The following is a 257077-nucleotide window of genomic DNA, read 5'->3' on the forward strand; positions in this document are numbered from 1 at the left end:
GCGAAGACCTGGCTCATTGGAAAAGACCCTGATGCTGGGAAAGATTGAGGGCAGGAGGAGAAGGGGACAACAGAGGATGAGATGGTTGGATGGCATCAGCAACTCGATGGCATGAGTTTGAGTAAACTCCGGGAGTTGGTGACGGACAAGGAGGCCTAGAGTGCTGCAGTCCATGAGGTTGCAAAGAATCGGACACGACTGAGTGACTGAACTGAATTGATGTAGTAATTTATTTAATCCTTACAACAACACTATGAGGTATGGATCATCTCCATCATACAGAGAAACCTTATATCGCCAGTGTCTGGTAGAGCTCTTTTTTTTAAAATCATGTTTTCCTTTTAACTGACACCATTTCCTCTCTCGGCTCCTACTCTGGTAATGATTAGGTCCCCACCTCTCCGGAGAATTGCATTTGCACAGGCTGAGACAGAGCCAGTGTGAACATGGACCCAGCCAGAGCTTTTGGAGTAATAAGCACAGCAAAAACCAGCCTTTCTTTTCATTTACGAAGGGATTCACTCAGAGGGTCCAAAGCTCTGCTTTCCAACTGCAGAAAACCTGGAGCTCAACACAAAACTGGGAACCAGAGGAACTGGCGATGAAACACAGTCCTTCCTCAAATACTCAGGGTCTGATCAGCCCGCCTCTGCCGCAATAGCCTCACTCCAGCATTTTTAAGAGAAAACATTTTGCTTCTATTTCACTTTCCAAGCGGGTATAAAATCCACTAAAAGGAATACGAAGAATCAAAATAAGTAAGCTCACTCACAAGAGACACTCCCCGATAATGATTTCAGGTTGCTGAGATTATTCAGCCCATTATTTCAAAGCGGCGAAATTCAGAACAATCTGAGAAGAGAATTCAAAAGCAGCAGCTACATTCGCTGATAGGCTCATGTGAGATGCACACACCTACAACATCCCCCCCCCACTCTGCCATTTTTCAGTGTATACAGGAAGGGGCCAAGACCCCTGATCAGCACAATAACTTATTTTGTACATTACAGCGCATAGAACAACAGGGGGAAAGACACTTTCTTTGAAAGGTTCGTCTGGGCTCTGAAGGAGGCTGGAGCCAGCGCCCCAGGGCCATCATTAGCTCTACCCGCTCCTTTTTGGCTGCACTGGCCTCAGAGGCAGCTGCTTCCTGTAAGTGATCTGCTGGCTTCTCCTCTTCCTCCACCTCCTACTGGGGAGAGAGGGCTGGATACTTTGGCACGCACTCCTGCATGGCCCAGAACTGGTCTGCACAGTCCAACCCCCTGATCCTCCTTGCTGTAGTGGAAGCAGGAAAAGTCTGCCTTCAACGGCTCCCCACACGGGCCTCTGGCCATCCCCTCAGGCAGTTCCGGTTGATGTCTCCATTCAGCAGAATCAGTCCACGCTCCTCCTACGGATGTTCGGGGTCGTCAGCCACCAGCTGCGCATTGCTTCGAGTTTCACGGTCTTCTTTCCTCCCAAATATGATTCGATCCTTCTCTTCCTGCTGACAGTAGGTCGTGATGCAGCGGTGGAGGCGTCACGCATCCCCGGTAGAGCTTTAACTTGAGCCCTGCCCACTGACTCTGGAGCCCCAAAGCTTACCAAGTCGTTATTCTTTCTGCTTGAGCAGGGCAGTCATTTCTTTCTCTACAATTCTTTCCTAAATTGTACACTTTCTCTAGCAGAAGAAGGTCTCTCCATACTTTTAACATATAAGTTTCTCTTAAAGGTTACTGTATGACAGATTATGACAGTATCAATACATCCAAACCAAAACTTCTAACAATATACTGTATAAGTAGATTTTGAAATAATGACAGTTCATCTTGGACTTTATTCAAGAGAGCTTGCAAAGATACCCCTTACTCACGAAAGTACGAAAGTGAAAGTCGCTCAGTCATGTCCGACTCTTAGCAAGCCCGTGGACTATACAGTCCATGGAGTTCTCCAGGCCAGAATACTGGAGTAGGTAGCCATTCCCTTCTCCAGGGGATAGCCCAAAGATCGCATTTTAGCACAGATTTGATGTGTTTAAGAAAATTATCTGTCACCCAATAACTTTATTCTGTCCTTAGGGTATAAACTAGACTCTGATATTTTTTCCTGAGGACAAAAATATAAGTTACTGTCAGTCCTGACATTTTAAATTCTGTAACAGATAATGTCTTGGGTTTTGTTTTGGCTCCATATATTTTAATGTATATAACAACAATAACAAAGTGGCTTTTCTTTTAATAGTTGTTTATATTTATTTATTTTGCTGCACCAGGTCTCAGTTGCAGCACACAGGATCTTCAGTCTTCATTATGGCACGCGGGATTTTGTTTTGTTTTGGTTTTTTTAGTTGCAGTATGTAGGATCTTCAGTTGCAGCATGTAAACTCTTAATCGAGGCATGTAGGATCCAGTTCCCTGACCACGAATTGAACCTGGGCCACCTGCATTGAGAGTGTGGAGTCTCAGTCACTGGACCACCAGGAAAGTTCCCCAAAGTAGCTTTCATACTTATAAGGGCTTCCCTGGTGGCTCAGCTGATAGATCTTGGGGTCAGGAAGATCTCCTAGAGAAGGAAGTGGCAACCCGGTTCAGTATTCTTGCCTGGAGAATTCCATGAACAGAGGAGTCTGGTGGGCTACAGTCCACGGGACTGCAGAGTCAGACATGATTGAGTGTGCATGCATACATACTTGTAAGATAAGCAGAAATCCCATTATCAAAATCCTCCTTTTCTGTTATTTAGCAGATTTAAAATATCAAAGCACAGTATATTGTTTTCCTTTCTCCAAGGGGGATATGTTCCAAGAACCCCCGTGGATGCCTGAAACCACAGAACCCTATATATGCTATATTTTTTCCCCTATCATACTTACCCACCTTAAAGTATAATTTATAAATTAAGCACAGTAAGATATTAAGAATAAGTAATAATATAGAGCAATTACAATATTCTGTAATAAAACCTACGTGAATGTGATCTCTCTCTGAAAATACCTTATTGTTCAAATTTAATGCCTTTTCCATCTTAACTAAGTATTTATTGTGCACTGATTACTGGCCATAATTTTAGCAACCTGAGGTGTGACTGCAAAACTAGCACAAATTTATTCTTCCTTCTTCACAATTTCATGGATACAAGATACACTCTTACCATAGATCTTAGAAACCTCAGCATACAACATCTTTTCTTTCCTTATTATGTCAAGGATTTTTATCTTTTCATTTAAAGGAAGCACTGTATGACATCTCTTAGTAGTAGTAGTTAAGTAGTAGTTAAGCTGCTAAGTCGTGTCCAACTCTTGCAACCCCACGGACTGTAGCCTGCCAGGCTCCTCTGTCCATGGGATTCTCCAGGCAAGAATACTGGAGTGGGTTGCCATTTCCTTCTCCAGGGGATCTTGCCGACCTAGGAATCGAACCCAGGTCATCTCTTAGGCATATCAGAATTGCCAGCATCACTACTCTTTGTGTTTTGGGCCATTATCACGTAAAGTAAGGGTTACTTGAATACAAGCACAGCGATACCTTGACAGTCAATCTGATAACCAAGACAGCTACTGAGGGACTAAGAAATGGATTACACTGGACAAAGGGATGATTCTCGTCTGCGAAGGGCAGAAAGGGATGGCGAGAGATGCCATCACACCCCTCAGACCAACGAGCAACTTAAAATTAATAATTAACTTCTGAAATGTTCCATTTAATATTTTCAGACTGGGGTTGACTTTTGGTAACTGAAACCATGGAAATTGAAACTGTGAATAAAGGGGGACTACTGTTATCTGTGTATAGAATGCAAGAAGTAATAAAAAGTAAAGATTCAGCAAAAAATAAACCACATTTGGATTCTAACTATCTTAATGGTGATTTAGCAATCAGACTTTAAGTGGGTGGAATTTTCAGGGAAGCTAAAGGACTTAAAGTGTGGTGTGAGGCCTCACACTTCATGAAGGTAACTACAATAGGAAAACTTAAAATTGAAGTGTTTATATACCAATTATTTTTGAGCTCTTCAGTAAGGACTTTGAAATGTTCACTAAAAGACATTCTTCAGAAACTAAAAAAAATAAAAATAGATTCCATATTAGCTAAATATATTTGGAGTAGAGATAATATTATGTCTGCTATTGTTCTGGAATAGTTACCTACTCTAGTATTCTTGCCTGGAGAATTCCCATGGACAGAAGAGCCTGGCTGGCTACAGTCCATGGGGTCACAAAGAGTCAGACCTGACTGAGAAACTAACACTTTCATCATAAATTTAGGTTTGTTTCATTGTATTCTAGCATTTATTCTTCAACCAAATACCTGGGGATGTGACCACATATTTTCCTAATTAAGCTATGTTTAACTGGATACTTAAATTATTTCAGTTGATTACATCACACTTAATATTCAAAAAGTACCTAAGAACAATACTCTTTTCTTTGAAGAAGTATTTGGTGATATGATAGTTTTTATGATTTTAATTTCTTACATCAAGCTTTTTATCAAACTAGAACATTTTTTCTTTAAAACATAAGCAAGGATATACAATGCAGGAAAAAGTGTTCTTCATCATCCCAGTTCCCCTCATTACTGTTAAAATCTTTAATACCATGTTCTCTAAGAAAACATCTGTGTACTATTATAAAGTAAGTTCTTGGGCTCCGGAAAAAGTATCTCCAGCCTTTATCTCAAAATGGAGAAACAGTAAAAGCTAATGTTCCAGAAATATACTTTTCTAACATTATTAGATGCTAAAACAAAAGCATTAATATTTGTTTAAGTGTTTTTTTAAACACTGGAAAACCTAATAACCCAGATCTCCTGGAACATGGCATACCTGCTACCTGTCCTGAATAATATATATTGTCTTTTCTCCATCTTGTGCTTCAAAGTCAAGCTGAACTACCCGAGGAGATCCATGAGATTGAGCTTGAAGGGTTCTTGGGACCTGGCAGAACTAAGCCTAAAATACGAGACTTTGTAATTCTCGTATTGTCAGCCACAACTGGTCAGGGTCACTCCAAGTCTTCAGAGGACCTCCCAGGTGCTTTGTGTGCCATATCACCTAGATAGATAAAGAGATCTATATGTATCTGATGGGATTGTTGTTTTTGTTTTTTAAATCAAGCTACCCTCAAAGGACTGCCGATGAAGCTTCAATACTTTGCCCACCTGACACAAAGAGCTGACTCATTCGAAAAGACCCTGATGCTGGGAAAGACTGAGGGGAGGATGAGAAGTGGGGAGGCAACAGAGGATGAGATGGCTGGATGATGAGATGGTTGGATGGCATCACCAACTCAATGGAAAAAAATACGAGCAAACTCTAGGAGACAGTGAAGGACAGAGAAGCCTGGTGTGCCAGAGCCCACGAAGTCACAAAGAGTCAGATAGGACTTAGCAACTGAACAACAACCCTTAAAAAGAAAGATATTTGATATTGTAAGGCAGTTCTTTACTTTTACTAATCAAAAGGAACACCAGTGAAGCACTCTGAATAATGGTTTTTTTTTCCGAAAAGGAATCTCAGCATGGGTAATAAAGTGGAAAGTCCTGGGTTTCAGTTACCAGTTCTGACACTCACTAGATGTGAGGTTTTAGCCAGTCTCTTTGTCTCTGAGAGATTGCTTTTTCATCTGTGAAATAAGCAAGATTTAACCTACCAACCTACAGGATTTTTGTAGGGCCAACCTAGTTAACAAATATATAATAAAATTAGTTTATAAATTCTAAAGCAGTTTTTTGATGTCAGACATTCATAATAGTAACAATACCATTGGGTGAAGTCTGCATTCACTTCAACAAAATGAGTGACAGTGGGTGGCTAGTTTCCTCACACTCCCTTTGCATTCCCCGTTCCTCCAGACATAGTAAAACCTGGTTTCTGCAGAATATGACTTAATTTGAGTTACTGGGAAACAAAGCAATTAGCCCAGACAGGATACAGCTGAAGATTTGTGCAAAAGAATGATGAGATGCTTGATCGTAAGCAGGTGTTCTCCCTAGATTATCTAACCTGCAGTTGATTAAATTTGTAAAATACGGCTTGTTCCCAAGTAAGTAAACCTTGGGGTCTTAGCTTTTTGAGATTGGGAAGGCCTCAGGAAGGCCCTGTGGGACGTGGTAGGGGAGATTTTCAAAGTATTAAGGGCCTGGGTGGAAATCTTACCTTGAAGAAGTCTTGTTACCACACACAAGCCCTTTGCCTGAAGAAACAACAGGATAACTCTAGTCAGTGCCTGACTTGTCAAAGGAATAAATGTGCAGAGATGACCTTAGGGCTCTGGAAGAGCCCTTGCCACAGGGAATGCTGGGAAAATAGGAATGCTGGGAAGGTGCGAGGCATGCCGGGAAGGGAAGGTGCAGTGCATTCTGGGAAAGGTGGGGGGCGTGTTGGGAAGTTGCCATGGTGACCTTGAGAGGAAGGACGGAATGGTGGGCCATGGGACCATTCTGGAATAGAGATGGCCAAGGAGCAACAATGTTTATTTATCTCAGAAGTGAAGTTACGCTAGTAGTATCCATTTTAGAGCTGCTTTCGTCAGGCAAGACAGCTTGGATCGTTTCCAACTAGCCTCTCTTCTCCAAAGATGTGTTTCTTCCTTTGGGTTTCCCTACCCTCATACCTCAGCTTGGTCGAGATGGGCGAAAAGGGGCTTTGCTGTGGCTTCTTCCCGTTGTTCCAGGTGTTAATGATCCCCACCTGTACTGACATCCTCATTCTGGCTGTTTAAAGCCTTCTCTGCCTTGGACTCTAATTTTTTTCAATACTGTGGGGAGAAATGTCTCTGAAGTTTTACTTTTCCACCCGAAATGGATAGTACGGGCCCTCAAAAGTTTCCAAAATCATACTTTAAGTCCCAGTGTAAGTTTTTTCATTTTAGTCAAATTCATTTTATGCTTGTATCAATTTGAAACACAGCCCGGACCCTATTTGAGTGGATTATAGATGAAATCCTATTAAATAGAACTCTGTTGGACCTGACTGCAGTATGCAAACAAATTGGAATACAACTTCTGGGTCATTTTGAACATGACAAAAGCTAAAGAATTTAACTTTTTCTTTCTAGTGCTTGTTCCCTCCTAACTCTCAGGTGAAATTATCATTACTCTCTTTTTCATATGTAACCCAATCTAGTTAGTTCAAAATTTAGGACAATTAGATCCATCTGAGCAGGGTGACCATTGCAATCCAGTTAGCGTTTTCTTTCTCTTCTAATGTTTTCTTAAAATCTGATTTAAAATATTCTGTTAAGTGTAGTTTGGTATACTTATAAAATGTTTCTTGCTTTCCCTTTCCTCTTTGTAATTTGTGGGAAGGATTCTCTTTAAGTTAAAAGCAATTAGAGTTGCTTTTTGAAAATTACAAAATATAGCAGAAGAGTTGAAGGGACTAATTCAAGTTAATCAGAAGAAAATGATCATTGAAAAAGTATTAAGTACATCAATAGGTAAATCATATTATGGATTGTGTCTGTAAATATAGTAATAATAAAGAACATCTTTGTAATCATAACCATCATCTATTAAAAGTCTATCGCTTGTCATTTTAAACCAACAAACATTTTTAAATGGAATTAAAACCTTTACTTTGGAGTAACCACTTCATGGATAAAAATATAGATATAAATATAGAGTATAAATTAATTCAGTATTAAGTTTTACTGCAATATATCTCTTCAACTTTACATATCTTATTTCTTCTTTGTGATGCAACTTATTTCTATATTTGTTATTGATTTTTTCTTAATGCACAATGAAAATTATATGAATTTTATTAAAAAAATTTTTGAAAAGCCCCAAAATATGTAATATAAAACATAACACCCTTCCACAAGAAAGGTTCCCTCCCTCACTCAGAAATAACTACCCTTGACTGCTTGATGCTTCATCCTCCAGATTTTTTATCGTACGTATACTAACATATGTTATTATTTTAAAATAAAATTATACTTCAAAAATTATTGTCATTTTATTTTTCCACTAAATCAGTCTCAGATACCTGTGTTAACATTTATATACTTGATTCATTTTGAAAGCCTGTATAGTTTTCCTTGTGTGGATGTACCATAATTTATAAAGCCAACCTCTTGGTCTTGGATATATTGGCTGTGTCTGATTTCTCTTTACAATTCAGTCTCTTGAACTGTGTCCTTTTTCCTTTCCATTGCGAATCACCATTACCCCAAATCTGGTGTTTTCTACTGACCCAGGACTACTTTATTCCTTTTTCACTTAGCCTATTTTCCAAAATGTTTTTCTGACTTTACGTCTTGTCCTTTCCTTTCGAATTTTGTCTTTTTATTCTTTTTTTTTTTTTTTCCATTAGGAATAAAGATCTTCTTTTACAAAAAAAATCTCTCCTCTCTGGTATCAGTGTGCTCTCCTCACACTCTTTCAGCCCCAGTGGTGAAGAGAAAAAAGTGCTGAATATTGGGTTTCTGATAAGAAACCAGGGGCTGTTACCGGCAGGGAGCCTTGTCAAGATTTCCCTCATTCTGAGCACTCCATTCCCACGTGAACAACAATGAATGGAGGTTTCACCCGCCCACCCCACATTGTTCAAGTTGTCCTTTGCCCTTTCTGTCAAATCTTGGCACCCAGGAGACAGCAGAACATGTACTGAATTCAACCCTGGCGAGCCACGGATCAATATCACTTGACTCTTCTTACCCATTAGTTGTTCCCTTTCTATTCCTGACGTGGAGTGAGGCCTGTGCTATTCTTTGTCATGGCCCCTGCTCCGTTGGCCCAGCTAACCCCTGTAGGGTGGGATGGCTCTCTCCATCCCCTAGGCAGACTGCCACAGGCAGAGAGCAGAACAAGGACAAAGTACAAGTTTCAGTCTTAGGACATAGGTCCTCTTGCTGCTTCAGCTGCAGGCTCGGAGACTGTGCATAAAGTTCATATATTTTATCTTTTTGTGATCTTTGTTATCAAATACCAGTTAAGAATATTAACTATCCACTCAACTCAGAGAATACTATAAAAATGGAAATCTGTAAAGCACTTTGAAAACAAGATTCCAAAGAAACAGTTTATTATTTTAAGGCTCTTCTGTTTTTGTACCTATATTTTAATTGACTTCCTTTGTTTATATCTGCAACTCATGTTTGGTTTTCCTATAATTCATACCTATTCCTCCCCATGAATTAGTTCTTATTTATGAAACACAGTGTGTTTATATTTCCAGTGTGATCTGTCAGCAGAGGTTTTTGTGTTTTTTGCTTTTGAGGAAGTATGGGGTGGGTTCAGACAGGGAGAAAGTCATGGCTGTTGTAATTTTTTTAAGCTAAACTTTTTTTGTTCCTCCTATTACTTTTATATTTGAAACATTCTCTGGAATTTTTATATGATTATTAAGGCCTTAATTTTAAGTGGCAACATTCAAGCAAGCATAAAATATAGGGAGACTAAACTCCTGTCTGATAGTAAGCTAAGTGCTTAGAAAATTAGACGAATTCTTTTAAGCCATAGATAAGTTGGTCAGAAAAAAACAAAACCCTAAGCCAACTCGGTGTTTGAGTGACTCTGGGCCAATGTCTTAATCTCTCTGTATCTGAACCTTCCAACTGTAACACTGGTGGAACTTTGATGCCAAAGCCAATTGCCTTCTAATTATCAGGTGACAGATTGTGGGATGGTCTAAATCTAAATGACACTGAAGACACCTTAGGAGAAGGTTGTCTTAATGCTTTCCAGGTTTAAAATAAACATTTTAGGAGTGTAAATGGGACAAAATTTCAGAAAATTGCAGCTCGAATCTCCTGTCATAGTTTATTGTGAAAGAGAAGGATGAGAAATTCTATTTTAACTGTCATGAAAAAATTTTTTTTCAGTTATAGAAAAACAGCCTTGGCTATGTATGTTCTTGTTTCCCCTTTGTTAAAAATAGCCCATTTCTAAGCATATATTACCATCACTTCCTCTCTATTTGTTCTTCCTTCCCGAATACATTTTAATACCATGTCAACATATGGCAACAATAAATTATTATTTGGCCTTTGATTCTTAAGGAAGGGGGGAAAGGCAAATATGTCCTTTATTTATAAGCATATAACTTCTAATAAATTATACACAATCTCATAATTCATCTCGGTCTGAATAATCAAGATCATCTGAGTTTTCAAATGTAACACTTCACTGTAATAAAAGAGAGCCCAGTGACTCAACATGCAGAACTATACAGTAGTGAATATTGTATTGCTGATTAAAGTGATTATAATTTAACATTCCCACCGAGCATTTCGTGTTTGCTATACAAACTACAGAGACTCAGACCATCAAGAGGAAGAAAGGACCTTAGTATCTGTGACCAGTATCATGAGCCTGCCAGTGTCCCAAGCTTACAGCTCCAGTAAACTATGGAAACCTCCCATCTGCTGAACTGGAAGACAATAGAGCATTTCCAGAAGGGAGCTGAGCGTAAATAGTGCATGGATGGAGGAGCCTGGTGGGCTGCAGTCCATGGGATTGCTAAGAGTCTGACACGACTGAGCGACTGACTTCACTTTCGCTTTTTACTTTCATGCATTGGAGAAGGAAATGGCAACAACCCACTCCAGTATTCTTGCCTTGAGAATCCCAGGGACGGGGGGAGCCGTCTATGGGGTCGCACAGAGTCAGACACGACTGAAGCAATTTAGCAGCAGCAGCAACAATGCTAATCACTAGGATAATATTCCAAATAACTACAATGGCTTTAAGGAGGAGATCTGAAATGAGTGGTACCAACAAAACAATTGACTACATTATACATCAAGCCTTTACATAGACCTGCCAAAATCTATATTCAGTGTATCTAAAAATCAAATGACTCCAGAACATGGACAAAGCCTTCATGAAGAGCGTGAGATTGGGAGTTCGACAAACCTCGCTTAGAATCCCAGCTCAGCTACTTACCAGTTGTGTGATCTCAGTCAAGACATTTAATTTTTCTCAACATCATTTTCCTTATCTGAGTATCTGAATAAGGAGGACAAAAATATCTACTTCACAGAGTCACCACAAAGAGTATTTATTTTAGCTCAGTGCCTGGAATATAGCCTGCAGAAGAATGTTCCAGAATTATTACTGTTAAGTTTCCTGATTGGCCTTTATACATCTACTATCCTACACATACACACACAGTTGCCACACAGGCAACCAGTCAAGCCTATGTAATGGAACTTCAGTGAGCATTCTGAACTGATGAGGCTCGGGTGGGCTTCCCTGGAGACAATATTTCATGCGTTATGCGCAGGCACCAGGGAAATAGAGGACCTTGGGAGCTCCATATTTAGTGATTTCCTGCATTCTGCCCTATGCTCTTCTTTCCTTGGCTTATTTTAACCTGTATATTTTCCCCCAAATGAGTTATAACCATGAGTATAACCACTTTTCAGTTTGTTTTTTGAGTCCTGCTAGCAAATTATCCAACCTGAAGATAAATTGTTCCTGCTAACTCTGCAGTTTCCCAAACTCCCAAGGAGTTAGCTCTAAACTTCAGCAATATCATAAATGTGACTTTTTTTAAAATTGGTACTTTTTCCTCATTTACTATGTATGCATGTGTGTGTATACATTTGTGTGTCTGTGTATGTAATCTAGTTAACACACATATACCCCCTCCTCAATGGAACACAGTGTTTTCAATGCTGGGAAAGAGAGACTCTCTTAAAAAAGGAAATTTTGGAAGCATCTTAATATTTTGTACCCCAAATTTTTAAAGTAGATCTTTATAAACTTAGAAAAATATGGGAAAATGAGCATCACCTACTTAACAGAAGTAATCTAGGTGAAGTGGGAAGAGAGAAGATGACAACTCCCCCCGTCCCTGGGATTCTCAAGAAGACTGCCATTTATTCTCTATAAATATCTGTTAAATGATACAATTAAGATTCATTTTTATGTTTTTCTGAATTTTTCAAATTAATGAAAAATAAGCGTATTCTGGGCAAACTTAGAAATATATACATGTATGAAAATTTTATGTATATTAGGAATTCAGAAATATAAGAATTTCACACTTATTATTTTATGGTCACAAGAAACAGAAAATTTATTTCATTTATACACATAGTCTGTTACAGAGAAGAAAAAGAGTGATTAAATCTTTTAAGCATAAAACTTTTCTATGGGTATAAAATTCTGTGAAGGAAATATAATGAAAAATTAGATGCCAAGGAGGAAAAGGAGTGATATTAGTATTCCACTGTAAAAAGACAAGCTCATTTAGGAATTTTTAAATGATGATGGCTACCAAACCCCTATGATACTTTGTATTCAATTATATTTATTTAAAAGAATGATATAAATTTTATTTAAAATTTTCAGTATTTACAGTATGGCAGAAGTACATCTCTTTAGTTATTTAAACTTTTGTTGAATAACTTTATACATAAACTTAAAAGTTTGTGGAGGGTGTATATGATTTAAAAAATATTTTAGGCGTACACGAGTGAAAGGTTTGAAGGCTATTCAGATTCGGGGATCAGTGGGAAAATGCAGTACTATTTAATCTAAGCCAAGGATACTCTGCCACCTAGTGGCTTAGAAATTTTATGCTCAGTTGAGTCCTGTTCTTTGCCACTCCATGGACTGTAGCCAGCTCAGGCTCTTAGGTCCATGGGATTCTCCAGGCAAGAATATTGGAGTAGTCTTCCATGTCCTCCTCCAGGGAATCTTCCAGACCCAGGGATCAAACCCGAGTCTCCCCCGAGTCTCCTGCATCTCCTGCATCGCAGGCAGATTCTTTACTCGCTGAGCCCCCTGGGCTTTGAAATTTTACTAGACAGGAATAAAAACCTCTCCTCAGGTCAGGCAAGACGAAGAACTGATTCATAATACACAGAATCAGGGAGATGAATTACTTGATGGCAAAATATGATACAGAGAAGAAAGCCAGAAAATTATCTTTGGTAGTTTTTTATGAGGTAGGACAATTTGTAAAATCTCTCATCTAAGATCAACTGATATCAGAAATACTTAAAATGATAGTTCGTATAGTTTTCTTTTGTGTACTTGATTAAAGCAACTTTTCTCTGTTGTTTTATTGTGGAGAAACAGAAAAACACTTGGTCCATTTCTGTGCACTGTGGAAAATTAAAATTACCAAAGATTCCCTACTTTATTGAAAAAGTATATATGTAATTCTTATCACTTACTTTCAATGCCTGTTGACTAATGCTGTTTTAATTTATAAATATTTCTGTAAAAAATAAGTGAAAACAAAGAAATATGAACTTTGTCACAGTAAATCAAGTAACTATATTTCTTCTGGAAAATCATTCTCAAAATTATAACATAATAGAGCTTTAAATTTATAGGATATGTCATTTGAATTTATATGTTTTCTCCTACCATAGTCTCTAGATAACTTGGAATAAGCAGAAGGAAAATTGTATGTCTTTAAGAAGTAGCTTTACAATCTTCAACATTCAGACTGAACTGCAGATGACTTCGGAACTCACCATCACAGTAACAGAAGTGCCTGTTGACATGCATTTCTATGATGTCTCTGTCCAAAAATATTTCTACTTTAATTCTGTAAATAATGACTGGTTTTTGTAATTCCCTTAGAGGAGAAAGGAACTGTAAAAACAAGTAGGATATCCACCTTCATTAAATACTTGAAAGTGGTCAAGAGTGAGAGAACATCAGATTGAAACACATTTGCCACCCGACTTCTATTCCAGTTAAAGTGGAAGTGGGGCTGATCTCTTGTTACAAATCTAAAATGATCACTTCATGTCTCAGGATGAAAGGAGGATATGAAATCAGAAAGTCAGGAATCCAGCATAAGCTTTTTTCTCTGTTTCATTAATGTTAAATGATTTGTTTTTTCTTTCGGTTCCTTGCTGTACCTTGGTTAATTTTTCCATTGTTGTGGATTTCTTAATGAAAACAAGAACTCTCTTCTAGAAGTTGGTGGTAGTGTTTTGGTTTATTTGCTTTGTGTTTGGGGCTTGCATTATAGACGCTTCTTAAAAGAAAACGCCCAATTTGTTTAGATATATTTTGTTAATAAAATGGTATCTTAATATATGTGTATATATACAGTGATACATAGGGTGTGTGAATGTAAACAAGTTTTGAAGATATAGCTCAGCACTAAATGGAGCTAAAATTACAAAAATACACCTGCAAAAGTAACTGAGAAAATTCTGAGGAAGAGTAATGACCAGTCCTACCAGATACTAAAACATAAGGGTACTATAAGCAAAAGTCACAGTACACACGACTAGACACCTTAGCAGCAGTAACAGAGTACATGTTCAGTACGTGTGGAAATTAGTGCATGATAGCATTAGCATTGTTGAGTGAAAAAAGCAAAGCGTAAAAAATATATTGGCACATAGCCATTGTGTATGTGTTGCTATATAAAGGGAATGATATTTTTAAAATTTTAGTAGATTCTTCTCTTTTGTCCTTCTGAGTACAGGCCTGGGACACCTAAGGTATCTACTTGCCCAGGATCTCCTTTCAGGGGTAGATGCTTTTGTGATTTAACTGATTACACTTTATCTTCCTCTTCTTCCAAAGGAGTAGATATTCCCAATATAGTTGCTGTGGAAATGTCTGACACTTTCTTTCCTAGTCTTCTTTTCAGTTGTGGGTATCCACGTGACATGGTTATAGATAATATGAAATACATAGAAATCTATTGAAACTGCTTCTGGAAAGGTTTTTTTTTTACATGACAAAAGGGAGACAGACATGGAGAGATGTTTCTCCACTGTGCAAGCCCTCCCTTCTCTTGCCTTTCAACAGGGCTATCTGAAGTGATGTCCAGAGCAGCTGCAGCTACCCTGCGACCTTGAGGTAAGAAACCTAAGGATGAGACATCAGCATGCTGAGAATGGCAGAGCACAAGGTCTGGGCCCTGAATGACATTAAAGACTTGCCAAACCAACTCTATACCCCTTAACCCTCAAAGTTTTTATCTTGTAAGTTTATTAAATGCCTTCATTGTTTAAGCCGCATTTAGTTGGATATTGTCACTTGTGGCCAAAATCATTCTAACGTCTACGTTATGGAAGAGAATGTCTACAGAATGACTGAGGTAATGTGCCATGACTGGTAATAAGAAACAGAATTGTGTTGAGAAAAGGGTGATTCAAACTCCCTCACCTGCTCCTTGAATATATCAGCACCCAAGGCCAGAGGAGCCATGTGTATTGGGTCCCCACACAGTGAAGAAGTTAGCATGTCTGTCAGGGGCAGTCGGACCATGTGTTTGTCTTTTAATAAATGGCCTCTATGCGGTGGGGAGGAGGTTAGACAAGCTCAGGGACAGTGAGGGAGGAAGAGAAGCTGCCCCCTTTCGCAGTTCTCTGCCTGGGACGTGCCACCTCACCGGGTGCCCCATTCCAACCTGGCACAGCCACACCAGGACAAACGTCACTGTGCTCGTGGTCAGGTGGAAGGTCTGACGCCAGGTTTAGCTGTGCCAACCTGTCCTTGGGTCTCACGTGCCGACAGGCTGCAGAGGTAACTGAGAACCTGGCTGGCCAGCCACGCTGAAGCAGCTGCCAGGCAAGGGCAGCCTGCTGCAGGGAAGGCTGTGGAAAGAAGGCTGAGCGGGGTCCACGGGCCTGTCAGCCAAACCCAGAGGGGCCACACGGCCATCAGAGGCTGGACGGCGCTCACCTCGGCCCAGGGGAGCCACCAGGAGCTGTGCCCCAACGGCAGACCCCTGACCCTCTACTGAGGTCTGAAGGTTAGCCCTGACTGGAGAAGTGAAGCGCGCCGCCCAGAGGCAGGGACCCAGAGGCCAGTAGGCGTGCACAAAGTGGACCCGAGCATATCGGCTAAAGGTCTCATAAGCCGTTTGACCCTCATCCTGAAAGGAGCAGGACAAAGGACAGGCTCTAGGGAGACTGATCCTTCTCATCCAAGTCAGCCTGAAACCTCTTCTAAACGAGCAGCTTAAATTACCAGGTAGCTGCTGCTGCTGCTGCTGCTGCTGCTGCTGCTGCTGCTGCTGCTAAGTCACTTCAGTCATAGACTAGGGCTTAAATGAAATTGGATCTTGGATTTTTTTTTTTTTTTTTGCCGTTATCCCATGGGTAGGGGTGATGGAAAGGTGGGGCCAGGGCGGGTACAGAGGAAGGCATGATTCATTACAGGCAAAAACAAAAAGCGTACGTTTCATTAATGTGAGCTAAATGTATGACCTTGCTTCGTACAGTATTTCATTAAAAGACCTAGAAGGGTGGCCCTGGGGGAGAGGAGCTGGGAGTCTGGGAGTGTAAAGGAGGAGGCTTACTTTCCTCTGAGCACTTTTTGCAGTCTGAATATCTTTCTGTGCCTATATTACTTTTTCAATTAAAAAATAAAAGAGTCCTCAGTAAAAAAACCAGTGAAAGTAAATGGTATGGGACTTCCCTGGTGGTCCAGGGCTTAAGACTCCATGTTCCCATTGCAGGGGGCATGGGTTTGATCCCTGATTGAGGAACTAAGATCCCACGTGCTGTATAGTGTGGCCCCCACCAAAAAAGTAAATGCCACGAAAACTGTAAATGATAGTAGATAACGCATCATTCTTTCTCATAGAAATATTTTTTAAAAGCCATAGTGGACCTGCCAAGAGATTATATAACATGAAAATTACACCTAGCAGGTAAAAGTAAACTAGAGGTGAAGGAGGGCACCATAAATCCTCATCGAGTCTCCAGGGCACAGGGAGGGACTCCTGTTGGCCATGCACCAGCTAAGCTGGACAGTCACCAGCGGGGGTAGGTACCTCTAACCTCACAGGCTAGGGTGGAGGAGGGGTAGCAGGGTCAGCAGCATCAATGAACTTGGGCATCCTCTCTTCTGGCTTAATCAGGGCAACCACTTACTAGCTGGTAACTCCGGGTAAGTTACTTAACGTTTCATTGCCTCAATATCCTCATATGTCAATTGAGAATAATAAGAATAATACAGTCACCATAGGGTCGCTGGAGGATTCAGTGTAAAGCACTCCAAGTTGTTCTTGGCATGAAGTTAGCACCTGCTGTCATGGCTACGTCTGGAACTGATTGGGGATCGGGGTGGAAGGTGCTCAGTCTTCCACTTTCTAAGCTCGCAGCAGTGCCAGATCTCGGGGTCTGCCATCACCCCGAGCAGGAGCCTCCTAGCTGGCCTTCCTGCCTCCAGTCTGCCCACCTCCACCCTGGACGCCTGCATGCTGCTGGGTGTATGATGTTTCTAAACTGCCAATGTGATCGTCTCACTTCCCTGTGCAAAATCCGTCACTTCCCACTGATTTATTTGCTTATTGATTTATGGCTGCTCTGGGTTCTTCATTGCTGTGAGCAGGCTTTCTCTAGTTGCAGCAAGTGGGGGCTCGTCTCTAATTGCAGTACATGAGCTTAGTTGCCCCGAGGCAGGTAGAATCTTCCTGGACCAGGGATCAAACCTGTGTGCCCTGCACTAGCAGGGGGTTTCTTAATCGCTGGACCACCAGGGAAGTCCACTCCCCACTGATTTCAGAGTTACTTTAAAACCTTTTGGTTTAGCACGCTGGGTCTTGCATTATCTGGGTGTGGGTTCCTCACTAGGCTCCTCTATCACTCCCACATCTACCCTCTATCTCAGCCACTCAAAACCAGAGGTCAGTTTGAAAATGCAGTGTGTGTTTTCTTTCCTCCACTTCTCTTCACGTGCTGTTGCTGAAATACTCTCCCTAGCCCCTTCTTTTTCTAGTTAGTGCATTCTCATCCTCTAAATTCAGTTTGTGTCACCTTATCCAGGAAGCCCTCTTGGATCGTCCCATCTGACTTAGATGCCCTCCTCTGTGTTCCCATAACTCTTTCATAAAGCCCATTACATGCTCTATTATAACTGTGTCTAAATTGTAAATTGCGTAAACACTGAAAGCATTTTTGGCTTGGTCTATTTATGCTGGATTGACAAATTTTACTTTATTTTTCCAATTAAGTGAGCATATTCATCTAGAGCTCAGGGTGATTGTGCCCCCAGCTGCACCTGCCTTCTATTGTTCCAGGTAAGGGGCCTGGAGGCAGGAGCAGGATCCTGTCTCCACTTCTCAGAGCCAGGAGCTGCCTGGCTTCACTGTCCCCTCTCTGTCACACCAGGCCATTTCTTCCCTTCTCTTGGCCAAGCTACTGCCTCCCCAGGAAATGAAATATTGGGGTCCCCCTGCTCCTGGGCCCCCAAAGCTCTACATGTCATTTCCTTGGCCATTCATGGACACAGCAGGTGAAATGGGGTGATGGGGATGACCCTCATCATGGACACTGCACTTATTCCTTAACCCAAGTCCTCTGCTATATCGACTGGGGCTGGATTGAGGGGCGGAGGAAAGTGCTGATCCCAGCAGAAAAGAACCTTCTGGGTGATTCTGGCGACAGGGACAGGGACCTTCTTGTCAAAGGTGGCAGGGACTCAGCAGTGCTAAGCCCTCTCAATGGCTTGTATTACTTTGCTGAGCATCTAAATCTACAGTACTAATTACAGAACAATATTTTACAAATGTTACCGTGCATGACTCCTTGAATGAACTTACACAAATGTATACATATTCCTCCTTAGTACAGATATTCTGCAGTCCAGTTTGGGATACTTTTCTGTCCAAAGAACGTTATTTGGTCTTTTGGAACCTCACAGAACAAGGTGTTATAAAGACATAATATTTTCCTACATTTTAGTCAACTGTGATCATTTATTTGTACATATAGGAACCAAGTTCCATATCAGTAATGTAAACTGACAAGGTCATAAAGTAGTACACAGTGTGAACCAGTCTCCCATTTAACAAGAATTTCTGAAGTCATTTTCACCGTGCCTTAGAGGCCTCTGTGAGGAAATCTCAGTAAAACATTGGGGATAATGTTTTAGCCTCAAATCCTAACATGTGAAATGCTGTGTTTATGTTAGAAAGAAATTGCCAGAATGTACTGTAACTTCACACTTAGAGAAGAACTCCTACCTCCCAGTCATAAACAAAACCGAAAGCATCAAGCAAGAGGTCCCTCCCAGAGCAGGTTTCAATCATCTTTTCACATCAACCAAGGGACATGCATGATCTATCATAGGGCCCAGTCTCAAGCAAGGTTTGGAATTTCCTTTCCTGGTTCTAGCTCTTGGAGACCTAAAAAATAACCCCTCAGGGTCGAATACACTGTCAAGCTTGACATTACTTTGGGCTGGAAATCTCTGGACTTTTCTCCCCTTGATTCAAAACCAGTGCAGGTATGAAGACTGAAAATCATGCTGACAAGTAAATTAGGGAAAATGAAATATGAATAAAAAGCAAGTTGAGGGAGATTCTCTGTGTCCCTCTTCAAATGAAACCCACATATAATCCAAGATTGTGTGGTACACTCCTTGACAGATGTTCTGTTGTTTGGACTACTGCCCCAGCGCCCTGGGTCAGGAGGTCAGAAGCTGGCATCTCAATTCTATATATGTTTCTTTTTGGTTTTTTTTGGCTGTGTCTTGTGGCATGCAGGATCTCTGTTCCCTGCCCAGGGGGCAAACCTATGTCCCCTGCATTGAAAGTGCAGAGTCTTAACCACTGGATCACCAGGGAAGTTCCAGGAATATCAGTTCTAGCAATTACTAACTAGCTGTTTGACTCTGAGTCCCCTTCTGGGCTTCAGTTTCTCATAAATAAGAAGTAAAAAAAACACTACATGATTGCTCAAGGCCCTTACCCTTAGCTCTAAAAAGCACTGATTCTTTTATTTTTTTCACCAGCTCAGGAGCTATGTGTATTAAGTTCAGTTCAGTTCAGTAGCTCAGTCATGTTTGACTCTTTGCGACCCCATGTGTATTAAAAGTGTCTCTAAATGACAATAGAGCACATGGTAGATTCATAATACATGTTCCTTGAACTAATTAATTAATTTGGGCACTAAGATCAAGAGGTTCTTCATTAGTGGTTATTCGATGAATTATAAATTAATGACATCTTCCTCTTTCAGACTAGGAAATGAGAATGCTACATAACAGCCAGGAGCTTAACTAAAATCTCGCTGGTGCTTTGCTGGTAACTCCACCTTATTGGATCTGTGTGGCCCATGAATCAAATTCCCCCATTAACTAAAGAATCCTTTCATCCCACCAATAGAAGCCCCATGCCCAGAAGGGAAAGTCTTGACCATGCGTGGAATGCATCTTCCAAACAAAACTGAAGAAGCATAATCCCTAACAAAGTACTGGGTACCTTCTGAACAAAGAAATAACCTGGAAGGGTGATCATGTTTCAAAGATGAAATGGAATATTAGAAGACACAATTATTTTTAAACATCTAACTACTTAGTAGAAAATAAAAGTGTAACAGATTTCTCTCTTCATTTCATTTAAAAAGATGAGTAAAATTTAAAAAATAAAATAAAAAAGTTAAAAGATGAATAATTTGGTGCACGGGGATGATCCAGAGAGATGACATGGGGTGGGAGGTGGGAGGGGGGTTCATGATTGGGAACTCATGTACACCCATGGCGGATTCATGTCAATGTATGGCAAAACCAATACAGTATTGTAAAGTAAAATAAAGTAAAAATAAAAATTAAAAAAAGACTTAAAATTTTTAAAAAATGAATAATTATTTTAAAATTCTTTAACAGACCGTGTGTCTTGATGTGAGGCTTGACAAAAAATATTATTTCTGTTGCAGGACCATATATACCCATTATATACTGGCAAACCACTCCAGTATTCTTGCCTGGAGAATTTCATGGACAAAGGAATTTGGCTGGCTACAGTCCATGGGGTCTCAAAGAGTCAGACATAACTGAGCGAATAACATACAATTATCGAGAAATACATCAAGTAACTGCTCCTTCCTTGCCCTTAGAGCAATCATAATTTTACATATATATATGTGTATATATATATGATTCATTCTTGGCTCAAGGTCGAGATCAGAAATGCAATATCCAAAAAAAAAAAAAAAAAAACAGTGCCAACAAGGTGATTCAATAGTACAGGCCCTGGGGTATGACACTGAATAGACTCTGTGACTTACAATTTGTAACTTCTAATTCTCTCTCTGAGTCTGTCTCTTCTTCTGCAAAATGGAAGAAATAACTCTCACCTCACAGGGTTGTTAAGAAGTAAATGCTATGTGCTATGGGCTGTAGCCCTCCAGGCTCCTCTGTCCACGGAGATTCTCCAGGAAATAATACTGGAGTGGGTTGCTATGCCCTCTTCCAGGGGATCTTCCCAACCTAGGGATCAAACCCAGGTCTCCTGCTTTGCAAGTGGATTCTTCACCATCTGACCCACCAGGGAAGCCACCAGGGCTAAGCCAAGGAATAAATGGTACATTGTATAAAGAGTCTAGGACAGAGTGTAGCAATCTGACAAATGGCTTTTATGACATCTGTGTTGAAGCTTACGAGAACTGGAAGAGGAATCTAACACAGGGGCCCGGCTAACAGAAGGGAAAGCTGAGAGATGATTACAAAGTAAGGCTAGGATTCATCCATTCAACAAGCATTCACTGAGAGTCCACCGTATGCCAGGTGCCATGCGGGGTGCTGCGGTCAGAAAGGAGAAGGGAAGAATGAGAGCCGAGGGCAGACGGTCCCTACCCCTGGACCCTCCCTACTGTATGATCGGTGGGACAACATTTGTGTACATTGTGATGGCTGGAATGTGGACTACTTTAGAGGAATATCTATATTACTGCAGGTATGGGGGGCATGAAATAAGGAACCAACTGCCTAATAGGTGTGTGACCTTGGGCAAAACTGCTGACTCTCTCTGGGCTTCAGTTTAAATCCACGTAAAATAAAGACAATCACTCGCTTCATGGTGTGAATTGTGATTATCACATGAAATATAATAAAGTAAGGAGAGACCCTTCCAATGATAAAGTGTTATTAAGGTGAAAGTGAAGTTGCTCAGTCCTGTCCGACTCTCTGCGACCCCATGGACTGTAGCCTACCACACTCCTCCATCCATGAGATTCTCCAGGCAGGCATACTGGAGTGGGTTGCCATTTCCTTCTCCAGAGGATCTTCCCGACCCAGGGATTGAACCCAGGTCTCCCTCATTGTAGGCAGATGCTTTACCATCTGCCCACCAGGGAAGATATTAAAAGTTGGTTATTATATGTCAATGAAGTATAATGCCATAAATCTGTGACACATTATATCTCTGGTTTGAACAGAGCTTAGATAGTTTCCAGTCCCCTGTTGGAGGGTAAGGAGAGAGCCACCTACGAACATAGGCTTCTGCTTGGTCTCAACTGCTGAACTGAATGAAATTCTCCCTGAGGAAGAGTGGCTGGGCTTTTTCACGAGCTGCACTCATGTGGCCATGGAGACCAGGCCACAGCTGGAGGGGCTTGGTACTTCCGCCCAGGCCTAGAGGTTGTACAGGGCAGGGGTCTCTTCCCAGCCTGCAGCTTCTTCCCCTCAAAATAGAGGTAATACCACCTACCTTTTGGAATGAAAATACTTCTCATTCCAGTCCCAAAAAAAGACAATGCCAAAAAATGCTCAAACTACCACACAATTGCACTCATCTCACACACTAGTAAAGTAATGCTCAAAATTTTCCAAGCCAGGCTTCAGCAATACGTGAACCATGAACTTCCAGATGTTCAAGCTGGATTTAGAAAAGGCAGAGGAACCAGAGATCAAATTGCCAACATACACTGGATCATGGAAAAAGCAAGAGAGTTCCAGAAAAACATCTATTTCTGCTTTGACTATGCCAAAGCCTTTGACTGTGTGGATCACAATAAACTGTGGAAAATTCTTCAAGAGATGGGAATACCAGACCACCTGACCTGCCTCTTGAGAAACCTGTATGCAGGTCAGGAAGCAACAGTTAGAACTGGACATGGAACAACAGACTGGTTCCAAATAGGAAAAGGAGTACGTCAAGGCCGTATATTGTCACCCTGCTTATTTAACTTCTATGCAGAGTACATCACAAGAAACAGTAGGCTGGAGGAAGCACAAGCTGAAATCAAGATTGCCGGGAGAAATATCAATAACCTCAGATATGCAGATGACACCACCCTTGAGGCAGAAAGTGAAGAAGAGTTAAAGAGCCTTTTGATGAAAGTGAAAGAGGAGAGTGAAAAAGTTGGCGTAAAGCTCAACATTCAGAAAACAAAGATCATGGCATCTGGTCCCATGACTTCATGGCAAATAGATGGGGAAACAGTGGAAACAGTGGCTGACTTTATTTTGGGGGGGGGGGCTCCAAAATCACTGCAGATGGTGACTGTAGACATGAAATTAAAAGATGTTTACTCCTTGGAAGGAAAGTTATGACCAACTCAGACAGCATATTGAAAAGCAGAGACATTAGTTTGCCAACAAAGGTCCATTTAGTCAAGGCTATGGTTTTTCCAGTGGTCATGTATGGATGTGAGAGTTTGACTATAAGGAAAGCTGAGCGCAGAAGGATTAATGCTTTTGAACTGTGGTGTTGAAGACTCTTGAGAGTCCCTTAAACTGCAAGGAGATCCAACCAGTCCATTCTAAAGGAAATAAGTCCTGAATATTCATGGGAAGGACTGATGCTGAAGCTGAAATTCCAATCCTTTGGCCACCTGAACTGACACCTTTGAAAAGACCCTGATGTTGGGAAAGATCGAAGGCAGGAGAAGGGGATGAAAGCGGGTAGGATGGTTGGATGGCATCACCGACTCAATAGACATAAGTTTGGGTAAACTCCCAGAGTTGGTGATGGACAGGAAGGCCTGGCGTGCTGCGGTTTATGCGGTCGCAAAGAGCCTGACACAACTGTGCGACTGTAGTGAACTGAACCACCTACCTGGATTTTGCTGAAAGAATTAAATGCTATGATGGCTGTAAAGGCTTAAGTACAGTGTGCAGCACAAAGTCAGGGCTAAGTCAAGTTTAGGGGGAGATCAGTGGCCTGCAGGGTGGCAGATTCTACAACCGAATCAAGGAACCCTCTGGGAACGGATGAGGGGCCAGTGCGTGTGTGTGTATCCGACTCAGTCGTGTCCGACTCTGTGCGACCCCATGGACTGTAGCCTGCCAGGCTCCTCTGTCCATGGAACACTCCAGGCAAGAGTACTGGAGTGGGTTAGGAGGCTGGATTTAGCAAGTTCATAATGCAGGTGTTTCCGCGTCTCACGGATGCAGGACGAGCATCCTGTGCGCGGCCGCGGAAGCTCGGCGGCGCTCACCCTGGGATGCCTGTTGCCCGCCAGTACCTGCGGGCGGGGGCCACCGGGGGCCGCCCCCGCCCCGCACCCCCCCACCCCACCCCAGGGAGCCACTGCGAGGCTCTCCGGGCACAGTCTTCTCCTGCTCAGGTCCGCGCGCAGACCGCCCTAGGGGAGAGGAAGGGGGCGCGCGCATCCCGGACCAGTGTTCCAGGCTGACCCGCGCTCCCCAGCGGCCTGTCGGCGCCGCCGGGAGTCCGCGCGCGCCGGGCTCCTGGGGCTGAAAGTCAGGCGCTGAGAAGGCAGGAGGCGCTGACCTCTCTCACCCGGCTTCCTCCCGGCCTCCCTGCGGCCCGCGCCGCGCCCCTAGAGCACACACCCTCGGCCGCGCGGCCCGGCCGCAGGTCCCCCGGAGTCCCCTCTCCTGTTCCGAGGAGCCGGGAGGCGCTGGGCGCCGCTCCCTGCAGGGATCGGGTTGCCACGGCAACACGCCAGCCCCAGCATCCCTCGCGGATCGCCTCTCCAGAAGCCGGAGGCAGAGGCCTGGCAAGACGGAGAGGAGCGAAGAGTGCAGGAGGTCGGCTTGGGGCACCCCTGGCTGTGTTTGCCGCCCCGCGCCCGAGTGCACCCCACTCCCTCCCCCAGGGGAGATGTGATCAGGACACAGCAAGAAGGCAGCCATCAGAAACCAAAGTTTTTGATATACTGGATTTGGGACTCCTACCCTCTAGAATTGTGAGAAAATCCATTTTTTATTTAAGCCAAGCAATCTGTTGCGTTAAGAATTTTCTTATGCCATCCCTCACAAACATAATGGCCGTATGAGATCTCCCTCTAGTGGCCACATTGAGTAATGCTATGACATTCAAACTTTTTCCTGAGCGTTTACTATTCAGGACAAGCTACACATATTTGATCGCTGTGTCAATTCCTTATTCATTTTACTTTAGTGTTTCCTGCAGCAGGCAGTAAGCTGGCATCACAGTCCAGAGAGATACTCAGTGCCTAAATAGACCAAGAGGGGAAACTTGGCACTCTCAGAAACTGGCAAAACCGTAGCCACCTAAAATAATTAACCACCAGCAAGGCAATGGCACCCCACTCCAGTACACTTGCCTGGAAAATCCCATGGACGGAGGAGCCTGGTGGGCTGCAGTCTATGGGGTCGCGGAGAGTCGGACACGACTGAGAGAATTCATTTTGACTTTTCACTTTCATGCATTGGAGAAGGAAATGGCAACCTACTTCAGTATTCTTGCCTAGAGAATCCCAGGGATGGGGGAGCCTGGTGGGCTGCCATCTATGGGGTCGCACAGAGTCAGACACGACTGAAGCGACTTAGCAGAAGCAGCATAGTGTTATTAGCACCTTGATATGTAACTCAGATACATATATAATGGTTGACATAGAATATTCATGGTAAAAAGTAATGTATATTGTAACTTTCAAGGACATGAACAAGGAGGACAAAAAGAAATTATAAAATAAAGTAGCAGAAATAAAAATTTTAAAGATGCGTAGTGATTCCTTTGCAACTTCCTTTGAGCCTATAACTATTTCAAAATAAAATTTTAAAGATACCAGTGGTCACAGCAAATGGAAATGGATCCAGGCTCTCCAACTAAAAGATAAAAGTATCAATTTAGACTTTTTTAAAAAAGGAAAAAGAAAACATACCTCAAACATACAGCATGGTTGAAAGAAAAGGAATAGAAAAGGAGAAACTAGACAAACGCGAACCAAAGAAAATCAGTTATTGCTCTGTTCCTTTAGGAGATGGAGAATTTAGGGGACAAATATCACTACAGATAAAGAGGACTGAAACTTAAGGATAAAAGCTAGATTCACCGAGAAGGTATAGCAATTCAAATTTTATATGTCTTTAAGAACAAAGCTTTAAAATATATAAAGAAAAATTTGATGGAACTACAAGGAGAAACTGACAAATCAACCCCTGAAGTGGCGATGATTTTGCACGGCAGACACACATTGTAGACACTGTGTTTCTGCTAGTTTACTCCTGCTTTATCTGATGAAATTTCAACCACCTGCATTTCATAGTGCTCCACAGAAGATAGGGTGGGCTTCAGGCGCTCCATTATTGACAAATTTAAGAGCTAGTGCACTAGACAGAAAGAGAAAGATGAATACCATATGGCATCATTTATACATGGGATCTAAAATAAGACCCAGATGACCTTATCTACAAAATGGAAATAGACTCATAGACAGAAACAGACTTGCGGTTGCCAAGGAGGGGAAAACGGGGAAGGGATGGGTTGGGAGTCTGAGGTTGGAATATGCAACCCACTCCATTTTGCCTGGAGAATCTCCATGGACAGAGGAACCTGGCAGGCTGCAGTCCATGGGGTCACAAAGAATCGGACACAACTGAGCGACTAAGTGCGCACGCACACATATTACATATGGAATGGATAAACAACAGTGTGTTACTGTATAGCACAGGGACCTATGTTCAATACCCTGTGATAAACCATAATGGAAAATAATATATAAAGAATGTTAAAAAGATGTATTCTTATATATATGTGTGTGATTCATATATAGATAAATCACTTTGTTGTATAGCAGAAATTAACACAACATTGTAAATCAATTATACTTCAATAAAAATAAATAAAATGTCACACAGTTTCATTGTAAAAAAATAAAAGAACCAGTGGATTAGAAACTTAAGTGTGCTATTTCCCTATTCATTTAACAACCATTTGTTGAACAATTATTATGTTTAACACATCATGGAGCTTATATGTTAAAAAGAGTCAGTTACTGCACTTATTTAGTTTAGCCATATAATGAAAATGCATAAAGGCTACCCTGGTGGCTCAGTGGAGAAGAATCTGCTTGCCAGTGCAGGAGATTTGGGTTCAATCCCTGGGTCAGGAAGATCCCCTGGAGATGGAAATGGTACCCTACTCCAGTATTCTTGCTGGAAAATCCCATGGACAGAGAGGAGCCTGGTGGGTGTCAGAAAAGTCAGACACAAGTTAGAGACTAAACAACAACAAGAACAAGGAAGGCATAAGCTGGAGTTTTGCAGAGATTTATAGCGTAAACCACCCTGAAGGTCCTCCCTTCCCCAACTAAGTCTTCTGCATCTCCTTCTTAAAGAAATCTGTTTGATGGGATGAACCTCAGTGGTTTCCAAAATCATGATATGCCTTTAGTATATTGTTTTTTAAAACTAATAAAATACTATTGTAAGTATAAAAGTTGCCCCACAAACTCAGCGGACTCCATTCTGCCGAGCGGTGGAAGAAGTTTGGGTTCCCGTTTACTTCTCCACCGCCTTTGGATGGATTCCATCTACATTCCAGGGATGTCTGACGGTAGCGCCAACGCTGGGGAGGAAGGGCGTGTGGCCTGGATTTCCCGGCGCTGGCCCCAGCTGCCAGGCCCTTCCTTATTCCCTTCTGATCTCGTGTCATTGCCCCTCAAGGTCACGCCCGACACTCGCCTCATTTTCAGCCCCGGGGCTCTTCGGATCTGGCTCGGCCTCAGCTGACTTTGGTGTCCTTGGCTACAGAATGTTCTGGGGTTGCTCCCCCACCACGCGGGGGCAGGAGGAACACGCTGGGGTTTTCTAGAGTCCTTCACGCACACAGGCTAACCTGCAGGGGCCTGGAATGTGTTCTCCTGTTCCGTTTCATGCTGAATGAACTCTGCAAGGCTGTCTCTGGTCTGTGTCCTAAAACTCCACCCAGCCGCGTCTCCCTGGCTGCTCGCTGCCTCCCTGGACTGAGAAGTGAACAGGGCCTGGTCTTCTCAAGACCCAAATGAACATCTCACTCCTTGCGTTCTCTCTAGCGCCTCCTTTCTCCCCAGGTCCTGGAACTTGATATAATTTTTGGAAAGGTGTGGGATCGGCAAGGAGTTCTGCTTTCCCTCTGGTACTCTACCAAATCTCCTGTGTAGATGTGATTTCTTTCTCTTCCTTGGGAAATCTGAATGTTAACAATAGACTCCTTGTTTTCTTTGTTTTCTGAATGTTTTCTTTTTTGGAGGTAAAGACAGAGTGTCTTGCTGACTGAAAAAGGAAAGAGAGGGTAAAAGCAAGTATATGGAGAAAATGACATCCTATATTAAAATAGCAACATATTGCTATTCAATAGTACAGATGAACAAAACAGGTCTCTTAGATAACATCTATTAAACACTGATTTAAGTAATAACAGGAATAAAGCAAGTGTTATGAAAAAAAAAATCCTAGGATAAGGAAACACTAAATACTGGGGAAACCAGCTCAAAATGTACTTAGAAAACCATCAAGTCAACTCCAGGTGAGTAGTGGCTTTATTCATAGAAGCCATAATTCGGTGAAACCAGCAAGTCAGTGAAAAATGAAGTGTGGATGATTATGGTTGGAAGACATTATTACACAATCATAGAAATAAGTGTAACTGTACTACAGAAGACTGAAAATGCTTACCGGGGTCATGGATAAAGTAAAGGAGGGGTACTATGATTGGGTGGGTGAGAAGAAATTATGGATCTCTTTAGCAAGGGGATACCCACCCCTGCTTGTGGGAGACAGGCTGCTGGGGCTAAAAGCATGCAGGTTCCCTGCCTTCAGCAACTGCTGAGCCAGCTTCTCCAGGGTGGAGGGCCTTCTGGAGAAGAAATCCCTCTAAACATCTTTTTTTTTTCATGATTCAGGGGTTCCTCTGCCTCCAAAATCACCTCCTTTAAGTAACAGTGCCTGGTACTTCCCTGGTGATCCAGTGGTTAAGAATGTGCCTTCCAATGCAGGGGACACTGGGTCACTCCTTGGTCTGGGAGGATTCCACGTGCCTCAGAGCAACTAAGAATGTAAGCCACAGTTACTGAGCCTGGGTGCTGGAACTACTGAAGCTTGCACGCCTAGAGCCCGTGCTTTGTGCAACAAGAGAAGCAATCACAATGAGAAGCCAGTGCGCTGCCAGCGTAGCTGTCACCCGCTGCAACTAGAGAAAGCCCATGCACAGCAATGAAGACCTAGTACAGCCAAAACAAGTAAATGAATAATTGTTTTCGAGTTAGAATGGATTAGGAAAAAAATTAACAATGCCTAATATCTTTTTAAATAAAACTTTTGTGTCATAAGCATTCCTAAAATGTTAAGAACACAAGTCTGATTGGGGTAGCACATGAAAGTCCTACTTGGATCTTGTCCCATGATGTCGGAACAGCCTTGCAGGCAGCACGTGTATATTTGTGTCTGCCGAGTGAGCTTCTTCAGGGCAACAATCTTACCTTTTTGGTTTTTGTATCACCAGGGCTCAACAGTATTTGGTGTCTAGACTAGGCATGCAAAAATGCTTGTTGAAAGATGAAAGGAAGTGAATTTGAATGAATGATGTGTGAATGGTTCAGGTAATTTCTATTTTGATGGATGAAGGTAGGAGGAGAGTAGATACCCAAGGGAGTTTATCATTAAAGGGTTAAACGTTTCTACAATGAAACAATGGGTTAAAAAAAGGACACATTTTGTAGTTGCATAATTTTCTTGGCAGGAGCTAACTAGGAACTGGTAGTTGGAGTGTTTTGCATGAATACACATGATTTCTGAAGGCATGTGATGTGTGTGTGCACTTCATTAAGGGCTTGACTATTAAGATTCTTATAAAGAGTTTGTTAATTAAGGTATTGTTCTGATTAATGGAGCTACCCTAAGTGAGAATGGTAGAGAAATAATGCATTTGTTTTGATTGGTCTTTTTGAAACAATGCATCAATGTATGGCTTAGAACCCACTATTACTATTTGTTCTGGTCGTAAACTTCAGCCCTAAGCAAAGAGGAGTGAATTCTGAAAATTTATTTTTTGACCATAAAAGACCATACATGAATTGCTGAATTTCAATCAAAAGTATTTAGCTGACTACACGCAGGCAATTCGTTAGCCCCATTGTCAGCAAGTTCTTAAGTGTTTTTGTTTCTAGTGTCATTTTCCTCTTTAGTAGCTCCCAGACTCTAGCTCCAATTTGGTAAAAAGAAAACACTAATTCTTTCAAAGCTGCCACTGGGACTTCCCTGGTAGTCAGTAGTTAAGACTCCAGTGCTTCCAAAGCGGGGGCACTTAGGTTCGATCCCTGGTGAGGGAACTAAGATCCCATGTGCCGTGTGGTGTAGCCAGAAAATTAAAAAATATATATATTATATATTTCTATTATCTATTGTATTTTATATTATATATAATATATAAATATTATATACAAAATACATATGTGTGTGTATAAGCTGCCATTAAAATCCAAAAGACTTTCTCAATACCCTACTCTCTTTTCTATGTAACCCTCCCCCCACCCCACCCAAATCTCCAGGATACCACGCCACATTTGAAGGCAGACTTTTCTCTCTTATCTCAGATGCCGTGTCCATTCTCAGGCTGGCAGAAAGCCACCACGTACTGGGATTGGCGGGCAGACACATGGTTCTGCTGAGCACCATTCTCTCCCCTGCCTGTGTAAAGTGATACCCAGACCCTGTGACCGCAGACAGCTCATGCTCCTGGGGGCATCTGAGGCCTCTCTTTTCTGAGAAAGTCCACGGAAGGAAAGGACAGTGTACGGATTTCCATGGAAAAACCCCTGTCAAGGATTCCAGCTACAGCTCCCCTGAGGTGACAGGAGAATCGGACAGAAGCCAAGGAGAAATACGGTATCTCCCACTTAGAAAATACAAAAAATTCTGATCAGTAAAATGAAGTGTAACGAAGACAATAAAACTTCTTGAATCAATATGCTAATTTAACGTAAACGTCTGTTATGTTTAAATAATTGAACACCTTGACGGTAAAAAATAAATCCAGGCATACAGGCAGATAAAACTTTTTGTTTTAAATGGCTGTGGAATCACCTATAAAGTTGTTCTTCCTAGGCTGATGTTGTTCTTAATAGACTAAAAAAACAGTTGTTTTTAAAGACTGATGATCAAATAAATGTGACTGGTGATTTCCTAAATTAAAGCTATCATAAGCACTTATACAACAAACTAGAATTAGTAATATAAGAGAAATAATGGGGAGGAGAAAATGCCTACTTGAAAATCAGTGTTGGGTTACCCAAGAATGGTATGGAGAAAAATGAAGTTGGATTATACCACTTTATAATATGTAATGCAGTGTTATATTTTTAAAAAATGACTATCAAAAGAAGTAGAAGATAGACTAATTATGATTTAGGGCAAACAGACTAGTATATCTACAAAAGAGATACATTTACACCAGAACAGAAAGTATATCATCATATTCTGGATCTGCTCCTATTTAAATAACATGATTAAAACAATGCAAGAAAATAAATATTTTAAAAAATGAAAATGCTCAAAACATATTTATTGTCCCAAATCTATAAAGAACAGTTGTAAGTATAAATACTCTGCTTTCATGCCATAAGTAGTCAAGGAAGATTAAGATTTTAAACAAAAGATAAATGCTAGCAAACTAAGTTGAAACATGTGGAATATGTATAGGTTCATAGTAATTAACGAGGTGCAAATTAGAACTCATAAAATGTTACAAATAGCAAAAAGATCTTTCTTTTTTTAAGTCATTGTTGGTGGAGGATCTGTGGGAAATGAGCCTGTTTACATAGCTGGTGGACTCCACATTTCGTCTTCCTCTTTTTTTAAATTGAATTATAGGGAGGCCTGGCATGCTGCAGCCCATGGAGTCATAGTCAGACACGACTGGGTGACTGAACAGCAATGTACTTGATGTACAACACTGTATAAGTTTCAGATGCACAACATAGTGATTCATAGTTTTTAAAGGTTATAGTCCATTTACAGTCATTATAAAAGATTGGCTATGTTCCCCATGTTGTACCATATTTTGTAGCTTACCCCTTACCCCTCTCTTGCCCTGCCTCCCTTCCCTCTCCCCACTGGTAACCACTAATTTGTTCTCTGTATCTGTGAGCTTGTTTCTTTTGTGCTATATTCACTAGTTTGCTGTAACTTCTAGATTCTACATAAAAGTCATATTGTACAGTTTTTCTGAAGAGCAATTTGTCAATCTGTAGCAGGAGCTAAGAAAAAAATGTTTAAAATGTTCAGTCTATTAAGTTCATCTTGGGGATACATGATAAGCAAAAAATTGAAGGGGAAAATAAAATCTGTGCAGAAGTATCTGTATAGCAGCATTACTTTTCATAATAAAAACAAGAAACATCTCTAATGCATAGTTAAAAGAAAAATGGTTTAGACAACTGCTCTGTATCATCAGAATGTAATTAATTACACTATTTAATTAAAATGACTAATATGTGGATTATGTTGATCCACAGAAATCTCTATGTGAAGCTGTGATAAATCTGAACAAGTAACAAATATGTCCTTGGCTGAACTTATTTCAGCCATGGACGTATTTGGGGGTTCTTGGGGACTGAGCCATATTGAATCCACAGGGACAAACTTGGTTCCTGGTACTCAGTAAGTGCTCAAGTATTTTTTGAATAGATGCATAAATGACTTTTCTGTTTATGCTGAATTCTTGACCTTCTTCCTGACCTTGGTGAATGTGCACTCTCATACAGCTCACCTGGGTTTCTGAACTCTAGCCTGCTCCATCCTCAAATAAATGTGTACCCTTTATGGTGCTGGCATCCAGCTAAGTGACCTCTGCTCTACTGAAGCCTCCAAACCCAGGATGACACATGGCTGCTGCTCACTCAGTGCCTAGCATGATGTCTGTCTGCACCAAGCTCATGAAAAAAAAATGAATTAAACTTTGTCCAGTGTACAAAGGAACATTAACAAACATGGCAAGAGATTGAATACTGAAGAGAGTTTAGATCAATCATTCTAGGGGAAAGAACAGCTGTATTTGAAAAGTTGTATGATTCTATGAACTGTCAAAAAATAAGGAAAATCAAAGTTCACACTAATTTATTTTCTTAAATACAAAAACTAATTGCAATCAGTTCCCAGAACTAGATAGACTATATCTCCCCAAAGCCAGGTTTCTATTTAAAAAGAGGCAAAAGCAGTCAAGCATTCGACCTTCTCTTACTTAACATTCCCCAGTCATCCGGCTACTCCGATGGGAAGGGTAACAGCATCGACTCTCAAGAAGCTGCCAGCTGCCTGCGAACATTCTGCCCAGAATATTTGCTGAGATTCTATTGAGAGCAGAGTGGAACATTAAACCCTTAAGGGATTAAAAAAAAAAAGAGAGAGACCTATAAGGTCCTCGTTATTTGAGTTATCAGGGGCTGTGTATCATGGGGTGACAGGCAGATCCAATAGACAAACGACACACACACATACTAAATACTTGCTAAGTAAGTGTTGACCTAGTGGCCCCCCTACCACTCGGCCTGTCCTGGTGGCGCTGAGTGCCGGGCACAGGAACACTTGCTAGTGGAATGAATGATTGACCGATCTGAATGGACAGAAGAGGGGATTCAGCAGGTTGCCACATTAGATGAAGCAATCACAGCATCAAGTGACGTTAGTGTATTTATTCTGGCGGATCTTAATTTATTTGTGAGCGCACACGACTCTTTAAGGGCCCGCATACAGGCAGGGAGCTCTGGGGAGGGACACAGTAACAAAGAAGAAAAGAGAGCCTTCCACGCCTCGGCCGGGGGCGGGTCGCGTGCAAACCCGGGGTTAAGGCGAGCGGGGCTGGAGGCCGCGGGTCCCGTGTCCGCGTCCAGGTCGGCCTAGGCCTCCTGTGCTATAAATACAGCGGCCCACATGCTGCAGAGACACGGTGTTCCTTGCACTCGCGGGACAGATAACATGAATTTGCCCTTTAAACGTCCCGAGTACAGGCACAGCCCCTAGCCCACCCCTGCCTCCCGGAAGCGCCTTCGCCCCCTTTGCCCTCTGCAGAAGAGGGGGCGGGCCAGGAGGCGGGGCTCCGAGCACCCGCCCAGCCAATGAGAGGGGCGAGCGGGGCCCTGGGGCCCCCGCCTCCTCTCGCGATAGCCTGGGCGGGGTATATAAAGCGGGCAGGGGGGTGAGGTGAGCGGCCCCTTTGCGTCGCGCAGGGTCTGGAGCAGGGGAAGCCGGGGCTGCCCGGGCGGAGACAGCGAGAGCGCGTCTCGCGGAGGCGGTGTGCGCCCGGCTGTCACCATGAGCGATCAGGCTCTGAGCTTCCTGAAGGATTTCTTGGCCGGCGGCGTGGCCGCTGCCATCTCCAAGACTGCTGTCGCGCCCATCGAGAGGGTCAAACTGCTGCTGCAGGTGAGGACCTTGCGGGCGCGGCGAGCGGGGCGCGGGCGCGCGGGACCGGGCGCGCGGGGCCCCGGCGAGTCGCGGGGCTCGGGGCTGTCCCCCAGATCCGCGCTAGGCCCCGGGCCCGGCGCACGGCCTGCACGAAGGGGAAGGTGCCCTCTGCGCAGAGACAGGTCCAGCGTCAGTAGCGGATTCCTGGTGTCGGGTGGCGCCCCGCGTGCGGGTGTCTATATATGGAAACCCACCCCGAGTAGGTTGCAGCCAGCCAGATCCTGCTCCGGGGACAGCGCGGGCACTCAGGCCTCTTGGGTCAGCCTCACCTCTTGATTTTCAGACCCCCTTGCACCCTCTTCTCAGCATCCACCTTTTACGATTAACATCATCGAAATAATTACTACTCAAGATTATTACAGTGTCCAGTGTGCCATGCTATAGCCGACATTATTCTATTATTCATTCATCTTGGTATGACCTCTGTAAAACAGATACTGTTTCCCCCATTTTGCACATAAAGGAACAGGTCTTGAGAGACCAACACTTTTCAAAATAAACTCAGATGGCCTTATTCATCCTTTCCCCAAATCTTTTCCTCCCCAGCCCTGATCTCTGAATGGCTTGTTCTCATCATCTCACCGCCCCGCTCCCCCCCCCTGCAAAAAGCAAGGACCCCTCCATGAGGAACTGGGCATTCTCAATTTGGGAGTCAAAATGATCAATAACAAGAAAAAACCCCAACAAATGGCCCACAGCAACAACTCCTCAATAATTGATTATTTGGATATGCTTGGAAAATGTCAGGCTCCAATGCTGAGTGGATTCATTCTTCTTTACTACTCAGAGATTGTGTCTTCAGGGACACTAAAGAGAGACTGAGGAATCCTCACCTCCTGCCGATCATATCTGTCAGATCAGAGCAGGTGTCCTTTGGGCCAGGGATCTTTAATTATTTCTGTCTCCCAGTAATAAACCCCTAGTACAGTTCTGGCACCTAGGGAAAATGCAGCAAATCAATGTCTCCCTTTACGTAATCAGATCATCCTTTTCAGTGTATTTTGGAGAACTGTTTCTCTCAAATGCCCTGCCCTGGTAATTGAGGCAAACTGGGTTTAGGGGACTCAGTGTCCAAGTAGCTAAGACCTCGGTTTACTCAGTGTTCATTTGATTTCCCCATACTTTTTAAACAAGGAAATCAAGAAGCACAAACCTTGTTCTCCTGCCCTCTTCTCTCGGCCCTCCCTGTCCCCCCTATCTCCCTCCTCCCCCGCCCCTCTCCCTGCTGCAGGTCCAGCATGCCAGCAAACAGATCAGTGCCGAGAAGCAGTACAAAGGGATCATTGATTGCGTGGTGAGAATCCCCAAAGAGCAGGGCTTTCTCTCCTTCTGGAGGGGTAACCTGGCCAACGTGATCCGTTACTTCCCCACCCAAGCTCTCAACTTCGCCTTCAAGGACAAGTACAAGCAGATCTTCCTGGGGGGTGTGGACCGGCATAAGCAGTTCTGGCGCTACTTTGCTGGTAACCTGGCCTCCGGTGGGGCAGCTGGGGCCACCTCCCTCTGCTTTGTCTACCCGCTGGACTTCGCTAGGACCAGGCTGGCTGCCGACGTGGGCAAGGGTGCCGCCCAGCGGGAGTTCACTGGTCTGGGCAACTGTATCACCAAGATCTTCAAGTCTGATGGCCTGAGAGGCCTCTACCAGGGTTTCAACGTCTCGGTCCAGGGCATCATCATCTACAGAGCCGCCTACTTTGGAGTCTATGATACGGCCAAGGGTGAGAGAAGGGCATCAGGGGGTGCAGAGCTGAGGAGGATGTGTGCAGAGAGGATCCTGAGGGGTGTCTAACTCATAAAGGACTTTGTCTTGTTAATCTCACTTTCCCCTAGTCCCTGGGCTAAACTGCGGAGGTGGTGAGGTGGGGATCAATAGCTGGGGGACTCTCCTTGTCCTCTCCTGAACTACCCTGGCCTTAAGTTACTCGGAGAGGGCAAACGGGGTGCCTGGCTCCTTTTATCAGTTACCAAGTTTAACTTGGAGCCACTTCAACACGGCCTGTGCGCGGGGCACCGCTCGGGCTTTGCGGGTCCAGGGAGGGTTGGCGGCACCAACTTGCGTTGGCTGCTTGGTTACTCCTGAGACACCCCTCACGGGGCAGGCTTTTCTGGGAGGGTGGGGCATGGAGTTGCAGTGCCCTGTTCTCCGTCCCCACCTGCTTTTTGCTCAGCTGCTTGGAGGAGGAATCGCGTCATGGCCATTTGGCTTCTTGGCTCTGCCCACAGGGATGCTGCCTGACCCCAAGAATGTGCACATTATCGTGAGCTGGATGATCGCCCAGACTGTGACGGCGGTCGCGGGCCTGGTGTCCTACCCCTTTGACACCGTCCGCCGTAGGATGATGATGCAGTCTGGCCGGAAAGGGGGTAAGCCCGAGACCCATGAGAATCTTACTTTTCTGCTCAAGAACGCTAGTCAGTGCTCTTTACAGCCTGCATTCTTCTAAGTTGTTAGAATTGAGATAAAAATTTAAGAAAGATTGTGATGAATCCTCCCTAATGTTCTAAACTATTCCTTTAAAGATTTGGTTTGTTTTTATCAAAGAAGTAAGAACACCAAAAATGGGATATTGTTTGGTTCACCTGGTTTGTGAACTTAACTAGGTAGCTAGCATCATAGAGGCCTTAGGCCTTTTTCCCTTAGAGCCTGGGTGCAGAAATTGAAGTAATCAGCTAGTTTATTTTTAAATGTTTCCTACCTAGTTTTACACGTATTATTGGGGAGAGTGATTTAGCTGGGGGAGAGATGGCCTCCAGCAGTTTGTGGCAATAGGAAGTTTTGGCTTCAACAGGTTGAAACATAAGAAATTGCCATTGTAACAGTAAGAAACACCGAGTATAATTAGTTTCATCTGCTTCAGCCTACCTCACTTTGACTTTTCACTTTCATGCCTTGGAGAAGGAAATGGCAACCCACTCCAGTGTTCTTGCCTGGAGAATCCCAGGGATGGGGGAGCCTGGTGGGCTGCAGTCTGTGGGGTCGCACAGAGTCGGACACGACTGACGCGACTTAGCAGCAGCAGCAGCTTCAACCTAATAATTGTATCTCTTGCTTTGTAAGAGTATAATCTGAGATTGGATCTCAGTTTTCTCATAAATAATAAACAGGCCTCCCCCCCCCCCCCCCCCCCGCCTCCAGCTTAATACTTCTGCTCCCCACTGCTCCCTTCGTGTTTCTCTGTTTGGCTTATGTGAATTAGCTGGTTCATTGCCCATTTTTCACTTGATCTTGAGTTGAACTAGGAATCTAGAGACCCTACCCAGCAGTTATGCGAGGGGAGGGGCTGTCCCATTGAATGTGCTTACAGCTGGGCAGAAGACTCAAAGTGACCTTTTATAACACTGAAAACAAACTGTGCAGGTGTCTTTCAGAAGAAAAGTCTCTTTCCTCCAGAATTATGCAGCCCTTACCAATGATGTTTGTTTCCACAGCGGATATCATGTACACGGGGACAGTGGACTGCTGGCGGAAGATTGCAAAAGATGAAGGACCCAAGGCTTTCTTCAAAGGCGCCTGGTCCAATGTATTGAGAGGCATGGGTGGTGCTTTTGTATTGGTATTGTATGATGAGATCAAAAAGTTTGTCTAATGTGATTAAAACTCGATTTCATTGGTTCCAGATCCATTGTGTGGTTTAATAGACTCTTCCTAAGGGGAAGTAAAAAGACAGATCTGGGATGAAACCAGATTGAAAGGAATACCTCAGAGGGGGGAAAAAAAGCTTGAGTATTCATTAAACCACAAATGTATTTTATATTTATTTTACATTTAAATTTCCACAGCCAATAGAAAATAACTTATCATACTTATATAATTAACTAAAGAACTGATCATGAATAACTTAATGTGAAATGTCAATAAAGACCACTTAATGCATGTTCTCTATTTTACTGAATTCTTATTAACTGCCAAATGGATTAAAATCATGAGACCATAAATCTTATTTCCTAGCATGACTCATTTATATAACTCAGTGGACAAGCTTCTAAATATCAGATATTACACTGTGTTATCATGTGAACACCTAGAGTACTTCAGAGTTATGGTTTTCAAACTGAAATAGGTTATGTTCTTTCTCTTCACCTTACACCATACTGCTGTAGCCTCGTAGTGGTAACATGGATTGTGGCTTCCATAATCTCAGCGTATTTTTATGCACTTTTCACATAGTCTTCAGGAATTCTGAGATTCCACTAAAAGCTTTAAATCACAGTTTCAGGAGCTTTGCATGGTTAGGAAGGGCCATCAGTGCCTTTAGAGAACTGTGATACTTGGAATTTTATGACAGGTGGACAGTAGTCATTGAAATCAGTTAGCAAGCTAGCACTGAAATCCTGTTGGATCCTGTGGAAGATACAAAAAGGCAGAAGCCCATTGGGGAAAAAAAAAAGCTTAAGTGGGGTTAGGAGAGAGGCGGGACTTGGCATTGTTAAATAGTGTAACATTTAATATCAATACAATAAATCTTGGCTGAGGAGAATTAGAAGCCAGAGGGAACTGGGGGGAAGGATAGAAGATAGGTCTTGAAAGAAAATAACTAGACTTAGATACATGGGTATAGAAAATCTCTGCCAGCACTTCTTTTCTGCAACAATTTATCAAGACCTGGAGGAAAGTCAGTTTGGGACTTGACCCTGGTTAAGTCTGTGAGCAAGAGGAAAACAGGGACAATTCCACATTGGAAAGTAAGCGTTTTGGGTCCAGAAGACCACACGGTTCATAGGCTCCTCGCTTGCTGGGTGTGGCCTGCGGACACAAGCCCCTATGTGCAGGGTGAAGCCTGGAGGGCAGGCACGTGTCTTCGCAGTCCTGACAGGTGGCTGAGGGGTGCCTCTGCACACTCTGTTCTTGACCTGCCTCCTCCCCAATCTCTCCCACCTTCTCACTCCTGCCTCCCCAGTTAAAAAAAAAACAAAACATTGGCTGCCTTGTTCTACTCCAGTAGCTAAGGTCTGAGTTTTGCCATGTCCAAGGTTACATCCATCTTAATCTAGCAGTTGTCTCTGCCGACAGAAAAGGCCAACAGAAAGCCTCTCAAGCCCATCTCAAAGCCAGGTCACAAGTACGGGTCGTTAGGGGCCTTTGGATACGTGTCTCATTGGCTTTCTGTCCTAAAGGTGATCTGAAAAGTCCAAGCGCTGCTGCTGATGGAGAGAAAAGAGGGCAGGCTAGGACAAATGGTTCTGTGGAGTGGCTCTCCAGAGAAGGCCCGCCCTAAGCTAGCGCAGGGGGAGGGAGGGTGGGGGGGTTGGGGAGGATATGGAAGCAGGTGGGCAGAGCGAACGGTGGGAGACCCCTGAGCCCTCTCTGGCAGGAACAAGAAGTGAAGGGGATTCAACATTTACTCGACCGTGTGATTATCTCCCTTCTGCGTGTGACCCACAAGTCAGCCTCCCCGCTTCCTGCGAGTGTTAACCTCCGTGGCCTCAGGAATGGATGTATAAGGAGCCTGTGCAGTCAGCCTTCACCCCAGCTCCTTAATGACCCGGAGCCCCCAGGCCCCTCAACCCTGGATGGGCAGCACCTCCCTGAACTGCCCTGTCTTTTCAATCCCCTCACTGAGGGTCCGTTCTCCCAGGAGGTGTGTGAAAGTTGCGGAGATGCAGCTGGAAGGCTGAGAATTGGAGCATGATTCTGAGAGTGTCTTGGGGGTGGGGAGGGAAGGGTCACACCTCTGGGTGGCCTCCCGAAGCAGGAAGAGGGAACCAGGGACAGGGCAGCCCCTGCAGTCCCAGAGGCTGGCTTTCAGCTATCTCATCCCTTTAGCTGGATATGGGAGACTGGAGATTGTGAGCACCCCTGCTGCCTGCTGTCAAAAGCAAAAGTAAATCTCTGGAAGAAAATACCACCTAGAGCAGGGGTCAACAAACTTTTTCTCTGAAGGGCAAGGTAGTAAATAGTTCAGGCTGTGTCGACCAGATGGTTTTTGATAGGGCAGCTCTGCCCTATTGCAACAGCACCTTGGACTAGACACGAACCCAGGGTGGCTGGTCTGCAAAAGTTCATGTACAGACACTGAATTGTGCACTTCTTAGAGTACTGACATGTCACAAAATATTCTTTTCATTTTAAAAAATACTTAAAAAGGTAAAGGCCACAAAAATGGGCTCTGGGCTGCTGAAATGGCCAACAGGCTGTAACTCTGTACCCCGATCTAGGGCTTCAGATTTTTCCTACAATTTTTCATATAAACATAAACCACAAATATAACTTTAAAACAGCCTATAAAAATACATTCTAAACAGCCACAAAGTAAAACGTGAAAATCAGAAGAGATATTAAAAAATGTTTTGAACTTGATAAAAATGGGGTCTTCCCTGGTGGTTCAGTGGTAAAGAATCTGCCTGCCATTGCAGGAGACTCAGGTTTGATTGCTGGGTTGGGAAGATTCCTTGGAGGAGGAAATGGCAACCCAATCCTGTAGTATTCTTGCCTGGGAAATCCCATGGACAGAGAGGAGCCTGGCAGGCTACGCTCCATGGGATTGCAGAAGTCAAACATGACTTAATCACTAAACAACAAAACAGCAAAAATACCATGTTATCAAAACTTGTAGGAAACAGCTAAAGTTATGCTCAGAAGAAACTTACAGCCTTTGATGCATTTATTAGAAAAGACAACAACAACATTAGAAAAGAAGGGCTGAAAATCAGTGAACTATACGTCCATTCCAAGTTTTAAAAAATGACAGCAAATTAAGCCCAAAGAATAAAGCTGGAACTAAACAACTTAGATAACAGCATGAATGAAAAAGAGATACCCAACAATGCTAGGTGAACTGCATATCTAAGTGTGAAAGGCAACATTTCCAGAAGGTAATAAAACAGCACTTTTTCAAGTCCTCAGGTAAATGAAAATTTATAAAATCTAACATTTAAAAAAGTACTAACCGTGCAAGAAAAGACCGACAAATCAGATTCTGAAATAGAGACACAGAACATTAAGACTGTATTATGGTGGTTCCAGAAATATCTCTAAGTGGATTAAAACAGTCAGCAGAATTTTAAAACCAAGTACAAATTTCTGCTATAATGTAGTCTCATTTGCTAGAGCTCAAATATACTACCAGCAGGAACTACTCAGTAATTTATACTCCACTGGCACTATTGTTATTTAACCCTTATCAAAAAAATTCATAATGTTTTAGCAGCAAGTTTTAAAGAGAGTATTTCTTATCATTCATAATACACATTATACATATGGAATGTTGATGTGAACTTAAAAAAAAACACTCCTTCAAGCTATGAGTGTCTATTGTATTCAAGCTATAAAAGAGTGATTTCCTAAAGGAAATCAATCCTGTATATTCATTGGAAGGACTGTTGCTGAAGCTCCAATACTTTGGCCACCTGATACAAAGAGCCCACTCACTGGAAAAGACCCTGATGCTGGGAAAGACTGAAGGCAAAAGGAAAGGGGGGCAGCAGAGGATGAGATGGGTATACAGCACCATAAACTCAATGGGACATAAATTTGAGCAAACTCCAGGTGACAGTGCAGGACGGGCGAGCCCGGTGTGCTGCCGTCCATGGGGTCACCAAGGGTTGGACACGACTTACTGCCTGAACAACATTGTAGCAACATAACAATTATGATGTGGTTTAAAGAGATGATCAAGAATGTAATTTTAAGCATTTTCCCACATAAACATCATACTTCCAAAGATATAAATAACTTAATATCCTCTTTCCAATTTCATTCTCACTAATTCTTAGTCATGGAGACATGTAAAAGTTATTCTTCTAATTTTTACAATGGGAACAAGAAGACAGTGCATTTGAGAGACAGACATAGGATCAAAACTCAGTTATCTTTGACTCTTTTCTTCACTGTGCCAAGGATAAGTTCTTCATGCCTAAAAGACATTATAGTAGACTGGGAAATTAAAAAAGAATGTTGATTTTTAAGTTTCTTACTATCTTTATTCATACAAATAAAGTAGTCAGGAGCATTAAGCACATTTTTTTGGATGGTTTACAATCATGTATATAGGTTCCAACTTTGGCATTTAAGATATTAAACATTTTATGAATTTAATTATTAAAATAATAGAGTAACTTAAACTTGTGTCCCCAACTTTACATTGGCCATAATACTTTTCATAGTGTACAGGATTTGAATTTGAAGATGAAAGTACACACACATATCCATCCCAGTGACCTCTTTTTAAAGTTACCTAGATGTCCATTTTGGACATTTGGGTTAATGGGCTGAAAACAACTGCATTACACTACATTTACAAGCAAACAAGAAAACTTTTATTTGGGGTAGTAGCTAAGAAAGCAGCTTTTTATGGAGACTGAAAAAAAAAAAAAAGGAAGTAGGGGAAGTATGAGGGTAATTGCTATCCTTAGGAAATAATTTTAATAATTCAAAATTTTTCATAGGATCTTATTAAGAAGGATCCAATACCAGTATAACATTTAACAGACATGAAAGTAACTCTCAATAAGAACCTTGCCTATTAATTGCTGACCTTGGATGAGTATCATTTCTAGTTGCATGTGTAAATCTTAAAAATATATATCTTAGGTACAAGTGAACCAAATATAAAGCAGTGCTAGACAGTCCACATTTTTTATGTTCTTGAAAATGAAAATAATAGGCTTCTGATTTCTTCATAAAAATATCCCTTAAATCGTAACAACTTAAAAGGTATCTTGACTTACATCGGAGAATGTCACATTTTTCAACCCCTATCCCTTTACTTACACTTATCAGTGCAAACTAATCATGACAACTGTTGTAAATTTCTCTTTGAAAAGATAAGTATTGTTGTTCTTTCTGACTTTTGCTTCAAGCTGAGTCCCTGTTATCAGTAACACTTAGACGAAACTCCCCTGCCTAAGTAGTAAAAACTGAAGGCGTTAATTTAGAATCTAAAATCAAAGTACAGAGAAAAAAAAATTTTTAAGATCAAAGAAAAAAAAAGTACAGCTTTTATGTATAAAATTAAAATTGTACCATATGGCATATGACATATGGCAGCAAAGACTATATAAAATGTATTCAGAGACTAATGCTATTACATAAAAGGATTCTTTTCTCCCCTAACAACTTAAAAACCAATTGAATAAAATTGGCTAACTCACTACTGGGAATATATTCAAATGCTGAATTTTAAAATTTAGCATTATCTTATCTCTCCTTAAACACAGGTTGTTACACAAACATCGAAAAGCGCAATAAGGTAAAAAACAAAACCTTGATTTAGTACAGCTAAAGTTCATAAAGTAAAGCACTAAGTGATGTAAAAACCTATACACCAGAATATCAAATAACAACAAATGAACATTATAACTCAAGGAAAGCAGCAGAAAAATCTTACGGTCAGGTTGTTTTCCCATGAATTTTTTTTAACTCCACTCTCCCCACCCTTCTCAAGCCCTACCCGAAACAAAATCTATCAATACAAACTAAGACCAAGACATTCTGAATTGGTGTTTAGCAAAATGCAGTTTGGCTTACTGCTGAAGGTGTTTAAGAAAAGTTAAGTTTGGCATACACGCTACAGAGCTTGAGCAACCCAGAAAAACAAAAAACAAATCTTACTGTGTTTACAGATCAAAAATTCACACTAAAAAAAAAAAAAAAGACAGATTTGGCATTTAATATAGAAATTTTGCAATACATTTTAATGTATACAGAAAAGGCCAGTAGTGAAAACGGTGATAACTAGAACAACAGAAGCAACATGACAGAGATATACTTCGTTGTACAAGAGCCTACAGATTGACAGGAAAAATACTCTGATTTCAAGAGTCAACTATATTACACCCTACTCACACATCACTAATTTCAAAAGGTCTTTGAAAGTGAAACTGGCAAAAATGGTACTTCCAGGATTCAATACAAAAGGCCAAAACAAAACAAAAAAATTGGCTGACATTTATAAAGTAGCCTCAACAAATACGGGATTTTTTTCCTCCTTTATCATTCATATTTTTAGTTTTCTTTGTCAGCCTTTAAAAACAGTAGCTGGAGCTTCTAAAGGGCTGAGAACAATGCATTTGTTTCTTATGTTTCCTCTCACTTAAAACAATAAACGCTGAATACAGCAAAACCCATTAACAACACCCCTTAAAACGCTGTCCTGACACAACCTGGGATCTGCTTCTTGGTTCCTCAAGCTGGTGGTGCTCATTTGCTAATTCAACAAATACTTGATTTTGCTTATGAGGATCTGGTCCTTGGACAAACTATTCACAATGCAGGAGCTCTAAAGAAACCTAACTTCTCAGAATCCTTACCTACTTCCCCCGGAAAACACAAAGAGGAGCTTCTAAATTGAGCTTTCTAAGACTCACAGTTTGAAATGGTCTGGAATGGTTGATAAAATTTTTAAGATCTAACTCAGTGCGCACATCTACAGAGGTAGTAGGCACCTCTGGTGAATCACAAGGACTGCCCTAGTGCAAGCTTCTGTCTTCTCCTCAAATCTAAATCAGCGCCACCAATGAGAACAAATTTCAAGATCAGTTTCATAATAACTATCTTACAATCAAGGTATAAGTCACACCACCCAAGTTCTGAAGCAAACAGAAAACCAAGTCAGTCAAGAGCTACGCTCACTGTATACAACTTACAGAAAATGAAAACAAAACAGAAACACGTTAAATGAGAACTATATAGCTAACATTTTGGTCCAACGTGCAGGATGCTATCACAACTGCTTCATCAGTCTGACAGCTGAACCAGTTTCTATGTTGAGAAAAGACACAGGTATACTACCATTTCTCTACGAAATATACACATGGCTCATATAAACACCTCCTCGCAGGAAACACTGATTTTTATATTAAGTTGTCTTTTTGAAAACCATTTTGCCTCGAATTACAAGTCACTATTTGTACACCTTAAATTGCTGAAACCAGTATTTAGATGTCTACACAGAGAATCACAGCATTATACAAGAGCACTTCAACTAAGAATTGGATGAACAATGTTTAAAGTAAAAAGAGTTTTTATAACCAAGCTGTACGGACATTCGGGGGCTTAGGTCTTAGCAACAGGCCACCACCAGTTGTGTCAAAAGCAGATCGCTCACTCTTACAGCTGAGGCCACTGGTAGCACTGGACGTCCTGGAAGCTCCTTCTGAAAACAGACAAAGAGCAAGAAATTATCTGAACTAACTAAATACACAAATCATCATCTGATACACTTCCTTTCCTAATCCGAAGCCCAGATTAAAATAAAACGGCCTTCTCTATCTCACATGTGTTTTTAATAGTCTAATTCTATTCTCAACCAGGAATGTACTTCAGAATTCCCTGTGGAACTTGAAATAACAAACATAACCAAACTCTATACAAGGGCATTTTGATGCGATAGATTTGGGGTGGGAGTAAGTGTTTTTAAAAGCCTCTCAAAGGATTCAAGTGGGAAAAATAAAATCTCTTGGTATAACCATTTATACATTTATTCAACAAATAATTTTGCACATTCAAGGCACAATATTAAGTTTGAGTTACTGGAATAAGATGCTGTCTTAGTCACTAACTCTACCAAGGAAATGATGCGTGGAGGATGAATGAATGGAATTAAACTAGTTATCAAAGTGTTTAAGACTACAAGTGGTTCCAACTTTCTGTCAGGACTAACTTTTACAGACTTTATAGCTTAGAACACATACATAAAGTAATGGCACAGGCTTCTGTAGGGAAAGCGGTCTGGCCTTTCCGTGTGTTGTACACTCCAATACTCAGCGGTCACTCCCACCTGTATTCTCTGGGTGTGTAACAGATCATATACTGAGCATTAAGAGGGATTGATCTGAGGACTACAGATTGCTAATTCTTGTCTTAGTTACCAGTGAAGAAGCAGCAGCATGCACTAGGGCCAGAAGATACTACTGAAAATTCTTCACCGGCTAAAGAGACTGCTTTGGCCACTTTTAAACAGTCTATCTGTTTATTTCTTCCTTTAATAAGCACACTGAAATTAACAGTTTCTCCTCATTACCTAAGAGACTACTGATATTTTCAGTTGTTTAACCTCCTGGTTTCCTTCCTAGGTTGCCATTATACGCTGTGAAAAAATGAAACCTGAAGTTAAGTGAACTAACACAAAACAAGGCATGCCAGTGAAGCAGAACAGACTGCATCCCGCAAGTCAGCATTTAAAACTCTATCAGAAGAACTTAAGTCATATACTTTTAAAAGGGAAAAGGGTACGAACAAGTACAAAACACGTTATACGTGTGCTTACTTAGTGAGCTGTACTGGCTGAGGGTGGACCTCACTCGTCTGGAGATTGGGGATGAGCTGAGATAACCCATGTTGCGGTGATAGTCCATCAGCTGCTCTGAGCGTTTCATGCCAACTGTTGGCTTCACAGCTTCAAGCCTTTTCAGAAAAGCCTTCATTTAAATTAACAATTTAAAAGCTAACGTTAGATAAATCACAATCGTTTTTTAAAAAGGCAAACACTTTCTAGAACCTGAAATTCACAAAATAAAGTAGAAAAGACTTCAAGTCATACGGAAAAGATATTTCAATAATAATGTGGAAAATCTAAAAGTCTCTACCTGTCCTACAGCTAACCAAAACCACTATGATTTTAACAACTAATTATAGACACAGCTCTCTTGCTTGTCAGGTTACAGTCTTAGAGAAAAGATGCTGTAAGTTGAAAAATATTAAACCTTACTTTCTCATAGAAATTACATTATGGGAGTAATAATGCTAAGAGCCCAGTGTTCAACCCTAGAAATGACTGTGAACATATGCTTAGAGAGGAACTGACATATATACATTTAAGAGCATGAAATAATGTCATTTCTTTCAGCGAGTAAAGTGAAACTAAGCCGTACTATAGGAAACTATAAAGTACCCTCCTTGACCTCTTCCCTTCTCCTTCTGCTAAGATTATTCTTGCAATTTTTCTTAAAAAAATAGAATTCATATTGTGTCCAAATGAATATATGGAAACATGGTTTAACAAGAACAGTTTCAAATTTTATGAATTAAAAAAATTATCCCCTTTTGAAGTAACAAAGTTCTAGTACAGTTGGGTCTTTATGTCGCAAGTACGCCCTCTACTGGAGAGGGCTGTCCTCTTCACCTGTTCTGCACAGCACCACTCCTTTTGCCTGGAGGCTTGCAGCCTCTGGGATCGCTAAGGAGCTGATGTTAGGGACCTGGAACAGAATTGCTTTAGTCATCATGCCTGTGGGCCATGTGAACTGGTCTCTATCACTGGAGATGGAGCAAATGAAGGATTATGAATCATGAAAATTACAAAGTAATGGACCCTGGTTGTGCAGTACATTGGACACAAAAGTGGTGTGTGTGTGCACGTGTGCACCCTTGCATGTGTGTTTTGATTACAACACTCCGGCAAACAGGTTAAAAAGTGCATTATCTCACACTGACGAACCATTTGAGCCAATTCGGCTCTATATAAAGGGTTTGGTAGGTGGCTGGTTATACAATGAATACACAAAAGTTGATGGTTTATGAAAATAACCAATCAGAAGACAAAATGAAAAATGTCATGGCAATAACATAAAAAATACAGTTTTAAAGAAAACTACAAAACCTTACTAAGGTCAAGTGTTAAGAAGGCTTGAGTAAACAGAAGGACATACCATATTTCTAGATTAAAAGGTAATATTTTAAGAATACCCAACACTTTGCAATTAAAATGTAAATTCAACACAATTCCAACAAAAATTTAATTAAAAAATTTTATAAAGAAAAAATAATCAGCTATTTTGAAGAATAAATGCAAAGGACCAGCCAAGAAAAAAATATTACAATATGTAGAATTAGTTTTATTTTGCTTAATAAAGCAAATATTTGCTTAATAAAGAAGAGTTAAACATAAATCTGGACAATTACTATTCCTTCAGTTCAGTTCAGTCGCTCAGTCGTGTCTGACTCTTTGCGAACCCATGAATCGCAGCATGCCAGGCCTCCCTGTCCATCACCAACTCCCATAGTTCACTCAGACTCACGTCCATCGAGGCAGTGATGCCATCTAGCCATCTCATCCTCTGTCCGTCCCCTTCTCCTCCTGCCCCTAGTCCCTCCCAGCATCAGAGTCTTTTCCAATGAGTCAGCTCTTCACATGAGGTGGCCAAAGTACTGGAGTTTCAGCTTTAGCATCATTTCTTCCAAAGAAATCCCAGGGCTGATCTCCTTCAGAATGGACTGGTTGGATCTCCTTGCAGTGCAAGGGACTCTCAAGAGTCTTCGCCAACACCACAGTTCAAAAGCATCAATTCTTCGGTGCTCAGCCTTCTTCACAGTCCAACTTTCACATCCATACATGACTACTGGAAAAACCATAGCCTTGACTAGACGGACCTTAGTTGGCAAAGTAATGTCTCTGCTTTTGAATATGCTGTCTAGGTTGGTCATAACTTTTCTTTAGTTTCATGGCCGCAGTCACCATCTGCAGTGATTTTCAGTTCAATTCAGACGCTTAGTCGTGTCCGACTCTTTGTGACCCCATGAATCGCAGCACGCCAGTCCTCCCTGTCCATCACCATCTCTTGGAGTTCACTCAGACTCACGTCCATCGAGTCTGTGATACCATCCAGCCATCTCATCCTCGGTCATCCCCTTCTCCTCCTGCCCTCAATCCCTCCCAGCATCAGTCTTTTCCAATGAGTCAACTCTTCGCATGAGGTGGCCAAAGTACTGGAGTTTCAGCTTTAGCATCATTCCTTCCAAAGAAATCCCAGGGTTGATCTCCTTTGGAGCCCCCAAAAATCAAGTCTGACACTGTTTCCCCATCTATTTCCCATGAAGATACTATTCCTTACAATAACATAATAATTTGTTTAATAAATTATGCTTATTTCACCATTTAGCTTTAAGCTACTTTTTCTATTTCTTGTGAATTAAGCTTTTGATCGAGAGCTGCACTGTCCAAGGCCACAAGCCACATATTGTTACAGAACATTTAATGTGGCTAGTTCAAATTGAGATATGCTCTAAGTATAAAATATACAACAGACTTCAGAGACTTAGTACCAAAAAACGTAAAATATCTCTCAACAATTTTTTATATTTATTACATGTTAAAGTGTAATATTTTTTATATAGTCAGGTAAATATTATAGTAGAATAATTTCACCTGTTTCTTTGATGTTTCTAATGTAACTGTTAGGAAAATTTAAATTAAACATGTGGTTCACTTTATGTTCTACTGTTCTGAGTATAACAAATAAGATCCTACTATGAAATGGAGACAAATATTGTTCACATATACAAATTACTAAGTAACAAAATAAAAAGAAAAATAGCGGTAATTTTCCATTGCTTATTAAAATAGCGGAGATGTACAATTGATATGGGGTATAATAAAAGCTGTTTGCCAGTTTTCATCTCGTTTGTATCTAGAATAGTCCCTAGATATTAATGGCTTCAATTTCTCAAACCCAAGTTCCTCAAAACAATAAATATAGAATTACCATATGACCCAGGCATTCCACTCATAGGCACACAGCTAAAGGAACTGAAAGCTGGGACCTGAAGAGACACCTATAGTGCAGCACTATTCACAATAGCCAAAATGTGCAAACAATCCAAGTGTCCATGGTCAGATGAACCCGGAATCAAACTGTGGCACATATACAGACATGGACTATTACTCAGCCACAAAAAGGAATGAAGTTCCGATACAGGCTAAGGATGGACCTTGGAAACATAATGGAGCAAAATGAGCCAGGGACAAAATGACCCAAGAGTCTATTATTCTACTAATATGAAGTATCTGGAATAGACAAATAGAGACAGAAGGTAGAGTAGAGGTTGCCCAGGGCTGAGGGGAAGGGAGAACAGAGCATTACTGTTTGGCACAGTGTTTCTGTACGGAGTGATCAAAATAGTTTTGGAAATAAGTAGTATTTACTCACAATTCACAACATTGTGAATGTAATTAATGTCACTGACCAATCACTCAAAACAGGTAAAACGGCGAACCTCCCTGGGGGCGTATGGATAAGAATCCTGCCTGCCAATGCAAAGGACACAGGCTCAATCCCTGGTCCTGGAGGACTTCACGGGCCGTGGGGCAACCGGGCTTGTGCGCCACAACGACTGAAGCCTGCACGCTCTGCGGCCCGTGAGCCACAGCTAAGGAGCCCCTGTGCCCGAGCGCCCGTGTGCTCTGCAGCGAGAGAAGCTGCCACAGCGAGACGCTCAAGCCACACTAACGAGGGGCCCCTGCTCCCCACAACTAGAGAAAGCCCATGTGCCGCGACAAAGACACAGCCCCTCCAGGAGCGGATCAGAAATAAACATGGCAGTATGCACATACCAAAATAATAAGGAAGAAGACACTGAAAATTTTAAAAAGCTCAAGTGGCAAATTTTGTTTTATCAGAACCCTCTGACTGTATACTTTAGATGGGTATAGCATGGGTAAATTATACCTCAAAAAAGATGTTAAAAAGAAAAAGTAATCCTGAAGCGAGGAAACCTGGATATGATTCTACCACCTGCTCTAGCTGTTTACCCATTATCATAAAATGTAACTGAATCCTGAACTTGCTAGAGTGATACGTAGAAAGTTACCATCTAGTTCACTACCCACCAACCTCATTTCAACTTGTTCTGCTATAATCTACTCCCTGCCATGTTCAGGGTAACTCTCTTGACCAATATTTTACTATTTTTTGCAAATATACTACCCTAGCTCACCAACTCTCGGTGTTAGTGATAGTAATAAATTCATAAAAGTTACTCTTACAAATTCAGGGTAAGTAGAACTGTACTGATGATGAAACATAATAAGGATGAATTTGGGGAACTGTTCTAGTAATTTTAATAACAGCTTTATCACTTATGTTAACTCTGAATGTATCTGTTCATTAAGAGTCTAACTTTAGTTGAAGATGCGACCTCGGTTTAAAATCTTGGCTCAGTCACTTGCTTAGCAGCTCTTTGTCCAGGGGTTAATTATTTAACCCTTTTAGGTCTCAATTATTCTACCTGTAAGATGTGGATAAAAATAAAGTATGTCCCTGAAAGAATTATTGTCTGGATTCAATTAGCTAATATTTAGAAGACACTTGGAACAACGCCCAGCATTAAAAAGCTCTGGAAATATCGGCAATTATGAATTGCATTTTATAAAGAAAATGATATGCTATGAATAGTAGTTTTTTAATGTGAAGATTTTCAACAGTTTCCATATATATATTTCTTAGGATATCAAAGGACTGTTACTGTATGATTTTTAATAATCAATGTCTTTCATACATTCAAGCAGCAGGGCACCTCTCTGAGAATGTGTGTATTATTTAAAATAAATGATATATAAATTATTTTAGCTTTTGAGGATAAAATGAAGTAAAACAGATTAAGCTAGTGACTGAGTACTTCACAGAAGATGTATGTATCTAACCCTTGGACACCTTTTCCTATATTGCTATAGTAATTTAACAGATCTAGTCAAATAAATAATAGAGCTTACAGTATTTTCATTTAATACTCCCTTAAAATACAGTTTCCTGGATAAAGAAAAAGCACATACTGTTACCTTCCAGGCTCATGGCTCGTCCTATGTTTTATGCCATACAAACCTATTCCTACTTTTATATCATTTAGAAAATTTGGCTGTATTGGGTTTGCTGAAAGTTGGGCTTACAAATCAGTATAAATGCACTTTATTTGATGACTAAAATGTTAATCAGTCACTTACCAAATTTTCTCTTTCAATCCTTTGCTGTTCCCTCTGTCTGTTGAGAGCACTATGATACAACTTAGGGGGAGGACCAGTCGATCTTGGAGTCATACTCTTGCTTCCTGGTTTCTCAGCCTGTCTCGATAGTTCTTTCAAAAGCCTCTGATTTTCTCGATCAATCTGCCTCACTTCCTCTCTTGTGAAAGAGTAGTTTTTCCTAGGTGCTACTGAAGGCTGATCAAAGTGATGTTTTTGTGGTCTCTTTTTATCTAAGTGCAGAAAGGCTACAGAAGTGAACAACAAAAAAAAAGTGAACAAAAAAAGGAAAAATGGCTAAATAAACAGCAATATGATGGCATAATGGTATATGCTTTAACTTTTATAAATGGAAACTACATTAATTCATGATAAGGGATGTATGGAGTAATTTCAACGACATCCAGACTACAACTGGGTAGAAAAAAATACAGAGGCAGCTTAGAGGTTTATGCTCATCGGGTTCTTTGGGAATAAACGCTATACACAAAACCATGAAAACATTTTAATAAGAAATGAACAAGGCACTGGGTGTAGACTGCAGATATAATTTATGGAAAATGCTTTTGTCGTGTTCATTGTATGTTCTCCTAAAGGAAGCTTAAAAGTTAGAAACCTCTGGTGGACTGCATTGACAGAATACTCAGTTGAGATGGTTTTTATCAGTCAGAAAGGCATCCCAAGTGGTGCACAAGATTCCATGTGCAATGCAGGAGATGCGGGTTCGAACCCTGGGTCGGGAAAATCCCCTGGAGTAGGAAGTGGCAACCCACTCCAGTCCTCTTGCCTGGAAAGTCCCATGGACAGAGAAACCTGGCCGGCTACAGTCCATGGGGTAGCAAAGAATTGGATACAATTGAACGACTGAGCATGCCGACACACATAATTCAAAAAAAATTAAATGTTCTCAGCAATGCAAACAGTGGCCTGAAAATGGCAAAAGCAAACCTAGAATATTCTGAAACTTTCAACTTAACCTGAAAGAATTTTACTCTACAAGACTTACGGTCTTGATATTGGCATTGTAACAAATACTTCTACTATAAAAGTCAAACTATTATTCCTGACTAGACATAAGCCAAATGAATACCTTATATAAAAAGAGCTTTTAATCAAGAAAAATATTTTGTATACTATGATTATCAAGTGAAATTTTTATCGACATGCTAAATTATCAGTATTTCATATTACTAGAACAATTTTCAGCAAGTCACAATTATTACTGAACAGTTATCAGAAATTTCTAAACATATTAAGCTTGTTTCACCTAAAGTTTCTGCTAAAAATGAATGTATTATATCAGATTAACATTTGATATAATTTGGTACATTTTTCTGAACAAATTTGGTACATTTAACAATATCTTTTTAAAGTAACCATTGTTTGTTTTAAATTAATCATTTATTTGGCTACACTGGGTCTTAGTTGAGGCATATAGGATCTAATTCCCTGACCAGGGATTGACCCCAGGCCCCCTGCACTGGAAGTGTGGAGTCTTAGCCACTGGAAGTCCCCCATTATTTGCTTTCATTATATCAGAGTACCTTTATATTCATGGGGTTCTCATGGAAAGAATACTGGTGCTGTTTGCCATTCCCTCCTCATTGGAAAAGACCCTGATGCTGGGAAAGACTGAAGGCAAAAGGAGAAGAGGATGACAGAGCAGGAGATCGTTAAGATAGCATCATGGACTCAATGGACATGAATTTGAGCAAACTCCGGGAGATAGTGAAGCTCAGAGAAGCCTGGCGTGCTGCAGCCCACGGCACTGCGAAGTCAGGCACACTTAGTGACTGAACAACAACCATCTTGCTGTTGTACTTGTACTAAGCAAGTACACTCTTTTACCTGCTTAGTATTTTATGCTGTTACAAGCATTTTTAACCCCATTTAAAAATGTGACTGGTGCAGAAAAGTTAAATCCTTTGAGCAAGGTCACAAAACTGTAAATCTACATCTCAATGCTTAAACCAGACGGTCAGAAATTAAGGAAACTTTAAAAAAAAAATATTAACAGTGACTTCCCGATAGGAAAAATTAGGAAATTAATGACTAGTAATTTGTTGAAAAGCTCGCCAAACTAATCACGAAACCTGAATAGGAACACATTTAGAAGGAGATATATAAATTATCTTACTTCCAAGAAATATCTATTTTGTAGAATTGAATAAGGTTTCTAGATTAATTTAGCCTTTAAAATTAAGTTCTAGAGGGAATTGAAAGTAAGCTATTTTCCTAATGTCATTTACAAAAAGCTTTTATAAGTAAAATAAGGCAACAGCTAAAAATAAAATAAAGGAAGGATTTCAAACTAATTCATTTAAAAAAACAAAACAAAACAGCATTCTAACCTCCCTTGATGGGAAAAGTATATGTTGAGTGCTTACATACTGATGCCAGGTATCATTAACACATTTTTCTAAAGTGGCTACTATATACTTTAGTACGAGGCAACCTCCAATATATGATCCACTGTCTTTCCAATTAAGATTGAAAATAATATTAATTTGAATAAAGTTTCAGGGATAAAAATATATTAATATAAATATGTACATTATTTAAATGACACATTTAAGAAATACTGCTTTTCCCTAATTTTCGTTAATGAAACATTTTGCTCAAACTCTTTACAGTATTTCAATATGTCCATTATCACTAGAGCCACTTCTTGACTCAGTAACACCATTTACTAGAAGTACCAGCTTAACTTGCACCTAAACTGTGATACAGACAGCACTTAAAATGTTTATGTGAATACTATTAATGGAAAATTTATCCCAAGCCATATTATGTCCTTATTTACATAATACTAGTTTTTCTTTTAAAAAAATCCACCCTGTAGGCATATTCATGATCCCGATTAAAAAAAACCAATGATATTTGCTTTTTAAAATGATGTTTCAAAGGTTTTTTTTTTTTTTAAATCCCAACTCTTGTAACTGAGAGGTGATGATTCAAGGAATAATAACTAAATTTACTAAGTTTCTTTATCTTCTTTATGAACATCTTGTCAGATGAGAACTTCTGAGACATTCTTCCAGTCTCCTTCCTTTGCATCTGGGCAGGTCTGTGATGGCGCGGACCAACATGATACAGCCCAAGGCTGGGCAAAAATAGAGATAGATGCAGCCCACCCCTCCTTGTCTCTGGAATCCTTGTGCTTGGGGCCCTGGGCCACCCTGTGTCTGGCTGCCCTGAGGCTGTGAGGCTGACTACCCTGTGAGGACATCAAAACCACATAGAGGGGCCATGTGTGGCGTGGGCACTGTGATCCCAGCCTTCAGGTCATCCTAGGCTGCCACTTTACCCATCTAGGATTGTGGTCTGTCATCAGAGCAATAGTAACTAACACACAGAACAGAGTACCAGGAGTAGGGTACTACTTCAACAAAAACCTAACATCTGGAGCACTAGCTTTGAGACCAGATAGTAAGTGGAGCTAGAAAGGGTTGGAGAAGACTGCTGGTGAAGATGATCAAGTGGCAGAATTTTAGCAACACTGTTGGCTCTGACAGCAAGGAAAATGGAAAACGTACCTTCTGCCATTGGTGGATTTTGCTAAGCAGATCTCCAGGGAAAATCTTTAAAGTATCAATAGTTTGTTTTACCACCATAAGAAGACAGGATAGAAAACAGATGAACTAAAAAAGGAATCGGTCAGTTTTCAAGCAGGATTTATAGAGAATATCACAGTTGGGACTTTTGGGGTTCAAAATTATTACTATGTTGGCTTCCTAGTCTCTCCTGGCAGAAGATTCTCAAAGTACTCGAGCTAAAATTGAGGAACCACGCCCAAGGAGCCACAGCTGCCCTTGGGACTTGCTTTAACCCTGGATCACCAGGTGGGAGGGATCTTTGAAAAGGGGGAACATAGTTTTGCACTTGGGAGGAATGTAAATCAATGTATGGCCAGAGGGTGGGCTAAAGAAGTTTTGCAGAGTGTCTGTGTTATTTGACACTCCTCCCATTAAGAAGGAGGGTCTACGCCCCAGCTCTTAAATCTGGGAAGGTGTATAGCCAATAGAACATGGAAGAAATGATGCCACATTGCTTCCGATGCTAGGTCATAAAAGGTGGTAAGGTTTGCGCCTTGTTTCCTGGAACACTGTCCTCGGGGCTCTGAACCATCTGCACTGAGGCTACGGTACCTGAAGTAGCTAGACCACAGGGAGAGGCCACGCACGAGCCCTCTGTTCAGCAAGTCCTGGTCTCCAAGTCACCCCAAGCCCAGACACTTGATGTGTGAGTACACCAGCACTCAGATGATCCCAGGCCCCACCTGTCAAATCATCCCCACCTTTGAGTCTCTCTCTATACCCTAAGGGACTTCCCTGGTGGCTCAGACGGTAAAGAATCTGCTTCCAGTGTGGGAGACCGGGGTTCGATCCCTGGGTCAGGAGGATCCCCTGGAAAAGGGAATGGCTACCCACTCCACTATTCTTGCCTCGAGAATTGAGCCTGGTGGGCCACATTAGTCCATGGGATCCCAAAGAGTTGGACACGACTGAGCGACTATGACTATACCCTAAGTACTAGGGTAATTTGTTATGTAGCAATAGAAACTGCTATCTCATCACTTAAAAATATATATTATGTAATAGAAAAAAAACAAACCATGGGCCAAGTGCAGCCCATAAGTGGGTAGTTCATACTTTTTTTTTTGTCTAACATCTACCAATCTTCCATAGTGATTACGGCTTTATCAATTTCATCATCTAGCTCTGTTTGGCTTTTATCAAACACTTCAAATCAACGACTATTAAATCTTTTTTAGTGTACCTGGTCAGTTGGTTCATGTAAAATACTCTTCTTTGTCCCTTTCAGCGATCTTCACATCTTAAATTCTATTTTGTGTATTTCTATTTCCTCCTTGTTACCTGCCTGGCATAACTTTTTCAAACCTTTACTTTCATTCTTCCTATACTACTGACATTTTAAACATCTTTGCAGGTTGGACTTGATTAAAAAAATTTATCCCCTCTGATAATACCTTCTGATAAGTCAAAACAATTTACTTATATTGTTTGATCTCTTCTCACAATTTTATATCTTCAAAAAAGTGCTTTTTTTTGGTTCTTTTCCCCCATTTTCCCCCTTTTCGAAGACTGACTATGCTAATTTATTTTTTCTCTAATAGATTATAAATCCATTCTTCAGGTATAGAAGTTCTTAAACAGACCTCACACCACAGGTTTACTGAGGACCCCAAATAATGTTTATGTAGGTTATATCTATCAATGTTTACCATGTTAGAAATTAATGGTAAAAAACTGAAAGATATCTGTTAATTCATCTGAAAATAATAAACCAGTTCTATGTAAATATCACATTTTATAAAAATAAAAAATCAGTGAGAAGAGAAGCAGAGTTAAACATTTCTGTAATCTTTTACTGCCTGCCTAAATAGAAGACGGCCAGAGCGACACAGCTTGGCCATGCACACGCATCTCACATGTCCCTGGCTTAGCTCCATGGGGAAAATGAAAAAAAGAAAAACAAAAATGTTCTTGGATCTGAAAGCTTCACTGGGCAAATTCAGCAGGAATAATAATTTGAGAAACCTCAAGAAACACCGTATGTATAGACTGATTGCCACAATTAGTATTTAAAACATACTCTACTGCTATAAAGAATCTTTGGTGGGATATATTGGTGACTCCAAAAACAGATGCATCAAGGGGTAAAAATGCCACTTTGTTCTTGGGCTTGTAGTAACCCTGAGCACCACGTACTGTATGGGCGGGTCATGGGATCAGGGATCCCCAGAGGGCAGCAAACTGAATAAAGCCCTAGCCCATGTGCCTAGAGACTGAGCCACATTTTAGCTCTGTTTCCGAGTCAAAGCAGGATAAGATTATAAGGTAGAAGCAGGAGGCAGAGACTTACTGTATGTATTTCAGACGGCAAACCTAAGACTAGTGAGTAACTGTTACAAAATCCAATTTCAGTGAAACTTAAGATGCATACTTCCTGACCGTTAGCACTTCGGACAGAAGTGTCCCACAGTCCTTTAGGTAACAAATAGTGTCTAATGCAGGGATTCCAGCAAAGAATAAGATCCTGCCCTCATGTTGCTTACACTAACTCCAGAGTCTCCTGAAAGGAAATGGGCTTTTGTGACCGTGAGGCAGGGGTGGGTGTGAAACTTCTGCACAGCACGTTCAGAAGAGTACTTCTGAGAAGGTGATGGATAAGCTGAGGGCCGAGCAACAGACTGAAGTAGCCTCTACAGAGAGAGAGGCCAACCTCAAGTGCAAATACCCCACAAGTGCAAAGTATTAACATTCTGTGAACAGTAAGGAAGTACTGTGACTGGACAGAGAGGTAATGAGAGAAAGAGGAGCTGAAGGCAGTAAACATATGATGGCGAGCCATGGTTCATCAACTTTAACTGCATATTAGACAAGTGCACCAGGCTCTCCATGGCCCAAGCATCAGTACTTAATAGTTTGTTTTAATAATTTGCGTAGTTCTCCAAGAGATGCTCACATACTTCCTGGGATGAAGAGTCACTGAATGAACAGTCTGTTGAAAGTGAAAGTGAAGTCGCTCAGTCGTGTCCGACTCTTTGCGACCCGTGGACTGTAGCCCACCAAGCTCCTCCGTCCATGGGATTCTCCAGGCAAGAATACTGGAGTGGGTTGCCATTTCCTTCTCTAGAGGATCTTCCTGACCCAGGGATCGAACCCAGGTCTCCCACATTGCAGGCTGATGCTTTAACCTCTGTGCCACCAGGGAAGCCCTTAAATAGTCTGTTAGCCTATGGTAAGAAATTTGGTATTTATTTTTAACCTAAGAGTTAAGCGCACTGAAGAGTTAAGAAGGAAACTACTAGGTCTGATCTACTTTTTTAAAGATCATTCCCATTGTTAGGGGAAGAAGCAGATGGGCAAGAATAGAAAACTCAGTCTTGAAAGTTTTAAGAGATTGAATGAGCATTTATCAGGAAAGGCATGCTGAGTGGAGACTTAGCCACTAGATGGTAATAGGCAATGTAAAAAATCTGATTTTGAATTCTACTTTGTGTACTAACAAGATTGATACTTTATTTTCTCTTTCTTATCAGCCTGGTATATCTTTTTCAAGACTTTACTTTCTGAGTATTCTTCCTTATACTATTGATATTTTAAATAATTAAGCAATCAAAGAGTAACAATCAAAGAAAACCTATAAAAGAGGGGACATTCACAAGTGTAAGTTGCTCCAAAATACATTTTATCAATCTATGAGACTCATTTGACCAAATAAGGGACTTATTTATGCCCTTCTATCAGGCCATGATAGGAATTTACATAATGTAAATTATGTAGCTGAAGATTTATTCTTTCAACTAACATTTCAAACAAATGAAGACAAGAGAGTCTTATTTGCAACTTAAAAACTTTATCTTCAATTGCCCTAAAACCTAACCTGCAAGCTCAATATTTTTAGTTTTGTATTAACTAGTCACAGATGAAGTTTGAGGTTGCTTTTTCTTCACCTGGAATATACTGTTTCTTTCAAACTAAATAATGGGTATAAATATATTGAGTCAGAAATACAGTAGTCAGGATTATCTTAATTCTTAAATCCTTCTATCTTAAAAGTAACTAAAACTTGAATCATGCTATTTCATCAACTTGGTAATTATTTTCCAGTAATTCTCTCTAGACTTAACTTAAAATCTGAATTGTCTCCTACAGTTTACTCTGAGCTCTCTTAATTTGCCAGCATTCATGCCACCTTCCCTTAAACTTGGTGCTCTTGCTTTCTTCCTTAAAGAAAGTGAAATGTATCTTACACCCATGTCTCCATGAAACGTAGGAAAACATTATCCGCTCTCCACGCATTTTGAGGCATTTTGAGTTTCTAAGAATCACTGTGAAGGACTTTCTAGTCCCAGTTGATCAGTTTTACAGTAATATAAATAATGATATTCCAGGTATCTTTAAATGAAATAACTTGGTTACATTATAATAATATATCCATGATCTCAAACAATAAAACACACCTACTAGAAAAATCGAGGCAAATTCATAGCATTTAATATTTCAGCTCAATATAATATTAGGTTTAATATTTACCTTCAATACACAGGACTTCCCTGGGGGTACAGTGGATAAGAATCCACCAGCCAATGCAGGGGACAGGGTTTCGATCCCTGGTCTGGGTGGATCCCGCATGCCAAGGAGTAACTAAGCACATATACCACAACTACTGAGCCCACGTGCTGCAGCTATGAAGCCCATGCACCTAGAACGGGCGCTCTGCAACGAGAAGCCACCAAAATAAGAAGCCTGTGCACCCCAACTAGAGGGTAGCCCCCACCCCTTGCCACAACTAGTCCATGCAGCCAAAAATAAATTACAAAATAAAGGCCCTATCTCCAGATGTAGTGATTTAAAAAATAAATTCCCAACACAGTGTTGAAAATTACCTTTTAAGAGATGACTCAGGTCCATTGTGTCATGTAAGACTTTTTGTTTATATCTGTGGTCTAAACTGGAATCCAATGGCGCTGACTTTGAGGTGAGACTGGGTTCATGTTTTTCCTTCCCTTTTTTGGCTGATTTCAAAGATTTTGAGTTATTTTTCGAATCTTCAACATTTTCATATACTTCTTGCCTCACATTTTCTTGCCTTTTAACTTTCATTTTTCTGTCGCTTGAGGCACCCAGTTCGAAAGACTGAACCGGGCTGATGTCCGGGGTCGATAAAGGAGTGACGTCCGTCACAGTGTCTTCCGATTCTTCAGTGTCATCACCAACCTTGGGTTTTGTACCTGAAGTGTGGGCTCCTGGTGATTTTTCTCCTGGTTTATATTTCAGTTTGGGTGACAAGTGGGTGGCGCCAGGGAGACACTTCTTCCGTGATGGAGATGAATCAGACAGGCCGACATCAGATCCGTTATCTGAACAGCCTGTATCAGAACTTGAAGAGGAGGACAAAGAGGAAGAGGAACTGCTTCTGGAATACTTTTTACTTAGGCTTTTCTTGAAGTTATTCGGCAGCTTAGCTGACTTGGACCTGACATGATGCTTTTTCTCATCGTCAGTGCTCTCCTCTCCATCTGTATAGTAGTCGTGCTCACCGTCTTTTACAGTTTGGGGAAGGCTATTTGGAGTGGGCAAGCGTATTTTATGTTCCACTCTAGCATCACACAATTTTGATCTTGAAGAAGTGGTCGAGGACGAGGAATTTCCAGCTTGTGCATTACCATCGTCTATAGGGTGATCCTCTGGAGGAGTTTCCCCATTGCTCTCCGTTCCCTTCTCAGTAAGATCATCTTCCTTTCTTTGTAGTCCAAGTTTCAAGTTTACATTTTCCGTATCTTTGTCTATTCTCTCTTCAGCGTCATCATCCTGCTTGTCAAAAACTGAGCTGCTGTCACCTTTCTTTGCTTCTTCGAAGTCACTGTCAAAGAAAGAATGGTCCACTTCACCTTCTGATATATCGTCAAACCGATCCATGCTGGCAACAATATATCTGAAAAGGAGGAAAGTGTAACCATCAGACTAAGAGTAATTTCCAAATTACTCTTTTTATTTTTATACAGTAATTGCAAATTTTCCCAAACTGAGAAGTCTGGGTAATATATAAAGGGAAATATGAAAAAGAAAAAACCTACCATGAAAACAGTAACTCAGTGAAATGATAATGGGGGCTAGAGGAGTAATAACAAGTTATACCAATGATCTGAACAATAATAAGAGATCATCAAGGCAAGTATATTACAAACGTGGATATGTAGATGAACGCCAAAGAAAAACTGATTTCCATAAATTAAGTACAGCTAGAGCTTAGAATCAGAGAAGACAATGGCAACCCACTCCAGTTCTCTTGCCTAGAAAATCCCATGGACGGAGGAACCTGGTGGGCTGTAGTCCCTGGCGCTAAGAGTCGGACACGACTGAGCAACTTCACTTTCACTTTTCACTTTCATGCATTGGAGAAAGAAATGGCTACACACTCCAGTGTTCTTGCCTAGAGAATCCCAGGGACGGCGGAGCCTGGTGGGCTGCCGTCTATGGGGTCGCACAGAGTTGGACACAACTGAAACGACTTAGCAGCAGCAGCAGATCTTGGCATGCTAAGCCAGCCCAAACAGACATCATTCTGGTAGACTGGCCGGTTAAAGACTCACATTTCTGGGGCAGGCTAAAGCCTCAAGGTTAGTTATGAAAGCTCCAGTTTGGTGGGATGGCCCAGCAGTCAGGACTCCATTTGGAGCCTGCAGTTTTCAATCAGACTCAGTTTAAAAGATGAGAGATGTGATCAAAATCTAATGCATTAGCAACAGTCTCAGCTACTGTTCTTAAGTTCTTAAACTTTTTGTTGTCCCTCTGTGTGGCATCCGTAGATTATGGCATTTTTGGTTAACCCGTGTGACAGTCACAGGTCACAGCTTCAGGCTCACAGTCTTAAAGCCAGGCATTCCCTTCTCCATTTTTCTGAGGTTCAGTCTTAGGGAAAATACTTGATGGTTACTGGCTATGAATGTGCAATTACAGCATTACTTTTAATACTAAAAAAAAAAAAAACACCCCAAAACTTGAATAGAGGAATATTTTGAGCCCATTAAAATCATTATTTAAATCACAGGTCAGCAAACTACTGTGAATGGGCTAAATCTGGCCCACCACTTGTTTCATTAAAAAAAAGTTTTATTGGGACACAGCCCCACTCACAGGTTGAAGAACTGTCTCTGACAGCTTTCCCACTGCATCTGTAGAGTTAAGTAGCTGTGGCAGATACCACAGGGCCCACACAGCCTAATATATTTACCAACGGATCCTTTGTGGCCCCCTGATGTTGGTGCTATTATCAGCGTGAAAAATGCATTAATATAAACTTGTTGGCTATATTGGATTAATAATACAATTTAGACATTTGGACAAACAATGAAGAGTTGAAAAATCAACAATCCCACTGCATTTTTAATGTTTCTGCTACTGTTATTGTGATAGTGTTCATGTAATAAACTAAGCAAGGAAGCGATGACAGGGAGTCTGCACAGTGAAAAAGAACCAACTGGCTCAGATACCAAGGCTCAAAACTTGGTGTTACTGCTTCTCAGTTGTGTGTTCCTGGGCACATGGACAAGAAGGGGCATCATGGCCCTGTCTGCAGCAGTGCTGACGGAGGGAAAAACTCAATGTCCAGTCGGAGGAAAGCAGAGAAGAGAAATGTTGTGTATTATATACTGTGTATCAGTCAAAAATGCTGAGCTGAGAGCCACAAAAAGCATGTCTACCAAGAGAGTGGAGTTGAATGACAATATAATCATGAAAAACTTAACACACACACACACACAGACAAAACAGCGCTAAACTCTTCAAGTGGACAAACATATACATAAAATTCTACCAGCCTGGCCTGGGAAGACATGCATTAAATATCTAAGAGTACGAGAGCCTATACAGGGAGGGAGGAGGAATGAAGCTGGAAAAGGGGACAAAGGGGAAGAATTAAGAATTTGTTTTCTGTGATCATGAATCATTACAAATACAAAAAGGTATGACTGATCATTATCGATCTAATTCTGCCCACCTGAGTTCAAAGAGAAAAACAGCAAATAAGCTATTGAATGATAGACAGTGCTTATTAATAGTCATTAAATTCTCCCCAAAGCTATCCTTTTTTGTAAGATAATTCACACTTTAAAATGTCAAGGAATAAAAGAGCTGTGGTAGCCATTTTATCCCACTGCTTAATGCCTTTAAGGATTAAAAAAATTTTAACAAGTTTCTTCAAATTCTAAAATCAAACAGTTTCATAGCACAGCCCAGAGCAAATTTTCTTAGCCAGTTTAAAACATAAATCTTTTCAAAAACAAATCATCCAAATTATTCTAACTTCCGTCCCTCTGCAAAACTTGTTTACATTTTTCAGGAAATAAAATTACTAACCTAAGTCTCATTTGTATTAGTGTTGTTATTCTACTACTACTAATAGTTAAAACATTAACTTAGTACTCATTAACTGAGTACTTATATGTTGTTGCTGTTCAGTTGCTAAGTCACATCCAACTCTTTATGACCCCATGGACTGTAGCACACCAGGCTTCCCTGTCCTTTACTATTTCCCGGAGTTTGCTTAAACTCATGTGCATTGAGTCAGTGATGCCATCCCACCATTTCATCTTCTGTCATCCCCTTCTCCTCCTACCCTCATCTTTTCCAATGAGTCTCTTCACATCAGGTGGCCAGAGTACTGGGGCTTCAGCATCAGTCCTTCTAATGAATATTCAGGTTTGATTGTTCTAAGTGCAAAAGAAGTACTAACTCACGGACTTTTGACAACAACTTTTAAGATATTTTGTCACTCTCTGGTAAGTGGGGACTTGCCTGAAGCCACACAGCTAGTTAAGTGACCTACCAGGATTCTAAAGTGGGCAGCTTTGAGGATCACGTGACTAACCACTGTTCTATTCTGCTTTAGAAATATGGTCCTAGACTTATGGAAAGAAAAAAACTGAGACCTTCCTTCTTTGAACTGTAAAACACATTGCTGTATTATCTATGATTTATTTGACAGTAAACAGGGGCCAAGATAGTAAAATAATCCCTCCCATGGTAGGAAGTTTTAAGAGAAAGTGGGATTTGTTTAGCAATTTGGCTTTAGAAACAGTTCTTTGCAAAAAAGGATGGCCTGCCCAGTGAAAATTAGATACACATGCTAGTGTTTGCCACACATTTTGCTGGATATATTTGCCGTGCAGCAGTTTTCCTCTAGCAAAATAATCAGGAACAAATCTCACTGGCATCACAAACTGAATAAACTAGTTCAGTTCAGCTGCTCAGTTGTGTCCGACTCTTTGCGACCCCATGAACCGCAGCACGCCAGGCCTCCCTGTCCATCACCAAATCCCAGAGTCCACCCAAACCCATGTCCATCGAGTTGGTGATGTCATCCAAGCATCTCATCCTCTGTCCGTCCCCTTCTCCTCCTGCCCTCAATCTTTCCCAGCACCAGGGTCTTTTCAAATGAGTCAGCTCTTGGCACCAGGTGGGCCAAAGTATTGGAGTTTCAGCTTAAGCATCAGTCCTTCCAATGAACACCCAGGACTGATCTCCTTTAGGATGGACTGGTTGGATCTCCTTGCACTCCAAGGGACTCTCAAGAGTCTTCTCCAACACCACAGTACAAAGGCATCAATTCTTTGGCACTCAGCTTTCTTTATAGTCCAACTCTCACATCCATACATGACCACTGGAAAAACCATAGCCTTGACTAGACGGACCTTTGTTGGCAAAGTAATGTCTCTGCTTTTTAATATGCTGTCTAGGTTGGTCATAACTGTCCTTCCAAGGAGTTAAGTGTCTTTTAATTTCATGGCTGCAATCACCATCTGCAGTGATTTTGGAGCCCAGAAAAATAAAGGGAGCCACTGTTTCCCCATCTATTTGCCATCCCCACCGGATGCCATGATCTTAATTTTCTGAATGTTGAACTTTAAGCCAACTTTTCCACTTTCTTCTTTCATTTTCATCAAGAGGTGCTTTAGTTCTTCTTCACTTTCTGCCATAAACCAGTAGCCTTAGGTAAATTTAAGTGTTAACGTAGGTAATAAGAATTCAGAACTTTGAACTGATTTGTGACTCTCTATTCCAAACTGAGCTGGTGATCAAACCACCTTTCCAAAGACAGTAAACATTTTCCCAGGTATTTCTGGCAAGGAGGGTGACAAACCTGGGGTAGCACTGTACAACCTGTATCATATTCTGTTTGGTCAAACCACCTTTTGGATGAAGCACTTAGCTTTGAGTGCTATGGCAAAGAGTCTAGAACCTGAGTTATGATTAATGGTTTACCAACCAAGGGCTCACAGAAATAAAAGAAATAACTAAGGGAAAGGGTGTGTTCAGATACTTGAAGAGTAGTGATATGAAACAGACTTGAGAGCTATTATTTGCAGCTCCAGAGGCAGAACTTGCATCAACAAATAGAATGCATAAGAAAGCTGTTCTGAGTTTAACATTAGAATCGCTCAAAAATGGAATGAGCTCCCTTCAAGGATTATGAGCCATAAGTCATCTAGCCACAAGTCACTAGTATCGCTGGAGCAAAGATGAGATGGCTATTTGCTGGGGTGCTGCAGAGGGAATTTGTGTGTCTGGAGGATATGACCTTTCGCAACCCTAACATGAGCTAGGTCTAAATCCCAAAGTCTATCCCTAAGCCAAATGACTACAGATACTTCTGTGAAATCCATTTTTCATAGCTGTTTCCTGCCTTCCCTGTCTTCTTACCAAACTGGGAACTCCTGGTACCTTGCTCATCTTTATATCCTAGCACCTAAAGTCAAACCTAAAAAATACTAGATATTCAAAGAATGTTTATCTGATGAAGGAGTTTGGAGTTAGGAGATTTAAGATTGAGCCAGCTATGTAGGGCTTTCCAGGTGGCGCAGTAGTAAAGAATATGCCTACCAATGCAGGGGACACTGGAGACATGGGTTCAATCCCTGGGTTGGTAAGATCCCCTTAGAGGAGGAAATGGCAACCTGCTCCAGTATTTTTGTCTGGAAAATTCCATGGAGCGAGAAGCCTGGTAGGCTACAGTCCATGGGGTTGCAAAATTGGACACGATTGAACACAGCCAGCTATGTAAGCTGAAAAATCACCTCTTTCACCTGAGTTTTCTTCCTGGATAGTTTTCCATAGCTGTCCTTCATTCCCTTCCTACCCCACACACTAGAAGCAACTATCCCCTTATCTGCATTTACAAGATCCCTGTGAGTGTGAAAGTCACTCAGTCATGTCCGACTCTTTGCGACCCCTCGGACGGAAGTCTGTTAGGCTCCTCTGTCCATGGAATTCTCCAGGCAAGAATACTAGAGTGGGTAGACATTCCCTTCTGCAGGGGATCTTCCCAACCCAAGGATCAAACTCAGGTATCCTGCATTGCAGGTGGATTCTTTACCATCTGAGCCACCAGGGAAGCCCTACAAGGTCCCTGTAGTCCCCAACAGCTGTAAGCATCTGTCTCCCTACATGGTCACAGTTCATGAGAAGGGGTGTGGAGATGAGTGTCTGAGAGGCTTTTCAGGTTTATAGATTTAGGTTCCTAACATCCAACAGATGGGTTATTGTAAAGATTTAAACATTCAGGTTTTTCCAGTAGTCATGTATGGATGTGAGAGATGGACTCTAAAGAAAGCTGAGTGCCAAAAAATTGATGCTTTTGAACTGTGGAGTTGGAGAAGACTCTTGGGAGTCCCTTGGACTGCAAGAAGATCCAACCAGTCCATCCTAAAGGAAATCAGTCCTGAATATTCATTGGAAGGACTGATGCTTAAGCTGAAACTCCAATTCTTTGGCCACGTAATGCGAAGAACTGACTCCTTAGAAAAGACCTTGATGCTGGGAAAGATTGAAGGCAGGAGGAGAAGGGGACGACAGAGGATGAGATGGTTGGATGGCATCAGCAACTCGATGGACATGAGTTTGAGTAAGCTCGGGGAGTTGGTGATGGACAGGGAGGCTTGATGTGCTGCAGTCCATGGGGCTGCAAAGAGTTGGCATATGACTGAGCAACTGAACTGAAGCATTCAGGTGACTTAAATGAACAGAAAAAATATCTAACTGTCCCAACCACTAAGCAGTCCTTTTGATAACCATCACTTCAGTTAGTGAGATTCAATTTACATTAAAGAGTAATAAAAACATGGACTTAATAATATAGTAAAGTTTCTCTTTACAACATATTGGGAAAGCGTAAAAATCAAATGACAGTTCATTAGACTGCAATAACCCTGCTGATACTCAATAAGAACAAGTACTTGCCAAAGCTGCCCAGGAGTTAGTTCAGTTCAGTTCAGTTCAGCCGCTCAGTCGTGTCTGACTTTTAGCCACCCCATGAATCGCAGCACGCCAGGCCTCCCTGTCCATCACCAACTCCCAGAGTTCACTCAAACTCACGTCCATCGAGTCGCTGATGCCATCCAGCCACCTCATCCTCTGTTGTCCCCATTTCCTCCTGCCCCCAATCCCTCTCAGCATCAGAGTCTTTTCCAACGAGTCAACTCTTCGCATGAGGTGGCCAAAGTACTGGAGTTTCAGCTTTAGCATCATTCCTTCCAAAGAACACCCAGGGCTGATCTCCTTTAGAATGGACTGGTTGGATCTCCTTGCAGTCCAAGGGACTCTCAAGAGTCTTTTCCAATACCAGAGTTCAAAAGCATCAATTCTTTGGCGCTCAGCTTTCTTCACAGTCCAACTCTCACATCCATACATGACCACTGGAAAAACCATAGCCTTGACTAAACGGACATTTGTTGGTAAAGTAATCTTTGCTTTTCATTTAGACACTCATGGTTCGTAGAGCCCTTGCAGAACCAGCAATACAAATACCAACGCTTTCTCCTTACATCAGGAAAACAACACAGAGGAATCCGGCATTTTTAACTGTCATTTTAGGTACTGGGACATGACGTTTCTGTAGTTAAGACATATGATTTGGTCCAAAGAAGGTAACCTACTGGATACCCGAAAATCTCAGCCCAAAGGAAACACCTGTCTTTCAGGATCTGAGGTTCCTTACACTACCCACTCCGGAAGCCACGACGTAGCGGATAACTGACATCACCCTCCCTCCTCTGAGTTCAGGGTCAAGTTCTGCGGAGGTGGGCGGGGGAGACCTGAGCCAGGATCTCCCGGGACGGGGTGGGGGGCGATCACATCTTAATTCACGGCCGACCCCGACCCCACACCACCCGCGAACGCGCCCCGAGGTTAGGCCCGGCCATCCCAGCGCTGCCGACGAGGGGCGCTGGCCCTGCGATCGCGCCGGCTCCGGACGCCTCAGTGTGGGTTACACCCGCCTACCGACAAGTCTGCCCGGGCCGCAGAGGCGGCGGGGCCTGGAGGGCTGGGGCAGGGAGAGCGAGGGGCGGCCTGGTCCGTCCGCCTTCCGCATACCGACCCTGTGCGCTCGCCGCGGCCTGGGCCTCGGAGAGGGGAAACGGATCCCGAACGCGGGGCGCGGGGCGCGGAGGAAGGGTCGCCCGCGCGCAGCTCACCGGGCGCCGTAGCCGCAACCTCCTCGCGCCGCCGGCGTCCCGGGCGTGCGCCCGCGCGCGCGCGCTCCCGCAGCCCCTCCAGGCGACCCCAGCGGCCGCCGGAGCTTCCGGAGGCGGAGAGAGCGGAACTGGAAAGGAGGTCGCCTGGGCCCGCGCCGCTGGTCCCGCGGGAACCGGGCGGTGCCGAGGCTCCTCGAGGCGGGCGTCACAGAGCGCGGCGGGCCCGCCCCGCTCCCGGGCGCGCGGGGCCTGGCCAGCGGGCGCCCTCTCGGATGGAAAGGGACGCGGCAAGAAAGTGACCTCCGGACCCTCGGCTGTGTCCTGCAGCGCCCAGGTGTTAACTGCTGCCGCCTCCGCTGCTGACGAGGAAAGCCGCTTTGATGGTCTTGTGATGTTGTACCCAAACAGCAAGAGTAATAATAAATATGGAGGCAGCTGATATAAATATGCTTATATCAGCAAAGTTCGGTTTAAACAGCCCTGTGGGCCAGGGGCTGGTAAACACGTGAGAAAGTCCTCTGACTGCTGGTAAATGAGATGGGTAGTTCAAACAATCTGGGAAAAGTGATCTCCGTCCACTGTATTGAATGCAGCCCTTTTTTTGTGTTTCAACTCGCAAGCACATAGTAGGTGCGACAGAGCAGTGGCACCCCACAGATGCCGGCCTGCTAATCTCAAACCTGTGCTGTGATTAAGGATCTTCAGATGAGAACATCAACCTAGGTTATCCCAGGTGAGCTCAATGTAATCCCAAGTGTCTTTATAGGAGGGGAGACAGGAGATTTGAAGTCAGTAATAAAAACAAAACATGGCCATGGGAGCAAGAGCTTGTAATATACACCGTGGTGACTACAGTTAATACCCTGCTGTATATCTGATAGAAGCTGGAGATTCCCCATGGACAGAGGAGCCTGGTGGGCTACAGTCCATAGGGTTGCCAAGAGTCTGACACCACTGAGGCAACTTGTCATGCACTGGAAACTGACAAAGGGAACAAAAAGGATTCTCCCCTTGAAGCTTCCAGAAGAAAAGCAGCCTGGGTCACACCTTAATTTTACTTTTGACCTCCAGAACGGTAAGATAAAGTCATGTTGTTTTAAACCACTAAGTTTGTAGTAATTTGTTATAGCAGCAACAGGAAATTAATACAATAGGTACCCAATATTTTTTTCATGAAAGTGTAGAGAAAGGAACACCTGGTAAGCCATATTGTGCATGCCCAGTCACTTCAGTCCTCCTGGATTCTTTGCAACCCTGTGGACTGTAGCCCGTGAACCTCCCCCGACCATGGGATTCTCCAGACAGGAATACTGGAGTGGGATGCTATGCCCTCCTCTAGGGAGTCTTCCCCACCCAGGGACTGCACCTGAGTCTCCTGCATTGGAAGCAGATTCTTTACTGCTGCACCACCTGGGAGGGGACCTTCACATGGATTTAAACATGGAGAGATGTAATTCATTGGTTCCAAAGACAGACAAAGCTGAGCACACGTGTATGTAGGCCCCCTCTCATTTAATTCCTGGCTGGGCCAATATGATTTGCTTTGGCCAATGGGATGTTAACAAATGTAACACAAGCAAAAGCTTAAAAAGAACTTGTATATCACATCTCTGGCTTGGTCATGTGAAGAGACCCAAGCAATCTCTGGAAGGATGAGAACTCAGGGAACAGAGACAAGCCCTGTTAATGGAGGCTCCATAGCCAGAGTAGTCCTAGCTTGTGCACCAGGAGATCACAGCATCGTTAGTGACTCAGACAAGAAGAGGAGAACTGAGCCAACTGACCCCAGACCATTGACTGACCTGCAAAATCATAAGCATATCCAGTGATGGTTATTTGGTGGTAGTTTGTTATATGACAGTAGATAATTGACATACTCTGTTTCCCTAAATTTCAGGTCGAAACTTGGATAAGTTGAAATTATCCTCTTTTGGGGATCTACCCTTGTCAATTCTTTGTCTTGATACCAGCTAATTCAGTGTATACTACTTTGCTTTGTAATTCTCTTTCTCTTTGAAGTTTAATACAAAGACACTTCTGCCTGAAAGTTTCCCAAAATGAATATTTTTACTTGAAGAGGCCCACTCAGCGTAATTTATATATCAATGTCCTAAAATTTTGTTCACAGATTACTTTTCCTCTTCCAAATGCTGTAGTATGTTTCCTTTAAGCTTTAGCAGTCTATTTGTTTTTAAAGTGTTTTATAATTTTTTCACTTCTCCTTTTGAAGTTTGGCCCCACTTAAAACCATATTTTCTGTAAACTACACTCTGCTTGAAAGTTTACAAGAGAGAGAGTTAGGTTAACAGACCTGTTATGTTCTTGTGGTAAATCAGCAGAAGAAACGATAATGATATCTAGGTATTTTGATTCCTATTAATGCCTATACAAAATTTTACCCAAGGTGGGCAAAGGCAAATACAGTGTTTTTCTCTCTAACCCTACGGCTACCTTTAAGGAGATCCAGGGGCTTTAAGAAGTATACTAATGGGCTTCCCTAGTACCTCAGACAGTAAAGCATCTGCCTACAATGCAGGAGAGCGGGGTTCAATCCCTGGGTTGGAAAGATCCTCTGGAGAAGGAAATGGCGATCCACTCCAGTATTCTTGCCTGGAGAATTCCATGGACAGAGGAGCCTGGTGGGCTACAGTTCATGGGTTTGCAGAGTTGGACATGACTGAGCAGCTAGCGCAATACTAAATAGTGAAGAGGAAGATTCATTACATATTATCGACAGAGATTGGGTGTTGTATACCTGTTTACACTCTAGTACTTTAAATGTCAAATTTTCACTTAATTTATCCCTATAGTATCCCAATGAATTCAGACAGACACCATTCCCAGCTTACCAAAAAGAATAATGAAGATAGCCCATGGAGTGTTTAATTACAAAGCTGTCAGAATGTGGTGGCCATAAGGAATATAATAAATAAGGCATCTCTACTTAATTTGGTCTTAAGTTAGACCTGGGAGGACTCAGCACTGACTTCCAGGAAGGAACTGACTTCCTGGATTCTAATTTAATACCTGACATCTCCCTCAATACCTCTTGATCTCAGGCACTCCCTTGTCACCTCCCAGTGTTCCTCAAACCTTGCACAGGGTAGAAACCAAACTACTACTTTTAAATAAATGTTTGAATTGTCCGTGCTGACTTCGAAGCAATATGACATTTGCTTTAAGGCAGTTTCCTGACCACAAGTGTACATTTCTCCAGATCTCATTCTTGGGAACAATATATATAGTGTGCTGGAAAGATCATGAGTTATAGACCAGGGCTCTCAATAAATGTTAGACAGTTTCCTCTTTAGTGATTATACGATTTTACCAACTTTAGGGATTACTATAAATCATTTTGCACTTGTCGGGTGGCTGGCTATGATACCAGCCATACTCAAAAAGCAACAAAACTAAACACTTATAAAAGCATGGAATACAGGGACTAATAAGCTCATGGATTTAAACCCTGTTTTTTTCACGTCTGTCATATGGGATGACTAAACGAGACAGAGTTTTTAGAAAGTACCATGAGTTAGTGCTTAAATGCACAAGCCTTAGAGCCAGAGCAGGTGGGTGATAAAACCAAAGTCTGATAACTCTGTAACAGTTGAGCAAGTTATTTTGCCTTCTGTGCCTCAGTTTCCTCATGGATAGGTGGAGATTACATTCACGGGTGATTGTGAAGATTAAATGAAGTATATCTGGTGCTTAGAACAGTATCTGACACAGTTAGTGCTCAGTTAGTTACTATTATTGTCAACTGCAGTAAACCCATATTTTGTAAAATTTAAAATATATATAAAGTATGTAAAGTGCTCAGCATGCTGTCCCTTGCATGTAAAGGATCACACACACACAAATGTATCTTATTGTCGGTAATATCAGATTACCATGCTTTATTTGAAATAATTTGGAATTGTAGGGTACACTTTGAGGACCCCCAGTGGGATGAACATTAACTATTTTAGGGGCAAAAGGGCTCCTTCAAGATCAGTTACACTGCTTAATTTAAAAATAAAAAAGAGAAGACAAGGAAGACAGGAAGGTAGTAACTACTTTTGAAGTCATCCCCTGTCATCACCTAGGCATGGCAAAGTCACATCTGGCCTAAGGCACTCATTACCTCCTTGTCCTTGACTTACAAGGAATAAGAATAAAGTGGTCCATGAATACTAATATTTAAAACCATCAGCTTTTTAAAAATGACAAATGTGAACATACTTGTTTTTATGTAGATACATAAAATAATTCATTTCTGTACTGTTTTATTAGAGCTTAATATTAGGGATGATTTTTTTTTTGGCCTCCTACTTCATCTCCCACTTGTAATCCATGCCATTCCAGGGAAATTTATTACAAAAACATGAATACATGGGTGCCCTTTGTATGTCTATGGACACTAGTATTTTTTTGTTTGAATGATAACCTCTTGGATAATACTTTGTTTTAAAAGAATAAACAGGGAGTTCCCTGGTGGTCCAGTGACCAAGACTGCGTTCCCAATTCAGGGGACCCGGGTTTGATCACCTGGTTGCAAGCTGGATCCCAAATGCCATAGCTGGAGATCCCACGTGCAGCAATGAAGATCGGGCCCAGCCAAATTTTAATAGTTAAAATAATAAAATATCCACTAGTTTACTTAGTATGAATGTTGTATTTTTTCTCAGTTGAAACTATAGAGATTCCTTACAGAAAAGCACAGTATTTGAAAATATATTTTAATGCTTACTTAACTCTGTTTCCTAGGAAGCAGGCTGTAACTCAGTTTATTGGAAAGTGCTAGTGCTTTTAAACTGTTTTGCTTTTTGATGTCTGTCTCCCACATCCTCCATGGCATCCCTCATCTATTTACCCCCTTCCCTTTCTTCCCCTTTCTATTCTTGATTTGCCCTCTCTATTCTATCACCCCCTTTTAAGTAAGCATTAATCTCTTTCCAGTTCCTTCATCTCCCTTAGAATTCCTTTATTCATTAAAGATATATCTGTTTTGTTGATCTTAGTAATTTCTAGTGTTTAGCATGTTGGCATCTTCTCAGTAAGCATTATCTGTATATTAACGCGGGGGCCGTGGTACGAGAAGAAAATACGTATTCTCAAAATTACTTGGAGCACTTTCACTTGCGTGTGGGCACTGGCATTTGTACTGAATCGTTGGCGACAAAAATACAGGGAGTTGGAGCCACAGTGAGGATGGCAGCTGTGCACGCCCCCTGGCGCCAGGCAGACTTTTGAGGGGGACCTCTCTGTACCTAGGAATTTTGCAGGCAGCATTTACTGCTCCCCGTTTGTCTTGGTCCCGTCCCGGAGGCGGCTGGGTGGGAAAAAGAGAAGGTTGTCAGGGGAACTAGGCTAAAAGTGAGGATCAAGAAGGGTTGCCTATTCAAACTGCAGGTGCAAAGGAGGCAGAAATTTTGAAGGAAGGGCTGTTAAACCCCCACCCACGGGGAGGTTACTTGTCAAGAGATGAGCGGGCCGAGGATTAAGGGATCACCTGAGCTGGAGAGCTGCAAACGCTTCTGACACCTGCAGCAGAATTTTCCATTAACAGACGGTATCCTGGGGGGGGGGGCGGGGACAGGAGCGCAGGAAAGAGCCGTTTTCGCGTGATTGGCGGCGCCCCCTACCCGGGAGGGGGGGCGCCCGCGGCCGGTGGGCGGGGCCGGGGCGGAGCCGGGCTTGGGGGGCCGCGGCGGGGGGCGGGGCGGGGGCCGGGCGGGGCGGGGCGCCCCAGGCTGTCACTCAGCGGGTCGCGGTGGCTCCCCGCCCCCACCCCGCCCCCTCCCGACACGCTTTCCGGGTCGCCCCCGCCCCCGCTCCGCCCCCGGGGCTCCGCCAGCGCGAGTCCCATCCCGGTCCGGCTACCTGGGGCGCGCCCGGCCGGGCAGCTGCGGGCCCGGCGCCCACCGGCGGCGTCTGTGAGAGCCGTTCCGTCGGGCGGGGGCCGCCGACGAGGGCATGAGCGCGGACTCCTGCCTCCGGCGCGGCGGGAGCGGGGAGGAAAGGAGGCGCCGCGCGGAGGCCACCGTCCGGGGCAGCGCCGGGGGACAGCGGGGCGGGAGATGTGCCTGTCCTTAGCGGCCCAGCAAGCAGCATGCACCCCGATCCCTCCGACAGCGGCGGCGCCGGCCTCGCGGGCGCCCCGGGCGAGCGGCGGCCGGAGCCCCGGGGGGACGCGGCGGCCCCAGGGGCACCCGGCGGCGGGAGTTGGTGGGTGGCGGCGGCCGCCCTCGCCGCCGTGTGCGCCTCCTGCCTGCTGGCCGGCTGGTGGCCGGCGGCGGCGGGAGGCGCGGGGCCGGGCACGGTCCTGCTCAGGCTCAGCCTGTACCTGGGTTGCGCCGCGGTCGCCTTCCTGCTGGGGACCGTGTTCTCCCTGGTCTGCCGGAGCCCGCGAGCCCCGCCGCCCGACTTCGCCGCCGCCTGGAGACGGCTGGCCGCACGCCGCCGGCCGGAGGTGAGTACTGGGCGTCCACCCGCGGCCTCGCCCGGCCCGCCCGCTCTGGGAGGGCCGGGGGTCGCGGCGGGCCGTTCCTCTCGGGGAAGCGGGGGCTGGGCTGGGCCGGGCCGGCCGGGCGGGGAGATAGATGCTCGCGTCCTCTCGGCCCCCGCGTGGGGCGGGCCGAGATGCACGCTAGCAGGTGATGTACTTAGTTGCTCGACTCCATCCTCAGTCCCAGGCTCGGGAGCTGAATAATCCTTCCAGATCTTGGCTGTGGCCCTGCCGCTGGGGAGCGGGGCGGCCGCTGTACGCAGGCGCTGCGCCTGGGGCCGGTCATCACGCTGGGTTCTGGTAACCGTTCCCCGTGGGAGGTAACTTTTATGCCCTTGTACAGACCGGGAAACTTGGCGCAGAGGGGCTGACTTGGCTTAGGTCCCCTGCCCGGTATACCTCATGCTGAAAGCCCGGGTACGGTTTTTTTTTTTTTTTTTTTTTAATTACGCTGTCCTGTCCTCCGCCGTGTGGATAAGTATCGCAGTTTCAGTGTTTTAGGTAACGGATGCCCGAAATCACTGTATGTTTGCATCGAAAGGAACGTTATCATCAGTGGGGTGTGGCGATCTAGTGGAGGACCGCGGTTAAGGAATTCAGGGAAAGACAGTGTTTTAAATGAGCTCTCCACTTCCTTAGTGCCAAACCGCTGCTTTTTTCTCTACCTCCCAGCAGCTTCATTTTCACAACCCTGGAAAAGAAACTCGGTTCTGTCGTAGCTTGACTTACCGCTTGACTGAATTCTACTGTCATTAACCTGAAATTGCTCACTCTGTAGTAAGAGAAGTGGCTGTGGCTCAACTTCGTAAGAGTATTTTGTTAGAAGCATTATTACTTCCTGGGTTTTGTGTTTGTTTATAATACGACCTGCTTTTTCTTCTTCTTTTTTTAAATCTCACCCTCTTCGCCAAAAGGACCCTTTCCTCAGTGTGTTAGTTCAGAAAGCAGAGCTGAAATAATGGGTAAAGAGGTGTAGGTAAAGGGGCGCCTATCCCCACTAAGTTAAGCAGCTGTTCAGTATGTTGAGGAAAAGGAACTTCAGTTTTCATAAATAGCCCCAAACTAGCTGTGTTTATTTCTCTTAAAAACCTTCACCCAGCTATTATATCTGATTTAGCAAGAGTTGGTGAGGAGGTGTATTTTTCCTCTTGCTTTTCCCCTACAATGATAAAAGACCCCAGAATTTTACTGTTGTGTGAATGACGTTACAATTCTTTAGAGTATTTTAAGATGTTGTAATCTATTTCATGTGTATTTAATCGTATTTATTGAGTCTTTCAGAAACCGGGTATTATTTTGGAAGCTGGGGTTGAATCAACAAGACAAACAAAAGCCCTGCTTTCTGGAGATTATATACGTATGAGGGAATCAGGCATTAAACAAAGAATGCGTTAGTTTTGGATAGTGATAAATGCTTAAATGCTTATGAAAGCAAAACTAGTTAAGAGTTAAGTGATTAAGAGTGCCTGGTGTGTGGGGGCAGGAAGTTTAGATGGTGGGGTCAGGGTCTAAGCCTTAGTATCGTCACTCCTCTGTCCTGGAAACCTCACGGGTGGTTTACCTCCCTTTTTCCTGGAAAATACATTCCCCCAAAGCTCCCAGCTCACTTGTACCTCTGATAAAACTTAGGTTATCATCCAGAAAGATGCTTTAGTAGAGGAAGCAGAGAAAATACTACATTAGAGGTGACAGAAAAGGAAGTAGCTTATGTGATTCTCGTGTATACTACCTGAAAATTTCAGGCAGCGGAAGAGGTATACGTGTACATTAAGGACAGGCGATGATTGGTCATTCTTTTTGAATTCAGATTCCTACAGCATTAAGTAGGAAAATAAGTACATTAGGAGGTTTACTTTCTGTTACCTAGAATTAAAGTGTATGCACATATGCTATTCATATGTCTGTGCCTACTCAGTTGTGTTCACCTCTGTGCAACCCCATGAACTGTAGCCTGCCAGGCTTCTCTGTCCATAGGATTTCCCAGGCAAGAATACTGGAGTGGGTTGCCATGCCCTCCTGCAGGGGATCTTCCCAACCCAGGGATCAAGCCCGTGTCTAAAATTATTTATATATATTTATAGTACCAGTGCAGTTTACTCAAGCCTTCCGTTGTGCTGTATTTCCAATAACTTATGCTTAAGTTTTTTAAAAAATGCTCCTTATGAATGGAAGCATAAGCATGTGGTGTAGTGTAAAATATCTGTCAGTTCTGTGGGGGTAGGAGCTGGACCACACAGGTCATCTAACATATGTGGAGGGGGAGGCTGTTTTGTAGTGAACCAAATGGTGTCTCTTAAGATACAGTGACTACTTTACTACAGAAATTATGATTCAGCATTAAGAAAAGAATCCTCATTTGTTCTTGTATATTTCAGGTTCTTCTAGTATCTGCTGAGTGTGTCAGACACTAGGATCTATCCTATCTGTCCATCCTTTTTTTTCCCCTTCTTGACTTCTCTAGAGGGAAAAAAATGCATATACTATTAAAAGTAGGCAACCAAAGAAGACTAAACTAGAAGAGAGAAGGCATTTTCATGTCTAGACGTGTTCAAATGCTCCTGCACACTTTATAAGGTAGCTGTTGGCTGTCATAACTCTTTGTGGTTGAGATCCTTGACTGATATCTTTTGTTATCCCTTGTACCTTGCAGGAGCTCCAAAAAGTGTTCGCTGATGATAATGAAAAAAATTTGGTCAGTTTGTGGTCACTAACTGAGGGCTTTTCCCCTTCAGTTAACCTGGTGTTTATTGAGCATCACTTATGTGCAAGGAATTTTATTTTGCTTGGCTGGTAATCATTACTGATTAAAGTAGTAAAACTGATTTTTCAATTCGGGTGGAAAGAACATCCAGTGGTATATTAGGTGGCAAAAAAAAAAAAAAAGAAAAGCTTTGTGTAAGGTCAGGAAGGTTGACGGTTAAGTCTTGACATTTGCTTTCTGGGCCCCACTTTAGAAAAACTTGAACTTTGTTGCAGGCCAGCTGGCTGGAGCTGTGATGCTCTGGGGTTGGCCTGCTTCTGGGGCAACAGTTGTTAGCCCTGCTTTGCTGAGTAGGCTGCCGTAGAGTGGTGCTTCTTAGTCCAAGGTTGTAGTTTGGTGTTGTGCCAGACCTGTCAACTCACGTGGACCAAACGCCTCAGATTCACTAGCTGCGGTTACCTGACCCTAGCACGTGATCTACCCAAAGCAACAGCAAGAAAAACATGGGAATAATGAATCAATACTTCAGAAACCTTACTTTCGTTACTAGACCAGTGGTACAAAGTGTATCTTCATATAATGGAAAAAAGAAAAATAATTTCTTACATTTTGGTGATAAAAATAAGGAATAACTTTTTAAGATGTCAGTTATTCACATAGTTTATGGATTTTTCTCTTTTACATGGTAATTTATTAGATGTTTCTTGATTTACACTTGATTTATACCATTAAGTTAAAAATAAGCACTGGACAAATGAAGACTGGGGGCCTGATACAAGAAGGTCCACAAAGGTGCTTAGTAGCATAATGGGAAACTAAAGTCCACTGCTATGTGAAGAAAGTATTAGTGAAAGACTTTTCCAAGTTTAGACAGAAAAGTTCAAGAAGTTCATCAAAGCTCATAAGCATTTACTGTATATCTGCTGCATATTGCTTTTCTGATCTTGGGAGATCATCTTGGCCTAGTTAGTTGCTAAATGTCAGTGCCAGGCACATAGTAGGTTCTCTATGGATGGATTTTTGTCCCTAATGAATGGATTATTGTTTGAGATGAGAACAGTCTTGAGTATCGGACTGACATTTTTAAATTTGAAATTTCAGCCACAGTTCCCTAGAGAAGGGATCGTAGTCTCGCGGTGTGTAGTCGCTCAGTCTTGTCTGACTCTTTGGGACCCCGTGGGCTAGCCCTCCAGGTTCCTCTGTTCATGGGATTTCCCAGGCAAGAATATCTCAAGGTAGGTGTCACTGAGAACTTCGATAGTTGCTTTGCATTAAGTGGATGGCTGTGTTTTCAGTGTTGGGGAGGATCCAGAGATGAACAAGATGCCCTGTGTCTCTGCCTTCTCAGGCTGAGTAGATTAGATTGATAGGGAGAACTGGAGGGGAGGGCAGATGTTTATAGAGACAGTAAAAACATTCACACAGCAATCCAAGGCGCCACTTGGCTTGGGTGGGACTTCTAGAATCCCTAAATGAGTTCTTTTACTGATACAAAAATTCTTTTGAGTAAAACAAACTCGATTTAGTTACTCAAGGGAAAAAGGAAAAGAACCAAGATGTAGGGAGACTATACACAGCCTCTTTGTGACGCTCCTTTATTATGCTAATGTGATAAACTAATCCTCAATAATTTGATAGTGGATAGTGGGGTAATACACTTACTGTCTTCAGATTATTAGGTTGACTTTTGACCGGGGGATTTAAGTCAGGGTGGCTACTGGGAAAAATGTTTTTGAGCAAGATGGCTTTTGAAACCCCCTTAAATCTAACTGTAGTGTAAGAATTGTTTACCGTAAATTCATCTATTCATAATTTTTGAATTTAACTTTTTTTGCAGGTTATGGATTCACATGGCTTTAATAGAAAAAAGAAAAACATATAAAAGTATATGCATTGAAAAAAAATCTCCCCTATAGGCAACCATTATTAACAGTTGATTGTTCTAGATATGTATTATGTATATACAAGCAAATACAAATACATACTCAAAAACAATATAAACAGTGATTACACATAAAAGAAAATTATTTTCTGTATCTTTATTATGAAGGAACTATTTCTTAGGGTTAGTAGACATCAGAAGTTACATGTGAAGAGTGATAACTTCAAAGTAGGAAGCTACAATTCATGATTAAACCTGGAACATTAAAAAAATGGTCATCAAAACCAGCAAATGTATGCTAAGAAATGATGAACATGTATTTTTGAATTTAGCAAAGCTGTCTGAAGGAAGCATATATATATATTTTCACAATTTGTACAAAACCAAAAGGATTTCCCTGGTGGCTCAGCTGGAAAAGAATCTGCCTGCAATGTGGGAGACCTGGGTTCAATCCCTGGGTTGGGAAGATCCCCTGGAGAAGGGAGAGCCTACTCACTCCAGTATTCTGGCTTGGAGAACTCTATGGACTGTATGGGATGGGGTCGCAAAGAGCTGGACACAACTAAGCGACTTTTACTTCACTTCAAAACAAACCCAGAAAATTGTATTTTTTCATATTGTATCCTAAATTATTACAAGATTTTGAATATGATCCCTTGTTGTTGTTTAGTCCCTAAGTCTTGTCTCTTTGCAACCCCATGGACTGTAGCCTGCCAGGCTCCTCTGTCCATGGGATTTCCCAGGCAAGAAAACTAGAGTGGGTTTCCAGTCCTTCTCCAGGGGATCTTCCCAACCCAGGGATTGAACCTGTGACTCCTGCTTGGCAGGCAGATTGTTTACCACTGAGCCACCTGGGAAGCACCCCTAGGAAATTGTTTTAGAGACAGACTACATGTACTGTTCCAGGTTTGAGTTGCCGGTGAGTGTAATCAGATGAATCTTAGAAGGCGGGATTGTAGAGGTGACTTGGGCGGGGTTGTGGAAGTCTGAAGCTGTGAGAGAGTAGGGCTGGGTTGTTGCCTGCTGTTGAGGCAGCTCCTCATACCTTTTGAACTCTGGAGTGTGGCATTGAAGCTGGGTTATGGACATGCTAAATGGAAATGTGATTAGGGGATACTGGAGGAGAAGCACTAATCAGTTGCAGTGATTCAAAGTGAGAGTTAATGAAGCTGTGTGAAGGGAGACCGGAAGCTGTGTGAAGGGAGATCACAGCCAAGAGTGACTTTCATTTTTCTTTCATGTTAATGTCATGATGGGTGAAATTTCCGGTGACTTTCCTGTGAGAGGTTTCTTTCATGATAATTATCAGTAGTTATCATTACAGATGGGTTCAAGAATCTTCTCAAGAGCATCTTAACATTCTCTTTATATAATAAACTCAGCCCCAAACTTAAGGGTGCTACTATTTCTTCACAAATGTGAAGACCAAAGTCTCCAAGCTTGATCAGTGCTACTTGGAGCCTAAATTCTGATCATTCCCAAGAGATTTATTTCTAATTCCCTTGAATCTTAAGCCAGTTTTGTTTTGGACACATGCTACGATGTCAGCTTTCATAATTAAATGTTGCCTTCTTAAAGATATCTTAGGTTTCATTTCCCAACCTTATCATTTTGAGGGTAGGAATGGCCCTACTTTCTTAGAATGTTTGAGCCCTCGTGCAGTCAGAATAGTGCACACAATTGTACTAAAAAAAAGTGACTCAGCAAGTTTGGTGCTTAGGTTTTAGAAAAGGAAATGTCTGTGGAAGCCTGTTAGTATTAAAATCATGACATACAAACTTGCCTTTTTTTTTTTTTTAATCTAATTGCAGCTTTGCTTTTGAAAGAAAAACTTGCAGACTTGGAACTTGTATTTTTTACCAACTTCACTGCTGGGTGACTTTCTAAATGAGGGCTGCTTGTTTGCATGGAAGTGACCGATGACAGAGGTGGATAGACAGCCCTTCCTGGGGACTCTGCTGGGCACCTTGGGGGTTGGGTTCAGTTAGTCATTCTTACACCCTCCTTTAGTCCTAGCGTGTGTGCTTATTTAGTTTCTCCAAACACAGTGGAGCTTTCCAGAAAGCCCAGTGTGTTTTGGGTTGCATTCTGGTGGGCTCCTCAGCTTGAATAATGCTTTGCGAGAATGCAGTTAGGAGGTGACGTGTGTGGGCTCTGTCCCCACGGCTGGCCCGTGCTTATTAGTGATGCTAGGCACTGGCCAGTCCCAGTCCATTTGTCAGCCAGCCCGGGGCTTCCATGTATGAACACCTGTGAGCTGGACGTAGAGAAAAATGAATATGGTAACTCCAAGTAAAATGGCTCCAAGGCCAAGGGGGAAGCCAGAAAGAATTGTGCACTTTTAGAATAAGACAGTGGAGCTTGTTTAGGTCACTAGGATCTATTTAATAGTAAGCTTTCTGTTTTAGTGTAGACTACACCTCTTGGAAATTTGGGTGCATTTTTAACAAGTACTCATTTCTAAAATAACCTGCCTTGCTATAGTTCGCACCCACCTTGTAGGTATGGGTGAGTTTACGTTAATAGTAGTAACTCAGAGTGTACTGAGTTTGCTCCTGTCTGCTCACGCCGAGCTTCATCCTGCAGTCTTCTTATTTCTGCCAGCCCACAGGCAGGATTTTGCACACATGGGTGCGTTCACTTATGTTCTTCTGTACCTGGTGACTGCAGGACATTTGAGAGAAGCTCCTCTGTGTCACCAAGCCAGTCTGTGAAAAAGCATGTTTTTTCTTTGGCTCCTGCTCTCTCAGTTCCCTCAAACTGGAGATCCAGGAGGGCTTGGTCCTTTGTTTTTTTCCCCGCTGAGCCGAAGCCACGTTATGTGCTTTAAGGAAGTTGACAGTATAGCCTTGTTTCTCACACTGAGTATAATTAAACTTAGTTTTTACCTTGTAATGGAAGCTGAGAGGAGCTTACGTCTCTGTTTGCATCTCCTGTGAAGATACTTCATCACCTCTGTCTACCTCCTCTCTATCCCTGCAAAAGAGATGACTGAGCTGCTGGGCATATCCCGGACTCAGAGCAGCCCCTGGGGTCAAGAGCTTTCTCGAGTCTCCAACCTTGAGCCACTACTCTAAAGGCCTCTCCTCATATGCAGATATGGTTGTGCAGATTGTGCCAACTCATTTGACGTGAAATTAACATCCTAAACATTCCAGAAATTGCAGTGGGTTTTTCCTGAGGTGCAGCTGTTAATCTTGTATTGTCCTTCTGATTTTCTTTTTCCCCCACCTCACTGAACCTTTCTGTTTTCAACCCCTAGATAAGCACAGGAAGTTGCATTGTTTCCTACATTTGAATTTTGATCATTCTTGAGGTCCCATTTGTGGAAGTATCTGGCTCTTAGGCAGTCTTACCCTGGGCGCCGCCCCCCCCCCCCCCCAAATAACCATCTGCTCAGGCTCAGACTCACTCATTCAACTGCTTACCCTGATCTTTCCACTTGGTGCTCTCAGTGGGGCCCGGAATCATCAAGTCCAGGTTTCCGTGTGTCCTGTGATCGGTCCCCGCCCCTCTCCCACTGCTCCTGTCAGCGTTTGGTACCTTCTGCAAGTCCTCCGTCCAGAGGCCCGAGGCCTTCCTGACATCTCCTCCTTCCTTCCCACATGCAGTCCCATCCCCCAGACCTGTCTCCTTAACCTCTGGAGTATCTTCCGTCCACCTGCTTCTTCCCATCTCTCCTGCTTGGTCCCAGCTATCATCGTGTGCTTCCCAGGTGACTGCAGTAGCCCCTCAGTTCATCTCTGTCTGCCTCCCTGTCTCTCCTCCAATTCATTCTCTTAAAGATGCAAGCCGAGTCCCATCCCTCTTCCTCACCATGTTTAATTAAAAGCCCTCAGCAGCTTCCTGGTCCTCATAGCTCTCCAGCCTGGTCTCCTGTCATAGTTACCTTTACTCCTCATGCTCCATCCTCAGCCATCAGAGTGCTAAGCCCGCTCTGTCGACGTCGACTCTGAGTATTGCTTGCTGTCTCTAGCCTCCGATGCCCGCTTGCCTAATTAACTTCAGCCGTCACTTCTGCAGAGCGGCTCTCCCTGTCTTCCAACTGCATATATTTTCATAGCACCATGCACCTTTCCTTCACTGTACTCGGCTCAGTGGTAGATACTTGCACAGTTCCTTGTGTCTTTCTCACTAACCCCTGAACTCCGTGAAGGCAGACACTCCTCTCTGTCTCTTTAACATCTAGCATAATTAAGCAGGTGGGCAGTAAACATTTCTTGAGTGAATGAATAGCTGGGAATCAGCAGAGCACAGGCATTCAGAGAATGGTCCTGGAGTGAGCCAGACATTTGAATTTCAATCTGACTCTGCCTTGATAATGGTGGGACAATGGGCAGCTTACTTAAGATTTCTAAGCCTCAGTCTGCCAGTCTGAAACATGGAAGTAGTAAATACTTTCAGAGTTTGTTTGGAACAACGTGGTGGTATTTGAAGATACAAATGCTGGTGTTTGTGAAAGTGCTTTGAATTAGAAGGTGTTAAAAGGTGGATTTTACACTTTTACCTTTTAATTTATTTTTTGGCCGCATCATGCAGCTTATGGGATCTTAGTTCCGCAACTCAAGATTGAACCCAGGACCTGGCAGCAAAAATGCCCAGCTCTAACCACTGGACTGCCAGGGAATTACCCACTTTTATCTTTTTTTAAAAAACCTTTTAAAATAAGATCCAGCTTCAAAAAAATTATACAAAATAAATGTATAGTTGGGTGAGTGATTATAAAAGCAATACTCTTGTAACTTCCTGAAGCTCCCTTATATGTCCACCCCAATGGCAGCCTCTTCCCTTCCACCTAAGTAATGCCTTCTTGATTCCATAATAATCACTTCTTTGTGTGTTGTTACAGTTTTATCAGTCAAATGGGCATCTGTGGATGTTATAGTTTAATCTTGCCCATTTGAAAAAAAATTGTCTTCCCTGTATCCTTTCTTTTCCCTGTGGGTTATCTATTGAAGAACCTGGAGCATTTTTTTTTTTTTTAGCATCTTGTAATCTGGATTTTGCTGGTTCCATATGAATGCTTCCCACGTGGCTCAGTGGTAAAGAATCTACCTGTCAAGCAGGAGACACAGCTTTGATCCCTGGGTCAAGAAGATCCCTGGAGAAGGGAATGTCTACCCACTCCAGTATTCTTGCCCAGAGAATTCCATGGACAGAGGAGCCTGGTGGGCTATAGGCCCTGGAGTCGCAAAAGAGTCGGACGTGACTTAGGAACTAAAACAACAATGTATGAATGATACAGCTCAGTTTGTTGTTTCTTCCTTTGTATGTCCTGCCTGTTGTCCAGATCAGACTTGTGTTTGACCCCTTTGGCAGGACTGTAGGTGGTGTGTGAACTTTCATCAGGAGGTGCATAATATCTGATTATCTTTTTTTGGTTTATTAGTACCTGTTGATGCTCAGTTACTTGGATCTGTTAATTTGTTAGGGGTGACAAATAGGGGTGTTTTAATTCTGTCATTTCTCTCATTTATTGGTTTGACTTTTTTTGGAAAGAGACATTTTCCAATCATCTGCTCTTTGGTTGCACAGTGGTACAGTTCATATAAAAAAGCAGGATAAATACTAGATTCTTTCCAATTATCAGTTTTCCAAGATAATGATTGGTTCCCCCTCATCCTCTGAAGGTGGCCAGTTAGTTATGTGTTTAAAAAAATATTGTGAACTCATGAATTCGAATATATTTTATGGGTTCCAATTAGTTGTAATTATTATTACATAGTTTCTTTTTTGAAGGCAGTCTCATCTCTGGCCAGTGGAAGTCTTTTCAGGTTGATTCCTTGGTCCTTTTGATATGACCCCACTAAGTCTGAGAGTTTTCTTGCTGTCTGGTCTAGCAAGATAGATCAGGTTCATTTTGAGTGTTTTCTGCTCACACCTGGAACTAGCCATTTCTCCACAAAGAGCCCTGATATTTTTTAAGTGGAAATAGTATTTCAAGAATTCATTCTGTCTCACTTTTGAGCAGCACAGCCAGACTCAGACGTAGCTGTTGGGACTTCAGCAGCTGTCCCTGTTTGCTCAGGGCTGTCACGGTTCTCACACCGAAAACTCTATGCCCCAAGGGGGTGGGGGACCCAGTCCAGGTGTTAGGGAGGCTCGCTGCTGTTGGTTTGGTCTTTGTGTCTTGGCCTTCTCTATGGAGAGGTTGGAAAAAATATGTAAGAGATCTGTCTTTTGCAGAGAATAACCACTCAGTAGTTAGATTTATATACTCCTGTGTCTCCTTCAAGGCAGGTAACACTTACTTTGAGTAGCGCTTTGCCATTTGCTTATTATAGCCTATAAATTGACATTGATAATGGGTTCTGGAAAATGGCTTCTATGGCTGACGTTTGAGTCATTTTACTGTAACCAATGGCTCTGAGTATAGTGGACAGACACATGCACCACAGGAGTCATAATGTGAGCGTTATAAAGTGAATGCCTTAGTAATTGCTGTAGCTAATCTGAATGTTTATTACACTTACTGTATGTATGTATGTGTATGCATTACCCAGTTAAATGTTTGTCTTCCATGTGAGGTAGGACCAGTTACTCTCATTTTACACGTGGGAAAACTGAGGTTTGCCGTTCTGCTGTTTAGTCGTTCAGTCATAACACTTTCTTCGACCCCATGGACGGTAACCTGCCAGGCTTCTCTGTCCATGAGCCATCTGAGGCAAGAAAACTGGAGTGGGTTGCCATTTCTTTCTCCAGGGGGATCTTCCTGACTCAGGGAACAAACCCAGATCTCCTGCTTGGCAGGTGGATTCTTTACCACTGAGCCCCCTGGGAAGGCCAAACTGAAGTTTAGAGAGGCTAAAGCATGTGCCCAGAGCAAGCGGAAGAGCTAAATTAAACCCAAGTCTTTCTTATTTTGGAGCCTCTACAGTTATTTTAATTATTTAATTATTAAAGAAAGATTTTAATTATTAAAGATTAGTCTGGCCTGATTCAGGTTTTAGAAAACTTGAGCATCTTTGGGATGGTTCTAGGATCTGTTTAGGAATTAGTGTCACTTTAGAGGTCTCAGAATGACGTCACAACTGCCCCTTCTGTGCTCATGACAGTCACTGCTGATCAGGTAAGGCTGCTTCTCTCCCCCGCCCCCCAGTCTGGATGAAGTCTCAGAATCCTTTTCAACATAGGATTCCAGGAGGCTACTAAGATTTTACTAGTTGGCATATAATGTGAGACCCATCTGCCATTCTGTGTGAGAACCTTGTGGAACGACCGTGAAGCCTCCGGGTTCCTACTCTGCCCTCTCTATACTGTATCAAACAGTTAGTCTTACGTTCTTTTTCTTCTGTTCTGGGAAAAATCAGAGTTCTCTAAACTGTGATCTGTAAACCCTTAATTTTGGAGATGCTTTTAGTTATTATACACTGCAAAAACAGAAGAGGCAAGATGAGAGGCTTGTCGAGGGGGGTGGGTCACATCAATTTGAAGACGTAAGTTCTTGAAGCTTTTCACTGTGTATTGCTATACTAACGTTCTGAGAAATCCAAGTAAAGGAACCCATTTAACTTTTTTTAACCCGGTGTTTTCTAAATATGTTTTCTAAACATGACTTATACCTGTAAATCCCACCCCCCTTTTTTTTTAAACAATGAGATTTATTATCTTAAGATATGATACATTGGTTTACTCAACCAAGGTCTCAGTCGTCTCATCTATAAACATGGAGCTAAGGAGAACACCTACATCTTGGAGGTGGATGTAGGTGAGGTTGTGAAGCTTGAGTTCACCTGCAGGGGCTGCTCAGTTTCTTACATTTATTTCCTTATTCGGAATAAGCATCCATCTCTGTCTCTAACATTGTGCTCATAATTGTGTATTTTTATTCCTAAGTAAGGCTTCAATACTGTGTAAATTCCAATCTCTGTAAAACCTGGATCCACCTCTCTCAATATCCCTAGAGTGAAGCTCTTAAAAAATTTTAAAAAAGGATACATAACCCAGAGGTAGGAAAGTCGTGGAGGAGGTCAGGCTGCGTGTGGACACAACCCCTCAGGACCACTTCTCTCTGTCTCTGTTAGCTCTGCCCTCCCCATGGGTGGGCCTGGCTCTCCCTGGCTAGTGGTCCAGAAAGAGGGAGGAAAGTGACCCCAGATTTGACACTGGAGACCAGGTGGGTGGCGTCTGGGAGGGCAGGGTGGACACGGGGCAGACATGGTATTGATCCTCTTGGGTGAGGGGTGAGGGGCAGGTGAGGAAGCAGAGATGGGGTGCACGGTGCCCCCTAGCAGCTTGGCTGAGAAGGAGAGAAGGCGGCCTTCACAGGTGTGTATGTGCTGGGCGTGCTTTGGGCAGTTTTCTAGTTGAGGAGAGACTTGAGTGCAGTTTTGGGTTAAAGAGAAATCTTCCAAAGTAGAGAGGAAGAGCCTGAAGATCCCAGAGACAGGATGGTAACAGGTGAGGGCAGTGTCCGGGCGGACAGGGTCAGGGCACGGGTGGAGGATTCAGGCTCGAGACTAACGGGAAGGAGGTAGAAACAGGAGCAGAGAGAGAAGCTCGTAGGCCGAGAGGCTGGCATGGAATTGAGATGTTTCAAACTGGGTCGCCTCGACTTTCTTGGTAAGTGGGAGGCAGATTGATTGCTGATAGTGAGGAGGATGATGTGTCGGGGGTAATTTTATTGATGTCGTAAGCGATTCCGTGAGTCTTCTGTGACTCTGTCCCAATTGACGTAAAACGATGGCTCTACTCCAGTACCCTTGCCTGGAAAATCCCATGGACGGAGGACTGTGGCGGTCCTGTCCTGTGGACCCACACTCACCAGCCATCCTCTCTGCTCAGAGGTGGAGTGGCTGCTGCACTGAAGCTTATCTTTAACACCACGTTTCTCATAAGGAGAAGGTTTTATTCTTTGAATTTCTATACGTTTATTTTATATAGAAACGGAAGAATTTCTATGATCTAGATCTAGGCTGGGGTAGATAATTTTTACTCTCCAGTTATAAGGGACGTGAAAGTCCATCTCTTTGAGTAGATTCCATTGAATTGTATTTTCTTTTCTTCTTTTTTGCAGCTAGTATTTATATGGCAGTAATCCATCTCATGCATATCTGTATTTAGTACATGTATGTTATCAAAGCCGCTGCCTGGAGCTCAGCTTTTTGCTTCAAGGGAGCTATGAAAATATTAGAAATCTCTCTGAATCAAATCACCAATGTGATGTTTTTCCAGCTAGATCCTGAATATTTTATCACCAGTTTTCATTTAAAAGCCAGTCAACAAATTTAATAAGAGTGGTATTATGGGTATTTGGGACAGTAATGAAGAAAAAAAAAGTGATTGCTTTTATTAAAGCATCTCTGTGAAAAAAAGCAGTTCTGTGTGACTCATCGAGTTGTCAAGTTACATGGTAGCTTTGCAGCGAGGGCAACCACTCTGGCATCTTCTCCATTTCAGTTCAGTGGTTTCAGTGAGAACTCTTATGAAAATAATTTTTATAATTTACTTCACTGTGTCTGAACTTCAGAATTCTTATGAAATGATCTTTTGGATTGATTGCATATTTGAGTAAGTTTTCTTCCGTGACCTGGGCTGGAGAATGAGATGTAGAAGAGAGACTAGAATAGGAAGAACGCTAGAATTCCTAAGCAGAGCCTCCCACAGTGTTCAGGCTCATCAGTTATTCGATGATGAGCTTCTGTTCCATCAGGGATAGATTAAGCCCCTTTGAGCACAGAGAATGCATTTACCTTTGTCTCTGGAACCCAACTAAGTGGCAGACGCACAGTCCTCATTGCGGGTTAGATGACTGAATGAGTTGATGGAAATGTGAAAACCTCTGATTTCCCTCATGAGCTCGGAATTACAGTGTGAGTCAGTGAGAAAATGGCTGCAGAATCTTTCTTACGCACATCTTCGTAGGAATGCAAAAAGCTGCTGCCAGGCATCAGTGATCTTTCCTAAGCCAGTTTGCTTTTTCCTCCTCCTTCTCCCCCAGCCCTAGTCTCTTGTTCTGTGCTTGCCAGTTTAGACATCCTGCTGTCTGCCTGTGTCCTGTCAAGTGCACGCTATAATTTCAGTTTCTAAATCTGTGTCTGGTTTGAAATACACTGAAATTTCTCTTGTAATCAAGTGGAATGTGTTTTCTCAGGAGCTTCAGATCTGAGTCCTTGACATTAGAAATGAAGCACATTTTTTTTCTTCCTACGAGCCTAATTTGTCCAGCTGAATGGAAAAACAACCCTTAGTATGTTAACCTGTCTCAAAAAATACCTCTGTTAATCAGTTAATACAGATTTTGCCTTTGGATTAATAATCATTTTTTTAGTAGATTAATAACCGAGAAACATTATGAAAGGAATTTGCTTGTGATTGTCAAATCTGAAAGTATGTTCTGTCATAACATTAATCACATGTAATATAACAATAATCATTCTTTGATTAACATTGCAAAAAATTTGGACTATGACTTTTGGCACTGTAAAAATGATCTGTATTTGAATACTGCTTTGTAAATGCAACCCACTCCAGTATCCTTGCCTAGAGAATTCCATGGACAGAGGAGCCTAGTGGGCTATAGTCCGTGGGTCTCAAAGAGTCTGACAACGATTGAGCGACTAAGAGTCTTACACTTTAAAAAACCCTTTCACGCGCATTATCTTCTTGGGATGCATAACAATCCTTTCGTATAAATAGTACAGACATTATTTAAACTGAATCTCAGAGAAATGGACATATTCATCATAACACAGCAAGAAAATGGCAAAGAATCGACTGCAACCAACTTTTTTCTGGGTCTTAATTAAGTCTTGCCGCTGTCGTGTGATGTCATGTGCTTTTGCCCTCGTAGTAAAATTGGGATTGTGCCCTTGCCTGAAGCACACTTGAATTTCATATTTGTTCAGAGAAAAGATCTAATTGACTTCATACCCAGTCATAGGATCTGGTCTCAGGAGCTAACCTAACTGATTACCTTTCTTTATAGAAATAGAAACAGAACCTTGATTCCTACATTTGCATGCAGGCAGCATTGGCCTTTAGCCTGAACACAGCAATACTTCAGATAACGGGTGTGTACTCACCATGTAATCTGCCATTCATCTCTTGCCAAAGTTCATTTCAGGTGAAATCATGGTGGGGATTTATGCTTCTAGAAGACAGGTGGTTTCCTTTACTGCTCCCCGAGAGTGTCCCCGAGGGTGAGAAAGCCTGACTTGCACCTGCCTCTTGTGGCCATTACTCGTTTTCCCATCTGGAAACACCCTGCAGTGTTGGACTTTCAAGGCACGTAGGTTACTTACTATTGGTTCAAAAGGCTGGACAGGGACTGTTCCTGTTAACCTTTGCGTAATTTGTGCTTCACAGCATCCTATACATACCACGCCCTGTTGTTTGATCAGTTTCTCCTTAGCTGGTAGAGGACTCTCCTTAAAGACAAGAACAACATTCTTGAGGCACACAGTTGTTTGAAGTCAGAGTTCAAATCCACTGTATGGTTCATAGATACTTCCAGTATTGTTTAGATCATTTTTGGTAATACTACACTTAGGTCGATAGCATGGAAATGAATAGGTTTTTCATGGAAAATTGGAAAAACGTATTGAGGACAAAGTAAATACAGAGTAATAAGAAAATAGTAAAAATGCAGTGTAAATCATTCAAAACAAAACATTCCAAATCTTTATTACATAAAAGATGCTCAGGATAAAATACTGAGTGTGAAAAACCAGGTGCAGAAATGTGTGAATGTGATGGTTGTAATTTCTTCCAAAGTATATGAAAATAAAGTACCAATAGTAATTTATAATTAATAAGACATTGCCCAGCACAGTTTCAAAGACTTCATGTGTATTAATTCAATGCTCATATCAGTCCTAAGAGGTAGGTACCGTTGTTATCTTTGTTTTACGGATGAGGCCTTTGAAGCCATTATGGAAAAGTAAGTTGTCCACAGTTACGTGGTAAGAAATGGACTCACCAACTAGGAGGAAATAGACCAAAATATCGGTAGGGATTATCTGTGGATACTGGTGTGAATAGGCTGATTTAATTCTTTACATTTATAGAATGTGTCCCTCTCTACTTGTGATATATTAGAACTAGCAATTTTAAAAGAAATTGAAGCGTATTGAGAACATTTGTAGGTTTGAATTTCAGAGAGTAGCTTTTCTTCTATCTAAAACAGAAATTATACTTGATTAAGAGGGGGAAAAAGACCAAAAACCAGTACTTTCTATCAGTACAATCTCCCTAAATGATAACCTTTCAGTACATATTGGATACAGATAAGGTGAACCAGACCTTCGTTAGTTCACAATTAAACATTATAAAGCACAATCCAAGAAACTGGTTCTGATCAAACCAGGTTTTGTTTGAACACTTGAATACTTCAGAGAATATAAAGGCCCATACACGAGAGAACATCTCCAGGAAACGGACACTTTCCTCTCTGGAAAGTACATCCTCAAAAGAAAAATACTTTAGTGTGTTGAAAGTTGAGCCTGCTTTGAGTTTTATTAGTGATGATAGTTGTACTTTGCCACTAGGTGCCAGGCCCTCTGCTAAATGCTTTCTGCAAGCCAGCAGTTACAGACTGGACGCCATCGCTGGAAGGGCTGCTGTCACTCATGTCACGCTCTTTCCTCAGGGTCTCAGTCAAGTCCGGTGGCCTTTCCGTACCTCAGTCCTTTCCTGTCTTCCTGAGAAGGGATCTGTGTGGGTCGTTTGTTTCTTTGCTTTTGATTACATGATGTTTTGAGGATGAGGCAGAATATGGTTGGTTTGAAAGGAGCTATGGTTTTGAGAAGAACATAGCTTAAGAATGAGAATATTAGTCACAAGATCCCAGTAGACTGATGCTGTGAATACTTGGGAAGACTGGGCCATGTGACAGCTCCGTGTGGGTAATGATGTTGGGGTTTTGTGTTTGTTTTCCTAAGATAAATCACCATTTCAGCAGCTTTACAGGAAATTATGCCCATCATGCCATCAACTCTGTACAGTTTTTTTTTCTTTTTTAAAATAAACCAAAATACATTAAAAAATTTTTTATTATTATAGAAGCATATAGTGAAGGAGAAAGATACTTGTTTATTTGAGTCGTCCGGGTAATAGGCATGAAAGGAATTACCAGCCCTGTCTCTGCTCCCACAGGAAGCAACACAGTAAGCAGTGTCGTCCGTGTAAACAGTGGAAAATGAGGTGTGTGTCTCGGCTGGGTTCCAGGTCACCCCTGGCTGTCTCATTGCTAATGGTGTCAGGGTACCCAGCTCTCTGCGTGGATTCTCTCTCCAGATGTTGTTCCCTCAGGAGAGGGTGTCTTAATTCTGACATGAAGACGATTGGAGCATATTATGGCTGTAGACTAAAAGCTGACATCCAGGAGTAAACAGAAAGCTGATACGTAGGTACTCAGGACAGCATCTGTTGATCCAACTTCTGCTCTCTGATGCTGAGACTCGTATATTGGAGCAAAACCTTCAGGTTTTGCCCTGTCTTTGGAGAACGTTTTCAGAATGAGCAATTATTTGTTGAGGCTTTTCACTTTATCTCTCCAGAGAACTCACTGAGTGATTAAAATGACCTCAACAAGTAGGGTCCAAGCTAGGTTTAAATCATTTTAAATCTTAAAATGAAGATAAGTTTCATTTATCTTAATGAAATGGAGAATAAGGTGTATCTTTTTTACATGGCAGGGATTCTGGTTCACCAGATGTCTCTCTATGTTAGTATTGGCACATGCTCAGTTGTGTCCAACTCTTTGTGATCCCATGGACTGTAGCCTGTCAGACTCCTCTGCCCATGGGATTCTCCAGGCAGGGATACTGGAGTGAGTTGCCATGCCGTCCTCCAGAGGATCTTCCCAACCCAGGGATCGAACCCAGGTCTCCCGCATTGCAGGCGCATTCTTTACCATCTGAGCCACCAAGGGAAGCCCAGTTTTGGGATACTGATGCCAGACTCCAGGCGAGGGCTGACCGCTCAGACGACACTCGAAGTCTGCAGTTCTGGATGGAGTGGTGAAGCCTCCTGTCACTTACACTTTGTGGCAGAGGGCTGAGGACAGCACGCACGTGTTTCACCCTCCCCAGGACCAGCGCTGTTGGGAGAGTGGTTGTCTGAGGCAGGCTTTCCCTGAGGAGGGGGAGGGACTGCGAGGCGCAGACCTGGGGGCGAGCGTTCGCTGGAACACGTCTCTTGCGGAAGTCTCTTCCGTGAGCGGTTCCTCTTTTCACACCTATAAATGAAAGGAGAGAGAAGGCAGGTTTCGCCTCACCGCCCTCTGGGCCACAGCCATGCTCACGTGCCTGACTCTTAGCTGCCACTGGCTCCAGAAATATTAAATCCTTAAAAAAAGGACTTTCCATGTGTGGTTACCCAGTTACTTTGGGCCCGTGATGTTTTCTTTGATCTTCCTGTTCTCCTTACTTCCAGACTCTCAGTCAGGCTGTGGGGTGACAGGGCGGAAGAACTCTTTTTTTGTTTGTTTTTTCCTCCCTAATAAGAGTCCTGGGGGACAGATTGCAGGGAAATCCAGAACCAGACAGAAAAACTGATAATGCTTTTAGAGAAAGAACCAACATAGAAAATGTTACTCTCATAAACTTTTTTAAGTTAAAGCGTATAAACGCCTAATTCAAATACAGTGAGTAGGGACAGACATGTTTATTGTAGGTATCACGTCTAAGTGGGAAGCGGAGAGAGAAAAGAAATGTGCAGATAGATGGTAAGAATTGGGAAAGCTGCAACTAGGGAGAGAAAGGAAAGGTAAAAAATAAGCACAAAATTGTTCTGAAGGAAGCTGTAAAGATAGACACGTAAGTACAAAACATGCTCAGATAGGCATGTGTTGTCATATTCACACCTGCTTCTCTCCCAGCCGTTAACCACAGTTTCCATTTTAAGAGCCCCAATTCAGGAACTTCTCAATTAAGCATCATTTGGCTGTGGTTTCATCATCTGGTTAGTATTGTGCAGGAAACTGCCGTACCTATATTTGGAAAACTATACCAGCGTGTTTGCCAAAGGCTTGAGAAGTTGTGGTTAAAGTTATTTATCAGTCTAGTGCTCTAACAGTATTAAGTTGTTTAAATACCTGCCTGATGTTCTAAAAAGCACTAGAATTTAAAAATTCTTCTCATTTCTTCAGTCTTTTCCTTTCATGAACTAAAATTTTAAAAATTACAGTAAAATGTCCTGACCATTTAAGTTTATAACAAGTTACTCAGAAACTAGAAAGTGGTTTTCGATAGATGAGAGTATATTTCTTTTAGGGTAAGATGGCTTTTGTCTATATGATTATGATTAAGGGTTTTGTCTTGTTAAAAAATGATTCCTTGAGAAAGTATTGAATGTTACGTATTAATTTGTAGCGTTGTATATATGTGTTAGTCACTCAGTCATGTCCGACTCTTTGTAACCGCACGGACCGTAGCCTGCCAGGACCTTCTCTGTCCGTGGTATTTCCCAGGCAAGAATACTGGAGTGGGTTGCCATACCCTCTTCCCCGGGCGTCTTCCCGACCCAGGGGTTGAGCCTAGGTCACCTGCACTGCAGGCAGATGCTTTACTGTCTGAGCCACCAGGGAAGCCCAATTTGTAGCCTAAAGGGATTCTTTTCTGAGTGTAACACATATATCTTAAGGCTTTTAAAAGTATTTCAACTAAGGAATCTTAACACTATGACTTTTTTTTTTTTTTTAGTAACAGTGATCACAAAAGTGGGTGATGGTCTTGGCGTTTGACCCACAGATGGTGTGAACCTAAGCTGAGCATTGGAAATTCTGCTTTCAGGATTGGGCGGTCCAGGGCCAGGGGTTGGTTGCTGCTGTGCTGGGGTGGCTGCCTGAGAACGGAGGGCTTTCCTCACCCTCATTTATTGAATGAAGCTGATAGGGCCCTTAGCCATTTAGACCTCCTGAGTGACAGTGGCTGTGTAGTCAAGCACTTGTAATATTTCCCATGCACAAAAAAGTTCTCTACATTCCACTAATAACTAGCTTCTTTGTATGCTCTGAAACCAGTGGTGGTGGTGGTTTAGTCACAAAGTCATTGTAAGACTTGCAACCCCATGGACCGTAGCCTGCCAGGCTCCTCTGTCCATGAGATTTCCCAGGCAAAAAGGCTGGAGTGGGTTGCCATTTCCTTCTCCAGGGGATCTTCCCCACCCAGAGATCAAACCTGGGTCTTCTGCATTGCAGGTGGATTCTTTATCAACTGAGCCACCAGGGAAGCCTCTAAAACCAATAAGTACACCCATTGCAGTATTTGTTGTTCAGTTGCTCAGTTGTGTCCGACTGTTTGTGACTCTATGGACTCTAGTACGCCAGGCTTCCCTGTCCTTCACCGTCTCCCAGAGTTTGCTCAAACTCATGTCCATTAAGTCGGTGATGCCATCCTCTGTTGTCCCTTTCTCCTCCCACCTTCAATCTTTCCCAGTATCAGGGTCTTTTCTAATGAGTCAGTTCTTCACATCAGGTGGCCAAAGTATTGAAGCTTCAGCTTCAGCACCAGTTCCTCCAGTGAATATTCAGGATTTATTTCCTTTAGGATTGACTGGTTGGATCTCCTTGCAGTCCAAGGGACTCTCAAGAGTCTTCTCCAACACCACATTTCTATAGCATCAATTCTTCGGCACTGAGCCTTCTTCATGGTCCAGCATATGCTTACAGTATACATATACTTTTGATCACTTTGGAATGTGATCAGTTAAGAAGCTTTTCTGTTTAAAGTACCCTTAGCTGTCTGATAGTGGGGTTTAAATCCTGCATGTTGCCTCTCTGTTTTTGCCATCTAGTACCTTTTTATAATTAAAATTTTAAATTGTGTTATACAGACATATATGGAGGAAGAAACCATTTTTAATTGTTTAGCATATGTGTTTCCAAACATTTTCCATCATGGAAAACTTTTCATGAAGGCATATATATCCCTAATTCATTCTTTTTTCATGGCTGCATTATATTCTAAAACATGAACCATTACAATTTAACTCTTTGATTATTGATATATACTTGATTCTGGGAGTTGGTGATGGACAGGGAGGCCTGGCGTGCTGCAGTCCATGGGGTCGCAAAGAGTTAGACATGATTGAGTGACTGAACTGAACTGATACGCTTGATTTATTTCCAATTTCTTCCCTTAGAGTCAATATAGCAGTGAAAGTCTGGGTATGTGTACTTTTTTTTTTTTTTAATGTGCAAGTATTTTATCTTAGCTAGATTCCTAGAAGTAGAATTGCTGAATAAACAGAGTGCTTTTAAATTTTGATATGTGCTCAGTTGTTTTTTTAAAAGCTTTTAGAAATGGACGTTTCTCCTCTCGATGTATGAAAATGGCCATTTCCACATGTCTTTGCCAACATTAGGTTAGATGACACTTTGCCCCTGCTTTGTCAGTCTGATGGTGTCTCATTGCACTTATTTGCATTTCTCTCATTGAAAAAGAGGTTGCAATTTTTTTTTCATAAATTGATTGGTGTTTATCTTTTATGATTGCTCTTTTAATTTCTTTGCCTGGTTTTTTCTTTTGAGTTATTTTTCTTGTTTGGGGATCTCTGTATATATGAAATAATAGTCCTTTGTTATACATCTTGCAGATGTTGTCTGTCAGTTATATTTTATAGTTATCTTTTGTCAAACAGGAATTTCCTATTTTATGTAGTTATATTTGTCAGGTTTCTTTTCCTTTATAAATCTTTTTGTGTCTTATTTTGGAGAGGGCTTCTCCATCCCAGGATTAAACACAGCATCTCCTTTGTTTCCTTTAAATACATTTTTAGTTAAAATATTTAGCTCTTTAATCAGTTTGGAGTTATTAATGTATGAAGTATGGCGTAAGACTCTAAACTTTCTTCCCACATGAATATCAAATTATGCCAGCCCTACTTATTGAATAGTCTGTGGTTTCCTCACAGATTTCAAATTCTTCTCATTATGCTCTTGATTCTCATATATTTGCATTTCTGTATAGACGTTTCTGTGCTTTCTGCCATTCAGTTGTTTATTTCTACACTGGCGTCACCCTGTCTTGATATCTGCTAGGGAAAATCCTTCCTTAATTCTTTTTCAAAAATTTATTAACCTTAAGCATGTATTTACTTTTCCAGAAGAACTTTATAATCTGTTATTTTAACATCTGTTTAAATGGTTTTTCATACTTTTGGTTTTATATTTATGTGATTTATTCAGTAATCTGTATCTTTTTTTCTTATATTTCAGAGTCCTGTGTATGGAGACTCAAATGAGTCGGTTCAGTCTAGAAGGGTAGTCATTTCTCATAACATGGACAAAGCTCTAAAAGAAGGTAAGGATTAAGTGAGGGTATATAATTACCACGGGAAGCAATTCATTATGTTCTAAAAGGAAGATAGTAATTTCCAGCAAATTTATCTATCCTCTCTCTGTTTGATGGCATTTGGATTTTTTTTCATCATGAATTTTTACTTGAAGACATAGTAAATACATCTAGTTGTTGTTTAGTCAGCCAACTGTGTCTGACTGTTTATGACCCCATGGACTGTAGCCCGCCAGGCTCCTCTGTCCTTGGGATTCTCCAGGCAAGAATACCAGAGTGGGTTGCCATGCCCTTCTCCTGGTGATCTTCCCAACCCTGGGAACAAACCTGTGTCTCCTGCATTGGCAGGCAGATTCTTTTACCACTGGGTCACCAGGGAAGCCCCCAAATATATCCATGTTTCAGTTAAATGAATGGGATCTAAACATTGATTAAACAGGAATTTGCAGATTGCATGAAACTAGCCAGCTTAGTGGGGTGCTTCCACGATATGAAGCAAGAATCTGTTGTTGACTGTTACCTGAAGTAGGTGTCAGGAAGCCTTTTCTTTTTTTCTTTTGTCAATAGATATACATAGGGAAAGTGTGTTGGGAATAAATACACTCAGGCTTACTCATGGACAAACCAGTTAACCAAATTAAGGGATCTTGTCCAACCTTGACAAAAGAATGGACAGAGACGTGAAACTTGTATTAAAGATGGTTGAAAAGGGGACTGTGGCGGGTACAGTGTTATATGTCTGGAAATGGGGATGAGTAAGTGTAATTATGAATATTAAAGTTTAAAAGAGACTATATTTTGATCAAATTAAAGTTTTAAAAATGTGCTTTAAAAATCAAACTTCTAAAAACTGACAGTTTCAGGTATTATATACACAGAAAAGTCTGAGGTTTTCCGGACGAAAATATACAGTGTTGAGTATGAAGTTAGGAGAGAACTGGCAACTACTCTTCTATATCAGATACCCTTAAAAGTTTTTTTCCTCAAGTTACATTTCCTGGAAAACTGGCAGAAGGTAGACTTTTAAAAGTCTCTTTGACTTAATATCGAATCTCACTAGATCTGCAGCCCAATTTTCATTGGACTGCCCTGAATTATCTCAGTAATGTGGGCAAGAAATGTAATTCAGCAATTATTAAGTACCTGCTGTTTGCTCAGTAGAACTCAGACTGTCCAAGGATTAGATGCTGACACAAAAGAAGCCTAGCTGGTACCTCAAAGAGCATGGCTTTCCCCCTCTCTATAGGCTCAACTTATCTAGTTCATGTCTCATTACCCAGTGGTATGAAATACATGTTCATTTTTCTTGAATAAATCAATAGATCCACCAGTGACATAAGCTAATAACCTCAGATCTTCCCAGAAGATGACTTTTCTTCTGCACACAGAGAGCAATTACTAATTGCATTTTTGAAAACTTTGCAAACCACAGAGGGACATCTGTGTGATCAATGGAATTGCTGTTGTTGTCATCATCACTAGGACAGTGCCTGGTTGAATGACTGTTTCTGTGTTCCAAGAGACTCGGGTCATGGACCCTACTTTTGACCTGTGGGGCTCTACCCTCTTGGGCATGGAAGACTGTGCCTGAGTTATCGTGGGGAGAAGGCAGAGGTGGAAAATGGCTCTCTCTCATACCGTTTACTTAGACGGAGTCACTCCTTGTTCTGAACATTTATAGACAGATTTACCTAACATCACATTTTCTAGACTGAATGGTAGCTTTTAAACTGGTCTCCTCACCTCTAGTATTTCTCTCTTGTTACCCTAAATCGTCTTTTCAGATTAATCCAACTAAAACTGAAGTTCTAATCATGTTATTCCATTCTCTCTAATCTTCTGTGATCCCCTCTTACCTGCTTATTTCTTGAAGAGCAGTCCTAGAAAATAGATGTATTTAAGTCATAATAGCATTGGATTTTTTGTGGGCTGTTACACCTTTAGAAGAAAAGCTGTTTGCTTGGCAGTGAGAATAAGTGTTCCTTCATTTCTTACTGTGGTTTGTTATATTACTCATGCATATTTCTTAATGAAGAACATAAAATGATTTTACTATCATGAATTTCTCTGTCTCCTTGAATTGACACAGATGATATATTTTAAAATATTTTGGCTTTTTTTGTACCTGTATGAATGAGTGTCTGTAGTTATATAACACATACTTAGAATCGTGTCTTTGTTTTGTACTTTTATATTTTTATGATACTTAGGGGTGCTGATGAACTATTGAAAAAAGATATACCTGTGACTAGCACATATCTCTATTACTAAGTACAGATTTTTGCCAGTATTCATTTTTATCCATTTCTCACCAAAATGTATTATCAGAGGAGTGTTTTAGAGTTACAGTAATCAGAATATGCAATGTGGTTAACAAATGTAATGAAACATTACATAGGTGAATATGGCCTTCACATAAATCCTTTAGCATGTTGAAAAGATCTTAATTTTAAGTATTAAGTCTCTTATAATTGCTCTTAATTTCCTGCTTTAATTTGAAATTAAATTTTAATGAAAGAAAAAATGCTTCTATTTTCCAAATGCTTTGGTTTGCAGATTTATTTGCTATTAGCTAAAAATCCCTGGCGTGAAAACTTTTAGTTTAATAGAAGAGTAAGCGAGAAGGGATTGCACATGAAGAGCTTAGCAGTGTTTTTATTGGCAAAGTGTGTGTCATCACGCTCTTGCTGCTTGGCACTGGGGTGCCCAGAAGGAAGATAAAAGGATGTGAAAGCCTGGAGGTCATGTAACCCAGCTTACCATCGTAGGAAGTACTTTCTTCCATGTCATCCTTATCCATTAAATGCTCCGCTTGTGTTGAAATTTCTTATGATGGCGCATCCATCATCTAATATGGCAATCTCTTGAATAATTTTAATGTTTTTGTTCAGCTCTTCCTTGTGTTGAATAGGAAAAAGCAACTTCTTGTGATTTCCGCCCATCTAGAGCAATTTGAAATTAAACACACAATCAGGGAGTTGGGTATCAAGGTAGACTATTTAAAGATTGGGCTATCCAAGAAAATCCAATACCTCGGGTCTCCACACCCCCAAAATTCGAGTTAGATAAGAATCTCCCTTTGAAAGGTTTCAGGAAACAGTGTGTCTTCCCTTGATTTGCCTTCCACTCTTTATATTTTAAAGTGACTGTTAAATAGCAGCAGACAGCAGGAGCGTGCTCTCAGTGTCTGCGGCCCTCGCCTGCGTTTGACGCGCGGCCTTTCTCTTCCTGGTAGTGTTTGACTACAGCTACAGAGACTACATTCTGTCCTGGTACGGAAACCTCAGCAGAGACGAGGGGCGGCTCTACCACCTGCTGTCCGAGGATTTCTGGGAAGTCGCCAGACAGCTGCGCCACCGGCTGAGCCACATGGACGTGGTCAAAGTCGTCTGCAGTGATGTTGTGCGAGCTTTGCTCACTCACTTCTGTGACCTGAAGGCGGCGAGTGCCAGGTAGCTGTTACAGTGGGAACAACCTCTCCTCCCTTTACTCACGTTAAAGTGTCTTCCTTGTTGAGAAAAGGGGTCAGAGTCAAGACAGAACTCGAGCATATTCATCCTCTTATTGGCCCTTGGCTGGAAATGTTGACATTGCGGGGAATCATCATAATGTTCTGATAGAGCAAATCAAAAAAATTTTTTTTACCAGAAAACCACGATATAGACCTGTTTGATTTTGTAAATAGCTGAAGCAGTGAGATTAATTTTACAGAGCCAGCACTATCATGAATCTATTTAGTAGCATTAAAGGTGCCTAGAAACAGAACATTTAAATATAGTTGTTTTACACTCTGAAGAGTGTCAGTGAGTTTTCAGTTTTTGAGAAAGTTTAAATAAAGTTAATGTTTCTTTTTGTGAGTCCTCTGTTAAGAGCTCTGTTGCATCGTAGTATCCTAAAACTTGATTTTTAAAAGGAACTCAGTATTGGAGCATGCATGCCGTGATTAGAGAAGGTGTTTTCATGTGAAAATTGCCAGCACTCAGGTTTGTCAGCCTTTTGTACTGTTAGCCAGGAAAGGTTTGTGCCCGAGAGGTGACTCTTCCTTTGGAAGAAGACTTCAGCGAGACCTCGGGACTCATAACAAATCGTTATTTCCTTAGGTTTGCTGATAGGATGCTAAACGTCTGTCTTACTCTTGCCTGAGTGAGAGCGTGACGACTCATAGCACCTCTAACCTGGACATAAAGAGCAGTCTCACTGCAGCGAGTAGCCTTCTGCCTACTGGATACGCACTCAGTTGGAGTAGAAGCAGGGTCCCAGCAGTTTCTGGGGCCTCTTCTCGCTGATATAGCGCTGCCTCTATTTTAGGGGAGAAGAGAAAGTATTTGCAATATGTAAGGGGATGAGGAAGCAGAGGCATCTTCCTCAGGCAGGTGGTAGCTCTCCTCCTTCTAAGAAGCCCTGTCTTGTGGATTGGTCTGCGAGCACTTGCTGCCCTGCCTATGAGGTTGTTGGGGCTCCTGGCTGTTAAGGGGGGTCGTGCAGTGGCAGCTGTCCAGGAGTCATCTCTCTCGCCATGCTCACCCAGCTTAGGTTCACGAGGCCAGAATCCACAGGGCCACCGTATGCCTATTCTTTTCCAGCTCACTGCCCCCAGTGTTTTTTGCAAACTCTTTTTTTTTAACTACTTATTTTGCATTGGAGTATAGCCGATTGACAATATTGTGATAGTTTCAGATGGACACCAAAGGGACTCGGCCATGCATATACATGTATCTGCTCTCCCCCAAACTCCCCTCCCATCCAGGCTGCCACATAACATTGAGCAGGATTCCCTGTACTATACAGTAAGTCCTTGTTGGTTATCCGTTTTAAATAGAGCAGTGTGTACATGTCCATATTTTTTGCAGATTTTAAAAATAAAATGGGGGATACCTTTAAAAATTTAGTTTTATTAACCTTTTTATTTTGTATTACAATATAGCGGGTTAACAGTATTGTGAGAGTTGGGAATACTTTTTATATTATGATCCAGTTTCATCAAATAATGCTCTTTACCTATGATAACTTTGATTATTTTTTTTTTTTGGTTCTTTATCATTAACAAAAATGGCATCTGAGATTAAATTTTACCTTGTTCCTTGAGTCCCAATCCACAGTTTGAAAAATTTGCTGTGGAGCAGCGGTTTTCAGTTTTCCTGGTCTGAGAATAGCCCTGTGCTCTTGAAGGTTGTTGAGGACCTGAAAGAGCTTTTGTCTGTGTGAGTTAGAGCTGTGGGGTCCTGGGGCCGGCTTGTGCTGGTGCAGGAGCAACCCTGAGGTCAGTGAGCAGCACCTTGTCACTTTGTAATTGGCCACAGCAGGAAGTACTGACCCCGTGAAATGGGGCAAATGCTCCAAATGGGAGCTTTTCTCCCCTTTGGAGAGGCCGGTGTGAAACATTTACCAGCTCAGCACTCATCATATCTGTCAATACTTATCATATCAGATATTAAACTAAGACTTTTTTTTAAGTGTAAGAACGCACAGTTCACTTTCCACTCACCGTCAACAGTGACAAGGTCACCACACAGTCTGTCGCCTCTGGGAAACTCCGCTACAACTCGTGAGAGCAGGCAAGACACCGGGAATTGTTTCGTTGCTATGAATAGGGTTTGGATCTCACAGACCCCCTGACAGTGTCTGGGGGACACGCGGGAGCCTGGAAACCACCCTTTGAAAACCATTGTTTTTAGAGAAAGTAACTTCCAGTAAGGAGGGGGTATGTGAACCGATGAGGAAGTTATAAGGGTCACCTTGCTGGAGTCTCAGAAGCTTCAACCTCTCCTTCTGAGTGTTCTGAGGCCCGTGAAGCACCTAATCGGCTATGGCGTCCACTCCATAAAGTGCTCCCTAGTTCTGTCTGGTGGATACAGTTATCAGTGGAAGCTCATTTTAAAGTATTTAAATTATGGCTCACTAGAGGACAGTATTTTTAGATCATTGTTTTATACCAGTTAGAAGACTGAGGAATTTAGGTTTGGGAGAAGAGCAAGTGGTTAGAGAAATGGAGTGTTTTTATGATTATCTGATTTCAACATGAGAATATATTTTTCACTGAGACATTTATTTACCATCTTGCGAAATGACTGCCTTTGTGGATTATATAAAGATATTATGAGTAAGCATCAGAATAATAGAAACAGAGACCTGGTTGCATTTTAGAAGTGCCTTCTGTTTGGACCTCCAGTTTTCTTGTGCCAAGGATAGATTTATTGGTGTCTGGGCTATGCCTAGAAGCTCTAGTTGATGATTCTTATTAAAGAAAGGAACTCTATCATTGTTCTCTGAGATTATGGATATTTGGAAAAGTGCCAGTAGGTCACTGGTGTTTTGCATATAGATGGTGGTGCCCTGGAGGTGAATGCTGGGGATCTAATATCTGATTGTGCATCACCTTCTACACATCACAATGAGACTGGGCAGAAATGCATCCAGGTTCTGTGGTTATCTCTGCACTCACCTGCCCCAGATAAGCTGTGCCTTCGCCCTGGAAATCGCCATTGGGGTGCAGATTTCCACTGACTGCAAAGTGACAGTGGCAGCCAGGAGCCACCCAGTTGAACTGGCCGCAGTCGGGCGAGAGAATAATAAATTGCATTAATAAAAGCGACACATCCTCTGGTTGACTGCTGGGCAATTGTGTGGAGGCAGCTTTCCGGTCAGCCCGTATTTATTTCCCAGCCGACATGCCGTTGGCTGCCCTGAGTCAATCCAGATCACACTTAATTCTTGCCTGTTTCCTCTTCCTTTGCCCCATCTGTCTTGTTCTAGCATGTTTCGAGGAAATTTAAAAATGATTGTTTTTATGCTATTAAATCAATAGCATTTTTAATTTCATAGCCTCCTTTTTACAGTCTGTGTGTTCTTTTTACTCATAAAGCCCAGGCATGCTGTTCAAGGGACAAAATAATGCTTTTCTTCACATATTTTTCCCTTTATCTCTGAATTTTTTTTTCCTTTTCATCTTAATCTCTAATTTTGGCTTTGTGTTAAAGAGTTGGGGATGTGCGAGTCAGAGCAGAACTTGAATTGCTTTTACCATTAATTACCTCTGTGACTCTGAACTGTTCACTCGATCATTCAGATCCTTAATATTCTCATCTGTAAAATGGCGATGATAAATACACTTCTTGATGTAGGTGGGAAGATGAAGTAAGACTGCGCATATGAAATGTATAGAAGGTTAACGTCCTTTTGCTTACTCAAGGCACGAGAACCCAGAGGTAAGTACTAGGAATTGCAGTAAGGACGCTGACGGAAGGATGCTGTCAGGACCTGGTGACCCTGGTTTATGCTTTGTTCGATTTTTTTTTTTTTAAAGAAACTCTAGATGACATTTAAAAAGAGAGCTAGAAGATTTTAAAATCGAATTAAAAAGACACTCACCCCTTTCTGGATAGTTGTTGCTACGATTCAGGAGTTCTGTATAACCGTTCATGCTACTTAAGGTTAGAAATCCCAAAAGCCCATTTTTCCAGATTAATCTGTGGTTGAGAAAATTATTGACTATTGATAGTCGAAGAGTGAACATAGTTGTTAAAACTGAAGTGTTTTTTTTTTAAGCTAATGGTACATGACCAAATTGTTTCTAGAAATTTCTTTCCTTCCTTTTCCCTCTGTTCATGTATTTATTTTTTCAGACATGAAGAGCAGCCGAGGCCTTTTGTGTTGCATTCTTGCTTGAGGAACTCAAACGATGAAGTCAGATTTCTGCAGACGTGTTCTCGGGTTCTGGTGCTCTGTCTCCTCCCTTCGAAGAACGTCCAGTCTCTCAGCCTACGCATAATGCTCGCGGAAATCCTGACAACAAAAGGTAGACTTTCATAACTAATCGATATTACTAATGCGATGCTTAATGCAAACTAATGTGCTCCATACGAATGTGAGAACACTTTATGTGATACCTGTACAGACCTTGTATACTGTGGGATGTATGGGAATTGAAGTATTTTCAAAAGATAAGTTTTAAATGTCACTTGAAGAAGACATCACTTGGCCCTATGTGATAAATTTTTTTATGTAACATATTGCCAAATACATAGTCCATTTCATTTTTTTAAAAATAATAGATAACCAGTCCTTAATGAAATTAAAAGACACTTACTCCTTGGAAGGAAAGTTATGACCAACCTAGACAGCATATTCAAAAGCAGAGACATTACTTTGCCAACAAAGGTCCATCTAGTCAAGGCTATGGTTTTTCCAGTGGTCATGTATGGGTGTGAGAGTTGGACTGTGAAGAAAGCTGAGCGCTGAAAAATTGATGCTTTTGAACTGTGGTGTTGGAGAAGACTCTTGAGAGTCCCTTGGATTGCAAGGAGATCCAGCCAGTCCATTCTAAAGGAGATCAGCCCTGGGTGTTCTTTGGAAGGACTGATGCTAAAACTGAAACTCCAATACTTGGGCCACCTCGTGCGAAGAGTGGACTCATTGGAAAAGACTCTGATTCTGGGAGGGATTGGGGGCAGGAGGAGAAGGGGACGACAGAGGATGAGATGGCTGGATGGCATCACCGACTCAATGGACATGAGTTTAGGTGAACCTTGGGATTTGGTGATGGACGGGGAGGCCTGGCGTGCTGCAGTTCATGGGCTCGCAAAGAGTTGGATATGACTGAGTAACTGAACTGAACTGAACCAGTCCTTATGCCCTTCACAATGTAGCATCCATTATATGCGTAAACAAAGGAATATCTGTACTCAAGGTCTAGTATGCATTCACTTAAAATACCTTTGCTGCAATATTCATTGGTAATACCTATATGTGACTTAGGTCTTCACAGGTAGAGCAGTAGTAAAGAACCTACCTGCCAATGCAGGAAATGCAAGAGATGCAGGTTCAGTCCCTAAATCAGGAAGATCCCCTGGAGTTGGAAATGGCAACCCACTCCAGTGTTCTTGCCTGGAGAATTCCATGGACAGAAGAGCCTGGTGGGCTACAGTCCATGGGGTCACAAAAAGTCAGACACGACTGAGCACAGCACCACCACCAACATATGTGACTTAGAATACATAAAAAAGGAGCTGTACCACAATATAATGTGGTTATTAGCAAAAAAGTGTATCCAAGGAAATGCTGAGCTAGGATAAGAAAAATGGAAGAAAATATCATTTAAAGAGAAACTTTTCCTACCGCAGAATCTCAAAAGAACGTTGTGTTTATATGCATTGATTTAATGTCTCATTTATTGTCTCAGAATTAGCCAGCTCTGCCCATTAGCTGATACAGCCAACCATAGAGAGAAGGTGACCTTTTTAACCTGAAGTTTGTAGGATGACTCTTTCATGGTGTCCTTGGCTTTCTCACAACTTTCTCCCTGAGGTTTCACCAGTTGGGAGAATGTTAACTTTCAATCTTTTGGCAGACGAAGCATGTTGAGCCTTATAATGGAAATAAAAGGAAAAAAAAAGGATGTACTTAATTTTGATAGCTTTGTTAACCGCTTGGGTTCCGAATGACTTTCTTTCATCATCCTTTTCCGTGTAACTCATTTGTTAAAATGACCGCTTGGTTGTAGCCTTAGCTGGTAGCAGACCCAGAAGGGTGGGTCCGTGTGTATGTGTGTGTTGCGTGTGTACGCATGCATGCACACTTGTGCAGCCCACTTGGGTAGTTTCACAGTGTTTGCCAGGTGCAGTTTCAATTATGGAAGCATGAACACAGCTCCTCTGAAGGAGAAGGCCTTGTCAGTGTTGCTCTCTTCTCTGTCCCGCAGTCTTGAAGCCGGTGGTGGAGCTGCTCAGTAACCCAGATTACATTAACCAGATGCTGCTCGCCCAGCTGGAGCGCAGGGAGCACATGAACGAGCATCACAAGAGAGCCTACACGTACGCGCCTTCCTATGAAGAGTTCATCAAGCTCATTAACAGCAACTCTGATGTTGAGTTCCTGAAGCAGCTCAGGTATTTGGTCTTTAATTATAGCATGACAATGCTACTAATTATCCTTCTCTGCCTGGTTAGGTTTAAAAAAAAAAAGTGCTTGTCAGGGAAGCAGAAATAAAGGAAGTCCATAAATCTCACTAATCAGTAACAACAAAATTTATCGAGCTTCTCCCTTAGTAGTGGAGTTCGTTTGTTCAAAGTACCATGTTTTTCAAATGATTAGGTTATAATAGAAAGTCGATCAGTTGTTAGAACCTGTGTAGCTGCTCAGATGCTTCCTTGGGGAAAGCAGTGGAAGGAACTGATGTGTGTTTAAAATTACAGTGTAGAACATTTGTGTTGATTTTCTTTTTTCTTAGAAAACACAGAGGCCCAGTTTGGGGAATAAAGGGGTTCTTGACTGATTGTCTTGAGAAAACACATTGGAAATAACACCCCAGGAGTCTCTTTCATAGGAGAGTCTAGTCTCCTTCCCTGACCTGTGACTGGGAGAGTTCTGTGGGCTTTGCTGAAACGTAGCATCTCGGGCAGTTCTCTTTGAGGTGGCACTGGTGTATGTTTCATCCTCTGGGTGGTTGTCCCTGTTCGCTGTATCTGAGGCACAGACCTGAGGACCAGTTCTTACTCTCTGCTTCTTGTACTGGAGAGGCTGCCAGGAACAACTCTGTGATGGCAGGGATTGATCTTTCTGCTCAAAGAGGAGATGACGCTGCATAAAGTATCTTGTTACTTAGCTACTTATTGTTCATCTGATAAAAAAAAATTGCCCTCTTATTTAAGGGTCAACTCTGCCCACTCGTATTGACAGACAGAATTGCTTTTTATCAGACTTCTGTCTGAAACCCACATCGATGAGGCTCATCAGCACAAATGAAGCTGCTTTCTTCAGTCATAATCTCAACTGTCCCGTTGTTTTTCCTGTACAGTTAGAGGACTCTGCTCTCCGACTTTTATTAGCATTTTAGGTCCCTGTCTTCAAACTGCCCCCAGTAAAATTTTGGGCTAGGCTGCCTAAAGCAGGAATTGCATCTTCTTTAGACTAAGTGAAACCATCTTTGTTTCATACATGTTTGAAAAAAGATGCACGGGTGCGTGCTTAGTTGCTCAGTCGTGTCTGACTCTTTGCGACCCCTTGGACAGTAGCATTCCAGGCTCTTCTGTCCATAGGATTTCCCAGGCAAGAATGCTGGAATGAGTTGCCATTTCTTCCTCTGGGATCTTCCCGACCCAGGGATCAAACCCGCATCTCCTGCTTGGCGGGGGGATTCTTTACCACTGCATAACTTGGGAAGCCTGGAAGAAAGATGAGTATTTTTTAAAGGAGATAGTCACTCAGCTCTGCTAGACTAGAATGCATTAAAAATAAACAAACAGCAGCAAAAAACCCTTGAATGTACTATTTGCAGTTCTGCAGTAGAACTACAAAAAAAACTTTGTTTTCTTTTTTGCTGAGTCAGCACAAGATGCTTTCATGGTAGGGTTGTAGAGCTGGAAATGCGTCCGGCAGGCACACCCCTGGCTGTATATTAGAATCAACCAGACTTTTAAAAATTGCAGCTTGAGATCCCACTGTTTCTTTGAGGCTACTTCCTCATTCTTCTTCTGTAGCCTCCAAGATGTCAAACTGAGGATATGGGAGCTAGACTGGGTTAATATTTTGAATTTTCTGGGTCTTCTAGTAGGAGCAGTGAGCAGCTCTGCTAACAAAACAGGAGCCGGTAATCTAAATGTTGTGTTGATGCAGGATGTTAAAGGGCAGCTGATTAGATTCCAGTGGTGGAGTGGCTGGTGGGGTGAGGCCACTATAAAGGAAAGGCAGAGAGCCTCGTTCAGAGCTAAGATGCACCCACCTGTGAAATGCGGCAGTTACAGCCGGACTAGAGAAAAGACCGCATATTCCTTTATTTTGAAGATAAAGCGGGCATCAAAGTGAACATTAAGCAAAGGAGAAGTGAAAGTCCCCGATGGAACCTTTTGTAAACAAGTAGGCAGGTTGTTGGAGAAGGCAATGGCACCCATTACTCCAGTACTCTTGCCTGGAAAATCCCATGGACGGGGGAGCCTGGTAGGCTGCAGTCCATGGGGTCGCGAACAGTCGGACACGACTGAGCGACTTCACTTTCACTTTTCACTTTCATGCAATTGGAGAAGGAAATGGCAACCCACTCCAGTGTTCTTGCCTGGAGAATCCCAGGGACGGGGGGAGCCTGGTGGGCTGCCGTCTATGGGGTCACACAGAGTCGGACACGACTGAAATAACTTAGCAGCAGCAGCAGGCAGATTGTGGTCCAGGAATCCGCCATATCCAGGGCTGTCTGCCTTCTGAAATTCTTAAGGTTATTTGTGAACAGTTATTTGCTCCTCAATGGAAAGTTATCTGTGAAAATTATTTGCTCCTCCATGGAAAGTACAGATGCCTAGGCTTCACCCCTGGGAACTTTGTTATAACTGGTCTGGAGTGGAACTGGGGTGTCAGCTTCCCAGGGGATCATAACACGCGATTAGGACCCCAAGAATGTGGTATCTCTTTTAAATGTAATGTCCTCTCACCTGCTGCCAGTCTGAAGTTTTTGCCAGATGTCTTGTCATGTAATTCATCCTATTCTGATTCTTTGAAAGCGACTTACACTGTATGAGGTGCACGGTAACTCTGATGGGGGAATACTAACTGATCCGGGCCCCTCAGTCTTCTGCCTGGGTCACTGTCACGAGCAAAGGGCATCTTACCCCCGACCTTCCCGAGAGACGTGTTTAACCTGAGGTTCCTCAGCCTTGGCAAAACTGACATGTGGAGCTGGATGATCCTTTGTTGTGGGGGTTGTTCAACTTAGTGTAGAACATAAGCAGCGCCCCTGGCCTCCACCTGCTGAATGCCGGCAGCACCCCCAGAGTTGTGACAGCCCAGAATGTCTCTGGACATTGCCGTGTGTCCTCTGGGGGACAAAAATGTTCCTGCTTAAGAGCCACTGGTGTAACTCCAAGAACAGTTTGGAGATACTGTACTTACATTGTACATGGCTTGCTTGGTCTCTTCAGTTGTGCCCGATTCTTTGCAACCCTGCCTGCCAGGCTCCTCTGTCAGTGGAATTCTCCAGACAAGAATACTGGCGTGGGCTGCCATGCCCTTCTCCAGGGGATCTTCCTGACCCAGGGGTCTATGTCTCTTGCATTGGAAGGCAGGTTCTTTACCCCTAGTGCCACCTGGGAAGCCCTGTCTTATATTAGTTAGGTTTAGATTCAGCTGAAAATTAGAAAACCCACAGAATAATGATGACTTGTCAAAGAACAGAGGGTGTTTTCTTCCTTACACAGAAGTCTGGAGTGCCCAGTGGGGTCCCAACCTTCTCAAGGACCCAGGCTCCTCCTAGCTCACTGCTCTGCCCTCCTGTATTCCAGAGGCCTCATGGTCGGGATGTTCTCTAGGGTCCCATCCCAGGAAGTGGGAGGGAGGCCAGGAAAGATGGTGGCATAGGTCATGCATGCACTGCTTGTCTTTTAAGGAAATTTCTAGAAGCTGCTGCATGACATTTTTGTTTATGTTGTGTTGGTCAAAACAATTGAGAAAAAAAACAAGTAGTCTTTTTCTGGGCACCCTTAGGCTTAGTTATAAATGGAGGGTTCTATTACTAAGGAAGACTAAAGAATGGGTATGGAATAGGCGGGTAGGCATGTTTGCTCCGGTCCTATGTGCTGTGGGTTAGAGTAAGGCAGAGCAGCACTGCTTCCCACACAGGCAGTGGGAAGGTGCTTTCCTGGCCTGGACATTCGCCAGGGTTAAGGAGATGCCAAGCAATTACTCAAGAAAGGAAAGCTCTTTTTGTTTTAAGCTACCATTTGTTGACAATCTAATGTGTATCCAGCGCAATGCAAGATTCTTTGTAATAATCATCTGATCCTTATAACCCCCGTGTACAATAGGTGTGTGTTGCTCAGGCTTGGCTGAGGAGAGCAAAGCGACTTGCCCTGGATCAAAGCTAATCAGTAACAGAGCTGGGATTTGAACTCGAATCTGTCTGACTTCACACGCATTTGTAGAGCTGGGTGACCTGCCAGCCAGGCGGGCAGAGAACAGCAGTGAGACACGGCCCCAGTCTTGTGGGATTGCCTACTGGCGTGGAGACGACTCTACTGTTGGTGGGGCTTGGCAGGCACCAACGCTGGCTTAGGTATAACTCAGGCAATAACCATCAGAAGTACCATCACCTTTTATTAAGACAGTGACCGTCAGAGAAACGAGTAGTAATGAAGTAAATCAGAGCAGCCTGTCACTGCCATAATCTCATTTACCACCAGCCTGATCTTTATTAGATTTTTCAGTTCTGTATTTGTTTATTTCTGACCCTCATTTAGAGAGCAGTGTGGAGAACCTAAAAATAGAGAGGAAATTCTAATAATAAATGAAAGGTTAAAATTAAAGATTATTTAGCTTGGAGAAGAGAAGGAAACCTTTTATCTAGCACATACTGAGATTGGTATGGTGTTTTCAGTTTTACTAAAGCAAGAGGCAGTGGGCCTAACTGGATTAACTGAAGAGAGCGTGACTAACATTAGCATGGGTTACTGAGAGGGTTTCTAATTATTTTTTCTTTGGCTATCATAATGCATTGGATTTTTCAACTCTGAATCAGTTTAGGTACATCTGCACATGAAGATAAGATATTAAAAATAATAAAATTCTTAAAATCTCATGCTGCTGTGTGGAAAAATTCAAATTATTTGAATGTTTAGTGTTTTGAACAGGATTCTGAAAATGTGAATCTTGAGCAGTAAATACGGTCACGTTATTGAGGAACATGAAAAAAAGAAGTCAAGCATACTTAAGACAACCCATTGCAGTGTGTCAGAAATCAGTGAGCATGTGTAAACCGCTAAGGAAGGCTCGTGTGGGCGGACAGGGAGATGGAAATGCAACCTGTAAAACAGAGGCCTGGCAAATCTTTATGGAAAGAATAAATGAATATAAATTCAGTTTTAAAAAACACATTAAAATGCGAGACTGCCTATGAAAATGTCTAAAAGATCTCTCAGTTTTATGAAAAAATAAAAGTGCACTGACTTGAGAATATAATTGCTTCCAATTTCCTCTGAAATAGCAGAGGGCACTGAGGCAGGGTTAAACATATCCCAGGGCACAAGTTATTTTTATTTAGGAGGCAAGATTAAGTGTTGGCAGCAATTAAAATGTGACATGAGAAGGGGGATTTTGGTGTGAAGTTGATGCTGTCGCTGAAAGTAAGGATCTCTTATGTGCTTGTGTTTGGAGCAGCTCTGGCGCTGGGTTAGTTGTGGGTAAGTGTTCTCTGCTTTACGAATGACAGAACTCCAAGTCAGTTTATGTAAAGCACTTGGCCCAAGACCTGTGTATTTCTAATTGTTAGCTGGTACTAGTATTGTTACTGTTTGTAATCACTAGACCAAGGCTTGCAGGTGGACTTAATATGATTATGAAGACTGGGCAGCTCCTCAAGGCCTGTGAGGATACGGCATTTCATCTTAGGGTTTGAGGAGCTGTCGTGATCAGGCCCATCTAGTCAACGCTTTGGTTTTTCCAGTAATCCTTTTCGGATGTGAGAGTTGGACCATAAAGAAGGCTAAGTGCTGAAGAATTGATGCTTTCAAACTGTGGTGCTGTAGAAGGCTCTCGAGAGTCCCTTGGACAGCACGGAAGTCAAACCAGTCCATCCTAAAGGAAATCAACCGTGAATGTTCATTGTAAGGATTGATGCTGAAGCTGAAGCTCCAATACTTTGGCCACCTGATATGAAGAGCTGACTCATTGGAAAAGACCCTGATGCTGGGAAAGATTGAAGGTGGGAGGAGAAGGGGACAACAGAGGATGAGACGGTTGGATAATACAGCTGACTCGGTGGACATGAGTTTGAGCAAACTCCAGGAGATAGGGAAGGACAGGGAAGCCTGGTGTGCTGCAGTCCATGGTGTTGCAAAGAGTCAGACATGACTGAGCAACTGAACAACAACATCGATAGCAATGGTCTTGTCTATCTTGAAATCTGATCCATCTTCAGGTAAAGGCATAGGGCAAATGAAGACCTCAGTGTCACTTTTATTACTGATGGATCATGGAGACCATGGTTTACATATGTGGGCAGCACACTGGCCAAAACTCAGTTTCAGCATGAGACGTTCTTTCCTGCCCAGCGCTGCCGGACTGGAGTCCCTCTCCTTGTGCCTGCTCATCCCTGGCGGGCGTGGTCCACTTGCCACAGGGATGTGGTTCCCGGAGGCAGGAACACATGCCCCTGAGAGGAAAGGGCACGGGAGGGCAGCACGGCACTTGCCCAGTTCCTCCTCCTCTGTGATCACATGAAAAGCCTCTTCGTCTCGGGAGGAGAGGACTGAGAGACAGATGGAGAGAGGCCAGGGGTGGAGCTTCTCGGACTTTAAACATGAAGGGTTTGAGAGTAGGGTGAGGTCTGTGGGTACTGCCTGTCTCGTTAAAAAAAAACAAAACAGAGACAAACATCGTGGTGCTCACAGACCTTCCCTGCCATCCAGTGGTTAAGACTCCACCCTTCCACTGCAGGAGGTTCAACCCCTGGTCAGAGGAGCTAGGGTCCCACATGCCACGCAATGTGGCGCAAAAAACCAAAACAAAAATTTTTTTACAGATGATTGTGGGAACAAAAGAACTTGTGATTTACGAGTAGTGAAGAGTGGTGAAGGCTGGTGGAGGTGGATTGCTGGTCCTTGTGAGCATCTGGTTTCTGTGGCGGGAGGGTTTTTCTTAGCCCTGACTTGCAGCATCTGGCGGTTCCCCTAGTGTCCACACTGCCAGCACGGCCGGTGGAAAGCCACCAGCATGATGTCAGCACATGCGGAGCTGGGAGGAGACCCACAGAGTATGTGTTCATGTAGCATTTCCAGTACATTGACCCAGTGGGTATAAAGAACCTCCCACAGAGATAAGAAATCAATGAAATCATTAGGAACCAGTCAGTTTTGAGTACTTTCAATCCTAAAAAATATGGTCAGTTCAGTCAGTGCAGTCGCTCAGTGGTGTCTGACTCTTTGCGACCCCATGGACTGCAGCACACCAGGCCTCCCTGTCCATCACCAACGTCCGGAGTTTACCCAAACTCATGTCCCTCGAGTTGGTGATGCCATCCAGCCATCTCATCCTCTGTTGTCCCCTTCTTTTCCCACCTTCAATCTTTCCCATCATCAGGGTCTTTTCAAATGAGTCAGCTCTTCGCGTCAGATGGCCAAAGTATTGGAGCTTCAGCTTCAGCATCAGCCCTTCCAATGAATATTCAGGACTGATCTCCTTTAGGATGGACTGGTTGGATCTCCATGCAGTCCAAGGGACTTGTCAAGAGTCTTTTCCAGCAGCGCAGTTCAAAAGCATCATTTCTTCAGTGCTCAGCTTTCTTTATAGTCCAGCTTTTACATCCGTGCATGACTTTGTGTAATTTTAATAATGGTGGGCTTAATTCCTGAAACGCAGCAGCCGGCTCTCCAGAGCCTGCCCAGGACTGGCGGGCTGACTCCAGCCCTGCAGCGAGTAAGTCGAGGCCACGCATGTCCTGTCTTTCGATGTCCTGCACTTAATGCAGTTCTTCTAAAGGCAGATGAGTGTTAACAGTGTAAGAGGTCAACGTCTTGTGAAGCATCGAGGCAGACCCTGGCCACCAGCACCGGCTCAGGGGTCCGACAGGCCTGGATTTCACTGACCTGGCTTGCACTGTGGCTTCACTGCTTGCCGCATGCATGGCCGGAGGCAAGTCGCTTCCACGCTGAGCCTCAGTCTTAACTGTGAAACAGAGAAAATAGTTCCTATTGCCTAGGGTTGTCATGATAATTAAATGAGATAACGCATGTGAGGCAGGGCATGCTAGGCTCCAGGTAAGAGCTGAAAAAATAACAGTTGTCAGAAGGAGGAGGAACACTATCAGGTCCTGACTTGGACATGATTAATGGAGGTGATGACGTGACACAGTATATCTTATTGCAGAAAAACTTGGTTCAAAACGTATGAAAAGTCATTAGGACGTTTTTGGTATAAAAGATAAAACTAGGCAACTGAAGGTGATACGTGGGAGACATTCTCAATGAAAATGCTTTATATAAGAATTGGGAATGGAACGTATAGCAGTGGTGCTATAAATACATCTGTAAATACTTTATAACAGTATTAATGTCATAAAAATATGAGGAAGACAGGTAGAAATGAGATACTGGCGGCAGAGGAAACCTTTGGCACTCTTGAGGTTAACTCAAGGGCACCCGCTGGCCAGCGTGACAGAGCTTTGGCTGCTCCTGTAACGTGCAATTTCTGGAGACTCTGGAAACTAGCAAATGAATGTACAGTCGTTATTTTAGGAAGATTAAAAGATACAAGATCAAGAAAATAGAAATTACTTATTGCAGACAGATAAAAACTACGACTACTTGACATGTACATTTCCAGATTATTTTCTGTATATATAACATGAAGTGTGTGTGTGTGTGTTTACATACACTCTGGATTCCTCAGGCTGCTCTGGTGCAGAACTTTCTAGCTAGTATGACTAGAGCACAATGTGTGGGTGTGCAGGGATGAGGGTGCCCTCAGCGCACGAGGTGGCCAGGATGGTGGTCACCCCGTGTCCTGATCAGATACTGTCACTCGCTGTGTGTGCTGCGAGTGGGAAAAGGCTGGGAAAACGTGCCTTGGACTCTCGGTGAAATCAGCCACCTTCTGCACACTGGAAAAGTGGGGGGAAAAAAATGCCTCTTTCTCCTGAATCTTAACTGAAAATTTCCCCTGTTTGTGCTATAGCTCTGGGTACTTCCTGCTTAAGACCATTGAATATACCTCCTGGAAAGATAGCTCAGGAGCTTGTTGTCATCCTCAGTAGTACTCAGGCCAAAAAGCTAAAATTAGATACTTCTCTTTGTTCATAATATTAGTGAAGATTAAAAATTTGACACCTAGTATGTTATCAAGAGTGTCCTGCGGGTTGAAATTATGTTCTTTCTGTTACAGCTTTTATAATCTGAGCAACAGGGCACAAAATATGCATTCTTTAAGACAGATTGATTATTCATAAGAATTTATGTTAAGAAAATAATCAGGAATATAAGAAAAGATTTCTCCAAGAATGTTTCTTGTAATTTTATTTAAAATAGAGAAATGCTTGAGATAATTAAAAACATCTAACAATAAGGGTCAGTTAAAAAGATTTTGGCTCACCTGTACAGTGGATTGCCATATAATAACAGTGTGGAAACAGAATATTTAATACTATTGGGAGACAGTAACTATTGTACTACAAAGAGATCAAACCAGTCAGTCCTAAAGGAAATCAGTCCTGAATATTCATTGGAAGGACTGATGCTAAAGCTGAAACTCCAATACTTTGGCCACCTGATGCAAAGAAAAGATTGATTAGAAGAGACCCTGATGCTGGGAAAAATTGAAGGCAGGAGGAGAAGGCAATGACAGAGGATGAGATGGTTGGATGGCATCGCTACTCAATGGACATGAGTTTGAGTAAGCTCCAAGAGTTGGTGATGGACAGGGAAGCCTGGCATGCTGCAGTCCATGGGGTTGCAAAGAGTCCGACATGACTGAGCGTCTGAGCTGAACTGAACTATAGATTTATAAATTATAGAGAACTTCCCTGGTGGTCCAATAGCTTAGACTCCCAGCTCCCGATGCAGGGGACCTGAGTTTGATTCCCGGTCAGGGAAGTTGATCCCATACACTGCAAATAAGACCTGTGCAGCCCAATAAATAAATAAATAATAAATAAATTCTAAAAACAGGTTTGAAGCCAGTATTTATAGCAAAAATTCCATCTTATAAAACAGAAAGAAAATCATGTTTGCATAGAAAAAATGTTATAAAGATACCACATGTTAATAGCAGTTAACTTTGAATTCCGTAGTTTGTGTACTTTCTCATTTTCTTGAAAGAGTGTTATGTTACTTCAGAGAAAGTAAAAATTGGCTCAGACCGAGAAAGTAAAATCTGCCTGTCCATTTATCAAGCTGGTGGGAGCAGACACTAGAACCAGCTACCAAGTTAACAGGAAATAGTATTTCTTCCAACTACACCTGTAATATGTCATGATGATACTCCCTTCTGAGCAACCCCTGCTTTCTTATTCACTGAAAAGCATGCCTCCCTAAATTTTATCAGAAACTTTGCTGCCTGAAATTATATCAGTAGGAATGACACATCCTATTCTTGCCTGGAGGGTATCAGTCACTTTGACACAGAGCAGCAGCCCCATTTTAACCCAGAGTTGCAGATACGGGTTTCTGGACTCAGCATCCTACACGGACCTTAACTTTGTAGTTCCCAAGGCAGTAGGGCCCTGGGTTCATCTGAAATTGACCCTTTTACAAGCCCTGCTTTGAGCTTGTCACAGCACTGCTTCATTTACATTTCATCCACACCCTGCCTTTCCCCAGAATCCTATGGTAACTTTTATCTTTTTCTTTGGGGAGGTGCTGCATGGTTCCTCTTGTTCCTAGCAGTGGGTCAGGAAGCCTGATGTTCTGGGACTATAATGACCCTGGTGGTCAGGCTGAGACTCTCATAGGAAAAAAAAAAAGTGAGGTTACTTATTATAAAATGGCTTCTATATATATTTTACAAGCACACACACACCATCCCCCTAAACAACACACATCTAAAGAGTCAGCAGCAGTGTTAAAGGACAATAATTGTAATAATTGTTAAACTCTCACTGTGAGGCAGATGCAGTTCCAGATATTTTACGTTCTCTCATGTAACTTCATAAAAATCCTATGAGGAAAAATGCTGCTATTCCTCTTTTTACAAATGAGGACTCTTGAGTTTTAAAAGCTTGAAAAATTTTCCCAGGGTGACAGTGTAAGCATTGAAAGCAGCATTTGAACAAAGCCCATCTGGTGCCAGAGCTCACGTTCTTTATATTTTATATTTTATATTAATATTTGGCTGTGGGATCTAGTTCCCTGACCAGGGACCGAACCCAGGTTCTTGCACTGGGAGCACAGAGTCTTAGCCATTGGACACCAGAGAAGTCCGCAAAGCTCACATTCTTAACTACTCTGATATACTTTCTAAATTATCCAGCAGACCTTGGTAGTGTCATGGACATGGGAGATGGCGCCAGCTTAGCTAGCAGAAATCGCCATGGCTTCATTTTTTAAACATTTTACGTGAAGTCTCTGTAATGGAAACATTATCCCTAGCCTAGTACAGAGTAGCCTGTGGCAGTTCTGAAACACTATTTTAAAATTTCTGATTTTCTTCTTAAAACATTTGTATGTATATGATATTCTGTTCCATGGTAGAACCTTGCTCATTTTAATATAAGATGGTATTTTAAACCATGTACCATGTTGTACACCTGAATTTGTCCACAGCCTTTGACTCTCCTAAGATGTTGCAGCATGTACCCTCCCAAGACAGCTCTAAAGTCATATTTCAAGGATGTGCCTAATGAAGTGGAGAGACTAATTTTTTTGGTTTGGCTTCTAAATAATTTTGAAATCAAGTCTGATAGGATCCCAAAGCTGTTCTGAACATTTGATAGTAGAAAGTGTTGATTTCCAAGGTAATTATTTTGAAGGCTGGTGCTTCCCAAGTAGTGCAAGTGGTCAAGAGTCCGCCTGCCAGTGCAGGAGACGCAAGAGACACAGGTTCAGTCCCTGGGTCGGGAAGATCCCTTGGAGCAGGAAATGGCAACCCACTCCAGTATTCTTGCCTGGGAAATCCCATGGACAGAGGAGCTGGAGGGCTACAGTCCACAGGGCCACAAAGAGTCAGACACGACTGAGTGACCGAGCATGCGTTTTGAGGGACTGTGTAGCATTCAGGCGAGATTAAGGTCGTTGGGGAGAGTTTATACAAATAATCTTGGTCTAAGTCTTTATTAATTTAGCTAAGTGTAAAAAAGTGAAGGGAGGTGAGGTGGCGACTCAGTGGCAGGCACCAGCAAGCTTTGGGTGACTTTTTCATTATCCTTGAGACAAAGATGCTCTGGGTAGGACCTTGCGAGGATTAGAAAGAGCTGAATTCTTACTATACTGCTTCCTCCTAAGACTTGAGTTTACATCATCATTTTGGAAAAAGAGATACTAACAATTTGCTCTTCTGATCAAGAGGAAGCCTACAAATAATAGTCCTCCCAGTGGTTGAACTGAACTTGGCACCAGCAAGGCTGTGTCGTTCTCTGGAGGGGACGAGCCAAGTGAGTGCCAGGTACCCCCAGATAGCTCCTCAGACAACCAGCAAGGCTGTGCCATCAGCCTTGGCCAGCATTCGGAATGAAAAGTCCTTCCTTTCCTGCTTTGCCTTTTGGTATCAAGTGAAAGTGAGTTCCGCAGATTCAGTCAGCATCTTCAGGTGCCTCCTGTGTGCTGGGCACCATGTGAGGAGGGTCTGGTATCTGTAAAGATGAATTGACTCTGGACCCTCGATTCTTTCCCCTGTCATCGGGGTGTTTGCTGTTCAAAACAGGAGACCCTTGTGGATGTAAATCACTAAATGTGAAGTAAGACAGTCAGGCCAGAAGTAGAGTGGGAAGAGCTAAAGAAGTGGGTAGGAGCACATATTTCCCGCTGTAGGTGAGCGGGATCTAGGAAGCTTCAGAGAGGAGTTGGCTGAGGCTTGAATGTTTTGGAGTGATTAGGATTTCAGCAGGTGAAGAGGCGAGGTGAGGTGTAGGAGGAAGAAGAAACGAAGCAGACCCCGGCTGGTAGGAAAGAGCTGGAGTGTGTTTGGAGTGTTGCATGTGGCCTGGTTTGCCCAGAAAATGGTACCCGAGAGGGATGTGGAAGGCAGTTTGGCTGGAAAGATGGTCTGGCCTTGGCTGTGCTGATAAGCTGTGAAGGGCCTTAGACATGCTAAACACTAACCTGTTGAATTTTAGGGAAGCTGGAAAATGGCTAAGAGCTTGAGCTTTAGCATCATCAAGCCCCAGGTTATCATGCTGGTTCTTCTACTTAAAAGCAGTGAAACCTTTATATAGACTTCTTAATTCCCCTGAACTCTAGTTTCTCCCTCTGTAGTGTGGGGTTCATTACAGTACCTTGTGAGGATTAAATGAGGTAGTGTAAAGTATTTAATTAGGTACCTGGTACCTGATGAAAGGAGTCAGTTAGCTGATGTTACTTTAGAATTCTGTGGACTTCTTTGAACATGCCTCTTCCTTAGATGGCATGTATTATCTCAGTACCACTGATGAATTATTTGTTCCGTAGTGTGAATCACTGAGAACACCCAGAGAACAGATTGTTCAGGATGTTATGTGCACCTGTTAACTGTTACAGATGTTAACACTTAGGAATTTAGCTCTTTGGTTTGGACCACTATCACAAATAAACCATAGAATGGGGGGCTCAAAGAACAAACGTTTCTTTCTCCCGGTTCTGGAATTTGGAGGGTCTGAGATCGAGCCGCTGGTAGTCAGACTGGGTGTCTGGTGAGGGTCTTGCTTCTTGGTTCAACAGTAGTCTTCTTGCTCTGTCCTTACGAGGTGGAGAGAGCTCTCTGGGGTCTCTTTAATATGGTCATGGACCACCCTTGAGACCTAATGACCTTTCAGAGGTCCTGCCTCCAAACACCATGACACTGGGGTTTAGGCTTCACCTGTGACTTTTGCAGGGGACACACACACCCCGTCCCTGGCACTCCGAAATATTTACTGCCAAGTTAGGCTCGGTTGAAGAATTCAGGACTCAGTCCCTATTTTCTTAAGGCTCCTGATCTAGTTGGAGATAAAAACAGCATATCTTTTTCCACAGACAAACCTACAGTTTTGTTTTAGTCTCCAATATTTTTGTTTTAGGCTTTACTTATACTTAAAAGCACTGAGACCTTGTATAGATTTTTTTTGGTTAATTTATTTATTTTAATTGGAGGCTAATTACTTTATAATATTGTAGTGGTTTTAGCCATACATTGACATGAATCAGCCATGGGTGTACATGTGTTCCCCATGCTGAACCCCCTTCCCACCTCCCTCCCCATCCCATCCTTCAGGGTCATCCCAGTGCACCAGCCCTGAGCACGCTGTCTCATGTGTTGAACCTGGACTGGCTGTCTGTTTCACATATGCAAATATACTTGTTTCAGTGCTATTCTCTCAAAGCATCCCACCCTCGCCTTCTCCCACAGGGTCCAAAAGTCTGTTGTTTACATCTGTGTCTCTTTTGCTATCTCACATATAGGGTCATCATTACCATCTTTCTAAAGTCCATAAATATGCGTTAATATTGTATAGATTTCTTAATCCCCCTGAACTCCAGTTTCTCCTTGTGTAGTGTGGGGTTCATTATAGTACCTTGTGAGAATTAAATGAGATAATGTAAAATAAAGTATTTAGTTAGGTACCTGGTACCTGATGAAAGGAATCCGTTAGCTGGTATTACTTTAGAATTCCGTGGATTCGTTTGAACACACTTCTTCCTCAGATGGCATTAAGCTCACTGCTTACATTTAAGTATAAGACTTGTTACCATGTTAAAAAGAAGGGCGAGGCCCCGAAAGCCCCAAACACACCGTTTTCTTTTCTTTTTTTTTTTAACTTTTTATTTTTACTTTATTTTACTTTACAGTACTGTATTGGTTTTGCCATACATTGACATGAATCGACCATGGGTGTACGTGCGATCCCAAACATGAACCCCCCTCCCACCTCCCTCCCCACAACATCCCTCTGGGTCATCCCCGTGCACCAGCCCCAAGCATGCTGTATCCTGCATCGGACATAGACTGGTGATTCAATTCTTACATGATAGTATACATGTTTCAGTGCCATTTTCCCAAATCATCCCACCCTCTCCCTCTCCCTCTGAGTCCAAAAGTCCGCTGTACACATCTGTGTCTTTTTTGCTGTCTTGCATACAGGGTCATCATTGCCATCTTTCTAAATTCCATATACATGTGTTAGTATACTGTATCGGTGTTTTTCTTTCTGGCTTACTTATTCGCAAGATTCTTTGTGGAAAATAGTAGATAAATGGGTGATATTATAGAGCAGAAGTAATTTAGGATTTCAGAGAGGAGAAATGTTGATGTGAATGAGAGGGATTGAGGATAACCTGAGGGAAGAAATAATATATGCAAGATCTGATTAGGTGGTCAAAAAGGGAGGTTGTTTTCAGAAGGAAACAGCATAAGCCAAAACCTGGCAAGTGGCTACAGTTTGAGGAGAGCTATGTGGAAGCCATCCTGACTTCACTTCAGGTTTCTATGGGGCTTGAGCGAGGGGGCCAGCGCCGGTTGCTGAGGAACCCACAGGCTGGCGCAGAGGGGTCCTCTTCTGGGGAGGAGGCTCAAACCCTCCAGGGGCCTCCCTGGAGGAGGAGGAGCTGAGAGTGGTCCTTGAGGAAGGGGCTTTGACAGCGCTGCACAGCGTGGGTTGGGTGGGAGATAGGTTGACATGAAGGAAACAGGCCATCCAGCTAATGCAGCTGACCCATGGATAAGAAGGGTGGTGTCTAGAGGAAGAGGACGAGAGGAACTTGTTTAAAGATTCAGGACTTGGAGATTCATATTTACGGGAGGGCGGATATCAAAGATGGTATTTCGAGCCTACAGGATAGAAATGATGGGGCTCGTGTGGAAATGGAGAGGGGAGGAAAGCTTATTGTGCAGGAAGGAAGGTAAGTCTAGTGTGAACTGGCTCAGATAGGGAAGTAGTTTGGGAACAGTTTTAAGATGGCTTATAATTCTACCGCTTTAATGCAGTTGTTCTTTCCTTTATATCTCTGTTTTGCATTGTAGCCCTGGTTCATAGACCCACATATTTAGATACCTGCAATCATAAATATACCTGCCATTTTGCATTTTAGAATCATTAAAATCTATTATGTAGTCTTCATAATTACAGATATTATAGGCTGTTTTCTCCGTCTGATATATCCCTGGAGCTTTCTGAAAGCAGACACCATACTGGTGTTACTTCTGTGTGTCTGGAACCTAGGAAACGATTAACAAGTGTTTGTTTAATGAAAGCATATTGACCACATAAATTATTCTTGTGCTTTTTCTTTGTAGAAGTTGCTACAACAAACCTATAGAGTTTGGTGACATGCATTTGAGTTGCCTGGAAAAAGTCAGTGCTTTCTGCTTGTAGAACCTAAGTCCAAGGTTAAAATAAAGGCTTGGTTAGGGAGTGTTAGACTTTGATGATTCCAGGTTTGTGTTTGCTTCTTATAAGCTGTTCCCTCATCTGTTCAGTAGCTGGCGGGGAAAATCACATGAAAAACTGTCTTTGTGTTTTACCATTAATGAAGGCATGCAGGTGGCTCTATCCCACAACTGTGATGGTCACTAATGTCCTGGCAATGCTTCCTTTTGCGGAACATCACCCAAGTGTGTGTTCAGCCTGGAGATAACTTCTCCATGTACAGAGACTTCAGAAAGTTCTCTGCCAGTCAGGTGGCATTTGGCCACGAGACACATTGACGCACAGTTACTTGAACAAGTCAGGGCTTTATGACCCTCAATACCAGAAAGTCCTGAGATGGCCAGGCCAGGGCTGCAGTCATGGCTTAGTGGTGTCTCTGGACACCTGAGCTCCTCCCATCTTCTCCCATCAATGCGTGGCTTTCATCCTTGGGGGTGCTGCGCCTCTGTCCCGCTGCGTCCTTGTCCCAGGCTGGAGAACTAAGGAAAGTCAGGGACAAAAGACGAAGGGGCCTTCCTGTGGAGTCCACCCCTGTAGGAAGCCTTCCTGGAACCCCTTCCCGGCCAGTTCTGCTCATGTCTCGTCGGCTAGAACTATTGCAGATGGCTGTCCCTAACTGCTTGGAAGAAGGTTAGCATTTTTGTCTGGGGCCTTGCTTGCCCCGATCAGCGTGATCCAGTTAGTGGGGAAGAAGGAGATGAAGGGTGTTGGCAACCGGCAGTCTGCCACAGGCGACCGCTGGCCAGCGCTCCTGCCAGCCCGTTCTCTGAGGGGTAGGGTAGCATCGATATTCATATGACGCAAAGGAATAAATAAAAAGATGTGAATCTGAACCCATGAAGAGCTATGACTGATGAATTCGAGTCATCCAGGTATTAGTTGAAAAGCAGAAGAACATATTTTGTGCTCTAAAAGCCAGCCAAGGGAACTCCCTGGCAGCCCAGGGGTTAAGGACTCGGGGCTTTCACTGCCGTAGGCCTGAGTTCAGCCTCTGGCTGGGGGATGAGGATCCAGCAAGCCAGGTGGTGGGGTTAAAAAAAAAAAAAAAGCCAGCCAGATGTAGCATTAAATCTTAAAATGCTGCTAAGATTGTGTTCTGATAAAGAGTTAATGTTACATAGTTTTATTATGAGCAAGTTCTTAGTATAATTAAGGGCTGAGAAACACTCAGGATTGATGAGTTTCATTAGGGAAATACTTAATAATAATTGAATAGCCCCTGAGAACTTGGGTTTATAACCTACCTGACATGAACGTGCTCAAAATAGCCATCGTTCTAGGATTATACTTGGTCTAAAAATGTAAGGTTTTCTTTTTCCTGAAGCAGAGGTGTTCTCAGTCACACATACATATTCCTGGAGCCGTCTGTCACCCACAGCTTCCTCACATTGACACAATCCCAGGTCCTGGGGGAAAACGTCCCGTGAACCACCATATCTTATAATGATGGAGTATTCCCTAAGTGTTACCTCTAGTAAAGGTTATAGATGGAAGTGTGCTGTCTGCACAGTCCATTGTGGTTTATGAGGTCCGTGAGGCGGCTCAGCACTTCAAGTGTGGATGGTGCAATGAGGAACTAAAATTGTGATTTAAGTAGCCCACGGGGAGGGCTCATGGTCACCTTCCTGGACAGTGCAGGTCTAGGAGGTGGAATCAGTAGGGCTCTGGTGACCAGTGTCGGGGAGGGCTCTGGTGGGGGGTGAAGGAAGGGGAGGAGTCGCTCATGACCTCAGGGTTTCCCTCTTGAGTCGGGAGGCAGGCGGGAATGCTTCTGTACAGGGAAAGGAGGTGGGGGTACGCTCACGACTCTTGCATTCAGGCCTTAGGAATGAGGAGCCCATGCCGCAGCACCCAGCCCGCTGACTTCATCCCTGTTGGATGGTTTTCAGGATGCTTAGGCAGGATTCACCGTGTTACAGTGGATCACTACAAATAGAGTCTGAAATTCTCCCTGAAAATAGTCTTTCCTTCCTGTTCCATCTTTAATTGTTCTTTCTTTCCGATCCTCAGGTATCAAATTGTAGTGGAGATAATCCAGGCAACAACAATCAGCAGCTTCCCGCAGCTGAAGAGGCACAAAGGTAAGAACCAGTTCATTTTCTTTGCTTTTACATCCCGAAGGTCCTGGGTCTAGTTCCCCATCTTATCTCTCCTGTCAGAGTTTTGACATGTATACACTTAAGTATTTCAAATGTGTTAAAATATTGCTATATCAGCAAAAGAAAGTAAGTATGAATTCATCCTAACAAAAACCTTTGTAGTTCTGTGTTCCCTGATAAACTTTGTGTTGATAATTTTTAGAATATTGAAGTCAGCGGGTAGAATCATGCTGCTGTTCTGTTTACATACTAAATGTAATTTCATAGTTTTTTCTCATATTAAAAGGCTCCCCCCAAATAGAATTGTTTTGTTAGTTTTTGGAGAGCTCTGTTTTAGAGAGAGTGCAATCTGGTCAGCATCTGGGAAGTGCCTCGTCTGGATGGTAACCTCTCCCCACCGCCCCACCTGCCCGCACTGTGTCCTTAAAGCTGGACAGTCGGGCTGTGCTCAAAGTGACCATGTAGCGGTGCCGCCAGGCTGTGTGTGCGGCTCTAAGCAATCTCATGTCCAGGGTTGTTTCTCCTTAGCCTTAGTTTCGTGTTCTCTTTGTGAATAGTAAACTGAAGAAGTGTTAAAAAAAAATGGACTGATGGAAGATCCTAAGAATACTTGGGATTCAAACTAGAGATGAGAACTTTTTTTTTTTAAATGAAGGTAGAATGAATATGCTGAAATATAATTTTGTTGCTACATATAAAAATAGATTTATTTCAGGCAAGTCTTTTTCAATTATAATTGTTCCTTGATTAGGAATTGGTATGTAATTGTGAAAGTATTTTGAGGATTTAAAAGGAGAAAATACCTGATTGTGTGCCCTCTAAAACCTTAAGGAATCAACTAGCTGACTCTGCATGGACTTTTCTCAGGATAACACAGGAGGGCTGGGAGGACCTCTTTACTTTGTATATTCAGGAATGTTCAAATAAAGCTTCTGAGGCTTCAATAAACTCCAGCAAATCCACACAACACTCTGAGAATTTCTGTTTCAGGTTCATAGTAGAAGACCAAATTACTCTCTTTAACAATGTAGAAATTTTAATTTGATTTTTGGTGGCTTTTTTCTTTTGGAATTTTGATGTTTTTAAGAAATAAGGTATCAAGTGGTTTTTGAATTCTTTACAATCTCTTAACTAGTTTAATTGCTGGTATTGTTCTAGGGAAACTAAGTAATCATAGAAATAAAAAAAAATTTGAGACCATCTAACCCAGATCTTTGTCCTCTGAGAAAGAAAAATTAGGAATATTTGGAGAAACAGGTGCTTAGAGCAAATTTATAAATACTGCACAATTTATAAATTTTTTGAAGCACTTGGTCTCAGAAGTTTTAAGTGTGCTCACAGAATTTCCTTGCCTCTGACCTTATTTTATCATTCATTCTGGCCAAACATACTGAGGCGTGACTTTTGTCCACTAATCCCATCAGCTGGTTGATGGTCACAGAATTTGGGAAGTTTGCTTTGCTCAGGAGGGAGGGGCCCTCATGGATGGGCTTGGTGTCTTATGAGAGAGGCTGCAGAGAGATCCCCAACCTCCTCCGCCATGAGGACACAGCAGGAAGCTGGCAGTCTGCAGCCTGCATGAGGGGCTTCACCAAGGACCGCCCTGGCGCCCTAGTCTCCAGACTGTGAGAAACACGTTTGTGTTGTTTACAGCCGGCCAGTCTGTGGTGTTTGGTTATAGCTGCCCAAACTAAGACACTGGCCAAGAGCCGGCATTCTGGTAGTAGTGGAACATATGCTGCGACTTCTTTGTTGTTGAAGGCGAATAAGCCCAGTATTTTAGCTCCCTCTTTTTTTTTTCTTTATAGTTTTTAATTGACTGGCAACTTTATTTTAAATTATATGGGCTTCTCTTAGGTGTGTAAGCCAGCCGAGTTATCACCATACAGTTCTTTAAGCAAGCCCTGGGATTTACTGTCCTGATGTCTAGTCTGATGTCGCTTACCCTGCAAGGCAGTGGAGGGGGCAGGGAGTCTCCATGGGGCTGGTTGGTGGGAGCCTCCCTGCCCCAGACCTGGCCTCGTTGAAGGGTGGATCCTGTCAGCACACGTAACAACAGGGATGAATCAGAATCCTGCTTTGGAAATTCAGACATGTCATTAAGAGAGTGGACATTTAGGCTTTAACTACTAGAACAGCTGCTTGAGAAACCATAGCTCCCCAATGCCTGGACCCCTTTTTATCCGTAGTTTATTTTTCCCTGTTCCCGTCACATCTGCAGTGAGCAAAACCTGTCAGCCCGTTAAGAGGGGTATGAGGTCAATTTAGTGGGAAACTTAAAAGAAAAATCCCAGAACATCTGATTGTATCCTGTGTGTTACCCTAAATTATTATTTTCTATTTCAGCTCCCTTTAAGGCTTTTTCTTTCCCTCACTGTTGTTCTGGGTTCTGAAATGTTAGCAAGAATAAAGTGATTCAAGAGTAATATTTATTTAGTTGGCTGCAACAAAGGACAGGATGTTGATCTGAGTCTAATAGAAACTGCTCTATATAGATGCTGCACACGTGGGGGTGCCGTGCCCATCGTGCGCCTTGTATAGAGTGTAAGTAGAGAGTTTTGGAATTGAGTATACCAAGCAGAAGGGTGGAAGAACTTCGGAATATACTGAATATGTATACACACATGCACAGTTACTTGTTGATAAAAACCATAATGATTTCCATTAGGAATAATTTTTGAATCATATTTCTTACCTGATTTTGGATTTAAAAGTGTCCCTGCCTAAAGGAAGGAGCTATTCTGTGGACTCTAGAGGACTTTTCAGAGTCCTTTCTAATGCTCTGATTTCGTAGTATTGCAGTAATTTGACACATTTCTAATTTATGAATGACCTAAACTTACACCGCAGGCCATTGCCCGCAGGGCCTTTGCTAGGGTTTCTCTCTGCCCGGCCCTCCCACCCTGAGCACGGCGGTGCCCGGAGCCTGCAGTCCCTTCCCCAGCACCCAGCGCAGTCCTGTCCCATCGCTCGCTTGTGGCCAAGGGCCAGCCGCTTCCATTATGCACCTTCTGGTGGTGGTGGCTTAGTGACTAAGTCACGTCTCGTTCTTTTGTGACCCCGTGGCCTGCAGCCCGTCAGGCTCCTCTGTCCATGGGATTCCCCAGGCAAGAATACTGGAGTGGGTTGCTATCCCCTCCTCCAGGGGATCTTCCCAACCCAGGGATCGAACCCAGGTCTTCTTCTTTGCAGGAGGATTCTTTACCGTCTGAGCCACCAGGGAAGCCCTGTGCTCTCTGTGAAATTGAAAGTGGCTCAGTCGTGTCCGACTCTTTGTGACTCATGGACTGCACAGTCCATGAAATTCTCCAGGCCAGATTATGGGAGTGGGTTTCCATGCCCTCCTCCAGGGGATCTTCCCAACCCAGGGGTCAAACCCAGGTCTCCCGCATTGTGGCTGAGCCACTAGGGAATGCTCTCTAGTCTTATAATTTATATATCCAACTCTGCTCCCACCTTCCCCCCCACAGAAAACTTGAGTCATCGTACGTCCTAAGAACCTGTATCTATTCACGTAAAGTTCAGGTCCAGGGGCTTTCAGCGAGTGTGTGGTCAGTCGCGTGCTGGTCTGGGGCATGAGCCCACGTGTCCTGCGCTGTTCCCACCGCCCTGCTCACTCACGGAGGCGGGTGCTCTGAGGGTCGTGCTCGGCACTCAGAAGCTGCGTGCACCAGAGCTGTGTCTTCGGTTTCTGACTCCTCTCTGCTCAAGTCACATTCTCATCTGGGAGCAGGCCTCTCCTGTAATCTGGCATGTGGATTTAACTGATGGGGCCTTATTACTTTAAAATCTGTTGCCAGCGTGTTGGAGGGCCTTCAACCAAGCAAAATGCTGGAAGTTTCAGCACTTGATACATTTAAGGAAGGAAACATGAATAAAAGGTATGCTGCAGACCCCTGGCCTAGGCCTCGCCCGGCCCTCGAGGTCTCTGTCGTCTTCTCCGCTGTAACAGCAGAGGCTCCGCCGGGAGCTCCTGCTGGGGCCTCTGCTCATTCCTCAAGTATCCTTCCTACTGAAGGGGAGCGGCACACTCGACTCTGAAACTTCAGGTGTTTGCTGTGATAAGAGAATCCCACTTGTTCTGTGTGGTTTTTTTTTTTTTTTTTTTTAAAGTGTACTGGCCTTAAGTTGGAAAGTAAGGTAAATATTGCGTTAGTTCCTGGGCAACTTTTGAGGTGATCTTCAGATAACTTTGAGGAAGTCTGTGATGATCGGTAACTGCCGAGAACTGCCATCAGCTCTGCATTCAGAAGGAAACAGCATTTTTCCTGCTGAAACTTCACTGCTGCTGCTGCTAAGTCGCTTCAGTCGTGTCCGACTCTGTGCGACCCCATAGATGGCAGCCCACCAGGCTCCTCTATCCATGGGATTTTCTAGGCAAGAGTACTGGAGTGGGGTACCATTGCCTTCTCCGCTGAAACTTCACCAATCCCTAAATAAATACACACCCATTTCTTGAACCCCCTTCTTAGGACCTTTTACTGAAACATTTGTTTCAGTGTACAGGAGAGATTTCAAAGACTTGTCAGCCTGTCAGTGTGGACGGAGGCCTGACCTCTGCCAGCGAGGAGCCCTGATAATCCCTTCTCTCCACTGCCTGGGGGGCCTGAGGAGACCTGTGCATCGTGGGGGGTGGAATCACATGCTGGGGAGCCCCGTGCGGGTGGGCAAGCACAGCCTTGCCTCCTGCACCCCCTTCGGAGCTGTGCCTCTATAGTAATCCTCCCAATGTGGTGGGGGGTACAGTTTGCCTTCCAAGGGATGGGGGATTTAACAAGGTCTGCAGACGTTTCTGGTTGTTACCCAGGGGGAAGGCGTGCCTCTGGCAGCTAGTGGTAAAGGCCAGGGATACTGGGAGACATCCCACGACACATGGGACAGCCCCACAGGGGAAGGTTTCACCGCCCGGAAGGTCACTGGTTCCAAGACCGTGTGTCCTCTGTGTCCTCAGTTAGCCCGCTGAGGCTGCCGCAGTTAGGCTGCGCCTTGGAGTCTGACATGAGAAGAGAAACACTCTGCTGTGGGTGCTTCTTAGTGCTCGACAGACGCGGGGGTGCCGTTTTCATCCAGCTGCGCTGGTGCCGCTTCGGGGCCCTTGGTTTGCTCTGTGAGTCACTTCCCTGCCCTTTGCCACGTTGGAGGGAGCACCTAGCGGTTGTCCCCGGTGTTTCTGCTTTGCAGCAAGTCACTTTACTCCCTCAAGGAGGACCGGTATCGTGGGCGGAAGGCTTGCGGTCCAAAGGGCTCTGTGACGCAGTTCACCGGTCCCCTGCAGTGCCCGCAGGGGGTTCCTCCGAGGTCTGATCCAGCTCTCTCTTCCTGCAAATGACCCCCTTCCCTTTTGCTCTCACCTGAGCAGAATCTGGACTTGCTGGGAGGGAAGCCAGTAAACACTGATTGTTTTAGACAGTTACGGCACTCACCTGTTTTGGGCACCCATGTAAAGAGCCGCTGCACCCATTGTGGCGCCTGCCACCATTCGTGGTCGCGGCCTTCTTCCTTAACCTGGATAAACATTGTGTGATTCACCCGGCTCAACAGCACATGTGTTACCTAGGGCTCAGCAGACGCAGCCGCAGGAGGCTGGCATGAACCGGGCAGTGTGTCGTCCACTCGCTGGCCCGCGCTTCTCTTGATGAGAGGGTTTCTTGGCTGGACGGGTCCTGAGGTCACAAAGAAGTGTATTCATCTCTCTCGCTGGATTTCCTAGGATTTTTGCACAACAGTCGCATGCACTGCAGCAGCGCCCTGTTAGGCATTAAGCCCTGAATGTGGCATTAGTTTTCCGAGGCAAAAAAATAAACAGAATTGTCTAAGCAACAAACTGCCATTGCATTTGTTAGCAACAAGCTTTGTGATCAGACAATGACTTTGGCCCTCAACAAACAGAAGGCATTCACGCGAGCAGGGGCACTCCAGCAGGACTCTGGGATGTTTCCTCAGCTCTGCAGCTGGGTTTTAGGGGAAGGTTTATTCTCTTTCTCCCTTCCCTTTGGAATTTGCCTGTTTTTGCCCTTTTAGAAAGACTTTTAAGCCTTCTCAGGAGAAGAATGTGTTTGTTGTTAATTGTGTATCAGTTTCTTCCTCTGTGTCTCTCTTGATTAGCCTGTTTTAACCCAAAGTTAAAATTGTAGTCTAGGTTTATCTTATAAAAGGCAACTTTTTGTCCTTGCATTTTAAAATAGCTTAAAGATTATGCACAGAATTTAGAGTTTAAGAATATACGTGTAGCATGTTTAAAATAAACGTAACCAATGCAAACTAGTTTAAGGATATATGCTTTAAATCTTTTTAAAATAAATGTAATCAGTGCAGAATCGTGGAATGCAACTGTGGGAGTTTAAGCTCCTTGGAATCTAAGTGTAATGGAAAGCAGAAAAAAACAAATGAAAGGTTTTCTGAAAAAGTCACAATTTCAAGCAAGTATTTCTTCAGGTACACCCACAAATAATTTCAGTTTGCAGTATTCTAGTTTGGAGACAGACTAACAATTACTTTATTTAAAATTTTTAATTGGAGGATGATTGCTTTACAGTATTTTGTTGGTTTCTGCCATACATCAAACGTTTATCTTCCAACAAAGAGGGCTCTGAATTACTACTTTTCCTCTCGAGATGCTGAGTTCAGTTCTTCAAGCAGGGCCTCCCTGTCAGCCAAACACAGGACACACTGAGAACCCATCATTGGCATCAGATGAAAATGCCTCCTCGGTTCAGTTCAGTCGATCAGTCGTGTTTACTCTTTGCGACCCCGTGGACTGCAGCACGCCAGGCCTCCCTGTGCATCACCAAATTCATGTCCATTGAGTCAGTGATGCCATCCAACCACCTCATCCTCTTTCGTCCCCTTCTCCTCAGTTACACGTTTGAAAACACCCTGGGACACGACAGACCCCCTTGAACAGGGCCGACTGTTGACCCGAAGTCTGTGCATGACCATTGGTGATGCATGTCGGAAAGGCTGCTCTGATAGATCCGTGCCTTGTGGTCCTTGCCTGAGCTTTTCCTGTTGGACGTGTGCAGCCTGTCCAGGCATGGTTGTCAGCATCTGCACAGACTGACTCGGTGACCTGAGGGTGTGACAACCACCCTGGGGAACTGGAGGTCTCCCTCGGCATGTGAGGGCTTCCCTGGTGGCCCATGGCAAAGAATCTGCCTGTCTAGCTTGAGACGCAGGTTCGATTCCTGGGTCTAAAGATCCCCGGGTCTAAAGATCCCCTGGAGAAGGAAATGGCTTCCCACTCCAGTGTTCTTGCCTAAAAGTTTCCATAGAGAGAGGAGCCTGGTGGGCTACAGTCCTTGACATCACAGAGAGTCAGACACGACAGCGGCTAACACTTCTCTGAGCGGATAACCTCACTCGCTGCTTCCAGACAGCAGACCCCTAGGAAGGGAACTGCTGCAGCTCCCGACCAGGTCCAGACTGGCTGGTGTCTTCATCCGTCCCTGTGCTTTCCTGTCTCCGCAGGGCGGGGTGGCCTCCCCCAAAGCTAGCCTCCTTCCTCACTGTCTACTGGGTACCACCTTCCCAACTTGTAGCCTGTTTCCTTCTTTAACTGCTTCCTTCCACCAGCATTAAAACCAGCTCATTTCTCACCCATTTAACAGAAAAAAGCCTGCCCTCAACCCCTGCCCCTCCCTGCCTGCAGGTTATATGTGCAAAGCTAGTCCCTTCTCCACAAGGAGGTGCTCGATGCTTAATGATTTTTAAAAATTAATTTTGTGTGAATTTTTTGCTTTTGCTTTAAATTACATAATGTCCACTTAAGGAAGCAAACCATTGTAAATATTTTTAAGTTAAATTAAAAAAAATATCCTCCCCAAGACCACAGAGCTCGGGGTGGCAGAGACCAGCTTCTGGTCTGATTCCAGACTCTACTGACAGCCGTCCACAGGACTTGTCTGCTTGTGGTCCTGGCCACAGCTGATTGGTGGCAGGGAGGGCTAGATGCCGTGTTGGAGTAAGGTAAGGAGCAGGAGGTGAGGAGTCTCACCCTGGTTCTCTCTCACAGCTAGGGCTCGAGAGAGAGCAGAGTACCTGATGCATAGCAAGGATTCAGCAGAACATTAGCTCTGTTACATTGAACCCTCGGTAACATCTGACATAGATCACGCATCCACTCAGCGCGTTCCCTGAGTCCCTACGGTATTGCCGGGCACTGTTGTGGGTGCTGGTGGCACAGCCATGTATAAACAAACAAAATGCTACTTTTTGAGGACACACTTGGAGGATAAGTAAGTAAAATAGGTGGTATGGCAGTCATGCTATAGACAAAGTATAAAGCCATGCGGGAGAAGACTGGTATTTTAGGGTGGAGGTTGCAGGGAGAAGGAGGGTGACCAGAGATGTCTTTGCTGAGCTCTGATCTAGGGACCTTAAGGGGACAGGGAACGCAGCCAGGCAGATTCTTGGGGGATCTGCTGAGATAATGGCTATTGAAGCCCCATAGGAAGCTACGCAGTGTGTTCAGGAAGCTGGTCACCGGAGACCATGTAGCGTCCAGGAGAGGCAAATCCGAAGACAGCCCTGTAGCCTAGGGATTCACTGTTTTTACAGATTATATGCCATATAGTTATTATAAAACATTGGCTCTGTTTCCTGCGCTGTGTGTTCTGTCCTTGTAACTCACCTGTTTTATTCCTGGCAGTTTGTACCTCTTCGTCCCCTTCACCCGTGTTGACCCTCCCCACACTCCTCTTCACTTGGTAACCACTAGTTTATTACTTGTGAGTCTGTTTCTTTTTTGTTGTATCCATTTGTTTCTCTTTTTTAGATTCCATATATAAGTGAAAGCATACAGTATTTATTTTTTTTTCTCTCTGACTGATTTCACTAAATATAATGACCCCCAGGTCTATCCGTGTCACAAATGGCAAATTTTCAGCCCCACATTTTCACAGATTTGGCCCAGCGTGACCATGTTCCCTCCCTCTTTGGCACCTTCTCCTCTGACTGCCTAACACCCATCTGTCTCATTCAAGGTAAGGAAACTGCCGCCATGAAGGCTGATCTCCTGAGGGCCAGGAACATGAAAAGGTACATTAACCAGCTGACTGTGGCGAAGAAGCAGTGTGAGAAGAGGATCAGAGTCCTGGGAGGCCCTGCCTATGACCAGCAAGAGGACGGGGCCTTCGACGAGGGGGAAGGGCCTCAGAGCCAGAAGGTAGAACCTGGCGGTTTCTTGTTTTGCCATTTTGTGTTTGTTATGAACGCTGATGTCACCATGTAGACAGTGCTTTCACTTCTTGGTAATTTAACCTAAAAGATGTCTTCCCTAACACAAACTCACATGTTGACTTTTAGGAGTCAAGAATCCACATTTCTTAGTGTCCTTGACTTCCGCGAGTGGTAATTGGTGTGATCGGGAGGTGTGAGATGCGTGTGTGTGTGTGTACACGCCTGTGTGTGTTTTCCTATCTCCCTTTTGTCCTCCCGCCATCCCAGAGGAGCATATTTATATTTTCAAGGGCCCAATCAGATTACTCACTACTAATTGGATAGAAATTACCAGCAGCGAAGCAGAAGGTCTCCTAGAGGTTATTTTACTTAGCTCTCGCCACAGGGCTATGAATATGTACTCCGTGTCTCCATTTTACACAAGATGAAGGAACAGTTAGTGTAAGTAAATTAAGGCCACGTGGATAGGAAGAGACAGAACTATATAAAAACCCGGATCTGGTTGGTTCACAAGTCTGAGTGTAGCTGAGGATCCTGCACTTGAATGTGAGAAGACTCCCCGGCTCTGTCTCCCCTGAAGTTCTTACAGAGCTCTCAATCCACCTTTCTTTCTTGACTTCCGTACTGTTTTTAGTTTGCTAAATCTTTTGGCCTGAATACAAATCAGGTAATTTCTTAAGAGTAAGTCTTTTATTATGGGATGGGGGGAACGGATAGTTTGGGATGGACATGTACACACTGCTCTATTTAAAATGGGTAGCCAACAAGGACCTACTGTAGAGCGCAGGGAGCTCTGCTCAGTGTCATGTGGTAGCCTGGATGGGAGGAAAGGGTACAAGTATATGTATGGCTGAGTCCCTTTGCTGTCCACCTGAAAAATATCATAACATTGTTAATCAGCCATAGTCCAGTATAAAATAAAAGTTTCAACAACAACCAAAAAGTTATGCTAGAGTCAGAAAGCCTGGCTCTTAAACCCCAGGTTCACTGGGGATTCACTTTGGGCAAGTCAGTTAGCCTCTCTGTACTGTTTGTAAAGTAACGATAGATGTACAGACTGTACAGGGCATGATAATTATGGAGTTAAATAATGCACATAAAGTGATAAGCACAGTAGTCGGTGTATAATGAGCACTCAATAAACATCTGTTACAACTGGCATTAATTATTCGGGGGTATGTTTTAGTGATGTCATAAATGTAAGAGGAATCCAGTTGTGAACTCTCCTTTCAGGATAAAACATCGTTCCCAGGATCTGGTTCTCCACATTCTCTTTAGTCTGCTATAGACAATTTGATGAGTATACTGTGGATATTCCATGGCCGGAGAATCTTGGGCCTGGGTCCCTCTTGGTAACACGTTGGGTGTTTTAGGAGAATGTTTATTTACTATTCTAGGCCTTGTGGTCTTTTTGAGTGCTATAGGGATGTATTTCCTATAAAAAAATTAGCCTGTGGGTTAAGAGACAACACACACAAAACATAAAACTAGTTAGTAGCATACGCATCATGAAACCAGATCCAGTGGGACTGGGACATAGTGAAAAGAAGTAAATAAAAATCCCTGACTGGGAATAAAGAATGATCACAGGGCACCTTCCAGCCTGAAACACTCCATGGCCTTTGGCACGTGAAACATCCACCAGGACAGTTTTTTGCCTTCTGCCCAGTGGCAGCACCCCTCCCAGAATTACCAGAGGTTTTAGGACAGAAAGAAATGTGTTAATCCAACAGAGGAAATTAACACAAGAGCATAGTGTTGGCTGTATGGAAGCCCTTAGTAAATGGTAATTGGTATTATGTTGTGTATACATACTTGTATTTTTAAATCATATACTGAGCAGTAGTGTCCACTTTGACCTACCCAGTGTTCTCTTTCCCACTTCTGTACGAATTTCTGAGAATAGCTCATCTCAGATTAATGCAGGGAGGTTGGGTTCACCTCACGTTAACATATTTGACTCACAAGTGTGCCATCTGTTCGTCCTGGTCACCCAGACCTGCACCGTTAGTGTGCGTTCCTCAGTGAAAGGCTTATGCAGGCTTCAAGAGAAGATAGACACAGAAACAAAAAACCTGGAGTAGAGAACTTGAGGTTAATTCACCAGCTAAGGTATGAGATGTATCAGATGGCAAGTTAGTCATTTATTTGTTTATGTGTGAGCTTTTAGAACTAAACATAAGAGTGTTCATAAGACACAATAAGAGAATAAAAGCGGCTATTATTCTAGATGTTTTGGGCTTAATTTTGCAAATACAAGAATTTGTATCTAACTTGGAATTCATTTCAGTCTATGAGATTAGACTGGGAAGACTTCCTTAGAACTGTTGGATGTCTCTCCTGCTCAGCTCCTCCCTGTGCTGAAAATGGGTTGTTCTCCGAGTCATCTGTCATTCCTATCAGAGTTGATATGGGAGCTTTCAGACTTCTTTGGAGCCTGTACAGTTAGAATTTGTACTTTAAAATGCTTCACTGGTAGGTTTACCTGAAGTGAGGGTACATTCTATGATTTCCCAAAGTCAGTACACTACATCCTAAGTATTAATGATCTGTAGCAAGGGATGGTCATTCCTTTAATTAGTTACCAAAAGCTGCTAGAAAAATGCCTGCCCCTTTCTGCCCACAGAACAGATTGAAGACTTACTGTGCATGGCAGAGGAGGTGAACATGCATTGATCATATGCACTTGATTTTAGAAAAATCTTACTGATAACATATCTGAAATTTTTCCATCTGCTACAATGTTAGTTTTAGTTCAGTTCAGTTCAGTCACTCAGTCGTGTCTGACTCTTTGCGACCCCATGAATTGCAGCACGCTAGGCCTCCCTGTCCATCACCAACTCCCGGACTTCACTCAGATTCACATCCATCGAGTCCATGATGCCATCTAGCTATCTCATCCTCTGTCGTCCCCTTCTCCTCCTGCCCCCAATCCCTCCCAGCATCAGAGTCTTTTCCAATGAGTCAACTCTTCGCATAAGGTGGCCAAAGTACTGGAGTTTCAGCTTTAGCATCATTCCTTCCAAAAGAAATCCCAGGGCTGATCTCCTTCAGAATGGACTGTTTGGATCTCCTTGCAGTCCAAGGAACTCTCAAGAGTCTTCTCCAACACCACAGTTCAAAAGCATCAATTCTTCGGTGCTCAGTCTTCTTCACAGTCCAACTCTCACATCCATCCATACTACTGGAAAAACCATAGCCTTGACCAGATGGACCTTAGTCGGCAAAGTAATGTCTCTGCTTTTCAATATGCTCTCTAGGTTGGTCATGACTTTTCTTCCAAGGAGTAAGGGTCTTTTAATTTCATGGCTGCAGTCACCATCTGCAGTTATTTTGGAGCCCCAAAAGATAAAGTCTAAAGAATCTTAAATATAAGTTTTCCTTTTATTGCCTTATACTTGCTGCTGCTGCTGCTAAGTCACCTCAGTCGTGTCTGACTCTGTGCAACCCCAGAGACGGCAGCCCACCAGGCTCCCCCGTCCCTGGGATTCTCTAGGCAAGAACACTGGAGTGGGTTGCCATTTCCTTCTCCAGTGCATGAAAGTGAAAGGTGAAAGTGAAGTTGCTCAGTCAAGTCCGACTCTTAACGACCCCATGGACTGCACCCCACCAGGCTCCTCTGTCCATGGGATCCTCTAGGTGAGAGTACTGGAGTGAGGTGCCATTGCCCTCTCCGCATTATACTTAGACATCATTTTTATTACTAAATAGATAACTCAGGATATAGGAGTTAAATCCCTTCTAAACTAATTTGGGGCATTTCTCCTTGTTAAGTCCTGAATTACTATAAAGGTTATCCACTTTTTCTTTAGTGGTCCGTGCTCGAGATTGATCGCACTGTGTCTTCAGGTAGTGGTTTTTCTCAAGATGTAAGCACTCAAAATAGTAAATGAAGGGGTAATGTTGAAAATTCCATACATTGGACTTTTTTTTTTAATTTCAAAAAGTAGAATTTTTTGTGTGTGATTCAGTAATACATATACACATATATTACTCTTGAAATTATTTCCCATTATAAATTATTACAAGATATTGACTATAGGTCCCAGTGCTACACAGTAAACCTTTGTTGCTTGTTTCATATCTGTTTTTTAAAATTAGAAATCTCAAGCCTTTATCAAGCATAGTAGAGAAGTTTTTGTTACATATAAATAATGTGTACAATATATATGTTTTTGAAAATTTATGAATTTTTGCCTAACTGAAGAATTTATGACATTTTGATTCCACTTGTTTGACCTAGTGTGAATAGAATGCTAGACATACAATGGACTTTTTATGGGTTAATTAAAATAATATGATACAAGAGATTTTTTTTTAATGAATGTGATATTATAAACAAAAAGGCAAGGTATGAAATCATTCATAGATTTCCTTACCTATATGAAAATAGGATGGAAAACAAAAATACCAATTTATTAGAGTCCAGTTACCTGGTCTTTTAAACATCTCTCTTGACTTTTTCTACTATGAGCATGGTTGCTTTCAGCAGTTCATCACGCAAGGCAGGGATTTTTATCTGTTTCTTAGAAATGTGCCTGATACAGAATAGAAGCCAAATAAATCCTTTGCTGAATGAGCTAATGGTTAATAGAAAATTGGTAGTTTTTGAATATGTGCACTTTGAATATTCAGTAAGCTTTTTCAGTTTAAAGTTTAGGAAGGTGAAACAGGCACTCTATGACCTTAGAAAATGAGGCATTTTTTTCCCTGAATGTGGAAATGAATCCTTTGGAAGTCAAAGTGAACTGATATTTAAAATTAGAATTTTTAAAACTCCTAATTACATTTGCTTCATAGATTCTTCAGTTCGAAGATATCTTGGCCAACACTGTCTACCGAGAGCAATTTCGAACGTACATGGAAAGGATGGACAAGAGAGCTCTAATTAGTTTTTGGGAGTCTGTGGAGTACTTAAAGAATGCTAACAAGGTAGGATATATAGGTCCAGAGGAATGTTAATCACTGGCTGATGAAAACTTGTGTTTTAGGTAGTGTATCTGTGTTTTTCAATAAAGCGTAAGATAAGCTATACATTAAAATAATACTTTAAATCAGACATATTATTGGCATTATGTTCTAGCTCACAATGGTAAATAAAAATTAGATTTTATTTTTATAGAAAGTGCTTTTAAATGTGTAGTCAAGGAGAAAAGATTTACAGATGTACCCAGTTCCTGAATTTAATTTCAGGTAGTTTTTTGTAATTCATTATCAAAAGGCACGTCTTACCCACTTTGCTATTATAAGTTTGGTTTTATCACCTGTACCTCATTCTCATAACCTTGTTATTTTTAATAATATTGCAATGTGCACACTTAACTGTCCTTTTATTTTAAATGATTGTGTTAAGGAAGACAAAAAATAATTCTTGATTACGGATGCCTGTTACAGAAGAAAGCCCAATAATGAGCATTGTGGTTTGTGCTTGGCAAGTTCTCAATATATATTTAAGAATTAAGTTGAAGAATGTGGAATACATATCTGTGAATTTATATCAACAAACATATAATAATATATACAGCATATATAATATGTACATTCTGAGAGGCTTATTAAAATAAGCCCAAAGAGCACTACCTACATTAAATTACTTGTTTATACCTAATATGAATATTGCTAGAGCATAACACCAACTTAGAAGACACCATAAATCACAGCTGTGTTGGTTAAGGAACTAAATCCAGTCTTGTACTATTTTGAAATCTTAGGAATTTCTTTCAGTGTTAATTTATAAGCCACCAATGACCTCATTTTACTCAATATTGTACTAGCCAGCTTTGTTACATATTTTATCTACCAGACTTGACTACAAACTTGGATTTGGCTGCTATCAGAGGAATACTGTAAAGAGCAATCTAAAAAAATTTCCTAAACTATTAAAAACAAGTTGAAAAATGTCAGTACAGCAAGAAGGTATAGCTTCCTCAAATAACTCTATTTTGATCTAGCAACACTGATTAGGATGTAAAAGCTCCACGACGTTGTTTATGTTCATTTGTAGTATTCACTAAGGCGCTTGTCTTTATTTTATTGCTGCTGTTAAAGACTTTGCATCATTCCTAGAGTTGTCTCTAGCAGAAATGCAAAGGTTCTATTAATCAGATGTAAGACATGTTTGCACATTCAAAGTAGGATGGCTGTGACCTAAGTCTAGTGTTTAAGACCAAGCTTGATTACAGTGTAGTAAGTCATCATTCTGAAGAATATGTCTCTTACTTCCACAATTATTATATTGACTTTCTTCTGGAGTAGGAAGTTGGCACGTCTATTTATATTAGATGGAAAAGTCAAATTGAATTTAGCTGATGAATTATATTCCTGTGAAACTGAGATTTATGAGAAGGGAATCCGCTGCAAGAAGAGAACTGTTCTCATTCTTTGTTTTTTCCTTTCACCATTAAAAAGAATTTATATTTGTTAACTGTTTAGTGTAAAGTGTTCCTTTTAAGGGCTCAACTGGTGTTTTTTCAGGGTCTGATGTTCACCCCTTGGCCCTGAATGTGCCCACAAAGCTGCACACTCACCCCCCATTCCGGGTGTCTTCCTTCCACCTTTAAAATGCAGAGAATTTGGAAGAAAATAGTTTTTCTCAGAGATGGTATTTCATACTTTCTCTTTCCTTATCTTCCCATCTTTTCAGAATGAAATCCCTCAATTAGTTGGTGAAATTTACCAGAATTTCTTCGTGGAGAGCAAAGAAATATCAGTGGAAAAATCACTTTACAAAGAAATCCAGCAGTGTCTTGTGGGCAATAAAGGGATCGAAGTGTTCTGCAAAATCCAGGGAGACGTTTATGAGACCCTGAAGGATAGGTATTACCCTTCATTCATTGTCAGCGACCTGTATGAGAGACTGATGATGAAAGAGGAAGAAAAACATGTCTCACAGTTGGTTTCCAACAAGGATGAAGTGGTGAGTCTCATTTACCTTTCTGCTGCCTTTCGAGTGCTTACGCGTTGGACGTGACTAGGTGGGCACAGACTGTGGGAGTCAGATAGGGTGTGCGCCTTTGTCTTGTAACATATAAGACTTCGAAGCATCTCACTGTTTCTGGTCAGTGCTTCTTTCTTTGTCCTTCTGACCGGCTGGCTACCGCTACCCAGCATTGAGTCAGAGACCTCGTTGCCCTGCCTGGGACACGTGAGTTTGACGCCTGAAAAGTGAGGGCAGGACTCTTGGCGGGTGGGGGAGACATTTGCGACTTAGGCCAGGTAAGAGAATCAGTAGCTTGACAGTCTAGCCTGAGACCAGACAAAAAGGATGGGGAAAAGATGAGAGGCAGAGAATGTAGGAAGACCTGCAGGGAATATTTTGGAGTTCAAACACAATCAGGTGAAATTAAGATGTTTTGAAACAAATCTTGTCCAACCATACCTGAATTCTAATTTTCTTACAGTGTATTGGATCATTTTGGGTAGCCCAGTGGCCATCTCCCTTTCGCTATTAATGATTTATATAAGTTTGAAAGTTTTGAAAGTACAAAGAAAAAGTGTTTTAGAGTCACTTTACATAGAAAGATTGTAATTTATCTTGGATTCTCTCTTTCTGTCCACTTCACTGTGTCTCAAGCCCTGAGGAATCAGGTGCTTCTTCATGATAGTTTTAGAAGTGGATGTCTCTGAACTTCATTTAGACTTTTTAAAAAAAGTTCTCTTATGGATCTTTACATTTTCAGTGAACAGAACCACTAAACTAATTGGTCACTACTCATTGCATTTTATTTTTAGAATAGCACAGCTAAAACAAACTGGTCTTTATCTCTAGCTCAAAAATTAAAATGGTTGATGTGTAAATGTTGTGAACAGTTTATTCAGATTAGTAAAAACTTGAGTATCCAACACATAAATTGAATAAAGACTTGAACTGCCCGTTGATACGATAGGTAATAAATCGTAAACAAACATGGAAAATGTCCGGCGTCACCTAGGATTCAAAGAAGGGTGACATGTGTCACTGACCTTTTGAAAGTTCCTATTCTTTGTTTTAGTACAGTCACTTTTAGAAATTTATCCTATGAAAATAATTAAAATGTAGTGGGGAGAAGGTTTATGCACTGTGGAGTTTATTTTAACACATCTGGGATGGCAAAAAAAGCAGAAATCAACCCACAGCAGGAGTAGCAATAGGAATGTGCCTCAGTTTATTATCAATTCATAGAATACTCTGCAGCCATAGCAATTATAATTTTGGAGATTACAGTACCCTCAAATATGCAGCATTGTAGTAATATATTTTATGAGAAAGGCAGAATACCCTCTTGAATGTATAAAGGCATAGAATAATGTCATAATACATATACTCATGGACAAGAATTAGGGAGAATATATAAAAATGAAAACAGCCTGGTATTCTATGATTATTAATATTTTCCTTTGACATTTTTTTTCTTTACTGTTTGTTACAAGTAAGAAAAACTAGAAGAAAAAAATGTGGAAGAAAGTTAAGGAGTAAACGAACCAGAAGACAGTTCTCAGCAGTTCTTTCATGCTCTTGCTGCTCATGAATCTGATTACCAACATGCTGTTTGTTGGTAATCTATTCAGGTTTTTCCCAAATTATGTAGTTCTTTATGAATCTTAAGTCACTTTCAAGTGCTAACCACCTAACTTGTAAAATAATCTACCTCTTGATTAGTAAAATACATCTTTAAAAGAAGGGCTGAGCAAAGTGTATGCTAAAAATACCTTCACTAGTGGGAATTTGGAAATTTTATTTTAAAAGCTCCTGGAGTTGGTGGTGGACAGGGAAGCCTGGCGTGCTACAGTCCACGGGGTTGCAAAGAGTCGGACACAACTGAGCGACTGAACTGAACTGATTTTAAAGAGACTCGCATGAATTTTTCATAATATCCTAGGAGACCAAAAGCAAGCAAGCCAGGTCTCAGGATTTTGGGGGCAGAGTTTAGGCACAGAACATCTGGGTTTAGTTGGAAAGATAACTCAGTTGCCTTCCCTTGTTCTGTGCAGGTTCCCATTTGGGAGATAGCAATATGAAATTTTTTTTCTCCTTTCTTTAGGCTATTAAATATTTCTTTTTTCACTGCAATTCCAAATACCAGTTACTTTGGTTCTAAATACTGTGATTTTTCACTTTGCTGAGAAAAAGCAGGCTGCTTTTAGGCTTTCTACTATGGTTCTTTCCTTAGTGGAATCCAGTGATTTGGAGTGGTATATTGTCATGCCCTAGAGCCTGTAGTGTAGGTAATACTGAGGGAAAATTCCATCTGTATGAGATACGGTGGTTCACGTGGCATTCTCCCCCAGGACTCGGGAGGTGAGGTCGGTGAGGAAGCTGTGGATGAAGGCTCCAGTCGGGTTAATGAGCAAGCCAGCTTTGCTGTAAACAAGCTACGAGAACTAAATGAGAAACTTGAGTATAAAAGGCAAGCTCTAAATTCTATTCAAAATGCGCCAAAACCCGACAAAAAGGTAACTCTTCCATTTTCAAGGTTGTCTGTAAAAGTTGCCATTTTTCTAATTTGATAGATAGAAATTCTTTAAGTTCCACTTTTTTTTGTTTTTATGGGTTTTGGGTTTTTTTGCTTATAGTATAGAATTAGGGGGCATTTGTCTTTTACCTGTTACGGTCTGGTTTGTGTTCTCCATCCTGGGCTATAATTCTGACTTTTATTTGACTTGTCTGCAGTGCCTTTGGGAAAGGGGCTGAACTGCCCCTTGTGCCATAGTTATTTCTAGAAGTGAGTTAGCTAAGCAGGGACCATCTTAATTTTTTTTTTTCTTTCAAACACTCCAAGCACAGCTTAGATCATCTCATAGAATTATGCAAGAAACAGATTGTTTGGGGACCCCCTGGCGGTCTAGTGGTTAAGACTTTGCTTCCAATGCAGGCTTGATCCCTGGTCAGGGAACTAAGATCCCATATGCCATGCTGTGCAGCAAAAAAGTGGGGTGGGGGAGGATTGTTTTGCTAGAAACGAACAGAATTTGAAAGTTAAAAAAAAATGTAAACAGCATCTCACCCAGGCAGTGGTGCGGTCTCTTGCTTTGTGTTCCTGCTTCTTGGGTCCGACAAGGAGGTTTCCCTTAATGTAGCTACGGCTGGCGCTCTTTGCTCTGCCAACCTGATCTCTGGCACCTTCTGTATGTGCGTTCAGAAACCTCAGTGATGAGTAAGTGCAGGGCAGGATGAAGAACCAGAGTAAACAGAGAAACCTGCCCTGGTCGGGGTTGGGGGGGTTGCGGGGGGCACAAACATGCTGACGGTGGAACCAGAGATGAAACAATTACAGCCTGTGCTGATGATACAGTGCAGGACAAGCCTGCTGCAGGCTCCCTCAAGAAGGAACTGGTCCTTGTAGACTGCATGATCAGGAGAGTTTTGAGGCAAAGCTACTGGCTTCAAATGATAAGAGTTGTATAAATTGTAGGGTGTCTTCCCCTTGATCTGTGTCTTCCGTAATGTCTTTCTTTCTTTCTTTGTAGTTTTCATTGTAGGAATCTTTCACCTCCTTGCTAAAGTTAATTTCCTAAGTATTTTGTGATTTTTTTTTATGCTATTGTAAATGGAACTGTTTTCTTAATTTCCTTTGTGGAGTATGCAGTGTCAGTATATAGAAACAAAGCTCACTTGTGTGTGTTGATTTGGTAACGTGCTACTTTCGTGAACTGCACAGCATTTTAGATGGTTTTGTAACTCCCAGGATGTTTCCCCCTGTGACAGATTGTTTCTAAATTGAAAGAGGAGATAATTCTAATAGAGAAAGAACGCACAGACCTCCAGTTGCACATGGCGCGAACAGACTGGTGGTGTGAGAACCTGGGCTTGTGGAAAGCCTCCATCACCAGCGGAGAGGTAGGCCTGACTGCTTCCCTTCCCAGTTGATTACCTATTTGTTCCCAGAGTGTTAAGTCTGACTTTATCAGATTAGATATTGTCCCAAAGAATTAGGGTTGGGAATCAAAAGCTCATGTTCATCCTTCTGGACTGCCCTCGTCCTGCCTGACTCGCTCCATATCTCCGTTCTCTTCCTGACTGGGAGCTGTTTGTCGGTTTGCCTGATATAGATCTCGTCTCCCTCCCCTTGAGACAGAAGGTTGTCCTCATTCACAAATCGTAAGCAACTCTCAGATAGAAACAGTTGATGTCCTCAAATTACCAGTTTCCTTTTCTACCGAGGTTGGAAAAAAATGGGAAGCACTACTTGAAATTTGGAGATGAAAATTTTTTAGTGTATTTCTGATTGATCCATCCTGCTGATGTCAGTGGCTCAAACATCAGTAGCTCTAAGATCTTTAAAAATGAATATTTCCTTCTGGAATTAGAAAATATTTTGCTCTTCTCTGAGGGACATGGGACAGTAGTTTTCAGAATATACCATATCCCTTTTTTTGAATGTAAAAATAATTTCATTTGAAGGAAAAATGCTTATATACATTTATATCATTAGTGTAAACTTCTTTTCCATCTAACTGTTGACACCTGGAGAAGAAAGTCAGGTCCACCCTACCTAGAGATTATCACCCTAAGCAGAGAAAGTCAATATCATATAATATCACTCGTGGAATCTGAGTTTAAAAAATGATATAAATGAATTTATTTATAAAACAGAAACAGACTCACAGATTTCGAAAACAAACTTATAGTTCAGTTCAGTCATTCAGTTGTGTCCGACTCTTTGCAACCCCATGGACCACAGCACGCCAGGCTTCCCTGTCCATCACCAACTCCCAGAGCTTGCTCAGACTCATGTCCATCGAATCAGTGATGCCATCCAGCCATATTATCCTCTGTTATCACCTTTTCCCCCTGCCCTCAATGTTTCCCAGCATCAGGGTCTTTTCCAGTGAGTTAGTTCTTCTCATCAGGTGGCCAAAGTGTTGGAGCTTCAGCTTCAGCATCAGTCCTTCCAATGAATATTCAGGACTGATTTCCTTTAGAATTAACTGGTTTGATCTTCTTGCAGTCCAAGGGACTCTAAGAGTCTTCTCCAACACCACAGTTCAAAAGCATCAAACTTACTGTTACCAAAGGGGAAAGTGTAGGGTGGTGGAGGTATAAATTAGGAGGTTACAATTATCACACACACACACACACTTGTGCCCACACACACACACACCCTGTCACTCACACACACACACACTTGTGCCCACATACACGTATACTCACAGACACACAGGCACACACACACACACTACTGATCCTCAGTGTGACTGTTGGTCTCCATCATTGTTTCATATGTCTGGACCAGTACTCAACTCCTGAGATTTTCAAGGGCCCATCTGCCCAACTTATCTGTGTCCATCCCTGCTTTTCCCATCATCAGTGGCCTGACACTCTTTCTTGGGGAAAGGCTTAGAATTCACAATCTGAAATTCACTTCTTGTTTAGGAAGCAAAACCGTGCACGTTCTCCAGGTGCCGGCCTGAAAGCCACACCATGCGAGCGCTTACCCAGTGCCGTCCGTGTGCCTTTGGTGCTCACTGTCCTCCCATTAAGGTGCAGGCCAGGTGCCTTTGTTGAGGGGAGGGGGACAGCGGGTCAGGTGAGGTTGCCCAGAGCCTGGAACACCGTGAGAAACGCTCGCTGCTGATGGAATCACCTTTGGTGTAGAAGTCTAGGAAGGGGCACTCAGGGCACGTGGTGTCAAAAGGTATGAAAGAGGAGCCCCTGGGGGTGGGGTACAAACCAATTCTCTTGCCTCCTCAGCTCTGCCCAGAGCTGCCTCTGGCATTTCACAGTTGCTTATAATTGTCTTCCAAAGGCAGATACTGAGGAGGGGAGGGAAGGAGGAAAAACCCTCAAAGGCCCTTTGCCCTGGTCATCAGTTGTTACTCAGGAGCTTGCTGTGACCTTGGTCCCTGGAAAGTTAACGGCAGTGGACACAGAGGGGTCGTCTGACCGCCCAGCATCCGTGAAGCAGGCCCCCGTGGGAACGGTGTGGGGGGGTGTTCCCCTCCGGATTTCTGAGCCAGGCGAGGCTTTGCGAGCTGTGCCCCCGGGACAGCTGTGGGCTGTGTGTGCCCCACCCCCTGCCTCCCACGAGGGACGGTGGTCCTCCTGCCCGGTGCGGCTCCGCTGGTGCTCAGCAGAATGGCGTCCCTTTGCTTTGCTCTTCTGTTTACTCTTTGTCTCTAATTCGGTTCATGACGCTAATTCAAGCTTCAGTTCAGCATATTTTCTTTTTGTTTCTTCTCTTATCCATTTACGTTAGGAGCAATGGTGGCCTTTTCTGAATTATGACAGGGTGTGTGTGTGAGTGCCTAAGAGCTGTCTTCAGTTGGGAGGTAGAGGAAATCATGTCTCCCAACGTGAAATTTCATGAAAACAGAAACCACGGTGTGTGGAGTCCTGTGTTAAACTGGGGAAGCCTCCCATCCTTCTCTGAGAGAGGTTTTGCTCTCTCACACCTGTCTGCTTACTGTTAATTTGCTTTTTCAAGGAAACGCAGTTAGGATGTTGTGTTCACTGGGCTAGTTTTCTTTTGCCACGGAGCAAATTTTCTCGCATTTCATGGCTCAAAACACCACCCATTTCTTAGCTCACAATTCTGCAGGTTGAGAGTCCAGCTATGTGATTGGGTTCTCTGCTTGCTATATCGTAAGGCTGAAGTCAGATTGCTAGCCAGACTAAGTTCCTGTCTGGAGAATCCGGGGGAAGTCTACCTCCAAGTTCATTCAGGTTCTTGGCAGAATCCGGTTCCCAGTGGGGCTGAGTTCTCTGTTCTCCTGCTATCAGCCTGGCATTGTTCTCAGGTCCTAGAGATACTCCGGATCTGTCTGCGTGGCCCAGTCCATCTTTCTGCCTGCACCGCATGTCAGATCCTTCTTGTGCTTCCTCTGATTCTTTTTCTACTCACCAAAGAAATCCCTATGCTTCTGCAAGGGCCCCTGAGGTTAGGATAGACCCGGTTTCAGGTGGGCTGTGCCCTCTGAGGTAGCCTAAAGCCAGAGCAGAGCCCGTCCTTTTCAAGTCCTGGGGACGATGCGGGACCTGCACGCCCGGGAGAGGGCGCCTGGAGGGGTGCTGGGGATCCTGCCTGCCATGTCTGCTCACCGTGCTCTTTCTTGCTGTTGCGTTTATCCGTTTCTCCAAGGTCACAGAAGAGAACGGCGAGCAAATGCCCTGTTACTTTGTAACGGTAAGCTTACAGGAAGTTGGAGGAGTTGAAACCAAGAACTGGACAGTCCCCAGGAGGCTCAGTGAGTTTCAGAATTTACACCGGAGACTTAGTGAGGTATGAACGCTTGGGGCACAGGCTTAGAATTACTGAGCGAGAAGAGATCTCGGCCCATTTCTGTTTTAATGACACAGGGAAACTGGTCCCTCTTTCCCCTTTGCTGTTGACACTGGCACAGTGGTATTTTCAGCCTGATGGCTGGAAATTTACCTGTAGGTCAACTGTCTAGTCTAGTCGGAGTCCTTGAATACACAGATCGCTGTCTGACTTCCGTTGAATCCAACAGAACCCCAGAGCTGGAGGACAGCTGAGGGTATCTCTGGCCAGTGGTTTCAAAGCTGCTGGTTGTGACTCGTTAGAGGATAAAGGGATCTGTTCGGGGTCGCAGCAGTAGAGGGTAGAACATATTGCATTGCATCACACAAAGGAGTCGAGTCTGTGAAGTGCGGTGTTGGAAGGCACAGGCTCTGGGGCCAGGTTGCCAGAGTTTGCCTCCAGTTTGGATCCTCGCTTCCCCGGTCACCAGCTTGTGACTGGCCCTGCCACTCCGTCTGTTTCTGCCTCTCTACCCTCATCAGTGGGCACAGATACTAACAGTGTCTTCTCACCCGCCTCCCAGAGCTGTCATGAGAATGAAAGGAGCAACCACGCACAAAGCGTTTAGAAGAATGTGCTACACATAGCAAACATTATTTGTTTTTATTAGTAGTAATTACAGTCAGAGTGGGCTTTCCTGGTGACTCAGTGGTAACGAATCCACCTGCCAGTGTAGGAGACTTGGGTTCCATCCCTGGGTCTGAACAATTCGCTGGAGGAGGAAATGGCAGCCCACTCCAGTATTCTTGCCTGGGAAATCGTATGGACAGAGGAGCCTGGTGGGCTACCATCTGTGGAGTCATGAAGAGTCAGATACGACTGAGCAATTAAACACACGCATAGCTGTTACACACACCAGACTTCTTGTACAGTGTCTGGCAGGACACAGGATTTAATCCACAAAGAAAAGCCTGTTGTTATTATTTATTAACATCCATTATTATTATTATTAATATATTTACATTCTGCACTTTGCCCCTGTAAAGCTGGTTCTTCCCATGCTCTACTTTTGTTAACTGTGATAACGTTTTACAGATGTGTTGTAAACAAAACACATTCCAAGAGAAAAACTCTTGCCGTGAGTCAGTTGTCCATACCCAGAACTCTGTGCTGTGTGCAGACCCATCTTCCCAGCCTGGCTCCAAGATTTCCAGCTTCCAGGCACTTGTCAGTCTAGGGATGAGTCTTAGCTTTTCTCGTCACGTGTCCTGTTCCTCCATATTCTTTGAGCCTGGTTAGAACAGGTAGGTTTTCAAGGTGTTCAGTCTCAGAGGAAATGAATACAAGATGAAGTTACTTGGTTTGTTCTTATTAAAAATCTAAAGTAAATTTTTAAAGATTTAAATGTAATTTTGCAATAACTAATATTTATTTCTTTTCTCTCACAGTGTTTCCCTTCTTTAAAAAAAGTCCAGTTGCCTTCTCTTAGCAAGCTGCCTTTCAAATCTATAGATCAAAAGTTTATGGAAAAGTCAAAGAATCAATTAAATAAGTTTTTACAGGTAAGCCACTGAAAACTTTTTGGATATGGAAGGAAACATTAGTAACTTGGGGTTAAACTGACTCCATTCTAATTGTTGGCCTGTTCACCTTCTATTCTCACACATCATGCCAGATCCTCAAAATACCTTTGGTTTGGGGTTTGGGGTATTTGGGTTTTTTTTCTTCTTTGTTTTTATTATTTGTGTGTGTGTGTGTGTTTGTAGTTAAACTATTGTTGTTGTTGTTCAGTCGCTAAGTCCTGTCCAACTCTTTGTGACTCCATGGACTGCGTGCAGCACGCCAGGCTTCCCTGTCCTTCATCTCCCAGAGTCCACCCGAACTCATGTCCATCGAGTCAGTGATGCCATCCAACCCTGTCATCCTCTATCGTCCCATTCTTTTGCGTTCAGTCTTTATCAGCATCAGGGTCTTTTCCAGTGAATCAGCTCTTCACATCAGGTGGCTAAAGTATTGGAGCTTCAGCATCAGTCCTTCCAATGAATATTCAGGTTGATTTCCTTTAGGATTTTCTGGTTTGATCTCCCTGCAGTCCAAGGGACTCTCAAGTGTCTTCTCTAGCACAATTTGAAAGCAGCAATTCTTTGGCGGTGCTCTGCCTTCTTTACAGCTCTCACATCTATACATGACTTCTGGAAAAACCGTAGCTTTTGGTTCTATGGACCTTTGTTGGCAAAGTGATACCTCTGCTTTTTAATATGCTAAGTTTGTTACAGCTTTTCTTCCAAGGAGCAAGTGTCCTTGCTTAATGTATCCTTAAATTAAGCAAGTGTCCTTAATTTCATGGCTGCAGGTCACCATCTGCAGTGGTTTTGGAGCCCAGGAAAATAAAATCTGTCACTGTTTCCACTTTTTCCCCATCTGTTTGTCATGAAGTGATGGGACCCGATGTATAGATAAGAGAATATGCCGATACCATATGTAAGGCTTTCTCCAGTTTTGTAGCTGGACACAACCTTGTAACTAGCATCCAGTCCCAGAAACAGGGTGTCTTCTGTCCCACCAGCATCACCACAGGGGACCAGAGTCGTGACTCCCAACCGCGTGGTTACAGCAGGTTTTGAACTGCACATGAATGAAGGTTGTAGACCCGCTTCTGTGTGACTCCTTTCACTCAGGGTGGTGGTCCCGAACTTCTTCATTGCAGACCATCTTTGATTTCCTTTTCCTTCTTGTTTTCATTCGTCCTTTTGCTGATGGGCGTTCAGAGAGTTTGCAGCCAGAGGCTGTGCAGGGGAGCGAAGCTGAAGCTGCCACTGCTGGTCTTTGGTGAATATCTGCTGGGGGGTCCCTGGAGATTGGGGGTTTTCCTTTCTCCTCAGTAGTCAAAGCAGTTTGTACACTCTCATCAGCAGCATGCAGGGTTCTGGTCGCTCCACACTGGACCGTTTTCTTTTGTGAAGTTAAAATTGTGTCTGGTTTTCTGTCGTGTCACCTGTCTTCTCCATATCGCTTTGCAGGAGTTGGGTGTGTGGTTTGGATGTAAGTCTCTTGTGTAAGCCTGTGCTGTGGATTTCTTCTCTCTTTCTGTGGGTCGCCTTTTCAGTCTCTTAATGAGTTCTTTTAATGAGCATAATTCTCAATTTTAGTCCAATCTATCCCTTTTTTTTTTTTTTCCTTTTTTGTGCTTAATGCTTTTTGAGCTCTTTGCCTACTGCATGGTCCTAAAGATAGTCTCCTGATTTCCTTAAACACTTGTTTTCCTTCAGTCTATGTTTAGAGAATAAGACCGGACAAAGCTATGCTGTCTCCAGTAGCAACCACTATTTATTTTTTCCTTAGCTGGGGCCTCTGTCTTCAGACTATAATTAAGTCACTCACACCGTGGGCCCCCGAGTCCTAGTTCTCAGGGGCAGGGGGCATGAACCTTTGCCTCATAAAACACTGTTTGCCAATGAAGAAGTAGCTGGAAGTCCTGGGACTTCACAGATGTTGCAGCGCAACATCTCTCAGCAGAGGCTATATTAAAATATATTCAGTTGAATCAGGTGTACGGATCATAGTTAAATTAGGTGAATTTTAGCTAGAGTTCCCGTACAGGTGCCAGTCAGTTTCTGCTTTTCTCTCATATATTCATTTCTCTCTAAAGATACGTGTATGTGTTGTTATAAATATATAAATTTGTGTGTGTGCGTGTGTCCATCAGGAAATAAAATAGTTGCAGCTTTGAAAAACTTTCCGAGTTTAATTATGGCAGAAGTGGGATAGAGAATCATTTATGTTTAAGTGGTCTTACAGAAATATTACTATCTTGTTGCTGATTCAGAATGTGCTGCTGCTGCTGGTAAGTCACTTCAGTCGTGTCCAACTCTGTGCGACCCCATAGACGGCTGCCCACCAGGCTCCCCCGTCCCTGGGATTCTCCAGGAGAGAACACTGGAGTGGGTTGTCATTTCCTTCTCCAGTGCATGAAAGTGAAAAGTGAAAGTGAAGTCGCTCTTAGTGGCCCCATGGACTGCAGCCTACCAGGCTCCTCCGAAATACTAAACCCACTCAAGCATCGTACCTGATTAAATCATTCAGACGAATTTAAGGTCTTGTTTGTGAAACGAATCTGCATTATTCACAGTTCCAGGTTGTAAAGTCCTTCGTGTGTGGCTCTGGGACCCTCCAGCTGACACTTGAATTTCCTTGCAGCCTCTGCTGTTGGGGGAGGGAGGGTCTCTGGGAAGGGAAGGTTGTTCGGTGCTGCCAGCCTTTCAGCCGCCTTTCCAGCTGTACTTCAGAGACCGGGGCACCCTTGCACTTCTGGGGATGTGGAGAGGGGCCAGGCTTGCCCCACTTGGGTTGCTGGTGATGGAAATAGGTTCGTGGTTCCTGCCCTGGTGCCAAGAGGATCGTGTGCTCTGCGCTGCCACTAGGTGGCACAGGTGAGGCTGGGGGCGGTACCACCTACCTGAACAGGTCCAACAGCTTCCCAAGGAGTGGCTTGTCTTCCGATCAGGAGGACTGTAAGTCAGGAAGTAACTGTTTAAACTGTTTTTCGTTTCCTCAAAGACTTTATTTGAAAGTGCTCACTGTTTGATGTATTTAGGTAGGTTACACAGCCGACTGAAGTTTCATAATGTCATCCCATAAATGGGAAAAGCAAAATGCAAAAGGTTTAGTCTGAAAGGCAGATATTATTAGGTCCACAGGACCTTCTAGAAAAGAGGATTTCCATTGAGTGTGTGTTCATGTGAATATTTATATATGGGTCTCTGTCGAGGCAAACTAATAACAGATATTTAGTAATCTAGCTGATTGTTCCTCACACACTACTCCAGCCGTTCCCCCGACTATGCTGCAGCTGCTTCTGGGGGTGACCCTGCTATCTGCTCTTCCCAGAATGCCTTGTACACTTGTCCCCTCCTATCCACAGCCCTCCTCCACTCTCCGCCACATGCAACGACATGCTCTGAGCCCTCGAGGGGAAGGATTGGGACTGGAATTCTGTTCTCAGCATTAAAATGTGATAAAATCCCAATTATACCTTCCCCCATGGACATAGTCTTTGAGAACATGTCTAACTTTTCATACATAATTAATTTGTTTATTTAACTTCATAATAGAATATAACTCAGTCCAAACACTTGACGCGTCCTGAATCATTTCCACGTTTATGACTGTTGTATTATTTGAGGCTTACCACTAGTTACCCGTTCCATGACTTTATGAAAGAGTGTCAGAGTGTAGATTAGCCAGGAAATCAGGGTGGAAGGAGAATACCTTACTCCTGCTCATCCACACTCACGTACCACTGAGCATTTAAGGCTCTGTGAAAGGAATAAACGCTCAGGGGCCGGGAAGGCAGTAGTGAGTCCAGCGGCCCGTGCCCGCAGTCTCCTTCCCACGCCTGAGGCAGAACCTGCAGCCTCAGGCCAGTCTTCTGCAGGACACAGGGAGCTGACCACCGCTGGAATGTGGGGGGCCGGGGGCGGGGTGCCCCGGGACCCCAGTCCCCAGTGTGGCAATATTAGGCGTTCTCAGAGGGGCTTTTCTAGGGAGGGTCATAGGGTTTATCAGATGTCAGCTTGCATCTGAACAGAGATAACGCAAATCTCATGGGGCAGCTTCTCTCTTCTCTCCCAGCAGAGAGGGTTCTGCCCTTAGAACCCGAGTTCCATCCCCCAGGGGGTCACCCCATCCGTGGGGCAGGATTTCTTACTGGTTTGTTGATCCCGCAACCAGGAGCACCTGCTTAGCACAGAAATGAACCTGACGATGTCCTCCTTTCCTCTCCCCTAAGGCCAGACAAACACGTAGAGAACTTGAAGGAAATTTCCACTTTAGGGGCCAATAAAAAGTTACATAATCATGTAAGCACGCACCACCTGGGGAATGTGGCAGCCCAGGGACAGAAAGCTGCCGCCTGGCAGGCAGTTACCACCTTGTGGCAGCACAGAGCTCTTTGCTCAGCTTATGTGCAATAGTCCACAGGTAGCCATGAAACAGTGATTGAGTGAGATCCTGGTGTGCTGTGCGAATACGTACCTTGTTCCAACACAGACAAGCGACAGTTAAGTTGACTTTGAAAGGTGGTGGCCCCTGTATCTGCAGGCGGTTTGCAAAGCGAGACTTTACTGTTGCCCCGAGCTGTGAGTTCTCTTGTGGGCCAGCATCTCCCACCAGCAGAATGGTCAGGGAGTTCCAGTCAACCTACCCAGAGTTGTTTGCCATTGAGATTCAGTGAGAATTGGGCTAATGCATTTTCTTTCAGGGGGAAAGGATAATGGCTTTAGGTTCAGAATCACGAGGGAAGTACACTTCCTGAGACAGGCAGCTCTTCATCTTGACGTCGGGGGCTCCCAGTGCACGGACGTGTTCCTACCACGTAGGAAGAATTAATCCTCTTTCTCCCACAGAATCTGCTTTCGGATGAAAGACTGTGTCAGAGTGAAGCACTTTATGCCTTTTTGAGCCCTTCTCCTGACTACCTCAAGGTTATTGACGTGCAGGGGAAAAAAGCCAGTTTTTCATTAGCCTCATTTTTGGAAAGACTCCCTCGCGACTTCTTTTCCCATCAGGAGGTGAGCTGTCTAAAGCTTGTATGTCTTTGAAACGTATTTAAGCAAACATCTTCTTGCAGGCTGTGTGAAGTAGCAGGTGTTTGTGGCAGGCCTGCTGCACGTGGGGAGAAAGCAACCCCCTTGAGTTACCATTGCAGTCGTATTGGGGGACAGGATGGGTAAGCAGGTAGGTAGGTGGAATGCGGCAGAAGTTCTGCGGGAGCCCCTCTATGGAAGGCCGCCTGGCCATTCCCTGGGATGGGGACCTTCACTATGGAGGAGTTGGAGCTGATAATAAGGTTCAGGAGACAAGGCTGTATGAGGGGACAGCCAGCAGGTCTTGGACTGGGGGACGGCTCCAGGAAGGGGGCTGATGAGGCAGAGGGTAGAAGGAGGGGCAAGGCTGTGCCAGGCTGTGGGGTTCAAGCTTTATTCTCAGGGGATGGAAAGCCATGGCGTGTTGTGAAGCAAGATGAACCTGGCAGTGATGTTCGTGGGTGAAGGAGTGAATAGGGGGAGACAGCGGACATGGGCGATCTCATAACCGGGCTTCAGGCTTCCCTCCTGCGGGCTCCTTACTCGGGCTGTGGCCCTCATCTGGCTCTCCAGCAAATTACGCGAGCCTGTCTCTGAAATCTGCCATCTCTGTAGTTCAATGAGAGACCCCTCTGCCTCTGCACCGGAATTGGTTTAATGAGTTCGGACAGAAGGAAGTGACCGCAGGAGGAGCGTCCGCTGCATTGGGAGCTGGAGCAGAGCCCACGGGATCCCGTGCCCACCTCCCTCCCGAGCAGCTCCCTGCCTCTCTCCTTCACGGCCGTACGTGCTGTGTCTGGCCTGACTTGGCCCCTCACCTCTGCCACCTCCTGTTTATCCCTGAACCTCTTGCCATGTACCCTGTGGCCCAGTTACTGCAGAAATCTGCCCTCTGAAGGGGAGGCCTCCTTGGTCTGTGGCTCCTCCCCTGCTCTCCGCAGCCTCTGGTGGTGGGAGGACTCCTCCTCTGCGACTTCCCGGCCGCTCCTCTGCTATCCAACCCCGAAGCCCTGGTCCACAGTGCCAGCTGCTCCCTCTGCAGACAGCAGAGTGGACTTCCTCGGCTGTCATCTTCTGGCTGACGTCTGCACCCCTGCCTCCGCTCTGTACCCCGCTACAGAAACAGCCACGTGTCTCCTGGTCACCCCCGCACAGAGCTCAGGGCCTCTCAAAGTCCAGAGCCGCCTCATACTCGTTTGCACTGGCCTGGTGCCTGGCATATAATGAGTTTTCAACTGAAGATTGCTGATATGGAGATCAGGAAATGAGACCAGCTGAAATACAGAATAACAGCTTGATTCAGAGCCTTAAAAATAAATTACTTTAAATGATACATGCCTGTAAAACACAGTGAATTTAAAATCACTTAAGCTGAAAAGCCTTTTAAAACCCCAAATGGTTAGACAGCTATTTTGTCACCTGCGAATTCACTCCTCATTAATGCAGTGACAGAGGCTTTTCAGAATTGTTTCAGAGCTTGAGTAAGGCCTTGGGATCAAGGTTTTCCCTGGGGTTAGATACACTTTGACCTTTCTGGAAAAGGCCTAGAGTTCTGCATGTAGGGAAGTGGAAGGACCGTGTGAGGCTGAACCTTGATGTCATTCAGAACTGACACTGCAAGAGGGATGGTGCCTGCATCTGTCTTGGGTGAGTGACCTGCTTTCTGTGACTTTTCTGTTCCCCCAGGAGGAGGCAGAGGAGGACAGTGACCTATCAGATTATGGTGATGATGCGGATGGAAGGAAGGATGCCTTGGCTGAACCCTGTTTCATGTTGATTGGGGAGATTTTTGAGCTTCGAGGAAGTAAGCCTCTTTGTTGCGATTCAGTCGTGTTTTCAGGTTGGGTGGCTATGCACACATGGACACACGTATATTTAACATCCCTTTTTGTTCCTGAAGCAGACTTGCGTCTATATCCATCCAGCAGATACTTTCACAGGCCAGCCAGACACCAAGGTCGACTCTTAGGACAGGTATCATCTCTGTGCTCCTGGAATGCAGGGTCCTGATTTACCCTGCCCGCTGTTCCTCTGAATATAGAAAGCTTTGAATTTGAAAGAAATAGAATTTGAATATAGAAAGAATTGAATTCAAAGCTGGAATGCTTTGAATTTCTTTTCATGGGACTTAGCACAGCCTCATGACTTCATCGCCAAAAGGTATACAAAAATTGATTTTGCGCAGCAGGGGAAGAGCCACTTGTTGAAGGTATGTGGCCAGGGATGCACGGTGGCCAACGGTGCTTTCAGCCACCTCTCTGCCCCAGAGCAGTGGTCGTCCACAGAGGCGTGGGGGACTTCTGTCCCCGTCTGGAGACATTCGTGGCTGTCACAGCCTGTGGGGTGGCGCCTCGGGCATCTTCTGGGTGGAGGCCAGGGCTGCTGCATGTACACCCCCAGCGCCCTGGGCAGCCCCACCACACAGGGTTCTCCTGACCCGAGTGACAGCAGTGCCATGTTGAGAACTCCTCCCCTGACGGCCCCCATCGAGAGGATCAGGAGACTGTTCTGCTCAGACCTGCACGGGTGCCTCTGTCCCAGAGCAGCACTGGGTCAAAGGTCAGACTGCACTGCTCGGCTCTTGTCTCGATTCCTGAGTGGGACCCTCTGCCCACGCTCACCTTGCACAGCCCCCAGCTCTGAGTCATGAGGCCAGCATACTCAGGCACACCCGGAGCCTCAGGTACTAGCTAGAGATGCAGCAGGTGCCTAAAGGCACACCTGAGTGCCTAGAAGAGGAAGCACATGGGGGGAGCCAGGTTTCACAAGGCACAGTCATGCCACTAGCCAGTATGTGTTGCCCTGAGAGTGTCCTGGCCTCTGTCCCCTTGGATGAGCATTTCTTCCCTTGGGGCAAAGAGTGCTGAGAGTTGGTCCTAGGCTGTGTGTAGCTTCTTACTTATATACCCCTTAACATGCCACTTAAAGAATTCTGTGCAGATGAAGAAACTTTCAAGGGCTGTTATAAGCTTGAGCACATCTTTTTTGTCTTTTAATCCTCGGTGTCTGTTATAATGCCTCATCCATGATCCATAGTAGGTGATTAAGAAAATGCTTGGGTAGATAAATGAATAGGCAAGAAAATTTTTGGTGCTGGGCTTGCTTTGGTCATTTAAGTTTTTCTTTCTCTACTGTGTGTGTTAGTCACTCAGTTGTGTCTGACCCTTTGGGACCCCATGGACTATATATCCCACCAGGTTCCTCTGTCCATGAATTCTCCAGGCAAGAATACTAGAGTGGACTGTCATGCCCTTCTCCAGGGGATCTTCCTGACCCAGGGATCAAACCTGGATCTCCTGTACAGCAGGCAGATTCTCTACTGACTGAGCCGCTAGAGCAGCTCAGTGATTTCTTTCTTCCTCTAAACCAAATCTAAAATAATCAGCAAACACTTTAGGAACTTAGGTTTTAGCGATAACTCCCTAAGGGAAACAAAAACATCTCAGAGATACAATCTTCCTTCACTATAAGGGTTTATATTTACCTTTATATTTATAAGTTATATTTACACTATAAGGGTTCCCCAAATGTAATTCACATTGAGCAACAGACACAATTAAATTCTAAACTCTAGGCAGAGGTTTATATATAAGGATGTTCATTTGAGCATAATTTTAATAAAAATTTGGAACTAAGTCAAACTTCAGAAACAGGTGGTAGTTAAATTAAGAACTATCCACACGATGGAGTATTGTCTAAGTCTGAAGGATCCTTTCAGATGAAAAAGCTATACCTGGTCTGTATTTTAGACACTTTGAGATGTTTGCTAATGTTTGTATAGGCAGAAAAAACCTCTCCTCCACCCACCGAGAGTCTGACTCTTTCTCAGTGAAATCTGGTCTGTTAAACCATGACTCCTCCAGAGCTGGTAACAGTGAGAAAGCACTGTCTTCACCTTTGGTCAGTGTGTTCTCTCTGCCGCAGGGAGACTGAGAGAGAGGAGGACGTGTCAGAGGCAGTCAGGCCAGGAGTCGGGCCCCAAGTCCTGTCTCTGCAGCGTGCACTTCCTCCTCATTCCTGCTCAGAAGAATGTTTGCTTTTGCTAGTGACATTTCAGAGGGCAATAAATAGAACATCATCGATAATGAGATGTGATTTGTTTGCCATCAGCTAAGTCCTAGTGTTGTTGCAGCTGCCTTGCGGCTTTAAAGGGATGAGTCCTTGGAAGGAATAATGGGTTTGTGTGTGTGTGTTGGGGGACTAGAGAAGGTTAGGAAAACACACCAGAGTCAAGGGAATTGGTAGCAGGAGAGAATTTGTAGCAGAGCTCTAGTTCAGTTTATGAAAAGGGACCAGAAATACAGCTGTTCTAAACATTTATGACCAGGCACTCGGGTGTCAGGCATTCTTCCTGGAGCTGCTCGTGTCCTAGACCCTCTCTGGGTGTGGCCACCTCTCTGCTGCCCTAGAAGGTGCACAGCAGTGATCCTCCCCAACAGACATATGCCTCCCAGGTGCTCTGAATTCCATCAAACATGAAGGGCACTTCTGAGGCATGGTTCTGATTCCAGGACAGGACTCTTGCTTGAAGGATTGACAGTACTGCACCTGGACACATTTTAAAAGTTAGAAATGACTTGAGAATGTTTTCAAGCCTAGTTCCAAGTCTGTGTTAACTGCTGTTGATATTTGTACAGAGGTGTTTGTGAATTTACTCCTTTTTTTTCTTACTGGTGCTGGAGACCTGAACTCCTGGCTCCATCATAGCCAAGCCGTGTGTCAGGAGCTAAACATTTCAGTGCACAGAGGTGAATATATAAAGGGAATATTTGGGTTTGATTCTAATTTGCAGATCAAAAATATCCTCACAGCATTTCCTTGCCTTCTTTTGGTTTATATTCATATTCTACACTTAAAGCAATGTGTCTCCTAATCTAATGCTAATAGGTAAGAGTTTAGGTCTGTAGGAAGGACCCTTCACAAAACTCTGACACAAAATATTGATGTGACTCTTTGAGCAAAAAAAAAAAAAAAGTCTGTGTTAACACTGCCCTTTCCCAGGTGAGGCGCCGGAGGCTGGGAGGAGGGGATGGCGGCCGCCTGCTCCAGGCAGTGGCGCAGCTGCGCCGGGTCCATGGCTCACTCGGGATCCTGGGTCTTCCCAGTTCCCCTTTCTTCCCCCACATATATAAAGCCCTTGGTCTACACAGCAGTATTCAAAGGGAGCAGTTAGACCCAGCAGTTCATTAATATTTCAAAATATTTATCAACATTTGACTACAGATGCTTCTCATTCACAGCACTGTTAGAACATTGGCTTTAAGAAGCCAGACAGAAATCTTCTGTCTGGGTTTGCACCGTCCACTAGTTGGAAACAAGATATCAGCAGCCCAAGGACTCATGAAGTTTTTAGTTCCACTTGCTAGCTCATTTGTTGTTAGGCATTGAAAAGCTGTAAAACAAACAAACAAACAAAAAACCTGTAGGTTTCATCAGTTGCTAAGCAGCAAATGAAAGCTTATTAGAATTCTCCTGGGTAGAGAAGTTTACTAACCTAGACACAAATCCTGGAGCTCATCGCCCCTGACTTGGTGTCAGGACTCAGGTTGAATGACATGGTGAGATTTATGCTTTGTGCTGCTGTGAAGACGTCATGACTGTGATCGCCCGTGGTGATGTTTTCCCTCTGATTTGTATTTCAGTGTTTAAATGGGTGAGAAGAACGTTGATTGCTCTCGTTCAGGTCACTTTTGGAAGAACCATCAACAAGTAAGTTGCATGAAGTTAGTATTTGAATTCATGCCCTACCTTTTGCCTCAACAGTCAGATTGCCTCCACAAATGAAGGTCTCTTAGTTTCTCTCTGTATTTCTGATATGATTCTAAGACTGGAGAGGGAAGCAAATTTCTGCAAGAATCTCTCCCCCAGAACACACGGTGCACCAGATGACAAGCTGGTGCATGCTCCCGCTGTCTGGCTGGTGAGGGTCGGAAGACTGTCCTGTGAAGTTCTCTGTTGACCCTGATGACTCGCATACTCCCGCTGTCTGGCTGATGAGGGTCAGAAGACTGTTCTATAAAGTTCTCTGTTGACCCTGATGACTGGTTTTAGTACCATGCGTGCAACATTTTTATGTCACATGATGGGGATCAGTTTAAAGGCTTAGACTCTTGAGCCAAAGGAAAGTAGGATGAGCATCACATGTCCAGTATTTATTTGAAGGGTGTGCACACCATACATTTTTTTTTAGAGTTGCGATGGCATTAAAATAGTATATTCTCTTGTTAGATGATACCTGAGTATCCATGCTGCTGCTGCTGCTGCTAAGTCGCTTCAGTCGTGTCCGACTCTGTGTGACCCCATAGACAGCAGCCCACCAGGCTCCCCCGTCGAAGGGGTGTGTATATCCTGTTACACTGCTATATAAGCCATATGTGTATTCTAAACTGTAGCACATTATCCATATACATAAAGGTTCTGTATACTCTATACCCAGCACTCTTCAAGACTGTCAGCAACATGACTTCCCCACACAAGAAAAACTGAGACTCAAATGCTAAAATTGAAGGGAAAATCAATTTAACAGCAAAATATGTTTTAAGATGATTATCAGATATTTTTCAAAGTGAAAGGTTTAGTTGTCAAATGTATGTACAAGGCTAAAGTGATAGTTTTATTACACAAATCTTATAAATTTTGTGGGAAACATAATAAAGAACATTTTATATTTTGATTCATTTGCAAATAGAGTATATTTCAAAATTTACTTCTGTTTAAGATTTTTTTTTAATGGTGTTAGTGACTTGTTTGGTTGACTTAGTATCGTGGGCTTTTGTTTTAAACAGAAAAATGCCCTGTTTAACTTACAGTTTCAGTCTGATGAAAACCTCTTAACCTTAGTACTGACAGGCCTTGGATAAAGTTTTCAGAATGGCCCCATTTTTCTCAGAACTCCAGACTTGCACAGTTCTTTTCCAGTTTCAGAAAGTCATGTGTATGTTCCTTGCTCCGATTTATGACGTTGGCTCTTACTGCTAAGATGAGCAGCTGCGGGTTGAAAGTGGTGAACATGTTTTCAGTGGTTTTCCTGGCCGGGGGAGGGGCACCGGGTAGGCATCTCCAGGCTGCTGGCGGGGGCTTGTCCTCGGGTAGAGAGGTGGCGGAGCACCTCGCCCTCTGCTCTTCTGCCTCAGGCAGACGATGCCACACCATGAAGTTCAGCAGCAGCTCCACGTGCCTCCTGCCTGGTACTGACTGTCATTCACATGCCAGAATGGCTTCAGAAGCTTCCTACAGTTTTGGCTAATACAAAGTCGGACTTGAATTGATAGAACATATGTAGGAGATGGCCTTTGGTAAAAGCCACTCACCTAATTCTAAGTTGCGAATTGAAATTTTCCTTCTTCATTTTTTCATGCAGTGCCAGTGAGTAACCCAAAGACTCCAGGCAAGACAGACTGTTAGTGATGTGGATTTTATTAGGCAGGTCAGCAGGTTCTCTCCTGAAGCAGAAGTCCCACTGAATAAATAAAGTTATTTTATTTAGTCTAAGCAGCATTGGGAAGTGTCTTAGGAGACATGCAGTTACAGGATTACCATGGTTCTGACTCATGGTGGACTTCACTGGTGACTAGGTTACGCTGTGCACAGTGCTGGGCTTGAAACATCTATTGCAGATACTGTTCTAAAAACCAGACATCAGCCCTTTAAAAATCTGGTTGGGATGTCATATTCTTAAAGGGCTGTTTGATTTATTATTTGTGAATTAAGTTTGAAGTCTCAGGCCTTCCTGGTGCTAAGAGTCGAAGGTGATTCTGCTCCCCTTTCCTGTAGAGACCTCCCTCCGCCCTCAGGACTGTAGCTCAGCTCCCCTGTGAGCTCTGCCCTCAGCTCCCCTGTGAGCTCTGCTGGTCTCTTGACAGCAGTGATCCCGTGGGTGGTTGGAACTGGACTGCTGAAGTTGGCTTTATGGAAGACCTGAGTGACCGGGGAGAAAGCCACTTACTTATAACTCTGCGGGTCAGGGTCTGTCGGTCTTTATTCCTGTGGGAGGTTGGAGTGGCTGGACGGCAGTGTATCCTCTCAGAATGCTCCTTTTTGTGGGGAAAGGGGTATCTTCTCCCCTCTTTGCCTCGTGAGCCTGTGAGATGCTTCCCAGGTTGGAGAACTCCGCACAGCACCCCCTGCCACAGCAGCCCCAAGGGACGACTCGTGAAAAAGCTTGCTTCTCCCCGGGATTGCCAGAGATCAGGAAGGTCTTCAGGCCATTTTTCGCTGTCTTTACATGGTTGGATGTTTTCAGTTTGCAACACTTTATGGAGAAATTAGTATGTTAAGTACCGTGCACAGTTAGAGTAGTTGCCAGCTTCAAATGAATCCATCCCCTCTCAGTTCTTGCCTTTCAAAATTGAAAGACACCGTGTGGCAAACATTTAGAGAAGTCAGTAATGGTGGAAGTGTGAGCTGCAGGAATGAACGACCAAAAGGAAAAATAACTTTCAGAGTCAGTGTTTAAAAATCCAATTCCTAGTTTATTCATCAAACGCCAAGATCACACTGTATCTTAACCTACCCACTGATAAATGCCTTTTGAGAAACAGAGAATACAATTTTTAAAAACCTCATCCGAGACATATTTTTCTCTTAAAAGACAAATTCGGGACACAGTGAACTGGATTTTCAGTGAGCAAATGTTGGTTTACTACATCAACCTTTTCCGGGATGCTTTTTGGCCCAATGGGAAGCTGGCGCCGCCAAACACAATCCCACGCCAAGAACAAAGCCGCGCGCGCAGCCAGGAAACAAAGCGGAGAGCCCAGCAGAAGCTGCTCGAGAACATTCCAGGTGAGGCCTGGGTTCTGCTCCTGAAAGTCGGACAGAAAGGGAGTGTCGTCAGCCCCACTAAGGCATTTGCCACTTAGGAAACATTATTTACAGTGAAAAAAAGTGATCGTACCTTTTTCTCTCAAATCATGACTTGTCCCTTGCTAAGAAATTATACTGAGAGTCCCCAAAAGAACAGTACTGGTTATAATTTCACTAGAACAATGTTTTAGATAACAGGATTTTATACTTTAAAAATCCCTGTTTTGAGAGCTGTGGTTTTAATTGGGGTATTAAAATTATACTCTGTTTAAATGCCTGTCAAAAAACTATATTTTCCTGAAATGCTGGCAGGAACCCACCCCTCAGGTTCCTCAGAGCCTTTACGTGCTGTGTGCGCAGGGCACGGCCTCTCACTGAAGGTCTGTGCATGGGGCACTTGTATCAGTGGCCGCTCGGAATATAAACTTAATTTTTCAGATATGCTTCAGAGCCTTGTTGGACAGCAAAATGCCCGTTATGGTATAATAAAAATATTCAATGCACTTCAAGAAAAGAGAGCCAATAAGCACCTGCTATATGTGAGTAAAGCCTCCCAGAGGATTCACTGCTTCTTCAGTTGTACATTTCTGTTCACATATGGGGGTAGATGTTAATTCTTTATACTCGTAATCATTTTCTCTGCTTTATTTTTGTCTGTTCAATTTGCTTTAAAAAAAAAACAACACTCCCAGTGGATGCCCCCTCCTCTTCCTAGCTGCTGCTGTTTCTCTCTTATGCCGTAACATCTCTGCCTGACTGCTTCGCTTTCTTATTTCAACAAAGCAAACTATTTCCTAGCTGTCTGTCTTATAATAGTGAGCAATATTAAATACCCTGATGGTCTGATGATGGTTAATGGACCATGAAATAAATCAATCTGGAGTTTATAGAATACGGATTCCTTTGGAGAGTAACTTGTTCACTGAGGAGCATCTCAGGCTTAAAATTAGATTTTAGTCTTAGATGTAGATATCTGAATAAATCTTCAGAGAAAAAGACTTTTTCTTTCTTTCTTTCTTGGTTCAGGTGCTGATGGAACTGCTGCTAACTGAATTGTGTCCTGAGCTGAGAACTCATTTAGATCAACTTAAAGCTTGTCCGGTTTGAGACTGCACAAATAAACCACCAGAGAAATGTCTGTACAAATAGACATGAAACATTTTCCTCTTTTCCACAGAGGGCTTGACTGAGAACCATACTGAACTTTTAGTTACCTCCCTCTAGTTTTATGTGAATTAGGCAGAATTGGGGAGGAAACTTGATGCTGTATATTAGGCAAGAGAAAAAAAAAAAACCACTTGTTAATTATTTTTATTTTAATATAAATCCTTTAAAGGACAACATACTGTTTGAAATATAAATGTTGATATGTGATAAGAACCTAGGAAATATTTTAAATATTTATGAAGTTTTGTTTTAAATGAAGAACTCTGAACATTGTACAGTTAATCTCCTCACTGAGGACTCTGAACATTCCTCTATTCATGTGTACTGAATATTGTTGTGCAATGCTTTGTGTGAAGTTATTGTGAAAATTTTCCTGTCTTTATTTTTACCAAAGATTTCCCATAGTTTAAAGCATTTGAAGCAATAAATTATAAAAATGAATCAGCGCTCTGATGTTTAAGATGCTTGTCTCCTTCTCTCAAAAAAAAAAAAATGTGAAACACTGAAGGCCGTTCAGATATATATCAAGTGCCTTGTTTGTAGAAAATGTTTGCATAGGAGTTCTTCTGTAAGGATGTATAAAGGTTGTGCCATTCTCCCAGAATGAATGTGAAAAATACGATTTTTAGTTGAATGAGAAGAGCCAAATGGGTGCTTAAAAAGCTGTATTTGGGATGTGGGATGGGAGCTAAATTTTGAAAGACAGGCAGGAATGAGATGGGGAAACAGAGAGGAGGGAAGTTACTTCATGCTGCTCATAATTTGACTGTGCCATCAAGTCTTGGGGACTAGGAGGGGCATCATGTGTACAGACGTTGCTTTGTTTTCAGTAGTAGGGCATGGACAAGGGACTTAATTTTCCTGGGTTTTACCATTTATTATGCAGTGATAAGGAAACACTTCCCCTTCCTACCCGCCAGGAATACTGAAAGAAACTAATTAAGCAGAAATTCAGTTTGAAATCCATGAAAGAAAAATACTATGTAAATGTATATTAAAATGGTATTGATTATATCATTGTTAGAGCATACCTGCCAAGTTCTTGATATAAAACGTAAGTTCTGAAAGAGAAATGATTAAAAATTAGTAAAGCAAATTTTATCTCTGAGATTCTGTTAGCTACAGCTCTTTGATCCTTTTCTCAAACCAAGATATTGTACTTGGAATTATCATTCACAGCGACATAGAGAAGACATTCGAGAAGAGAAGCAGAGTGAGGTCAGCAAGCCCCAGGAACCTCACAGCAATTACTCGAAGTGTCCATCTTCTGTAATTAAACCAGAGCTGTTTTGACTTCTCAATCTTAAGTCTTACATTTTCATAAGTTATCAACTATAAGGACTTAACCAAAGTTTAGATTTTTCTTTTTTCGAAAACAGTTAATGATCTTGACGCTTCACCTCCCTTAAAGACTGACTCCAATCACAGGTCAAGGTATGCATCATGGCTGGCGGCAGTGGTATTAATGGTTTTCAGGGGCTCACTTGGGCTAGACGTGCCAGCCTTATGGTAACTACAGTAAACTGAGATTTTAACTTCTGTGTTGGATTCACTTAGGACATGCAAGCATAGCACATCACAAAATATGCCATGTCAGATGCCTGCCTTTAGGGTTTCTCAAACCTGTGTTCTGATGGCCGTTGAAGTCGTCTTCACTCTGGAGACTGAAGAGTGACCTATTAAAGGTGCCATTAAAGTCCCCATACGCAAAAAAATAAATAAATAAAGTCCCCATACGCGGCCTTATTACATTTCTGTTTAAGATTCTTAGAGGCTCCAGGAAATGGACTGAGTGTGGAGAAGAAAACATCACTTGGGAATATGGATCTTCAAATAACTGAAGGAATGTTCTATGGATGCTATTAAGAAAACAAGAGCAAAGCAAGTGGGTTTGTACTGTAGAATGATTTAAGTTAGGTTTTTATGAAATCTTGTAGTGGGCTAAAGAAATGGAAAAGTTGTTCCTGGGGGAGAACAGAGTCTTGAGTAGAAATCTGAAAAGGAAAGAACTGGTTTTCAGGGATGGTTTAAGTTTCTACTCTAAGAGATTTAAGGAGAAGTATATGGCCTAAAGTTTGTTGAAATTTCTTCCCTTTAGATAAAGACAAAATGAAGTTCAAGTAATATAGACAAACCAGAACATGAAACAAAAGCGGGTAGTTTTGTGCCATTTAATAGTGCGTTAGTGACCAGCACCTACATATTAATTGTATTTTACCAGTGCTAAGATGAGTTCTTATTCACTTTAGAAAGGATGGGTGTGATTTATAAAATAAAGCCAAAACATTTACAAAGAAGGTGTCGTTTGGGTATCTTAAACAATACTTTCAATATTTATTTTACAGATGTGTATTTCCTTTAAAATCTTTTGTGTATGGATTCTATTTTTTCTGTCAGCTTTTGCCTTTGTAGATGTAACGGATAAGGAAAGCCTCTTGCTGATTTAACAATTTCTAGGTCTTATACTGGTAGATGATTTGAGATTTTATCTTTGAAATACACTGAGGGTTTTAAAATGTAGACAAGGACTTGAAGTTCAAAGAGACATCTTGTTTCAGTATAGTAGTTTTACTAAGATGTTTAGGGGAGGATATAGAGAGGCAAAATTGTAAGCAGTTCCTTAAACCCACTTATTTTCAAATCTAGATTTCTAGTTTTCCCTTTCAATTTGGAATTTTCTATTTTAAAGTTTTAGATGACTGAATATTAAAAATTCACAAAACTAAAGATTAAAGAAATTGAAAGAATTAAACTTTGTCATTTTTGGGGTAAGTTTGTAGCACTTATACTATTAAAGCTAAGACTGCATCAAGTATTTCAGGACACTATTTAAGAATGGAAAAAGTCACTGGCTTTACAGAATAGTTTTCAATACCTGACACATTCTGGGCCACTCTCTAGACTAAGAGTTGGATCTCTGAGATCTCTTCCTGCAATTTGATCTTGTTAGCTATGCTTCAAGTTGTATTATACAAATTCAGGAATGAAGGTATCATGCCATCATGATACCATTAAAATACCCAGGTTACCATGCCACCATTGAAATACCCAGGTTAATCTAATGTGCGAGGCAGAAAACATAGCTATTATAAAAATTATAAAAATACATACATTCTAAGCTGTTAGAATCGATGATCTTTGTTGAAATGCATTGTGATCTAAATTCTTTGATGAATAAGTAAAGTGTGAAGTTCATCTGCCAATGCAGGATTCAGACGACAAGCCTTCAAATTCAGAGAAAGTTATTTAGACATATTTTGGACTGTTGAACCTTTTGTTTTTAAGAAGTAGAGTACAGTGATTTAAGGGAATTTTGTAATTAAAATACATTTCTACTCTAATTGCTTAATTAGGGGAATTCAAGATAACCTACGCAAAATAGATCATACTAAAAATAACCATGCTATTATCATTTGGGGGAGAGAGAATTTTCAGTGCCCAAAATAATGAATTTACACATTGATGTGAATTATTAATTAAACTAGAAAGCATTACTATTTGACCTCAAACTTGCTATCTCATGTGAATAGTAGCATGGATAATTTTTAAATATATGGTTTTGTTATGCCTAAATCAGTGATAAGGTGCATAATTTCATAGTATGTCAAGACTTTGAAAGACAGAAGGCACCTCGCCCAAACCTCACTCCCTGCAGAAACTGTCTCCTTAGTCCCCTCAACAGTGGGTCACTGGGCACCTGCTTGCTGCCCTCCCCTTCCCATAACTGCCTGGGCTGTAAGCCTCTCCCCACTGTGCCTCTCTTCTAGGACAGCCTCACAGTCTGCTGAAGACCACCACTGAAGCCCCTCAAGTCCTTTTTCTCAGAGTAAAATGCTTAGAATTTCCCTTATTGTGCCTCATCTGATGTGCTTCCAGACCCTTCACGAGTATACTTTTAAAATGCAGAAAATTTAGAGGAAGTATCTCCCATAAAATCCAGTGACCAAAACTGAGTAATGGGTCTGTCTTATCTCCCAACCTAAGGAAAACAGTTTTACAGTTGTACCTGTTCATTATGCTGTTTTGTTTAGGATGAACATGTACCACATTTCTGGATATTTTTCACCCAGAGTTCTCTTTGCTTATGTCTACTTGGAAAGGACACCTAGTACAGAATCTAAAACTGACTTGGTTTGGAAACTGGTATAATAAAAGAATATTTAGATTTTTAAAAAGACAGCTGTTACCCATACTCATAGAATGGTGTAATGGTAGATATCTCAAAGGTTAGTTGTATTTTTGTACCATATTCTGATATTTGTGTTGATATGGGTTTAATACTGTGGACATTTAATTTCCAACAAAATAATTTAGGGTTCCAAACTTGCCAACACATTGCAACCTCCTGGGGAACTTAAATCTGCCCGTGTCCACTCTAGGACATTAAATTGTTCTGAAATAAGGCCTAGGTTTTGGGATTCTTAAGAGATCCCCATGTGATTTTAACATGCAAATAATTTTGAGAACCACTGCTATAACATAATCAGATTTTTAGGCAAGGGACTTAGAAAATTCTTCTTTGCTCTGTTCTCCTGCTCCAGCTGAACAATTTGTGTATTATGCAAATGTTTATGATCTACTTCCAGTTTGGACTTATGGATGTCATGGACCTAAAGTGTACAATTCTTTGCTTTCTTTTTATTAAAAAATGAACTTGCAGTTACTATTCATAATGACTGCCTTTCTCACTTCCTCTACAGTTTTTAACAGTTGCATTTAAATGTGAAATCTATTTGGTATAAATAAACTGAGCACATGGATTAAAACATGAAAAGGCTTATTTTAACTGGTTGTAGTAGATGTCATGCATAAAGAAACCTTAATGAATTGTACTCTAATGTATACAGAAGGAAAATAGAGATTCATACTTTTTCTGGGTGAACTAAGGCATGCTTGTGCAGGCCTTAAGGTCTTAGTGCTGAGCCTTAGGCTGCAGACAGTGAAATAGAATAATTTGCATCAATAGAAATGTTACCATCTGAGCTTAATTATGTTAAAAAAAGAATGAGAAAATTGTCTGCAAACAAGCTGCATGTCTGACAACTTCTGGGTAGACAGAGGTTATCTGCATAGTAAGTAAAAAAAAACACTATAAAAAACATTTTATAAATGTTTTATAAAAGTCTCAACTAAAAACCTAGAAATTCTAGTTGAGTCCATTTATGTTTGTGATAGGGCTTACTTTAGAATAATAGCATTTAGCTGTCGCCTCATCCTTTGTGACCCCCAAGCCGAGCTGCAGACAGCGCGCGTGGTAGAAGGAGGCCAGGGCCATGCCTCTGATGATGAATTCCGGGAGACAGTCCGTGACCTGGGCTATCATGGGGATGTCGTGAACCTCATCATAGTCAGCAATCCTGGAACACCCAGTTGTCAGATTTAAAAACACTATCACTTATGGTTTACATTTTTATAAATGCATCCAGAAATTGTCCTTGTGCCCCAAGTGGTTTCCCTAGCGTTTCTACAAGTTTTAGAACTGCTGTGTGGGGAAGGGTAAATACAGTCAACTAACACAAGTGGAAGAGGGACTAACCACAGTGGTTACTTTATAGCCCCTCTAGGATTACAGTTGTCAGGCTTAATAACCACTAGAAAACATTAAGTTTAAAATATTACTACAAAAACTCTTACCACTTTGCAGATTTAAACAATGGAAAGAAAAGCAGTCTTCTGTCTCTCTGGGTATTTATACATCAGCCTTGAATTTGGACTTCAGTCACAGAGGACCAGAAAACACATTGAGAAACTTGCACATCTATGTTAGTGGGCAATAAAAAGCCATTCTTTATAACCCAGATACAGAGATGGACAATTATATGGAAGAGTCCATTCCATGTCAGCTGTGATACTGTAGGAAACAGGAACATGGACAATAATGGAAAGTTCCAAAGATTTTTAAAGGACTATTTGAAGTCTTAGTTTTACCCAGGTGGGCACTTGGGAGATTTGAGACACTGGAGACCACACTGTCAAGTGGCCTGCTGCCGGAGCCCATGATGCTGGGGAGGTGAGGGCAAAAGGCGTTGCTTCATCCTCCAGTGTAGATGTCCACTTCACACTGGGTGCCTGTGGGCTCTGTGGGAGGGCATGTGGGGAGGGAGATGTCAGCATGGCCTTACAGCCATTCTAGAGGACATCACGGTCTCTTTCTCCTGGCATGTTGCACTTGTGCATTGTGGATAAAGACGGGAAAGTACACGGCCTCAAAACAAATTTCCATATCCTTTATGTTAGTGTTGAGTCTTTTAACCATTCTCATTTTGCTGTCCTCATCAAGCTACAGTGTAACAACAAGTTACAGAACCTGTGGCTGAGGGTGTAGGAAGAAAAAAATTCTCATGTGCCAAGCTATGTTACATGCTTTATATTCACTATTATTTTGAATCAAGAAGAAAATACTTCTGCAAGATTGCAAAAGAACAACTGGTGCCCTCAGAAGTAAGATTTGCTTAAGATCACTTAGCCAGCATATAAAGCAAAGAGCACTGAAATCATGCAGACTGATGGCACAGATGTTTCATCAATCACTATCTGATACGGTAGCCATGGGCTATGTGTGTCTGTTTAAATTAAAATCCAATGAAAGTTACAGGTTAAGTCCTCAGTTGCACTGGCCACTTTGCAAGTGCCAGTAGCCATCATTTCCAATACTGCAGTGGGTTCTATTAAACAGACCAGGCACAGAACATCTAGTAAGTTTTGTAAATACTTTTATCCAGCTTACTCACCTTTTGGAAAACGCAACACACTTTGTAAAGAACTTCATCTTATAGTAATATTCCACGAGATTCCCTTGAGCATAGACGTTGCCACGCTCCGCTGCTTCCCTCAGGCAGTGCAGGGCGGCCTCAGTATCCTGGCGAATACCTTGTCCATAGAAGTACATGAGCCCCAGGGCACCCTGGGACTCCAGGTTTCCATTGCCACAAGCTTCTGAATGCCAATAAAATGCCTAAGAAAAAGCACAATTCCATAGTATTCACCAGGTGGAATTTAATTCATCTCTAGGACACAGCTCCAGCCTCTTGAACACAGATCAGGCTGGCACCAGTTTCACAGGCCTCAGAGAGGGTGCTGAGGGAGGCTCCCCTTTTCTCTCCCCACAGCGCAGGCCAGGTCACTGGCTTGAGCTCAGCTATTCAGGTTTCGGGATTTTCAAGTTTTCCAGAGGAAGCACAGAGAAGGTGGGAAACAGGAGCCAAGTGTCTGAAAGGCTTTGTGAAGCGGCGCAGCAAGGAGACCAGCTGATGACGTTAGATGGCGGCCATCTCTCAGGCCCACCTGGAGCTCTGTCAGGACCAAAAACAACCAAGGACACAAACCTGCACGTGGCACATCTGCCCTGTGAGTCTGAGTTCACAGGGATTTCCAGGTAGCTGTTCAGCTATCTGCCAAGGATCTGGCGGTGGGGGGGGGGGGTGGGGGGTGGGGGGTAGGGGTGGGGGTGGGAGGGGTGGGGGGGGTGGCGGTGGGGGGAGGCCCAGGGAGCGGGTGGTGGTGGTTACGTGCCTCCTACAAGCTTGCCTTGAACGCCTCATTTCCTCCTCCCTGTAAGATTTCTTGGCAACAGCTCCCATCACTGATGATTAAGAGACTGTACTAACTCACCCTCCTCTTAACCTTTTATGGTAGAGTATATTGTAGGTGTGTTTCCCTCAGCACACAAAGTGCTCATATCTGTGGTCTCCTTTGGTAGAAGGAGGCAGCATTCGTGGTTGAAGAAAGGGCAAGATGAGCTTGGAGATCCTAATATGTAAGTTTCCTTTACATTTTAAAGAATTATGAGCTATACAGGACTACGTACTTATTCCTCACCATCCTCCATTCACAGAAGGAATAGTGAACCAAATATTAATCTACACATGATACTACAGTTTATCAAATGCACCGCTGTTACCTTCTCCAGCTCTCTGGGCTCCTTTGTTGAGTAATACAATCCTAGGATACTCTGAGCCTTCACACTAGCTTTTGGGTTTCCATTGTCTGCAGCAAAAAGCCACAGTCTAGAAGAGAAGGAGAAGGTGAGTTATTCTTTGTTTAGAACATTTGATTGAAACAAAATCTTGTTCTTAGGCCAGATTACCTTTCAGCTTCCTTGTCCGATCGTTTAACACCTTTTCCTTCATAATAAGCTCTTCCAAGGTTGTAAGCTGCTGCAAATTTTAAGTGTCTTGCTTTGGGGCATGGAGAATCAACAATTTTCTTCATATACTCCACTCCTTTTTCCTTCCACAAAGGAAAAGAACAAGACAGAAAGTCTCAGTTTAGTTTTACCCAAATTCCAGTTTAGTTTTACCAAAACTAAGTTTTCTGACAATGCCATGAAGCGTTCCCGCTCTGACATGATGCAGAGTCTCGAGTCTGTACCTAACAGTATGGTTGTCCTGGAGTTTGCAGAACTAGAAGTAAAATAAAAGTCCATCTCCCAAGTCAGCGTTCCTAGGAGCTCTGGGATGTAAGGCATTCCTCCCATATTACAGCTTCCACAATTGCATCACGTCTCAATGAGTGCCTTTGTCTCTTCTCATGGTCCTTATTTTGAATCAGCACAGTTCTTAGAACTTGTCAAAGTGTAAGAATAACCAGACACTTTCAAATTTTTAACCCTTACAGGATGCATGTGAGCCCTAAACCCTGTCTTCTTTAAGCACGCTTTCCCTAGCCGTGCTCAGTGATAAATTTATATCTACTACACTCATCTTCATATATGTCTGTGTAGTTACAAAACACAGACGACATCCTCAGTTCAGCTCAGTCACTCACTCATGTGACTCTTTGCAACCCCATGAATTGCAGCACGCCAGGCTTCCCTGTCCATCACCAACTCCCAGAGTTCACTCAAACTCACATCCATCAAGTCGGTGATGCCATCCAGCCATCTCATCCTCTATCATCCCCCTTCTCTTCCTGCCCCTAAATCCCTCCCAGCATCAGAGTCTTTTCCAATGAGTCAACTCCTCGCACGAGATGGCCAGAGTACTGGAGTTTCAGCTTTAGCATCATTCCTTCCAAAGAACACCCAGGACTGATCTCCTTCAGAATGGACTGGTTGGATCTCCTTGCAGTCCAAGGAACTCTCAAGAGTCTTCTCCAACACCACATTTCAAAAGCATCAATTCTTTGGCACTCAGCCTTCTTCACAGTCCAACTCTCACATCCATACATGACTACTGGAAGAACCATAGCCTTGACTAGATGGACCTTTGTTGGCAAAGTAATGTCTGCTTTTGAATATGCTATCTAGGTTGGTCATAACTTTCCTTCCAAGGAGTGTCTTTTAATTTCATGGCTGCAATCACCATCTGCAGTGATTTTGGAGCCCCCCAAAATAAAGTCTTTGACACTGTTTCCCATCCTAACTGCTAATAAAAGGCTTGCCCTGCCTCCAAAAACCCAGACACTAACTGTTTACCAAACCAGGTTCCTCTTGCCCAATGCCCAGCAAGCCAAAACACTGAGACACCAAGGTTTGCAGCAAGGAGGGTTTACAAGGCAGCCAAGTAGATGGGAGAACAAATCTCAGATTCCTGCATACAAGAGGTTTTGAGTATTTATGGGATGAAGAAAGCAGCCACTGGAGGCCTGGGGCGCATGGGGAAAAGTGACTGGAAAAAGGTGTGGGAGTCTTTGTTCTGTGCAAGTGTACCTAAGCTATAGGGCTCCGCATGTTCAAAAGGTCACCAAGCAATGGATACTTGGGCATGCCCAGATGAAGGGCCAATGGTTCCATCCCGTCTGAACCAGCTCAGCTCGAAGGAGACATACCTGACTCCAGGTTCCTAAAAGGAGCTCGGGCAAGCATCTTGTTTAGGCTACATGCTGCCTGGGAGACATACCAGTCTTCAAAGCACCTGGATTAGTGAAGGCAATCGAAATGGATTTGAACGTGGTTTCAGTCCCCGCCTTACCTTTTGACCGTTTCTCACTCTTGAGGAAAAGGGGCAAGGACAGCTCTGGCTAATTCCTGCTGAAAAGGCCTAACATGGGCCTGAATCAGTCTCTTAAGCACTTATTTGAGAATATGTTCCTGGTTTCAAGTGAACATCTTTTTTAATGTGGATGATTTTTAAAGTCTTTATTGAATTTGTCATGACATTGCTTCCGTTTTATGCTTTGGCTTTTGGGCTGGGAGGCATGTGGGGTCTTAGCTCCCCAACCGGGAATCAGACCCACACTCCCAACACTCGGAGGTGAAATCTCAACTGAATCACCAGGCAAGTCCCTCAAGTTAACATTGTGATCCCAAACAAATATCACTTATGCACCAGCTGTCAGGGTATTCACAGGCCCAACACTGGTAATAAAAATTGTAGATAAATATGTAGCAAGTTGGGAGTGGGGACAACTATGTACCCTCTGAGGGCACACAGAATACCAGACATGTTAAAACTTAAGACTCTCATCCTTGGGGATTTTAACTGGGACACAGCGAGCCAGGGATCTCTGTCTAATAATACTTTTTACCTATTGGAGTGTCTTGATCATTATCAGTTGACGGAAACACTCAGATAATATGGAAGGGACACAGGCTGGGAAAGTAAAGTGTGGTTTCTGAAATATCCTCACCAAACAGAACCTTGGCAAGGGGAGATGCCAAAGGTTTGGTTTTGTTTTTTTATTCTGAGGACAAGAGGAGAAGACCAAATTTTCACTTAGTCAAGAAAATACAAAGGATAGGAAATTTACTGATTAGCCTAATTCAACAGTCACACCTAAGTCACAGTGAAGTTAGGGATGGTCAACAATTAATGACAGACACAACTAAGGGGTCAACATGATCAAATACAGAAGGTTTTGGATGACAGCCAAAAGGTAGAGAAATTACCTACTTTTGCCAAAGACTGAAAAATTCTGATCACTGAACTATCCTTCCGAGCCTGGGAGGTTATAAACAAAGAGAAAGCGGAACAAAAAACAATCCGATAACTAATGAGTTATTTAAATTGCTCTCTGAATTTTACTTTCTCAAGCCCACCACCACAGCAACCCCATTCACCTTTCTTTCCTCTTAAGTTCCTCAAGAGAAACTTAAGATCTGTTGGGGGTTCACTGGCCCCCTGGGAGCGGCTGGGGTTGATATTCCTGCTGCAGCGTGGTTTCCCTCTCCTGGCCAGTTCCTCATAAGGTCCCGGTTGTTGAAGATGGAGCTGGGCTTCACAATGTTTATTCGCCACAACTTCAGTCTAGAGGTTCATTATCTCCTCCTTTAAGAACTTCTGAAAGGGGTTTTGCTGTGCATCCAAAGCTGAGGACCCAAATATGCAGAAGCCGGCCACTCCCAGAGATTCCTGCAGCAGTCTCTTGGTGGGGGCTGAAGCTCTGCCTAGAGCTCCCCTTCTGTCAGAGGGCAAGTCTCTGTCCTTATGAGACAAATATCAAAATCCAAATATTTACCAGAGGGCTGAGAACTCTGCTTTTTCTTGGATACCTGATAGCCTCGTTCAACCAAAAAGGCTGAAATCAAAATCATGTTCTGGCAACTTCGCTGGTGGTACAATGGATAGGAACCTGCTTGCCAGTGTAGAGCACACAGGTTGGGTCCCTGGTCTCGGAGCAACTAAGCCCATGTGCCAACAGCTATTGAGCCTGTGCTCTAGAGCCTGGGAGCTGCAACTACTGAAGGCCGCACGCCTAGAGCCCATGCCCAGCAATGGGAGAAGCCACCGCAATGAGAAGCTCAAGCACTACAACGAAGAGGAGCCCCTGCTCACCGCCAGCAACAAAGACCCAGCATAGCCAAAAAAATAAAGAAATAAAAATCATATTCTGGTCTCAAGTGTCCTTTGTCTTACTGGTAATCTGAATACCATCCTACCTCCCTCATTTAGTTGAGGGTCCCTTAATCTTTTGCCACGATTTCTCCAAATATGATCGCTGAAGTTTTAAATCCTTGAGGAAGTACTGTCTGGCAGTACTGTTGTTTACCTTAGTATCAGATCTTCCCACTTGAAAGCAAACAACTCTTAGGATTTAAAACAAGGACGTGCAAGAAAAATCATCTGTCACCTCTCATGCAGTAGACCCACACTTTGCGGACAGATCAGTGGCAGTGCAGGGCTTAGGGACTGCCCCATGAGCCTCTTTTACAATCTGACTGCTCTTAAATCTTGTACAAGCTGACTTCAGGTGATGCCCTAACTTATATAGGCCTAGCTCTCTGCTCTTGCTGATCTCTTGTCCACCCAGGCCTCTGGACTCTTCTTTGCAATCTCTCCTGGAATAGCTGCAGGCTCTTCTCTTTGGGGTACAGCCTGCAATTTGCAAGCCTGCTCTGGTGGCACTTTAATGCTCATTTGCCCAGGTGCAAAGGTAACTCTGGTATTTAGTAAATCTCTCAGATGGGGAATGGGACATTCAGGCATATATATAAAGTTATGCTTTTTCCCCATCTGACAGTCTAGCTCCTGGAAAAAAAAAAAAAAGGCATTTTCAAGGCTTGTTTGGACACCTCAGCTCAATCCCCAGTAGCCAATTCCTAACATTTAGACAGTCAGACACACATGGACAAGCAAGACTAAAACAAAACTATGGCCCTGGGCCTGTGACCCAGATACAGAGGCCTGTAACTGTCTGTACTGTCTGCCAAAGTCCCTCCAAGTGGGCCTCTGGTCCATGATCCATTCAGGGTTGCAAAGACAATCTAGGCATAGTTATGTTTCTTTAACGAAGTTACTCACCCAAAGAAATCTTCCAAAGCCCAAAACCTCCAAAATATGTTACTGAAAATCAGGTCTGACTGCTCACTGCTCAGAAGCCAATACTTGACAGAAAAGTCTGGTGGAAAGGAAAGTTTTTTTTTATTCTGGAGGCCAGCAGTGGGAGAGAACGGTGGACTCAAGTCTGAAAGCCAACTCCTCACTGACAATCAGCAGGCAAGAACTTTTATAGTTGGAGAGGGGGCCGCATGCAGAATAGCACCGTCAGTTCTGACAGTCATCTTGAAATTGGTCATGAAGTGGTATGGTCAGTGTCATCTTGATTGTTTTAAGTACACTTAATCTTCAGTTCCAGGGTTTGTTTGTTCCCATTTCTTTGGGGCCAGTTCTCATGGCTAGTCTGGTCATCATGTATTTAACTTCTTCCACCTGGTGGCAGTTTCAGTGGCTACGAAACAGCTCAAAGGCTGTGGTTTAGAATATTACCTGTAGCCCTTGAGGAGGAACTGAAGGGCCCTGGCTTCGTTTAATGACTGAAGTAGTGTAATTTGGTCTTGTTTTCCTTTGCTTCAACATTTTCATTTCTCTGAATTCATTCTTTGACGGAAGTTTTTCTCCACACTAAAGGCAGGCAGAGGATGCGGGGATGGGGAGCAAGGGCCATAGGGTCTGCTCGTCCCCAGGTCCTCAGCGCCTGCAAGGGGCTAACGAGCCACAGGTGAAAGGTTTATTTTTACTTACCTCTTGGCTGGCTCACCACATCTGTTACCAAGCTAGATTTGTCTTGCCAGACACACTGTAAGCCAAACGCTGAGACACAAAGGTCTGCAGCAAAAAGAGGGTTTATTTGCAAGGCAGTCAAACCAGAAGACAGGAAGAACAAACCTCAAACCAGCTTCCCAAGGCAAGTGGCTCCAGGTAGTCACAGGATAATGAATAACACAGCATGGCAGTTGGAGGTGTGGGGAGCGTGGAGGGTATGGGAAAGGTGCGGTGACTGATGGATAATTTTCGCTCGGTGCAGGTGTAACTAAGCTACAGGCTTCGGCACATTTAAAAGATCACCAAGCAATGGACACCTGTGGATGCCTAGCTGGAGGGTGGGGGGCCCGATCCAGTCTCAACCAGCTGCTCAAACTAGATGCAGCTGACTCCCAGTTTCTAGACAACCATTTGGGTAATGGTTGATGGTTTATGCTCATGCTGCCTGGAGGGCATGTTAGCTTTAAAACAACCTTGACAAATGAAGGCAGGTGAAATGGACTTAATCCTCAGTTTCAAAACCTTCAAAAGTCACTCCAAAGAAAAAAATTATATTTAACACTCATGTACAGTTGTGTACACTTCATTCTAACTTTTACCCCTCACTGCTCTCTCAAAATGCTGTTCTTGGCTAAACACCACAGTAAAAGATGAGAAAATGAAGTGTTTTACTGAGTCCCAGATCACATGGATCTATTTCTGTGAGTGTGTGAAGTAGATGTCTACTATTCCCCTCCCCAGCTTGTTAGTAAGAGAGAACTTAGGGTACAACTAGACTGGAGTGACAGGTTTGTGCAAATCCTCCCACAGATGGCAGTGATTAAACTGGGACCAACATATAGAACCACTTATTAAAGGCACTAGGAAGTTTACCAAAGCAAACATAAACTGGAAAAGGAATAACTCTTGAAAACTGCAACTGAAAGCGATCCTTGAAATTCAGTAAACCCCAGAGAGGATACACAAAAACCCTCTCCGAGGCACACATCATAGTCAAACTGCTGAAAGCTACAGACACCTTGCAAGCAGCCAGAGAAAAAGGCCACATTACATACAGGAAACATAATACAGAGCTTCCCTGGTGGTTCAGATGGTAAGGTATCTGCCTGCAATGCAGGAGACAGGGGTTTGATCCCTGGGTTGGGAAGATCCCCTAGAGAAGGGAAGGACAACCCACTCCAGTATTCTTGCCTGGAGAACTCCATGGACAGAGGAGCCTGAGGGGCTATAGTACATGGAGTCACAAACAATCGGACACGACTGAGTGACTAACACACAATACCAACACACAAACAGACTGACTTCTCATGAGAAACCAGGAGATTTTAGAATGGCATTTTTAAAGTGGAGTAAGAAAGACCTCAACACCAAAACAATTCATTAGAAATGAAGGTAGATTGAAGACATTTTCAGGTACTCACAATTGGAGATAACTCATCACCTGCACATTATACAAAAAATGCTCTTTAAAGGAAGTTTTTCAGGTGGAAAAGAAATGGAATACAGTGCCAAATGGGAACCCACCTTGATAGGAAGGACTGAAGAGCCCCAGAAATGGTAAATATGTACAAATATAAAAGATAAACAGCCACATCTATACATCAGTTCAGTTCAGTTCAGTCACTCAGTCGTGTCCGACTCTTTACAACCCCATGAATCGCAGCACACCAGGCCTTCCTGTCTATCACCAACTCCCGGAGTTCACTCAGATTCACATCCATCGAGTCAGTGATGCCATCCAGCCATCTCATCCTAGGTAGTCCCCTTCTCCTCCTGCCCCCAATCCCTCCCAGCATCAGAGTCTTTTCCAGTGAGTCAACTCTTCGCATGAGGTGGCCAAAGTACTGGAGTTTCAGCTTTAGCATCATTCCTTCCAAAGAAATCCCAGGGCTGATCTCCTTCAGAATGGACTGGTTGGATCTCCTTGCAGTCCAAGGGACTCTCAAGAGTCTTCTCCAACACCACAGTTCAAAAGCATCAATTCTTCGGTGCTCAGCCTTCTTCACAGTCCAACTCTCACATCCATACATGACTACTGGAAAAACCACAGCCTTGACTAGACGGACCTTAGTCGGCAAAGTAATGTCTCTGCTTTTGAATATGCTATCTAGGTTGGTCATGACTTTTCTTCCAAGGAGTAAGCGTCTTTTAATTTCATGGCTGCAATCACCATCTGCAGTGATTTTGGAGCCCAAAGAAATAAAGTCTGACACTGTTTCCACTGTTCTCCATCTGTTTCCCATGAAGTGATGGGACCAGATGCCATGATCTTAATTTTCTGAATGTTGAGCTTTAAGTCAACTTTTTCACTCCCCTCTTTCACTTTCATCAAGAGGCTTTTCAGTTCCTCTTCACTTTCTGCCATTATGGTGGTGTCATCTGCATATCTGAGGTTATTGAGATTTCTCCCAGCAATCTTGATTCCAGCTTGTGTTTCCTCCAGTCCAGCGTTTCTCATGATGTACTCTGCATATAAGTTAAATAAGCAGGGTGACAATATACAGCCTTGACGTACTCCTTTTCCTATTTGTTACCAGTCTGTTGTTCCATGTCCAGTTCTAACTGTTGCTTCCTGACCTGCATACAGATTTCTCAAGAGGCAGGTCAGGTGGTTAGGTATTCCCATCTCTCTCAGAATTTTCCACAGTTTATTGTGATCTACACAGTCAAAGGCTTTGGCATAGTCAATAAAGCAGAAATAGATGTTTTTCTGGAACTCTCTTGCTTTTTCCATGATCCAGCAGATGTTGGCAATTTGATCTCTGGTTCCTCTGCCTTTTCTAAAAACAGCTTGAACATCAGGAAGTTCACGGTTCACGTATTGCTGAAGCCTGGCTTGGAGAATTTTGAGCATTACTTTACTAGCATGTGAGATGAGTGCAATTGTGCAGTAGTTTGAGCATTCTTTTGCATTGCCTTTCTTTGGGATTGGAATGAAAACTGACCTTTTCCAGTCCTATGGCCACTGCTGAGTTTTCCAAATTTGCTGGCATGTTGAGTGCAGCACTTTCACAGCATCATCTTTCAGGATTTGAAATAGCTCAACTAGAATGCCATCACCTCTACTAGCTTTGTTCATAGTGATGCTTTCTAAGGCCCACTTGACTTCACATTCCAGGATGTCTGGCTCTAGATGAGTGATCACACCATCGTGATTATCTGGGTCACTTGTGTGTATTTATTTTTTCCTCTCAATTTCTTTCCAAAGATATATGATTAAAGTAAACATAACTATTTTGTATTTGGGGATTTATAATGTAAATTTCAAGACATTTCAGGTCTACCACACAAAGCACATTTGCTTCAACCAGACTCTGGGCCAAATTAGTCTCAAGAACAACTCAGTAAATTTATAAAGTGATAAAAATTAAAAGAATTTGCTCTTTGTTCCTTTACCTTGGGGTTAACTGAAGAGACTTACAGAAGCCATCTTCCTTTTTGCTCCTCTTGTCTCCAACTCCACTCTACTTTGTGGAGTTGCCATATCCCAACCCACTGAATCTACCCATTTTCCTTATCTTTCCACACCTTCATGTTCTTCCCACATTACCAGCTTATTCTATATCTGTCACTGTCCTCATTCCTTTGTCCCTCTTTCCCTCCATGACACTCACTCATGAGGCACATACCCTATTTCTCCCTACTCTGCTGTACTTAAACCATTGAACATGGCTGGAAAAAAAATAACCATACTAACAGGTCCTTCTTAAAATTTATGACTACAAATTTTAGAGCAAGCTCTCAGCCCTCACAAGTAATACTATCAATTTGTTTCAACAATAGTCTCTCCCACTTATCTTGAAGAGGGGATACTATTTCAAACCTTCTTTCTCTTCAAACTTCTGCTCTCCCTGCTCCCACTCCTCAGCCTCAGCTCATGGCTTCGATTTTTAAAATATTTTTTTTATAAAAAGTATGGAACAGTTCATGAGTTTGTGTGTCATCTTTGCACAGGCTCTGCATACATGCTGCTAAAGCAAACACATGGCCTCACTTTTATTTCACTGAGAAAACAGAAAGAATGGAAAGTAACACCAAATCTATGAATTTGATTCATAGATTCAAATCTGATTCATCATTTAGGGAGAGGCAGACAGCTGGCTATGTGGATCTCAGAATTAGTTTCTGGTATGAAGACAATGATCAGATCACTTTTAAAAGTGTCAGCCATGGGACTGGATGAGCCTACTCAAGGAGAGAGTGAAAGGAGAAGGAGGCAGGAAGGGCTGAGGCCAAGGTTCTGACATATTTCAACATTAGATGGGAGAGAAGCAGCTAGCACAAGGGTCTGAGGAGCGGCTGTGAAGAGGCAAACAGAAAAAACTGTATTTCAGATATACAAACAATGGTAGAATGATGTGTGCGAAGTATGAGGGAGTATCAGATGAACTAAAGATATCTCAGATGCTAAGGGGGGAGGGTGTTGCAAGGAGGGTGTGGTCAGCTGTATTAAATTTGGAGTAAATGCAGGCAATGTAGTAATGGATAATGTAGGTTACTAAACTTTCAAAAATTAAACTATACATAGGTTACAATGAGTATCTTACAATTAATGCAAATATTTATTTTTACCATTCATTTCATCATAGGGTACAATGATTATAAATATGGAAAAATGAAGAATTTCAGGAATTGGAGTATGGTCCTCATTATTAGCTTTATACAAGATAAAGTCAGGGAGGAAAATGCTTCTTGGACACTTACTCCATGTGCCTTGTGTTAGTTATTTTTATGTGTTGTCATCCAATCTCATTAACAACTATGTGAGTTAGGTTAATGAGTTTTAATTTTTATGCTGCCTCCAATGGATTAACCTGGTAATGTATCCTTAAAGCTTTGTACTGATAAAAGTTCTGAGACCATGTCTGGACTTAGTTACTCTTTGTAGCTGATTGGGTTGTACTCAATCATCAAGGCTGGCCATGACCAAAGGCTAGGGGAAAATGACAGATGTATCTCTGAGGTTATTTATCTTCATTTTACAAATAAGGACACTAAAGCTAGAAAAGTTGGCTTCAAGCTCAACATTCAGAAAATTAAGATCATGGCATCCGGTCCCATCACTCCATGGGAAATAGATGGGGAAACAGTGGAAACAGTGTCAGACTTTATTTTTGGGGGCTCTAAAATCACTGCAGATGGTGACTGCAGCCATGAAATTAAAAGATGCTTACTCCTTGGAAGAAAAGTTATGACCAACCTAGATAGCATATTCAAAAGCAGAGACATTACTTTGCCAACAAAGGTCCATCTAGTCAAGGCTATGGTTTTTCCAGTAGTCATGTATGGATGTGAGAGTTGGACTGTAAAGAAGGCTGAGCACCGAAGAATTGATGCTTCTGAACTGTAGTGTTGGAAAAGACTCTTGAGAGTCCCTTGGACTGCAAGGAGATCCAACCAGTCCATTCTGAAGGAGATCAGCCTGAGATTTCTTTGGAAGGAATGATGCTAAAGCTGAAACTCCAGTACTTTGGCCACCTCATGCGAAGAGTTGACTCATTGGAAAAGACTCTGACGCTGGGAGGGATTGGGGGCAGGAGAAGAAGGGGACGACCGAGGATGAGATGGCTGGATGGCATCACTGACTCGATGGACGTGAATCTGAGTGAACTCCGGGAGTTGGTGATGGACAGGGAGGCCTGGTGTGCTGTGATTCATGGGGTCGCAAAGACTCTGACACAACTGAGCGACTGAACTGAACTGAAAGCTAGAAATAAGTTTCCCAAGATTGTAGTGCTAATAGGTGGCGAAACCAAGATTTGAAACCAGTCGTAAAGCCAAAATTTGAAAGCCTGATGTACTTTCACATTTTAGAATTTGTAATAGACCTGTATAGACAGGACACTTCGCAAGTGAATACAGGGAAATTAAATTCTAAGTATCTTTGAAAATTTTAAAAATAAATTTCATACGAAATTTCTTTTTAAGATGAGGCAAAAAAAGGGGAAAGAATTTAAAAATGAAAACCATAAAGCATAGAGAAAATTGTATTACTGATCTCCAAATCTCATAATTTAACTTATTCTTTCATCTTTGAGCATGACAAAAATATGAGGCCTAAAAATACTATTGATATACAATAGATTATTAGACAAGTATTTAAATGAAAATGTAGACTATTATCTATTGACAATGAAGGACATTCAAAACACAGGTGGAAAAAAAAGATTACAATACAGTATGTATACTTGGCCTTATATTTAAAAATGTAGGTGTGTATACACATAATTTTTTTCTGCATAGGGTAATACATGAAAGAATATACTCTAAAATAATAACTATAATAACTTCATATTTGATAGGAAAATTTGGAGTGATCTTAATTTTGCTTATTTTCTAACTTCTCTCCATGTTCATGTAGCTTTAAAGTAACCTTTAAGAAGAAAGGAAAACATTTTAAAACATAAATGTTATTGATGGCTAATGGTAGCAAGGAGGGGGCAAAAAGAAATTTTGTTTTCATGTAAATGCTGAAAGAACAGATAATTATTTAAATATGAGTACTGCTGCTGCTGCTGCTAAGTCGCTTCAGTTGTGTCTGACTCTGTGCGACCCCATAGACGGCAGCCCATCAGGCTTCCCCGTCCCTGGGATTCTCCAGGCAAGAACACTGGAGTGGGTTGCCATTTCCTTCTCTAATGCATGAAAGTGAAAAGTGAAAGTGAAGTCGCTCAGTCATGTCCGACTCTTAGCGACCCCATGGACTGTAGCCTACTGGGCTCCTGCGTCAAGAGTATTGGAATGGGGTGCCATTGCCTTCTCCGAAATATGAGTACAGATATGTATTATTAAAATATAAATAATTTTAAATATTACGAATAATCCAGAAACCATGAGATCTTAAACACTGAACAAAACAATCACTTACAGAGTCTGTGGCTGTCCCCAGGCCATCATAATACATCACTCCTAGCTGGTAAGTTGCCTGATGATCCTTTTCCTTGATTTCTTCAAACTGTTCTAATGCTTCTTCATACCATCCCTGTAAGCTCCCGGGAAATATTGAATTATTTTCTTTATTATCTTAAAGTAATCACAGATACTTAGTTCCCACCTAAATCTAGCTAGCAGCACCAAATAAAACAAAAAAAGACAGAAAGAAAATTATAGAATTTACAAGTGAGCCATTGACAACAACCAACACACTATAAAAATCAGTAAAATAAACCTAAGCATGGTAACTGAGGGAAGTAATGAGGAGGAACCTAGGAGAGGCTTTCTTTGACTTTCACTCTTATTCTTGGCTATTACTGAACTACCCTCTAATGATAGCCTAGCTCGGTACTCATCCCAGCCTGCCATATCACTCATCACTCCCAGAATCTGAGAAACTTCAGAGTTGGGGCCAAAGTATCTGAGAAAAGATAAGCATCAGGACATCTATTATTATTAAATATCCACTCTACTATGGCTTTTCCAGTTTTGCCATTTTCTAGCTAAAGAAGACACAGAAAAGCAAATGTGTGATTCTCAAAAATTATTCTTCCTCCCATATGTCCTATAGAAACCTCCATGTCACAAGTCATTCATTTAAGTCTCCTTAGCATCATAGGATATAATAAGAAATATGCTAAAGTGTAAGGAACAAACATGGAGCTTGTATCTTAATCCTCCATGGAAAATGCCTTAAAGAATAAATCATTTGAAACAATGGAAAAAGAGTCTCTGAGTTGAAAGGTCAATACTAGGATGAGAAGGCCTGACAAAAACAACTTTTGGAAAACACAGAAACTACTGAATTTCTCTTTTCCTAAACTGTAATTAATCAACAAATTGATAAAATTAATAAAAATTGCACCAAAATGCTAACAATAAGTAAATGACTTGTAAAGCCATTCTCTTTTCTGGCTAATGTTTGGCCAAGATATGAAGGCTGGAAAACTCAGAATACTCTATACAGAGAAAGAGAAGAGAGGACCTTACAGTTCTTGTGATTTTAAATGTCATATACATGCTGGAAAAATCTCAGATATATATTTACTTTCTGACTTTTCTTTTGAGATCTAGAGTATTACATGTAGTTTCTACTTTGAAACCTTATAGTTGGATGACGATGGGGAATCTTAAACATAAAATGTCCAAAAACTGAACTCTTGATGGTTTCCTCAAAACTCACCCACTTCTCCATTTTTCAGTCCATGCCACCATTCCTTGTATCTCCAAAATAAATCCAGGACCCAGTTCCACTGCCACCACTCTGGTCAAGACCACCATCCTCTCTTGCCCCAACTAGTATAATTTCTCTCTAAAACTGGTCTTGGTTCTATGCGTCCCTTCCAGTCCATTCATCACAGTCTCAAAACACTTCCAACAGCTTCTCACTACTTTTGAAACAAAGTTTGTCTAGAGCCCTTCAGTTCAGTCACTCAGTCGTGTCCGACTTTTTGCAACCCCATGGACTGCAGCATGCCAGGCCTCCCTGTCTATCACCCACTCCTGGAGCTTGCTCAAATGCATGTCCATTGAGTCAGTGATGTCATCCAACCATCTCATCCTCTACCATCCCCTTCTCCTCCCACCTTCAATCTTTCCTAGCATCAGGGTCTTTTCCAGTGAGTTAGTTCTTCACATCAGGTGGCCAAAGTATTGGAGTTTCAGCTTCAGCATCAATCCTTCTAATGAATATTCAGGACTGATTTCCTTTATGATGGACTGGTTGGATCTCCTTGCAGTCTGAGGGACTCTCAAGAGTCTTCTCCAACACCATAGTTCAAAAGCATCAATTCTTTGGCGCTCAGCTTTCTTTATAGTCCAACTCTCACATCCATATGTGACTACTGGAAAAACCATATCTATAACAAGATGGAGCTTGTTGGCAAAGTATTGGAGTTTCAGCTTCAGCATCAATCGTTCTAGTGAATATTCAGGACTGATTTCCTTTAGCATGGACTGGTTGGATCTCCTTACAGTCCAAAGGACTCTCAAGAGTTTTCTCCAACACCACAGTTCAAAAGCATCAATTCTTCCACATTCAGCTGTCTATGGGATCGCACAGAGTTGGACACGACTGAAGTGACTTAGCTGCAGCAGCTTTCTTTATAGTCCAACTCTCACATCCATACATGTCCACTGGAAAAACCATAGCCTTGACTAGATGGACCTTTGTTGGCAAAGTAATGTCTCTGCTTTTTAATATGCTCTCTAGGTTGGTCATAAGTTTTCTTCCAAGGAGCAAGCATCTTTTAATTTTATGGCTGCAGTCACCATCTGCAGTGATTTTGGAGACCCCCAAAGTAAAGTCTGTCACTGTTTCCATTGTTTCCCATCTATTGGCCATGAAGTGATGGGACCGGATGCCATGATCTTAATTTTCTGAACGTTGAGCTTTAAGCCAACTTTTTCACTCCCCTCTTTCACTTTCATCAAGAGGCTCTTTAGTTCTTCTTTGCTTTCTGCCATAAGGGTGCTGTCATCTACATATCTGAGTTATTGATATTTCTCCCGGCAATCTTGATTTCAGCTTGTGCTTCATCCAGCCCAGCATTTCTCATGATGTACTCTGCATATAAGTTAAATAAACAGGGTGACAATATACAGCCTTAATGTACTCCTTTTCCTATTTGGAACCAGTCAGTTGTTCCATGTACAGCTCTAACTATTGCTTTTTGACCTGCATACAGATTTCTCAAGAGGCAGGTCAGGTGGTCTGGTATTCCCATCTCTTTCAGAATTTTCCACAGTTTGTTGTGATCCACACAGTCAAAGGCTTTGGTATAGTCAATAAAGCCATAGTAGATGTTTTTCTGGAACTCTCTTGCTTTTTCCATGATCCAGCGGATGTTGGCAATTTGATCTCTGATTCCTCTGCCTTTTCTAAATCCAGCTTGATCATCTGGAAGTTCACGGTTCATGTACTATTGAAGCCTGGCTTGGAGAATTTTGAGCATCACTTTGCTAATGTGTGAGATGAGTACAATTGTGCAGTAGTTTGAGCATTCTTTGGTATTGCCTTTCTTTGGGATTGAAATGAAAACTCACCTTTCCAGTCCTGTGGTCACTGCTGAGTTTTCCAAATTTGCTGGCATATTGAGTGCAGCACTTTCACAGCATCATCTTTTAGGATTTGAAATGGCTCAACTGGAATTACATCACCTCCACTAGCTTTGTTCGTAGTGATGCTTCCGAAGGCCCACTTGACTTTGTATTCTATTCACATTGTAGAGTTCACCAAAGTCTTCATCTCAGAAATGTTGCATTTGTTTCCCCTTCTACCTGGAATGTACTTTCCTGTGGCTGTTTGCATTGCCCGTTTCCTTAAGTTTCAGTTTCAACAACAGGTCTTTCTTCCCTACCCCTAAGTTATTCTCTATCAGAGTAGCCAGTTAATTGCTTTCATAGTATTTTTAATTTATTTGTAATCATATATTAACTTGTTTTCCTACTCTTGACTATAAGCTCCATAAAATGGGGACCATTCTAATTCCCTCACCACTGTATAGTTAGTACCTCGCATAATAGTAGCAAATACTTATAAAGCACTTATCAAGTGGCAGGCCCTATTAGTCAGTATTTTTACAATTAATATATCCTCATAATAGCTCTATGGCACACATATTATTACCCTTCCTTTAGAGATGAGGAAACTGAGGCACTCAGAGGTTAAGCCTTTGTGTCCAAGGGTATAGTTAACAAGCAATAGAACCGCAATTGAACCCATGCTCAAAGCTGAAAAATCATTTCTTAAACATTATGCTACGTGATCCTCAGAGTGACAGGTACATGATGAGTCCTCAACAAATATTTGTTGTCAGAATGAAGGAAGGAGCTATAAAAAGATTAGCAAGTGGGATATAGGTGAAGGGTGCCCAAGCATTCAAGAGATAGTGAGGGGCTGGGGACAGCTGGTCCCTTTTTGCATCTTCCCTTGGGGTTCAATGAACAATTGAAGCTATCTTGCTGAAGCTGGAGTGTTATCTTGCACAGGTGTACCTAGACCTACTTTGTAAATCTCACCATAATGTGGATAAAGAGGGAAATTCTCTCCTTAATCCATAGAGAAACTTACTTAAAGCTACCTTTAAGTACTATTAACTGATAAGAATCAGGATTTTTAATTGTTAATAATAAGAAAATATTTTACAAATGACACTGAATATTTTAGCAAAATATAAAAATTAGACTTTTTATTTATTATGTGCAAATGGATTTCATAACAAAATGACTCCCATAAATGACATTTATTAGAATGACTTATGGAGAAAGGTTGAATAGCTCTGTAAGCTGGGACCAACATATCATGCTCAAAGCCACAAAAACAATCTAGGGAATTTGACAGAGCTTCCCTAGCTTAACAATGGTAAGGAACTCTATAGGAAACTTTGCTATGAAGATCTAACAATGGCTTTATATGAAATGAAAACAAATCCACAATAACTGGTACCTCTTCAAAATACAGTTGACCTCGTAGAAAATATGCCATAGTATCCCCTCTTCTTATCCTTTCCTTCAAAAGCTGCAAGGCCTTATCCACCAAATTAGCATGGCTGTAATGATCTGGTTTTTAAAAAAGTAAAGAATTCCATTTTTACCCATACAATGTGAATTTTTTCTCTTAAAGTAATAAAGTTTATAGAATTCATCTGACACTGTTTATACTGGTTTCCTTCCTAGTTCTCATTCCTAAAACTGACCTCCTTAGTTCAAGGAAAAAGCACCACCTTAGAAAAAAGAAAGTGCTATCACAATACCAGACATTGTACCTTATATAATTAAGAAGTGTATTGGTGGGCTGTCAAACTAACCCTCTTTCCTACTAGGCAGGAGCTCTAGCAATGTAGTCTGTGTGGAATTCTTTAGACAAAGCTGGCCTCTGTGTGAAATTCTTAATTTCAGTCTTAATTAGAGCTACTCTAACTAAATGAGCTAACCATCCCCAATTTTTTTTAGGTCTATAGAAAAAGAAATGGTAGCTTTAAATGCCTATTTCAAATAAAGTATGGTACCGTCCTCTCTAACAGAAGTGACATCTGGCTTCTTTTTTCAAGAAGGGTGTTCTAAAGTCCTGAGAGTAAAACCAGGAGCAGGATCTCATGATGAAACTTCTTCATTGATGATCTGCTACCAGATAAGCTGGGTAGCAATTCCACAAATCCTTACAGAAAAGCTAGTAAGGACTGTAAACCACTTCCTTGCCAGGAATAAGACTCATATTTCCTGTCTCTTTTGCTCTGGTGTACGTAATTAACTTTAAGTGAAAATACTATCAGGACTTGTACCAGTCTTTTCCTTTCTCCACTGGAAGATTTTTGCATTCTTAGCAGCGAAGTGGGATAGGGAAGTATAAGAGGGGTTCTTGGGCAACTTTTCACTGGTCAACTTCATCCTGTCTCCACAGTGGGTATTCTGTAAAAGAGAATAAAATAATAATATGGTAGAAATATCTTCCTCCAGGAAAATGCACCAAGAGATTCCATTTCCACTTGACAGAAAGAGCATCCTCCCCGCATCACTGAGGGATAGGGCACCAAACTAATAGCTCTGGTATATGAGCATTCCTTCTTAAGAAAATAGGACCTTTCACAGCTACGAGCAGCACAGCCCTTGTCCATGTCTGTTCCTACCACATGAAGTCAATGATCAGAGCTATCTGCAAGTCCTCTCTGGCTGTGAAATCACATGCTCTAGCAAATCCTGTCACCCACCACAGCTGCTGCCACTAGTAGGAATTGGTGACACTGCTCATAGGTACAGTTCTTGTGCACCGGTATCTTCCCATTAACTGAAGCTCATCAAACTAATCCATTTTAAATAAAGGCACCTGTCTATTTTACCTGGGAATACACTTTATTTCAACTGTGTTGTTCAGTTTTATCTTTCCATCTGTATTGGGTTTCCATGTTATAAGGTGGATCACAGTTGAACGGAAAATCAGAGCCTTCATATAAAATGTAGAGGCCACCTCATGTGGGATGAAGGAGTCCAGGTTGGTCTAGGCTGAGGATAGTGAGACTGCAAACTCAGTTGTTGCTACGCTTTTTTGTTTACTCCATGGAATTCCACTGTTACAGCATGCTCTCACCAATCAGGAACAAGCTTCCGGTAAAGCTTCCTGATTGGTGGTGAACTCAATAGATCTTTAGAATGACTGGAAAGCCACAATCATACAATTTTATGATACTATTTTGGACAATAAATTGCTTTATGAGAAGGGAATGGCAACCCACTCCACTATGCTTGCCTGGAGAATTCCATGAAGAGAAGAGCCTGGTGAGCTACAGTCTACAGGGTCGCAAAGAGTCAGACATGCCTGAATGACTAACACACACAATGAGAATGAAGTGCAGAAAGGGAGATAAATCAGTATACCAGAGGAAAAAAATCACCAAAGTATCTGTGATTTTAATTTTTTTTAAGAGTTAATTTTCTCATCTGTAGTTTGGATTATAAATAGTTTGAACTAGAGGATTTCAAAATATCTGTTCCTAGATTTGTAAACTTCTTGGATTATATGATTCCAAAAACCTATGGTTGTACTAGTAAATACAGAAGTTTCCAAAGAACTTTAGGGTGAAGTAGTTACAAGGTACAAGTCCTGATAATATTTTCACTAAATGTTAATTAGGTGAAGCGTTTAGAACAACTAAGACAATCCAAATACGATGATGTTCACAGCATGTTTCTGTTATCTCTGAATTGCCAATATCTCGACTCTTGTGCTTTGGGGCCATCAGTAAGTAAATACGGGTTATTAGAACACAAGTAAATTTGATAACCCAGGTGGCTACTAGGTGACTAACCTGGACAAAAGGGGTGATTCACCTCCCAGGAGGGATGGAGTGCAATTTCATCGCACTACTCAGAGCAGCATGCAATTTAAAATTTATGAATTGCTTATTTATGTAATTTTCCATTTACTATTTCCAGATGATGATGGGCCTGAAACCACAGGAACTGAAAATGCAGGTAACAGGGGACTACTGTTATTTCCTCTTTCTGTTCCAGGATCCCATAGTCATCATGTCTCCTTAGCCTCCTCTGGTCTATGACAGATTCTCAGGTTTTCCTTGTTTTTAACAACTTTGACAGTTTTGTACTGGCCAGATATCCTGTAGAATGTTTCCCAATCAGGGTTTACCTGATATTTTACTCATGGTTAGACTTGGGTTATGGACTTTTGGGAAGATGCAGAGGTGAAGTATCTTTTCAGCAGACCATATCAAGGGTGCGTGATTTATCACTGATGATAAACAAACACCTGGCCAGGGCAGTGTTTCACAGGTTCCCCCACTGTGAAGTCACTTCCCCTCACTTCCCATACTCTACTTTTTGGAAGCAAGTCATTATGCAGAGCCCACACTCAGAGGAGGATGGGGTGAGGTAGGGATTAACCTCTACTTTCTGGAGTGAGGAATGTCTAAATGATGTGTTTGGAATGCTTTTGTAAAGAAGAGCTGTCTTTTTCCTTACTTCTTTCCTTACTATCTTTATCAGTTATCTATTGAGTTGGCCAAAAAATCCATTTGGGTTTTTCCATAAGATGTTACAGAAAAACCTGAACGAACTTTCTCACCAACCCAGTATCTATTCTTTGGGCCATAATATCCTGGAGCAGTAGTTGTTTAGAATAACTATATAATTTATCATCTTTTCCCAGAAGTTTGAGTAAGCAAGGCTGGAAGGATTTATACAGTATAAACTAGGCACAAGAAGAATTTCTTTGTGGGAAATCCTTTTGCTTTTACATGTGCTAGTCATTCAGTGGTGTCCAACTCTTTGCAACCCCATGGACTCTTAACTCTCCAGGCTCCTCTGTCCATGTGATTTTCCAGGCAAGAACAGTGGAGTGTGCTGCCAGTTCCTTCTCCATTTATAATCATACTAGGATCATATATGGATTTCCTGACTGCCTATGCCAATGAAGGTCATAATTATATTGATTAGTTCAAGTTATTTTCAATCTGTGGATTAAAAAAAAACTTAAAAATCAAAAAACAGTTATTGAAATTCCATCTCTGACTATCATCTTCTGTCTTTGAAAAGTTTTCTTATTTGCAGTGATATATTATCTTCAGTGTATGAGCTATAGAAATATATCTGCCACACATGTTTATTAATAATTAATATCTAGTTACTTTTAAGGCTCACTGGAATCTGGTCAACATTAATGTAAATAACAGGGCACCTAGCTGGCAATAAATAATTGAAACATCATATTCAGAAATGTCTGAGGAATATTACTTGAATATGTTTGGGGGTTATACAATTCTCAAGAGATCTAAATAATACATGTGAAACCAAGTAAACTATTGAGATTTTTAGTTTTACTTTATATTTCTTCATTTGCTTTAGAGCTAAAGTTCTCTATAGCATTATTGCTAAATGTATACAATGTAATTAAATATTACATAATAGTGATAAATGGAGATTAGAAGCTATTCCCAATTACTACTCCTTTCAATGCTATGCATTTAGGGAATGTTTTCTAGTCATCTTTTTGGCCAATAAAGGCAAACAGGAAATAGATGAAATTAGCCTAATCTAATTAATTAGCCTGTCCACCAAATACTTTAATAATTTTCACCAACTGGCACGTATTCATTCATTTATTAAAAAGGAACTCCTTGAATAGAAGGCATTGGACTAAGCACTGTGGGAGATTCAGTTCTAGAAACAAGGCTACATTAAGTCATCGTTAAGAGTGTTTTTCAATGGATTGTAGTAATCTTCTCTGAGGACTTCATTTTGCTTTAAAGCAGTCAGTCTTAGTAGCTTTGAACTACCAAAGATGACCACAATTCTTTAAAATATAGGTATAAGAATGTGGGCTCTGCAGTCAAATTGCCTGAGTTCCAGCTCCACTCCTTAATAGTGATATGATCTTAGATAAGTTATAGAAATCTCCCTAAGTATCAGTTTCCTTTCCTATCTGTATTAACTATGGGGCATAATAAGTGCCCAATTAATGTCAATGTATCTCAACACAATAACATATTGGAATAGACATTAGTGGTCACTTAATATAACTTCCCATTTGTATATCTTTTTTTCACATCACTGCTATATGTGTAACATATATTGCAACCAGGCTGAATTACACACAGTTCTCAACACTGGAAGATATTTAACACTTCTTATAAATTCTCTTCCTCTTCTGGATGACCTAGCAAACTCTTACCCTTCAAGTCTTAGTCCACACATCTTTCACTCATTTGGTCACTTAGTCATCATTCAACCTTTTTTTTTTTTTTAAACTCACTCTAAATGACACCCTTCTGGAAACACAACTACCAGCAAACTACACATAAGTAGAATTGGCGATGCTTAGAAGAGTGACTACTCCATATGTTTCTTAGACCATCTACCACTTTAGAAAATTGATCCCACCTGCTATATGTTCTGTAAAATCTCCAGTCCCTTGCCAGTAAGATACTGTCCCCTAGTCACACACACACACACACACACACACACACACACACACACACAAAGGTATAAATGAACTTAATTGACAAAACAGAAGTAGAGTAACAGATTTAGAAAACAGACTTATGGTTACCAAGGGATAAGTGAGGAAGGGATAAATTGGGAGATGGGGCTTGTAGTATACACACACTACTCTATATAAAATAGATAATAAAGAACCTACTACATAGAACAGGGAACTCTACTCAATACTCTTTAATAGCCCATGTGGAAAAAGAAACAAAGAGTGGATATCTGTATATGTATAACTGATTTACTTTGCTGTATACCTGAGACTAACACAATATTGTGAATCAACTATACTCTAATAAAAATTTAAAAATAAAGAAAAAAAAACAACAAAAAAGAAAAACAAAAGAAAAACGATATTGTTCTCCGAATGTATTTATTCTGTATACTTCTGTACTCCACCAGCTCTATTCAGTTTTCAGAAAGCTTTTAGGCCCATTTCTCAGAGTAAATCAGATACTTAGCTGAGACATAGCTGAGACATAAAGAGTTGTCTGGAAACATTATGAGCGATGGACAAGTATGCAGTGATTAAAGGGACAAAAGATTTAAAAACTACTCACAAAATTCCCTTTCCTTGTGAAATTTAAATATGTCACAGGAAGTTAACAATAAGTACCAGATTTAATGCATGCTGAACAGAATCTTGTTTTCAAGAAAAAGGATGTAATGTGGAGGTGCATGTATCACACAAATATTCCATTTCATATGTTAACTGCAAAATGTATGTTTTAGAACTCTAAGAACTTCTTTGATGACACCTTGTATTAGTTAGGAATTCTTGAAAATGAACATCGTGCAAACTTGAAGCTTAATTATATGCTTTGAAAAATAGTGCTTATCTAGATGAAAAACACGAGAAAAGGAAAACTGGCAATATGGACATGTGTTCTCATATATCTCTGACAGTCTTTAAACAGCACAAAAAGTACTGTGAATAGTTTAAATTTAAAAAAAGAACACAAGCATGATTCTATACATGTTTGAATATAAGTGTGTGTGTGTGTGTGTGTGTGTGTGTATGCTTAAGTACACATATAAACAAAGATGTTTAAAACTACCCCTTTGCAAACAAAAGAAAAGAGAATTTTGCTCACCAAGTCTTTTAGGCAGCAAGGCACTGAATACTTCAGATGAAGAGACTAAGGTGATAACAGGAGGTGCACTCAGTGCTTCAGACAGAGGAAGTAAAAGATGAAAAGGGGATGCTCTGTGCTTTGGACAACCAGGCCCTTAGTTAAATGCATTTCCTGAAGAATTTTAATGAACTCTGCTTCTCATACATAGAAAAGCACTATAATCATTAACTTGGAATATTTGTTCTTTGTAATTAGCAGAGATCTTTTACCAAGATACATGTTGACTGTAGGTACTCCCTAACATCAAAAAAATCACATATAAACTAGCTTCCCCACTCCCACCTCTTTGGCGTAGTTCCTCAGCGCTATCTGAAGGCTGTCTCTGGGGCTACAGTCCTCAGTAAAACCCTGAATAAACTTTAACTCACACCTCTCATGCTGCACATTTTTCTCTAAGTCGACACCTTGGATCAACTGCATAAATCTGGTAATATAAATTACTGCAAAATTAGTTTATGGCTATTACAAAATAAACAAGAATCTGTAACCAAAATTAGAACAAAAAGGCCACCCATCTATCTTCAGAGGACACTGAGCTTGTTCTCCAAAAACAGAATAAACTCAGTCTTGCCCTCAAAAGGTACCAGCACATAGAGGGGAACAGATTAAGATAACAGGGAAAATAAATACATGGTTGGAACTTTAGCTTTTAGCTAGCTTAACCTGGGGAAGAAAAAAAAAGTGCTTGGGAACTGTCCAGACATAAAAATACACAGTCAATGGCTATGGCTTTGAAGTCAGGATGTCTTGTTTCTACAATTTTCTGAGGTACGGTCAGCCCTGCCCACGGGGAAGAGCCCCAGTGGTCATAAACATCCATGGCCTGAGTGCGGGGCTCCAGGCTCAGGGAGCTCAGGGCTAAGAGCTGGCACCACCATTTCCCCAGGCCACAAGTCCAGCACTGTACCTGACCTGTCTATGAGGGGCCACATTACAATGGCAGGCTCACTTTACGTCACTCCCGGAAAGGGCATGGTGTCATTTTGGGGTGTGGGTGAAGCAGTCCTGTGGGAAAACCTAGCCCCTTGGCTCACGTTAACCGCCCCTCCACCACCACCCGCTCTAGCTTTCCTAAATGTCCAGGGCCTGAGGGACAGAGGCAAGTCTGGGGCGGCTTTGAACACGATGACTCAGAAAGAGCTTTCTTTCCTCAGGAGCTAGAGGCTGGGGCCGCGGGGGTCCAGCACCAAGCGCAGTAGCAGCTTCTAAAGGTTGCGTTGCCGCCCAAGATCAAGATCCTGGTAGCTCCCTCATTTCCTGGTTACGTGCGAGCTAGCAGAAACCAAAACCTCCACCCGCGACTTCCGCTTCCCCAGAGGGACTAATGAGCTAGGCACAAGCAGCGTGAGACGTGCCGAACTCTGAGCGCCTCATGGCGGCGGGTGAAACCCAGCATTTCTGACTCCGGTCCTTCATGGCGCACGCGTAACGAGGCCTGGGAGGGAACGGCCTTAGGGCTCCGCCCCAAGGTGGGCGGGCCTGACACCTCCCCTTGGCCAATCAGCTGGCGCATCCTCGCTGCCTCCTCCTCAACCCTGCCCCAGCCAACCTCCCTGGGCTGCAGGTTACACGTGCTACTGTTTGTGTACGTGCGGCTACTGCTGGGCGGAGAAAGGCTGACAGCCTAGGGTTGGGCTGCTCAGGCCGAGCCGCAGCTGGGGCACGGCGGGGAGGGGCTGGCTCCCTGGCTCTGGTGATCTTTTAAATTCTCCGGCTCTCGGGCTGCCTGTCCACTCTTAACTTGTCCGTCTGCAGCGAGCGCCGCACTGCTCAGCTCTCCCAAGGACGCCTGTCCTCTACTTTAGGCGGGAGATGCTGCTGCTCGATTGCAACCCAGAGGTGAGACTCAGGCTTCTTTTGTCCGGCAGGCTTAAGCGTCCAGATGTCTGTCTTCTAGAGAGGGCTAGATAGGGTGAGGGTGTACTGACCACTTGGCGCTGCCAAGTCAAGCCTCTTCAGAGTTGGAGGGTTTTTGGAGTAGCGGAGGATTTCAATCCCCGGAGGGCAGGAGCCTGGACAAAAGCGAGAAGGGGTGCTGGAGCTGTTCTTTTCTCGCAGGTGGATAGTCTGAAGCATCTGCTGGAGACCGGGGCCTCCGTTAACGCACCCCCGGATTCCTGCGAGCAGTCGCCTGTCCACTTGGCTGCAGGTGGCGGCCTTGCTTGCTTTCTTCTCTGGCAGCTGCAGACGGGCGCTGACCTCAACCAGCAGGTAACTAGGTAACTGATTGTTGCCGTGTGCAACCCTCCCCTTCACCCCAAATCCACACAAACATTTCTTAGACATCAAGATATTGTCGTTTCAGTTGTTAGAAACATTAGTACAGCGATGCCCACAGAAGTGTGAGACACTATGTAACTTTACAGTTTTCCAGTAACCACATTAATGAAGCGAAACATTTAGTAAACTGACCCAATTAATCAAAAATATTATCATTTCATGTGTAATCAATATAAAACATAACTGATATATATATAGGACATGCCTTCTCACCCTCCGTGTATTTTACATTGACAGCACATTTCAGTTCGGACTAGCCACATTTTAGGTGCTCATTAGCCGGATAGATGGCTGCTGGCTACTACATCGGACATTTCCAGGGTCTACCATTCATTTCCAAAGGAACTGCTCAATTACAAAATTAAGTCTCAAGGTAGCACAACTTGTAAGACATGCTCACAATCAATATAATTCCTTATAGAACTTAGGGTAGTTTGCATCTTCCATTGAATGTCAAATTTTAAATTGTAATTTTTACTTCTGTAGGATTCTATTTTGCTTTTAATCACTTAAAATTTAATGTATGTAGCTATGACTGCACATGCTTTTATTAGTGACAATTCTGTATTTAATAGGGCACCAAGTGAACTTTATTTTAAAGAAGAATTAAAAGATTCAGTCCAGTACAATGCAGTTCTAACCCTACTTCCTCAAATAGCTTCCTCAAGCAATAAACCTCACTCATCAACTTCCACAAGAGTGTTTTGGGGAGACTAAAATATGCTGTCTTGTCTGTAAGGATGTTTTTGGAGAAGCTCCACTACACAAGGCAGCAAGAGTTGGAAGCATGGAATGCCTCAGCCTGCTTGTAGCCAGTGATGCCCAAATTGAGTGAGTATGGAATCAGTGACTTCAAGTGTTATATTTTCTTGGGTTAATCAGACTCCTGCAGCTCAATTACATGATGCTTGCCTAACTGATAATGTAGTGGAACCATTTAAATGTTAACTTGGGCTGTTAATGATTACCTGATACTACTCAAGTAAATTAAAAAATGGATCCTAAGCAATCAGAGGTGCAGTTCTTTTCATATGTCATGGCAGTATTACATCTTAGTTTTAAAAAATCCATTCTGTAGATGTTCTCACTGACTTCCTTTGTGTACTCACTCATTGTATTGAAAACAGAATACTTATTTGTGCAGAAATGAAGTGCCCATTCTGTGCTGTCCTCTGTGCCAAGTAAGGACAAATAGTGAGCAAACATGGAATTCCTCTGTGCTTCCTTTACCTCTTTTATTCTGCAACCAACATTTGTATGAGCCCAAAGCACCTTTGTTATAAATATATTTTAAAAAGGCTAAACAACTGTCAACTTTTACTTGAACACTTTTTTTTTTTTTGGTCTTAGTTTATGTAATAAGAATGGGCAAACAGCTGAAGATCTTGCTTGGTCATGTGGATTTCCAGAATGTGCCAAGTTTCTTACAACAATTAAATGTATGCAGACAATAAAATCAAGGGAACACCCCAATAAAGATCATTGTGTTCAAGTGCTCACACAGAAACGAAGTTTGGGAAGTGAGGAAAATACAAGTGGGAAAAGGAAGTGTTGGTAAGTAATTCAGTTTCTTCGTTCTTCCTCACTGAAGGATTTCTTATTTAAAACAGAATTTATTGTTTCATTTAAATATTGCCAGTCTTATGTTTTATATATCTTTTCATTCTCATTAACACATTTTAATACTGGATGTAGTAACTACTACTTGACTTTAGAGACCAAAAATTGTCCTGCATGGTGGAAGACTGGGGAGGAAACCTTTTTTAAAAAAAAGTTTTAATGTTAATATGTTTTTCAACAACAGATGTATTGGTCATGAAGAGGTGTGGAGAAGGTCTTCACTTCATGCAGGTTTACCGCTCAGCTAAAAGCTGTGGCTTCAGGCTCATCAAGTGTGTCTAAACTCCTTCTAAGAAGGAGGAAACCTTTCTTCTAAGCGAAGATAATGTTCAAGAATACATGTATTTACATGCCTATAATGTTCCAGTTGTGCATGCTTTGTCTCTTAACTTCTTAAAAGAATGTCTAAAGAATAAACTGTTTTCTTCGTGATATTTACAACCTTTGGAAAAACTCATAAAAACCATCAAACTTGAAATTAAAAAACTCATAGAAACCATCAAATTTGAAATTAAATTTATTCTTTATCAACAAAGTTACAAAGTAAAACTTTACTACAGTCTTTGAGTCCAAGATATTTTAAATAGTATTTGGTCGCTGAGGGAGACATAAGTTATAGTAAGCATCCTTGTTCCAAAACTCTGGGCCCTTCCATCCACACCAGCCCTAGATGTGGAAGAAGGGAAAGGAAAACCTTTTAAGAAGTTACAGGACTACATAATTGAAATTGTAACATTTGACAACTGAATCTTGCAGTAAGACTGTAAATACCTATACAAAGCAAGTATCTGAATTCCTATTAAGCACAGAAAAGTAGCTTATTTGGGTTCATTTCAGATAGAATTAAAAAATTTTTAATTCTATGATATTTAATCATAGGAATCATTTTAAAAAGGAAAACCTTCATTATGGTACTATTACTCAATGTCATATTTTATTGATTTTTAAGATGTATGGTTTTATAATTCTGGTAGTCGATGGCATGTGATAATTTAACTGCCATCTGTCCCATGGAAGACTGTAGAGACAGTGAGAAAGCCTATGAGCCTTTTCATTGAAAGTGCGCCTCCTCAACCACTGATTTCCCAGCAGTGGCATCTCAGCAGTGATACCAGATAGTAAAGGAATCTGAACCTGCCCTTGGGAGTTGCATTCTACATTCTTCATTTTTCTCAGGCCATAATCACTGCCACTTCCTAGCTTCATGTCAGTATTAATCCTTTTTTCCAGCAGAGAAAATTACTTTCAAACAACATTTCATTGTGAATATAGTTAAGTTCATCAAATTTCTTCTAGGGCCATTGATTTATTTTCTTAAAGACCCAGCTAATGACTTGTCTGAGTTTACATCATTCTGAAATGAAACGCTTGCTTACACATACTTGTTCAGTGAGGAGTCAAAATGTCATTGCGTTGAGTGACAGGCAGTGGCCTTGCTCCTTTACCCTACCTAGCTGGGAGTGTATGAGTGCGTGCTCAGTCATGACCTACTCTCGTGACCCCTTGGACCCTACCTGGCTCCTCTGTCCATGGGATTTTCCAGGCAAGAGTACTGGAGTGGGTTGCCATTTCCTCCTCCAGGGATCTTCCCAACCCAGAGATGGAACCCGAGTCTCCTGTGTCTCCTGCATTGGTAGGCAGATTCTTTACCACCTGAGTTATCAGGGAAGCCCACCTAACTAGGAGGCTGCTGGGCATTCTGGCAGGGACCTGAAGTCAAAGGTCATAGTTCCTACAGAGGAAGATGGTCTATTAGCCAGTTTTTCAATGTGGAGGGGAGAGGGTTGAGTAGAGATGCTTTTTAGGTCTTTATTATTCTTCTGATCGCAAAAATAAGATACACATAAAAAAATTCAAATGAGGTGAAAGTAAAAATTAAAAAGTCCTCTATCAGTTCTGCTCCCCCTGCCTACAGATACCACCAATTAAGTGTCATTTATTTCCACTGAGAGTTGTTTCTTTACATAAAATTCTTTTTATCATCTCATTTTTTCAGCAAAACTTTCTCTAATGAATTTCATGTCCTAAAATCTGTTTTCCTAACGATAGAAAAAGGCTTACACTTTCTGTTTTAATCTTCCACACATATGGGCCATCTCTAGGTAACTGGTCTCAAATATTTTTCAAGAAAAGTGGGTAGAGACGGTGCCCAAACCAGCAACTGTGGGGGTAAGGAGAGGAGCTGGATGCCTTTCTTTTGAGGTGACTGGCTTAGGGAACTTACACAGGAAAGCTCCCCAAGTGGGTAGAGAGGTCAGGCAGAGGGAGGATGATCCCTCTGGCCCCTGACATAGACTGAATGTGTCTAAGACTTGTATGATGAACCCTAATCTCCAATGTGCTGGCATCTGAAGTGGTGTTAATGACAATAGAGCCATCATTAGAGTGCCCAGAGAGCTCCCTCATCCCTTATACCACGTGGGGACAGTGAGGAAGTCTGCCGTCTTTGAACTAGAAAGTGGGCCTCACCACCCACCAAATCAGCCGGCACCTCCATCCTGGATTTCCCAGCCTCCAGAACCCTGAGAAATAAACCTCCGCTACTGGAAGCTGCTCCCTCTACAGTGTTCCGTTACAGCAGCTGTAAGGCTTCTCAGTGCCTTTAAGATAAAATCTGAACGCCTGTGTCTCAGCCTGGCTCTCAGTGGCCATCCTGACTTAGCTCCTGCAGATCCCTCCAGCCATCAGCCACCCCTCTCTACCAGCTCAAGTCATGTTAAAAATGCCACAGTTCTCAGAAAATGCCCAGCTTTCCTTTCACTTAGAGTGATCCCTTTGCAGGGGCAGCCTTGTAAGCGCCACCAAAGACACCATATTTTTGGGAGGAAGGAATCCTTTATGGTGGAGGAGGAAATAGCAACCCACTCCAGTATTCTTGCCTGGAAAATCCCACGGACAGAGGAGCCTGGTAGGCTGCGGTCCATGGGGTCACTAAGAGTCGGACATGACTGAGCATCTTCACTTTCACTTTTCACTTTCATGCACTGGAGAAGGAAATGGCAACCCACTCCAGTATTCTTGCCTAGAGAATCCCAGGGACGGAGGAGCCTGGTGGCTGCTGTCTATGAGGTCACACAGAGTCAGACGTGACTGAAGTGACTTAGCAGCAGCAACAGCAGCCCTTTATGGACTCTCCTTCTTTGTCCTTCTAAAGATCCATTTTAATACCCCCAGTGCTTAGGACAGTGGATGGTAAATATTAGGTACTTAATGAATGTCCAATGAATGAACACTTTGCTACAGAAATTGCTCCTACTTTCAGGAAGATATGTATACCAGCCAAGAACATGTCATAGAAGTCCAAATGCCTTGAAAGAGAAAACTGTGTGTATGTGGCATTTAAAATTTTAAGAATGTGTTTATATTCTGTTTGTACTTATAGATGCTCCAATAATTGGCAAAAGACTTTACTAAAGTGGGGATATAAGAGTTCAGCTACATAAAACACTAAAAACTCTTTACATAAACATCTCATCCATAGGGTTTTACTAATCTCATATAGCTATTCAGTTATGAAGATCTCTCATAAGTGAATTTCAATGTTAAACCATCCATTTCCCCAGAATTCCCTAGTATTTCTGATTTAAGAAATCTTTTTATTGGTACTAATGACTTAGTTGGCAAAAAATATGAAACTTTTTAAAAATTCAAGTTGTGTCATATAACACTTGCCTCCAAAAGATTTAGTACGGGTTTCATGGAAATTTAGTACTAATTTCTCATTAAAACTCAGTACTAAATCTGAATTAGTTGCCTATAAATTAACATAAATTTATACCTCCTTTAGCTGGTAGTTTGCTGCTGCTGCTAAGTCGCTTCAGTGGTGTCCGACTCTGTGTGACCCCATAGATGGCAGCCCACCAGGCTCCCCCATCCCTGGGATTCTCCAGGTAAGAACACTGGAGTGGGTTGCCATTTCCTTCTCCAATGCGTGAAAGTGAAGTCGCTCAGTCGTGTCTGACTCTTAGCAACCCCATGGACTGCGGCCTACCAGGCTCCTCTGTCCGTGGGATTTTCCAGGCAAGAGTACTGGAGTAGGGTGCCATTGCCTTCTCCGAGCTGGTAGTTTAAGCATTAACAAATATTCTTAAATTTGTTTCAAATTCAAATCTTTCATAGAATGAGATTAAGTTATATGTAAAAAAAAAAAATATATATATATATATATAAAAGCAGCCAAGTCTCCATAATGTCCATCATACTGCCAATTTTTGGTTAATTTGAAAATTATAAATGTTATATATTTCACTCTTTTTTGAGGCATTGATAAATCTCACTATATTCACAAAATGCTGTAAAGTCTCCAAAGGAATATATTTATGAGTTTCGTATTCTATTACTTTAGTTCCCCCCTGGCCTTCATACCTAGAGAGAGTTACTCATCACAGGCTTAGAGTCCTTCCTTATAGTGAGGATCTCTGTTCTCAGTTTACAATCCATCTTTCTGTTAGCTTCCAGTTCTCCCTCCTGGTTTTGGGTTCTTTTCCTTGTATTTATTTGTTAAACAGACACTTACCTTTTCCAAAATAACCTGCAGATCTTCAGCACCTGTATAATGTGGATCTAAAATCAGAAATTTTATCTGTCCTGTAATTTCATTCCATGCAACTCCTAGTATTGTGTGAGCCAAAACTCCTCCCCCTATAGAAGAGGAAATAAAGAAATGAGAGGGCATATATTAGTCTCAACTTTCCATTCAATTTCAGTTGAAAAAGATTATTTTGCTTATGAATTGATCTAACATAATATTAAAATTGATTGCCCTAAACTAGAAAAAACATAATGTCAAATATACTCCGAAAAGACAAAATCACATCTTTAGGACAGAAAAGATACAATCACATCTATAATCATATTAGGTTTCTATGTCACTTTAATATTCATGGTATTACCTAAACTGGATTTTAAGAGGGCCAGAGAGGGTCTAAACTCCTCACAGCAGGGTGACAATCATTGCTGTTGGTGTCTCTCTCAGCAGACAAGCCACGTTATCTCTGCTTTGAGTGCCTCCAATGGTGCAGCCTGTCTACTCAGTCAGTACTTTCTGTAGTTTGTGGACATCTGCCTACCTGCATTTTTTACACACCAGTCTTAGCTTGCCTTCTGTCACCCAGGACAAGTCTTATTTCTCATAGAATTGTGAATCTTCAGATTAGCAAATCCAATTCTCTTATTTTACAAAGAAAGCCCAGAGAGGTTAAGCAATCTGCATAATGTCACACAGCGAGCCAAGTTCCTGACAGCCATGACTTCCGATGCTATACTGAGTGACCACTGTCTCTTTTCCAATCTGCTCTGAAGTCTATTTGAACACAGTTATCAAATCTCTTCTTAGCCTTTACTACTTCTAGTTATTATAATCTTTTTTATAACTTTCCTCCCACCTTGGAAATTTTAAAAAATATCCAGAGGTCAGTATGCATGATGTAAAAGCTAATTTTAATATGTTTACAAAGGACTGATATTATGTGCCATTATGTATTTACATTAATGATAAGTTTCACATACTCTCCATCTACCAAAAGAACACAAGATTCCAAAACATCTTACCAATCATTATTGGAGTTCCTTCACTCTGGAAATGATTAGCCAGTTCCCGTCCCTGAGAGGCCATTTCAGAACCTTGGCTAGAAAGAAACCAGTTTCTATCAGATGAACTATTCTGAAGATCAAATGAGCTTGGGAACTAATGTTTTCTATCTTTTTGGTTATTAAAAATATAGATATAAATTTAAGTAAAATTAAGTGGTAGGGAACTGAGAGCAATTTAAAGCAATACAACCTCTAAATATTTAAGGTCACTAAATGAGCTAGGAAAGAAGATCTTGATTCTTTGCTTCTAGAACTGCATAAAGAAGGTTCTGGATTTTTAATCTAAGATTGAAAGTGGTCATTTTGATACTGAGGGGATTCTTATGGGTGGATTTAATTTCAGAAGGATAGGTTTTAAATCCTGAGATTTTGTCTTCTTACCATCAAACTCTGAGCCTGTAATTCCTCATCTTTAATCTGGGACCAAAAATACCTGCCGTTCTTTGTGACAGGAGATTCCAGGACTAAAACAGACAATGTCTATGAAGCCAGTGTGAAAACTGCAAAACGTTTTGAAGTACAACCTATTTTTAGGGAATCTTTCAATATCATACAGTTTTTACTTCTGAGAATAGAAAAGATGAATAGATGAATTTTTGTTTTTTTTTAGAATGGAGGTGCCAGGTGGTGCTAACTAACCCTTAGCTCTTGCTTCGTAAGGAATGTATGAAGCAACGTTTTCATGTGTCAAAACTTTCACTTTTTAATCACCATCTACTTCACTACTTAATGTATTATTTATTTGTTAGCACTGATTTCCACATCCAATCCAAATTGCAACTGTGAAATCAGATGTACTAAAGTACTTGGACAATAAGGATTATGACATTATAGTTATCAAGGCTGTCATAATAAATGTATTAAAAACATAAGCTCATATATAAGGAGTAAGCTAGAGATGGTCATAGAAATCAATCTTATCTAATATTTGCTCATATTTAATACTAGAAGTGTGATTAGAATAGTAATATTCTATTTTTAATAGATAAGGAAAAGAAAATTTCCTATTATAAATTTCCTATTTATAAGTTTTATATTTCTATATTATAAATTTCCTATTTCCTATATAAAATTTCCTATTGTAATAGATAAGGAAAAGATAAAATTATATTTGGATACATGATTAGTTTCTTAAGATCTCAGGAAGCAAAAGAGTAGGAATAAACAAAAAGGTAGGTAATAGATCAATATGTGACTTTTCCCTTCCAAGAATTCAATGACTTCTGCATTAAAAAACCAGATCTTCTGTAACTACTCAAAGTTGATGTTTCCAATTTTTCCTCTTCCAGACTAAGACTACGCCTAGATTGTACAAGTACATATCACAAAGTTTACTCACCAACATCTTCTAAAAAATAACAGCAAAAAAATTTAGGACTGGAAAAAATGAGGTTTATAAAGCAAGGGGGCAATGTGGAAGAAGAGAAAAGAGCAAAAACAAATTGGGGGAAAAATGCACTTCTTTTAATAAAAGTGACAAACTCTCTTTGAACTGATGTCTCAAATTTCTTAAAGTTTCCTTACCTGACAAACAGTATTTTCGAAGTTACACCAATCAAATGGTTCAGCACCAGCTGTACCTCGATAGATCCAATCCACTGCCGTGATCCAACAAACGCTGCTGGTTTGTCCCCGGCATCAACTAGAGCCTTATTTAAAAATACAAAAAAAATCATAGACAAGACAGCTATTAAAAATTATGTGTAGGGCATTTCCCTTGATTACCAGTATGTATGTTTTTTCCCTTCAAAACAGAAGTAAGTCTGGACCATGAGGTAGGTATAATTATTTAATGGTATATTAGGGTTCATGAAACGTCCATATAATTCCCAATGGCATGTTCTGTACCTGCTGGATTTCTCTGTGTGTTGGAATGGATCTCTCTGTGTATCCCTGGTGTTTGAACCAGGAGCAGATGGTCTGCAGAGACCGATAAGCACAGCCCCAGCCATTGTCATCTATTCGATCCTGCATATAATGGTGGTAACCATATGTACCCTGGACCACACAAACCTATATAAAAAGAAGAAACACAGTAAAATATTAACTGTAGATGTATATGTTATATGTATACATATGTATACCATCTATTAAGATAACATATACATACACATGCTCGAGTCATTTACTGTTTTCAGAGCTAGACTGTTACTTTTAGTGCCTTATAAAAAATTAAAAAAAAAACTCTCCAACTCTTTCAGTGTATCAGTGTATTACTGATACAAAAGTGAACTAAGAACAGTATGAGAAAATAAAATTATAAGACAGTATCATTACATAAATGCAAAAATCTTAACAAAATATTAGCAACGTAAGTCCTGCCGAGAATAAAAAAATAATCATAATCAAACATCCACTGGGCACAAGCAAAAAACAACTAATGACACTAATGATCAACCAACTCGTATAAATAATGACTAAACTCACCATACCAGTCTCTATGTTAGGTGGATTGAGATAAGTATGTGGATTTCTAATGTAACCATCTTTGTATGGTTCATCTGGAAAATGATAAGCATTAGACCTTTTGAAATAAGGTCTGTCATGAGGCAGATTAAAGACATCGTGTAATTCCTAAATAAAACCAGAATCAACAGAAAATAAGAGAAAAAAGGTTAAATGATATAGGTTCCTAGTCAATAAATAAACCCAAACTAGATACAAAACAGAAAATTTACTATATACTGGTTATACAAGTTATCAAACACTTATGATTTAATTCATGAAGGTCAAAGAGGGTGAGATTTAAACTAAAACCAAAAAGGATTCATTTTTGTTTATCTATGTATATGGATAGAAACTGGAAGAGATTATAGAAAATTGAATATAATTTGTTACAGTGAAAGAACTGAGATAATTTAAAATTACTTATTGTAACACAGTCTGCTAAAATAAATCCAGGCTAAAGACTAGTTTTGAAAGTCTTGTAAATGAGTAATTAACAATGATATAACTATACCAAAAAAGTCATGCTTAGGTTTTCATTTTTAAAAATCATGCTTAGAGTATTTAACAAATATAAGGGGTAATGATTAGATTACAAAATGGAAATTGGTGGTTTAAAGACCAATATGGCATCAAAATAAAAATACACACATATGTTTAAAAGGTAACATATTCCTAAATGTATAAAAACATGTAATAGTTACTCTGAAAGTCTGACATCTTCTTTTTGATATCTCCTATGTATTCAAGCAGTTTAAATGAGATCATTAGCTTGTGTAACTCTTGCCTCTGCAAATCAATTCATTTGGCACTTACAGAGAGGCACAGAAGGTTACAGTGTTACATCTCTTTTCAGGGACAGAGATTGGGAAGATGTTTCCATGGTATAATTTGATGGGTACTAGGTTGGACACGACTGAGCGACTTCACTTTCACGTTTCACTTTCATGCGTTGGAGAAGGAAATGGCAACCCACTCCAGTGTTCTTGCCCGGAGAATCCCAGGGGCAGCAGAGCCTGGTGGGCTGCCATCTCTGGGGTCACACAGAGCTAGACACGACTGAAGCAACTTAGCAGCAGAAGCAGCAGGCAAGGCCACATATCAAAAATATATACTAACAAAAAATACATACTACCAAAAAAAAAAATATATATATATATATATACACACTATCAAACCAGTCATTTGCCAATAAATCTCATTTCTTTGAATGCTGATCATGTTTTCTTCAAAACGCCTCTAATAAAACCCAAGTGACACTGGGAGGTGGGGGATGGAGTAGTACTAAAAATCTTAATTAGAAACAGAATAAAATGTAATTTCCCTTCTTTAACTGTAATCTTGTATTTTTTATAAATCTGCAAGTAATGGAAAAGAAAAAGAAGTTATTAAATAGCACTCATCAGCTACTCTAGGCATGTAAGCATCTTTTCATTCTTAAATTTCACTACAGAAAAATAACATATGAACTTCACTGAATATATGAAATTAAAATGTTATATATAATTTAGCATAATTTTTTTAAAAGACTTTAAATAGTTGCATGAGAATAGACACCAAATAAGATGTAAAGCCAATAGTGTGCATCCACACTTTATAAAATTAAATCACAAAACACTGGCTATTTATTAGAAGCACAAAATTAAATACAAAATGAATGATATTTTTATTTTTCTAAGAATGAATTGGTTTTACCTTTCTATAGGCCTGCAGCTGACCATCTGGAATTCCTGATGGATATGAAATTGTTACAAGACTTTTTTCCCCTGGTAATAAAAAGTGCAGTGGTTCAGGAACCACAATAGATGTTCCTTTCATGTATTTCAAAATGCATTTTTCCATATCAGTTAGTTGATTATGAATTGCATCAACGAGAAGTTTACGAACTCTGTGGGGGGGGAGGCAGAATATACAAGTGCATTAATAAAAGTTATAATAGTTATGATACTTGAAAGTGTAGAGTGAATATATTCCTAATATGCCCTTGATAGGACTGGGTTTATTAAAGTAAGTCTAAATAATAAAAAGTTAATGTTAAATAAACTAAATTTCCTCTGTGCAGATAAATGGAAAATTCTATAGGTTTTGCGTATTATCCTACTTCCTCAATAAACACTGAATTACTAGATGACTCTTGGTTTAATAATAAACACGGAGTAAATCATAGTAAAAAAGAACAACTGCCACCCTAGATATGCCTCAATGACACTTAAAAATGGGCTTTGATTACTTTGGGGGAGGGTCCTCATTTAAAGGTGACAGTAGTATTAGAAGATACCTACTTTCCCCACGTTTCTTCTGGAGCAACAGATAAAACTGCATCAACTGGTAAAGTCATACTAACATAGTGGTGTCCTCCGCTTTCTCTTTCAATAATGGGCGTTACAGCGGCCAGAGGGGTTGACACTTCCAGCATCAGATCTATGTTTACTATTTGATGCTATAAAGATAAACAGTAATAGTTAACTTAAAGCACACTGAACAATAATATAAAAGGTAAGTAAAAGGACTTTTTAAGGACCATATAAACTATATTACTGGAGAAGGCAATGGCACCCCACTCCAGTACTCTTGCCTGGCAAATCCCATGGATGGAGGAGCCTGGTAGGCTGCAGTCCATGAGGTCACTAGGAGTCGGACACAACTGAGCGACTTCACTTTCACTTTTCACCTTCATGCATTGGAGAACAAAACGGCAACCCACTCCAGTGTTCTTGCCTGGAGAATCCCAGGGACAGGGGAGCCTGGTGGGCTGCCATCTCTGGGGTCGCACAGAGTTGGACACGACTGAAGCGACTTAGCAGCAGCAAACTATATTACAGTAAATTATTTAAAAGCACAATTTTTAGCTTAAAGAAAAATTCTTCTCTGATTCAAAATAATCTGAGGAGAGGCATACAGTGAGTGGGAAGTGAAGATGACACCAGACCGATTATGTATCCAGAAGCATTAAAAGTTCACCATGGTTCATTGTACTATATTTGTATAGATTTAAAATTTTCCAACAAAATGAATAAACAAGATACAATACTACACATCAAGACAACTTTTAAACATATATTATGACTATATACCTCTGCTCTAAAGACATACTAACAATGAACTCTATTAGAAGGTTTGATTTTGATAGTGGTATGGAAAAACAATTCTGAAAATGCTTTCTGTATATTAAACAAATTTAGCAAAATATTACAGAGTACTGGAAGCCAGGTTTCTCACCAGGAAAAGGTTAGGAATTGTGTGAGACTGAAGTAGAACTGGAGGTATATGATTTACATGGGTAAATATTGATGTGTGCGTTCTATATGTATAGTATGTGTGCATACATGTCTGCCTTCCTTGGGGAAATGGCTGATTCTTGAGATGAAATAGCAAAAGTATGTGAACCTGGAACATCCTTGGAAGAAAGTACTAAGTATTCAAAAGTACAGTATCAAGAGGACATTGGAGCCAGCATAAAGTTTCTCTTGGCCAAATTAGAAAATATGAGCATCAAAATAACTGATGACAGTTAACAGACAACTCATTGCATAAAAAAGGAATCCATGCTTCCACGCAGTTAATACACAGCGAAGAGGAAAAGCTCTTCCTTACAGTACAAAGTCATCTTGTAAATGTAAAAGGAAACAAGACTTAGAAAAAAATCACCACTATGCAACCATCAGATTAATGCTAGATTCTGACAACAATTATCAATTGATGTTAGAAGTGTTGGGTAAAAACTTGATGAGGAATAGGATATATACATAAACTCAAAGCATCTTCCCACGAGATACCTTCTAATTATCAGGGCAAAAAATAGGACCCTCACAGTGGAGAAAAGTGGCAGTTACCACATTAAGTGATCAACATTAACGTCATTGATATGAGAACCAACTAAGTATATGCCTCTTTCATACGATGTGCTGAGGATATCGTTACTTCTTTGGTATTCCTATCAACAATGACCACCTGAACCTACCATAAGGTGGCCTAGAACAAACTCAAACCCAATGAGAAACATTCTACAAAATAACTGACCTGTAACCCTCAAGATGTCAACCTCCCGCTGCTACTGCTACTGCTGCTAAGTCGCTTCAGTCGTGTCCGACTCTGTGCGGCCCCATAGACGGCAGCCCACCAGGCTCCCCCGTCCCTGCGATTCTCCAGGCAAGAACACTGAAGTGGGTTGCCATTTCCTTCTCCAATGCATGAAGGTGAAAAGTGAAAGTGAAGTCGCTCAGTCGTGTCTGACTCTTAGTGACCCCATGGACTGCAGCCTACCAGGCTCCTCCGTCCATGGGATTTTCCAGGCAAGAGTACTGGAGTGGGGTGCCATTGCCTTCCTCCAACAACTGGTAACTCTCAAATCCTTATCCAAAGCCAATAGTTTTTTTGTACACTCCACATTTAAAAATCTCACAGCTCTGGTCAACACCTCACTGGTGTCTCAAACAGTATGACCAACACTGACCTCATGTCTTCCCCATCTCCCATCTTTATCCAAGCAAGAAGCTGGTCATCTCACATCCAATTAGTCTCCAAGTACAATCCTTCTCATTCCCTGAATATTTCTTGTATCCATTCCCTTCTCTTTATTACTACAGCTACTGGTTTTGTTCAGAGTCCCCTGAGTGGTCTCTGTCCACATCTCCAGCCTCATGTCCACTCTATTATTCTTACTAGTCTGGAAAAATGCTACAGTCATATTAAATATTAACTTTCTATAGCTTCCTGCCTTGAAGTAGCTGCTCTGTTTTTCATCTCTAATACCTGGCAAAGTTTGTGGCACGTGGCAGATACTCAAGAGTACTGGTTCAAAAATCAACAGAACCAAAACTGAAGAAAAGTAAATCACTTATCATTTACTATTTCATACAGCATAATGTGTCACTGTCAAGTTTCAGAATGATTCCTTTTTAAGTAATCTGTAAACATACTCAAGGACAAAAGTTTAGATATATAAAACAGAGGTATAACCTTGGGCATGTCACTTAATCTTTCTGGACTTGAATCATCTGATCTGTAAAAAAAAAAAAAAAAAAAGAACTTTCTAAGATCTCACTCAACTCCAAATTCAAGGGCTGAAAATTTTTATCACTAAGAAGACAGGTGGTTTGCTTACCATGTCTGATAACTTTTTATCTTTCTTCTTCATGAATTTTCGTTTTGTATCTTCTTCCTGTTCAAATCTAAAATTTTAATATACGGAGATATTTATAATATGAAATGATATTGTAAAGACATTTCTAGCAATCTTCAAGCATACTCACTGAATAAAGCGCATTATGTTCTTACAGGCAGAACTATCGGTCAGCTCTCCTGGAATGGTGTTCATGTCACTGTTAGGCCATATGTACACTGAACTATGGCAAATTCTGAACACAAGGGCATCTGAAGAAAGCTTGGTTGACAGGTCACTCAGTACATGTTTTAGTGCGTTCTTGATAAAAATTTCTAAATTAGAAGAACACAAATAGAAGTTAATATGAAAAACTGTAAACTTTTCAACATGAAGGCATCCAAGCACACAGATATAGAGCACAGTAAAAGTGATCCCCAAATATCCATTCCTCAGATTCAATAATGTAAAAAAGGTTTGTTTGTCTTTAAAAAAATGGAGATAAAATTCATAGACCAGAAAATTCATTCTTTTAATGTGTACAATTCAGTTGCTTTTAGTATACCACAAGGTTTACAATCATCACTATCTAATCCCAGAACATTCCGTCACCCCCAAATAAACCCTGGACTTCCCAGTAGTCACTCCCCAAACCCCTGCACTTACTCATGGCAATCACTAACCTACTTTTGGTCTCTATAGACTGCCTTACTCTGGACACTTCATATGAATAAAATCACACATTTTGTGGCCTTTTGTGTCTGGCTTCTTTCACTCAGCCTAATATTTTCAAGATTCAACCAACTGTGAATCCATCCCTAGCAGGAATTAGCACTTCACTCTTTTCTATAGCTGAATAATATTCTATTATATGAACAGAATATACTGTTTATTCATTTATAAGCTGATACATATTTGGGTTGTGTCTATCTTTTAGCTATCATGAATAATGGTTTTACAAATATTTGTGCAGAAGTTAGTGTGTGGATATGTCTTTCATTCTTTTAGGTAATAACCCAGAAGGAACTGCTGGATCATATAGTGACTCTCTTTCTGTGGACCTGTCAAACTGCTTTCTAGGGGAACTGCACCATTTTACCCTCCCATCAGCAATGGATGAGGATTCTAATTACTCTCAAAACATCATATTACTTACAGAAATAAAACTCGAGTGAGATATGAATTTCTTAGTAGTTCTCTTCCTCAAACTATATCCCACTAAGACTGCACAAAGTATTGTGTTCTTAACTCATGTTCTTTTTCCCTCTATGTGGTATGTCATCAACCCGGTATTTGTCTGACTTCATTTTCAATGATTTCCTTTTTACTTAATAGAATTTTTTGAATATAAAAACCATTTTCATGGTTCCAGAGTCAAAACTATATAAAAAGATACATCTGAAGAAGACAATATTTAAATATTTGTCCCAGCTTTATACTCCTAAATCCTAAACCTATTTAACTCTGTGGTTAAAATATTTAACTATCACATCAATATCTTGATAAATAAATACCTTGAAGTTGTGGGAGAGAAAGATTACTTATAACAAGTCAGATATAAAGGCATCCTAATATGTTTCAGAAATCCAAATTTAAAGATTTATAGTTTCACTACAAAAGACAAACATAATTCGTGGATTACTTTCTGCCCATCCCTGAAGACCATGAAATATCTAAATAATTGTGATGTCTTTAAAGTTAAGCACCTCCGTTCTCAGTATTTCCTCATTAATGATTCCCTTCAAGGAGTGTTTCAAAGAGTTGGGTACAGCAGGGGGAATACTATAAAGTCAGAAGACAAGCTCAAATACATCAATTATTTGGGTAAAAAGTATGTGCAGTCTGTATTTACATTTGAAATTACATCATTATGTCTGTTGACTGATAGATCAGTTATACTTTGCAGTTAAGTTCATAGCAAAGGATAACTTCAATTTGTAGCGAGCTGTAAAATGTAAGGCTTTATCCACACAAGTAACATACTGTGTGGGAGCTCAGTAGTTAAGTCATGTCTGGCTCTTTGTGACACCATGGACTACAGCCTTGCCAGGCTCCTGTCTATGGGATCTTCCAGGCAAGAATACCAGAGTGAGCTGCCATTTCCTTCTCTAGAGGATCTTCCCAACTCAGGGATCCAATCCATGTCTCCTGCATTGGTGGATAGATTCTTCACCACTGAGCCACCAGGGAAGCCCAAGAAACAATACTTTACTGATAAGATAGGCTTAAAAACGAGTTTGACTTAGTTCTTGCAAAATGATTCTCATCTTGATTGCACATTAAAGAATCAACTAAAAAACTTACTGATGCCCAAGTCTCTGTCCTTGAGACTTACTTATTTGGTTGGGGAGTGGGGATCAGGATGTGGACCAACACAGAGAACAATTTTTTAATATGAAGGGATGGGTCAGAAAGACCATCTTGCACTCTCTCCCTTCCTCTTTCCAAGGGGCCAGTAAATAATCATCAGCTGGTGATCTTGAAGGAACTCTGACACTGTTTATTCCTCACCTTTCTGAACTTCTCTGTGGCTCCTGACACCCTTGATCATACTTTTCTTGAGTGATTTCATCTAATACAAGGCATTAACTATCATCCTTGGGATATACTAAGTTCTCTATTTCCAATTCTGACCACTCTCCCCCAAGTTTCAGACTCAAATTACCAATGGCCTGCTGCGAATTCACACTTGATGTACTGTGGCATTTCAAATGAAACACATCTCAAACACAGCTCCTTGTCATCCTCCTCTGATATCCTTTAGCTTGGTTTGTGGCAGCAGTCAGAAACAGGAAGACATCCTAGAGTTTGGTTTATACCAACACTGCTGATTTTTCTCCCATAGAACCTGCCTGCCATTCCTAAACCACACGACCTCAAGAGAATGGGTTCTGGAGTCTTAGGGTTATATACTATTTAAGTCTGCAAAGTGTAAGTCTAGCTGTCTCATTTGCAGTATGCTCAGGGTGGATATTTATATTTATTGTGACAATTTTCTTGGAGAGGGCAGTAAAGCTTCTTAAGTAAGGGGACACCTTAATGTGCAGAGGAGCCCCATGGGCTAGCAGTGGAGGGGAATGCAGCGTCTAAATCCAATTCATATCACTTACTATTTGACTTTAGACAGTTTATTCACCCTCACACTCAGTTTCATTTGCAAAATGGGAAGAATCTCACCATTATTTCATTGTCGCTTTTATAGTAAAAAAGGAGAGTATCTTGGAAGACCTACCATTAGGAGTAGCTAGCTGAAAAGCTAGATCAAGGCCACCTCTTATTCTGAAGAGTATATCCATAGTCTCTGAAATAACCTAAGACAAATAAAACCAAAATTTCATTGTAAAACAAAAGAAAATCATCCTTATATAAATTAGATTCTAACTGAATTTAGATTAAGGCATAAATTAACTGTGACTTTTCAAATTATTTTCTGAGTTAATTCCTTGCTTTATGGAGAAAAACACAACACCATAAATTCTGTATTAGAGATTCTCAGCCTTTGTTCCGCACTGAAATCACCTGAGGATTTTAAAGTACCCATTCCTAGGCTACACTCCCAGAGAGTCTGATAAATTGGTCTGGGGAGGATATTTAAAAACTCTTCTATATCAGTGATTCTAAAGGAAAAAGGTTGCGGACCACACTGCTCTGGGACAGTATTTCTAAATTATAGTCTTCACAATCATAGGGTTTAACAATGCCATGAAAAGATCACCGGTCAAGAAATGGTTTAAGAATGGGACAGGAACACTGAACCTATTATGATCACAACTGGTGGGCAAGACAATGAGAGGAAACTAATATATCACTGATGGTGGAAGTATAAACTCTTAGAATTCATCATAGGGTGATGTAGCAATAAAAATCCAAAGCCTTACATTCACATTCTTGGTCTAGTAATTCTGCATATAGAAATTTAATCTAAGGAAATCTGCAAAACACACAAAGATTAGTGTATACGAATGTTAGCCTGTCAACAAGAGGAAACCAATTAAATAATTACAAACATTATATAGCAATGAAAAATCATGCTTTATGTGAATATTTAATGCTGTAGGAAAATGTGAACAACTTATAAAGGGGAAAAAAAGCACTTGTAAAATGAAATTATTAGCAGTTCTTAATTTGGGTCCATATGTTGAGTTTCATGTAGTTGATGACATATGACAAAAGATATATCATTTTGCTTGGGGAGAAGGGTGGGAAAGAGGAAGGCAACCTCTGGGAAAAGGTTTCAAAGATTTCATCAGATTCTCAAAATATGCCCCGAACAAGATGAAGAACCATACTACACAGTAAGAGTCCTATTTTTAACTAAATCAGTAAGTAGTACATTTACTGAGCTCTTAAAAAAGTAGAAGGCACTATGCTAAATGACTGGACATATACTAACTTTGATACTCAAAATAGGTACCATTACTATTTTTCTCATTTATAATCTCTGTCACATTGTTCCAAAGGCGACTGCTTCTATTTTCCAAATTATAACCTATTGAAAGGCCATGCCCTTTGCCCCAGTTATACTTCTTGGAATTTATCCTAAAGAAATAATCAAGAAAGTTCAGGACAAAGTTAGCTTGAATGCTGTCCACTTCTCGTACTCTTGTTCATCACAGCAAAAAACAAACAAAATCCCACCTAAATTGCTATCAATAAGAATCTATTAAGTATAAGAAGTTGGTTAAATACTATGTACCTATTTGAATAAAAAATATTTAATGGCACTGAAAGATACTGACAATAAAAGTTAACAACAGCAACCCTTAACTGTGACTTTCTGTATGACCTTGTAACTAATCACTCAAGTGTGTCTTTTCTGTAATACTGGAAAAATATACATCACAGTGTTGTTCTGAAGGATCCATAGAGATCTTATGTGAACACACTAGAATCTCCTTACACTTCTGAATTGAGACTCTCTCTGAGGAAATAATATTTAAACTGAGATCTGAGGGGTAAGTAGATAAGAGTATTCCAAAGGAAACACTCCAAAGAACATTCCAAATTCTAAAGTAAAGATAGGGGTGAAGGTGGCCAAGCCTTTCCCAGGCAGAGGCTCTGACTGTGAAAGCCTGCTTAGAAGACCACTTAAGAGACCAAAGCAGAGGGTTAGATCTCATGATGCCAAGGACAAGAATAACTGGAGACTGTGATGACCGACAACCATTTAGGTGTCAGTTGTGTCCGACTCTTCCTGACCCCATGGACTATACAGTCAGGCCAGAATGCTGGAGCGGGTAGCTGTTCCCTTCTCCAGGGGATCTTCCCAACCCAGGTCTCCCGCGTTGCAGGCGGATTCTTAACCAGCTGAGCCACAAGGGAAGCCCAAGAATACTGGAGTGGGTAGCCTATCCCTTCTCCAGGGGATCTTCCCAACCCAGGGATTGAACCGGGGTCTCCTGCATTGCAGGCGGAGTCTTTACCAACTGAGCTATCAGGGAATCCCCTGTAGATTTCATAGGATCTGGTCACGGAACAGATGTTCAGGAGCTGCGAAGAGGGCGATGTCAAGAATGATTTCCAGGTGTTTGGCATGAACAACGGTGCGGTGAGTGGTGGCGCAATGACCCGAGACAGGGTCACTGGAGGAAGAGCAGGGTGAGGTGGGTATGGTTAAGTCAGTTTTGAACTTGCTGAGTTTAAAATATATATGGGCCAACTAAGTGGAGGTACAGTTAGTAGATATGCGGCTCTGGAGCTCATAATACATCTCTAAGCTAGAGATACAAATTCTGGAGAAAGCACAGGGTGTAAAGAAAAGTACTGAACACACATCCAGGGATACCGGATTGCAGCAGAACCTGCCTGAGCAGTCAGGGGGAAACCAGGGAAGTGTTACCACCACACTGCCGAGAGAACAAGAGTTACATGGAAAGTTACTCTTCTCTTTTCCATGTCCACTCTTTCTTCGAAACCTTCAAAAACGTCTCATGATTCCCTCGTTCTCAAAATGTACGCGCAAGGGAAAGGTGCAGGGAGCGCAGTGGAGCCGGGCAGCCGAAGGTCGTCCGGGGGCGGCTTCCCTCCGGCCCTACCGGGAAGGCCCAGACCAAGGCCCGGACCACCGGTCCCCGGCAGTCTCAGTTCTTTCAAGGGCCGCAGAGCCCCACTCGCAGGCAGCTAGTGAGGTCGGAGGTGACCACACAGGAGTCGGTGGCCGGCTGGGGGGGTAATACTCACCATATCAGCTACGCGGCGCCGACAGCAACACCAAGGTCCACCCACCGCCCAGGAGGCTGGCTCGGAAGTGGTTCCGCCGGGGGGCGGGATTTGGGAGGGCCGACTACCGTTCCCAACATGCCCTGCGGCGTGCGTCACGGGGCGTACCACCACTCCAGATCTCGCGGGGGGATAACGGGGCGGGGAGCGGAAGTCCTAACGAATGATGGACGCAGGTCCTCCGCATCCTCTTGGCGTCTTTCTGTCTGTGTCTTCCTCGACCATATGCGAATCCTCCACCTAGCCTCCCTCTACGTTCGTTCTCGGAATGGATTCTCCCGTAGCCGGGGCAACGCGGCGCGGAAGGTCTCCGCCGCTCGGCTAGCGTGCGGACCCGCTGCGTGGCGAAGTCCAGCGCGGGAATCGTTCGCGCGGGGGCAGGTTCGTGGCGCTGGTCGCTCTTGCAGCTTGGCTCGGACTGAAGCTGAAACAGTCTGATCTCTGATCTTTGTACCCTTCTCCGAGGTGACTTGGTACTCGCAGCTATCAGGTACTGTCTTTTAGATACCTGAACCTCCGTTTCCCTAATGGGACATCATTTTCCCCAGAAGTTTTCTGTCCCTCCTTCATCCCCTAAGACACTTTATCCATAACTTTGGAAGGGTACTTGCCGTGTTCCACTATGTTATACTTTATGGTCTTGTCTAAGAGTATAAGCTCTCTAACAGCAGTATCTATGCCTTTTAAAAATCTCAGTTTTATAACTTCTACCAGCAAGCCCTACTCAGAGGAGGGTTTTGCAAAACGTTAAATAAGTGAATGAAAAATTTTGCCAGTGCTGCTCAAGAAGAGTTAAGTAGTGGAAAAATTAAAGGCAAAAACTCTCCTTTTGTTCCCTTTCCTTTCTTCCCTCTGTGTCACACTGGAGCCCACAGTTTAGTGAGGGAAAACAGCAGTTAATTCGAGATCCCCCCGGACGGTAAAGCGTCTGCCTGCAGTGCGGGAAACCCGTGTTCGATCCCTGGGTTGGGAAGATCCTCTGGAGAAGGAAATGGCAACCCACTCCAGTACTCTTGCCTGGAAAATTCCATGGACTGGGGAGCCTGGTGGGCTAACGTCCATGGGGTCGCAAAGAGTCGGACACGACTGAGCTACTTCACTTTCACTTTTCACAGTTCAGTTCAGTTCAGTCGCTCAATAGTGTCCGACTCTTTGCGACCCCATGAACCGCAGCACGCCAGGCCTCCCTGTCCATCACCAACTCCTGGAGTCCACCCAAACCCATGTCCATCGAGTCGATGATGCCATCCAACCATCTCATCCTCTGCTGTCCCCTTCTCATCCAGCCATCAATCTTTCCCAGCATCAGGGTCTTTTTCAGTTAGTCAGCTCTTTGCATCAGGTGGCCAAAGTATTGGCGTTTGAGCCTCAACAGCAGTCCTTCCTATGAACACCCAGGACTGATCTCCTTTAGGATGGACAGGCTGGATTTCCTTGCAGTCCAAGGGACTCTCAAGAGTCCTCTCCAACACCACAGTTCAAAAGCATCAATTCTTCACTGCTCAGCTTTCTTTATAGTCCAATTCTCACATCCATACATGACCACTGGAAAAACCAAGTGAGGGAAAACAGCAGTTAATTCAAGATCCCTACAAGGTGAATGTAAAATAACCCAATATAAAATAAGCATCCATGATCAGGGCTTGGAGAGGGAAGTGCATGGCACTATGATGAAGTGAATTAAGGAAGTGAAGAATGAGCTAATCAGAAGGATCAGTATTTATTGAGGAAACAATGGAGTAGGCACAGTGAAGTACCTGGCAAAAGTGAGACAGCATGTGCTAGTGTCCTGTGGTTGGAGAGGCTGACTTGAGAACTGAAAGACAATTGGAGCTTAGGTTCCAGGGAGAGGGGTTGCCATGGTGACAGGTGAGGGTGATAGTGGCCTTATGAGCCATTTAAAGGATTTGAGCCCCTGTAGCAGCACAGGAAGGCTTTAAGGTTGCGGTGGAGATGGAGCCTTGAAACATGAAACAAATCGAATTAGTGCCCTCCAACTGACTGACGTTTAGTTTTAAAGCATAGGTGATCAGAGGTAGAATGGCAAGGAGGAGGAGAGGATGAGCCACAGATTCAAATAGACAATCCTGTCATTGAAACAGCTTGCTATAAATTCAAAGCAGAAGTTTCTTGCCTTGGATTATAAACTGGGAAGTGTAAGCCGATGTTTGTTTTATTCATCACCCTATGTGTCCAGTACCTAGATCTAGTTGGTGCTTCAAAAATATTACCATGAAATGGAGGCAAGCATTCTTAGTTCTTTGGTCCAACTTTTTAGAACGTGTCTAGTTAAAGGAAACATCCAAATATGTAGTTGCATATTTAGAGTGATATTTCAAGAACTCATAGTTGCAGTCTGCTCTTTAACAAATACTCTGAATTCTTTGTGGATTTTTGTTTTGCTCTTCTTTGTGTTTATCTTGCTTAGTCAGTTGTCCTCTCTTCCTATCTATCCCCGTTGTGAACTGATTTCGCCAAGTGGCACATTTGTTATATACATTAAACTTGAAAAAATTCAAGAATTATAGGGTAATGCCCTAGGTGTGTTGTGCATTCTGTAAAAGTAAGTTGTAATTTTTAATACAAGGGACAATGTAGTATGTTTAGATAGAAGGGTTTAAACTAAAAATGACTGCCTTATATAATTAAGATCTTACAGTCAACTTTGAACTTCTCAAAAGAAGGATGTTGTTTATACAGTAATTACACCACACTGTAGAGTGCCTGATGAACTATGGAATGAGGTTAGTGACATTGTACAGGAGACAGGGATCAAGACCATCCCCATGGAAAAGAAATGCAAAAAGGCAAAGTGGCTGTCTGGGGAGGCCTTACAAATAGCTGTGAAAAGAAGAGAGGCGAAAAGCAAAGGAGAAAAGGAAAGATATAAGCATCTGAATGCAGAGTTCCAAAGAATAGCAAGAAGAGATAAGAAAGCCTTCTTTAGCAATCAATGCAAAGAAATAGAGGAAAAGAACAGAATGGGAAAGACTAGAGATCTCTTCAAGAAAATTAGAGATACCAAGGGAACATTTCATGCAAAGATGGGCTCGATAAAGGATAGAAATGGTATGGACCTAACAGAAGCAGAAGATATTAAGAAGAGGTGGCAAGAATACATGGAAGAACTGTGCAAAAAGGATCTTCACAACCCAGATAATCATGATGATGTGATCACTAATCTAGAGCCAGACATCTTGGAAAGTGAAGTCAAGTGGGCCTTAGAAAGCATCACTACGAACAAAGCTAGTGGAGATGATGGAATTCCAGTTGAGCTGTTTCAAATCCTAAAAGATGATGCTGTGAAAGTGCTGCACTCAGTATGCCAGCAAATTTGGAAAACTCAGCAGTGGCCACAGGACTGGAAAAGGTCAGTTTTCATTCCAATCCCAAAGAAAGGCAATGCCAAAGAATGCTCAAACTACTGCACAATTGTACTCATTTCACATGCTAGTGAAGTAATGCTTAAAATTCTCCAAGCCAGGCTTCAGCAATACGTGAACCATGAACTCCCTGATGTTCAAGCTGGTTTTAGAAAAGGCAGAGGAACCAGAGATCAAATTGCTAACATCCACTGGATCATGGAAAAAGCTGAAGAGTTTCAGAAAAACATCTATTTCTGCTTTATTGACTATGCCAAAGCCTTTGACTGTGTGGGTCACAATAAACTGTGGAAAATTCTGAAAGAGATGGGAATACCAGACCACCTAACCTGCCTCTTGAGAAATCTGTATGCGGGTCAGGAAGCAACAGTTACAACTGGACATGGAACAACGGACTGGTCCAAATAGGAAAAGGAGTACGTCAAGGCTGTATATTGTCACCCTGCTTATTTGACTTCTATGCAGAGTACATCATGAGAAACGCTGGACTGGAAGAAACACAAGCTGGAATCAAGATTGCCGGGAGAAATCTCAATAACCTCAGGTATGCAGATGACACCACCCTTATGGCAGAAAGTGAAGAGGAACTAAAAAGCCTCTTGATGAAAGTGAAAGAGGAGAGTGAAAAAGTTGACTTAAAGCTCAATATTCAGAAAACAAAGATCATGGCATCTGGTCCCATCACTTCATGGGAAAATAGATGGGGAAACAGTGGAAACAGTGTCAGACTTTATTTTTGGGGTCTCCAAAATCACTGCAGATGGTGATTGCAGCCATGAAATTAAAAGACGCTTACTCCTTGGAAGAAAAGTTATGACCAACCTAGATAGCATATTTAAAAGCAGAGACATTACTTTGCCGACTAAGGTCCGTCTAGTCAAGGCTATGGTTTTTCCAGTGGTCATGTATGGATGTGACAGTTGGACTGTGAAGAAGGCTGAGCGCCAAAGAAATTGATGCTTTTGAACTGTGGTGTTGGAGAAGACTCTTGAGAGTCCTTGGACTGCAAGGAGATCCAACCAGTCCATTCTAAAGGAGATCAACCCTGGGATTTCTTTGGAAGGAATGATGCTAAAGCTGAAACTCCAGTACTTCGACCACCTCATGAGAAGAATTGACTCATTGGAAAAGACTCTGAAGCTGGGAGGGATTGGGGGCAGGAGGAGAAGGGGGCGACCGAGGATGAGATGGCTGGATGGTATCACGGACTCGATGGACGTGAGTCTGAGTGAACTCTGGGAGATGGTGATGAGCAGGGAGGCCTGGCATGCTGCGATTCATGGGGTCGCAAAGAGTCAGACACGACTGAGTGACTGAACTGAACTGAACTGTACCGTCATAATATTTCTGTTTGTGACAGATGAATGGCAGTGCCACAGATAAACATTCCTTTGTAATTTGTGGATATTTCAGCTGGAGACTCAAGGGGAGAGTTCGTGGTGATAATTTTGAATCTCCATTATTCCCCCTCAGCCCCACAAAGTAGATTCTTTCCCCACATATAGCTTGGGACTATTGTTTTATGATGTAACTAATAGTTTCTCAGACTGAAACTATTTGGGACTGAAAGTTAGAATCACGTTTTCCCTACATTTTCTCCTGTATTTTTCAGTGTGGAGTAGAATTTTGCTATAGAAGTAGCACTAAGAAACCCGCTGAAGTCACCAACATAGAGCACACGGCCAACAGGGAGCAGCCATGCCTGTGGAAGGAGGGAAGACTGACATGGAGAGGATTGGCCTCTTCAGTGAGATGGAATATATCACTGTGGGGGATAAATATGTGTCACAGTTTAATCGTAAGTATAATTTTGTTTTCTTTACAGCCTGAGTGGATGTTCCCTCTATAAAATTTTGATTTTAATGTTTGTTAAATGATCTTTTTGAATGGTCTGTATTTTAAAGCTTTAGGTATAAAGTTGAAAATACCTGTGAAATTTCAGTATCGGTAAGAGATAACTTTTTTAAGCTAGATCAGGAAGCTCGTTTTCTTGGACTATCCTACCTTCATATATTCTCCTCATAGGTATTTGTATTTTATTCTCAAGGTGCATGGCAGTTTTCTCCCAGAATATTTTGTTTGTTGTCTAGTCGCTAGGTTGTGTTCGGCTCTTTTGCAAGCCCATGGACTGTAGCCCTCCAGGCTCCTCTGTCTGTGGGATTTCTCAGACAAGAATACTAGAGTGAGTTGCCATTTCCTTCTCCAAGGAATCTTCTGGACCCAGGAATCGCCCCAGTGCCCTGTCGCTCCTGCATTGGCAGGCAGACTCTTTACCACTGGCACCCCTCCTGGAAAGCCCAAAAAGGGAATCACAGCCATGAAGGGACTGAACCGTTGGCTTTTTTTTTCCCCTTAGTTGGGACACTCTACTATACAAATAGCGTTTACATTTACATCTAAAATGGCCATCCACGATCACTTTCTTGAAAATGAAGTGCCAAATAAATACCTGAGAGATTTTTAGAAGTCATAAATAAAACAATAAAAAAGAATATGCTGAGTGTTTTAGAAGTCATAAATAAAACAATAAAAAAGAATACGCTGATATGGAACATCTCTAAGATAAATTGTTAAAAAGGCAAGATGCAAAACAGTTTCCTATGGGAAAGCATTGGATTCAGTGACCTGTAAGGCCTCTTCCAGCTCTCAGATTCAGTTTAAGAGAATCTCAGTCTAATTATTAAACTGTTTTATGGCAATGCCTTAGTTCTTATTGTCAGTGAAGCCTTTGATATGATCTTTCAGTGACCATTTTGAAACAGCATTTAAGAGCTCAAAACTCATCAGCTCAAATCATGTTTTGAAACTTTTCTCTGTTGCCCTGGTGTTCTAGTGGCAAGGATCAGGAAAGTTTTCTATTATTTTTCATTTCCTTTTATTAATGGTGAGCTCAAAATTGTCATTCCTATTTTATCTTTAAAGGACCTTTTAATGAAGCTGCAAGCAAAAATAGACAGATGCTACCTGGGGGATCCAAAGAAATGTCCAATCTCCAGGCAGGTTATTTTGATCCCCATTTTGCAAGGATTTTTGAAGGTGAAAGCTATGTCAATCCAAATCAAGTGAGGAGACGGTACATGATGGAGGAAGCCAAAAAAAATCTAAGCAAAGCTTTCCTCCCCAGCAGTGGAGAGAAAAAGCCGTAAGTATTGGGGAGAAAATCTTAAATCTATCTCCTGCATCACTCTCTCTGCTGCAGCCTAAATTGTTGATTTTTCTGTAGGACTAACTTTTGTATGACTCATTTTTTAAAGTGTGACTTTTAGGTTAAGTTTGTCTTAGATGGAGACAGTTATATTGGGTGATTTAAGTTGCAGGGTAATTGATTAAGTAGATTCTCATTGTCACATTAAATTTTTAGTCATCTATGTCACTATTTTCTATCAATTTATACTAATAAAGCCAACTAAATAATGAAAAGTTTTAGTTGAAAATCTTGCAATAGTCAGACTAGAAAAAAAATTGCCTTGGGTCATCATGTCTGTGGCCTTGACTATTTTTTCTGCTTTTAAAACTTTAAAAAAGTATAAATAAAAAATGTGAAATTAGGAGAAATCTTTTTTGGGTAAAAAGGATAATTTATCAAAGGTACATTGTTTAAAAATCATGATGAAGTTACATGTAGGGGCTTAACAGTATTTTAGTTGTAAAAATTGTCAGTATAAGTTTCTTTTTTTTTTAACCTTTAAATCCTTAAACTGATAAAATCATATAATCTATGTGATATACTATAGCTGAGTTTTATAATATGATGTTAATTCACACTCAGTAACATTGACTCTCAATCTAGAGTTTATGACAGATGAGGATTGGTTGAAAAATAATTTTGTGCTTATTTGTGATTTTGAGATTAGTAAAGCTTCAGTCTTCCAAGTTAAATTGTCTTTATTAAGAGTAGAGAATGTCTTCTTTTCTGTTATTATAGTTTTATCTTTTCCTACCTTTGTACACTTTGGAGAAGTGTGAACTATTTATTATTATTATTACTACTTTTTTTTGGGTTTCTTACTTTTCTTCTTAGATGTAAATTCCAATGTGTATTTTTGGGGCTACTACTTTATTTCTTTTTCATGTAACATATGTATTTTATCCTTATAACAACTTTTCCTGTTCAACTTTCCCATCCCCTGGAACTAATATAATATTGTCAATAAACTATGCTTAAATAAAAAATAATTTTAGAAAAAACACAGCAGAAGAACACACAAAGGGTCTGTTTATTCTTGTGGTTAACTGAACTAATGTAAACTCTTCTAACCTCCTAGAGATTGCTAAAGCTTTGTTTATGTAGCACATTTAAAATGGAATTTTTGACTTTGAGTAATAGGGAAAATTAGATTAAAAAAATAACAAGAGTTTTTTTTTTCTTACTGAAGTTAAGCAAGTCAAATCTACTGCGTATATTTTGCTCCTCTTTCAATAATATTTTATAAATTTTGGTAAAATACATATAACACAAAGTTCACTATTTGAACTTGCTTCTTTTTGTTCTTGTTACACTGTATTTAAGCTGTGGATTAGGAAGTTACTATGGAACCATAGGGGGACCAGTCCCGTTTTTCAGTGCTCAGTCTAAACCCAAAGACAAATATGAGCCACCTGGAAAGAATTTATACACAAACCCAGGAAAGAAAGGAACTGGATATGGGTAAGATATTCCAATACTTTCATATCATTTGTTTTGAATTTTAAAAATTTAATTTCTGAACCCTGAAGTCATCATCATTATTTTCCTTCCTTAGCTATGCAAATATTACCATAGGTAAGCAGTTTTCACACTCTTCTGATCTCTATGATGCAGCAAAACTAGATAACAAGGTAAAGGAATCTCTTGTAACTTATTTCACTCTTTCTCTTATTTAGTTGACTTAGAGAATTCACTTGTGATCCAATTAGGGTTTATTTTATCTATTTGTATTATGTTGGCAATGGCAGATTGATGTTTAGGAATTGTAATAATTTTACCGTTTTGATTTTAGATTCCCTGGATGAGCTTTAATTTGTGCTATAGTTTATCTTCCATCTCTCTAAACTAGCTGTGAGATTTCTGTCAGCATGGCCTGATCAACTCTGCTCTATTTTGATTCTAAGCATTGTATCCTAATCCTTAGCTGTATTCCCAACACACCCTAATATTTTGTGCGTAAGAAAGTAGTGGTAGTCCTTTTGGGCTGATCAGGCCATTATGGTGAGTGAAGAGAATGGAAGAGTATTGGGGAGAAGGGAAGAAGTGGAGACTAGAAAAGGATATAAGTTTTTAAATTTTCGTTTTTTTTTCAGCATGCAGTCTTCAATAATTTTGGCTGTGGTGACTTTAAATGGCAGTGAGATAGATGGAGGAGGGCATGGCAACCCACTCCAGTATTCTTGCCTGAGGAATCCCCATGGACAGAGGAGCCTAGCGGGCTATAATCCATAGGGTCACACGGAGTCAGACACGACTGAAGTGACTTAGCACGCATGCACGCATGAGATAGAAGAATAGTGGCCAATTTTGCAAATGGGCATGTCCAAACCCAGGAAAAGTTTTCTATTAAATTGAGCAGAAACCTTGGTCATTTGAAAATAGTCATCTCTTTATTTCTATGTATGGACTCTTCACTTTATATAAGATTCTATGTAAACTACTTTTTACATAGAGTAGAATAATATATTCTGTAGGAATGTTAATACCTAATATATAAATACATACAAGGCAGTTTTATCAATAGCTTAGTAATTAGTCTTTCATCCTACGTTTATGGATATAAGATATTTTTCTCTCTTTAGAATAAAACTCTTTCATTCCGCATTTAGAACTTACTATTCCTAAGTCAGAAATTTTATGTCCCTGAATTTCCTAAAATAATATTGTAACATAAAAGTGTTGTAATGTAAAAAGTAAGTATTCCTTATTCTTAGGAGAAAAGCTGACATTTCTTTGAAGGCCTACCATGTGCCAGGTACTTTGAACACATAATCGCATTTAATCTTTATCATAGCATTAAGGGTCGGGGGGATGTTATAATCGTCATTTATAGTTGAAGAAAATGTAACACTAAAAGGGTCAGTAATTTTCCCAGTGTCCCTGGGAAATGCTAGAAATCAGGAAGGAGTTAGGGTTTGAACTAGAAACTGACTTTTATTTTTAATGTATTATATCATATTATAGATAGTTAATAAAGATTTGCTCAAGTGATATATCTATATACATCAAATAAATTTATATTCAAGATGAACAATCATAGCTGTGCTTCTTCCTAAGCAAGCATATCTTTTGTATCATAAAAACAGAACATAGCGGAGGAATGTTTCAAAAAAGTGAACCCAGAAGTATATACTTTAAAAATCTGCACGCTTATATTAAAATTTAAAGTTAAATTAACTTTACGTTACTTGCAGTGTTGAGTAATTTTTGCTACCTAATGTAATTTTAGACTCCTTAATTTACAGAAAGAGAATGAAGAACATCATCGTTTACTTAAAGGGACAGCTTTCAAATTAAATCTTTACCCAAGGGAATATTTTGATACCAATCCTTACATGTCTGACAAACCTTTACCACCAATTAAAAAAGCAGAGAAGAAAGAAACAGTTGGAAACCCTTTTAAGCCCTCTTCTCCTGGTAAAAAGGTAAGTTAAATTTTTTAGAATGAAAAAATATTAAGCATCATAAAGAAATGTTGCCTCTTGCTGTCATATTATTTTATTTCCCATTTGTTTATATTCTTGCCATGAATCATGAAACCTGTTTTGATGAAATTATGAAAAGTCATAGAATGTGGATACCATAAGGAATAATGATGCCCTTATGAAATAATTATTACTCATCTCTAAAGTATTTTAATTTACAATGAATTTTCTAAGCACCTGTCTAGATCTTAGGTATAGTTTTTCTCAAAACCATAAAAAGTCAGACCATCTTTAGTTTTTGAAGGGTGATTAAAATGAACTGAAATGTCTTCCTTCTGCTGAGGTTTACAAGTGTGAATAAAAATAAAAATCTCCCTTACAGTTTACAGACTTAGTTTATACCTTAGTGTTTTGGTTTTTTTTTGGTGAATTGTGTGTTCCTTTTACTTGCAAATGTTCTATTAAGACATTTGTCTTTTTCATATTGATCTGTAAGATCTTTTCATATATTAAGGATATTGTTTTATCATTTGTGTTGAAAATAATTTTTCTAGTCTATTGAATCTTTGACTTGGTTATAGTATTCTGTGCTATTCAGAAATAGCAATAATGATTTATCATTATAAAATATAAACTTTATAATGATAAAATCATATAAAATAATGATTTTATGAGTCCTCTGTGCTGAGTTTATGTCATTCTCAGAATGACTTTCCTTCCCAGCAACATTAGTGAAATATGCATTCTTGATTTCTTAATTAGTCTTATCCTTTTGCATTTAAATTTTCATCTGGAATATATTTTGATGGAAAGAACAAGGTAAGGATCCAGCTTTTATCTTTTTCAAAATTCAGTTTTATGGACAGAAGGATGCTTTGAGGGGAGGATATGTTCCATATCTTGATTGCCTTTGTGGTTTCAAGGGTGTATCAGTCAGTCAGTTCAGTCATTCAGTCATGTCTGACTCTTTGCAACCCCATGGACTGCAGCATGCCAGGCCCTCCTGTCCATCACCAACTCCTGAAGTTTACCCAAACTCATGTCCATTGAGTCAGTGATGCCATCCAACCATCTCATCCTCTGTTGTCCCCTTCTCCTCCTACCCTCAATCTTTCCCAGCATCAGGGTCTTTTCAAATGAGTCAGCTCTTCACATCAGGCAGCCAAAATATTGGAGTTTCAGCTTCAGCATCAGTCCTTCCAATGAACACCAGCCCTGATCTCCTTTAGGATGGACTGGTTGGATCTCCTTGCAGTCCAAGGGACTCTCAAGAGTCTTCTCCAACACCACAGTTCAAAAGCATCAATTCTTCAGCACTCAGCTTTCTTTATAGTCCAATTCTCACATCCATACATGACTACTGGAAAAATCACATCTGTCAAAACTCACAGAACCTGTAAACTTAAAATGGGTGCAGCTTATTATACTGAGACTTAAATTTTTTTTAAAGAGCCAATTGTTCCTGATCTCACAGATAGAATAATTAACACCCCTGTTTTGAAATGCCACTTTATCAAATCAAAATTCCCATTTTTAGTGTTTTTTTCCCCTGAATTTTCATTCTATTTAATTGATGTTTATTTCTACCAGTACCAAACTATTTTTAATAATTATTGCATTTTAATATTGGGTGGTCTAGTTTCTTATTATTTTTAAAATAAGTTTATATGACTGTTTCCCAGTAGTTATTATTTAGAACTTTGGAATTATTTTGTGAAGTTCTGGGGAAAAAAGACCTTTGGTGTTTTGCTCTAAAATGAGATCTTTAGATTTTAGCTTGTATTAGCATTTTTATACTTTGAATCTTCTTATCTAGAATTAAGCTACTTACAGAAACCTTTATTTGTCTTATAGATTTTTATATTTTGTTTCACATAGATTTATGTATCATATTTATTCTTATTTTAAGGTCCTGGTCAATGTTTCTTTTCCCCATCAATCCACTTATATTATTTGCTCTTATTAAAACATCTGATTTTCTTAAAGTAACTGGCACTTTATTAAATTTTATATTCTAATAGGTATTTCATTGATTCTCTTTGGATCTTTAGATATATGATTATATTATCTGCAAATAATTTTGCTCCTTCCTTGCCAATATTTCTCTCTCTCATGTCATGCTTGTGCCCAGTGTTTAGACATGATATGGGGATCATGGGAATACCTCTAGCGTTCATGTTTAAATAAATAAGACTAAATCAGGAATGTTTGTAGAATTATGTTGAATGTTTTGGTATAATCTATCTAGACCATCTTGTTTTTCTCCATTAACTTATTATAAGGTGAGTAAAAATAATAGATTTCTTGAAATGATTCTCACTTGACTGTGTTATATTAATCTTTAAGTGTAATACTGTGTTTTATTTGCTAATATTTTATTAAGTATTTTTGCATCAATTATTATAAGTGTTGTGACTGGTCTATATTTTTACATTCCTTGTTCTATTTTGATATAAGTAGATGCTAGCATCTTAAAGTAAGAGTTTAATAGCATCAAATATATCTTTTCCTTGAAAATTTAAAAGACTTCTCATAGTAAGTGTTCTGATCTTAATTTCTTACATGATGTCCACCTATTTTCTGTAGGTGTCCTCTCTTTGAGTCACTTTGACAATATTTTTCTTTGAGAACCATTCATTTAATTCAGGTTTTCAAATTTGTCAATGTAGAGGTGTAAAAAAATATTATCTTACAGTTTTTGATATTCCATATATGTATAGGTTTCTTCCACCTGCTTCTCAATCTTTATAATGTAGATTTACCTGTTAATTTTTTAAGCATCATCTGGTGAGTTGGTTTACTTACCATATATATTTTTCTATTTTCTATTCATCTGTTTTGCTTTTACATCAATTAATTAATCAATTGTATTTTCTTTAGAATCCTTATTATTTATTGCTTTTAAACTAATCCATATGTCTCAATCTTGATAACTTGAAAAATTACAACTATATCTTTCAAATAAATCACATTTTCTTATATATCTGGCTTAGACACTGTAAGAGAAAGGATGACTAATTAGATGGATTATTGTGATTGAATAGAGTTTTCTTGGTGACTATATATGATGGAAATCCTGTTGATATGTATCAGTTTAAAAAGTCAAAGCAAATGTTTGTTTTGCTTATAGGTCAAAAATGATTGACTTCTCTTAATAGATTATAAGAAAAGTACAATGTATGGTACAGTTATTCCTCAGTATCAATGGGGGATTGGTTTCAAGACCACTGCCCCCTACCCCCAGAATACCAAAATTCAAGGATGCTCAGGTCCTTTACATAAAATGGCCTAGTATTTGCATGTAACCTTTGCACATCCTCCTGTATAATGTAAATCATCTCTAGACTACTTACAATATCTAATACAATGCAAATGCTAAGTAAATAGTTTCCTGTGCATGTCAAGTTCAATTTTTCTTTTGGGGAACTTTCTGAAATTCTTTGTTTAAAAAATATTTTCACCCTGAGATTGGATGAATCTGAGGATGCAGACCTTGCTGGTGTGGAGGACTGATTGTGGATTATGTTTGCCTCTCACTCTCTTTTTCTATGTACGGTTTCTTTATTTTTATTAAAAACTTTTTTTCAATATCTTCCCCATCATTTACTGATGTTTACTGAATTCGTGTTGTGCCAGGCTTCCTTTTGGATAAACCTTACCTTTGGCCTCATCTCTCCTCCTCTGGTTCTGAACCCTAACTTCTTCCTGTATCAAAATACATGTGACCTGGGTCTCACTCCCTCAGGAATGGACTCATATCCTGTGTAGTTCATAGCCTGATCTGATAAACTCACTAGTATATTAACTGTTGGCAATAGTTGAGAATATTACCTTCTTATACCTATATGCATTTTAATAGAGAACTTTTGGAATTATAGTGTCTTAACCCATAAAATTGGTGGTAGGAAGACCCTTTGTTGGTGTTTGAATTAAACAGAATAAACAGTTTTCTTTAAATGTAAAACCAGCTCCATGTACAATACACAAATATGTATGACCTTTTTCACATCTAATTTTTGTTAGAAGCATTTTGACAGAACCACATTAAACTGTCTCATTTTTCTTGTAGGCTGGTGGAATGAAGGCAGGAACATTTGATCCTTACCCTTCACATTCTGCTGACCCTTACGTGGTTAAATTGAGAAGCCCATCCAGCAAAAGTGCTAAGGTTTTCCATCCACCAAGTGGACCAAAAAGCAGACCAGTTGAAAGTATAATGGCTTTGAATGTCAAAAGGTGGTAATGTTAGCTCATAAATTATTTCCAGCTTTTGGATTTCTTCAGAGTAATATCTTTTATTTACATACATTTTCAAAAGTTGACAAATCTGGGTGACTGTAGAAATCTCAGCTTCTTCTTTATATCTGCCCTCCCCTATAGAAGTTCTTTCCCATCTTCTGAAATTCTCAATTGAAAAAGCTTAATTTATCTGTACCAAACAGACAAAGGTTCAATCCCTGGGTTGGGAAGATCCCCTGGAGAAGGAAATGGCAACCTACTCCAGTATTCTCGCCTGGAGAATCCCATAAACAGAGGAGCCTGGTGGGTTACAGTCCATAGGGTCACAAAGAGTTGGATACAGCTGAAGTGACTTAGCATGCATATATATATATATATATATATATATATATATATATATATATATATATATATTTCACTTAGTAGTACATATTAACATTGTCTGTTTCTTAAGAGGATCTTTTGACTCATTAAATTATTATCTCTGTATAGGCCCCAGACTCTCAGTAATTGTGTGGACTCTTAATGATACTTATTCTGTCTTAAACTTTTAAATAACCCTCTATGAGAACTGGAAATATTCTGATTAATTAAAAATACTTCGAGGAAAAGTATATATTATTCATGTATCATAAAACTCGAATCTTTCCTAGGTTTTGAGCACTCTCAAAACTGAAAAGTTCTTAGAAGTTCAGAATATAATTTAGAAAAGGACAGCCTGTCATTCTTTTGTTATATGTGAAAGATCATAATACTAAGAATTCATTTGATTCCCTTTCTGCCTATTCACTGAAAAAGTTTTAATGCCAATTTGACTAACTTACATATTTCTAACTTAATTGTAATCATACAATGGATTAGGAAAAGGACATCAAATTCATGCCTTTTGTAGAAACACTAGTACATCTTTATTACTTGTGGATAGTGATTGTAAAAACATCATTATTATAATCACGAAAGTAAGGCTGCCCCTTCATTATTTATATAGTTTAACTGTTGTCTATAGGAATATTTTTTTGTAGGCTAGTTGGTAGAGGATTCATTTGGGAAACAAAGATATGGAGCCTTTTTTCCATGTCCTTTGACCTTTATCCTTTGACAACCGAACTGACAGTAAAGTTAGAATTTTCCTCAACACACTCACACTCAAATAAATGGAATTTTGTGTGTGGTGGGGAGGAGTGTGGTTTCAAGTTTTCTGGCTATCCAGAGACCAGATCTGAGAAAATTCTATGATGCTCTAGCACTTATGTTTAAAGCAAAGGAAAAAAGTATCTGGCTGTTCAGAAGTTTATCATTTGTTTAGTATTTTGAGTTTATTGAAATATCTTTTTTTTACATTATCACAAATATTATCCGAAATCAAGTTATAGCTTCTTTTAGCCTAGTTTTAAAACTCTGAGAAGTAGTATTTAAAATTGGTCTCATAAACCAGTTTTTCCTTTTAAATTACATTTAAAAAATATATCTGATATACATGAAGCTTTTTCTTTAGTGAGAAAGTTTGGTTTTGTTTGGATTGTTAACTGATAATTGCAAAATGTTTTTTTTTTTACAAGAATATACAGATCTATTACGTGTACCTATCAAATTAAATATGCATTTATTTTCCAATTTTAGGGCACTAAATACGAAGAACTACAAGACTGCTTCAGTACAGTCCTATTAGCATCTGAAAGACAAATAACCTTACAGGTCATGACTACCAAAAATATACTACCAAGTGCTCATTATCTGAAAAAATATGTAAGATGTGTGGAGCAAATAGCTCAAACATTTAGAAGAAATTTAAGGCTGAGACTCTAATGCTCTTCCTTCTTTTCATACTATTATATCAATAAATGACTAATATTTGTTAATAATTGCTCTGTTCCTTGATCTGTGTTTCTGAGGAGATGTTTAGGAATGTTTGAAACTGTTATAAGATCTCAAAGTGTACTCTTTCATTTGACATATTTTGCTCCTAACATTAAAAATATTGCCGAGTTGGAGGGTAGGGATGAAAATGGGGACTGGAGGGGTAGAACGTGGACAATGAATGCTTATTTTTCTATTAAGTGTTACTGTTTTTCTGGTTGTTTTTTTTTTAAGATTAATTTTTATTGGAGTATAGTTGCTTTACAGTAAATTCTTAATTTGCTGTTCCTTCTTGGAGGTATCTGGAGGTTGAATTGACAGCTATCCAAGTGTCTCAGTCCATTAAAGCATTCTTAACATCAGGGAAGTACTGATCCAATCTTATTTAATAGATTCTCATATACATACGTTGTATAGTGAGGCAGATAGCTCAGTTAATATGGTATGGTGCCTTCCATGTATATCCCGTGTAAAGCGTCAGATCTGCCAGTGGCAGCCCCAGGCTGAGCAGGGTTGGTGAGGGTCTAGGGTGTGTGTGGGAGATGAGAGACTGTGGGATGCACTTTCAGTTCAGTATCTTATAAAAAATGGCCAGGTTTCAAGATGGATGAAGTTGGTCCTTGTGTTCTCTCATTCTCCTCTGTAGCTGCCTCTCTAGGTCTTATCCTCTTCCTTCCCATGTTACCTCTTCACTGGCCCTATCACTTTAAAAAAATCTGTTCTCAAAAGTTATGATTTAAATACATTCCCAAAATTCATAGTGAGGTATCTCTCAATAGTTCTCATTCAGTTGGGGTGGGGTAGTGGTGTTATTTAAAAGGGAAGTTTACAGTATCTATTAATTAAACTGTGGTGTTGGAGAAGACTCTTGAGAGTTCCTTGGACTGCAAGGAGGCCAAACCAGTCAATCCTAAAGGAAATCAGTCCTGAATATTCTTTGGAAGGACTGATGCTGAAGCTGAAGCCCCAATACTTTGGCCACCTGATGTGAAGAACTGACTCATTTGAAAAGACCCTAATGCTGGGAAAGACTGAAGGCAGGAAGAGAGGGGAGGACAGAGGATGAGATGGTTGGATGGCATCACTGACTTGATGAACATGAGTTTGGGTAAGCTCCGGGAGCTGGTGATAGACAGGGAAGCCTGGCATGCTGCAGTCCATGGGGTCGCAAAGAGTCAGATATGACTGAGCGACTGAACTGAACTGATTAGTACAATGTGTTGGGGGAGTTATTTTTGATTCATGGTTTTTTTCTTAGTACTCGTCCCCTCTGCCATTCTAGGCCTCCCAGAGCTGAAAATCAGAATGTGTAGAGGCTGCAGTGCTCTGCTTCAAGATCCAATTTTTTCCAATGGTGGAGAAGCCTGGTCAATCCAGATACACATGTGACTTTTGAAGGGATTCAGAGGGTACAGAGAAGTTTTCCTGTTGTCAAACGTGTATTTTTATTTCATGCCTCATCACTGTTTACTTTTTTTCTAAAAGAATAAATTTTTAAAGAAAACTGAAAAATGTTTTCTAAAGGAATATTTAAGATTTTTATTTCCTATCCAAAGGACAGTGTGGAATGAACATCTCAAAGACAGTATCAGGGGTATCATGAGCCTCAGAGGGGAATACGTTTGTCTCAGAGTAGCTAAGCTTTTTCCGGGTAGACATAAATGAATAAAAATTCATTTAGTTACATAGTGATAAATGTCACCAAACAAGCCAAGGCTAGGGTGTTCCCACCTCTGCATTCGGCGGTGGCTCCAGAGCTGCTAGGGTAGGCTAGAGGCTACTCTGCACCCACCCTAATGAAAGTCTAAAAAACCAGGCTCAAAAGGATCTGACTGAAAGAGAGGTAAGTACAACCAGTTCTAACAGAAGCAAGCACAACCCAGCACAACCAGGTCCAACAGTCTGTAAAGGAAGACACCAAATTCAGCGCTCAACAATGGAAAACGCACAAAAATCCTGGTTTCTCTGGTGGCTCAGTGGTGAAGAATCCACCCAGCAATACAGGAGACACAGTTTTGCACTCTGATCCGGGAAGATCTCACATGCCATGGAGCTACTAAGCCTGTGTGTGTCACAACTACTGAGCCTGTGCCCTAGAGCCCACGAGCAGCAACTGCTGAAGCCTACCTGCCAGGGCTGCCTGCACACTGCAGCTGGAGAAAAGCCTGCGCAGCAACAAAGACCCAGCACGGCCAAAAATAAACAAGTAAATACAATTATTAAAAAAAAAATCCATCTTCCAGTTTAAAAACAAAAACAAAACACAACTACTAGACGTGCCAGGAAGCAGGAAAACGTAACTCACAACGGGGAGAAAAATCAGTCAATAGAAATGAACCCCATAGTGGTAGAGAAGATGGAATTAGCAAATAAAGACATTAAAATGGCTATTTGACCTATTATTGTATTTAAAGGAAAAGCTCAGAGTTCTCTCTTGTAATAACTACTGTGTGACTTTTTTCATGTTGCCTGTCGGAATTGGAAGAACCCATGGGAAAGTGCTGTTACTCTGCCTACTGCTGTTGCTGTGAGCAACAAGCTCCTTTTGTCTCTGATCCAGGATTCTCATGTCTTCCACTGGAACTCACAACACTGCATCAGGTTATAACACATTATTTGCTTACAAACTGGATAAAGTTTCAAGGTGTTTATAGTTCTTGACAGCATGAGAATATATACCTAATTCCAATTTCTAATTAAAAAATTAGCCCAATCAATTATAAGGTAATTGTGATCATATGTGGAGGTAAATTTAAAGCTTTTTGTTGAAAAAAGTACCCAGATGAAAGATTTTGAAATATTGTTTTCAGAAATTTATTTACATGTCTTGGATGGAAGCAGTTGATACAGTTTACTTGGAGTTCCTGGGGGGAAAAAAAGGAGAATTTTTGAAAAGATGGGACTGCTAAGTGTCCTGTGGAAAAATAATAATTAACAAAATTTCCTGCTTGCTACCAAAATTGCTTTAGCCATATACAATATATAGAAGTAGTATAAATAACACATCTCATCAAAGGACCAAAATCTCTAAGTAATTCAACTGTGTAATGAATTGGATACAAATCTTACAAAAATAATGTTTGCCTTCTTATTACTGTCCTCTGGCTAATGCCTGATAAACAAAAGAAATCTTAAATACATTTCTATGAATCCACCAAGATACACATACCTTTCAAACCAAGGGCTAAAGGCCTATTCCCAGGACTAGAGGTGTCTTCATAAATATCATAGATGTCAAAATGGAATTTATCTTTCCTTGAAACGTGACCCATTTTTGAGAGGTCAATATGGTGACTGCAGATTTTTTCACTTAGATTTGAATATTCTCTTTGAAGATTCCGCATCTCAAATTCCAAGGTGTCCCTTTCATTCTCTATACTTCTTACATAGTTTTCTAGGAGTATTTTGTCTTCCTCAAGTCTACTGATGCTATTTTCAAATTTTATACTTTCTTGACTATTTTTTTTTAGTTCTTCTTTTAGAAGCTGATTATCGGTCTTAATTTCCATTACCATTTTTGATAACAGTTCACATTCATTGCCCATTTCTGACAAACTATTCTTATAAATACTTGCTTCTGACTTTGCATTTTTTATCTCTTGCAGAAAATTCTCTTCTGCGGTAGACTGGTATGTTTGAATATCCTCAATTTCTCTTGCCATCATCTCTCTCGCAGCAGTAGATTCTTGTAAGGTGGTTTCAAGATGAAGCTTTTCATTCTTAACTGTTTCTACTATTTGAAGAAGTGTCTCTTGTTCGATTTTTGCCAGTCTTTCTTTCTCTTTCAGCTGTGCTGTCTCTAGGCGGGTTTCTTTCAGTTCATTTTCCAGTGCACCTTTTTCCTTTAGAAGCTGATGTGTTTTTTTCTCTAACATTTCTTTTTCCTCTTGTATCAATAGAATATTTGTTTTCATTGATTCCATTTCTATGCTCAATCGTTTGTTTTCATTATTGACAATGGCCATATCACTTTGAGTTTTGTGTTCCTTGCTTTTCAGTTGATCTAATGCTTCTATTATTTGTTGATTCTCCAAAGAAAGTTGACTGTGTTTTTCCTCGAGGGTTTTGTTTTGTCCTTGGAGAACATTATAGTTGCTAACTATTTTTTTCAATTCTTTAAGACATTCTTTGCCATCTTCTTCTGTTTTAGTTAACTTGGACTGGAGAGTATTCTTTTCTTCAACCAATGTCTTAAGTTGCTTTTCATACATTTCAATTTTCTGTATCAGAGATTGTGTGGTAAAGACAAGAGGTTTAATTTTTGTTTTAAGGGTTAGGTTTTCATTCTCTAGTTTCATTACTTTTTTCTGTATTTGCATAGATTCTTTCAAATAATTCTGTAAGTACTGAATTTTTGCTACACATTGCTCAGTAACAGAATTGACTTTGGATGTTTTCTCATTTTCAAATATTATTGATCCTCGTTTTACTGTAAATGGTTGTTTTTCTTTGTCTTTCATTTCATATTTTGTTGGGTCAAAGAATGCCAATGTATGTCTCGGGACTCTGGAATGGAGTTTTAAATCTCCAATATTCTTGTCAGTGATAGGAATTTCTTTATTGTTTTTCTCATTCCTTTTCCCCCTGTGTATTTCGCTCCGAGATAATTTTTTACATTTCCTACAAAAATTCACATGGAATTTTGACACAGTTTCCCTAAGTGGAAGCAATTTGTTTACTAATGCCTCTAATTCCAAAATTCTCTTTGATTTTATATCTTCACTTAAGTTACTTTCAATATTTTCTTCCTTAATGAAATGGTTTTTTTCCTTGTGAACCGGGGGCAGGTCATAATTCCCATGCCTTGGAACAGCTTTTAAAGTCTGCAGTTCGTTTGTAAGTGCCAGTTCCCTATTATGTGACTTTTGAAGCTCTTCCTTCATTTGTTTGATGGAATGGCAAATATCATCTAAATTTTCACAAAATGCATTCTTGACAAAAGGCATTGTCATTCTGGACTTATCCAGAATTAATGTCTCAGCTTGAGACATCCCATTTTGAGGTGCATTAGGTAGAAAATTATAAAAGTTATTATAATCCTTCAACCTGTCAGAATTTTCTGAAGCTGAATTATCTGTTGAAGTTCTCAGAGTTAATATGTCCTTGAAATGTATCTGGCATGGAACATCTATACTTTGAGGAAGACTGTCAATACTGTCACTACTGAATTTTTCTTCTGCTGAATGAAGAGTCCTGGAATCCTCAAAATGGTGAATTTTCTCCGTAGAAAGGGTTTCTTCTTGATTCTCTACAGGCTAGTAAAAATAAAAATCACACTGTAAATGTACTATCATTTGCTACATGACCAACAAATTAAGACAATATTTGGGGAGGATATATTTTTACAACCAGAATGAACATTTTATCCATTTCTTCAGCAGAGAAGCCTAACAAGTATGATTCATTTTCTGCAGGAAAATCTACCTTTATTTTGAGGTCTGTAACTCTGGTCTTCACAGGTTGCTTAGAAATTATACTTATTTTCTCAAGTAGTGAGATAGCAGGGTCAACCCCTCAATTTCAGAAATAGAAATCTAGCATTTCTCAAGAGACCATCATACATTGATGGGGAAGAGAGCAGCCATAGTTCGAAGGGAAGTTTAAAGAAAATGAAAATTTTCATTCCTTCTATACGTCAACCTTAGCCTGTCTTCCTAGTTTCAAGTGTATCTAGGGCTGTGACTGTTCTGGAAATGTGAGTTCTAATAAGTGGAGACACAGTGACTCTGGTTTGGAGCTGTTCTAGAGAATTCACTCTAGGTCTAAGTCAATCCTAAAAGTAGGAGAACTCATAAGTGGACAGAAAGGCCATAAAAGCTGCCTTGCATTTCCGTTTACTTGGGACTCTTTAGATATCTGGACTAAGTCAAATGCCCCTCATTTGCTCTTCTAAGAGAAACAAGAAAACTGTAGAAGTATGGAGGAGGTAAACATACATCTTTCAGGGTTTTCAGGACAGGAGTTTCCTTATTTTCACCTCTGACAATCCAATCATCCTGTGAAGAAGGGGAGAACGTAAAGATGAAGATCAAAGGTTGTAACATTTCTGAAGTACCGAAATGTAGAAATGACTTTATATTGAAGAACATACCAAAGCCGTTTCACTGTGTGTGCTGAATACTAGATTTTTTTCTGGGTTAAATTGTGGGTTTTCTACTTCAATAATACTTTTGTTCAATATTTCACTGATTTCAGACTGTACCTTTAAAAGACAAGAATATCAGACCTTATAAACTTACGAATGCACAAGAATAATAGATATTATAATTAAAAGATATCTTTAAATTTCCTATACATAAAAATTATTGGCCATCATATAAAATATAAATAAGTTAAACTTATTATAATCTCTATCACTGAAGGAATCTTTAAGAACAGTATGCCTTTACTATGTGATTACAAAATCAGAAAGACTTAACTGAGGAAAGTAAAATCTTCTGAATTAAAATAACTTTAGATGTTTGCTTTTTATGTTGTTGAATAAATCAGAGATCCTTGATCTCTGTCATCAGAGTGGAATCTGTTGTGTCAGCCTCAGGAGGATTTTATCTTCTCTTCCCATTTCCCTGCACTTGCTTCTAGTACAGGAATATCAGGATGAAGTTTATAGAGGGTTTACAACCCTCTAGTTGGAAGTTTTGAGTTTTGTATCCCCAGTATCCACACCCTGTCCTCTTAACACTACCCCTTGTTTCTTCTGGATAAAGTCCCTGTGCCTTTGGCAATGGTAGAGAGCCCACCTCCAGCTCCAAGGGGTGAGCATGTGACCAGTTAGAGCGTTGCCTCCCTCTGAACAGGGACTGCTTTCAAGAATACATGTGGGGCCATCAGAATCAGGACAAAGTGCTAAGAGAGAAAAGCACAGTCTCTTCTCTAACTAGAGTCTGGAAAGATAAAGGCCAGAACTTTTAGCAACCCTTTTGCTACCACCTAGAGTCTGAGAATCCGATACTGTCAAAAGCAGAACCATGATAAGGAGGGAGGCTGGTTCTCAGATGATATAGTCCTGGTTATATGGATAAAGATGTCCCCAAGTGCACTATGCGGAGAAGGCAATGGCACCCCACTCCAGTACTCTTGCCTGGAAAATCCCATGGACAGAGGAGCCTGGTAGGCTGTGGTCCATGGGGTCACAAAGAGTTGGACACGACTGAGCAACTTCACTTTCACTTTTCACTTTCATGCATTAGAGAAGGAAATGGCAACCCACTCCAGTGTTCTTGCCTGGAGAATCCCAGGGACGGGGGCTGCCGTCTATGGGGTCGCCCAGAGTCGGACACGACTGAAGCGACTTAGCAGCAGCAGCAGCAAGTGCACCATCCCTGGGGTTTTCATTACCAGAGCTAACAAAGTGCACTTTCCCCTTACTTTGAGTTATATTTTCTATCAATTATGACGAGAGTCCCTATTTGTAGACTGTATATAGGTAGCAGTTTAAACATACTTTTTGTTAAAAAAAAATACAGGTATAACAGAATGTAGTTTCCTCCAAATTTGGGGTCTAGAATAGATTGCAGCTCTATTTTATCACATTTAGTTTCAAGTAATCAAGTGGTTAGGGGTTGTCAGCTTAGACATGTATGATGGTGTCCTCAGTTTGGATATTTTCTATGTAAATTAAAAGAAACATACCATGCTAACATTTTGCAGAGTCTGTATTCGGAGAGCCTGAAACGATTCCAGTTGTTGCTGAAGGGCCTATAACAAAGTTATACAGGGATGCAATTGAACATCTGTAGGTGAACATACACTTTGTTATGGGATTCCCTACTGGCCCAGATGGTAAAGAATCTGCCTGCAATGCAGGAGACCTGGGTCAGGAAGATCCCCTGGAGAAGGGTATGACAACCCACTCTGGTATTCTTGCCTGGAGAATCCCATGGACAGAAGAGCCTGTCAGGCTACAGTCCGTGGGGTCGCACAGAGTCGGACATGACTGAAACAACTTAGCACGCATGAATGCACACTTTGTTAGAATTTAAAAAAGATATCCCTCAAAGTTGTCTATTACAGGGATCATATGGAGAGTCAGGTGGCTGGGTTACATTCTTAATCATTCTTGCTCACTCTCAAGTTTTCTAAGAAAGAAAAGACTTTACATAGGTTTTCTGAGAAAATGAAATATACTCACTTTCAATGCTGATTGTGGCTGGATTTGATTTTCTGATTCTGATACACAGCCGTGTTCTAAAAAGTAAAATTGAAAAATGATGTGATTTAATTCTTGTTATTTTTAAACAATGTTAATGGAAAGCAATCTTTTAGCTTTTTGGATGGTGAGGCAAAGAGATAATGAGACAACTGATACTCACATTAGGAAAAACCCAGTGCTACCTATATAACGAGTTAAGAAATAATTTTCATCTGACTTAAAATACTCCACCTACTTGAGGTTGTAACAGTGGTTTTACTTTTATAATAAATCATTAACTTGTAACACCAAACTTAGACTACTCTGAAACTTAGATATCTTTGTTTGTTTCAGGGATATAAACTATATATTTTTTGGTATAAAAATGAACAGTTCTCATATGATGGGAGACCCTTGGCAAAGTACTATGTAGGTCTCAGTGTCTATGAAACAGCCATGTGATGTTTTTCTTCCTTAATCTGGAAAACAGTTTGGATTAATAGAACATAGGTCTTATCATGTTCTTAAGCAAAGTGCTATAAAGATTCATGTGTTCTTTCCTAAAAAACAGATCATAGATCTGCCAGAGACACTATATAATGTTTTCAAATTTCATGACATATGCAAAAATTTTATTTAAAAAATTTTAGAAACATGTCCTGAATGAAATGAAAGTTACATTAGAATGTCCCCCCTAGGCTGGCAATTTCTGATGTTTAAGAGAAGGTTTCTAAAGAGTTCAGCATAGCTCCTTTGGAATGGAAGTCTGCCAGATGTTATAGAAACTGGTTGCAAAGCCTCTTCCCTCCCATCCTGTCCCAATCTGGCCCTTATCACTGAGAGAGCAGCTTTGGTTCACAACCTGGAGTCATTTGGCCAACTGAAGAATCCCACCTTCATCACAGGGCAGGGATGGACAATGAGTCCATCTGGTTACTGCTCAGCTTTGCATCTTACTGGGAGTGAAATGGTAGTCAGAAATGTTCATCTCAGACAGGAGAAAAGGCACTCAAGTTAAGGTCTGGACCAGTCCTGTAAGGCATCCCAAAGTTTTTCAAACTCTAAAATAACCACTACAATATTGTTAAGTAATTAGCCTCCAATTAAAATAAATAAATAAAATTTTAAAATAAATAAATAACCTCTTCTGATGAACTCAAATATTAATAGATCAAAATGCAAATGAAAAAAGAATATATCACCTGCTGCTGCTAAGTTGCTTCAGTCATGTCCGACTCTGTACAACCCCATAGACGGCAGCCCACTAGGCTCCTCTGTCCCTGGGATTCTCCAGGCAAGAATACTGGAGTGGGTTGCCATTTCCTTCTCCAATGCATGAAAGTGAAAAGTGAAAGTGAAGTCACTCAGTTGTGCCCGACTCTTAGGGACCCCATGGACAGCAGCCTACCAGGCTCCTCCATCCATGGGATTTTCCAGGCAAGAGTACTGGAGTGGGTTGCCATTGCCTTCTCCGAATATATCACCTAGAATCTCACCATCCAGAATAAAAGATGCTTGCTCCTTGGAAGGAAAGCTATGACATACCTAAACAGTGTATTAAAAGCAGAGGCATCACTTTGCTGACAAAGGTCCGTATAGTTAAACCTATGTATGGTTTTCCCAGTAGTCATGTACGAGTGAAAGAGTTGGACCATAAAGAGGACTGAGCACTGAAAAACTGATGCTTTCAATTGGTGGTGCTGGAGAAGACTTTTGAGAGTCCCTTGGACAGCAAGGAGCTCAAACCAGTCCATCCTAAAGGAAATCAACCCTGAATATTCATTGGAAGGACCGATGCTAAAGCTGAAGCTCCAATACTTTGGCCATGTGATGCAAAGAGCTGACTCATTGGAAAAGACCCTGATGCTGGGAAAGAATGATGGCAGGAAGAGAAGGGGGTGACAGAGGATAAGATGGTTAGATAGCATCACTGACTCAATGGACATGAGTTTGAGCAAACTCCAGGAGGCAGTGAAGGACAGGGAAGCCTGGTGTTCTGCAGTCCATGGGGTCACAAAGAGTCAGACACGACTTAGCGACTGATAAACAACAACAACAACAACAACAACACTTTAGGTACCTACCCTTTAGTCAGCTGTCTAGATACATATGTGGAAGAAAACAAATGACTTTCAATCAATGAGATCATATTATACATTCTACTTTTAAATAATAATATTAGACTTTATTTGATAAAACTGCAGATAGTCAAATTTATTGCTAGTATTCAGATTTTTACTCACTACATGAGAGATTATTTCTTATGAGAGCCCTCTAATAAAATATTGGAAATGGGTCATGAAATAGATTAAGAGATTGGAAATTTTATGTTTTAAGTGGGGCTTCCCTGATGGCTCAGCAGGTAAAGAAGCCGCCTGCAAATAACATACATTTCTGATGTGAATATTCAGTGTGATTCACTCCATCTGTGCCAAAAAAGGGGGTAAATGATGAGAAAATTGGCCTCGTCCTTCCTCCCCAGTTGTCATGATGTTTGATAGTGATATTTTCATGTTTCATGATGTTCACACTTTGTTCTGTAACTATAATTCTCACAAAACTATTTAAACCTGAAGATAAGATATTATTGCTGTAAATATTCCCAGGCTTTAGCTTTATTCTTAATGAATTTCCTATTCACAATTTTATCTCTTCCTGCACCCGCAGCAACAGTCTCCCTTTTCTGCGCAGATTTCCTTTGTCTTGTTAGGACTTGCAAGCTTACGGCTGAATATAAGGACTCCTTTTGCTAAGATGGAGTAAGAAATGTGGGGCAAAAAGAAATCCAAAGACTTGGTTAAGAGATGAAGCGAATGAAGATCTTAAGGAAAGAGCATGGACTTTCTAGACGGCTTCTACATGGACCTCCCTCCCTCCATCTCATTCTCCTGTGGAAGGTGGAGGTTTGTGGCACTGGATATATATATAGGCAGCATTTTCTGGCTTTACTGTGGCAGTGGATAAGGTGCCTGGGTGGGCGCAGGCATTTGGGGGAAGAGATATGAAGGTCCAAGAAATTTTTTAACTTGAGAGAGTCTAATCTACCTGCTTGCTATGGAAACCATGTAGTGCAAATGGAGAAGAATAATAATTCTGGAGAGTGAGGCCAAAGTTAAGAACTACAGAATTCCAGGAGAGATATGATCTGGAAGAAATGGCCTGTGATGGAGCAGGGACAGTCCTTCCATGGAAGTGGGGGCGGCAGAGAATGTGGGACACAGCCAGGTAGCTTAGCAGAATTTAAGGTTGAGGGTCAGGGTGTTTGGGTCTGACTGCTTCTAATTTTTTCATACAGTATGAGATCATGTTGCCCATTGAGAGGTAGTGGTGAGAGGTGCTGGAGATTTCATGAAACAAGAAAAGTGAAATAGTTATCTTGGAGGGGGCTTGATAAAGTGTTTTCTGGGGAAATAAAGTAACTTTTCCAAATAGCATTGAGATCCACAGTATGACTCAGAAGTGAGTGTTTTTCTCCAGCAAAGTTCTGATGATTCAGTGAAGATACAGGCTAGGCAGACAGAGTCATTTATTTTAAAAAGCTATCAAAAGAACTTTTTATTTTTCTTATGAGTTTCAGAGACACTGGCTGCTCCTTACTCCCAATGGGAAGATGATTTTAAAATTCATCAATACTTAAAGAACCACATAGGATTTTGTGATTCTAGAATTGGAGAGAAGTTATGAATGAAGCACAGGAGAGGGAACAGAATCACACATCACGGTTTATTAAGTCCTTGCTAAACGTACAATATTGGGAAATATTTAGACTAAGTAGAGGATGTGGTGCCAGTCCTGAAGAGGCCTAATCTCTATTCAGATTGAAAGAAATATTATTCAGATTAGATTCAACTTAAATTCTCTAGCTGTTTCATATTTAAATGTCGGAATTTAAAAACAAGATGGTTTGCAACAGGATGCCTTTTGAGATAATTTAGGTAAAGATATGGGGAATTTATTCTAAAGTCTAAAGGAGCTTATGTCATAGTAGACATATTTTTGTTGTTTAGTCGCTAAGTTATGTCTGACCCCTTGGACTATAGCCCACCAGATTTGCCCATAGGACTTCACAGGCAAGAAACTGCAGTGGGTTGCCGTTTCCTTCTCCAGCGCATCTTTCCCACCAAGGAATCAAACCCAAGTCTCCTGCATTGGCAGGTGGATTCTTTACCACTGAGCCACCAGGGCAGCCCATTCAATGTATAGAGAAAGTTTTAAGGACATAGCTGTAGCTAACGGAGCAGGGAGAGTAATTGAATTTTTAAAATGCGATGTGGTAATAATTCTATATATGATGTTAGATACTCCGTAATTGAAGCTTTTTAATTCTCAGGTTCAAACACTGATTTTTGGTGTGGCAATTCCCATTCACTCCTAGAAGGAATTGTTTTCTGAAGCCTTGTGAGCTGCTCCATCCAAACCTTCATTCATTCATGCAACAACTGTTTTTGAACACCTTGTATCTATCAAGTACAGTCTAAGGTGCTGGCGATCTTACAGTTGAACAAAACATGCAACATCTCTGCCCATGTGAAGCTCCCCTTTTAGTGAGGGGCACAGAGGATAGAGTGTGTAGGACGGGAGTAACTCCTTTGGGGGAAATGTACGGCACGGGGGAGGGTATGTCCCTGCACAAGGCTCTGTCCCGGGAGCTCTGCAGCCAGGCTACCTGGGCTGGAAGCCTGACTTCGCCAGACGCTTGCTGTGAGGGATAGTGTCTAGTTTCTAGGCAAAGCCTTACACAGTGCATGGCATACAGTAAGTACTCAAGAAAATGTTACTAATATTACTGCAGCAGCAAGGATGTTATCAATATGATGATGGTTTGATAAATTTAAAATTTCTAATTGAGATGGAGAGCAGGGATGATTGCTCCAGTTCTCCACTGCTTCCTGGTTTGCTCAGATCAAGCCCTCTCATCGTACATGGAACTGCAAAGCCCAGTTTCCTCTCTGAACCCTCCTGCCATCCTCCTCCTCCTCGCTCATTCTGCCCCCATCACTAGCTATTCCTCAAACATACCAGGCCTCCTCCCACCTCAGGGCCCCTGCATCTGTTCTCCTCTCTTTCCGGAATGTTCTTTCCCCAGAAATCTGCACTGACAACTCCTTGAGCTCCTTCAGGCCTTTGCCCAGATGTCATCTGCTAATGAAGTCTCCTCCCATCCTGTTTGAAATAAAATTGCTCACTCCCCACCCACCTCTGACATTCCATATACTCCACCACTTCATATATTAACTACTTAAAATCAGAGACCTGAGAACTATTGCAGAGCATTGTAATTCGGTGTTATTTATGCAAATCACGTTAATGTTCTGTTGGTCAGTACCCAAAGAACAGATCTCGTGGTGATGATGAAATGTAGCTAAGAGAACAGAAAGAGGGTGGGGCACAGGGTCACACGTCCTAGTTTCGTCTTTAGCTGTAGGCAGAAGATCCCTGCCATCCTTCATCACGCCTGACTTGGAATATCTCTCACTGATTGAGCCCCTGCCCTTATACCCACCATGCTCTAGCAAGAAAGACAGGCTCTCTCAGCCAAGCCTATGTGCTATTTTGTATGTAACGTCATTTTCTGTGAATGCTGGCATTTTCCTACACAGCCTTACATCTCGCTCACGTTGGAGAACACAGTCTTGCCAAATTCAAGGCCCTCAGTCTCTTCTGACCTTAAACGCGCTCCCTGCGGTGTGGAACTGTCTAAACCACCTGTGAGGACTTCTCCCTGGGTCAGGACTTCGGGAACCACCTCCACCCACCCACACATTGCACAGGGGTGCCTGCCTGGCCTCCCCCCAGAAGATGGGTTGTGCTTAGAAGAGCAGAGAAGGGGCAGGTCAGCCCACTGTCCCCATGGGGGCCACTGAGGTATGGCTTATCCTGGTGGTCACGGGCAACCCGCTGTCTTTGTCTACAGGGGTGTGGCTGTGCCAGCCCTGTTTTCAGAGCCCTTAACAAAGCCTTTGTGAAGGTCCCTGGTTTCTGAAGGTGGACAAACCTGTCCTGACCTCAGGTCTCCGGTTACTTCTCCCAGCCCCTCTGTGTGGAGATGGCCCACGTGTCCTGTGTGGCTTAGGAGCAACTGTAGATCCGAACATGGCCCATTAGTTTAGAGACAGCCTCCCGCCCCCAGCACTCTGCGCCTCTCCTGACATCTCTCATGAACACCAGGCCCCTCTGAGAGCCCTGGAGCCTCCTGCAGCCTCTCTGGAGGAAGCCAGACTCCAACTTCAGAGTGCTTAGATGCCCCCCCCCCAACCCCCACACATCTTATTTATGGTTTATATGGAGCTTGAAAACTGCAGCTCTTTAATTATTTCAAACACCCTCCCTATACACCCTTCCGGTAGTCCACAGATATTTACTATAAAAGCAATTCTTTTGGAAAGAATTGCTATCTTTTTAGTGATTGTCCAGACAAATCAGCAATTTCTTATTTGATATTCAGAGAAGCAGTATAGTGTAGCAGGTGTGTTAAGGCCTGGACATTTGCAGCTACCCTGCTGAATGCTGGCTCTATCACTTGCTGTGTGACCTTGGGGAGTTAGTTAACCTCTCTGTGCCTCAGTTTCCTCACCTGTAATATAACAGTCGTACCTACTTCATAAGGTTGTTGTGAAGATTAAGTTGATCCATTTAAGTGCTCAGGACCGCACGTGGCCCAAAGGAAATGTTCTGTGTTAGTTACTGTTAGTACCAGCCGAATAGTTACCGGAAGTACATCAGCTAGGCCAGGGGATTTAGGCGGCGTACTGGTTGCTACGTCATTTATTGTAGTTTTGCTACAGTAAAAAGGCAGAAGCATCACTGCGGGCCGAGCTTGGCCGGTTTTTTGTTTTTTTTTTTTTACCTGTTTCACTGCTACCATTTTCCTTTACTCCCTCAGAAGAATTTAGGATCTTGGATGCTGAAAGGAGGACGCAGTCAACCTCATCCTCTTCCTCAGGACGCTTTTCTGTAATAAAACAGCACTGGGCTTCAGCCTTTTGGCTTTGCCGGGAAGAGGGAAACGAGGCCTGGGGAGGAGGGTGACGAGGCCTGGGGATGCGGGGCGCGGGCGCGCTGAGCGGCCACCGGAGGGCGCGCTGGGCCGGAGGCTGGGCGGGCGCCGGGATGCCTTCCTCCTGGCCGGCGGAGGTGCGCGGCTGGTCCTGCAGATCCGCACCCCAGACCGGACTCGCTCTGGGAGTAAAGGGGCCGGGGTCGGGGAGGCGGCGCTCTCCAGTACCCGTCCACCTCCCAGGGCGCCCCCTCAAAGGCCAGTTCCACCCCAGCCTGGCTCTTACCCGGGCTCATTTCTGCTACTCAAGGCCTCTTCCCAACTGCCTTCCCTCCTCCCAGGCATTCTGCTCGGTTGCGGCTAGCCCAGGCATCTCGTTGCTTGGCAACGGGGTGGAGGGGACCGCGCGAGGGGCAGTGGGGGCTCGCGCAGCGGTGGAGGTGGGAAGGAGAAAGATGCGCGCTGGGGTCTGGGGTCCCGGGTCCCAAACGCCCGCCCCGCCCGAGCGGCGCCTGCAACGGTCGCGTGTTGGGAACGTCCCACCTTCGCTGCTGCTGCTGCTAAGTCGCTTCAGTCGTGTCCGACTCTGCGACTCCATAGACGGCAGCCCACCAGGCTTCTCTGTCCCTGGGATTCTCCAGGCAAGAATACTGGAGTGGGTTGCCATATCCTTCTCCATTGCAGGCATGCATGCTAAGTCGCTTCAGTCGTGTCCGACTCTGTGCGACCCCATGGACAGCGGTCCAGCAGGCTCCTCTGTCTAGGGGATACTCGAGGCAAGAATACTGGAGTGGTTTGCCATTTCCTTCTCCACCAACCTTTGCTGTGCCCCCCAAATCCAGTGACAAACTCATTAGGGCGCCCCCCTCCCTGCCCCCCGCGTCTCCCCGGCTCATCCAGAAATTGATCAGACTCTGACTTAACGCAGCACCTGTTAAGCCGAAGTTGTGTGGACAGAGCGGAGTGTTTGGAGAGACACAGACACCTAGGAACTCCCCTCCTGCTCTGATCTCTCTGATTGCCATTTCATTGTTTTATTCTCTTCGGTTCCTCTTGTTTCAACCCATCTGTCAGGTCAGTTTCAGCGACTTGAGATTCAAGCTATCCTAGACAGGGACATCTATTTGCTGCGGTTAAAAGAAGACCCCTATTTCCAGTAATGAACTTACAATAGCAGTGTATTGAAACGTCCACATTAGAGCTGTCGCAGAGGCGCCAATCTTCGTTTGTAGAGCATGCTGCTTTCCTGTGCGGCTGGGTAAACCACTTGTAAAAGACGGATGTTGCCTTGGAAGCAGGGGCTTGTTCAAGTAAAGACGGGTTGACCCCGGCCACAGTCAATCCCCTTGCCCATCAGAAAATGGAGCTCTTTAAGTGAAACTATTAAATGAGTATATGTTATTATTTTGTGATAACAGCCATTATAGATGGAATATGAAATAATTGAAAGTTCAGATTTTAAGTCACAGTAAGGAATTTCAAGTCATGATGGAATAATTTATTATGTAATAATTATGTGCCTTGATTTCATGGAAATGAAGTTCTTTATCATAGTTTCATTGTTTACTAGCTGTAAATTTCTTGTTTCCTAGCCTATCGAAATGGCCTCTGGAAGATTTGGCCATCTTTTTTGTGGTGGTGTAGACAGTTTTGGCAAACTGTAATTTTGAGAACTTAGGTTCTCCACTGATGATTGATGGTGACAAAGTTAACTTTTTCTGAAGGGCTGCAAACATTTTCATCAATGTATCTGTCAAATTACTCTTCTGAATAAACTTCAGTATTTTGAAGGGAGAATATAGACAAAAAAGCATTACATTTTAGGAAGTTAATCACTATACTAATGAAATTTCCATAACAAATAAGAAATTACTAGAAAATAGTTTATTTTATGCAACATTATATATTAATATCTAATAACATGATAATTAATATAATGTAATATTCTACAATAGCTGCTTTGTCTGTGTCATGTTTGTGGGTTAGGATGGCAGATGTGTGCACAGAAATTACTTGTAGATTTAAATGAGATGATTCAACCAAACCGTTCAGTACAGGATATAAAAAGGAGATGATAAGAGCTACAGTATCAAAAACCTCAAAGTTGGCCGGTGTGCTAATTTCAGTAGATGTCTACTCTAATTTTAAGATACTTCCCAATCAATTCATCAATGAGAGCAGCAGTTCTTTACTTCGAAGTTCAGTTGATTTTAGATGTTAGGTCAACAAGATCATTTGATTACAAGCTTCATTTCTCTTTTGTAAACTAAAGAATAACTTTAAAAAATAATTTATTTGGCCAAAAATCATTATCATTAATATACAACAAGCCCATCTTTGGAGCCAACAAAGTTATAATACATTTAAAAAATATCTTTAATAATTAAAGTGTCTATGATATGAGTGGTATCCCCTCAGAAGAGGCCCCTTGTGAGGGCCTCACACCAAGAGACACGTGGAGACCCTGTTCTTTGGTGAGAGAGAGAAACTGGATGGTTAAGGAGAGAAACTGTCACCCCCAAAATGGACGTATTTGGTCACTTTGGGGAGTATTTATTGCATTTGTGAATGTATGTCCAGGGAAGTCTTATCTGATTACTCGTGGCCCCACCTATCATAGTTCCTGGGCCTGTGACACTAAAAAGGTTGATGATCCCAGCTGAAATTGGTGAGCAAAGTTTAGAATCAAAACACTTACTCTGAGGGATGCTCAATTTTTTCCCTCCCTAGTGTAATTATTGCCCCAATAATTAAGTTTTTGGTGAAATATTCTTAGCTTATACTTCATGGTATTGAGAAGTGTGGAATTTCATGGAAAAATGTTATTTTCCAGATTTGTATGGAAAACACTGAAACATGGGAAGGTTTAGGAACTTTTCAAAAACTCTCCTAACTCTCCTAGACTTCTTGATTCTGAAACCCTAGTTTTGCCACAAATCAGTTTATTTTGTTTTGTTTTGTTTTTATCCATAGCAAATCACAGTTTTATGATATAGGGCAACATTTCATCTAAATTTTACAAAAGTATAGAGGAGGTATAAATATTAATGTTAGAACTGAAAGTTTGTTTCCCTGATATGGTGTCACATGTCACCTGTACTATTTTCTCAGTATGGTGAGACTGTTCCTATTTCATTTGACCTCATATCAGGTGGACGGTGGAGACTTTTCTGTCAGGGGATATGCCTTCTCTGGCCATACACGTCAGTCAGTCCGGAAACTGCTGTGAAAATGTCTGATTTGTTTATTTATGTTTTATTGTGAAGCTCATTGCTAAAGGTTGGAATTAAAATCTGTACTGCCAGTTTGTTTGTTTGTTTTTAAATCTGTGAGTCACAATATTTCAGAATCTTCAAATAGTAGCTCTTCTTACGGAATCCATTTTCACCTGTTGACTAACAGCTGCAGAATCAAGAATCTGGAACAAATTCAAGAGCTTGCACAAAAACAAGCTAGTCAAAGCTATTCTTAGCAATTTATTACCAGACTGAAATGCTTCTGGGGTTTTAGCTCCAGAAGATCTTTTTAGAACCCTGAGATCACAAGGCTATCATTAATCATAGCTGAGGTCTATAGTAGTGTGAAAAAGTGACCAAGTGAGTGAGTGAGTGAAAGTCGCTCAGTCGTGTCTGACTCTTTGCGACCCCATGGACTATACAGTCCATGGAATTCTCCAGGCCAGAATACTGGAGTGGGTAGCCTTTCCCTTCTCCAGGGGATCTTCCCAACCCAGGGATCAAACCCAGGTCTCCCACATTGCAGGCGAATTCTTACAAGATGAGCCACGAGGGACATCGTAAATTTGGACAATTGTCATGAGTTTAGTGCTTTGGTCAGGGGAACTCTGTGCTGGTGACTTACATCTTGTATGGCTACTGGACAATCTCAAAGGCTACTACGTGCAAATGCAAATCCATAGCCATCTTTAGGTATCTTTTGGAGTTAATTTTAACTTGATTTCGTCTATATAGGAGAATAGACCCCACAACTCACTAAGAATAGCCAGTAGCTTTGGCTCTTAGGAAGTTGATTGCTGCCTTAGGGGACTTACAAATAGTGGTGTAGTGGGGAAACTCAGAGAGTGGGGTTGGTCTGCCTGGACTAAAGAGATACACAGAGGATTATCAAGGGAGCTTGAGAAGGGATAGATATAAGGGAAAGAGAGAGTTTTAGCATGGTGGAGAGTATGTGAGCATACTTGCAGGCTGAGAAGAGTCCATGACACAGAAAGACTGAGTGGGAAAAATAGGCACCCTCTGTAAGATTCACAAACACAGCCTTACCTAATGGAAGTGCCTCGTTTCAGAGAAAGTGCATTCCATATTGCTTCAGCCTCTGTCAGGGAGCCAAGCTCAGTATCATCATCTCTACAGATCGGACAAACCTTCCTAAGGTCAAAGAGACCGTTGGTCTGGACTTCCCTGGTAATCCAGTGGTTAAGAATCTGTCTGCCAATGCAAGGGACATGGGTGCAATTCCTGGTCCGGGAAGATTCCACATGATTTGGGGCAACTAAGCCCATGTACCACACTTTAGAGTAGTCTCGCTTGCAGAGTCTAGAGAAAGCCCATGTGTAGCAACAAAGACCTAGCACAGTCAAAAACAAAAAGGAGAGAGAGAGACTTGGTCCTTTTTGGTCCAGATCATGTGCATTACTCTATCCCTCAAGTTCTCTTTCCAACTTTTTTTTTTTTTCCATATATCTAGAATTCCTACCCTTGAAGTCTTTTTTTTTTTCAGATTAAAGGGCTGTCTTCAGAACAAGACGCAAGTATTTGATTTGACATAAAGGGGGGCAAGTAGAAAATTAATGGCACTTGTTAGTGGCAATTAGTCTTTTCCATTGGCTGGCAGAAGCAGCACTGGAATCAAGGACTGTCTTCATGTGGAGAAGCGACAAGGTTTGAGACATGAAGCAGGGTTCCGGAAGGGTCAAGGCTGAAAGCCTCGGGAACTCAGCAGCATCTGGAGCCCAGATGTGTGAAGGGGTAGGCGGAACAGCATGTGCCCCTGTGTGAGGCATCATGGTACACAAAGCAGGCTCTTTCATGCCACATTAGTAGCATAACCTTGGTGCGTTAGTGAACCACAGATACACGTGCGCTTTAGCATATATACACATGATAGGTAATTCATGTTGTGTTTTTCAATTCTCTCTACTTCAGGAAAGGAGATAAAATGGGAATTTGATCTCATAAGAGGTAGGTCTGAGACTCTGCAACATATTCTTGCCCTTGGCTCAGAAACAACTTGTATATAATCATTTTATGCCCTTCTGAAGTGTGATGAATAACATTACTCCAAAATTTGAACAAAAGAAATTATGA

General features: G+C 41.7%; 8 protein-coding genes across 19 annotated transcripts; 4 read left to right on the top strand and 4 right to left on the bottom strand.

Moving 5' to 3' along the window:
• Nucleotides 1-33599: 33599 nt before the first annotated feature.
• SLC25A4 (solute carrier family 25 member 4) lies at nt 33600-38239 on the top strand. Its single transcript, XM_069573275.1, has 4 exons — nt 33600-34256; nt 35530-36016; nt 36522-36662; nt 37728-38239. Exons 1-4 carry the CDS (start codon nt 34146-34148, stop codon nt 37883-37885), a joined length of 897 nt encoding a protein of 298 aa, XP_069429376.1. The 5' UTR covers nt 33600-34145; the 3' UTR covers nt 37886-38239.
• Nucleotides 38240-42196: 3957 nt separating this feature from the next.
• Nucleotides 42197-69485, bottom strand: CFAP97 (cilia and flagella associated protein 97). Of its 3 annotated transcripts, none has more exons than XM_069573270.1 (5): nt 68973-69485; nt 60387-61435; nt 51953-52218; nt 46505-46655; nt 42197-45391 (listed from the first exon to the last, which is right to left on the bottom strand). In XM_069573270.1, the coding sequence occupies exons 2-5, from the start codon at nt 61417-61419 to the stop codon at nt 45261-45263; spliced, it is 1581 nt and encodes a 526-aa protein (XP_069429371.1). In that variant the 5' UTR covers nt 61420-61435; nt 68973-69485; the 3' UTR covers nt 42197-45260. The 3 variants fall into 3 exon arrangements, with proteins under 3 accessions (XP_069429371.1, XP_069429370.1, XP_069429372.1); XM_069573269.1 differs by having other exon boundaries at nt 68876-69346; XM_069573271.1 differs by having other exon boundaries at nt 68779-69176.
• On the top strand, nt 69082-166732 carry SNX25 (sorting nexin 25). Of its 4 annotated transcripts, none has more exons than XM_069573258.1 (19): nt 69082-69705; nt 98203-98287; nt 101514-101730; nt 105901-106073; nt 107976-108162; nt 126288-126358; nt 135358-135539; nt 140354-140485; nt 142197-142469; nt 144821-144985; nt 146238-146369; nt 149611-149751; nt 151179-151292; nt 156135-156299; nt 158001-158118; nt 161957-162023; nt 164905-165098; nt 165558-165658; nt 166146-166732. In XM_069573258.1, the coding sequence occupies exons 2-19, from the start codon at nt 98266-98268 to the stop codon at nt 166224-166226; spliced, it is 2535 nt and encodes an 844-aa protein (XP_069429359.1). In that variant the 5' UTR covers nt 69082-69705; nt 98203-98265; the 3' UTR covers nt 166227-166732. The 4 variants fall into 4 exon arrangements, with proteins under 4 accessions (XP_069429359.1, XP_069429360.1, XP_069429357.1 ...); XM_069573256.1 differs by lacking the exon at nt 69082-69705 and adding an exon at nt 74790-75423; XM_069573259.1 differs by lacking the exon at nt 149611-149751.
• A 6281-nt stretch (nt 166733-173013) lies between these two features.
• Nucleotides 173014-192028, bottom strand: LRP2BP (LRP2 binding protein). Its single transcript, XM_069573276.1, has 6 exons — nt 191923-192028; nt 191088-191200; nt 186576-186689; nt 174373-174515; nt 174187-174292; nt 173014-173241 (listed from the first exon to the last, which is right to left on the bottom strand). The coding sequence occupies exons 1-6, from the start codon at nt 192026-192028 to the stop codon at nt 173014-173016; spliced, it is 810 nt and encodes a 269-aa protein (XP_069429377.1).
• Nucleotides 192029-198707: 6679 nt separating this feature from the next.
• ANKRD37 (ankyrin repeat domain 37) lies at nt 198708-215495 on the top strand. 6 transcript variants are annotated; one of them, XR_011253523.1, is made up of 6 exons: nt 198708-199113; nt 199333-199485; nt 200294-200385; nt 200905-201108; nt 204962-205064; nt 215321-215495. XR_011253523.1 is itself a non-coding variant. In XM_069573277.1 (5 exons), the coding sequence occupies exons 1-5, from the start codon at nt 199087-199089 to the stop codon at nt 215322-215324; spliced, it is 561 nt and encodes a 186-aa protein (XP_069429378.1). In that variant the 5' UTR covers nt 198708-199086; the 3' UTR covers nt 215325-215495. The 6 variants fall into 6 exon arrangements, 4 of the variants coding, with proteins under 4 accessions (XP_069429378.1, XP_069429380.1, XP_069429379.1 ...); XR_011253522.1 differs by lacking the exon at nt 215321-215495 and adding an exon at nt 208056-208258; XM_069573277.1 differs by lacking the exon at nt 204962-205064 and having other exon boundaries at nt 200213-200385.
• UFSP2 (UFM1 specific peptidase 2) lies at nt 201674-220957 on the bottom strand. Its single transcript, XM_069573272.1, has 12 exons — nt 220493-220957; nt 217545-217623; nt 214464-214647; nt 214316-214382; nt 211494-211651; nt 210907-211099; nt 209194-209340; nt 208615-208779; nt 208291-208415; nt 206725-206801; nt 205691-205815; nt 201674-201840 (listed from the first exon to the last, which is right to left on the bottom strand). The coding sequence occupies exons 1-12, from the start codon at nt 220493-220495 to the stop codon at nt 201754-201756; spliced, it is 1410 nt and encodes a 469-aa protein (XP_069429373.1). The 5' UTR covers nt 220496-220957; the 3' UTR covers nt 201674-201753.
• Nucleotides 220624-236627, top strand: CFAP96 (cilia and flagella associated protein 96). Of its 2 annotated transcripts, none has more exons than XM_069573274.1 (8): nt 220624-221021; nt 225527-225712; nt 226837-227056; nt 228425-228562; nt 228657-228732; nt 230347-230526; nt 234596-234762; nt 236386-236627. In XM_069573274.1, the coding sequence occupies exons 2-8, from the start codon at nt 225613-225615 to the stop codon at nt 236432-236434; spliced, it is 930 nt and encodes a 309-aa protein (XP_069429375.1). In that variant the 5' UTR covers nt 220624-221021; nt 225527-225612; the 3' UTR covers nt 236435-236627. The 2 variants fall into 2 exon arrangements, 1 of the variants encoding a protein (XP_069429375.1); XR_011253521.1 differs by having other exon boundaries at nt 220649-221021; nt 234596-235068.
• Nucleotides 236628-239422: 2795 nt separating this feature from the next.
• CCDC110 (coiled-coil domain containing 110) lies at nt 239423-252133 on the bottom strand. The gene is made up of 8 exons (XM_069573260.1): nt 252037-252133; nt 251601-251705; nt 244754-244809; nt 244255-244320; nt 242714-242824; nt 242559-242618; nt 239792-241877; nt 239423-239486 (listed from the first exon to the last, which is right to left on the bottom strand). Exons 1-8 carry the CDS (start codon nt 252044-252046, stop codon nt 239437-239439), a joined length of 2544 nt encoding a protein of 847 aa, XP_069429361.1. The 5' UTR covers nt 252047-252133; the 3' UTR covers nt 239423-239436.
• Nucleotides 252134-257077: the final 4944 nt, after the last annotated feature.

Source organism: Ovis canadensis, chromosome 26 (assembly GCF_042477335.2).
Source record: "Ovis canadensis isolate MfBH-ARS-UI-01 breed Bighorn chromosome 26, ARS-UI_OviCan_v2, whole genome shotgun sequence".
Taxonomy (NCBI): Eukaryota; Metazoa; Chordata; class Mammalia; order Artiodactyla; family Bovidae; genus Ovis; species Ovis canadensis.

Excerpts from the sequence above, each read along its gene's own strand:
- SNX25 (XM_069573256.1), top strand. The coding sequence starts at position 75,064 with ATGCACCCCGATCCCTCCGACAGCGGCGGCGCCGGCCTCGCGGGCGCC. Across the intron at positions 106,074-107,975 it reads GGAAATCCTGACAACAAAAG|TCTTGAAGCCGGTGGTGGAG; the intron begins GTAGACTTTCAT and ends TCTGTCCCGCAG. Across the intron at positions 140,486-142,196 it reads ACTTAAAGAATGCTAACAAG|AATGAAATCCCTCAATTAGT; the intron begins GTAGGATATATA and ends CCATCTTTTCAG.
- CFAP96 (XM_069573274.1), top strand. The coding sequence starts at position 225,613 with ATGCCTGTGGAAGGAGGGAAGACTGACATGGAGAGGATTGGCCTCTTC. Across the intron at positions 228,563-228,656 it reads AAGAAAGGAACTGGATATGG|CTATGCAAATATTACCATAG; the intron begins GTAAGATATTCC and ends TTCCTTCCTTAG. Across the intron at positions 228,733-230,346 it reads CAGCAAAACTAGATAACAAG|AAAGAGAATGAAGAACATCA; the intron begins GTAAAGGAATCT and ends CTTAATTTACAG.
- UFSP2 (XM_069573272.1), bottom strand. Across the intron at positions 206,802-208,290 it reads TCGAAAATACTGTTTGTCAG|CCAAGGTTCTGAAATGGCCT; the intron begins GTAAGGAAACTT and ends GTTTCTTTCTAG. Across the intron at positions 205,816-206,724 it reads AGGAACTCCAATAATGATTG|GGGGAGGAGTTTTGGCTCAC; the intron begins GTAAGATGTTTT and ends CCTCTTCTATAG.
- SLC25A4 (XM_069573275.1), top strand. The coding sequence starts at position 34,146 with ATGAGCGATCAGGCTCTGAGCTTCCTGAAGGATTTCTTGGCCGGCGGC. Across the intron at positions 36,017-36,521 it reads AGTCTATGATACGGCCAAGG|GGATGCTGCCTGACCCCAAG; the intron begins GTGAGAGAAGGG and ends CTCTGCCCACAG. Across the intron at positions 36,663-37,727 it reads GCAGTCTGGCCGGAAAGGGG|CGGATATCATGTACACGGGG; the intron begins GTAAGCCCGAGA and ends TTGTTTCCACAG.
- CFAP97 (XM_069573270.1), bottom strand. The coding sequence starts at position 61,419 with ATGGATCGGTTTGACGATATATCAGAAGGTGAAGTGGACCATTCTTTC. Across the intron at positions 52,219-60,386 it reads CCTGAGTCATCTCTTAAAAG|CCTTTCTGCACTTAGATAAA; the intron begins GTAATTTTCAAC and ends TCACTTCTGTAG. Across the intron at positions 46,656-51,952 it reads GGATTGAAAGAGAAAATTTG|GCTTTTCTGAAAAGGCTTGA; the intron begins GTAAGTGACTGA and ends ATTTAAATGAAG.
- LRP2BP (XM_069573276.1), bottom strand. The coding sequence starts at position 192,028 with ATGAAGTTGACCAGTGAAAAGTTGCCCAAGAACCCCTCTTATACTTCC. Across the intron at positions 186,690-191,087 it reads GTCAACTGTATTTTGAAGAG|GGATGGTATGAAGAAGCATT; the intron begins GTACCAGTTATT and ends GGGAGCTTACAG. Across the intron at positions 174,516-186,575 it reads TGGGGACAGCCACAGACTCT|GAAAAAGGAGTGGAGTATAT; the intron begins GTAAGTGATTGT and ends CCTTTGTGGAAG.
- ANKRD37 (XM_069573277.1), top strand. The coding sequence starts at position 199,087 with ATGCTGCTGCTCGATTGCAACCCAGAG. Across the intron at positions 199,114-199,332 it reads TGCTCGATTGCAACCCAGAG|GTGGATAGTCTGAAGCATCT; the intron begins GTGAGACTCAGG and ends CTTTTCTCGCAG. Across the intron at positions 199,486-200,212 it reads GCGCTGACCTCAACCAGCAG|CTTCCTCAAGCAATAAACCT; the intron begins GTAACTAGGTAA and ends TTCCTCAAATAG.
- CCDC110 (XM_069573260.1), bottom strand. Across the intron at positions 244,321-244,753 it reads AGCCACAATCAGCATTGAAA|GCCCTTCAGCAACAACTGGA; the intron begins GTGAGTATATTT and ends ACTTTGTTATAG. Across the intron at positions 242,825-244,254 it reads CTCTGCAAAATGTTAGCATG|GTACAGTCTGAAATCAGTGA; the intron begins GTATGTTTCTTT and ends TGTCTTTTAAAG.